We start from the raw sequence: 286,361 nt of genomic DNA on the forward strand, positions 1-286,361 counted from the left end.
GTGAAGAGGAAGAAAGAAACCATGAACTTTGCCATGTACCAAACTGCATGTGTTAGCATTCTGCAACATCTTCCTCCAGAATAAGGTAGCATCCAGAAGCCTTTCCCAGGCTTAGCTGGCCATGTGAGAATGCAGAGTGGTCTAACCTGCTCAGCACAGTGTGGTGATCCTGGAAGCTGGTCAGGAATGGGGATCATGGAGTTCAGTTGTGATTATTGCTTTGGTTAATGAGGCAGGCTCTCAAGAAGGATCTGCTACTTCAGGACTTAGCCCAGCTTCAAATCAAAGCTGCAGGGGAAGCCCACTGGGATAGAAATCTCCCTTGAATGTGTAGCAACCTTGAGAAGACTTGTTAACCTTTTGTTGGGTTTGTCCTGAGAGAAGAAGTAGTGCTACAGCTGAGTGAAGTTATGGGGATTCTTGCAAGAGTAGTGAGAGGCTGGAACATGCCATACTCCATAGAAACACTTTTAATGGAAATTGCTATAGGCCTATTTTAGTATTCTAAAATTACTTATTGGAATAGGTTGGAGTGGAAACTTTTTCCAGTTGCAAAGAAGCCAATTGTTGCTGAAAAAGAAGGTGAAAAAGCTTCTCTGATGTGTAATTGAATAAGAAGAGTCCGAGATGTGGATCTCAGCATAAGAGTTGCTGGTGAAATGGTCAGTGTCCAACAGCAGTACAAGCAAATGTGTGAAGCCTCCTTGCTCATTACCTTTTAATGCTTTGCTCTGCCATGGGTTTGTAGCTATGGTGTTTTACTTATTTATGTCCTGGTGATCTGTGTGAATGAGAGCTGGCAGCAGCTGGTGAATAATGGATGAAACACCCGAATTCTGCTGGTGGCAATTTCCACAGCATGGGGGTTGTGCTGAGGGCTTGCTGCTCCCCAGGCTGAGCACTTTGCTATTGCTTTCCTACCAAAAGAAACTTTCAGCAAGTCCTGAGGTGTCTCAGTGAAGTCTTTCCACAGAGTGTACCTTGACATCTACATCACGGTCTGTTTCATTTTCTAGTTGATTGCTCCCATTTCTAATGAAGGGTCTGACTAGCACTGGTCTATAAGGACAGCAATCTCCTCTTTTCACTGCCTTTTGCAGTCCTTTTGAGGTGCATCCTTAAAGATTTTATGCACAATTTTCAATGAATAAGCCTTGCTAAGAAAGGCACCAGAAGTGTTTTAATTAGAGTAACCTAATAGGCTGTCTGAGATCTGAATACAACAGTGGCAGATCACTGAAAAACTTCTGCCCTAATCTGGCCTTAATCATATATCTTGGTTTCCAGGGCACTTGAAAGCTTTATTTTGAATGCTTCACAGATTACACTGACTAATATGAGAACAGGGTCATTAGTATAATAAATCTCAGGTAAGTGTACAGCTAACCTTAGGGAACCTTTCTATATTTGGCCTGTGATATCAATTGCTCTATGAGTCTATAAAAAATAAGTGTTGACATCTGGTGCAGGGTACCAGTACATGCATGTCCAATGCTAATGCTACCATTTTTGCAGCAAGATGAGGCCAGGCAGCCTCAGGTTTGGCAGCATGGCTCTATAACATGCCTTTCTTGCCCTGGAGGAAGCCAAGCTCTTCCTTGCTATAAAAGACCAATCTGATTACAGTTCAGTGTCTTGTTCATACACTTTAATTTTTCTCTCTACTAACTTAGGAACAGCTGATGAAATAGGTATTTATAACCTCATTTGTAGGAGGGACAGGAGTCGTTTGAGCTGCAACAGCCTGGTTAAAAACATCTGACCACCATCAGACAAGCTGTGGTCAAGGACTTGCTCTGCTTCCCGTTTTGGCCAGACAGGACTTGACCTCAGCTGAACTTCATTTGCTTCACTACCTGATGACCCCTGGGCTTGTAGTGTGTGTGGGAGGGGTGCTGGTTGGCTCTCCTGTTTATGCTTTGCTTTTCAGGCCTGAGGGCTTGTCTCAAAGTCCGCACTGGATAGGAAGGGCTGGACAACACGTGGAAAGGAAGAAGAACCAGCCTGTGGTGGAACTATCAAGGGTAAAACCCAGTGACATTTGCAGTAAATCTCCTGCCCTGTACCTGAGTGCTGTGCTACGCAAATTAGTAGGAAAGGGGTTTTGATCCTTTTTAATCCCAAACTGTCAGGGATATCCCATAGCACAGCAGTGATGGAAAAACGGCTACCCTGCCTCAAGTAATGTGATCAAATATCTCCCAAGCATGTTTGAAAGCACACCAGCAAGATTGTTTAGCAGGCCTGCCTTTCGGCACTGTGATTAAATTGCATCCTAATGAGTTTGTTGCTAATTCCATCCCAGCTTGCTCTGTTGCTGTAAACTGATGGGGATATCTCTGCTGGCTCCCTTGCTCTGGCACACAAAGGCTTCTCTGTGTATGTCTGCAACAGTGTCACTATTTTATTTCTTTTTTTTTAATCCTTCACTCTCAAATGATTCTGAACAGATTGCTTTTCCCTCTGTATAGCTTTGTAAGGACAATACTGTAGCAAAAGCAGTGGGGAGCTGGGGGGTAGAGAATTAACACGGTTCCTTGCTTTAGGGTTAGGAACCAAATGCAGGAAGTGGACCTGGCTCAGGGAGGGCTGTTCCCTCTATGATCCTGCCATGGCTCTGCTCTTAGGCTGGGATGCAGCTCTGCTTTGCTTAAAACCTGAATGGATAAGGAAAGCTGAATGGGGCAAGGCTGAATTGTGTGTGTGCCATTGAGTAATCTCAGCAGGACAAATTGACAAAAACCAGTGCAGTGCTTCTACAACACAAATTTTATCTGTTTAGGGCTCTTTTGCATCACTTGTCACAGGCCTGGAGAAGTTGCAGTTAATCTCTGGCCAGTAGGTTTGTCAGCAGCTGCTCCTTTTTTTCTCTCTTTGTCATATGCCCAGCAGCTCAGAGGGGTGGAGGTAGGTCTTGTATGGGGTAGTAACACCCAGCAAAGGGTGGTTCAGCCAGGCCCAGCACTATGGCATGAGGGTCAGGAATTGGAAAGCCATTCTGTAGGATAAGGAGTAAAGGATGGCACCAAAGGGGCTGGGGAAAATAGCCATTCTCTGCAGATCTGTGGTGGCTCCACCCTGACCAGGCACGTCTGGTGCTGCAAAGGCATCTTCTGAGAAGGGAAAATGGAGTACAGGGGGTTTATCTGTACCCAGGGGAGGGTTTGTCTGAGAAAATTGGCTTTCCTCTCTATGAAGTTATATCACAAATAATAAGCAAGGTAAATGATGTTTGACCTGAAAGGAAACGTTTAGTGCTGGCAATACCAGCTTTCTCAGACCATCCAGAGGCTTCCCTTGTTGCAAAGATGAGTCTTTCCTACTTGTCTGTCTGAAACTTCTTACTGAATTTTCAACAGATTTCAGAGCATCACAACCCTCTCTATTCCCCTTCACTGTGGAAAATGAGACTTCAGTGTTCAAGACAAAACTAATTGAAATATGTAGGGCATGAAGCCCATTTTCTAGTCCCTCTCTCACATACTGGATTTACACTTCAAAATGTCTATCTCTAATTACTGATTTTCCTTTCTGTGGGGAAGGTGGCCGACCACCAGCCCTGGTGGAATGGACTGCTGTGCTCCAGAGAAGGAAACTGGCTGCTTACAGACACCTGGTTGACACTAATAGGGCTTCTAGCAAATATCTGTAAGCAATTATTTAGCAAATGTCCAGAACTACTAGTAAGAAGAAGGAAGTTTCTGAAGCAGTTTTTAAATAATTCTGGTCCTCTGTGAGGTGGTGGCTGTGGTGATGGCAAAGGCTTGGGATGTATTCCAGCCTCTCCATTACAAAGTATTGCTTTCAGGATCATATGTTGTCCAGCAATATCCCACCAGGTATGGCTTCCCTCTGCCTTTAAAATACTAATGCTCACCTTTAATCCACAATGAAAATGCTAATTCAGCATACAACACGTGCTGTGGTGCACCTTGCCCCCTTAAACTGATTCAGAGAGGGTGAAGAGCACTTTGGTTTGCTTTACCATTTTAATCTTTCCAAATCATTATTTTGCTTTCATCTGGTTTTCTCAGTTACCCAAAACACTGGCTTTTAACAGCAACTGGGGAATCCCACTTCTGAGTAAAATGGTAGTTTTATTTGTATTAAACATGTTTGCGGGTTTCATATCTTTGTACTTATGTTTTAGCTTTTATGTTTATTTATGCTTCTACACACCTACTTCAGCTTTTTGGAAGGAACTAGACCAACTGCAGACACTTTTGGGGGACTTTCCTCCATGGGATCCTTCCAAGTCTGCCCTCATTCTTCCTCCCCTGTCTCATCTACTTCACTGCAGAGTTTTCTTTTTGTCTTTATTATAAATGGTCATTGTTCAGCAGTAGAATATAATCGGACCAGAAAACCTGGCTTTGTTCCATTAAGTCTGGTGATAATTTTATGCTGCTTGGGAGTGAGAGCAGGGAGGGGAAATCAACCCTTCTAGCTCTGTTTTCTCTGAGTTTTTTTCAGCATTTGTGGTGGTTCTTCTGCCTTATGGATGCTCATAGTCACTGCTGGAAAAGGAAAATATCAGTGTCTCTCACGGCTGCTCTGAGGAGAACAGCAGCTGCATGTGCACACAGGCACAAAAACCTGTTGCAGCATTGTACCTGTGCTACACCAGGGAAGATGATTATCTTTTGCCTTTGAGTAAACCCCAGAGAAATAGAAATGCTATTTCAGAGATGAAGGGGAGGTGCAGTGGCTTAGGGGAAGGGTGATGCTTTCAAAACAAACAAATGAAACCAAACACGCTTTTTTTTTCTCTGTCCACACTGTTGGCTAACAATATGACTTTTCCAAAGCTGAAGAGAGTATGTCAAAGTTTTCCATACTCTTCACTTGAAGATGTCAAGAAAAATAATGGGACAGTTTGGCAGGATTGCGATGGAGCTCTTTTGTAGCTGAAAGAAAGAAGTTCAGGCAGCCCCAGAGACACTGATATTATCATTATTAGTTACCCCATGTGCTCGAGGTCTTTGAGAGGCTGTGTTTACTCTTGGTAAGGGGAAAGTCCAGTAACAGTAAGTCTGGAAACATGAACACATGCTTTCATATTTACTTGGGGTTTATTCCTGGGTTTGGCTTTTCTGATGACATAAAAATTAGGATGAAGAGCTCTGCCCAGTTAATCTGCTATTGTTCACTTATAGGTAAGATCTTAGTTAACTAAGATCATTTTTTTTTATTCTTTGCTCTCACATGTATTTACCTTTTCCTTAGTTTTGAAGAACCTAGTATTGCTTAGAGCAGGCTCAGGCCATAAATTTTCATCCATGAATTTGCAGTTGCTGCAATTGGAATCAGCTGCTGCTTTTTCAAGAGTTCTGTTTTCCTTCTTTATTTAAAATTTAGATACATGTTTATAATATCCCTGTTTAGTTACCTGAACTGCACAGATGTCTGATGATGTGATACATAAGTGATACTTCTCCCAGTGGAACAAAACCCACGGCAATCCACACAGGCACTGATGCCTCCAAGGGCTTGTCCTCTGCTGAGGGTTACTCGAGTACAGCTAAAAGCCCTCTGAATAGGAGCCAAGAGGTTGACCCTGTAACTTCAGCGTCATATCCAAGAGGAAGGTGCTGAGAGGATTAAACTCTCTTTAAAATAGAGCTTTCAGAGTATCAGGCTTTTAGTTACATCTGTTTTGCTCATAAACTGACTGGTGTGATACTGCAGCAGCCTGGCTATTAATTTTCCTGTGGAGCAGCTCAACCCCCTCACCCTGTAAGGTTTTAAAAGGATTGCTGCATTTGAGCCTCTAGTTCATGCTTGATAGATCCAAGATGAGGTCATGTTGCAGATTGGATGAATTTGAGCATTCTGAATGTCCAGAAGATGAGGTAAACAGGTGCCAGACTTGTATTGCCCAGGTCCGGGATTTTCAATAGCAAATAAGGAGTTTGTGGTAAAATGGGAAAGTTCAGACCTTTCAAATGCTCATTTTAGCAATCCATTGATATGTGGGAAAGGTACACTGAGCATTGCAGCTGCTAGGTTTTGTTTTGTTTTGTTCTGCAGAGCTGTGCTTATCTGTTTGGCAGGGAGAATGCCTTTTAGTGTAGTCCTTCACTTGTGGTTTGTATATTAGCAGATGAAGAGGAGGGAAAAATCAAGCCATGTCCTTAGTCAAGTGAGCAAAAAGATTTAATTGAGGGATTAGGGTGAAACAAAATAAGTGAACACTAAAGTTAATTTTTATATGGTGGTTACTGAAAAGTATGTGATCTTGCTATGTAAGACTTTTTCTCAGATTCTTAAAGAATTCTTCCACTACAAGTTTAAAAAAAAAAAGGAAATGCTGACCTAGCTTGTGTTTATGAATAGTCTTCTCAGTAAGCGTTCCAGCATGTGAGCAAAGGCTTTGAAATCTTCCCCTGCTTGTAATGGAGCTGAATGAGTTCAGTGGTAAATATGCAACAAGTGTAATGCCCGTTTCCGCTCTTTGTTCCCCTGAGAGTCATTTAAATGAAACAAATTCAGTGTACACTAATAAAATGGGTAGGTAGCTATTGCAGCTTAATGGCTTGTGCTTCACCATTTTGCTTGGCAAGGAGTTTAAGGAACATTTCCAACAAGGTTATAATATCTTCATCATAGACTGTTATCAGGAGGGTCAGGTCCAGGTGCTGAAGATACAATGCTCTTTGGGAGCCTGGGGCTGCTCAGGAGACACAGAATTAAGCACAGACTATGTGCTGCTCCCCATGGCCCATTGTTACTGCTGCAGTCTTCTCCACTTGCATTCAAAGTGTTTTCCAGAGTGTTTATTGCGAGTTTTTCTGTTTGCTTTGCTTTTATTTTTTAAACTACTGTAGGCAATTTTTTGTGTCTAGCTTACCTATTTTTTGGTAATTCTACCTTCTTTCTTCAGCTTCATTATAGTGAGAAGCAGGTTATAAATGTTCTGCTCACGGTGCTCCTGAATCTGATGCTCTGTGTTCAATGCAGCTACCTGAATAATACACAGCAGTGATGAGCAAATTTGCTTAACTACAAAGAATTATGAGAGCATGTGTTCCTTCAGGTCATATCCTGCCCTCTGGAACTTGCCCAGTTCTGCTGTAGGAAGCCAGATGGGTGACAGGACATGGAGGATGGGGTAATGTAAGAGGATATAAAAATTGTTCCTCGCTGTCTGTAGGTAAAATGAGTGGCGACAGATGGAGGGGGGGAAAAACTATATGATATGAAAAAATTATATATAAAAAATTATATAAAAACTATGTGCTAACTAATTGCATTGTATTTGTGCACCTTGAGCTGTGAGACTGTTGAACACTCCTGGGCCATACTTTGGCCTGACCTCATGCCAGTTTTACTGCAGCTGATCTGGGCAGGTCCTCCACTGCCGCCTCCCCTGTGCAGCTCAGGGACTCCTACTCCCTGTGCAGGTAGGAGGTGGGGACAGGAGTTGTCTGAACCAGAAATGCTGCTGGGAAATATTTGGTGAGCTGTGCCCTAAGCTCTCCTACCCTTCCTCTGCACAGATTTTATGCTGAACATGTGTAACCAGTGTGAAACTCCAAAAAAAGGAAGAGAGTCATCCTTCATCTGCAAATGGATGACTGTGTGTTACTTTTTTGGTCTTTTAGTGACCTTTGGCAAGTGGTGAAGGAAACTAACTCCATTGGCCTTCTCTGGACTCACTCCAGCACCTCAGTGTCTTTCCTGTATTGAAGAGCCCAGAACTGGACACAGCATTCAAGGTGTGGTCCCACCAGTGCCAAGTAGAGGCACAATCACTGCCCTGGTCCTGCTGGCCACACTATTGCTGATAGAAGCCAGGATGCCACTGGCCTTCCTGGAAACCTGGGCACGCTGCTGGCTCGTGTTTAACTTAAGTCAACCAGCATCCCCCAGGCACTTTTCCACTGGGCATCTTTCCAGGCACTCTTCCCCAAGCCTGTAGCACTACATGGGGTTGTTGTGATCCAAGGGCAGGACTTGGCACTTGGTTTTGTTAAACTTCCTACAATTGGCCTCGACCCATTGATCCAGCCTGTCCAGATCCTACTCTAGAGCCTTCCTACTCTCCAGCAGATCAGCATTCCCACCCATCTTGGTGTCATCCTCGAACTCATTTAGGGTATACTCTATCCCCTCATCCAGATCATTGATAAAGATATTTAACAGGACTTGCCCCAATACTGAGCCTTGGGGAGGCCCACTAGTGACCATCCACTAACTGGATGTGGCACCATTCACCATGACTGCCTGGGGCCTGGCCATCCAGCCAGTTTTTAACCCAGGAAAGAGTGCATGGCCCAAGCCATGAGCTGAGGCAATATCCAAGGCTTTACTGAAGTCCAGGTAGACACATCCACAGCCTTTCCCTCATGCACTAGGAGGGTCTCCTGTCCATAAAAGGAGATTGAGTAGGTCAGGCAGGACCTGGTTATCCTAAACCTGTGCTAGCTGGCTCTGATCCTATGACTGTTTAGTATGTGCCCTGTGATCAGACTCATGAAGGTCTGTTCTATGACCTTCTTGGGCACTGAGGTCAGGTTGACAGGCCTGTAGTTCCTCATCTCCTTCTTGCTCTTCTTGTGGATGGAATCTAATTAGCAATAATCTGCCTTGGGGTTAACCTCACTGGCTGTGATTCTACCCCTGTAGAGCTCAAACATTATCACATGTCCGGTGTTGCCATGAGTAGCTTACTCAGCTTTGCACACATGGGTAACTGTGGTTTATAACAGTTTCTGTAGCTGAGAACAACAGTATCTAAAATGCTTTGTGTCAAACTATGTGCTTTGTTGGTTTTACGTGCCCTACTTTTTCAAATGGCACAGATCACTGATTTAAGTTCTGCACAGTGCTCACTGCTCCTGAAAACCCAGCCATTGCCATCAATGCTCACCTGTGGATGCAGGGCCTGATTTTCAGCTTGGTAACTTTAATGTCTGCATCACATCTTACAGCATATTTCACATCACCTCTATGTATTTGGTGTGCTCTGGTACTCTCCAGCTACTCTGAACCCTTCCACAGAGCCCTCATGTTCATAATTAATTATCTTCAGCCATCTGAAAGTATGACAATCTAAATTTTCCATCTTTCCACTTGCCGTTTAGGTAGCAAAGTGCTCTCTCTGGCATTGCTATCTTCAAATAAAAACAGGGCTATTTTCCATGTCAGTGGACCTACTGTGCTCCCTTTGGGGTAGAACTTGATTGCCCCAGACTGTACAGGAGCAGGGAAAGGTGGTGGGGTGTAGATCTGGGTGCTGCAGCCTTGAGTGTGCTGAGACTGCATGTGGCCCAGGTTGAGGAAGGAAGAAAGAGGGATGGGTGCCCATGGTCACACCAGGAGAAAATGCTGCAGAGGTCTGTAGCAAGGAAGAAACAGGGATGGGTGCCCATGGTCACACCAGGGGAAAATGCTGCAGAGGTCTGTAGCATCTCCTGCAAATTGTTGTAGTTGTCAGTGCTTACTGGGCATCAATGGACTGCCTTCTCATAAAGGAAGCCTGAGTTTTGCAGAGGACATGATGCAAAGACCCTGCAAGCTTGAAATATCTGGATGTCTTCCAATTTCTATTCCCAGAAGTCTTGTTCTAGCAAATGCTGTTGAATGTACACACAGTACAAGACGGTGCAGGGAGAGGCTCAGCAGGAGATGGGATCACACAAAACATCATCAGTCTTGGAGTGGCACAATTACATAGTCTTCACTAGGTCTTTTTAAAGTCAAGCTGGAGTGATTCCTTGTTTGTAGAATCCCATTACCTGACAAAGGCTCCAACCTATCTCCCAAATATGATCAGCTACACTTTTGAATTTAGGGGTTATTTTCCAGTCCTCCTATAGTCTTGTATGTGGGTTTCAGGATTCACCTAGGCAGGATTATTCAACTTATATGAGAGCTACTGGCAAAAATCCAGATGTTGGGAGTTTCCTCGCCCGCTTCTGTGGGTGGATAGTTTTCATTTGTAAGTCTAGCAGAGGGGAAAATAAACAAAACTTTCCCCCATTCTCAACCCCCCAAATTACTGCTTCCTCTGTCTGAATTCACAGCAATTGATAGTACTCAAATTGTCCAAGACAGTAATTGTTTCCTGTTTATTTAGGTTTAGGCATTCACAGACCCGGTTTGGAAAATGATTATACCGGAGCCAAGTAATGAAGTTTGCTAAAGGAAATTTTGTGATCCAAGAAGAAACTGGAAAAATTTTTCCCTCTGCTTCCACTAGCCTGAGTGAACTATTGACAAGCACAACAGAGCTATTGGCCTCCAGGCTCTCCCCAGCCTCATTTAATCTCCTTAAACCTCAGCATGCAGAGCCAGGCTCCTTTCCCATATGCTCCTGGGAATATGGTAACAAAAGCAAATGTGAGGCACGTACCACAAGGAATTCAAGAACCACCTTGGAAAATAGGCAAATTGGAAAAATAAACCATAGTGATATAAACAAGCAAAGGAAGAAGAGCACAAATGCATTAGTCATCTCTTAATTGCTTTCAGAACCCAATATGCTTAACAACCTGAAATAGAAAGCCCAATATTTCAATTCTGCACATTAGCAATTTAAAAAGAAACAAAGTGAGATCTCCCAAGAATGAAATGCTGTATATCTATTCATATTGTCAAACAAGTTTTTTTTCCTGTTTGCAACTTCTCACCTTAATCCTTCATATTTTATTGTATTCAGGACTTAGTGATAAATTCCTTCTTGGACAAGTGGAAATTTTTGCCTGGGTTTCAAGGAAGCTAATTTCATATTGCATGACCTGAGTGTGCCCATGTGTTTTTAGGAAAACTTTTGGCTGAATAAACTTGAGAACTGAACAAGAGATCTCAGTCTTGAATATTTTCTTTCTCCATAGAAGCCAGTGTATCAAAAGTGAAGACACCTAAAGATCCATCCAATCAAGCAGAGCCACCAGGTGCCCATCAGCAACTGGGCTCCCATCTCGAAAGCATTTTCATTTCTCAGCTGTCAACAAAATCTGTAATTTTTCAGGTAGTCCCTTCACCACTTATCAGCTCAACTCCTTCTCTCCCTGTTGCACAGGGCACATTTAGGAAATAGTCAAAGTGAGATTGTTTGGTTTGCACTTATTAGAAGTTGTGATCTGCCCTACAGACCTCCAGGGACTGTACATTGTTCTCGTTCCTTTGACATATTGGCTGTGCCAAAAACATCATCATCTGTCTGATGTCAAAGGACAGTTCCTCCTCCCTTTCCTTCCTCCCACTGACTTTTTCTCTCCCATTCCTGCTTTATGCATTGGTAGTATTTCAGCTCTCAGGAGTCTTTGGTGCACTTTGATGTAGTCATTTCTCACATACAGCTCTGGTTTTGAGGCATCAGGTCCTTTGTGCATGATGTGCTGGGGCTATGAAAATGGGAGCCTTTTCAAATCAATATCTGCATGTATTAATTGCAGGCATGGAACTAATGCTGTGAGATCACTGATCACCTATAATTTTTGCCTGTGATTTTGCTCAGTGTTGCTCACCTAACAGCCTGAACTGGTATCAAGCAGGTTTGCTGTCTTTACTATGTTTCCAGTGGGGTTTGCTTGCAATGATATTTCGACCATGGAGAACATAACTTAGTGGGAAAAACCCTGTATTGGTTGTAATGGCATGGCTGAAATTCCTTGTATTGCATGAAGAATGATTGGTATATGAAAATTGCCAATAATGTTTTAAACTGAAGTGGTATTTCTAACAGTTTTCTTTGAAATTAATGCTTAGGTCTTTATGTAATGATTTCACTAAGAATGTGTGAAAACATGTATTTCCATAAGTTTTCAAAGTACTTTTTTAGCAATAGATTAAGATATTGTTTAAAAAGGAGCTAGAGTGATTACCAAGCCTTCTCATTTCTAAATAATAAGTCTAATCTTTCTGACAGTTGTTCAAGAGTTTCTCAAATAAAACAAAACAAACAAAAACTCAAAACAAAACAGAAAACCCAGAACAACAACAATCGGGAGCAAAATTGTAGAACCCTTGGACTGGAGGACTGAAATTAGACTTGGAAGGTCAGGCTGATATTTTGTTCAGTCCAAGCTGTCCACCATCAGCACCACATTGCCATCACAGATTGATGTGGCTTATGATCTCCATGGCAGGAACTAGCAGGACCTGAAGAAGCTGTTCAGTCTCAGAAGAAAAGGTCCATAACCTGAAAAGCTTTTAAGTGGAGTGAATAAATCCAATGAGGTAACAGTCTACAGGAAGCACAAAGACACAAGGGTGACAAGACTGATCAACCCTGTAGAGTTGAGTTTAGTTATGGATGACAACCAAAGGAGAAAGCACAAAGGTGCTTGTTCTACTCTCTAATAAAAGTACTATAAAGTGGCCTTCGCCCATGAGAAACAGAAATTCAGATTTTGAAATATCCCTATAGAGAGATTGATGACCGACAGATACTAGTGAGTTTTGTCTCTGTACATTGATCCCAGCTTGGAGAAAGCTTGGTTGAACAGTAGGTCTTGCTATATTCATTCCAGAATGAAGCATAATTTCCTTCTGCAGTGCTTCCAGTCTCAGTGCACTTCATCAAAGCCAAATGCCACTGCCCCAGTCTCTCAGATGAGCTCAGTGGGGGCAGTGGCATTTGTAGCATCTGTTGAGCTGACCTTCAGCCCTCTGCTGCCAGTGGATTCTGTAGGTAACATTGGAGACAGCAGGAATATCAGCTTCAAAGGGAAGAAATTCCAAGAAACAGTATTTGAAATTAGGTTTTTATATACAGTTGCATTTCATGTGTGTTCACTAATCCTGTATGGGCAAAAGCAGTTTTTGAGCAACACCTGGAGAATAGAAACCCTCCTACCAACTCTGTACAGTGGGGCCAAAGGGAATTCTTTATTTCTGGTTTGTACCTGGTGCTATGTCCAGCAGTCCAAGAGCCTTCCCGTGTTATATCAGAGAAAGTGCTCCCAAATTTAGCTGTGGGCAAGGAAAACTGTGAAAAAAGAAATGTTTCTTTTAGAAAAACAGGATATCCATGGTGTGCTGAACTTGACTTTTGAAGTGGAGATATGGCATTGGCAGCACGGACAAGCTACAGCTGTGGAGGGAGTTTTCACCTTGCCTCATGGGAGCATAAAAATGGCCATTGGACTTGGAAGTCCAAGCTCCTACAATTCCTCTGAGCAAAGCTACAGACCCACATAACACGAGCTGTGTTTTACAGTCAGCACCTGTGGAAAGCTTATCGTTTTGGGGTTGTTTTAGTGGTTACCTGCAGATTCTGGGTAGCCCTGGCAGCTGAATGACAAGATGACAGGACAAGCTTTAAGGGGAGAAAAGTGACATTATTCCTGGTGGAGCGTCATGCCGAGACCCTGATTTCCTGCTGCAAAAACAGGAAATGTTTTTTTTCTGGAACAATGATAGACAAATTTCAGTGCTGGGTCACATTCACAAAAGTCCCTGCACCTTCAAAGCTGGGCAGATTTCTGTTCCCAATGTCCCAGGACAGGAATAACAACTAAAGAGAGAAAAATCTTTTAAGTAGGTTCATTTTTGTCTTGCCTGTAAAAACCTAAGACCGTGGGGGTCTGTATGCTTTGATGTTTTAGCAAATCTACTCCTAAATGGTCCAGCTGCTTCGATTCCTACTAGCTGTTCAGGAACACAACTCTGTAGAGTACTTCACTGTGAATTTTTTTCAGTATTGAGCTTAAATTTTCCTTCATGATTTCCCCTGCCTCTTCTTGAAGCACTTACCAGATGGCCAATGGGTATCAATAGCAAAGCTTGGAGCAGAGATGGACAGGGGGTCCCTCTTCCCTTCGAAACTACTTGTCAAGTTTTCTGTTGTAAAACACCCCTAGATTTGAATTTCTAAACAATTGTTTAATGAGCAGCAATAAATTGGATTGTTTCAGATCATTTGGAAAGTGTAAAATGTTTATTGCTAAAAGGTTCCCCCCCCCCTTTTCCTTAATGATTTTGACAAAATTAATCCATATTGACAAAAATTGAATATTGTTCACTCTTTTAACTGAGGGAATCTGGAATATCAGTTATTTTGCATCTGTGGGGTGGTGATGTAGGAGTAGAAGGTTTCTAGTTGAGTTCTGTGCTGATGAGTTAAGTGCTTGGTACAGCTCTGGGGCAATGACATTAGCAGTGTAAGCTTTTGAAACTGTATCATAGAACATAAATACATACAAAGTTGAATACAATGTACACACGATCTCTAGAGGTTTAGTTTGTTGTCTTTTTTAAGTCAAACTCAACTTCATTTGAGCAGAGTGAGCGACATAAATTTCTTCTTTCTATACTATTAAACATTTTAAAAGAATTATTCCCTCCTATCCTTAACACATATACACTTCTGCTTAATAAGTGCATTCAACAAGCTGAAAGTACACCCTCTCACAAATAAGCCTGGCTCTCCAGGCAGAAGTCCAGCCCTCACAGTGAGCCTCATCCCAGGCAGGATGAAGCAATCAACATTAAGCTCTCCACTGTGCAGAGACTCACAGAGGGGAACTTGTTGCTATTTCATTCTGCAGCTGGAGAAACATACAGTAGTGGCAGGGAGCCTTGGGGCAGCTGATTTAAGGACTGATTTTGCAGGCTGTTCCTAACTATCTGGCATTCATCAAGTTCACCTCAAATAACTGATTTTCCTACTGAACTCTTAAACTTTCACCAGAAGAGCATCTTGCTGGCTGAACACATTTAGACCACCTCTTGAGCTACTTCAGATGGTACACGATGCACTGAAATGCAATGAGAAGGAATTTTTTATACACACACACACACCATCAGTTATAAGGATCTGCTCTACTCCTTTCCTGGGAACTCTGCTAATGTGAGCAGTGAAGGCTCTCCCCAGAGAGCCTCCCATCGGCTTCAACTCTGTACTGAGAAAATGAGGTAGGATTAAAAGAGCACAATTGCTTCTGGGCGTTTGGTTTGTGGCCAGCCACATGGTAAAATAGCTTGGACATAAATTTTAATTTAATGCAGAGTTTCTACTCAACATCAAACATGTGAATGTCAGTGGCTGATAAATTTAATGGGATGTTTGTTTAAGAGCATTGCAGGAAGTATGTGCTTGAAGCATCAAAGAATGAGTTTTAGAACTTCAAACGATACTCTGGTGATGTTTTCAGGAAAGGCTGTCACCAGATCTATGCTGTTTGGCTGCTGCAGTGATACCCATTGCATCAGTTTCTGAACCCACGTGGCACTTACTAAAACGTGTGCATACATAAATACACTTATAAAGAACAGTATGCATGTTCTTAAACAGACTTATGAAGAATGGTGTCAAAAGAACATCATCATGGTGAGCAGCAAAGACCTGACTAGGCAATGCAATCATCAAGGATGCCTGCCAAATCTTAATTTGCTTCTCTTTTCGTCCCACCACCATATATTGTGGGCACAGCTCTCGTTCGATTGCATGCTGCATTCCTGGCAGGATCATGAATGCACTGAATGGCTCTGGTGAGAAGCTGGAGCTCTGGGGAGAAGCCAATTTCTGCAAAGGAGGACATACATGCTTTCTCTTTCTGCAGCAGGTGGGACAAAGGGCTTGAGCCATGCCAAGGAGATGTAGGTTAGACCCCATGAAGAAATTGCATGCAGAAAAATGTTGGCATAGAGTCACCTGGAAAGATAGAGGAATTGCTGGTCCTCAGAGCGTAAGGTAAGGCAGAGCTGACCCTCTGAAGGTTGTAGAGCAGACAGCTTCCAGGTTCCTTATACACATTCCCAGTGTGTTCACTTGGAATCCTTGTTTCTTATTTCTTTTTCAATAAGAAGAGAAATGAAAAGATAAATGACAAATGGAAGCAGGCATTGGTAAAATGGAAAAGAAACCTTTGGAAACTGAATGTGGTCCTAGAGAAAGGCATACCTTCCAAGCCCATGCCATGGAGCTATCATGAGGTGCTGCACAAGTTTTGCAGCTCTCAGCTCTTTCCAGCTGGCATTCTGTGTGTGCCCATGTGCAATCTCATTTAAGGATTGAACTCTAAAATTTGAGACTGAAATTAGCAGAATATGCACTCTGAATATGTGATTTTGACCTTTCCAGAGAGCTACATCCTTCTGTGAGTCAGCTGCCTTTCTGCAAAAGGAGGGTAATACAGAATTTTCAGCAGGATTGCATAAGTAAGTTCATTAATACTTCAAAGCCCTTGGATGCTGTAGTGGTGTGTGGTGAAGATGAGGCCACAAGGAAATGATGTTTTGTTCCCACAGCAGGGACCGAACAGCACCCTGTAAAGAAAGCCAAGGGACACATGCTGGGTGACAAGAAAAACAAAATACTGGATGACTGCTAAATAAGTGGGAACTTTTCATGCTTTGTGTTGAATGAAGCAGAAATACCAGGGAAAAAGGAGTGTGTAGTATCTTAATGAAGACTATATAATAATTCAGTCTCCTTTGGCATAATATTAAAGTGGGTGACTTACTTTGTCCTTCTGTGAGAAATATAAAATGTTCCTATGCTACACACAATCATCTGTCTTAAACTAGGAAATACAAACAACTCAAACAACAGCAAAAAAACAGCTCTGTAAATCTGATCTCAGTGCAATTTGCCAGCTGGTTGATCACTCAGCCCAGGACACAGAGGGGCTGACAGCAGTGGCAAGCTGAACTTCTCCAGGCCAGTCAGTGCTAGAGATTTGGAGCTCCTTTGCCAGCAGTTGGACAAATGTTGATGCATAGAAGGAGAGCAATGGGATATGAGTAGTCTGACTTCATCCCAGATTTGTGAGGGGTTATGCTAAAGTAGTCACACACTTTTTTTGTTCCACTCCTTGTCTTGTGTTCTCTGAAAAATCCTTGGTATCTTCTGTGGCCACTGTCTTGGGCTGCCCAAATGTGCTGGATCATTTTAGGAATAAAAGGAAAATATTAACAAATTCTGATACCCTCATCATGCAGAAATAGCCCAGCCATCGTGGGGGTTTTGTGAGAGGTGTTGGGCATCTTGCATACAGTTCTGCCTGTGGTACCCTGTCACTGTGTTGCTAATGGCAGAAATGGCTTGAGGCTGTGAAGCAGAAACTGTAGGAAGATTTAATATCTCTTATTGTAACAATTGATAGAGCTCTTAGAAACATTAAGAGCTCAGGATGGGCTTATGTGCCTGAGATCTCATTTACGTTGATGTCAGCTATGCCACAGAGGGCTCACCATATAAACCTCTCTGGTCTTCAGCACATCAAACAGGGAGGAGAACAACATCACGTTGTGACCTCATGGATTAGGAGTGAGCTTGGAAGAGTGTAAAGGGAGTATATCTTGAGAAGTATCAGGCTTGAAGGTGGAGGTCGTCTTAGAACGGTGACAATACCTGGAAATCCCTCATCTTTCGCTACAGAAAATGAGGTTGGGCCATGCCATGTGTCAGCTGCCCAGGGCCAAGTAGTCTGCACTGAATGAAAGCCTCCCACTTTTTGAGTTTTAGACATTCCTCCAGGCCCCAGGCATTGAGGGACAAGAAATGAATTGTATCAACCCCTCTCCTTTCCCCCTTGCTGGCTCTGCACCCTATTGTCTCTCTCCCTGCCCAGAGACATGTCACAATAGCTGCAAATCTGCTCTGGCAGTCCTTATTGCAGTGTCAAACAACAGTGGAAGAAAAAACTGGCATTTTCTTATCCCTGCAGACATTTTTGCCACAGAGGACTGGGAATGTCAAAGTGCAGAGTAGGTGACTACGCCCTGTCGAAAGTCAGAGGAGATGAAAACTTGTACTTGTCATAGAGATTATGACAAAGAGCTACATGAAATATTGGGGAATTAACAGGTTTTGACGATTTCCCTCTTCCCTACCCTACCACAAAATGTACTACACCAGAGATCTTTCTCCATGGTATGCTGGCTTTTGCATCTGTCACTTGCTACCCTTTTCTTTGGATCTGACAACCAGCAGGGAAAATTACTGCTTTTCACCAACCCTCCCTGTCAGCAAACATAAGTCTGTCTCTGGCTCCCAGATCTCCTCTGAACTTCAGGAACAAATGTGGAGCTTCTGTCAACCATCTAAGAATTGCTATCCATAGTATAACTACCTGCCAGAAGAAGAGGCTATCAGCCTCTCCTACAAGATAGCCCTGCACTGGTGATTAAAATTCAGGAATAAAGTTGAGTCTCTTAACAGTGCTCCTGTGAACTGTACATCCTTCTGGAGTGGTTTGTTCTTCATTCCAGCAACTTGCCCCCAAACACTCCTACCTCTTTATTTTCCAGGACATAATCTGGGATGAAGTAAAATACCAGACATTGCCACAGCATGTGAGAAATGCTGTGATTCTCCAAATGAAATAGACTGTGCAATGGACAGAGAGCGAGGTATAGTTTTCCACATGGATGCAGTTGGCATATTTACATGACAAGAAAGTATAATGATGGGCTTCTGTCAGATCATAGCAAGCCTTTTTTCCAACCTCTTACAGAAAAACCCAAAGGAATGATGCAACCTCCAGTAAAACATGTCTCATTTCTCCTTGCTGTCCCTCCTAGGCCAATGATGCAACACCTGATGTTGTTGACACAATGAACTGATCTCACAGCTGAGCAATGAGGAGCAGTCAATAAAAGGTGAGACTGTGCCCGTAACCAATTCAACGGGCTCAGTTCTTTTGTACAGCCTCTTACGATCAGATATTATTGTATCAGCAGAAAAGAAGACCAAAAAAGATTATGTCCCCCTGGGACTCCCTAATTTTAGATTAGAGAGTGAGTTAGTCAGATAAGAAAGAGATGCTTAAAATGGATAGGATCATCTTTCATGCATGCTTGGGAATTCCTTGCTTCCATCACAGAAAACCACTAATAGAGCAGTGGCAAAGCAAGAGTTGAATTTCTCAGTCAATTTCTGCCCTCACTTACCCTGGTGCAGATGCATTTCTGGATGGTGCCCTGGCTCAGCTGCAGCCAAGGACACTGGGTCACGCCTGGAGGATCTTTACAGTGCTAGTGATGCTTCCAGTGCAGAGCACCCTGCCCAATTAGAGGTGGAAAATCCATATTTAAAATATTTTTTAACTGAACACATTGCATCCAGTGGTTGAGACACTGTAATTACAGCAATTCATCATTGTCTGTAGTGTTGCTTTTTTGAAAAATAAACAGTGATCCTACAGTCTTTCAACACATGAGTTTAATCAGTTTTTTTCCTGACTAGAACATGTCAGTAGGTATTCAGTTAACGATCCCTCTTTCATTGTGAAGGTTGAAATAATATTATTTGGATATAATGCAGTTAATCTCAAGGTGTCCCATTAAATCTATCAAAAAACTTACTTTAGTTCAACCAATGTTATTAAGGACACTTTTGAGGGAATGTGGATTTCTTTCACACTGTACTCCAAGACTTACTGGTTAATAATAAAATCTGGCCTGACTAGTTTATCTGGAATTTCAAGTGAAAAACTGCTGGTGCAGGATGGACAGTTAACTGACTGAACAGTTTTCTCCCACTGGAGATCATAAAGACAAAATAAAAGAGATCAGGGCCTAATTGTTTCCTAATGGAGACTGTTGATACAAAAGCTTCTGTTGCATTTACAGTGAGCCACTTTCAGAGGGGAGGTAGGAGGGGACCTCAGTGTGCCTATTGAGAAGCGACCAATGCAGAGCAGCTCTGCAGTGTGATACCCCTTGCAGAATACCCTCAGGAGTGGATTATTGCTCCTTCAGGAACAAAACTCCAACTCTCTCAGCAGGGCAGGGCAAAACAAACCTGTTTGTGGTGCTCCCCAGGTAGCTTAGAGCACAATGAGCTGTCTGTGACTGCTGTACTTACTGGTGAACAAGGAGTGAGCCCTAAAACACCAGCACGCACTGAAGAGCAAAATCCCACAAATCAAGTAAGTATCCACAAAATAGGCAAGGAGGAAATGGCTAAAGCATCGAATTGCCTCCAGGATATTGTCACCCAATATTAATAGAAATGAAGGATTTCTAGGCCGGGTATCTTTATGGACAGTCCAGCATACAAAGCAAGCCCTTAGAGCCTCACTGGTGTGCATGTGAACTGCAAAGGCTTTGCAGTTCCAGACACGTACACCTGAAAGGATGGCACACTCACATGCTCCAGCATTCTCCCCACAAGTGTGACCATGTGGAAGGATGGACAAGAGCCCTGTTCCATAATCCCTCCTATCTCAGTTCCACCCTAATCTCTAATAACTGCGGCCTGACTTAAGGCCTGGTGCCTAACATTCAGTCTCTTGTTTTAAGTTTACTATTTGTAACTTTATTCTCAGTAGTCACAGAAGTGATTCAGTCTCTTTCTGAAGCACCCTGGGACACAGAAGTCCTTGCTCTTTGTGAAGTGCTCGTTCCCTCTCTCTCGATTTTGTAGTCATCACCTTTTAGAGCCATCAGTTGTCCCCTTGCTGTTGTGTTGCTAGTTAGGGAAAATAAAATTTCCCCACTTTGAGTCATTTGTAAATTATTATGCTTTTTCATCTCCCATTTCCAGCTCCTCCTTAAAACAAGAAACTCTGGGGGTTTAGTCATTTTAATGTGAGGCTTTCTAGGTATTCGAGTCACCCTGTTTTTTCTTTTTGAAAAACATTTGGTTATTGAACAACTATTTTTTAGGATAAACAGCACTCAGCATGCTGTAGCAAGAGCCAGTCCATTTATTCATCCATTCATTCATCTTACAACAAGATGACATTTTTGATAATGATCTTAATTTCATTCCTTACAAATCCTTCATGTTTCCTTTTGACTGAAGTTGGAGATTGAGTGTACAACTTCATTGAACTGTGTAGATTTGAAAAATGTGAACATTTTCCCTAATTTATCTATAAGATAAGGACTAAAAGAAAAAATTGGGGAGAGAGAAAAACCAGAATTTAATTCTCCCCTGTCTACATGCCAATGTTTACTGCTCCATGCAAAGTATAGGGACTTGACTTACGGATGTGCAATCCTGATCTAACTGTGGTGTATGCTAGAGGTAATTAGGAGTAAAAGTAAATCATTAGAAGACCAACAGGTTTTTATTTGAAATAAAATCTGTACCAACATAAAAGACTAAAATAGTAAGAAATAGCAAACTTTTTTTCTCTTCTCATAGCAGTTTTCCGACAGACTTTTACTTCTGTAACTTGGCAATACTGCAGCAAATAAGGAAATCACAGAGTTTGAATCACACTATGGCCAAACATATAACAAAAAATGCAAAATCTTGAGGACATTTAACATCGCAGCATTCCTAACCTTTAGTCTCATTAAGGGCTAGTGGATAATTATAGTTCCAGGCTTTTACATAGAGACTGATGTATTCCAATAGCAGGACTTGTGATTATAACTTTGTACTGATAGAAATACTTACAGTGCATTAACCATCCCCTGGGTGCTGTTTTGTAATGTCAGCAAGTTTCATGTTTATTAACCATGAGATGAAACCTGAATGTGAAAGCAATACTGCTTCTCAGTAGCTTCTCAGTTTACTGTGCAACACTCACAGTGTAAAATCCACCTGGAAACAGAAGAAGGCTCATGCAATATTCAGGATCCAGTGCAGGTGAGAAATCAGATGTGTGACAAGTTTGGTTGCCTGCCTGAGTTTCACACAGTGGTGCTTGGTTTGCGAGATGTTGGATTTAATAAGGCAAGCAAAAGGAAGGGGTGATGGAGAACCTCACCTAAACCAGATTAGGATGCCAAGCTCATACTGCTCTGCAGGCTGGCACAAAGCAGAGCACTGACCAGAGCCAGCAGAAACTCTTGTTTCGTTGGTGGTTGCCAGGTAGCGTAAGCCTTGTGAAGGGTTTATTATCCAAATAACAAAAGAGGAGGGAAAGTTTTCACTGACATAGAAAAATTACGTTCCTGCGGTTCATCTCTGCCCAAAAATTTTCTTCCTGTTGTGGTTTATTTTCTGCCTTCTTTTAAGTACAAATAAAACATGTCAGAAAGGGGAGAGGAAAGCAGAGCTTAGCCTGTAAAAAGAGTGAAAACCCCATTGCAGACTGATTTTAAGATATTTCAGAACTTCTCTAGCACTAGGAGTTTGTAAGTTTGTGCTACTTTCTCACCCCAGAACTGCATCTGAGATTGCTCAGTCTGTGAAGCTGTAAAGCAGTCTCTTATCTGTGGAGAAAAGTGCACCCCAGAGTAATTTCTTTAATGAAATAATGGCTGGCAGGTGGTCTTCTAGCTCAAAGTCCTGTTTCCCAGGATAAGAGACATGGTCAGCATCTGTATGTGTTTGGTAACAGCAGGACACACATTTGTGCTGCTGGTGCCACCCCAGTGTTTACAGGAACATGAGCAGATTCACTGATGAGGGAAACTGATCAAAAGAGGTTCCCCTGGTTTTTTATCAACTCCCTGCAAGACCTCTTGGCCTGTCTACCTCCATTAAGGATCACAGTTTTGGTTGTGGTGATTTGTTTGAGCTGTCTGCTTTCAAAATGCAGTCTCCAGCTCTCAGCTATTTTCACCTTCACATAGCTAAAAGTAAATGTTGGAGGTGGTAAGGACAGGTAGGGTCCAAGTCTTTTCCAGCCTTGTTGCTCAGAACACCAATATCCCAAACTGATAGTATGTACACAAACGCCTTTCTTTATTCTGACTCTCTCTGCTGGAGTTCCTGACCACAGTTGGACTCCTGTACTTCAGAAATGCTCAGTTTAAAGCATGACAGTGTGTTGGCTGAGATGGGATCTGACTGCTGGGACAGTACCAAGGGCTGGAATGGGGAAAGTATGGTCATACTTGGTCTGGGAATGTAAACAAGGTTCTAGCAGGAGAAAAAACGCAACCTGAGCAATTATGATGCAAATCAGTAACAAAATAAATTCCTCCACTGTCTTTACTTTTAGTCTCCTATCTCTCTTCTGTGGTACACATGAGTTTCCCATAAAGAATTATTTTTACTGCTGTTACCAAAATTGTTAACAAGGGAGAGCTTAACTTACAAAATAATTGTGACTTCCTGCAGTGTCTTCATTGTCCCATTGTGTGTAGCATCCCAGCCCAGCCATAGACTCCAATATAAGCTTCCTGTTTCCAACAGGAATTTACACTGCCTGTTGGCTATTCCTCCTACCCCTCAAAAGCAACTCATAGGCACTGAATGGCCAAAAGTGACCCATGTTGAAATTCGTGCTCCTGAATGGATTATACTTGTCCTTAAAATGATCAAAGGTTCTCATATTCAAAGCCCTCAAAGCAGCAAGCCCATTTTGACCATAAGGCTGTGAGGGCAAGGCTGCCTCTTGTTTGTCAGGAGGCATCCAGGGCTGTATGAGGAGACCTTTCTGAGGGCTTCCATTCAGTATTGTGAGTTATTTCTGGGTGGAGAAAAGCTTTTTGAAGGATGAGACAAAGAACCTGGAATTGCTATGATTTTATTGTTTTCCAGCCTGCTAAGAATACTTCCTATGCAGGCTGCTTTTCACATTGTGTTTTCTTCCTCTCCTTTGGGACAAACACTGCTTTTCTTTATCAAAAGGAAGGATGTAGTTGCTTACAGACCTGGGGGAGAGGGAGCTTGCCTCTGAAAGCTTGTGCAGTCAAATTTTCTGTCTATCTTCCTAGAAATGACTCTTGAATTTATTGGAAAATTTCATTCTAATTTGATAGAGTGTACTATATTTCTGTAAGTTTGCAGGAAATAGATGGTAGTTCAGCAGGAAAGATTGTGTTAAAATCCTTACTAAGGGACAAGCTACTGAACTGATCCTTTACGCAAGAGAATCCACATGGAAAAAATAGATGCTTTTAATTCTTCCATCTATGGAGCTACTATAGAAAACTGGCTCACATGCCAGAGAGCTTACAAAAATTAAATACTGTATCTTCAAGATGTGAGGAGTACTAAATTATATATGTAAGGAGAGCATACAGGGTATGATTTGGGGACAGGATGGTGGTGCAGCCACTTCAGTGGGCAAGGGAAAACAGCACATTCTGCAGCCCCATTTGTGCATACAATACATCCTGGTTGTAGAAAGCCTGCTGAGGAATTTGGGGAATGACTACTTTCTAATCTTAATGAAGACCCTTGGGGAGGACTCACCAGCTTTCTGTCTGAGATTTCATACTTGAAAGCGACCTCCTCTGAGCTCTGGTGAGGGTGGTGCCAGTGCAGCATCTGTGGTATTCCCAGACTGCTCATGCCCTCATGTTAATCAAGAGCAACAGCATGAAGGGCAAAGGTACCAGTTGCAGAAAAGGACAGTGGGTCAAAATCACTTTTGTCATGTCCTACAAATCTCACAGTTCTACCTCTAGAATTAAAAGCTAAAATTGCCCAGTGTGCAAGTTCTGTGTGTAACAGCACAAACCTTAAATTGCTGGCACTGCATTACTCTGCACTTGAAAACCCGCTGGCTGTATTTTTAACTACACTTAGGTTGCATGCTGTCAAGGGAAGTTAGAAACTCTATCTCTTTGAATTCAATTATATTGATGATCCTTTAAATACCAGTTAGGTCCTTGCTCTGTGGTGTAGCAGCTTCTGAATTTCTGTGACTTTCCAGCACATACAGATGAGGAAGTTCCTGTGTGTTTGTCTATCATGGACTTATCATCAGTCATTACAGAATTATTTCTCTAGTGTTTTTGCTCTAACTTGTGGTAGTTTAACTAAGACAGTTGAAATTTTTAAAAAGTTATTTTCCTTAAGAAAAAAAGTCATTCTGTTAAAATAATCCACCAGATGTCTATAAATAACAGTTATGATGAAGCTACTTGTGGGCTGAGAGCAAGTTCTCCATTGAGACATGAGAAAAGCAGGAGAACACCTGCCACTATCCATGAAAATGGCAGGTCCCAACAGTGTGTGAGTGAAGAGGGGAAGGCAAAGGTGACCTTGGAGGATGCACCTGGCTGAGGTGAAATATCATACTGTTGCAATTAATAAAAGAACAGGCATATTTTCCATGGAGTATATGTGGTGTTATCTAAGAGACCTTCATTGTCAGCGTAACATACCTGCCCTGCTTTGATACTCTTTGAATAAAAGTATTAAAACCACTGGTGTAGCTTAAATCTCAAGTTCAAGGCTGCTCAATGGCTTAATATGTTGGGCTGATTGCTGGCTTATGGTAGGACTGATAGAGACTTTCATTCCCACCCCAGATCCCTGATTTTACCCCTTAGGGATGTCATTTCATAACCCCATAGGTCACTCCAAATGAACTGCTTGGCATGAGTGATGGGAGTGGGGCTTGCCCCAGTGAAAATGCTGCAGAGGCAGCACAATGTCAGTCAGAGGAGGAAGAAAATAATGTCCTAAATGATAGCTATAGTCAATTTACAAAGGAGTGCTTATATCCTGGAAAGTAATTACTGTCCAGTGTTTTTTTGCCCAAACATGACGAAGCACTTTCTCTGTAGGAGCAACAGTGCAGGAGGAAGGGATTGCTTGTCAGACCTCCAGCAGGGAACTGGAAGATTTGCAGAATAAATAGCATCAAAAGCCTAATCAAAGTTCTTTTTTTTCCTAGTAACACTTCAAGATCCTTCTTCATTTTGGCCCTCTTTCCAGCATCACACAATTCGTGATCAAACTAGCCAACCACTGAGAGCTGGGCTGTTTGGGTGGAATAATTGGGCTTTATTGGCTGTGTCTTGGGGAATCATTACTGTGTGTACAAAAATGGACAGTACAGCACCATCTGCATGACTTGAGTTCCACATGTCTACAGCCACCACACCCATTACAGAGCCTCCATGAATGGTCTGGTAGCGCGAAAGGGATCTGGGAGAAGGTTTTGTTCAAACATAATTCTGGACTATGGCAGTTCTTGACTTTCAGAGGGGAAATGGAGTTAGGAAAGATGGGTGGGTGAGGAGATACTTGTCTGGTGTGCATTACAACCCTGGTACTGACCATCAGAGTCCCTGGATCCTCACATCAGACTTGGCACCATTATGGTGTGAGACCTTTGCTAGTGTGGCTCCCCCACCACTCCCTCTGTGAAATTACCCTGGGGAATATATGACATGGCATGGTGCAAAGATTGGTCTTTGAATGTAGATTTATGATCTTTGAATGAAACTTTCAGTCCATGTAACACTTAATATAAGCAGGTCAGTGAAGTGAGGTTTCTTTTGTAGTTGTGTGCATGGTCAGACAGAGAAAGCTTCTATTAGCATGTATTTTGCCTTGTGGTAATTTATCCATGCATTTAACCTTGTTGTTGAAATTTCACACCTTTAACTGCTATCTGTGTCAGAAAATGGATGTCACCCAACTATTCCCCAGCTCACTGCTATGCACTAATTAGCTGAGAAGAAAGCTCTGGTGAAACTAAAGCCCAGTCATACGTGGGGATGGTAAAAAGTGAGCTGAGACAGAAGTCGAGGGGTGTGTCACAAGGCACAAAACAGCCAAACTTTGTTTACAAAGGACTAGCATTCAGCTACTGAGAATTTAGGTTTGTATCTGTTGTGCAACATAGTGGTGCCAACTGCTAATCCAAGTGAGCAGACAACAGAATTCAGGGGCACAGAGGCATATGAATTTTTCCTGCTGTACCTTAGAGAAAATAATTTAATGCTTCATTCAGAAAAAATCATTTCATAAAAACACTTGTCTAGTAAAACAGGAACTTAGGGCCTGACCACCACTGGATCTACTGTTTTATCCTAATATTCAGTTGATTACAAATTCAAAGTGTTACATGGGTCTTTTTTACCTTTGTTTCAAGACATTTTACTATCTCTCCAATAAGCAAAAGGAAGGTGATGCAATATTCAAAGTCTAATTTATTAGCTCAATTTATCAGTTTACTTGTGCTGAACTGATAAGCTGCACTTATTAAGTTAACTTCTTAAGTTTCAAGCAAACAATACAAGCTCACTCATACATTTGCATGAAATACCACTTGGCCAGTGGGGTCCCTCCTGCTGTGTCTACTCATATTGTTCTCATCTCCTCTGTTTCAGTGATAACTCCACCATTTGCAGTCCACTGATGATCCCAGATACCTAACAGTCCATTTCTGTTCTTGCTGACAGCTCAGTGTAAGGTGTCTAAAATGGGATGTGCTGGTTTTCTTCGCACGTTGCACCTGATAGATGGAGAAGTTTAACACAGTCATACCATTAAACACACAGCTACACAGTCCATTTAAGTCCTGATGACACGTTCAGACTGAAACTCAAAAATGCATTTATTCCCATTCCTTAATTATTCAACAAAATGCCCCCCAGCTTGAGTGAGCTGTGAAAGAGTAAGCTTGGGATCCACAGGAAACCTTGCTGGCTTTCTCTTCGTTTCAGCAAGCAAATAGGACTTGGAGTGCAATTCACTCCCATGGAGAGTATCAGCACAAAACACATGCATCTTGAAGACCTGTTCTGAGGACTCAACCAGGACTTAATTGGTACATTTAGTGGTAGATGTTTACCAGCTTTCAATTTCTTTTCAAGTGAGTACAGCTCCAAACTCAGGATTTTGTTTGTTGGATTTTAATTTCTCTTAAGATCTTTACTTTTGCTTTCTAGGAGACCAAGCTGAGTTCCCTGGCATGCCAGTAGAATTATTCTCAAATTCCAAGTGAATTACGTTGTTCAAATCCTTTAAAAAATCCTGAGGTTTCCGTGGTATCACTGAAAAGCATCATTAAAAGGAATGTTGTTGCTTTTACATTAATGAGAATAGAAATTACTCAGAGAAATTTCATTTTAACCATCTTCCATAAGGAGTGGGGCAAAAGAAAACAAAACAAAAACACAACCACCAAAAACCAAGAAGGGCCTCACTTGAATGCCAGGACCCAGACTGCATCTTCACCAAGCATGTCACCTGCTAGATTGCACCACACTGCAATGTAGAGCAATGTTTGCAGATATGAGCTCCAAAGAAGTAAGGTGGGCCAGGTTTAGGGCACCCTGAACTTATATCCAGGCAGCACAAAGCCCAAGTGCTGTGCTACCCTCCCCTCAGATCAGCTGAATGCACCTCTGTTTCCAGGCTGTGAATGTGTTAGTCCTTTACATGTTGGCACTGAACCTCACAGCTAAAATAACCCAGGGAAAGTGCCACTCCATCCCACTTAGCTAAACTGGGGGTTACAGTCAGCAGACCTCTGTGCCCTGCACAGCTCCTTGGAAAGCCTATAAATTTACCCATTTTGTTTTCCAAGGATGCCTGGAAGGCATCACTGCTGAAAGCAGTGGCTGTCATGACTAGTTTAATTAGTACTTATGCACTCTAATTCTACTAAATTTAGCACCTGTGTCTGTTAATCTACAAGGCAGCTGGAGGGCATTGGATGTCAATGCAAAAATGAAAAATAATTGCTTTGGCCTTGGGGGTTAAACACTAAAATTATGATGGAGAATTTAGTAAATAGATTTTTCTTCCCCTCTCAGGGAAAAAAAAAATCATTACAAATTCCTGCAAACAACCAATGTGTTGAATATCTGCATTCCATGCACACCTAGTAGAATACCTGGTATTATTGAATGATTTTAAGATCAAGCTCCAAGTGGAATTTTGCAGACTGATCCTATTCATTACCAATTATTTGTTACCTGGAAGTAAGAATGAGGAGGGTTTTGTATATGGACTGTGATGGAAAGTCAAGGTCTTTCAGTGTGTTGTCTCTTCCCATGTTGTGTATAGACTGAAAATTCACTGCCTCAAGGTCCCTACAAGCAGGAGGCTGGACATACCCTCTTCTGCTACTATCAGGAAGGACAATACAGTTAAATGTTATTTTCCACATTCCCTCCAGAGACTCATAAAATTTGTTCTCTTTGGGCCCAAAAGGAGTACAGACTCCTGACAGCCTCAGAGGGATTTCAGACAGATCATCTCTCCCCAGGGTATCAGCCAAGTCTTAGTAGCACAGTCCACACTGAAGATCATTAGGATGTGCTCCGATTACTCTCACCCCTCCCTGAAAATTGAAGTGAAGAGGGAAAAAAAGTGAAAAGCTGGAAGAGCTTGCCACATCTAGATTTGAAAAAGGCTGTTCTCTCCTTGCTTCTTCCTCTCCTTCTGCACCAAGTCCCCACCAAGCAAGATGTGGCCACTTTACTCCTCACAGATCCAAGGTCAACTGAAACAACTCTGCAACTGCTCAACTCTCCTGCTGCTTGGTGGGAGCTCCCAAGGACAGTGGGCAGCTCAGTTTTGCATAGTTTTGCAAGACTCCCTGTGCCCAGACACAAGGGATAAAGGTCATCACCTCGCTCTGCCATCTTGGTATTTTGGGAGTTCACTTTGCAAGGAATGACATAAGCCACCTTTCCTGTACAATCAATAGCTACGGGACAGAATTTCTAACTCACCACATCCTAGACCTTGACAAAAAGTACAGTGTGTGTGTGGTTGTGTGGAAAGGCAACAAAATAATTCATACCAGTGGAGATTGTAGATTTTCTAGAAAAAGCATTTTCCTTAAAATCCAGAAATCCTACATTGTTCTTAATGTTGAAAGAACACAGAAGAAAAGCATATATTCTAAGGTGAACCATTTCTCTCTGCCCTGGTTTCTTCAGGGTTTTTTTGGGTGTTTTGGGGGGCTTTTGGAGGGGGGACACTGTTTTGGGGTTTTTTTTAGCAGTGATTCCACTATTCAGAAACCCAGTGGCAGCAGATTTAGTTTCTCTAACTCAAAATTTCAGGTGCAAATTACTTGTAACTGTGTGCTCAAGCAAAGCTTTTACATTGCTTCTGTTTCATCTTTTTTGGGGATAAAAAAAGAATTACTGCTTGAGACAAATTCTGAAGGTGTCGGGCTTACATTCATCCCTATAAACAGATTCTCCAAAATGAACAAAGAAAATTAGTAATACATTAAGTTTTCTAAATTACAGAAAGGAAAAGCAAAAGGGTAATGTCCTGATTAAAATACTATGCACTTCACTTTATCTTGGGAGGATGAGAGGGGAGAAAAGAGAAAAATAGAAAAAAAATTACCTGCATTGCCATTGTGCTGAACAAGGTGAAAATACATCCTCAAGTGCAGATATAGACTTGAAACTCTATTCAGCAGATTTGTGTGAAAGCAGACTGTGACCCTGGTGTTTCAGAGAGTTGCAACAAATCAACTTCACCTGTTTCAAATGAGGTAATGGAAACCATGGCTCTTAAAATGAAAAGGGAAATTAAAAAAAAAAAAACGGACTTAACTGTGGTGGGTAAAATTACAGCACTTTCTAAGACAGTACAAGTAGTTCTGTGCCTGCTATATGTGAGTAACAGCATGAATGGTCCTGGATTACTCAGTGGATTATAGAAGGTGGTTTCAGGATCTGTATTATTACTGCAAAAGCTAATAAAAGACTTCAGAATTTCTGAGAATAATATTCTGATGCAGTCTCTGATACGGCAACCCACAGCCCATTGCAGTCAGGGTGTCAGGAAAGGCTGAAGCTGGGAACTTGGCACACAAGGAAACTGTTGCAGAAAGTATTTAGCCAGGGGATATTCTTGAAAGTGTTAATAAAATCTGAAAACAGTACAGAATGAAACATCTGCAGGAGAGGATACACTTTGGGACATGAAATGTAAAATGTTACCCAATTTTTGTTCCTCTCCACACCATAAACCAGCTTGCCAGCAACAAAGCAGGTCACCTTCTGAAAACTTTGTTGCGTTGTACTTGATATGGGAGGCTGAAGGAGGTTCAGAAGTTCAGCAGTCAAAGCAATGATACAGTCCTTACACCGCATTCCCAAAAGAGCTTAAATTTCCCCATGATACTGGACTGGATTTAAAAAGGAGATTGCAAGTACTACAGACTTCACTAAAACCGTGTCAGAAACCCTGCAAAGAATATATATATTAATAAAAACTTGTTGGCATCAACAATCTGAAGAATTGAATCCACCAGAAGAGTGGGAATCTCAGAATTTCCTTCCATCTGAGGAACTAGAAATTTCCCAGAAAAATGCATACAGAACAGGAGACCTGAAATACCCAACCTTTGCAGACTGTATGTCTAAATTCACCTCCTCTCAGAAATTAGGTGTAACATACAGTATCCAATCAAAATCCGATCAGAGACTCCCAAAGTTATTTTAAATCCTGAGACCATCACAACACCAATTACACTGGCAGTGCAAAATCTGCTACAGATGTGTGGGTTGGATTTCAACCCCACGCAACTGGAGACTCAGCTTTGCCTGTTGCAAGCCAGCTATCAGTTTGCAGAAGGTCACTGAGGTACACTCCAAAATATTTTTTCTTCAGCCAAATCAAATGTTGACTGTTTTGCAAAAAGGTGAAGCTGACATTATTGTTTACTGTGGTAGTAGCAGCCAGCCCTAAAAATGGAAGGAATATAAATGCCTAGTATCAGACATAGCTCAGGAGTCTGCACCTTAAGCAATGAAAATTCTGATTTAAGTCTCACAGGAGTTTTAAGTAAATTCACTTAAGGAAAACAGCAGTCTCTGAACTTTGTCCAACTTGGACTCCATTCCACTTTTTTGTGTTTCTAAAAGAACTATTAGCTTTGTACCATTCCTACTTTCTCCACTTCTAAGACAAGGAAGAAAAGAAACTTTGTTCTAAATTTTAAAACTTACTTTCTGTAATTTTCTTCATTTTTTTAATATGGGCCAATGTTCATTAAGCACTGCACTGGTTTGCTTAGAGGTCTTGGGGCTGTAGGTAGGATGCTTCATTCCCAGCAGAGTGAACAACATACTTTACATCTACATTCACCAGCTGTATAAAGGTTTGTCCTCAAATCTGAAAATAGTGGAAGGATGGGTTTAAGTATCTAAGAGGAAAACTTTAAAATAACTGACTCTAGGAGTGTTTTCCCATAGCAACATGCTTTTAAAAATAATTGAGAGAGGTTAACAGAGAATTCCTGCATAATTACACACATAAGTTTCCATGTTTTACCACTGGGTTCTTAATGACAAAAGTGTGTTGCAAAGGAGAAGCTGAACTGGGCCCTGGTCAGTCACCTCCTCCAGGTAGGCTTATGGAAATTAGCAGGAGCCACTGAGGTGCCTGGTCAGGATTAACTGCCTGACACTGAATAGAGAGATCACAAGTAGGTCAAGACTACTATGTAACTAGCCTAACAATCTTCCCCCTGCCTAAAGCCCAGGAATAGCATTAAAGCTAATACCCATATAGAGCTTTTTGTCTAAAGCCAGATAACCAGGAATGTTTGATCCTTATGGAAAGGAACTAGAGATAAGAAACCTCCTGCCTAAGACAGCTGGCAGGACAGCTAAGTTCATGACACAGAAGACTTTTACCAAGGTAGCTTTTGACTCATTGCCTATCTCATTCCAAACAAACACAAAACTGGTGGAAGCCTTTGATGTTCTCCGATGACTCAAACACAAGTGGGAACAATTTACAACATCTGCAGTCACCAGTACAGACTTCTTTACTTTATATGTACCATCTGCTTTAAACTTATTGCCCAGTTGATGCCTTCTTGAGGAAGCATGACTGAAATTAGTGTTTGCTTGACATGAAACACAGCTTTGTCAGCAAGACTCAGCCTCCTCCTCCCTGATGGAGGCCATCAGTATTGCCTGTTCTGCTGGCTCAATGTCCACTGACCAGCTGAGTGGGGAAGGGGAAGCAGGGGAAGGCCAGAGAAGAAGCTGTTCATCAATAATCCTTTATTCTTTTATCTCTTAATCACAAACAGAAATCTTGGAAGGATGAAAGTCTAATTCCCCTTTCTAGCATCATCCTATACCAGGTTTTTTTCCTGTACAGTATTGTTTACAATTTGTTATTTTCCTTGGATTTCTAAGCCTGTTTTGGGGTTTGTTTGTTTCGTTGCTATTTGTTTATGTTTAAAGATAAACCTTTCCAAGCCAGGCATTTTTTCCAGCTGACTTCTCCTCTGTAGCATTACTTCTTGATCCAGGTGTAACCTCTCATTCTCTGTCTGCTTCTGGCAGTTTTTCCATCCTAGCAAAATATTTCTAACTAGATGTCTCCAGCTGCAAAGGCACTTGAGTTTTCAGACTCCTCAGACCCATCATCTTCACTGAGGCAGCAGAGGGAAAAAGGGTTGGGACAAGTCTGCAGTGGGTTATTTGTTGCTATGTACATGGTATGACTGATGCCTCTTACCTTTCCTCAGGTATGCTGGGTGTATGCTGAGTAAACATCCTGGCAAGCTGCATGTGTCGGTCAGACCCTAATGGTCCAGAACAAGGCTACCTGGAATTTCACCCTTCAGATGCAGTAGGTCCTGGGGCTCTAGTAATGTAAAATATAGAGTCCTTTGGATGAGTGAGGGGACTCACCTCTCTCCTTCTCTCCCTTTTTCTCTCACTATATATATAGTTTCAAAAGTCCATGGACTCCTTCCTTTTGAGCTACAGAAATTCAGGTTAAAACCCCCATTGTAATAGAAGTGCTTGGATTTTCCAGGGTAGAGGCTAACAGCTCAAGACAACTTTGTTTTGATGCTGGAAAGGGAGTTTTGACCTTTATGGGGTAAGGTATAAATCAGTGGTTATGCCTGAAGAGACAAAGTCTGCCAGACTAACCGCACTGCAGAGCTGTATTTGCACAAGCTACCTTGGGTTCCAGGTAACTACAAACTATTTAACTCTAGCAATGCAAGCCTCTTATCTCTCAAATCTTCAAATGTTGATAGAAAATACAACAAAAACAATAAATATTGTATTATGACTTTCCCCCTAACCTCTTTATTTCCCTTTAGCTCTTAAGACTATCATTTTGTTTCATAACAATTTTCTTGAGCAAAATACACATGCTCTTTCTACAACTTGCACAGATTAGTGTTCTTATTTCCCTCTTAAGCCATATGTGCACAGTCATTCTTGGTTTGTGTCTAGAGAAGAGAATATGCTCTTCTCCTTGTCATTTTGGAAAGGATTTATTCAAGAGAACCACAAGCTGAGCTTTGAACCACAGGTAGAGGTGTCCACTGTGGATGGGCAGTGGGAGAGTATCAAGGGCTGCACTTCTTCAGGTCAAATTTAGCAAGGTCTGTGCAGGCAACCCAGTTGTTCCTGCCTGAGAAAACAGAATAATTGGAAGGGACCTACAATGATGAGCCAGTCTAGCTGCAATCAGGACCTACAGGGTGCAAGGAGCAGTGAATGCCAAGTGATGTATAAACAGATGGATGGATGGTTGTCAACACCATGTGGCTACATAACATGGTTCAATTAAGACTTTGCCCCCTCTCAGCCTCTCCACATGTAACATCCGGTTCGGGCCTATGTTGAAGGATAGAAGAGGCTCAAGTCTTGCTGTTGTATCTTGGAGCTTGTTCCCAGCCCATGTAAGCAGGGACTGAGGGCAAAATCTTTTGGATTCTAGGTGAGTCTGAGCTTGCATATGCAATATAGGAACAGGCATGGAAAGAACTCCCCAATGAGAATCTCTCTTAACCAGGTGTAAAGGGGGGAAAAAATCCAAGGGAAATATTTAACGTGCAAATAAGGTTCTTGATTATAGGTTCCATTTTTAGTAAATATTCCATTTAGGTCCTGCAAGATTGGAAAACTTGGTGATTCATACATTTGAGGCAATTAGTCTTTGGGTTGCCATCTTTACATTTGTTTGGTTACTTTCTGTAACATATCCACATGCTTGTGCAGTTAATCTGCATGCAAGGTGTAATTTATCTGTCTGAGGGCTGTACTCTGAGTCACTGAGTTCCCTCAGGGTGTCCTGATTCCTTTCCTCTGATAATGCTTAAGGAATATCCCAGGTGCTGTTTGGTTTTGTTTTCCCTTTAGAAACTGACAGTAAAGTCAGGGTAGACATCTGCATGTAGCCAGCTGTGATTCCCATTAGAGGTGGAAATGCACTCATCTTGCTCCTGAAATAAATATTACTATTTCAACCTCTGTATTTCTGTTAAGAATCTGCCAGCTGCCTTAGAGGAGGATGCAGAAAATATATATGTGTGTGTATTTGTTCTAAGTGGTTTTTCAACATCAGATATTCAGCTACCGTCTTCTGACCAAGGGAACATAAAATGAATGATGTTGAAGACTTCAGTCTTTTGAAGCAGAAATCCAGCTCAAAGCCTGTTTAATTTAATGTAATTGTTCACTTAATTTCGTTTATTTATTCAAGTATTTGAAGCTCTGTTTAAAATAAAAAAGCCACTGGACTGACTCAATTCCTGCTTCATTTCACTACATTCAAACAAGCTGTGTCTAAAAATTATGCACACTGTAGAACTTGTCTTGTGTAAGCACTCATTAGTTTTTTGCATTGTTTTAATGTATACACACAGAGAAAAAGCCCTGCATTAAAACACCATGAAGAATTTTAATTAGGCACTTGAAAGTCAGAAATTACATGAGGTAAAATAGCTTGTGTAAATCTAATTTGGCTTCTCTGTGTGTTCACATAATGTCTATGTGTTATGCATATATAGACATATATAAAGTGTATAATATTTGTGTATGTACAGTGAGAAAAGCCTTTAATTACATGACTACTTACTTTTTTTGTCCACAGAGTGTTGACTTTATTCAGTGAACAGGATAGACCTGCTTTCCATGTGGGTCACCACTGAGGAGAGAGCTGCTCCCTGTACGGCACAGCCTGGATAATTGTAGAGGGAGGTGGAGCACAAGTGAGGTGGGACACTTGATGAAGGGTTAAGGGGTGTCACTGTTTCTCCATAGAATTAAATTCATAACTTAGAAAGTTAACTGTCTGGATGCTGACAGGTACAGAGGTGTCTGAGTGAGCTCTTGAACTTCCCTCAAGTGAAAGTATCAGGACAAGGTTATGCAATTCAGGTTGCTGTTCTGAGTGAACTTCACTGATTTCCACTACGGTAAAGTAGGAGTATGCAGGAACCACTTTGCAGGCAGGTTGGAAGGTGAACTAATTTCTGTCTAGGAAAAGATAAAAGCAGATGGTGGAGGTAAATTCTTCTGGTGGCGCAGGTGTGAAATCTTGGTCCAGCTTGAGAACATCTGTCCATCTTTCTTGCTCTACAGTCACTAACAGTCCACATCACCACAATTGTCTTCATTAACCAAATTCATAAACTTATTTAAATAAAAAGGTAGTGTAACAAAGATTATTAGCCTTAAATCCAGGTTAACTGGCTCTAATTATCTTACCTAGTTTTAATTCTTTATTAATCCAGTGCTGGATCAGCTGCTCCATCCTTTTGCCCAGGAGTGATCTCAGGCTTCTGCCTCTTCCTCAAAGCACTACATAATGTTATCCCAGTTGCATTTGTGTAATTTTGGGACTGCATACCTTGAGACTTTGGAATCAGAGTTACAAAACTGCACAATCACAGTTGCCAAATGGAATTGTGATTTGAAAATGCAAAATGCTGCACTATACTCTAGAATGCTAAACTTCTGGGAGCTGCAAGTACCCAAAACATCAAGGCTTTTACCTTAACCTATTTGTCTCTGAGAGTCTCAATATGAGATAAAGGTAATAATTTCCCTTACGGAGACACTGTGAAAATAAATGCATTAATATTTGTGAAACACTTGGATACTTCAAAGGGAAGAATTATAAAAACATCGTATGAGGACATTAATCATTAGTTCTTGAGAGAGGAGTTTGAAGTTAGTGCATTAAATAAGTCATAGGACTCTGTACTAAACAAGGAGAAAATGAAATATTGAACTGCTCCTCATTAGACCCAGATTCTCAAAGGTATTTTAAGGGTCTAAATCCTTCTGAGAGCCAGGGCTTCTTAGCTGAGTAAGATCTTTTGTTTTTCCTTTTTATTTATTTATTTATTTATTTATTTATTTATTTATTTATTTATTTATTTATTTATTTATTTATTTATAACTGAACAAAACAGAAGATTGCAAGAAAAAAAATTGTAATAATGTAATTATACATTGCATCATAACACACCATTCATTAAACATTGCATCAGAATGCAGGTGCACAAGATCTGGGGTACAAGTTGATGTTGCCAAAGCAATCTTAGTTACAGCATTTATCAATGTCAGATTGCTTGTTTTGCAACACGTATGATTTTTTCCCAATAATTGGTGTATAAATAATTTTTTTCTGTTATTAGGATAATAAATAAAGCTGCCTACATTCCCCAGCATGCTCACATGCCTACCAGACAGGGAATGGGAACCCTTCTCCAGCTGCATCCTTCCCCATGTGTAGTCTGTATCTCTGCCAGCAGAGTAAATGACACAAATAATAGGTCATCATCTTCTGTTTGAATCAGCACCAGGAGACACAGAACATTTTGCCAGTGAGTTTTGCTAATGTTTGCTGACATCAGAACCATGGTGAAAGTCAGGTGTCTCTATTCAATCAGGATTGGAAGAGAGCACATCAAAACAAGCACAGACTTTCCTGCCTGTTCCCCAGGTGGCTTAGCCCCTTTCACCACTTTCAACTCATTCTTCTCTCTTTCAGTTGTCTTGCCTCACATCCAGCTCTCACAGTACTCACCTTGCCCTCCTGAGCTGAAAAATCCCCTATGGCATTTTGATAAAACACTGCATATCCAGATCTGACCCCATAGCTGATCCTGCTTCCAGAGGAGGTGAGACTAGAGACCTCCTGATCCTTTTCAACTTGAATTATCATGCAATCCTATGAGGACACCATGCTTTTCTCCAGCATATAAATAGTCTTCATTCGAATAGGTGATTTTATTAATCAACTTTGTACCAAGCAGCTTTGGTTTATTGCACTGTCGTAATTTCACCTCTACAGCACAGAATTCCTTTAGACAAAAAAGGAAACAAAGCATACATCCTGTTAAACAATAAAATATAGCTAGGATTGCTGCTATGTGGAATGTGATTGTTGCAAATTCCATATAAACCAGGAATTTATGCCAGGAGTTCTTCAAAGTACTGTGGCTGGCCTTCCTGGAATGTGAAAATGTTAACACTAAGGCTAAGGGAGCTTGTGGTGGGTTTTTTTCTTCCTTTCTGTAAACGTGATGATGTTTCACTGGGTTCTGGCTTCAAACCCTCTGAGCTGCAGCGGGTTACCCATAGACAGGGTGTTTGTGCTGCAAGAGGAAGCTTACTCTGCAATAGGGCAATCAAACTGCTCCTGTCAGAGCAAGCCATAGTCATGTTTTCTACTCCTCCTCCCTAAACTGTTGAGGAACCAGGTTATAATGGAACACAATTTTCCTAATGTAACTCAGTGAAAGTGAAAAAAATAAGTCAAAAGATATTGATTTATCATCCTCTGGAATACAACTCATCTTCTAAATGGTATCTTTCTGTATTCCAGTGAAGGGGTACCCCAAAGGTCCTGTGTGTTCTCTCTGAGGTCAAAGAGGCACTGTTGGAGAAACCTAGATTCACCACAAAATGTAGCTCCTCATGAAGACTTTCTCAGGAAAGAGAGGCTTGCCTCTTAACTTTGGCGTTTGTTCATGTGTAGGCTCCACCACACAACCAGAATAACCCTTTCAAATGTTTTTCATTTCCTTATTTAAACCAAAATCAATTTTCAGGAATAAGTAAAGGCACTTCTCTTATTTGAAAGATATTTTTCCATGAACTTTTGCTTCAGTAGTACTTATTTCATCAAAAATTTATTTCTTCACTCCTAGAAATGTGTTTTCTTTCCTCTTTTGTCTGCAACCTTCTTCTAGGCAGAAACAGCCTCTGGAGGATCACTGTTTCAAGGGCAAAACTCCTACTATGTAAAAATATGTAACCCTCAGGAATATGCTACCTTTGAAATGTTTCAGTTCCAAACAAAAACTCAGGATGTAAGAGCAGCCCAGAAGAGGTGTTTGGGATGAAAACGCTTGATCAGCTTGAGTAAGGGTTGTAACTTCTTCTTATGGGTTTTTCATTGTACTGTATAACTTTATTCTCTTTCTACAGATCTACTCATTCACAGTAACCCTCCTTACTTCTCTAAGGGCTCTTCTTTTCCTTCCCATCTCTTCCCTGTTTTCGATTCTTTGCTTTCTTCGGCCGAATTTCTCTTTTCTCAGAACTTCAGCTTGAGAATTCTGTTCCCAAAGTCCTCTCCCCCTCAACATTTCCCTCTGCCAATCCCAGATCGTGATGAGGCCTTTCCCCTCTGTGGTAAAAGACAATGAATGGCAGGTAGGAGTTTCTAGAAGACCTGTCCATGCCAAATGATCCCCTTGCAGAAGAAGTCTAGGAATGTTAGAAAGCAGATGATTGAGCTAGTCATGAGCTCACGATAAGCAAGCACAGAGGAAGCAGATCAGGTTTCCATGGGGTCAATGCAGAAGTGCTACTTGCCAAGAACAGATAGGGACAAATATAAAAAAGCCAACTCAACAAATAAAATGTTACTAGCAAGAGCATCACAAGTAACAAGAAATTCTTCAGTCAGTGCATCAGTGGTAAGAAGAAGTCAAAAGCAAGTGGTTTACTCATCAGAGAAAGCTATTGACTAATGCGTAGAAGACTCAGAGTTCCTCAGGCCTTCTTTGCATCAGTCTTGGCTAAAAGAGGTCACTTGTGATCTCACTTATGATCAGGTGACTGATATAACACAAATTAATGACAAGAGAATAAGGTTTCAGCCCAGACTGGGACAGAACTAGTTACAAGAGTACTTAGGTAACTTAGAGGTGTTCAAACCATGAACCTGGCTGCACTTCATGCCAGGGTAGTGAAGGAAGTGGCTCAACCAGCATGGAAAACACTGCTGTTTGTCTCTGAGAATTCAGAGATAATGGCCAAGGACTCTGCTGATAGAAACAGGCAAAACCAATACCTATCTTTAAAACAGCATTCAAAAAAATTTTAAAAAATTTAAAAAAACAGGTTTTTTTGCCCAGAAAGCATCTAGTACAAAAAGGCATGCTATTTGTAAACAGATAGAAGGAAACAATAAGATAAACTACTAGCATGTCAACAAGAAACTGGGACAAGCTGGCTGAATTTTCCCTGGCAATGAAGAAACTGACCTTGGTATGGAAGAAAGAAGCATGGCCTGCACTCATCTGTGTGTTGGTTAGGCTCTACACATATGCTCATGGAATTCAGGGAGTTCAGTTTATTTGAAAAATTCGAGCAGTGGGTACAAAGCTTTGGAAACTGCGACTGTCAGTGGTTTAGTAGCAAGCAGGTGGATTATAAATGCAATTCCAAAGGGGTCTGTCCTGGGATGTTTCATTAGCAGCCTTAATTGGGGAGTAAGTGCAAACACATTGGAGGATGAAATAAGAATTCAAAATAATTCTAAGAAGTTACTTGGAAAGCACAGAACATGACTAAAAAGGAATAAGAGGAATTGTTTTTGGAGGCAGGGTTACCCCCTGCATGCATGGAGGTTGGAGCACTGCTCAGAGCAGGCTGTAGGCACCAGCTGAGGAGAAACCAGAGAGCAGAAGGCAGTTGCTGTCTGAAGAGACAGCAGGAGAGGTGGAGAATTTGCAGCTGGTCATCAAAAAGAAAACATGGCACAGGGACACACAGCAGCCATCAGATGTAAAAGGACACTGCAACACAGGAAGAGGATACTTCCGTGGGTGGGGAGCACTACATTCACATTGCAGCAAGGAATACTTAGACAGGAGGATAAAATGTTGCCTGGGGAGGATTTAAGGCCTCTCGGGTGCTGGATGTCCCCCAGAGCAGGACTCAGAGAAGTCCCACAAAAAGGATCCAGAGCAACCCTGAAGTGGTGTACATGGGAAACCTTTTTGGTGTCCTCCGTAAGACAAGGAGTTTAAAGAAATAAACTCGAAGGCATTTAATAGTGTACAATTTGCTTGCAGAGACCAGATTGAGTAAATTAAAATCCACCAACAACTTGCTCTTCCATTTATATTTGGCAATGATGCCGGTCTTCTAATGCACACAAGCATTTTCTGCTCACTAGCCATGTTCATGTGTACAAGCATATATTGATCTGTTGTTTCTCTTTCCCTTCTTACAAAGGAAAAAATAACCACACAGTTCAGTAATGCACGGGCTGTGTTCCACTATGGAAATAGTCTGAGGCACTTACAAGCTGAAGTAAATTTGGCTTAACATAAAAATAACCTTCGAAATAAAATTCGAAATTTGTGGTTTACAATTCATGTCGCTAATTTTTTCTTTCTGATGTGGCAGGTTGGCTGAAGCGATGCAAACACATCTCCTAGGTCTCAGAAATGCCCCCAGTTCTTCCCTCCAAGTCTCATCCTCTCTTCAGCCACCCAGGGTGCTCCTGGGGCTCGGCGGTGCGGTTCGGTGCGCTCCCGCCCAGCCCGCTGCAGCCGCGCCGCGTTATTAAAGACACACACACACTCCGTGTAAATAATTGATATGGAAACAGCGCGCTGCGGAGCGGGAACATCACCTCCTCCCCCGGCCCCGGCGCTGCCCGCCCCGCCACCCCACCTGCCCCGGCCAGCCGGAGCGCAGCGCGGCCGCGGGGAGGCGCGGAGCCCGCACGGAGCCCCCACGGAGCCCGCACGGAGCCGCCCCGCGCCCTCCCCGCCCCGCAGCGCCGTCCCGCCCCCGGAGGCGGCGGGTCCCTGTGGCGGGGGCCGGGCCGGGCCGGCGGCGCGGCGGGAGCAGGTGCGGCCGCCCCGGCACGGCGGGGGCGGAGCGGGGGGCGGTGGCAGCGGGGCCGGGCCGGCAGGTGGGGGTGCCGGGAGGCGGAGGGCAAGAAGCCAGGCGGGTTTGCCTGCCCGCCTCTGGAGGTGCGGCTGGCGGCACGGCGCGGCGAGCGGGCTGCCGCGGGAGGCGCACGGCGGCGGCGGCGGCCGGGGTGGTGTCGTTCGCGTCCGCAGCCCGGGCCGCGGAGGGGCCGGCGGGGCCCCTTGCTGCAGAGCCAGATGTGCGGGACGCGGAGCTGCGAGGGGTCGGCGGGGAGGTGCTGGGGGCTGCCGCCGCCGCTGCTGCCGCGGCCGGAGGGGAGCCCTTAGCTGTGCGGGAAGCGGGGAAGCCGCGTTGGGAGCTGTTATTTTCTTCTCCTCTTTCCTTTGCCTTCCCTCTGCTCCCTCCTCCCCCTCCTCACCAAAACCGGGAGAGGAGGCGTGTTCGGTGCCTTGCTGCACCGGTTTTGCTTGGTTTGTTGTTGCAGGGTTTGGTTCGCGGTGTGGTTGGTGTTTGTGGATTTTTTTTTCCTTTTCTCTTCCAGCACCCCCTGCCTTCTCCCTTCCTCTCTTGGCCCATTGCATGCTCGGATCCGGCTGGATCCTTCCTTTTGTTTTCGGCGGTGCCTCTCGGAAGGGGGAAGGGAGAGCTGGGATGAGTGCAGCTTGACGCACAGGCGAGGGGAGGGGGGGCACCGCCGGCAGCTGCAGCGGTTCGTGGCCGCAGGGTGCGGGTGAGAAAGGGAGAGAGCGAGGGGCTCGCTCGGTGCCTCCCCTTTTCTTCACCCTTCTTCTTCCTCTCCTCCTTTCTCTCTCCTTCCTTCCCTCCCTCCCCCATTCCTCTCCTGCCTGGTCCGGCTGGGAGCGTGTGTGCAATATCTTACGTTGCAAGGTGTGCGCAGGGCACAAGGAGGGGAAGGACTCGCGAGGGAGCCGAGGCTGCCCCAGCTCCCCCCTATGTGAGCCTCCCCGGGCGGCTGGATGGCGATAGACCGGCGCCGTGAGGCGGGCGGCGGGGGCCGGCCGCTGCCGGAGGAGAACGGCTCGGTACCGGGGGGCGCCGCCACCCCCCCGGGGCCGCCCCCCGCCCACGCCGCCGGGGTCGAGATCCAGGCGGTGCCGGTGCCGCCGCCCGCCGCCGCCTGCAGCCCACTGCTCCTCGACTATGACGGCTCGGTGCTACCCTTCCTCGGGGGGCTGGGCGGCCGGTACCAGCGGACTCTGGTACTGCTCACCTGGGTCCCGGCACTCGTCATCGGCTTCAGCAAGTTCTCGGACTCCTTCCTCCTGGACCAGCCCGACTTCTGGTGTCGGGAGGCGGACGGACAGGGCAACTGGAGCGAGACCCTGGCGCCGATCCACGCCAACCACAGCGGCAACAGCAGTATCTTCCCCCCGCTGCCCGGGCTGCCAACCCCCGCGGCGGGCAACGCCAGCGAGTGCGGCTGCCGCGAGTGGCACTACAGCATCAGAGCCGGCCTCGTCCAGAACGTCGTGAGCAAGGTGAGAAAGGCGACTTGCCTCGGTCCCCACTCCCTCACCAACCCTCACGAACTCCCTCGGCCCGACCCTGGCGTCCCTCGGCACCCCGTCTTTCCAAGACAAAGGGAGCAGCTGGACATGATACAGATCTGTTCTTGCATGCTGCTGCCGCGTCAGTCAAGTCCCCTTGGGTTACCCTCCCACTAGCAGTAAGTAAATTCCACATCCCCGCAGTCCTTTCCCTCCCTGAGTGTCACGTCATGCCAGGTATGCATCTTGTGGACTTGTACCTGGGCATTGCTTGTGGCCCTGAGTTGCAAAGTTATGCCCTGAAACGGGATCCTAGGTGTCTCTTTGGGATCCTGGCAGTGGTAGATGTCCCGCTGTCTCTGGCCGTGGGTGTCTGGGTGAAAGTTGCTGCAGGCATGTGTCCCCAGGTGGGAAGGGGAAAGGGTTGTGAAGAAGAGTCTAGTTGTGATATCACTGGGCTTTGGACAAGTATACTATAGCAGCCCTAAAAACCAAAAACCAGGGTGGTTTTGGGGGAAACTGAAGAGATGGTGACTATTGCGAGTAAAATAAGACAAAGTTCTGTTGAATTCTCCTGGGTTTGTACTTGATAACTGTTTTGGCAGAGCAATTAAAGAACTGTCTCACACAAGTTGTTTTACTCCAGAGGCAGAAAGTGCATGTTGCTCTGTTTTGTGTTTCCTCATGTAATGACTAAAGCGGAAAATTTCTAGTGAGGCGACTGTGCTGCTTTCTGTTCTCACTTTATTTGCTGAGTAGTGCATGCAGAAAAACCACCCTGCCTTTTCACCTGAAAGCTGTTGCTTGTTTATGGTATCGGCCCTGCAAAATTCCTTCTGGCGGTGGATGGGCCTTATTGCTATTAACAGGCTACTGGAGCTCCTGGAAATGTAACATGAAGTGGTTACACCAAGAAAGTAGTTCCCTTAATCTCAAGACCCCCTCCCAAGATCAGCAAAAATTACTTCCTGCCTGGGAGCAGTGTTTTGGCTTAACTGTATTTATCTAGTTGGGATAAAGAAACATAGTAACAATCAGATGACCGTCACAATCGTGCTTTGCTCAGCCAGCACGCGTTTGTATTGAACCACTGAAAATCATTTTGGTTTCTCTTTGTGTCCCTTGAAAGCGTGTGTGCAACAGGGAAAAAGCAGGTAAAGCAAATCCCTCAAAAACCTTGAACCCAGAATGGATTAAAAAAAAAAAAAGAGGTAACCCACCTACACTCCTTTTATGAGAAAAACACAGGTATGTGGTGGACATGAATGGTTTGTCAAACAGAAATGCATAATGAAATTAAATATTTAAGAGGAGCAGGTTTTCTTTTGTTTGTATCCAGCAACTGAGCTATTCGTATGTTTCGGGGTTTAACACTGATGCCTTAGCATCAAAAAATTATCTTGAAATGTATCTCTTCTCAGCCTAAATAGTGAAAAAAATTTTTTAAATGTTTGAATCTTTTGAAGGTCATCATGAAGTTGGCCACAAAAGGTCAAGGGAGAGTTAGTTTGCTGTCTTGCATGCTCCTTTAAAAATAATAGAAAAAGTGTTCTTTGGAAGAACTTGCGGCAAAGGGCAGATCAATTTTAAGGGATAAACAAACATCTGTGGCCCCTGCTGTCTTGTTTTCTATTAGAAAAAACAATAATCATATTTTGAGACTATGGCTGTTTCCAGTGTGGAGTTTTTATTGTATGCTCACTTCCAAAAATTTGGCAGCTTTTTTGCTTTGATTTGTAATCCCATGTAATTATAATCAGGTTGTTTTCTTGGGGTCAGGCTTCCTCCTTAGTTTGTATTTTGATTTTGTTTTGAGGATTTGCTGGATGGGCGTTCTGTCTGCTTTTATCTTAACGAAGAAAGAGAGGAAAATCCAGACAGAACAATGGCATAGCTTGACTTGGACTTCCTTACTTATCAACCCCCAGGAGTTCTGATACTGTTGGAGCAATTCTTGTAACCGCTGACTCCTCTTACATGTATCTCACTGTCCTTTATGAGAAAGGGCTACTCTGGATGAATTCAAGAGACTGGATGTTCAGATCTCCCTTAACTCCCCTCAAAAATACATTTGTTTCTGTAATGTATTATGCAATGTTCTCATCTTTCAAAATAGAGTTTTATTAAATCTCAGTCTGATATACACTCATCTGTGTAGTAGCCAGGAGTTATATTGAAATATCATAAAGACAGCCAAAAGTATATTAATAAAAAATGTACTTTTGTTTGGCCAGTAAATCCTTGTGTACTTATCTTCAGCAGTCTGATCTAATAGCTGCTGGATGCTCCATCATTACTTTGTCTTCAGAAACAATGAAATAATTCTGGTTATTTAGCTCATATTTTGATGTTTGTGCACCTAAGACATCACTGCCTGCATCTTCCCCTGCTTCCACCCGGTCAGCCTTCTTTGGGAGTGGGATAGCTGTCCTTAAACTGTGTTAATTTCCCCTGTCCCCATAGTCTGTCTCCTAGTCGTACTCTTCATCAGATGCTGTATCTCTGTCCAGACTTCTTCAGCTCTCCCTTTCCTGATGCCCATTTTTCCTCAGCCTGTGTCATGCTTGGGCTTGATGGAGTGGAGATCTTGCTGTTTCAAGCCCTGTTTGGTGCTTTGTTTAGCCCTGCTTCTCTTTGAGTCTTTGCTGGAGCCAGGGGTGGCCTTGCACCTTCCTTGAAGACTGGCATTTCTGTGTTATATGCTGCCATTATCTTGACCTCCTTGACTGAGTCACTGGGAACGGTGCTTTTTATAGTGCTGCCAGTCACTGGAACTGGTAATAAACTATGTAGTGCTTATTATTTAACACTGCTGAAATACATATAGTGAAGAGGTCAGATGCATAATTTAACCACAGGGATTCCAGTGGCCATGTTAAATCACCCTTATGAGCTAATGTCCTGACTCAGCACATAAATCTTGGACTTGAGCTTGGTTTGTACATAAATATCTTCATTTAGCACAATTCACTTGCAAGGTTTTTTCACTGCTAAATGATTCTTTAAAGATTTTCATCTATTCTTTAGCACAATACCACCATCACCACACTGCTGTAAACAGAGTGCACGTGTATTGTTTGAGAGGTATATCCTGAACCAGCCTTTAGACAGAAGACTAATTAAAAAAAAAAAAAAGAAGAAAAAGAAAGAAGGGGATTCAGGGAAGGGGTTTTTAATAGTTCATGTATCTCACCACTGTCCAAAGGAAGGATGCTGAGAAATACTTCTCTTTTTTTTTTGGCCATGAAGAAACCCAAGATCTCATTTTACCAATTTGCACAGTGATACTTCAGGGAAATTATTAGCACTAATACAATGAGCAACATAATGACAACTAAACATGACGACTAAATGACAATGTCAACTAAACATGAAGCTTAGCAGGAAGTTGGAGTGTGTGCTCAGCAGGGACTTTTCTGACTCCCTCACACATCTTTAGTGTCTGCATCCTTGGACCACCTGCAAAGCCAGCTGTCACTTGGGGCAAGTTTTCATGGAAGATCCTAGTTACAGAATTCATAGCTGTTGGTTTTTCCCCTCTGTTACTAGGATGACCTGTCCTCTGTGTTTAATTGCATTAAGTGGGGTTGTTTGTTGTTGTGTTTTGTGCTTATTTGTATAATGGATACCAAAAGCTGTTGAAGGGCAAGGATTAAGGTTTGATTAAATTGCAGACATTAATGGCACAGCATTCCACTGTGTGTACCTGCAACGTTCCAGATCATTCCACCTCTTGGGGTTGGCGTAGAGGGAAGTGGTTAGTTGAAGGCTGCGATTTAATCACTCAGAGCAATTATGTAATAATATTTCATGTCTAGTCACAAGGGAATTCCTGTTGTGGCTGCTTTTATGCTCCAGATGCCTTGTTTCCCTGCAATGTTGTTCTTTTGGCTCTCAACTTCCCACTTGATTTGGGTTGAGTCATCTTCTTTCCAAAGTATCATGGCAATCATTTTACCTATTTGCTACTGGTTTGATTGTTTTCATACCAGTTTGGCTGAGCCTCTAGCAAATTGTCCCTGCCAAAAAAGTGGAGCTTGAGCCAGAAAAGCTAAACAGTCCAGGAGCAGTGCTGTCTTGATATGAACTTAGAGTGCTCTTCGCTTCCGCAAGGGGAGATGTCTGTGCCCTACTAGTCTTTCTTTTCCTTACTTTTATTGCTGTTCTGGCACTTTTCTGGGCACACCTTCAGCTGATTCACCTTGTTAACCTGGTAGAAAACTTTCTGTTTAAATACAGTTTTTATTATCCTTTTTTTTTCTGGGTGTTCTACTGGGTTAATGAAGTGAAATTGTTCTGTGAAATAACATGTGCCCTTGTCTGTAATGTTGTCTTGCTGGTGTCTGCAAACAGCCAGAATGGCACAGCAAACAAATTTCTTTGTGATAATAGTGATGATAAATTTGTCACAGGTTGTGGAGTGATATTTCTTGGGACAGAGGATAGGTATGCATTTCAAATGGACTTTCAGACCATAGTTGTTAATTACCTTGAAGGAATCACTCTGACAAGGTCCTTCCCAAAATAAGAAATATGCCACCCTTATCTCCTCCCATTTGTAATCTCATTTGTTTCTGCATATTCTCCAGCTGGCTGGTCTCTGCAAAGAGACTTCAGAAGTGCTGATGCTTCTCTTTTTTTCCTGCAACTGACAGGATTTGTCTTTGTCAGTGTTAGTTCCTGACTGACTGGCTTCTACATAGTCCCAAATTAATGAAAACTTTGGATTATTGTAGCCACTGCAGTAGCTGGGTCAGAAGTGGCAAGATGGGAGCTAGTACACCATCTGTGCCTTTGCTTCCATTGGTCAGATTGAAGAGAGTATAGGAAACTGCAAGGCAGGTGCTTGAAATGAGCAGAAAGCATATTCTACATTTCTTTCATCAATGGCTTTGAAGTTACTCTCTCAGCTCCTAATGGGTGCTGAAGGGGTCAACAAGTCTCTGTGGTCAGAAGTATCAAGTAATATAGGCAGACCAGAGCAAACTGATACTACCATTTTTTTTTTCGTGGCTTCCTCTGCTATGGCAGAGATCCCCAATTTTTTTTCCCTCTTCTCTCTGCAAGTTAGCTGATAAAGGGTCAGTGGTTGCTACTCTGAGCCCTCACAGACTTGAGAAAGCTTCCTGATAAAGAGCAAGCAAAGGGGACCTGCTGACATGTCCTGCTGCAGCTGCCCTGGGTCCTGCTTGTACACTTTGAGTGTGGTGGAGTCTCCAAGTTATCAGGGCACTAGTGAGCAACACCCTGAAACAATGGGGTGACTTTCTGCCTGAGTGGCATGAAGGAAGGGGATGGCTGTTTCAGGAACAGTACCTGCAATTTCCCGGTGGTGAAGAACTGTTCTCTGTCCAAGAACAGCCAATAACCTGATGGTTGAGATAACCGGGTGTGGTATCACCAGACTGCTTGTTTAGTGATCCTAGATACTGGTTTTATATATTTGGGGATATTATGTACTGGCCAAAAACTTTTGAAGCAGTTGATGTAAAAAACACAGACTGGATTAAGACCCATATTAACATTGGAACTCATGCAGTCTTAGCTTTTCTGTCTGCTACAGGTTCTTTTTGCTAGAGGGGATGTACATAGAGTTCATGTTTATCATCACACTTAAGATAAAGCACCTCACTTACAAGAATCTGACTTCAGCCTACTGTAAATAGTTTGTAGCATTGGTGGAACTAACAATGATTGTCCAGGGAGGTAACTCCATATTGAAATCTCTTGAAGACATTCTCAGCTTTCAGAGACTTGCTATTGAGCCTTTCATATGCATCATTTTCTGTGTGTATGTCAAACAATTGCTATTTTTTTTTCCTCCTGGATGGATGTGGTGTTTGAAATGGTTGGGGTTTTGTTTGTTTTTGCTTCCACTCCCTAATACATCCCATATCTCTGTTATTTAATTTAAATATACCCACCCTGCCCATGTTGTGGCAGAAGTTGCAGGCGACAGGGAATATTTACCAGCTGTTCAATCTAAACTCAAATTTCTCAAGTGCACTAACACTTTTACTGCTTCTTACCTTGGCTACAAGGATGCAATTATAAAAGGTGACCTCATGTTTTTTTAAAGCGTTGGTCAAAGAGGAGGAACTGGCACTTAGGAAGGCATGTAATTTGGAGCCAGTTCTAATGGCAAATGTTGAGATGAAGACAACAGACCACTCCAACATGAAGGGGTTACTTTTTTAATGAAACAACAGCTGGGATAGCCTGAGATTTATGGTTTTCTTGAACTTCAAAACTTTTGGCTGTCCTAATGGTGAAAAGTCTTAAATTAAAACTTTCCAAATAAAACCTAAAGAGCTGCTAAATTTAGAAAATGCTGAAAGGGATAAAGTGCCTTTGTGTACTTGTCTTTTGCTTTCCCTGTCAGTGTATTTGTTCCTGCCTGGCTTTCCCTCCACTCTACCTGGCATCCCTGCTCAGGACAGTTGCTCTCACTCCTTCCCTTTCATACTCCTTCCTCTTCCTGCTCTTCTGCAGCGCAGCCAGGCTGGCGCTGGCTTACCCACAAGTAACTGTGGAATTAATTAGCCTGAGATCTTGCTACAGAACAAAGGACTGGAGTTTGCTGCAGACAATGTGTAGAAGATCAGAGTAACCTGTCATAGGAATATGCTGCAGCTTTGCAGCAGTGCCGAGTGGTTAGTTCCTACACTGGATTCCCTCAAAGCAGATTCTCTTGTGCTTTGGTCACTTCAACTCATACATGTGCTTAACTCTCATAATGTGATTTTATATTTTTTTCCAGTGGACTTTTGACAGCAGGTAACTTTTTGTGCATTCTGAATTCCCTTTTAAAATCAAGGGGGAAGAAAGAAACCTGAAGGAAGGAGAAAGGAGTTTCCACACCCTTTCAAGCCATGTCATCACGGTGTGTCAGTGTCTGAACCACTCAGCACTATACTGGAGCTGCACTAGTCCTTGCGCAGCGTGGGAGTCTGCCCCCACCAGCCTGTAAAACATGGCAGGTAGCAACGATTAATGTGTATGTTGAGTAGTTCCCACTGATCCGGGCCAAATGATGCCTGCTGGGAACATGCAATAGCTCTGTCTTTATTCCCACACAATGGGAGATGGATCGGTGCTGTGTTTGGTGTGACTGCTGTGTTTGGGGTGGAATCTCCTGCCTATTCTATGAGTTGATGAGGTGAGGGTAAATATGTTCTGGGGCTGATGGGCTGGGTAGGAAAATTCAAGGGGCAGTACAAGGCACTGTTATGATTTTTTTTTCTTATAATCTGGGAGAGCCCCACTTGCCAGTTGTTACACTGAAATGCAAGAACAAAAGATTAGTAAGGGAATGTATCCTGATGCTCATTTTTGGGATGCCTATCTAGATCTGCAAGGAACAAAGCTGTGAGAATAAGGAATGCCACTTGTGAGATGCAGGGAAGTGGTATGTTCTCCTTATCCAGCAGCATGTGATTTATAGTTACCCTTGTGAATTGTTTTCAGAGCAGGGTGGTCTGGTTTCCTAGAAGAGGTTCTTTGCCTCCAGACAGTGGTGCAGGAATTCATTTTGGCCCAAATACTGTCTCTCTGTTATTCTACAGTGCTATGGAGCTGCCTGGTCTCCCCCTGGCCTCCAGGCCAAGGTCCTTGAACATTCAGACAGTGTTACAATGTCTACCCTACAACTGTTATTAAGGATAGGGACAGTAAATTAAGCTGTAAGACCTTTTCCCTGCTGTGTCTTTCAGGACCATGTAAAACATTATTTGCCTGAACAATACACGCTTGACAGACCAGTTTCATATTCTGGTTTGTAAAACAAGTGGAATATTTTTCTTCTTTTTTCCTTACTCTTAATATTTATTTACATCTGAATTAATGCCAGACCCTGTTGTTGGGGTTTTTCCCCTCTCCTTTTCTTCTTGCCCGAGTTGCAATAGCTGTAGTCTGCAAATGATGAGAGGGCAAGGTCATGGCAGCAGTAATTGCATGTCAAAGTTAAGGTGTCTGATCTTTTTAGCTATGGTGGCAAGTATTTCTCGTGAGAAATGACCTTCTTCTCTTGTCTACTGCTTCACCCTTCTCCATTTCAGAGTTTTATGACATTTTCATTTCCCTCCACCCCCAGTTTTAAAAAGGTTCAACAAGACAGTAAGCTGGTTTTTGCCATGTCAGCCCTCTCAAGGCTGCAGTATGTGTTGAGCATGTGTGCTTTGGCAGCGTGAAAAATACCAGTTCACAAAGGGTTAACTTATTTTTTATAACGAGATGATAGTGAATGTTAATATTTAACTACAGTGTTGGGGTTTTTTTACATGTGGCTTCTCTTTACAGTACTTAGGCCTGTACTGAATACAGATTTGATACTAGTTTATTTCTTTTCAGTTTGATTGTGAAGCCACTCCCCGCAGCATGTATGTTGTTCACAACTAAGAAGGTGGTCAGCTGAAAACTGAGGAATGGCACTCAAATACCATTTTTCAGTGTGTGCCTCAGTCCTAGGGATGGGTGTAGTTGCTTACGGTCTTTTCATGCAGCCAGAGGGAGGCAAACAGCTACAAGGTCTTAGAGCAAAGGCTGGGTTTAAAATTAAAATCAGTTTTGTGACAATGTCTCCTAATCATATCAGAATAGCATAGAAAAGATACTTAATTGCAGCACAGAGATGGAAAAGAGATACTGAAACACCCTCATGCTGCGCTCTGGAAAATTCTGATTATAGTGTTATGAATACAGTATTTAGGAAAGCTTCAAGCAAGATTTTGTATCTCCCAACCCTTTGATGTTAGGTGACATTATGAAGCTGGGATAAGTGAAGCAGATCACATCAGCTGAGAAACAAGTTAGTTGACTAAGCTGTGGAGGGCAAAGGCTGGAAAAGATCTAAATGCCTCAGAATAAAGGGAACTACTGAAAATATAAGAAGCAGCGATAGAGAAGTGGGTGGTACCTGGGTGCTACTAAAGTTGATTTAATTATGCTGAGTATTCAGAAGAATGTCATATGATTAACAAATCATATTTTAATTGTTAGTGTATTAGTAATAATTATTTACTTAGCAAACTTCCTTCTTCCCTCTCCCAGTGGGGAAAAGAAACAGATCTGTGATGAAAGCAAGGTTGAGAATAGAAGAGCTAATTGCTTCTGATTAAAGTGTGAAGTTGAAGGATAGAGGAAACTTTTCCAGTTTTGTAATATTTCAGATGGTATCTCATTCTCTTGGGATTTTGTTGATGTACCCATTGGATAGCTTGGAGAGGCTTTTTTGCTTATGGCATAGACTAAGGAATAATTTAGTGCAGAATGCTAAATCTTTTCCAAGTTAGTTTACTGGCTCTGAAATGAAGTCGGTTTGCGTCTTTTTGCATATTTAAAGTTTTGGGCTTGTTTTGAGGTTGCAGTGTTGGTGAAGCCATCACATCACACTGGGGAGATGGCTCTTAAAAGTGAGACATGACTGAAAGGCATTGAAAGGTCTTTCTGCTGCTTGGGGTGTGGATGGAGCCATGCACATGCTGCATGCGAGCAGGACAGCAGCATAGTGGGGACAGCCTGCCTACCCTGAAGTAATTCATATAAGAGGCAAAGTGTCTCTACCTCTCCAAATGCAAGCAGCTTGATGCAACCTGTGCATTAGGTGTCCCATTATCACAATGGAGTTGAAGTTTGTAAAGCAGGAGGGAGTGCCATGTTCTGTATCTACATTGATGCAGTGATGTGTGGCACTGAGCCTGTACACTTTATTTTTAAGGCTGAAATACCAGACTTGAGAAATATACACTTAAAAAGTGCAGAAATTTCACAGCTAAGTCACGGGTATCAGAAAATACAGTTTTGAAGGATGTATTTCAGAAACTTAAGGTTATGTTAAACTTCAGAAACCATTAAGGAAACTTGTCAAGTCCATGGTTATGCAGTCCTGTGCTATTTTGCAGGGTTGGAAACTGTTTTCATAGGTTAATGAAATGTTTTCATACTATGCTGCACAATCTAATTATATCTTTCTTGGAAGACAGCTAAGCACGTGTCCTCTGGCTCACGTGCCCTCCCCTCTCTTTCTGTCTCCACTCCTCTGCCTCCTCATATCCCCCAAAACTTTGTGTTTATGGTAGTAGTCAAAAGTAGTTTCTTTGCTTTACTTTTCAAGTGGTGAGTTGTGCGGGTGGTTGGTTATGTCTGCAGCCTGACAATTTCTCTGTGTGTGACCTTGTGTTCACTGTTCACAAGTGATTTTTCCAGGCAGCTTTCCTTGCCAGGTGTCTGCTGTGGTCAGATATGGATTACTGGTTTCCAAGAATGAAAAGCACAGAAAATGTTGTTTTCACTGTAAGAAAAACAAATTCGATAAGAAGCAAACAAAGCCTTGTATCTGTTGAGTTAGTAAGCTCCAGTGTATGAGAGTAGGGACCCCAGGTTTATTGGGAATGGGAATAAGGCAGACGTTGAGCTAAAGGTGATACCCTGGTACCAAAAGTATCTCTCTTGATACCTGAGAAAACGTTCTTGAAAATTTGGATGATTATAAACCTCTTAAAATACCAGTGTGTACTCGCTCAGTAAAAATTTGGGTTTGAAGTATTTGTCTTTAAAGTTCTAAGCACTTAGGCACGGGTCGAAGCTTTTCAGCAAAAGCATCCACTTATGATAGAGCTGAACAATGTCAGATGTACTTGGCTTTCGAGTCTAACATTATACAGAGAGGAAGTAGCTTGAAAGTCAGGTGTTGACTGTGTGTTGGGTTAAGGCATTCCAGCGTAGGTGGTGTAGGCTTATTTGAGTGGCTGTTGAAAGAAAACAAACAACAAACCCTCTCAATAGCCGTTTGTTGTTTTGCTCCTGTGTTATGTTTTTAATGACTCTTCTGGTTTCCAGTCTGCTTGTGTGGACTGGAAAAAGCATAAAGAATTATGTAGTTTGTAGATTGGTTCTGAATGTGACTGGTAAAATACAGAGAAAATCATTAATTTTTGCACCTTCTTCTCAAGTGTCCCAGGATTATTTCTTTTAGTTTTTTTATTCTTCTTAATGTCCTCATTTTGAAATGTGACCTTGATACTTCCACCCAGCTGGTTGCACTGGTGGTCAGAAAATTCCATGTGTTCTCAAGAACACTTTATTGACGCTTAAAATACTGATTAGGGAGAGCTTTGCCCAGCTGTGATCTGAAAGGAGAGGCATCCTTACTCTGAACCCTGAAGGTTAAATGGTTTAAGTACTCTGATGTTGCCATGGCTGAGGAGATACAGCGTTGCTTGTAGCAGTAAAAACCACGCTAATGTAAGTGTTGCAGTTGGACTGGCACATCCCTCTGGGAAGCTTCTTCTGCAACCTCTTGGTGTGGTTTTACTGCACTGTTAGTTTTTGTAGAGTTGGGTATCACACCGCTTTCTGGAACTTGTGCACTTTCTTTGACCTTAAAAGCAGCCACAGTGTCATCATTGGTGGGCCGGAGGAGAGAAATGGTGTTCTGTAGCAGTCTGGAGGGAAGTTTGGGTACAGTGGGCTCCTGTGGCTGTCATTAGGAGTGTTACTTGGACTGTTCAGTACTGGGAAAAGGCATTAGTGGTAGGTAGAAGTACTGACTTCTTTGCTTCTCTATTTGTTTTGGGGTTTCTTTATAGTGCCTTTTTTTTTTTTTTAATCTGCTGACTTTGAGATTTTCCTCCAGGACTAAGTACTTGGATACTGTTCTGCCTTTTTAAATGTATATTGTACAAGAAGCATAACTTTTTTAAATTATTATTTTATTCTTTTTAAAAACATCTTTTGTTCATGTTGTTGAGTTTAAAAAAAATCCCAACACTCTAAGGGAATCTAAAGGCATCATAAATTTTTAAGTCTCACTAGGTAAGGTATTTATATAGAAGGTGGATTCTAATGCTGTGCAGGGTAAATTGACAGGGTTTGGATATAAAAAGATGAAGCAGGAAGAAGAGGAACAAAGAAAGATGAGACCCAACACACCTCAGTGACAAGTGATAGATTCTTTCTTTCATTGATTGGTCTTAAAATCATTACCTAATGTGCAGGCAGGCTGGTGGCTTTTCCCCAGGCAGGGTTTGGGGCTGCTGTGCTAAGCTGTGTCATTCATAGTATGGAGAGGCCAGGGCTCCCAGAGTGGGGCCTTTACCCCAGGGATTGAGGCCACATGCGGTGTCTGGGACATGTTACCTGTGTCAGGACAGTCTGTGAAGGCTGGCACAGCAGCCAGTTGCTTCCTGGCTGGGGAAGCACCAGAGGAGCAGCTTCATGACTGGCTTCGGGCTTTCCAAGGCAGCAGCACTGATGATCCTCTGGTGTCCTGTTGCTGAAAGCGCTGCAGAGAGCAGGCACACAGAGCTGCAATACCCCTGCCATTCCTGTTTGGGGAAGGACAGGCTTTCTTTCAGCAGCAATCTGGGCATGAATCATTGAAAACAGACTGTGAACCCACAGTGTGTGTGTCCAGTTCTCCTCTCATGGACTTTTTGTGCCAGACTCCAGTCAAGCATTTTACCAGAGCATCTTTCCTGCTGTCTTATTGCTCCTCTTTAGGACAGAAGAGTCTGCCTTGTGAATTTTCATGTTACCAGGGTGAAGGTAGAAAACAAATCCTTGGTAGGCATCTTACTACAACCTTTTAGCAGTGAATATATGATGTGCTTAGATGCCACAGAGAGGATTACAGCCTCTGGAGAACAAGTATTTTTGAGGCAGAAGCCCTTAATTGACACAGCTTATGTTTGTAGTTACAAACTTTACATTCGTGACTTTATAACTTCAGTGCAAATCCTGACTCACTGCATGAGCCCTGTCTGGATTTTTACCCCTTGTAAAGAAGTTACAGGATGGTGACTGTTTGGGTGCATTACCTTCTGCCAGGTGACTTCCCAAGCATCCCATATTTTAAATAGTCCTCCATCTTGATGTGAAGTTTAGTGAGTCACAGCATGGGTGGTGACTCACTGATACCAGTTAAACATCAGGATCCTTAAGGTGTGACTCCTTAAGCTTTGACTATAAAAATGCTGTCACAACATGAAAAAAACCACTTGCAATATATTGCACATCTGCATAGTTGGCACATTCTCTACATTATTGTACTGCTATTAAGAAAAATCCCTTTGGTTTCCACCAATGTATTGTATATATAGTTCTTTTTGTTTTGTCATAACAATGCAGTCCTCTTTATTTAGCAAGTCAGTTTATCTGATCTCTTGTATTAGGAGGATGGATGGAGTACAGAAAGATGGGGGCATGCAGAGAAATCCCAGGGCAAGTTTAGCATCATGCTTCCTTCAGGCTTAGCACTGTTAATTCCCAAGTGGGATACCAGGGAATTCAGCCAGAGCAGTTATGGGATTTAATGGTCTCCCTGCTTGTAACAGATTAAACTACCTTTTGCAAGAGGTGGTAGAGGATTACTGTCCAGTCTCCAGCCAAAACAATCTCCCAGTGCAGATTTACTTGAAGTGCCACTTGAACTGTCATCAGCACTGCCCACCCCAGTGTTTTGTTCTGCAGGGACATGGAAAGCTGTCACTGTTTTCTCTGTGGAGCAAACCTGAGTGTCGTCTTTGTGGGATAAAACTTCTGGCATTTGGAGCAGGACCTGCCACGGCTCTGGGCATAGCTGTGCCATATGGGCACATGACAAATATGTTCTGCTCTGCTGAGCCCAGGTATATGTAAGAGGAGAGCCAGCACTCTTGCTGTATTATAGTTCCTGCTTTATTTCTAGCTCTTCAAAGCTGAAAGGCTTTTTCATGGGGAAGGGAAAGGGGAACACAGGTCTGTGGGAAAATTTCTGCACTTTCATCATGATGGAGCCTTGCTGGTTTGCTCCACTCCTGTGTTAAGATGGGTGGGGACAATATGCTACTATTAAATATGTATTTTGTCCTATTAATGTCATCTTTACCTGAGGCTGCTTTTGACTGCAGCATCCATTTTTCTTCTGTCCTCTCTCCTTATTCTTGTCTCTCTTTGCAAGTTGAATGCCCTGGTGACACCTACCACTGTCCTGCCAAATTTATTTTGGGTAGCTGCTTCATGGTGACCTCTCTGTGGTTTGTGACAGCTGCCAGAGGAGAAACCAGGATATACTTGAACTCTTAGTACTGAGCGAGTAATTTGGGGTCGTGGCACATTCTCTGGAATTTTGTGTTAAAGCAGTTGTTGATGTATTTCACCATTTCCCTATCTACAAGTTTGGAGGGTTTTGCAGAGGGAGAGATTTTGGGAGAGTCAGGGGCTACCTGGTGTGCCAGCACCCACACTGGGCTGCCCATGTGGGCTTGGGGGATCAGCTCCGGTTTCTGCCAGCCTGCAGAGCGAGTGCTTAGCCGAGGGCAAGGAAGGGCCAGATGCAGGGTTTGCAAGGAAATATGTGTTTTATTTTCAGAGCAGCTGCGGAGTTGGACAATAGCCTTCAAAACAAACAAACAAAGGATGACTTGCAGATAAGTTATCGAGAGGAGTGGGTGTATTTTGGGCACCACTGAAGGACAAGCTGATAGACTGACTTTTCTTCTGCTTTTGAGCTCTTACTCTGTGTGCCAGAGGGGTTTGACATCTGTTGTCCTGGCCTGAAATTTCACAACAGGAGATTGTGGCCTTTCCAACCTTGAGCCTTTACTTATGTATAATCTGGTACTGCACATTGTCTTCCAGGGGCTTGTGTGAGGGCTGCCTATCTTTGGCTAGCAAGAGTAAGCTGTGAAAATGGAAAGACACCAGGATATCACCTTTTTCTTTCTGCACTTGGAGGACACTACTGTTTTCTGACATCAATAAATTTAAAAATTAATGGTTGAATTTTAAAATGTGTGCTTGTATAAATATGACTAATTTTAATAAAATTAATTTGCCCTCCACAAGCAAAAATGATTCTCAGTTTTGAGCAGCATATACACCTTCTAGATTGTCAAAATGAACCTGGAGCATTTTCAAGCCTGCCTGCAGCTCAGATATATCTCCTGAATTTTTTTTTTTTGTTTGCAGCTTGTCTGGACAGATATTTTTGTCTGTTAGCTGGAGATTGGTTCTAGAATTGCAAGTATTAGTAATTGCATTTTCTCCACTTGCTTCTGAACTGAAAATTCAGGGGGTTTGGAGATCGATTCTTGCTGCCTTGCTGAGCTGTTTGCTGTAAATAATTCATAGCTATTTGGTGGAAAAATCCTTACTCATACTACTTGCTTATGGTTCTTCAGTGCCTTCAGTCTGTAGGGTGGAAGATCAGACATGTATGTCCCAACTTGTATGGATCAGTGCAGTGGGGAACTCAAAAATACATTTAACTTTAACAAAAAGCCTGAGCCTGAAAGCTGGCACGTTTCTTTTGGCCACTAGATTGCTATACCTCTTGGTGACATGGTATATTGTAATGAGGGCATTTGTGATGTTGAACCAGAGGACTGAGTCTTGCCTTATTTCTGGAAGGGCTGTGCCTCATGGAAATGCTTGAATGTGCAGAGCACCTAATTGAATTCTTTTGAGGGAAGGTTTTTGGGGTTTTTTTGAAGTTGCATCTAACTTTTAAAAATAAAATGCATACTTCTACTTTGTGTTTTTGGCTATGAAACTTCAGTTACTGGTGTCAGGAGGGCTGCTACTATTACATTACACACAAACAGCCATTTATTCTGCAAAGTTTCAATTCTGGAGTGGCTGACTCTCCAAAGTTAGCTGTACTTATTTGTCATGAAATGGGTATGGCTCCCATTGCCATCAATATTTGAGCGCTTCACAAACCACAAACAAATATACCTTCCTACATTTATTCAAGGGTATAATAGTAACTATCCACTCTTTACACATAAGAGATCAAGTTACATGTCTGAGGGCAGTGAGAATGTTGGGCTAAAGCCAGGAATGCAGTCTGGTTCTTCTGGTTTCCTCTGTCTCAGAGGAAAATGTCTTGGAGTTTAGGGAAGCACCACTAGAAACCTTGCTATTCCTGTCTTTCTCATGGGAATGAGGCAATGCCCTAAAGACAAATTGTTTGAAATGGTCCATTTCCCCTTCCTTTGGACAGAAAGGGTAATTTCAGTATCAGGCATAGCTTTATTGTGGAGGTTCAGAACCTGTCTGGTCTCTGAGCAGTGAAATGTCACTGTTGGGGTTGCTGTCCCAAGAAGTTGCATGGCTGTGCCGGGATCTCCAGCTGCTCTGTCTGGCTCCAAGCCAGGACTTGTCCTGACAAGCTGTGCCTTTATTTAGTCTTCATCCCCTTTCCACCACCTGGGGAAATCAAGATTCTTCTCTGAAAGCAAAAGCATCATCTTGACACTGTGAGAGCCTGAAGTTAATGGCCATCAGGGGTCTGTGGGAAAGCAGCTGTTTTTCCCCATGTTTCTAAGCAGCCCTGAGGAGATCAGCTGGAGCCCTTGCTCTTAAATTGTCGGGCTTGCGGCTGGTGGGCTTTGTGGGGCTCTGCTAATGGTGTCTGGGGCTGTGACAATGTGAGGCTTCAGCTACAGCAGCACTGCCAGTGTCTGATGGAGATATCGCCTTAGGCTAAACTCCTGTGGCCTGAAGAGGGGGACACTTAAGTGTTGGATATTGTCATCTTACAATTAAAAATGTGATAAAACTCACTGAAGTAAATGAGTCTTTCATTTGCTTCTTGGGGGTCTTGAGAGGGGAAGCTTTCCTCTGCCTTGTGCTAGGACTGATGTCTGGAAGAAGCACTGTACCAGCATTAGTATATTTAAAAACATTTGAGAAACTAATTTATTTATCTGTCTCTTTTTTTCTTTCAGTGGGATCTTGTTTGTGATTCTGCCTGGAAAGTCCACATTGCTAAATTTTCCCTACTTGTAGGATTAATCTTCGGCCACTTAATAACAGGATGTATAGCTGACTGGTAAGTGAAAAATCTTTTAATGCAATGTAACTATAAATAAATAACAGTACCAAATATTGTGTTGATTGTTTATTACTTTATATTCATGAAGAACCTTTGCATAATGATTTCTTAGGCTCTGAAAAAACCATGATGGACAAACAGTTTAAAACTGGGTTAATTGTTTGAACCTGAGTAATTTATATCAAGGTAAATAACACAAACTGTTCTCTATTTGACTTAGTTATTTCCCACTGACACAACTTATTACAGCTGTAATGCTAGCACAGAATTGACTATTTTCTAATTATATGAGTGAAGCCTTTAGTTTAGGGTATTTAGAAATAGGGACAAAAGAAATTGGAAGCGGCATTGATTTCACTGAATACATGACTAATGTAATGTCAACCTTGTGCTTACACAGTATCTTTCCATGAGCTGGAGGCTGGTTTTTTGCCAACCTTTCCATTGTTCTTCTTTTCAAGTTCTTGTTAAGCAAACATTTTGATATAGTGTTAAGGATTTGCTGACTTATGTTGTGCTAGTATTGGGGCATTAAACTTAAGAGTAGATGGCAATTCCTTAAGGAATGTGATAGTTAAAACATTATTGGATACCCCAGTTATGCTGAGAGTTCAGCTTTTATGGACTTGTAGTGCAGAAGAGGGGGAAAAAATTAAAGGGATGACTCAAGTGATTTCAGTGGAAACTTGCAGCATCTGAAACAATAGCTCTATGGTGCTATTCCAGTCATTTCAGGGCTTCCAGCACAGTTGCCAATGTTGGTATGTTAAATGGCCTCAAGTTAACTCTTTTGCCATTCACTAAAACAGGAAAGGAAGAAGAGTTGCCTATTAGAGGAATCTTATAAAGCCCCAGCAACTCACCAGTCAGTTGGGAGAGAAAAGGCCCCCTGCAGCTGTCAAGTAATTTGGATCAGGCATTCCTAGTGAAGTTGCATCTTAATTCTTGAATAGTCACTGAAAGTTTTTAGGCAAGCAAGGAATCGGGACTTTTCAGTGAAGTAGGGAATATGCATGAAATACAGTTGAATTTGATTAAAATACCACAGTAAAACTGGGCTCTAAGAACTCATAGAAAGTATAGAGGGGAAATGAATGAGGGACATTGCTTGGCCGACCTAAAAAGGAACCAGTGTGGAGAAAGCAGACTTATTACCAAGTTAGGAAAGTGCTGCTATAATTGACAAATAAGCCACAAATAAGTGAACAACTTGTTGCCTAAGGCACTGGCTTGGAGAGAGAATTGCAGTAAGCAGATTTAATAGCTCTCTGCCTCCAAAAGGAGCATCCTGTGCTTCCATCCTTTTCTGTCCCCAGTGTGTACTTTGTGCTGCCACATGCATTTGTTGGACCCCTCTGCAAGCTGCTTAGCTGAGCTAATGCAGCATAAAATTACTCTGATTTTAAAATATCTAGAAATGTCTGTTGAGTTGAGGAGAATCTGGTTTCCAGCTGTGGTGCAAAGGAGAAAAAGTATAACTTGATGCCTGGAGGAATGGTGACCCCTTCGTGGATGACCAGAATGGACATGGTTTGCTGCCACCAAAGCTGGTCCTCATGCTTCTGTTTATTCCCCATTGCCAGCTGACCCAGCAGGGCTCCTGTGCTGGATAGTCTGTTTGTCATTTAGCAGTAGCACTTGGGGTTCTTAAAAGAAGACCTAAATGGAATTTGCTTTGCTATTTAATCACAGCTTGAATTTCTGCTAAGGTGGAGAGTTGTGTGGAGCAGGGATTGTACCTGTAGAAAGAGAAAAATTAAGTAAAAACAAACAAACAAAAAAAATTATGTCAGTCCCAAGCAAGAGCAGGGGAGATTGAACAAAGGATAACAAGTGCTAGAAAATTTCAAAATCTGTTTTCATTTCACCTATATACCACTCTTCAGTTTAGATAATTAGAAGATGCTTTGGGAGTTTTCTAGCATTAGGGCTTTGCTTTTCCTTTTTGAAAGAAGCTTTTAAAGCTGTACAAGGCAAGGGTGTAGGGTGTATTAAGGCAATTTGCTGAGTAAACTGACTGCTCTATGTTGAAAATACAGTAGGTGTGCACACTGGGATAGCTCCCTGTGGAAAGTCTATGGGAGGAAGGTCTGTAAACATGCCCAGCTGTGTGAAGACTGTGTCCAACGTCTGAATAAGTTACTTGTTCTACAGGCAGAGTGCTGTGGCAGTTTTGCCAGCTCTAGGCTGAGGTTTGTGTGGAAGGCTTCCTTTTGGAGCAGCTGGGCTTGGTGTTCATGTAGCATTAAGACAGCAAGTCAGTGCCTCTCATTGTCCTGCACTGCCCCTGCTTTGCACCTGCTCTGATGTTTTTGAAGGCTCTGTGTCAGTTCAAGTCCCAAAACCAAGATAAAACCTGCAAAGAATCTCACGGGAAGAGCAATTTGATCAGCTGCAAGAGCAAGGCACATGGTAGGAGCATGGCAAGAACAGGTCTTGGCCCCAGACCATTTGCTCTTCCCCTATGGTGCAACTCCGATGTCAGGAATATCTTTTTGTTGTATTTGCTTATCACACTGTGTGGGTTGCAGATTCTTCAAAAGCCTGGGGTTGCTTGTATCCCTAGTTATTTACCTGTGCAGACAGCATTTAGCATTTGATCTAGATAATAGCATGCAGTGTAGGCTGAGGCTTCTGTGCTACAGAGATCTCTCTCTGGAACAGTTTGGATGGCAGCAGATAACATCCTGGGGCTGTTTTACCAGGGAAATTGTGTATGGTTTAATTTCTCACAAGCATTTCAATGTACTGTTAGACAGATAATTCTGTCTGCATATAAAAGGCTTTTTTTTATGCTCTAAGACACCATCCTGTCAAAACACTGCTGGATCACCAAATATATGGCTGGTAGCTGCCCTGAAGCTTTGTTTTTTGAGAAGTTTGCTGCATGCTTTGGTGAAGAACACTAGTTTCATGTTTGTGAGGAGATGCCTCTTAACAGAGGGCTTATCTGGCCTCAGCTGGCTTTCACAGACTCAGGAGACTCTTGGATTTTCTGATTTTTTCATTATCAGCAACCATTCCTTTGCATAACTTGTATAATGGTAGAAGAAATTGTGTCCTAATGAGGGATAACCTCGAGTACAAAGATGGGAGGAAGGGAAGAAGGGAACTCAAGTATGCTAAGCATGAGGTCTTTTTCAATCAACGTCAGGGAATGGCAGGTCAGGCTTGTGATGAGAATTAAGTTCCTAATTCTGAGGGTTTGCATAATGCCTTTCATCTGCAAAACACTTCCACAAATGCTAATTGATATGAATTACAGCTTGGCATAACGAAAATGGGGCTGCAAAAGTCTGTGCAGATTGCTGATAACAAAACGTTCATTGCCTTTCTTTCTGTATTCAGGGTTTTATGTGAGGTTCTTCCCTTCCCTGCCCAAGTGCTTTGTGTTCTCTCAGTAAAAAATCCGAAGCACACACAGCAGTAACTGCCCTGGTGTCCAGCATGTCCCCAGTGCATTGCACATCACCAATCCAGCGATGTTGTGTTCCCACTCTCTGCTCAGCAGCAGCTCATCTTCTGGTGGGCTGGGCTTGTGCACTAATGGAGAGCAGCCTGTTCTGACCATGCTGTCTTTGGTTTGCATTTTGGTTCTATTTTAAAAACTTTGAATGGCTAATGCCAACAAGTTAAGTCTTTGAGGTGCCCCATAGATGGTGTTACAGCTGAAAATAATAATAAATCTGTTTTCAGGCAAGGAGTCATCACATCTTGCTTTCTTAGGTCTGACTTTGAAAAAGTCTGGTGCACACTTCCAGTTTCCAAAAGTGTAAAAAATTATAATGATGTCTCCTTTTCAGCCCTTCACTCCCCATTTTATTGATCTTGTCCTTTTTAAGTAACACAAACCCCAAAGTTCTAATTGTGAATGCATATATTTATAATGTATTTTTACAACTTTTGGTAACAATCTGCTGAAATAATTGGATAGAAATGCTACAGTATGTGAAGCTGGACTAAGCTATGAGGTTTAAATGCTCTTTACTGTGCTGACATTCAACCTGATGGCTGGCTTGCACCTGACAGACTGCTTTGAATGGGTCTGCAAAAGCTGCCTACGAAAAGCAAGTTCATGTATTCTTTGTGGAAATGGCATATGGAGCTGACTAAAAGGGATCCTCAGTTCCAGTGGAAAACTTGTGGGAGTTGACAAGTTGAAACATTTTGGAAATCTCCACATAATGATCCAATTCTTGCTTAAAAATAGCTATGTGCTCCGGTGCTTCATATCATTCTCCTTGCACAGGAAGAGGGGGGAGAAGGGGGAATTATAAACACTAAACATATGAGTAAGAGATGTAAAAATCTCATGTTCCTTAGACATAAAAGAGCCAAACTCTGGAGCAACTGCCCCCACATTCAGTGGCAGCATAACTCTTCCTCCTTGACAGCACTGCACCAGCTCATGCAATTACAGGTTGCAGCTGCAAAGGAGGGATGCAAGTCTTCATGCCCCTGTTGCCTGGAAGTATTTTTGAAGTGGTTTATTCCTCACCTTCCAGTCAGGCTAGTTATGTGGGTCTCTGCAGGTCTCTCATATGAGGTAGAGGGACTTGGAGCTCACAGTTTTCCTGTGAGTGTTACTATCAGCTCTCTAAGGCTCAGTGAAGTGACCTGAGCACTGTTTTGTGCTTGGTCCATGTTTGATAGGCTCGCCCTCAGCAAAGAGACCTAGAAAAGTAGTTTTTTGAGCTAGTTGCTCTTGCAGATGAGGCTGAAAAGCACAAGTCTGTTGGGAAGAAGAGGCCTCTGCCACTGATAATGTACTATGCCATATAGTATATAATACCATATACTCTCCTATGCTACTACAGAAAGCTCTGAAGAGCTGTTTTTCATCTCCAAGGAATTTATTTATGGCTTTATGGTAGTTCCTAGATGTTTCCTTGTTTCTATTTGGTGTTTTGAAAATGCTGGTTAAATCAAGCGGTAATACAATGTGCTGTCTCTGCTGAATCCCATTTGAAATGAACTTGTCAATGCAAACTGGCCAAAAAAAACTCAAACAACCCAAAAAAAAACCCAAACAACCCAAAAAATCCCCCAAAAAACTCTCCCCCCCCCCAAAAAAAAACCCCAAACCCCACCAACAAAACCAAACAAGGAGGAGAATGGAAGAAGCATTAAAAACGGGTTACAATGTTTGGAATGGATTGTATGACTTGTTCTCCACTTTGCCAGTTTTAATGATCTGGAGTTATGTCCATCCTGACTTTTAACACTGTTTCTCCATACTTATTTCTAGGGTTGGTCGACGGCCTGTACTGCTCTTCTCTGTTGTATTCATTTTGATATTTGGACTGACTGTGGCACTCTCAGTGAATGTGACCATGTTCAGCACACTCAGGTTTTTTGAAGGATTTTGCCTGGCTGGAATAGTCCTCTCCCTGTATGCACTGCGTGAGTATACCTTCATCACCCATGCAAATGTGACTTTATCCAGTGTGTGTTTTGCTGTTCTCTGGCTTCCCACATTTTTTCAAACAGATCTAACCAGGATTAGATGGGCTGAAAAAGCTTTAACCTGAGTTTTGGTAAAGAGGTAGGGATTTTGCAGCTTTCTCTTTAGGTTGGTACAGAGCAGTTTGTGAAGCTGTCTCAAAGCTCATTTTAAAAGAGCTATAAGGTGGTTTGGGTTTACTTGTTGTCATTTAAACCTAGAAGTTATCTGTGTCATAATGTGCAAGGGAAGTAGATTTTACCTTGCACTGTTGAGCTCAGTAGGAGACTTGCCACTTTTGCTGTCTCTAGCAGTAGGTTTTCTGGCACTTTTTCAGCACTTCCTCTGTTATTTGCAGCAAGATCTCCTGTGTCCTTGCCTCAGGATTGTAAAGTTACAGCAAAACATACATGGGAAGTGCCTGAAGTTCTTTTATCAATTTTTTGTTGTTGTTTCTGTCTGTTTCATGAGGCGAAAAAAATCTCTGAGAGAAACTTGAGGGAAAGCTTGTAAGAAATATCTACATGTTGATATCTGGGGAGATTAGTACACTTGCTGCCAAAACATCTGGAAACCTCTTTCCAAGGCCTTGCCTTTGAAAAAATACATACATGATACCACCAGCCTAATCTGTGTCCCTTGGATATGTTCCAGAGATCATCTTCTGCTTCCTTGGCTGTTTGTAATTAAATAGGTAGTACCACCACACCAACCAAGGAAAACACAAAATTTCCTCCTCTTTATTATGGCTCTGTGAAAGTATTATCTAATTATATCCTGGAAGTTGCTGTACAGAAAGTTGCTTTTACATTTTTATTTACTTCCTTTTGTAGATGGTATTTAACCCATCAAGATTTAGCACAATATTCTTACTTTGCATGGAGTATTTTGTAGTATTAAGTTCCATGGGGTTTGTTTCAGTTTTGGGCTGTGCCAAGGGAAAAGAGGCCTGGCTGCAGGAGTCAGGAATTTGTTTTGTATTGCACTTCTTTGTTAGACCTGATATGGTGCCCAAGATAGACTTTTTTTTTTTTTGCCTTCTTGCCTTTGGTCATATAATCTCTAGTAAGAAATTTTCATGTACATCTAAAACTACCACTGAAGACATTACACTTTTATAGGGAAGTAGTTTAACCTGTGTGGTTACCATGGAAAGGGGCTTCAGCCATTACCAGTATGACATTCAACTGGATAATAGGCTTGTTGGACTTCACAGTGCTGTGCAACATGTTTATTCTTCTTGGTTGGTGGGGTTTTTTTAAGACAGTCATTGTAACTTAAGATTTTCATGGGGAAATGCCAACTGAGTAAAATTTTCATTATGGACCTTTTTATGATCAGAGTGGAAGAATGTGTTACCTTGAACCAGACAGTAGCTTGGCAGTCAAGATTTTCATTCAGGAAATGGTGTATTCTAGTTACTGCATGCTCTCCTTGGTCAAGGGTAATGATTTGAGTCTGATATTTTGTGGCCCCACTTCCCCTATAATTCAGTTTGTTATAACCACTGCTGTCTGGATAGACAATGCATAAATAGAGCTAATAGGTGTTAGGAGAGATCTGTGTGAAATTAGCTGCAGGCTGAACATCGACACACTTCTGTGAAAGAGAAAATGTGAAAGGTGCAGCACCTGCACCTCTGATAAGTTTTCTGACCTTCTGTCTCAGAAGACAAGGAGAGTGGGTTTTTACTGTATTACAAACCTCCATTTACACAAAGAAAATACCAAAGTTGTCACCTTGGTGTAGAGCAATGGAAAATAAGTAATCCCTAAAATTGTAAGAGAATGGGAGTCATAGGTTTGGTGGTGGTTTTGGTTTTAGTTCTAGTTCTCGTAATCTATTAGGCTTCCTCTTCATCTAGGTTTGCTATCTCTTTGGAGACCATAGCATGCTGTTGCACTCCTGTGTAGAGTAATCTTATGATTCATAGCCCCTTTCCCTTAATGGCCTCGATTTCTTCCCCTGAATGTTTGTTGCCCCTGAATTCCCGGCTGGCTGCCCTGAACAGAACAATAGAAAGTGGAAAGTTTGACCTGCTAGTTGCGGTCATTAGCCAAAGTTTCCAAAGCTACTGTGCAGAACCAAACTATAGGCTTGCACAGCCTGCAAAGGTAATTATTGTGCCACTGGGATCCTTTTAGACTGTGTTGAGCTTGCTAGTTGAGCTTGGATTTATGGCCCGCCTAAGGGAAATTGTAAATAACAGGTCTGGATGCTTTGGGAGTGGGAAGAGCACCAAAGTGCTGTGTTAAAAAAACACAGAGCTGCCAAGGTTGAGTTGCCTTCACCATTCACACTCCTCTTCATACCCTGTTTTCCTACCTGTCTGCCCTAAGGCACTAAGAGAGCCCAGGAATGAGCCCTGCCTTCGGTGGAGGGACAGCACAGAGCCCGAGCTGCCTGTGCTCCTCTGCAGGTTTTCCTCAGTGATGTAGGGTGAGCTCTCTTCCTGTGGCCTCCAAGTACAGCCTCTTGCATGGAGCAGCTTGGGGCTTGTATAAAGAAATCACTTTTCTACATTGATTTATTAAACTGAAATGTTTTCCTGCAGCTGTTGCAGTTTTGTTGGAAAAGGTGTTTTGGGTTAAATTTTTAGTGAAGCTGCATCAAGAGACAGGCTTTGTGCAGTTGAATTTGCTTGCTGTGAAGGAGGGAAACAGAGGAGCAATGAACCTGGGGCCTTCTCCTGGGTGCTGTGGGTCCTTGCATCATCTAGGAGAATGAAAGGCAGCAAATCCTTTTCCACTGAACAACCAAGCACAGCTTTGAAAGGCTTTTGTTTCAGGCTGATGTGGAATATGAGGAGCTTCTGTCTTCCAGAAGTGGTTTCCTGCCTGGTACCAGTCTCCAGTGGGTTTCTGTGTTCCTAGCACACATCTTGTGTGGTGAGGCACCAGCAATGTCCTCAGGAGGATAAAGTGGTTCCCAATATGCCACAGTGAGCAGCAGTCATCTGATGCACAGAGCTAGAGCTGCCTGTTCTAATATGCTGGTTTTGCCCTCTGCTATGTTCGCTGAGCAGAGTTCTGCAGAAATGGGCCCTTCCCTTGTTGGAGGAGGGTGATGGGACCAGCACAAAATCTCCTGGAGAGAGAAGGGTGAAGGGGTGCTAAGGACCACTGGCCACAGTGGTTAGGAGGGGATGTATGGCGTGCCCAGCAGTTCAATGTAGAGGAGAGTGTACACTGGGGAGCTGGAGGAGGACAGGAGTTTTTAAGAGAAAACAAAGGTAAAGTGTTTTTTTTTGAAGATGGCTTTTGTTCTTGGGGTTTGTTGCTGTGTGCACACCAGAGAGGAAGGATGGGCATTCTGTACCTCCCAGCTCAGCACCATAACCTACAGACCAGCTGAAGAAGAGGAGTTTGAATTTAGCCATTGGGGTGGAAAGCCCTATGTCAGTTCTGAGAAGAGTTTTCCACTGGATAGGCTGAGAGGGAGGGGAAGAGCTGAGGGAGCCCTGAGCAGGGCCTCATGTGCCTGATAATGCCTCTGCTGCTGCTGCCTGCAGACTCATGCAGTAGGTGGGGTGTGCCACTCTTACTGCAAATAGCTCTGCTTGCTGATTGCAACTCATGTGGGACAAAGTACACTCAACAAATGTGAAAGTCATGGGAGAAAGCAAATCTGATTATTTTGAGTGTGGGGAGAGTGTTGTTTCTGGGTCACTTTAGTCTCACTGGGTCACTGCCTTGGCCCTGACGGCCTTTTCCTGTGTGCCTCTGGAGAAGGGCAGATAGTGCAGCTGACTCATCACAGATCCCTTCCTTAGGGCTCACTGGCATGAGCCTCTCATGCCTGAGGGCAGGAGTTTCTCCCCCTTCAGTCACCCCCTCCACTCTCACTTGCTGCTGCCCAAGTCAGGCTGGACCCAACATGTTCCTGAGCTCTCTGCCAGGAAAGCCACCCATTGTCCCTCTGGAGAAGACCAAGTGTGCTGTTGTCGGTGGGATATACTCTCTGATCTTGTCCCTTCTTCCTTTGGGAGATCTTCTGCTAGGCACAGTGCCTCTTGTCCTGCCTAAGTGTGGGGAACAAAGCAGGGTTGTGGGCTCACACCAGGCAGGAATGAAGGGAAGAAAGGGTTCCCTTCCAGCTGTTGACATCCTCTGCTGTATCTGTCTCCTTGCCGGTGTCCCTGCTTTTGTCACTTTCTGGAGTCGAAGCCAGCATGATGGTATTAATTAAACTATTTAAGGGGGAGGAGAGGAGAGGAAGAGATGCATTTTTCTGGCAAATGCTCCTGGCAGGTTTAAAGAGCCTCCCATTAAAGTGCTGTGTGCTATCACTAATGACTGTACCTGAGCTCAGACAGCCAAGCCATGATGTGGATTTGCACACAATTGCAGACTGTTCAGCAGTTTCATGGGTGACTGAGCCACAGATTATGCTGCAAAATTAGAAAGTCTATACTTGAATGAGCCAGTAAATAAGCTCTGGAAATAACTTTGCTGGAGAGGAGATGACATCTCCGGTTGGAGCGAGGAAGCAGGGGTGTCCCTCCAATGCACAGTAGCAGAATGAGTGGGCATGTTGCTTCTCTTTCACTGTTTGGAGAAAAAAAGGTAGAAACGCTGTTGAAAATCATAGATTGTGTTTCAAAAACCTGGAGCAAAGGCTTTCAGGCTGGTTTAGATGTCCAGCTGTGATGTGTCTTTCTCATTTATAGCCAGGTCAGTCTAACCTGTTACTCCTGTAAATTACACAGGCAATGATCTGAGAGGCTGAACGTGGCTTCTTAAGATGTTTTTTTCTTTACATTTATCCTGGAAAGCTAGAACAGTGTGCTAGAAAGTTTGCTCCAGGTTGAAGAATGAGCAGATGCCAAAATAGAGCATGGAAGCCTCTTGGTGTTGGGCTGTAGTGATGTCAGATTTGTAAAATAATTTTACTTCTAGTCAGATGTTAATATAAAGGGTGAGATTCATATCTTTTTTCCCTTTCCTTTTTCTCCTCTCCCTCACAGGAGTGTATAGGCTCTGAGAGCCTGAAGGATTCCATGTTTATAATTGATTTTCTTCACAGTTTTCCTCTCCTAACTCTTCAGTAGCAAGCATGGCAAGTCAGGTGAAGCACTGGAAAACACAGGCTCTGAAGCTGTTCTGTGTAATCTGAACTGGCTCAATAAATAGCTCTGCAAAGCATTTCCAAATCGGAGGATGTGGAAAACATCTGACTCCTTTCCAGTGCATTGACATGTGAATTAGCTCTGCAGCAAAATCAGTTCTCTCCACTGACAGGTCTGATAAGATCAAGGTTGTTAAGCCACCTACCTTCTGTTTATGTAACCAGCCTTCCCTTCTCTGAGTCACTTTATGGTGGGAGTGATCACAGAAGGATCCACTAAATGAAAAATCTTAACTGGCTCACCTTAAAGTGACCATTAATTGTTAAGTGATATAGAATCACTTTGTTTAAAGAGTAGCCATGGACTGTTCCAACATTGAGAGGGGATGCGAGTTTCTGGAAACAGCACCACCACATTTTGGATAGCTTTGTGTGAGAACTGTTGAAAAAAAATAAAATATTATGCAATGGGAACTCTCCAGTCGCTCAAAGAAAAGTGCTATGCATGCATTTTATCAAATTGCCTGGGGGCTCAATTTATGCACGAGTGGAAAAGGTTATTGGAATTACAGTACTCTCCTTATAAATCTTCCTTACTCACATTGCTTTCCTCACTGCAATCAAATTGCAGCTCGTATGATCTGTCCACCTCTTCCTCCTCAGTACTTCCTCTGAATTTCCTTCCCTTTTCAAGGGACACAGTGTCTGCCATCAGGGCATGGGCTCTCATCCTTACTTTAACCCTACAAATTGTACTGTGGAGCAGAGGTGCCCCTTGAAGCATTGCTAACATATTGCCCTGAATCTTGGCAAAACTGTACCATTTGAGGCAGCCCATTTGAAGCTGATTTATACAAAGTTTTAAAGTATGCTAAAGGAGAGTAAAGGAGACTTTTTCTGAAGCTCCTTGGGAACTTAAAAGATGTTTGGTTAATACAGGAATTGCAGGAGAATCCAATTTTAATCAGTTTTTCCATTTCAGTTGCTGAAATTCTTGTGTGTTGTCAATGTGACAAAGAGCCCAAGAAAATAATTTTATTTGAGGTACTTTTTATTCAACTGGTCAATTGGGAATGCAATTAAGATGGAACACTGCAGTTGTTACACTTGTGATGATGACAATCAGATGAGATTAGAGTACACTCGCAATTTCTCCTGCTCAGAACACAACTTGCATTTTTATCATTTGAAGTGTCTGTCTTTTAATTGTTCCAGACCTGCTCCAGCAGTTTGGATATGCTCAGTATACAAAATCTTACCTTCTGTCATGCAACTACTTGTAACTGTAACTGTTCAGGATTGTAATTACATTTTAATGGATTTTTTTAATTGGATTTTTTTCCTTTTTTAAATCTGAGCATTGTCAAATAGACATGCTCATCCCTATTGCATGGCTAAAAGCTCACTGCTACTGAGAGGAAATTGAGGTGTTTTTCTCTTACCCTTCCAAATTTCTTAGCTGCTCTTACAACCAATGGCTTCAGACTGTAAGGGAGTGTTTAAGATTGGTAGTTAAATCCAGAAAGCTGCCTTTCATTTGCAACTGTTTGACTCAGTTAAAGTGGTGTGTAAGAGTAAATTGTAAAGTGTCTATTCCCCCTGCTGCTTTTGTTTGTTTTGTGTTGGTTTTTTTTTCCTATGGTAAGACAGCTGCTAGATGGCTTTTCCTTGCAATGTAGATCCAAGGGTCTTGGAGGGTTGCTGATAGAAGCTTCACATAACACATGTGCATGCACCCGTGCCACTGCCAGGGTGTGGGTGGTCTGTGTCTTGCAGTTCCCCTCAGCTGTGCAGCAGTGCAGGGCCCCTGCCAGCCTCCCTCGGGAGAGTGGCTCTCAGTAGTAGTGCCAGGGAACACTCTGGGCAGGAGGAGGGTACTCCACCACAGGTGTTGGATCTGCTCCTTCTCACCAGCAAGTTAAAGCCTTTCCACAATGCCCTACCAATGCCTGAGCTTCAGCTCCTCTGCTTATTCTGGCTGAGAATTGATCATGTACTTTGCAATTGCATGGGTTTGTTGGAGCATCACTGGGGTATGCCTGATCCCATGTCAGGTTTATTGTTAATCCCATATCTTCATGATGTGAAAGGTATTTTGTGGCTTTTTTTCCCCTCTGAGAAATTCAAGTGGTTTAGAGACAGTGATGTGGACATCTGTCAGTTGTGATTCTTTAATTTTTTTATTTTCTCCTAGCAGGAAACTGAATTTATTACGGAGAGCATCAGAGAGAAGTCGTACATACAAAACCTATTGTGCTATGACTGTTGCCTTACTGAGTTTTACCTACCCTGTTTTTTATCTGTGTCCCTGCACTTGGCAGAACTTGGAAACAGGATGGGGTAGTGTTGGAAATGAGATGGGCAGCAACATTCTCAGGAATTTCCCTTAACACAGACAGCATACAGGACTGGATTTTTTTTTCTCCCAAATTCTTTCAGTGAGGGCACAGGCATATGCACATTTTTCTTGTGTGCATGTGTCAACTTTCTGCTGCAAAAGGAAGCACGCACGGGTTCATAAATCACCTAGGAATGAATAGTGCTTTGCTTCCCTTTCCTGCCTATCCCTACAGGTACCTCATCAGGAAAATGTAAACCAAGTTATGGCAACAGGATGTGCATAGAGGAAGAGCCACAGGGATGAGGAAGGTACATTTAGAAGTTATCTGTAGTGACTTTGAATATTCAAGTCTGACAACAAATGTCAGCACACAGATTCACATAAATATTTATGTGTCTTTCAAGAGGAACTATAATTTAACAAGGCTAGCCAAATTTCCATCCCCAGTCACGCAAACATGACTCCTATTTTCTCTCTTACAAATAACACAACCCTGTGGGATTTTTACTAGTTCAAGTTAATTAAATTTCACTCAAAGCATGCAATTTTCAGGCAGTGCTCATGGCAGTAATTCTACAAGTGTGTATTATTTAGTTGGACACAATAAAAAGTTCACTTTTGTTTTAATTCTTTGTTTGATTTGTTGGCAGTCTGCAGAGGTTAATCATAGGGACTATACAAGTGCTCACATCACTCATTTTTCTTCTTTTTTTTTAAAGAAAACTTCAAGAAGTTGCATTATGAATGAATTTGTTTATAAGTCATATACTGCAATTACTGATGGACCGAGAAGTTTGAGCTATGTTTTTGTCTTTTGAGAACATCTGGTCCCTTCTTAAATGACTTGGTCATACACTTAGGTAGTTTTTAGAGATAAGTTGAGACCCAAGTGCTTGATATTGTCTTGGAAACTTGTTTGTTCACATTCTCTGAATTCTGGTTATGGTATGAATTGTAAGAGAAGAAATAAGTTTACTGAAGTCTGATGAATGACGTGTAAATCTTTGCAAGCACTACTGCAGTTTTGAGTAAATGAGTTGTATGTCTGCTTTAGTACATACATTCAATAAGGAATCTCTCAACCAGAGATAATCTTGAATTTAGGCTTGGTAATAAAACAGGTGCTATGTTTGAGAAAAAGAGTGTTTGAAGAAGGTTCAGTGGCTTGGAAATATAGCTGTCCCTTGATGAAGAGAGTCTGTGCTGGACTGTGGCAGGAACCATGGTTCAGTACTTTCATCAGGAATTCTGGATCCATGTTCCTGTACCTCTCTGGCTGATTTCCCCAGCTCCTGGATGTCACAGAATTTCTAACTGGCTTGTATATGGAGGAATTCAGGACAGGCTAACAATTTTTGTGGCTTCTCATCCGAGCTTTCTGTCCTATTCCATGGCAGAGCCAACCCTCTTGTACAGCAAATTATTATCTTGTAAAGTGATGCCTCACTCCTCTCCCTTGCAGTCAGGCACTTAAGTGCAAATAGATCTCCATCAGTGGCTTACCTCACATATTCAATATATTAGGTTAAGGACATACATTTCATTCTGCTGTTGTTTATTCTCGTAGGGGAATAATTTCTCTGGCAGAAGCAGCAGTGGAGTGTAGTGTTTGTGCCTGTCTCAGCTGGATGAGGATGGTAGAAATGCCTTGGTGCAGTGGAAGAAGGCAAGCCCTGCTGGACTGCTGGGCACTGTGATTGGTGAACTTGTTAAAAATGCAGACTGAAAGACCTGTGTGCCCTGGCACTAAGACATAGGTAGGTTACTTTATGTAATGTTATCCAAAGGCTTGAGATTATTTCCCTAGAGAAATGAGGAAGGTGTTGTCTCTATGAAGCATTGATTCCAATAGATATTTAAGCACCATGGATTTTTTTCCAATATAAATAAATCCATAGAGTTTTCTGTTTGATGTGAAACTGCTGTCCAGAAGGAACAAAGTGTTGGTCTGTCAGCTCTTCAGGGACCTTTTCCAGTTGCTACCACTAAGATTTCAGTCCTGTGCTGGTAGGCAGTGTGGTTGTCTCTTAAATACAGAGCACTCAGTTTACAGAGTCAGAAAAAAGAATAACAAAAATCACACAAGAAGCAGAATCAATAATGTGGTGAGACAAAAAGCAATATAAGGGAAGAAATTTTTTTTTTGTACTGAGTAAAAATGGATAGAAAGCAGGAAGGAAAAATAAGATCAACTTAAAAAGATTGTGTAATGCTGAAAGTAGCTTATGTGGTGAAATTGCAACCAGCATTCCTAATAAAATCCTATTTTTGTTTCATATATAGCTTTGACTTTAAAATGTTTGAGGTACTTTTATTTGCTTAGAATTTGACTGACTTGTTTTTCAATGCAGAATCTGTATTTCTAGGAAGCTTGAGGAAAATTAATTAAAGAGCTTTTGAATTATAGATCCATTAAAAATCGCTGCTTTGAAAGTTAAATAAATAAATAAAGCTGTCAGCATCATCTGTTGGAAAAAATGTCTTCTTTTGTGTCTGCACAACAGAGAAACCCAATTACTGCACTCCAATGCTTTGGAATTTGGGCAGGAGAAGCTTTGATTATATCAACCTTGACTTTACCCACATGAGTCTTTTCAGATGTCATGTGTGAGTTTAGAGTTGTGAATAAGCCTAAAATTTTGTCCCATTCTGCTTATTTTTTATTTTAGTGTCTGTGCTAATTCTGGAAGAAAATACACAAAATTCCATCTCCATTTTGTAAACCTTTAACCTGATGGATTTGACTTTCTAAGGAGGCAAAATTCATCCTTTTTGACTGTTACATTTCAGTAAAAAAGTATTTGTGCAGGTGCCTTTCCTCCTTTCCTGACCTTTTCTTTAATGGTGGTCTTTTCCTGAGAGCAAGCATTTTGTGTGGGTCTAGGGTCAGTAACATAAGCTGAATAGAGAAAAAGAATAGCTAATGCATGACCCAAAGAAGGAGAAGAAAGAAACCAAAATATACAGTATGTACCACAGCTGCCTCTTCTCTCATGCTGCTGATAAGAGACAATGTGACAGTTACTTTTCTAAAATAAGAAATCTTCTGCTATCCAGTGAAGAATAATAGCAGCAATTAAAGGTTTCATGTCCCAGTTATTTTGGAAACAAAAAGATGGCCAGACAAAGCTGCCAGCGTGTCATGCTAGTGTGTGTTAATGTGAGTAGTGCTGCTGTCTTGGTGCTGTCTTTTGCTGGGATCCTGGCTGGGATTTTTCTTAGTGCCTGGTGGGACTTGCATTGGACATACTAGTGCTTTTTCCTGCCAGGCAGCTTTGGGTTTGATTTCTGTTCTGATGAGGAAACATTTATTTACTCATAGTCTGTGTCCCTCCTTCAGGCCACTGAGGCACGTTGTGCTTGCCCAGTGCCCCTGGGCTGCAGGACAAGAGCTGCACTGTGGCTCTGCAGGTGCAATACCTCACTGAGATGGACTTCTGGAAGAAATAACCCACCTGCCTGCCCAAGCAGGAGAGGGCCTTTTATTTATGTGCCTGATCCTTTCTGCCCTGAATGCTGGGAGTAGTTAAAATCTCAAAATGACAGTGCAGGAACTGACTGGAGCTTTTGCCCTGCAGGAGAATCTCACAGCAGCTCAGGGACAGCCTAAGCTGGCGTGGCTCTCCTGTTCTGGGTACACCTATCCTTCCCTGGCTGGTGCTCCCATCTACTGCTGACCCTACAGTGAACTCATTGAATGGCATAAACAAGCAGAAAACTGTTGATTTTATAGTTTCATTTGTTTTTAAGTCAGTTTTCCCCACAAAATCTCATCTCAGGGCCGGATGAGCAAAGGCAGACAAAGGAGCAGAAAAGGAGAGGGTCCTGGGAGAGTCAAGGAGAGACTGCAAGAGCCATGACATAAACTTGCCTTGCCGTAATGCCCTGCTGTAAAAGCAGTTTAAGAGCCCTTGTGGCTTGCTTGTACTGCAGATGAATCAATTCTTGCAAGCTTACTGCAGCAACCTTGGGTCAGGAAATTCTCTTGGTGTAAACAGATGAGGCTGTTAAAAGTTGCTGTGAAGCTTGACTTTATTCAGAGCAGGCCATTCTTCAATGTGGAATTTAAAAAATTATTTCTTGCAGGTTTTTTAAGGATTGGGTGGTGCTTAATTGCATCTTGGCAGAAACAGCAGATCTGATACATTTACAAACATATGTCTTGGACAGGTTGATGCTTCCTCTCAGGATAGCTGTCTTTGAAGTAGTAGCAGATGGAAGTCCTTCCACCTCTTCCAGGCACTGACTAACTTGACTTTAGAGAAGAGTGGATAAACTGGCAGCAGAGAAAAGCAATTCTTAAAAATACAGAGATCTGGATGGCTTTATTTACTTAGGCTTTCAGAGTGAGAATACAGGCTTTGAATTTATTTAAAATTTCTGAAGCTTAGTTGGAGAACCAAATATGATCTGGTCCTGGTTATGAGATTTCCACTTTTCCAGCTGGCTTTTCTTAACAACATCCAAATGAGTGAATAAATAGAAGCATCCAGTCCACCAGTGACAACAAATAATCTGTGATTCAGAGTAAAGAATCACGATCATGAACTTGGTGGTGCTAACCTTGAGCAGCAGAAATGCAGACAATCAATCTGATGTTTCAGTATTGGAAAAACACAATAGATTTGAAAAGGTCATTTTGTTCCTGTCTTATCAGTTTTACTCAGTAAATTTTACCCTTCAACGAGACTAAATTTTATTTTTTGCATTTGGGATAAAAAAAGGTTAGCTCTTGAACTGAGGGGCAGAGATGATGATGTTTGTGTCCAAGATAAAGATGCTGAAAGATGCTCTGTGCAGTAAATTGTCTGACCACAGTGTAATGACCTTGGTCTTTTATTGAGAGCATTTGCAAAGTCTTTGGGATTGTCACAATGCTTGGTTTTGTTTGTTTGTTCCTTTAGGGGTTTTTTGGGGGGTAGTTGTTGTTTTCTTTTCCTTCTTTATTTCTTCTGTTTACTGGATTAATTTTTGACTCCTACGTAGGTGGCTGTGTGAGAACATCTTACTATAACATATCCATTTCTCTTTTAAATACGCTGTGCAAAATAGGAAATACAAAGAGAAATTTCTGGGTTACATTCTTAGGCTTCAGCTGTGTCTCCTGTTTGTTTTGTTATAAATGGTAGTATGGAAAAGAGTTTTGCTTTTTCAACACTGAAACAGAGTATTGCTTATTCTTTGGAGAAGACGTCTATGAGAAAAGTAGTCTACAACACTTACTAAATATATTAGGAGTATTCACTAAGATTTAAGTGAAAACAATTTTTTTCCTGATGATTCTGAATTGGAATGCTGCTCTGCAAAATGTTATGCACAATTCTAATTTCAAATAGGATTTTAGTGACTTAAATTTAAAGTTACTACTGCAAGAAGCCAAATGCCAGATCAAACAATCTTTAAGTTGATTTATATATATATATATATATATATCTGTTATTGATATGAAATAGTACTTTAGAAATATAAACCTTGAGACACTTTCAAGAGAGGCATTCAGTGTAAAATGCACTAGGTTTGATTTTACTAAGTGTAAAATTATTGCCCATTTGAGGAACCTAAACATACAAATTGTCAAAACTAATTTTCTGTTGTGCAAGATGGTTGATCAGGACAGGAACAGGATGTGGTAGGCAAAGCCATTCCACGTTGCCTTTCCCTCGAGGGGCTGCCTTTCCCTCGAGAGGTTGGCAGCAGCATGGTCACTATGAAACCGTCTAATCCTGCCCCAGCGCGCACACACGTGTTGAGAGAGGTGCTGTCAGTGTGCTGTGTGCCAGTGTGCTGTGTCCATTAGCCTGGTCCTCAGAGTATTGGTGCTTCCCTGGAGGTCTCCAAGGAAAAGTCTTACTTTATGGGAACTATGCTGAAACTGTGATGTCAGTTAAGACACTGATGTTCAGTAATTATTTGATATAGCGTTCCCGTTATTGTGGTCGCCATGCAGGAGAACTGGATTTGCACTCTTGTAACTGCAGCCAAACTCCCCAGGTGAGCCCTGGGGGGAATTGCCCATCAGCTCCTGATGTGGGGAAGAGCAGCCCTGCTCACCTACATCCCTCTCCACAGCTGCTTCCTCTCTGCTGGCTTTGACGGTTGCCGCATTCAGCCTCTTAATCCAGCCAACTAATAAACAAAAATTCACTTTGCTGAGCCGGTTTTCTGCTCTTTTGTTGAAATATCCAATTAGGGAGCAAACAGATTCAAATGTCAGAGGTAAATGTCAGGGCAGGTGAGAATGCAGGAAGGTGGACTTTTGTGATGGGGTGACAAATTGCATCCTGACCAGCACTATCTCATGGAACTAAATCTGAAAAGAGAACAAAGGTGTGGCAACACATCATAGCTCTCAAAACACTGCCAGTGTCAGAATTTTCTACCACATGTTGCCGCCTCCTAAATTTTGCCAATTTAGCTGGTTTTGTAACTGCACTCAAAATCAACCATGCAAGGTGATGAGTCTTTAACAAAATAAATCAAAAGTATCTCTTGAAATATTACACTGTCAGTTCCTCTGCTGGTTTTTAACAGATCCACCTTAGGATTATTGTATTTTTGCAGCAGTGGAATTGGTGCAGATAACAGAACCATAACCAGTAGAGTGCTCTTTCCTATTTGTACTATAATGTCTGTGTGCTTTCAAGATGAACTATATGTAGATGAGTTTCTTCAGAGTACACTTCAGATGGAGAAAAATCAAAAGGCAGAAAATCAGAACATCATTCCTGGAGGAAAATTGAATTCTTGAAGTATAAAGTTTTCTAATGGAAGAACACAACCTTGTCTGGCATGGCTACAGTCTTTGGATGTCCCTAAATGAACTTAAAGAAATAATGGGTGAGGAATGGTGCATGTATGGGTTCCAGCTGAGCTGGCCACCCTCCCATGGTAAGGTCAAGGGGGGAAAAGACTCTCTTTCCCTCATCTGGTTTTAATGGCAAGTCATGGTCTTTTTTTCATTTGAAATTCTGAAATATTAGCAACAGACCTAACAAAGATTAGATGTAGGAGTGAATGACAGCAAATGGGTAAAAGGCACATGATGAAGCACTAAATGGAAAGTGTGGCATATGGGGGAATGTGTCTTAGAGGAGGGGAGGATTGCTTAAAATAAATATATATCTATATATAAATTTCCTTTTTAAAAAATATACTGTGTTGAAATAGAAATTTCTGCAGAAAATGTATGATTTCTGTGGCATCTCCCTATGCTGGAGAAAATGTGAATGTTTTGTTCTGGGTCAAATTTAATATCTGTGGTCTCTGGAGATAATGTGGTTCTTTTGAATGCTATATGTGTGCCTTGATTCCTGGATCACGTATTTTCACTGCAGATTCTTTCCTTGCAAACTAGTCTGTTGTATCATGGAACCCTTATCAACAAGGATAGACTTAGGTGAAAGCAGATGTCAAAATACTAAAATTTCTCATGGGATAAAATCTCCCCATCCCACACAGACAGCAAATATAACCTATTGTTGGCATAGTCTCCCATGCAGTGCCTTCATATCTCTTCCTCTGCATCTCTTCCTCTGGTTCCTAGTGACCAGGGACTGGCTCACAGAAAACTTTGTAATCCAGAATCCCTGAAACAGGCCCATAGTGTGACTTTTGGGGATGGTTCTGTGTGGGCTGAGTTGGACATGATGATCTTTGTGGGTCCCTTCCAACTCAACATATTCTCTGATTTGGTGATACTTGTATGCAGCGTGGATGTTTAGTGGAAGAGGCAATTGCTCACTAAATCTGCAGACATTGCTATCACATGATTTTGCACTTACAGCCCCATGAGTATTCTTTCCTCCGTTCATTCCGTCTGGAATAACTGAGAGTGGTAGTCCAAAACCTTTGGATGAAAAGTCAGAGCCTTTCTTTGGAAGCTCCTGGAAAGCCTGTGAGCTGTGAAGTCAAAGTTGAGAGATGTGGGGCTAACCCAGCTCCTGCTATCTTGTACACAGCTTGAATTTACTGAAGCAAGTTCTCAATTTTCTTCAATTCTTGTGTATCCTTTTTGCAGGACTAGGAAAAATTTAATCTTTCTATGTACCCTATCCCTAAATACAGTGTGGTGAAGAAACACAATGCAAACTTACTTATGTGATGATAAAAATGGTGTGAGATCAGGCAGTCAGTCAACAAGGAGATAACACAGCCTTTTTGACCCTGCTGTGCTTGAGTGCTTGGTTCTTTTTGCAATGTTAGAGTGTTGCATGTGACATAAGAGAAGACTTGTGTGTGCATGATCTCTTAAGGTTGTTTTAAGCGACAGAAATTCCTTGCTGTAGCACCATGTATTTTGTCTGTGGGCCTGGAGCCTTTGGCTGAAAAGGCAGAGCGCTGTAGGATGAGCATTAATGCCCTGGCAAACTGTCCACTGACCTTTTGCATTGCCTGGCTTCTAGCAGGACACTTCTGCTGGTGCTGTGATGAGGGACAGAGCGGGAGCAAGCCATGCCTTTGGGAATGTTTGCTTTCAAAATAACTGCAAAAAATGGGCTGGCACCCTGAAATGGAGTGTAAAGCCATGCCTTGTGCAGTGCCTGGCCAGCAGGGTACACAAACCTGTGCACATACACCTGCATGACACCGGAATGCTTCTTTGTATGACAGCCACAAAGTAATGAAATGTGACTGGAAAGCGTTTGGGAGGGTGTGGGTGGGTTCATAGAATCAGTTGAGTTGGAAGAGACCTCCAAGATCATCAAGTCCAACCCTTGATCCAACCCCATTTTGATTGCTTGATCGTGGCACTCAGTGCCACGTCCAGTGTCACCTTAAAAACCTCCAGGATCGAAGAATCCACCACCTCCCTGGGCAGGCCATTCCAATGCCTGACCACTCTCTTTGTAAAGAACTTCTTCCTGATATCCAATCTAAACCTCCCCTGACACATCTTAAGCCCATGCCCTCTTGTCCTGCTGTTGGTTGCCTGAGAGAAGAGACCAATCCCCACCTGGCTACATCATCTTTTCAGGTAGTTGAAGAGAGTGATGAGGTCTCCCCTGAGCCTTCTCTTCTCCAGGCTAAACACCCCCAGCTCCCTCAGCCTCTCCCCACAGCACTTGTGCTCCAGTCCCTTCGCCAGCCTCGTTGCTCTTCTCTGGACCTGCTCCAGCCCCTCAATACCTTTCCTGAACTGAGGGGCCCAGAATTGAACATAATACTTAAGGTGTGGCCTCACCAGTGCTGAGTACAGGTGGGATTTTCACCACTGGTCCAGGCTGCAGTCTGTCTTATGCTTTCCTAAAGTAGCACAAATTTTTGTTTCCTGCTTTATTATGTTAGCAAAGGATCACATAAATTGTGTGTGTGTGGACTTGGTCATGAAATCATAATAAAAACACAACAGCAAAATCAACACTCCTAAATTTCCCTTATAATGCATTTTTTTTTAATTCCCAAGTCAGAAAATAAAATTGAATTATTTCTTAGCTTAGGAAACTTTTTTTGTTGTTTTAAAAAAGAAGAGGAAGAAAGGGTTAAGTCCCAAATGGTGCTATTGCCTTTAAGTGTTGGTATGGGAAAAGATTATGGGATGCGGTGCAGTCAGCACATCCCTTTTGATCCGGTTTGAATGCTCCTCACCTGAACAAAAGCACACAATGTGTCGGTGTGTGTCTGCCTTGCTATTGATTCTGATTTCCTGGCAATGCCATTTAATGGCTTTTACTTGTTTGGAGACAGGCCTGGGTTGACTTTCCCAGCCATACCAGTGTGATCTGTCCCTGAAAAGTCCTCCACCCCAGAAGTCACCACTTCTCCCGAGGGTGCAGCAGGCATTGCTCACTGCATTTGGTTTCTTGGTTGACACAGCTCCTTAATGAAACACCTGATGAGTCAGTGTTAACTAAGCTCGTTTGGGTGCGTGGCTGTCACCTCCCTGGAGGCCAGGGAGAAGTTCTGTTTGTGTCTTGGGAATGCTGTGAACCAAAGAGATGGTTTGCGTGAAGCTACGGCTTCTTTCTTTGCATAATTTTAAAATTAGGCACTGGTAGGGATAGTAAATTGGAAGTGAAACAGGCACAATCTGAAGGAAATGTGTCTCTCACTACCTCTGGCAGCACTTTTCTGTAAGAGGGACACTTTAGAGATGCATATTGAAATTGATTTCATCTTTCTGCCCCATTAAATAAGCAATTGGTTTTCAACAGCAGCTCACAGATGAATCTGAGTCACAAAGCAGGATGATTAACTGGAGGACAGCCAGCGTGGCTATTGTTTGTCCTCTCCTGTTTAATACACACAGTGTATAGTGATACACACATCAGAGACTTCAAACTCCTACCTTTGAGAGACAATACTGTAAATTAATCTGTTGAGGAGTTGATGAGATTCCAGCCTCCCTATCAGCTTTTTCATTTAACCAAGTTAAATACTGCTAGCTGGAGCTGCTCAACTCAGTGATGCACAGTCAATGCTGGAAAACTTTATTTTGCTTTTTTTGCATTTCCTGCCTATAAAGAGGTAGTTTGGAATTCAATTAGGTTGAATATGCTGAGGTAAAACCTAATTCCTATCAGTTCATAACAATTATTCCTCATTCAAACACAGGACATACTCTGCTTTTACTCACAAAACTGAGTGATCTTTGCATGTGCATATTGGCAACCTCAGAACTGCGATGACCTGAGGACACATGTGCACATCCCCATTCTGAATATCTGAATTTCAGGTGTTCTAGTGACTAACCTGCCTTCTGATAGGCGAGGGTGTTAAGGAGTGTCAATTCAAACTCCAACAAGTCTAATCTTTAATCTCCCAGTATCTGTCATCCCAACTATTTGAAATGAAAATAGATGCATTTAAAAGCTCTTAATCATTGTCATGATCCTTGCTTTGGTTTTGTTGGTAGGTGAAGTTATCACACTCTAGTCTTACAGGGGCTGAGAGGAGAGAAGGTGGAAAGAGGGAGAAAAATACTACTACTGTGTACAGTGTGCCTCTTGGTTATATTTTCTAATTTATTTTTACAAAGGGAAATTGATGAAAATGGTAGAGTTTAAACTGCCTATGTTGGTGCCTGCAGGGAGGAGGGAATGAATCTATAAATTGAACTACAAGGTTATTGGAGCATTTATCTGCCTATAGTATAGGTATATGTCTGAAACCGCTGAATATTTTTATTGCTGCTGGTTTAATAATTAATTTACCCTTTGGAAGCTGTAGGCTTTTTGCCTAGGATTAATGCACTCTTATCATCTCCCTGTCTACCACGTTGTCCTGAAAGCAAAGTGATATCACAAGAATCTGCTGCAGAGGGCTTGTTCTGTCTTTGACCACATGTTCGTATGTCTTCATAAAGAGCATTTTTAATTCCTCTCTGCTGCCAGATTCAGACATAAAACCTTCAGTGCTGTTCTGCAAATCTCTTTTACATTAGCTTGAAGCACTGGTCCATTAAAAACCAGCAATAGCAAATGGCAGGTTTCTCTGAACTAGGCTATGAAAGAAGGCATGTGGGTGACTGAAAGGGCTGCTGCATGCCTGCCTTTAGCTGGGAGTGGGAAAACACTCATACTCTAAACACAAATCTTGCTGTCTGGGGGGTAAACCCTTTCCCCATGTGAAAGGCTGAGTCTGTGCAGAGCCTTTCCCATGCTTTCTGGAGAGAGAGCTTGTGTGTTGGATCTGTCAGCAGACACTGCTGATTGTTGGTGCCTGTGTGCTTTGTGTTTCTCCTGTTCTGTCTTGTTGGTGTAGAAAGGTGATGAATTAGTACATAGTGTTTGCAGCAGTGGAAGGGGGATGAAGTGGAATGCTCGTCTGCTCCCATTTGTTTGTGAAGATCCTATTAGGTTTCCTGGTGGTGTCCTCTGAAATGAGGAGCTCTTGCCTTTGTCAGGTGGGAGGATCAATACTGTGTGCCATGCTTTGCCCAGTTCATTATTCTGATTTCCATGGGAGTTAAACAATGCCTGCCATGGATGGCATGTTGTGAATGCTCCAATGGGAAAATCATGAGGAACAATTTCCATCTGTATCATAGAATCATGGAATCGATTGGGTTGGAAAAGACCTCCGAGATCATCAAGTCCAACCCTTGGTTCAACTCCAGTCCCTTTACCAGGTCATGGCACTCAGTGCCACGGCCAATCTCAGTTTAAAAACCTCCAGGGATGGGGAATCCACCCCCTCTCTGGGCAGCCCATTCCAATGCCTGATTACTCTCTCTGGAAAGAATTTTTTTCTGATCTCCAACTTAAATTTCCCCTGGCAGAGCTTGAGCCTGTGCGCCCTTGTCCTATTGCTGAGTGCCTGGGAGAAGAGACAAACCCCCACCTGGCTAGAACTTCCCTTCAGGTAGTTCTAGACAGTGCTGAGGTCACCTCTGAGCCTCCTCTTCTCCAGGCTAAACACCCCCAGCTCCCTCAGCCTCTCCCCACAGCACTTGTGCTGCTCCAGTCCTTTCTCCAGCCTTGTTGCTCTTCTCTGGACCCATGCCAGCCCCTCAATAACTTTCCTGAACTGAGGGGCCCAGAACTGAACACAACACTCAAGGTGCGGCCTCACCAACACAGAGTACAGAGGAAGGATCACTGCCCTGGTCCTGCTGACCACGCTATTTTTGATACAGGACAGGATCTCATTGGCCTTCTTGGCTACGTGGGCACACTGTTGGCTCATGTTGAGCTTCCTGTCAATCAGTACCCCCAGGTCCCTTTCTGCCTGGCTGCTCTCCAGCCACTCTGTCCCCAGCCTGTAGCACTGCATGGGGTTGTTGTATGTCAAGCGTCATGCTAGGCAAGAGGGGGTGAAGGCAAATGTCTGTTATGCTTTAAGGCATATTTGGTGCATTTCTGATCCCTTTGTTGAAGAGGGAAAGGGAAGTGAGGCTGGGGGGTTGGCTAACAAGTGTGGAGGGTGGCAGAGGCCACAAGGGAGCTTTAGTGCCTCTAAGAAGAAAGTGTCTTGCTGAAGGCAATTTCTTTGGGGCAGTCAATTAAGCAAGTCCTCCTAACTGTGAATAGAGCCATACCCCTATGGGAGGGTGGTGTATCAGGAGGAATGAAAATAGAAGCTGCTGAAGCTGCATCTGTACATTGGGGAGAGGGAAGGACAAGGAAAATCAGGGTAGAAACAAGTAATAAGAGGCTTCTGACTCAATGATTTATTTCTGGAACTCAAGGATTGGCAAGAGACAAAAGGTGAAGAGTCTCGCTTTCTAAGAAGATTTGTTTCCAAGTACTACATGGAGTGGCTTAGTGACCCTTGAAATCGATCCCCTCCCTGCTGTGATTGTATTTAATTTTTTCGTATATGCAGAGTTTAAATTTCGTAGGCCTATTCAGCACCTCCAATTGCATCTAAATGAAGCCTTCCTTGGGTGGTGGTTTTTTTCCTATTTGCAACAGCCTATGCAGTTATGATCACATGATGTTTACCTCTATGGCTGAAACAATGTTTTTAACCCAGGTTTCCAGAGGCAAAAGGTTGTGTTTTCCTGCCTCACTGAACTGTTTTTAATTCAGTTGAGGCATTCTTGTCTCCAAACAACATTGTGTAAGTTATCTAGAAGGAATAGAACAGCTCAGTTGTATGACTGCTGCCCAGTCTCACCAGTGGGCAACTTCTTTTTGAAGCAGCAAAGAAAATCAGTTAAACCAGGCCTGTGATTCTTTGTTCCCTGTGGTGCTGTTGTTAACTGCACACACAATGGGTACTGGCTAGGAAAAATGGTACTATTTTTCAATCTGAAGCACTTTTTTTATCAGTTCTGTCAGCAGAATATCGACCACTCATGCAAGGGTGCCCCATCAGAACAAAGTCATGACCATTCCCACAGTGATCATAGAAATAAAAGGGTCTTCATTTCATTTTAGCTGTGTTTGAACACAAATTTCTAGGATTGCTGACGTATACAATTTAACTTGGACTGTTGCTGTAGTAGTGACACTTTAAGTCAGAAATACTGGGGGTTTTGTTGTAAATTAATTGGATTGTACATTAAAAACAAAATAATTGCTATTTTTATTCTCTAAAATTTAGCTTTCTCCAAGGAATAATTGCATAAAATCAAACCAAAATCCTAATAGCTCACAATTTAGTTGTGTTGATGATGTGGAAAACCAAGTTGACTAGCACAGGCTCAAGTACTCTTCTTTCGAGGAGCTGAAGAGGATGACACAGCTTCTCTTAGAGAGCCAATTCTGTTTACAGCATAGACAGATTCATGAGAGGTTTGTTTTTAGGCAACATCCTATACTTATAAAACAAGTCCTATACTGCTCTGGATGTAGCCCATCTGCATTGTAGGGGTAATAAGGTGCTTCTCTTGCTTCCTTTTGCATTAGAGAGAGTCAGTTTATCCATTCTCCCTGGCTACTCCATGTGTACCACACAACTTACTATGGTCTGTAATTACCATTTGAGCTGTTCTCAGCTTATAGCTATTTATTTATCTTGGAAACTGGCCAGTGTTTTCTGTGGGATTTTTTCTCATTGGTATTATAGTCCTGAAGGTTTAGGCAAAGCCATGCAATGGTTGGCTTTGGGGCACCAAAGGCTGATTTAAGGCTCAGAAACCTTGATTTACAGCTCAGAAGTGTGCATTGCCCCATGTATGGGAGAGTTAAGTGCTCTCTCTTGCATATATGCACCTAAAGTTTTGTTTTCCTTGAAAACATGAGGGGGTTGTCTTGCAGAATTCAGTGTTGTTTGGTGATAAGAGAGCATGCTCTAGGAGATGATCATGTTAAATTTTAGTTAAGTGACAGCAGAACAGAGCAAGTTTTTGCCTTGTGGGAGGGCAAAGCTAGCATAGGGGGATGACCTTCAGTAGTCTGGAAATGCCTCATTTATGGACATGGGACAGCATTTTGATATTAGGAGTGTGGGCACATGTAATTAGCAGTTCCCACTGGACAATGTTTGTTTCTCAGTTCACTGCAATGGCTCTTTGGATTAGATTTCCCACTTGTGTTGAAGGTGCCCTACAGTGCCATGGGTGCAGATGTCAAAACTTTGTTTGTCCTGAGGGCAGTAGTTTTGCTTATTTGAACCCCAAGGAGTCCAGGAAACCAAGTTAACTTTGCGTGGGTTTCACTTGTAAAGTTTCTGGTGCTTTTTTTTTTCCATATCAAAAGCTGGTGAAGTATATAAAGAAGTCTTGGTGACCTTATAATTGAATTAAATGAGACTGTTAATTATGTCTGGGAGGGTTGCTTAGATTGTCATAAATATTTCTCCTCACATTTAAGCCCACAGACTTTCTTTTTTAAGAAGAGAAGAATTCATGTCGCTGCAGTCTATGGACTTTACTCCTTGCTTTTTCTTTTGTGTGTTTCTGTGTGGCTTTATTTGGGAAGGTTAGTTGCTGAGTGAAACTATCTGCCTTGACAATCGATGGTTCTGGGCAAACAGAAGGCTTATAATTTCATCATCCCAGAAATAAGATTTGAAAGGTTTGCCTTATCTTTGTTTCCCTTGCACTCTGGAGGGCGATAGGAAGAGTCACTGCCCTTTGGGTGGTGCCTGTTTCTTCCCTGCTCCCAGAGGAGTGGGAGGTCTCTTAGGAGGAGCACTGCAGAGCAGGTGGGACCCCAAAGGCTTGCCTTGCTCTGTTACACATCTTCAGCTCTCCTGTTCAGAAATGCAGAGAGGCAAGGAAAGTGCTGTGCAGTGCATAGGTATTTTACTCTAAACAAGCTCATGGGAAGAGGAGGCAGCTCGATCCAGATTGCCTGTTGTTCACCCTCATCTTTCTCTGCTTTCCTACCCCCTCATGCCTCTCCCTAACTGCCTGGCAGCCATATCCCATGGTATGTACTTTTTACCGCGTTTCAGGCCATGCAGTAGTAGCACAAGAGAGCCTTTGTTTAGCTGGAGTGCTCTATCTGAATGCTGTGAACAGTGTTATGACAGCCACCTGTGTTTGAGACTCTGCACTTGGGGGACGCTTCAGAGGGGATCTGTGTTGCCAGCACCCTCTGAGCTGAGCAGCAGGGAGGCTTTGGGGGTACAGGAGGGATGCTGTAACGTGAACTGCATGGAAACACCCTGGTTGTCAGTGTCATGAAAGCATTTCTGCACAGCAGCTTCTGTGTGTTGATGTCTCAGCAAAGCGAGTCTAAGGATATCCGTGAAACGGAAGAATCTTTTTTGATGTCAGGGCAGCAGTACAGAGGCAATACCTCTTCTTGGGGAACTTCTTAGCTCCACCTGCAAGGTGTTTTTCTTCACTGCAGAGCTCCTTGACCATGCTGTGCCCTGCAGCCAGCCCATGTCTGTATCATTGTAGCCCATCACTCTGTACCAAAAGTCATTGAGAATAGCTGTCCTGGGAGGCCACCAACACTACAAGAAGCCCTATTTTGAGTCAGCATGTTGATACTGTGCTGCAAGTGCATCTTATTCAAAGGCTGTACTAATTATAAATTGGTCTTGGGAGATGAGGATAAAAATATCTTTAGTCAGCCTGTCTCTGTAAACAACCTGTGATGCTATTTGGAAATGTGGTATAGTTTTCATGTTGCAGGAAATGTGAGTTCTGCATAAGAAGGACTTCAACAGCCATAGTACAGACCTGCCTTGTGGTCAGGATGATGACTAAAGCAGGGAAGGAATTATTTTGAATGCTAGAGATGGCAGACTGGGTATTCATGAGGTTCTTTTCCATGCCATTTGAGGAGAAAATCGAGTTTACCTCAGAATCGGAGGAGGAAGGGTGTGTATTATACCAAGTGTCACTGTAATAGTACCTTCTTTTTAAAATAAGAAAATGCCCTTGAAGCACCTTTTCTGTCCTGGCCATATGAATGTGGGTGGATTCTCTCCTGTGCATTGCAGGAGAGGATTTGCTTCTGTGTGTGCAAGAAATCAGCTGGTTCACTGCTAAATCAAATGACAGCATGTGCTGTCATCTGCATAGTAACACACCCTACTGGGAGGCAATTGGAAGAGCCAGGTGCCAGCGATGGACATGCAGGGAGCACCTGTGAGTGGATCCAATGGAAATGGTGCAAATGAGGCCGTCAGTAAGGCAGCCATCCCCACGACAGGACCTGTCTGCACAGCTGGAAACTGCTGTAAAGAGGAAACACCGCAGCCTTGGAGCTCCTGACAGGTCTGCTTCTTATCTCCCAGTGGAGCCAAGTCCTCAGGGAACTAACTCCCTCTGTGCATGCCTCATGCAAACCTTCCAATGCATGCAGGGTGTTTGGGAAAATGAATAATGCAAGAATGCTTTTCAGAGAGGTAAAAGCACTTTGCCTTTCCTTTGTTCTTCAGCTCCACCATGAATCTTGCTGTAGGTCCAAAGCTGACCTGTGTTCTGCATTCTGCATTTTTTTACAAAAAAGACAAAAAATATGAGGAGATGAGGGAGGGAGAAGCAGCTGACAGCCACAACTGAGTGTCTTCCAGTTCAATCCTTTGGGACTGCATCAACAGTCTTAGGAGAAAATGCCTGAATGCGAAAGGGCTTGTCATTGGAACTAAATTATTCATCAGAATATTAAAAGAGTATGCAAAGATGTAAACTGAGCACACCCCAGTGCAAGCTGTAATGAGCTAAAATTATAGTCATGGTCTTGGGAAAAGACCAGAGAGTCTCAATTAGCTCAGTGCTGGCGGCTGCCTCAGTGCATATCAGCACCTTCTACACAAGGATGATGCCAGGCATTCGTCAACCTTGTACTCATTTTTAGTGGCTTAAATGAAATAGAGTTTAGTCTGTATTAGCAATAGATAACAGCAGTGCCAGTTAATAGTGCTGTAAATCTGGAGCCCCTTCCTGTTGTCTTATCATTCCTCCCAGTATTCTCATTTGTTTTTCTCCTCTCTGTTTGTCCTGTTAATGTGTATATCTGACTTTGCTGAGATGCCAACCTTCTCCGTGTCCCCTTCTTGCATCAGCTCTGTTTTCAGCTGTTGAATGCATATATGCTTGAATCTGTTCCATCAGCATTTTGAAAACTGATGACTTCCTCCTTTAGTTCACAGATTCTCGTTTTTTGACCGTCTCTGTTTAACTGTCAGTTTTCCAACTCTGTTTTAAAGGAGGTGAGAGCCTCACTTTTCTTGCTAGAGTATGGTCACAGGCGTGCATCTTCTGCATTTCCGAGCAAAGGTGAATGGTGTGTTGAAAGCTTGAGAATGAGTGAGTGATGAGGTTTCACTCCTGTTTGTTTTGGTCTTTAATAATGCTGTTGTGGAAAGGCTGAGTTCAAGAACCACATTTTGCAGGGTTTTTTTCAATGCTGTTAAGTCTGTTCTCTCTATTTGTCATTAGTAGTGCTTCAGGTAATATCTTTGTCCTCATGAACGTGAAGGTCTTGCCTTAACCGATGACAAGTTCAGATGTTACAGTGGTGTGATTTAATTCTGAGAAGTGTTTTGGCTTGAATAGAAGTCAGTCAGGATAGGAATTAATATACTTGAAGCTGTAACAGGGAATGTTACCTATGAAGAAGATGCTTTTCTGTGCATTTCTCTGTTCTCCCCTCCCCATGACCCCACTTCTCTCTCTCTCTCTCTCTCATATTAATTAATAATAATCATTGTGTGGGTGGGGATTTGTAGAGCCAGAAATGGAATGAACTAGAAATGACCCAGGAAACTTCTACCATTCTGCATGTATATATAGCTCCCGGACAGCCACAACAAAGAAGATCCTGCTAATTACTTTCCAAGTAACTTTGACAAGGACATGAATAGAAAAATGTATGTGAATATTTTTGGAAGATCATCTGAGCAAAACCTCTAAATTTAGAAGTTGCTTGATCTGTTTTTAAATAATTTTAAGAAGTCTTTAACAGAAGCTTTAAAGAAAAAACAAGAGAGGGGACTTCTCATTGAAGAATGAGAATTAATTTCAGTCTTAAATGAAAACCTGAGTTTGGATTGGATTTGTATTAGATATTTTTGGGAAGGTTGGGGGAAGTGTGGAACAAGTCTTTTCCTGAGAAGTTGCTCTGTGTGCACTTGGTACCAATATCTCACATTATGCAGAGCTCATCTGAAGCAATCACAGGAAAAGAAAGCTATACAGAGAGCTGGAAAATATGCTAATTCAGGGATAAGAAACTTTTATTTGCAGCATTCGGGTTGTGATAATATTTTAGGCTTCCTTCATTTTTGATGATTTCATTCATATTCAGTCATGCTTCTTGGCAGTATCTTGGTTTCCACATTGCAAGAGAGTCTGATTCCCAAACAGAAAAATAAGAGTGGAGGAAGGAGAACAGGAGCATGTAGATAGATATGCAAATAAAATAAGAATAACTTTCTGCAAAGGGGAAGACCATTATACAGGACGTACAGTTGAAGCCACAGATCTTTCTCATTGTTATACTTAACCTGGGAGATACTGCAGAGACCTCATGTGAAACTGGAAAAGTAAGCACACATGTTTTTTCCCAAAATTATTAGGGTTGAAGTTGTCTTTACATACTTCACCTGGGAAAAAATTTAGTCCTATGTTGCTGACTCTGTCAAGAGCTGAGTAGTTATCATTGTAATCTCCTGTTGCTGCAGCTCTGGTATGCTTTGGTTTTGGTGGATGACCTTCTGTTTCTGCAGTTTAGGCATCTTTCTGGTTCTTCTACATTTTCATATGATCTTGTGTCCTGAGAAAATGCTGTAGTTGTTTGATTTAGTCTGGTCCACTGCTTGTAGTTTTTCAAATTGTAGGAGTCTACATTTACCTCTGTTGACCACCTGCTGAGTTCAGACATTTCTTTGTCTGATGTATGCTGATTTTCTTGCTCTTAGTGTTCCAGCTCATTTGGCAAGGCTCTGGTTTTATGTCACTTTTAGCTCTATACAGGAGTCTATTACTGTTCATGTGGCCCAAAGGGATGGGTGGAAAAGAAGTGTCTGAATTCTCAGCACTTGTAGCTGCATCTAGCAGGGTCAGAGCCCTCCATGCATGCAGGGCTGTGACACAGTGACTCTTAAGAGGTGTATTTTCTGTAAGGATCTAAATTGTTTGTATTCTCTTCTTGTTGTAACAGGGTAAAGTTATTGATTATAGCATCATTCAGATTTTTAAAAGGCAGGAATCAGTGGGATGTTGACCAAACTTTGTTGTAGTTTTGCTTATTTTTTTGCCTGCTCTTCAGGTTTGTTCCATTCCCCCTTAATTAAAACTGGGAAGAGCTTCTGAGGGAAGAGTGTGTAATTTCAAACATGAAGCCTTTTCTTAAACTTACTGCTTTTCTTATGGACTGCCATTCAGAAAATGAAAACTTTTTCTTTTTTATCTTTTTTAACTTCTTTCAGTCCAAACTGTAGCCCAGATATGATGCAGGCAGGTTGACTCTGGGAACAATTAAGAGCTTCCATTCTTGTAACTTTAAAATTTACAATGTTGTTACACTAGTTCACATGCTGGCCTGTAGGCAGTGATCTGATGTGATATGTGAAATCCCTCATTCCCAGCAGTGTGTAAGCCAGCTGAAGTAACTGGTTGCAAATTGGCAGATTTCTTCATGTAGGGCTGAGGTGCACATGAGGTGCAATTTCATCTTGCCCAGGGTTAGATATTCTGCCAGTGGAAGTTGTTTGTCTGGGGAGCACCAGTAGCTCTGGGTCATAATTGAGAGGCATCAGCAAACTGTGATCTTCAAGTCTGTTTGCTTGCAAGTGAGAAAGAAAAAACTCTTTAACACACTCCCCCACCCCCCCTCCCAAGTCCCCTACCAAAAAACTCAAAACCCCAGAAACACTTCCCAAAGAAACCACTGCATGTGGGTTGGCTATGGGTTTGTGGGGTTTTTGCTCATAGCTGCAATATGTTTCTCTGGGTTTATTGTCATATAATTGGCATTGTGAAAAACTGGTATCTTGCATACTGAGTTTCTGTTATTTAACTGAATTTCTCATGCCTTTTTTATTATTAATCATCATGTACCTGTGAGTACAGGGTTCCAATATGTGAAGTAGAAGTAGCTGCAGTGAAATCAGATAATGATAAGAGAGGGGAGGACTGCAGGGAAGACAAGGTCACTTGGCTGCCAACTTGACAAAGCATGTTAGTTCACTGGTTTGGGTTTTTTTCTTTAGTTTCATTGTTCTTAATTTTGATTCCCTGTTTAGGATCTGTCTCCAACTGAAGTGTTCATTATTTACATAAGGCAGCACTGTTTTTCCTTCAAGGTAAATGCTTATAGCCACTTGTATAAATAGAAGGACTGGGACTGACAGGATTGATGTACAAATGCAAGTATCAGATGGGATTTGCCTTGTGCTGTAAGCTTTCCTTGCTCTTCTGGGCATCATCACACCAAACTGTTACAAAGAGCACTGCTTTCTCCTTGTGTTATTGTAAGGTATTTATTTTAAGCTTCTTCTAAGGTGCTGAAGTGAAATTTAGTTTGCTAGCTTATCCATACCACTAAGCCTTTGGAAAGAATGGGGAAAATATTTTGTTTAGCTTTGATTTTGCCCAGTGCCAGACAGACCTGATAGTCTGTGACAGTATTGAAGGAATCCTGCAGAGGACAGAGAACCCCTGCAGAAGTGGAGGGAAAATTTCTTCCTGGTGTTGTGTTTGCAGTGCTAAGAGTGTTGAGCAAACACTCTTGCAGAGTTTGTAAGTAGTAAGTATAAAGGTGTTCTGTTGGGGTTTTTTTCCAGGCATTAAGTACTGCATAATTGAAACTTTGTTAAATTGTTGAACCAATTTATATATCCTTCCTAAAAGCAAGGGTCAAGCTTTCTTGGCACAGGCAAACATTTAATACTGCGTTTTATTTAATCCAAACAATCTTTCCTGCTGTCAGCCAAATTGCCCATATCATTTCATTCTCTGTGCTGCCAACACATTCTCTCTTCTCCATAATACATATTATCTCATAGTGTACATACTAACTGCAGATTTTTTTTCTGAACTATCAGACCAACTTGATCTGAAGGAAAAATAATTTTCTTTTTGATTTATTGCCGCTTTCTGTTCATTTTCTACATTAACTGTGTTTATCCTCTGCAGGCCAAATTTGCCACTAGAAAACAAGTAGCGAATGTAGGAGAAGAGTCATCTTATGGTAATTGCTAGGACTAGGTGAACATCAGAGATTAATGTCTGGCCTTGTTGCACCATGGCTAAATTATGGATGTTTCTAATGGGTTGGTAGCTAATCTGGGGAGCATAGATCCCAAATGAATTTTTTGGATGTGGTTCTTTCACACAAGTTTCATGGCTTACTCAAGTCAGTGACAGATTAAATTAGTGTTAATCAGAACCAAGCCATTTAAAACATGCTGGCAGGTCTCCTTCATGTGCCAAGGAGGACAGAGCACTCAGTCTTGAAGGCGTGACAGTTCCCACAAGCGCAATGAGCACTTCCTTTAGGAGTTTCTTTTCTTTGGCTTTGTAGTTCAAAAGCAGCTCTGTAGTTTGTCTTCTGTGGCTGCATCAGGTGGAGACTTGCCTTGTAAAGAAAATATCCTGAATGAAGTCTTGCTGCATGGTTCTGTCACAGACCACAGTCAGAAACAGTACACTCTGAATTTCCAACTTTGCCTTAAATTTTCAGTATCTAAGGCCAAGGTGCTTGTCACTTCATGTAACTTAACTTTTTTTTAAGTTTGTTACCTAAGAAAAGTCAACTAATGTAGCCTGTTCAGTCACAGTGTATCCTTCTCCTTGCCCCACTGCTTTCTTCTTTTCCCTCTGCTGACATCACTTTTGAGCCAGTCAGATTCAGTCACACAAGAGCAAGCCAAAAACCTCGTTTTCCTCTTGGTGGAGGAAGGTCCTGGCATGGGTCAGGCTTTGTTAGTGGCTCTACCTACGGGCAGCAGAAGCCATCCAGATAGAGCAGGACTTGAGAACCAGCATAGTCAGAACAGAGAAGAGGTCTGACTTCTTCTAAGTCCTAACTTGCAATGAAAGCCGAGCTTATGATCAAGACAATGTGGGCTGCCCCAAGTACCATGTATATCATGGTGAATCATGGATGCCTTCTGGGAATTTGGTTCAGCCTCCTTTGTTTAGAAGGCTTTTTGCCATCAACACACCACAAACTTGGATGCAGCTGCTCGTCATTACCTCAGCCTTCTTTCTGAAGCCTGTTCTTACCAGGCTTGAAATCTGGGAAGTCAGAAGGAGAAATCAAAGAGGAAGTGCATCAGGGAGGCTGGCAGATCTGCAGGGCAGGGTACACTGGCCCAGCTGTGTGCATTGTTTCAGGGCAATACCATCCCAGTAACTCCAACATGCTGATATTTGGCACCTTCAGCGGGTTCTCTGCTTCAGCTGAAGAGCAGGAGGAGGGACTTGCATGTGCTTTAAAAGTAGGTAAATAGGTAGATGCTCACAAGGCATTTAAGCTTAGCTCACCATTGCCAAGTTTCCACATGTTTAGAACAACGAGTGCTCCTGTAAACAAGCTCTCAGCCCACACCCTTCTACTGTGTAGGTGCCCATTGAGGTTTCACTTAAAACCCTGTACGTGTCTATGTGTAACCAAGGCAATGACTGACCTAATGACTCTGCAAACTAAACTCTAATGTTCAAACTTTGTTACATGGCTGACCAGGCTAGGAAATGCCTGTGTGTCTCAAAGCTTCCTGGACAAACTGCTGTGATGTGCAATTTTCCCATTGTTGGAGCAGAAGAGTCCACTAAAGGCAGCTGAATAAAAGAAGTAGCACAGCCTGGAGATGAAAGGAAGTGGCCTTTCCTTTTAGATTAAACATGTAGGTGTGGAACTCTGAGGCTGGTGGCTGTTCTGGCTTGGTTCACAGGAGACTTTACTGAAACCCATGCTGAGCAGGGCTTGGGGTGTCCAGCTCATATGAAGTCTGATGGAGATTTAGTCACTGGTGCAGGTGGAGACAGCCTGTTGGCCAGAGATAGTTTGGGCCTGTTGAAAAAATACATCCAAGTGTGGCAGCTGAGTTGAGCAAGGAGCAGCACAGCAGTTACAGTGAGGTGACTCCATCCTCTCAGCAAAGAGCATTATCTGTCAGGGCTCCATGTTTTTTCCAAATCTCAGTGTCTGTGGGTTCTTCCTTGAGGGCAATGAGTCTCCTGTGAGTTATGTCCTTTACACTTCATGTCCTATCAAACATTGCAGAGATCTGTTTCCTGATCTCAGATAGCTGAAATGAAGGTGATGATATAGTTCTATTAGATCTTGGAGCCCAGTCCCATCTTTGGGCTCCCTTTGGATACTGTGCTGGTGTGAGAGAAATGTCAGGATGATGCTCTTATCTGTACAGTGTTTCTGAGATTCCACACCAGCAAATGATGCCATGGACTCTACACTTACACACTTTCATTGGCTTCTCATATACTGCTTACAATATGCTTAAATCCTCTCTTTGTTAGGCTGTTTTGGGAGCTCTAAGTGTTGGCTGGCATGAAAGGAAGACTGCAGCTTTTTTGCTGCCTTGCTGCTAGGGGTCTGAAGGTGATCTTGAGAAGAAAAGTCAAAATACTGTTTGTTAAAGCTATTTCAGAAATATGAAGCTATTTCAGAGGTGCATCCAGAAGAATGTCATGACATTGGATTGTACTGGAGAAGTCCAGACCAGTGGCCCCCAGGGAACTTTGGGCTACTGCTTCTCCATTTTGTTGATTCAGATCAAGATGTATTTGCAGTTAGAGTTTTAATTAAGCACAGACCAGTAGAACAAGGAAATACTTGCACCTTCCATTGCTGTTCTTACAATTTTCAATTACTCTATTGGAATATCTCTCCGAGGAAGGAAACTGGGTAGTTCAGAGAAATCTCTGCATTTCAGATATTTACTGATGTACATTTGGCTTATTCATTTGTCTGAAACTGTCATTTTTCAAAAGGTCAAAACAAAACTCCCATGAATGCAAACATATTGGTTCCCTTTTGTTCTTTAGAACTGGCTGGAAATAGGCTGTTTGTGAGGATATGTAATTTCTTGTTTATCTTGGAACTTCCCCTTCAAGGTGAGGATGAGAAGAATGTGTCATGGTCACCAAACTGAGCTGAATTAATGTGCCTACAGTAAGATTGTGTTGGGAAATGAGTCTGCTTTGGGATTTTTAAAGAGAGAAACTGTAGTGAACCCACGCATGGGTGAATTTAAATTTTATTTAGTGAATTTAAATACACTTAACTAATTTCCCTGATTTGCTCTGTAACTGCATTTTACCTGTTTTAGCTTCTTTTGTGTGGTTTTAGTTGTGTACTGTTAATTTTTGCTTCTGAGATGTAAGAGCCTTTTCAAATTTTTCTCCTTTAATGCACATTAAAAGCTTCATACAGAGTTGTTATTTCTGAACATTCTTTCTTATAACTCCAAACATTAAATGTCATAGCAGCAAAATAAACAGCCCCCCTAAACTAATTGAGGAAGAGCTTTTATAGTTTTGGAAAATTTGGGAAGTTATAACAGTGGTCAGGCCTCCCCTCACTGCACCATAGCTGCACAGCTCTTCAGCTCTTTGTCTCAAGAAAAATCACATCAGTAAAATATAGTTACAGTGTGCCAGAATATTAAGGTTGTAGGTTTATGATTCAGTAAATCTGGATTTAAGATGACTTTTCTGGGAGCAGAGGCACTCTGCAACCCTGAGGCTTGATAGGTTTATTTGCTACAGTTTCACTCTGAAAAATCTCCTTTGCATCCACAAGAACATATGAAGGCTATTTTAAGTTTTTTAATATCCCCCTTCTTCAGAAGAAAATGACTTTGATCCGTTCTCATCCATCCACCACTGTAACTGCACCAGTCAGATATTGCTGTCCTGCCTTGGACAATTCTATTCAAGTCCAGTCCAGCATTGAGCTTGGCTGGCTGCTGAAAGAGAACTGTGACTGGTTTTGCATACCTGACTGTTGATGCTTTTAAGAAGTTTGTTTTTTTTTTTTACCTCAGCACCAACACTAAGGCTTTGCTGTCTGGATGAAGTAAGGTCTAAAGGCTCATTTGATGTTTTTTTAACATGGCTGGTGACAACCATCAACATCTGAGCCAAAAATCTTACTCTATGTAATGAAAGGATGGACAGAGCAGTTTTTAAATGCAAAGGTCTTGGATGTTTTGGCTGTCAGTCAGAAGTCAAGAACTATCTGGTGGGAAAAGGAGGAAATCAAGTAGACACAGGGCTTCACATAATAGACAAAATTGCAGTAGGTCTGCTAATTAGTGCATGAGGTGGTTCCTGCTGCTGACTCTAAATCCCAATTTTGGAACCTATCTTAAAGTAGGTAAGATAGTTGGTATGGAGAATGTTAAGGATTTGGATATAGATTTTATATTCTTTCCTTCAGAAAGCAAGGCTTAAACTTTACCTTAATGTCAAAAATTTATTATTTAAGATGCTTTTCAAGAGGAAGTAGGTGATCACTGGCTGGTAGTAAATGAAACAACACTGATTTGTAATTAAATATAGTTTTCACATTCCTTTGGCACTATTCCTAGAGAACTGGGTTGGTGCATGCTGGATGTGTACACATGCTCACTGAAGGAGTTGTGGGGTTCAGTGTACAATTGCTCAGCTCCCTGATTAATGGTTGTTTTTTTCCTGATGGTCTTTGCCAAGCTGCGCTTGGATGGAAAAATAAATTAAAAAGCACTTCATTTGAAGACTGATTATTAGTGAAACAAAAGCTTGTTCAAATGATCTTCTCTTTGGACAAAATAGAAGTTTACCAGAATACGGTTATGTTCTTTCAAGTTGCCCAATGTGCTTAAACAAAGGAAGCATTGTGACTTTTGTGTTTCTGGTCACTATGTCATTCAGGGTTTAGATATAGTGTAGACATAGTGGATACTGAAGGGAAGAGAAGCATAAGCTTTCCACATCCTTAAACTTCCCCATTCCCACAGCTTGCTTTCAGTGGCAATTTCAAAGTCCATTATAAAGTGTTAATTTAAGCAAACAAATTTACAAACCGTATTTTGATCATTTGGGTAGAAGTGTAGCTGTCAAAAGCTGAGTTTGACCTTTTGTAAACTCCTGTTTCAGAGTGCTGGTCTGTGGCTTCTGCAAACTCAGAGTCTGACTTGCTTTAAATCTCTGAGAAGCAAACCATTGTTTGCTTGAACAGCATTTTGAATTAATTTAGTTTTAATTTTTTTAGAATTAATTTGATTTATGGTAAAACTACTGTTTTCAAATGTGGAATTAAAAAGATTTGATTTAGAGATTCAAATAGCTCTGATTTAATTCCAGCTGAAGAAGTGCAGAAAAGTGTCATTTGGATTTAGAGGGTTCCCCCACACTTACTAAACCACCACCACCACAGCAGCTCTTGCTTTTGCTTGTTAACCTTTTTTAAAATATAAAAGTCAGCCAACTGTTGTACCTGAACTATCTGCAGATGAAAAGCAGCATACCTGAATAGGCTTTCAAGAAAGGAAGACTAGTCCTAATATTGCAGTGCAGCATTGGAGATAAAAAGTAAATGGCAAGGGACTATGTCTGAAAATAAGGTGAGGTTTTCATGGGCTATGAGGCATCTCTGCAATGCACTTAACTTGTCAGCAGGTTGAAACTGAAGCCTTTTATCAACTGCTGGTTTTGTAAGAAGGAGCACCTCTCACCTTGTCTTGGGAATGCCCGGGTCACTTCAGGGTGCAGAAGAGCAACAACAGAAATGTCTTTCAGTGTATTTGCCTTTCTAAATTTATCTTTGTCCCCTGTCTGACTCCTGTGGTGTGCAATAGTTCTTGCATCGGGGAAGACTATTTGAGTGGTGTTTGCAGTGAGATTGGCACCAATCCTCTGTCAGGAGTTTGGGTATGAGAAAGGTCATGAAATATTTATCTCTGTGTGTGGGTGTGTGCTCAGTGAGGAAAGGAGAAGTGGTGGTTTAACAAGAAAGAATAGGAATTTCTTTTATGCATTTAATTTCTCTGGGATAAAAACCCAAGTGGTCTCAGTCTTAAAGTGTTGTTCTTATTCTTGAACTATTCCTTGACTTCAAATTTATTTTAATTTTTTTGGTGATGTCTGAATGAAATTGCAAGGTCAAGGGTCACCATAGCACCATCAGCTTACTTCAGGGCACTTTAGTATTTCAGTATTCTTTACACATGATTCAAAAACATCTCTATCATGGGAGTTAAGGTCCACCTTGCAGATTGAATAAAGACCCCAGTGTTCTCAGTATTGGAAACAACTTAGCCATAGCTATAAAATTGATACAAAGGATGTTCACAGAAGCAAGGAATGTTTGGGGTGTTTGGGATTTGGCTGTAGGAAGAGTCTGGGTGCCAAGCTGCTTGGGATGCAGTTTCTTTGGAAGAGAAGACTGTGATGTCTGAACAAGAATATTTCCCTTTGCTTGCTTCATGGCTCTACTCAGTGCAAAGGTGCAGCATGTGCCTAGTTTTGGAAATAAGCAGGACTGTACCAATGAAATAGGCAAATATTGTATTTCCAAGGGTGCCCCTCAGGAAGAGAAATGTCTTGATTCCTTTACAGCACCATTTGTATCCTTTGAATACAGGAACGATACATCTTCCATCTGGTTCCTGAAAAAGAAATTGCTCTTCTCCAAAATCTCACTTCTTTAGTCGCTTGCCTTTGTGTGTTTATGAGACATAAGAGAAGAAGATCTTACTCTTTGGATGAGCTGTCCCAGAGGAGATTCTGGTCTTTCTCAAAGAGGCATCTGGTGGTGGCTGCTGAAGCATTTCAAATGCATGCAGTGCCAAGGCCAGATTTGGGAAAACACAGCATCAAACAGCTAATACAGAAGAAAATGGGAAGAGGGAAAGAGGGCAGGGCAGGCTGCTTGTTTTGGGGGATTATTTATTAAGACTCAGATCTGTGCCTTTGGATTAGGAGCAGATTTGGCCCATGGCACTAAGGCTGTAACACTGCAGATTGGTATGTCTTTGTTTTCTAATATAAGATACAGAAATCAGCTGTATTGCCAGCATTGTAAAGTACTAAGAAATTATTTCTCTATTGCCTCTCCTTATTCAATTCCAAAGATGTTAAGCCCCTTAGTGTCCTGGGGTGTTATGTTCGCTCCAACAGACATCGGCTTTGGAGCTCATACAGCACTTTGTAGTGAGCTTCTTGTGGGGAATGCACTGCAGTGGGGAATGTAGAGAACTTAAATTTTTTAGCCATGACTTTGCTTTTTCTAATCCTGTATAAAGTGCATTAGATCTGGGGCTTTGGGTCTTCATACCCTCAGTGAATACCTTATCATAGGGATCAGTTTTAATTCAAGGTGCAGCATGCGTGGAAAATGCTGGTACTGTAATAGTAGACTCTTTCATGATATTTTATGAAGTGCTTCATCTAAAAGTCTCCTATAATGCTTGCAGACATTAGTACTTTTCTTAAAGCATTAGCAAAACCAGACCTACCCACCTCATCTCATCTACATTTGGACATGTGTTCGGGAATTCACTGCTTTGGTTGATCACCTGCTAAGGAATGTGGTGAGGGTCAAATTTCATGAACATAAGCGTCTCCTCTGCCTGCCTGTGGTGCTTTGGTGACAAGTATCATTCCCAGGGATGCAGGGCTAAGAGTCTTTCTGGCATATCTTAACAGCTTGCTGTTGACACAGTGGTGATATGTGGTGTGGCAGGTTTAGCCCTGAACTTGGGCTTTTGTTTTGCACTTTATAGAGAAGGTGCCTCTGACTGCTGTCATCGTCTTCCCTTCCTGCTCTCCCTGTTTCATCTCCTGCTCCCACTGTTGCTGTGTGCTCTGTTCCTCACATTACCTCCATCATCTGCCCAGTGTCAAAGCACCCTCAGGACCACTGTGCTAGGGGGATGCTCTTTGTTTCACCACGGATATGAACAGCTTTTCCCAAGTAGCCTGTGGTCAGATCCAGTCTGCAAAAGGTGATCTCAGACATGTGCATTTATAGAAAGGACCACAACCCCCTTGCCAGAGACTACCAATGTTTGCTCTTACTTATCATTGCTTAAAGCACAGGGCAGTTTTGTGTGTTTTTATTAAAAAACAAAACAAAACAAACCTTCTTTAATGCCAAAATTATTTTATGTTCTCACTGCAAAAGAAATTCAAATGAGGGGAGAAGTTCACTTTAGTGAAAGAAATCAATCCCACTTTCAAGAAAAGGGGATCAAATATTGGGATTGTCCCAGCAGCAAACAGCAGTGGTGTTGATCACACCCCAGACAATCTGCAGTTAGCTCTTTTCAGACAAATTTTTAATTAATATAATATTTTAGTTCTATTGAATTCAGAATGGAATATTCCTTGTTGCTATCAACTTTTATGCATCTGAACTTTAGATGCTTCAGCTGTTGTGGGGCCCAACATATGAATCTTTAGGAGACTGGATATTTTTAATTTATCCAGTTTTTTGAGAGTGACTGCAATAGATGTCATCTATGTTCTGATGCCTACTGATACTCACATATGTGTAGTTTCCCCTTCTTGTGAAGCACATAAATAATTTCCAAAATCCATGAGCCAGTTGCAGTTGCCCTGCTTGAGTCAGAAATGTCAAGAGATGGAGAAGAAATACTCCTCCCACAGCCCACTACCCTTCTGGCAACATGTGAGAGAGAAACCCAGACCACTTCATAGTGAAGGAGTATTACAAGCCACTTTCACACCTAGATAAATTGCCCATCTCGTTGCAGGGCAAGCATTCTTACTTATTGTTTATTTGCTGCTTTCTAGAGCTGGGGTAAAGCATTGCTGTAGGTTTGTACAGAGCTGCCCTACCCTGTCTCAGCAGCTGGCAGCCCCTGAGCAAACAGGAAGAGACTGATACATATTTTTGAGAGAGAGTCCTTTTTGTGAGAGGTTCCTTTGGTGATAGAAGCTAGGTGGTGTAAATGTGGATAAATATTAACATGCTGTAGCACATAGTCATTTAGTGGTTTATGTGTGAAACCATGGAAGGAAGAGGCTGGAACAGAGACACTTCCCTACTGTTTGATGTGAAATACCTGTTGGTGTGAGATGTAATCAAGAGAAACACGTTCTTAGGGTGGTTGACTTTATGTTGTTTTAATTAAACCTTGTGTGTTACACGTGGCAATGCTTGCAGTGGTACAAATGTCCTTGTGGCTCCTGTAGCATTCTGCGTGTTTTGTTGAAGCAGAAATAGTGTGGTCAGTCACTAAATGGAAGCAAAACAGAAGCTGGGCTAACTTGTTTCACAGCCTGCAGGAGTGTTTTTAGTGTAAGGCTCTCCTGCTGGGCATACATTCATTAGCTGAAAATGTTGATTTGCAGATTCTGTGATCATATGGTTCTTTCAATATCAAAAGTAATGTCCAGAACAATTCTTTTGAAGCTCATACTGATGATGGCCATTTAACTGTCTCATTGCCTTATGTTTTGTTTTTGTCATAAAGTAATATTAAATTCATATGTCTTTATAATTTCAATTTCTTATTCTTCCCTGAAATAAATTGTGCCTTCTTCGAATGTTTTTAGTAGGTTAATGAATAATTGACTACTGAGAAAAAAGGAAGATTGTTTTAACAGTCAGTTGATTCTAGTGTGATGTATGGTAATTAGTTGTTAGTCTTAGAGCTTTAAATGTGATATAAATATGTACAATATTTAGCCATGGATATGTTCAATTAGCTACAATTCCAAACATTGTTATTCATTTTACATGCCTCTCAATGACCTTTAGTTTATTTCCCCAAACAACAAATCTTAGAGTTTGTTTATTTAGGACCTGTACTTGAATGCAAGGATCCTTGTTACATTATTTCTGTTTAGGTGAGGGACAGCAAGTCTGGTTTTTGGTGGTGTTTTTTTTCTCTTTTTTCTCCCTCCTTAATATTTCTTTCCTTTTTTTATGCTTGTGCAGGCATTCGTTCAAGTTGAAACATTCTCTGAGTCTTTGTACCTTCTAGGAAGGAAGAGTGTGCAATCATTTTTAAAATGGAAAACGTTTTACATTTCTTGCTTTTATAGTTGGTTTTATATGTAAGCTACAGATAAGCCTGTAATAAATCAGTGCAAGCCTTGGACACCTACGCTTTTCTTTCTTTGAACAGAACTTGGATATTTTTTGCTCCCTGCTCTCCTCTGTGTGGTGAACTGCACAGGGAGTTTTCCTGTGTTGCAGAAGGATTTGGAAATGAAGTTGCTACCACACTTCAGATCTTAATCTTCTCTGCTGTTTGCAGATGTATCTTTGCCAGTCAACTGGGTCAATATTAAAACCAGGCTGTGCTGCCTAAAACTGGGAGACTCAGTCTATATCGGTGTTTTCAATTTCTCGTATCATGAGTTTAAAAATTGGCTATAAATTGAGTTCCCCCTAAAGGGAAGAAGGCCGGGAGTTACAAGGCTTAGCCCTCTCCCAGGCAGCCAGCCAGTGAACTGTGCTGCCGGCCCAGGGCAAGGCAGATGCTGATGATTTTCCTTGTTCCATTTCTGTTCAATCTGTGTTTGTCTTGTCCTCTTAGGAGCTTGCATATCACTTTCTGCCAGTCATAAGTGAATATGTTAATGTAGTTAAACTTGCCCCTTGGTGGTGGTAATGTCATTACCATATTTCTGTGTTGTTCTCAATTCCAAACCCTCAAAAAAGAAAAAAAAAAAAAAAGAAGAAAAGAACAGAAACAAAAAACCAACTCCTTTTTGCTTTGATTTTTGTTTATGTGATTACGCACATACCAGGACAGCAATGGAGCTGGCAGCCTGAGAGTAACTAGCTCAGCAATTCTCAGGCTTTTAAATCTCCAACCCTTCTGTATCCATCTGTTTCCATTTCAAAGGTGGTCTGCCTTTTATGTGACTTTGTTTTAATCAAATGCAAGTGAATACGAGGCTGTTTTGTGGATGGGCTATTTATAGCCCTACAGTGTCAGATGCAAAGTGATCTGAGCAACAGCTTCTAGTCAGGTTAAAAGGAAAACCACCTCAGGGTGAAGGTTGTGCCATATAGGCAAAACTTGCAGCCATCTCATGTCTGGATGGAGGTTTTTCCACTGAAATAGTGATTTCAGAACCTGGGAGTTTTTTTAGAGTTAATACAGCATCATACAATAACACAGCACCAAATAACTCTTTGCAAGCACTTTCCCTCTGAGGTTCTGTCAGGCTGGACTCTGAGCAGTGGATGGTCAGCACCTCACTCACCTGGAGAAGGTCAAGGTGTTACATCACCCAGCCTTTGTGAATGCCTTGACTTTTCCTCCTCTTTGTGCAGGAGCTTGAAAGGAAATTAGTTTATTTAGAAAAGGGGTGGGCGGGTGTGTGTGTGTGTTTGTTTACTTGTATCTATTCATGCTCTTCTCCTTCCGTGTGGAACATCTGGCTAAATTATAAATGTGAGGAAGTGGCTGAAGAAATGGCTTAACTGAATTGTTGCTCGCACAGTGATTTTGTAGCTCTAATTTCTGAATTCTGTATTTCATTGTGACTTAGCCATATATAGCCCAATATTCCTGTTCAAATAAGCAAACAGTGATAATAACAGCAAAAAAAAAAAAAAAGTGAGTTCTTAAAAACCTGAACTTAAATTTGGTGTTCTGCATTAAAGCAAGCAGTGCTGCAGGAGTGCACTTCCTGGTGCAAACCCCTTGGGAACCACCTGGAGCAGACCAAGTGCCCAATGGTTCCAGCCTGAGTTCTAAGTTTTCAAGTACTTCTAGCTCTGACCCTCTTTTTCAGATGAGAAAACAGTGATTAAATCTTCCCTGTGTCCAGGAATGTCATGCAAATGGACAGGGATGTGTAAAGAGACCTGCCTGCTGTCCAGTTCCAGATGGCCTCATGCAGGAGCTTTCTCTGAGGTTCTGGAGAAATTCTAATTTTTATTAGAAACATCACTCAGCAAGACACAGGAGCAGTTTTCATTTTCTCTGCTTCTGTAAACATGTAGAAATATGAGTGGACATTATTTTCAGTTTTTCAAATTATGTCTCCATTGTCTTTTTTTCAGCAAGGACACATCTTGCAGGTTTAGTTATGCTTATTTGCCATGTAACCCAGAGTGCTTTTTGGATAAAGTTCTTTAGCTGGTAAAATCTGGATGTAAGGTAAAAGGTGGTTTTCCTAATTGAGCTATGCAACTTGAAAGGTAAATTCGAAGCCAGGAATCAGTTCCTCCTTGTTCCCACAAGTTTTTGAGACAACAGCTTGTAGATTTGTGGCGTGAATGGTGTGGTGAAGAGCTCTGCCCTCCTTCCCTGGGGGTGCTTTGCCCTTGAGCAACGTGCTGCTCTGGAGTCAGGGAGTGTGTTTCCTCTTCTATTGGATACCTGGTTACCTGGCTGGGGAAATAGTTCAGGTCCCTAAGACATTTCTGTGGCATTTGTGCCAGGGAAAACATCCACAAATGTACTCAGATTTTCCAGGTGCCTGCAAGTCTGGGGACCTGCCCTACGGAGGTGCCAGTGTCTGAGCCATGGATGGGGTGCTAATGACCCCTTGTCAAACCACAAAAGGCAGGATGGGCCACATGGCCTTTTTTCCCCTCATCACTCAGCATTTTGCTCATGGATAAAAATTCTCATCTAGTTTACCACGTTCCTTCAAGTGGTTGAATATGGTTACACAGCAAATAGGTGTCTGAGTTGAAAACTGAGCCCAGCTCTTGTACCTTTCCCGTTCAGCCCTTTCTGATTCACTTACTGACTATGCAAGAAGACTGAAAGGAAAATTTGGACTGAATTATTTCTGTTGTGTCAAGCAGTCAAATGATTTATTCACAGCTGAGTGTGGGAAGGAAATATGATATGATGAACTTGGGACAATCCTTTTCAGTTTATTCCCCTGCACCTTCCATGACCACCATGGGGTGGTCCTGTGGTGTAAAGGAGAGCACTCTGGACTCTGAATCCCAAGGTCGTGAGTTCGAGTCTCAGTGGGAACTGTCCCTGGCAGTTCAATGCCTCCCTGCCATCCGATCCTGACAGATCTCGGATGCTAAGCATGACTGGGGGGAGAACACGGTGGGACCTACACTTATTTTACTTAGGGCTTATGCTTATTCTATTTATGCTTATTTTGTTTATGCTTATTTACTTAGGACTTATGATGATGCTTATTTTCTTATTTTACTTATGCTTTTATACTTATCATAGAATTTGCTTGGTAGTATAAAATTCACTGTATAACAAGCAGCAAAACTCACACAGTGTCCTTGAAGGTGCCATATCAAGAGGCCCCAGAGCCTCTTGGACCAGTTAAAACAGCCAGGATACCCCATGAAATGAAGATAAATCATAAAACGTGTCAAAAGAACAAGATAAGTCCAATTAGACCAGATACAGTTGCCAACAAGTCTGGTTTAAACCAGTTTTGAGAAAAAGATAGAGTTCACAAGAGGAAGACGCCTTACTTCATCCCCAAAAGACCACCTAGGACCCCCGCCCCAAATTCTCAAGAGGAAAAGCGCAGGTGGAAGAGGGAGCGGCACGGGGCGGAGAAAATGGGAATCAGTTCCCGAGACTCATTATAATAACCCTGCCTTCTCTAAGGAAATAATGTTTATGCATGCAGAAAAATAAATATGTATAACTTACTTGCATATAAACCCGTTGTTAACTCAACCAGGTGTGCATGTTTTTAGAGGAGCTGTCCCCCATGTGCCCGGGCCTGGAATAAGCATACCTCTCTATATATAACCTGACTAGATATAGGGTTTTTATTCTGCAAAACAAGCAGGGTTAGTACCGAGTGCTGTAGACAGTCCCAAGGACTTCACTGTCACTGTCCAAACTCGCTCGGCCGTGGCAAATGGACCTTAGGGCTTGAACGGTGGGGCCAGTTCTGTGCATGCTGTGCCTCACCTAAAAAATCCACTGCGCAGGCTGGAAGGGCGCGTGGGGAGAGCCCTTTCTAAATCTTCATTTGTGACTTCTGGCCATACCGTGACCACCATCTTCCTTCTGCCACTCTTCCTCTCCAACCCTCTACACATTTTACTCTTGCTAGAAAAGGATGGGGTTTTGATGTACCTGAAACTGTTCCCTGTGCAGGGACAATTTAACACCACATGCCCTGCACCTCTGACACTGCATGCATAGGAAGCAGCACTTAAGTCATGTTGTCATTTATGTGCTAAAAGTAGTCTAAGTGTTGAGGCATAAACACAAATGCAATTATCTTAATGGCTAAACTGCTTGCTATTTGTCTTCAAAGTTAGTGACGGAACTTACTACAGAGGAAACCTCCCTAAAATCCTCTGACCTTAAGAGTACACCTTGGCCATATCTATACACCAGACTCTGCTGGCTGGTCTCCTAGACGGCATTACCTCCATCCATGGGTCATGTCTTGGACTTTATACAATCACAGGTACACTGCAGAACCACTCAAGAGAAACTTGCATTTGAAACAGAAAATAACATAGAGAAATAGTTGGAAACTGGTAGGAGAAGATTAACAGTCATTCATTCCTCAAGGTGTGGTTATGAGCATATGTCTTCACAATTTTAACTGTAGCTGTGCTGTGCACAAAGTTTACTAATGTTGTAATCAGAACAAGCAAAATCCGCTTTCATAAGTTGCAGCTGGATTCTTTCCAAGGAGCTCAGTTTCCTTTTAATGTTGTGTTACTAATTAGCTCAGCAATTCATTCTAGTTTTATTTGAAACAAATCAGCTAGTGTTGCCATATTTGAACTCTTCTGTAAGTGGCAGGAGTTTTCATGAAAGATGTCTTTCACTGCAGAAAAGCAAGCATGCCCCCATGGCAGGATGTCTTCCACCCAGGGACATCAGCCTACTTGCCAGCCTCCATGGAAGGAGGATATGAAGAAAAGTGAATTTGCTCTTTTCCAAAGTTATTGCACAGCAATAGGAGGTTTTCCATCCATTCAGCAGAAATATTTATCTCCTCCCTAGTTCAAACTAGTAAAGGTACATGTTCTTTTTGGCTGTGAGAAACTCTTGAACAAACTCACATGTATTACAGGGATGATCCTGGAAAACTTTGAATCCCAGGGGATGTTTCTTGGTGGTCTTGTTTGGTTTGCACCGACATCCTTAGCACAGCAATTTACATGGAAATAAGAGATGCTGGAAGCATTGTAAGGCCAATTTCCCTTTCATTGTTCTTCACCTTCAAGTCAGATTTTACCAATCAAAGAATTCTTGTATTTAAGGGGAGAAAACTTTTCACTGATGGTATTTGAAAAGATAGCAAGGAAGAAATCTAAGGAATGTTTAAACTTCCACAATTATAAGGTCATTTTAATTATGTATATAACAACAGCCCATGAGGGATATTCCACTGTGTTCACCTCTGTATGTGCAACTACAGGTGATAGCCAATGAGTGAACACTGGTTTGAAATATACATGTGTTTGATGAGAACTGAAAAGAAAATGCTCTTTCTTTGACAAGTTTTCTGTACTCTTATCGAGCCCTTTGAATTATGCTCTTTGCTGCAGAACTGCCCACAAACCAGCTACAAGCAGACCCCACTGTACAGAGTGTTCCATGGTCACAGAGTGGTGAAAAGTGTTCTATACAGCACAGAGTTCATGCAATTAAGGAAAACAATAAAGACCAGTCATTAAAAACTTAAAACTTAATTTTTAATTAAAAATACAACTTCCATTGCTTCATGAAGCAGGTCTTTTCCCAAGATTGGATGTCATATCTTTTCCACTTTAAAATCAGTTGACTGGAAGGAAATCTTTGCTGTTCTTTCCTTTTCCCCCCCTAGAATATTATCTTTTCTCCCCTTATGAGAATATTACTTGGAAAATAAAAGCTCATTGGGAAATGGAAATATTGATGCCTGTACTCCTTCTAACTGTGCATTGTCTGTTTTTAATAACAGAAGGAATTTTCTCACCACCTAAACATTACCACAGCCTCTTTTTCTTTTTATATTACCATAGGTTTAAAATTAGAGGAGACCTGACCAGGGGCTGTCTTGCTTGTGCTTATTCTGGCACAATGGTTTAGTGCAGTGTTCAGCACGGTCCTCTCTTGTTGAGTGGGTGTTCCCATTCTGTCTGCCTGCCTTTGCCTTCCCTGGACCCATCTCAGGCTTGATGCTGAATCCCAGAGACAGAGAACGATTAATGCCAAAGTCACCCCTTAGTTTGAGTGGCACCTCCTTCTCCAGAGAACACACATGTTACTATAAAGCACCCAAAATACCGCAGCTCATTGGCTCCCAATCCCCCCAGTTCCCCTTTCACAGTGTTCATTAAATATCTATTCAGAGTGCCCAGCATAAATCTTTAAAAACAAGGGTGGCCCTGGGGGCCAAACGTGTGACAGTCTTTCACAAAGAGGCTTACTAATTGCTTTTGATTAGGTCAGCTGTGCTTCTGCTGGCCCTTGGTATGCGCTTTCAGCCAGTGCTGTGGTGGTGTGGGCTCTTTGTGACATCTGTCATCTCTGGTGATGCCACCTGAGCAATTCAGGTCCTCGGAGGGGGAATGGAGTTCTTCAGGACATCACCCTAATTTCCACTGATTATTTCTGACATCACAAAGGGATCAGGGAAGGAATTAGGGGCTTTGGCCTTTATGGTTATATATACGTGTATATATACACACATCTTCATGTATATGCTGTGTGATTACATATACATGTGTATGAGTTTACAACTGTATTTATGATAGTTAAATAACCAACTACCCAAACGTTTGCTTAGTCTCTGTGTATGTAAGCACATGGAGAGAGTGTTATGAAGCTGACACAAGTGAAAGGATCAAGGTGCTGTCCTGCCGTTGCTCCTCTGGGTGTGTGGTACTTCAGACAAGCCATTGCCCTTTGGCCTGAGGGAGGGGCTGCAGGGCAGGTGATATTCCATTAAAACCTAAAAAGCACCAAGTACATTTCTTGGTTATCCATTTAGAGTTTTCCTCCATGCTTGTCTTCTCTGCTTGATAAACTCGGCTGCAACCAATTCAAGGTTCCCATGTTAAATCCTTGTTAGCAATATACAATTCTGTGAGAATGTGCCCAAATCTATGGCTCAATGCATTTATTGTCTTGTCCACCAGCATGACAGTAACGGTGAAAAGATCTTGCTTGGAGGAGCACCTCATGTGGGATCAGTGCCTGGGGAGAGAGGGACTGCCCTGCTGTCTCAGCGAGCTGGGAAACAGTTAATAAACCTGCAACAAGGTGTTAGGCTGTTATTTCTTTGTTCCTGCCTTTTAGAGAACCATCATCCATTTGGAGGTTGCAAACTGAGCTTTATAAACAGCTGCTGTTGAAATATTTTTTGCCACTTGGTAAACTAAGAGACATGCAGATTTCCAGCTATTGAGTTTCATCTCTGTTCGTATTTTAAGTTTCTACGATATTGTTAAAAATTCACGAACAAATACAGATGCAGATCCCTTTCATCTAAAGCATCAAAGCGAAGGAGCTCCTCTGATACCTCTCACATCAGTTTTTGTTTCAGCTTCTCTCATATGTTCCTGTCAAAAAAATGCCAGTTGTGATTTAGGTCCTGCCAAGAGAAAAGGGGCCAGCTGTTGTGAACAGCAGAGGTGTTAGATTTGCAAAATATTCCTATGACCAGTTGTGTCTTTCCTTTAGAGAAAGCCATCTTTCTGGAACAAGAGAGAGTCTGATATATTTCTATGCAATCTTATTTTGGTGCAAAAATAAACAAATATTGAATGGGTTTGGAGAGTCTCTTAAGTGGGATAGGAAGATATAGACTGGAGGTGGAAGATAATTTTTTTATAGATAACAGTTAAAATATATGAAAACATATGTCATGGCAAAGCCTTTTAATAACTTTTTAATTGCATTTAAATTAAGCCATCTTTATTCTGAAATCAGTGTGTTCTGTATCTGCAAGTTTTTCATGCTCTTTCTCACTGCCATTTAGGTTTCCAGGGGCATTCTCTTTGTTTTGTTTCATAATGCCTTTATTCACATATAAGAACTGTCACCAAAAATCAGTGTTGTTTGGAAGCTGCAGAGATGCTGCTGCTTTCCTCTGGAAGTAGGATAGATGACAACTGTGGTACCTCAAATGTGATTTAACATTTCTTTGTTTTTATTACTTTGTGAATGGCAGGCAGCATGGTATGCTAGAGGTTTCTTACGCAGTCAGCCCTCTGTTGTGTAAGGTGTATGTCTTGTGCAATGGAAAACAGCAAGTAGAGATGCCATGGGACGAACAGAGGGGTGGCACATGCTTCCTTCTCTGCCACTGATGCTGCCTGGGGGACAGCTTGGACCCAGAGCATGATCACAGGCATCTCTGCACCCCACACACAGGTCAGGCAGCCTGTGCTCAGGGTCTTCTGTGCCTGAGGAGCTGAGCCCACCCTTCCCTGCCCAACTCCCTGTTCAGCAGCATAGACATTGTGCCTGGGAAGTCCACAGCTCCTGCAGCTGAGTTAATGAAGGCTGAGAGAACACCCTGCCTTGAACCCAAGCTGGCTCCATGTTTGTGGTCCAAACCCTCCACCTGTGGGTAGCTGCAGACTGTCTGCAACTCAGACAGCTCCTCCTGAAATACCCTGGCATAGCTGAGCAGTACAAGGCATGAAATTGGGTTGGTGTGTTACTCATTTGTGCCTTATCAGGAGAGGGTCATGTGTGTGCAAAGGAGAGGGAAGGTTGGTTTTTGTATTTTGGATGAGAGGTGTAACCATGTTTACTTTTTCGTGCTGTGCCTCTCTATGCACATTGTAGTGGTCACAGCAGTAGAGGCTATGTCATGTATCCAAAGGATACTTTGTCTACCATCAGTTTTATCAGTGTCGTGGTCCTTGTATACCAAATGAACATCTGATGTAGTTTTGGTAAGAAAGATTTCTGTCCTGATGAGATATTTACCTATCAGATGGCTCCATCCAGTAGACACAGGACATGTATCCAGGTCAGAAAATGAAGAGTGCTGCTGCACATCTGCTGAGGTGGTGTGCTGGCTGCTTGCCCTGGTGCCAGCCTGGTGGCCCTGTCAGCTCAGCTTGTGTCAGTGCATGGACGACTGATTTGACACATATTAAATGTGTTAATTAAACAGTGGGCTAGTGTTTGTTTAAAAGAACCTTTCACCAAATCGATAGTTAGAAAAGTAGCTTTGAAGGAATACCCAAATAACTTCACAGATGTGTTTTAGAGTAACTTCTGGCCTGATGTGCTGTTGTGGAGGGGAGAATAATCCTATTTTTCTTACTAAGCCATTGGAGGTTCAGTCTATTACTGTTCTCTTTGCTTGGCAGTGGATTGGATTTCTCCAGAGAGGAAATTAGATTTTTCCTTCCCTTTCACTCTGTCTCTGTCCTGTGTTTACATCAATTGGTGGTTGTCTGTGCACTGCAGTGTGTGTGATAACCTTTCTTTCCACAGGCTACTTCATTTGCTCTTCTCTAATAAATTGTATTTACACATGATGCTTCTGCCCTCCTGGTGACAGCAAAGACAATCAAGAAGATGTGCTCCTTGTCTAAACTCAGCCAGAAGAGGTTTAACCAGAGCCGTTTCAGCCAGTACTGATTCAGAAGTGCACTAATTGGGATGAGAAGTGTATGCAGCCCATGGGTAGGGCTTGCAGCTCTTAGAAGTTTGTGTCTAGTACCCAAGTGGAAATCTGTGTGTATAAGTAGATATGCTGGATTTTATTTACCTCTCCCCCTAGCAGCCAGCTGCAAACTTATCTGTGAGTTATTGATGGTTTTTGCTGCAATTTTATCTGGTTGGTTAGCCAAAAGCTAGCTTGGGGGCCATGTTATTCTGGGAGTATCCAGTGAGATGATTTGTTTACAGCAGAGAGCAAATCCCACAGAGAGTGTTGGAGGAAGAAAAGGTCCCTGAGGTTTGAGAGAGCTTGGTGGGAATTAGGAAACACAGCAGCAGCAGGGACAGGGTCACCTCCCAGCAGTCTTCAAGATCACTGTGACGGAGGTGGAGAAGCTCGCTGTGCCAAAAGGAGCATGGAGGTGGTGGGATATGCTGGAGGTCCTGAACAGCTTGGGAAACTAAGTGCTAAGAGATGTTTTTCTTTCCTTTTGTGCTTTGGTGAAAAGCAGAGTCCAAATGCAAAATCCTGTCTCATGGCCACAGCTTGCACAAGATTCGTGGCTGAGCTGAGCAGCTGCTGGGGCTGAGAGGCAAACACAGCTCTGGTGCTGGAGGATGCTACCACCACTGGGATTTCTGGTGTCCTTCATTTTACACCTAAAGCTGTGTTGCCTGAGCATTCTTCTGCTCCAGTGATAGCATGGGACTTGTTTATCTGACTCTGATTGCTTTCCTCCCTTCTGGAACAGAGGAACATGTTAGAGGGGTGATTAGAAGGAGGAAATTAAGAGTATGGGGAGTGTAGTACCATGAGGGAAACTGTCAGAAATTGGTGGATTTTGTTTGGCTGTTCATTTTTCATTTTTTGGTTTTGGTTTTTTTGTTTTTGGTGTTTTGTTTTTTTTTTAGTATAATGTGAAACTGTGAATGTGAATCTAGAATCAGACTGTCTCCTTGGGGATCTTTTTCAGTGTGAATGCTGTTGGCCAGACTTCAGGTGCTTTGTCTTGGCCATTTTCTCCAAGGGATACTCCTGTATAATTACAGTCTTGTTGGCTCACAGATGGAAACTGGGCAGGGAGAGGAAACTGCAAAGGTACAAAAAGCTGCTACCTTGTGGTTTCAGATGAAGCCAACAGTTAGGCTGCAATACAAAAATTGCTCTGTGTTTTGGGACTGGAGATGGGAGAGTTATTCAGGCAGTGTGATGTAACTTCTTTTTCCTCATAATATATTATTTGCAAATTACTTACAACTTCTTTATTTTTTATTTACATTTGTTCTTCATCCTTGTGCAAATATTCTGAGAATAAATGTCAGCCTTTTAAGACAAACAAGAGGGTTTCTGGAATCTGTAACATTGTTACCAGTTTGCAAGAGTACAATAAAGTGAGAAAGGATGGGATGTGGCTTTTAGTCCCTTCATGGCAATGACAGATCACCTGGTAGTATTTGGAGGAGCTGGGCTACACAGGGCCACGCTCTGTGGCAGCATGAGCTGATGTTAACCCAGCATTACTGGTGTTCTCCTCTGTCTCCTGTCTGTATGTTCCTCTCCTCTAAACAGACTGCTCCTTCCACAGCTGCAGGTGGAGAAGTTGAGAGTGAAAAGCTGGCTGGTAAAGGCAGAGGGCAACATTTCAGATGTCAGGCTGTTGCATACTTGGCTGATTTAAACTCAAATTTCCCATCTTCAGTTCAGAAGAGGTTGCCTGGAAAATTGTTGCCAAGGAATCAGCCATGTGGGTTGTCCACCACAGTGCCAGGGAGAGAAGACGTTAACAAAGGCAACTTGCCCTTTCAGGTATAACATCCATGTACCCCTTGTCACCAGTGCCTGTTGCACTTGCAGTGGGTAACCTGTTGTGTGATCTGTGGTTTTATCTTGTCTTTCTCTGCTGATGCCCAGGGCAGTGACCTGCTGCAAAAGGGAGCAGCTGTGCCCCAGGGTTTCACTGGCTCCAGCTTCTGGGCTTGTGATGTCCACAGTCACTGAGGGCCTGTTGGCAGTGAGAAAATCTGTCCCACATGTTCTGGGCATGTCCAGTTTTACTGCCCAAGTACTGCAGTACTGTTTTGTCTACAGGTTTCGGCTTGCCTGGCACTTAGGGAAATTTGGCATCTATGCTGGATCTGCTGCTCTGACTGTTCTATGCAGAGTGGAAATGCTGGGCAAGGAAGCCAAAACATTTACATGCCTCTCTCCTTGCCCACATAGAATTTCCCAAGTAGAGCAAATGGATATATCTGGGAATTTTTTGCTATTGATGGTAATTTCCATGATTTGTATGTATGGCAACGGTTTGTTCCATGCTTCATGAAGTAGTTGAGGTGGAAATCTTTTCACTGATCCAGAGAGCTGGAGCTTGCTTCTCATGGGTGGCTAAAGTTGATCTCTGTCTTGTAGTGATTTTGCCTGAACTGGTAGTTTATAATGTGGACTGGGTGGAAATCATTGCAGCCGTGGAGGGCTCATGCCAGGGTGCATCGCAGTGCTGGTGTGGCACCTTTCCGGGTGCTGGAGCAGAGCTGCTGTGGAGGGTGGCTGTGCTGCAAAAGTGACAAAGGATTGACTGATAGATGTTTGCTAAAACCTGCAGTGATGAATCTTTTATCATATAAAATTGAAGCCAGATATGTTGGAATGTCAGTAGGCTGTCCTAATATGTAGAACATTCCAAGAGAGATGTGATATTTCATATGCTGCTGCTGTTGCTTGAAAGTCACACTCACCCAGTTAAAGCAGGGATTAATTTTCTGTCATCTCCAGCTTTTTTTAGAGGAAAGGGCAGAAACTGATCATATGCATGTGATAATCCAGAGAAGCAAATAGATGCTAAACAATCTCTGAAGCTGTTTCCTTTCTATAACTGCTGCATATGGAGTTATTTACTGTGCACCACTGACTTAATAAAATATACTTTAAGTATTTAGACACCTCTTCCTGATTTCATATAAAAGTTGATTTCTTGGTTATTTTTTTTACCTGACGCTTACCTGAGCAATGCAATTGAAATGCCAAAGCCTTACATGTCTAATGCAGACTTCCTGTTTCTATAGCAACAAAACTCGACCTTGTACTTAATGAAGGAATATTGGAGTGTGAGTAACTGTGACTTTAAGGGTTAGAAAAACAAACAGAACCACTTTATATTTGGAGGTTAGAGAAATAAAACGGAAGTGACCTCTTTGCATAGAACAGAAAATGTTGCCTAGGCTTGAGATACTTCATTAGTAGAAATTAAACCCTATTAATGTAATAAGAAGCTCTGTGTTTTAATCTTGTTTTTCTAATTAAAATGTAAAAGCCTTTCATACCATGCGAGAGTCTTTGAGGGCTTTTTTCCACTCTTTCTTTTCCAAAGCTGCTGTGTTTGTGGTTAGGCTAATGAAAATTTGGGCTGCCTCACAACAGATACATTTTACTTCTGTATTGGCAAAAATCCATTGCTAGATTTGGTATTAGCTGAAAAGAAAGGGAGAAAAATGTGTGGTGTTTAGTCCTACATTTGGTCTACAAGCTAGTTTTTGGTTGGGTAGTTTAAATCTGTGTTACAGTGATAAATGCTGACAAGCTACAGATGAGAGAGTGAATGAAGGAGCAGCTGTCATCTCTTCCTATTTTCTTATAGCTTTTCAATTACAATTTTAATAACCGTTAAATTCTAATTTAAAACAGCCACAGGAAACATCCCAAAGAAATGCAACAATGCTGACAGCAACATATCACAAATGTTTATCACAAATGTTTATGAGTCTGTTTCTGTATCAGCATTCCAATAAGCACTACATGACATTTGTGGCGGGTTTATTGCACTTCAGTATTAATCTGTAGAAGTGAATGTGGGCAAATGGGAAATATGAAATAGGAGTTTCTATTGCAATCTGACTGGTGAAAAATTTTCCACAAGGTAGTCCAATTTTTCTGTTTGCTGTTTCTTCTGTGACTGTTTAAAATGTTGTTGTTAAGCTGTGATAATTTTCTGATAAATTCATCTTCTGACTGAATAAAGATAGCCAGAGTTCATGATTTAAGGAGACGTTTTATCTACTGAACTCACTTGTCACAAGACATCTGAGACAACCAAAGATGCCAGTGGCGGTGGTAAATTGCCCCACAGCAAAAGGAAGGATGGAGGACAGGATAAAACAGATGGAAGGTTGGCTTGTTTGAAAGTTGATCAAGATAAGCAAGTGCAAAAAGCAAACTCAGAAGCAACCCTGTCAGCAAAATCCAGCTTGAAACTGGCTGAGTCGGAGCATATTAAACTGTGGGCAGGTGGCATCCTGTATGAGCTGGGAGCCTGTATCCTGCTGAGAGCTGTGCTCTTCTGCTTCCTAAACTCATTGGAAAGGCATGTGGTGTCTCTGAGAAGTGCAAAAAGGCATGACCCAAAATCTTTGGCTTGTGTTGCACTGTACATTCCCTTTTAAAATAAATATCTTATAATGGGGTGAAATGCTTCTCTAGGCAGAGACTGATGGAAATCTGGCAATGAGGTTACAGCAGGTCTGCAGGAGAGGCAGTAGGTGCAGGAAAGTTGCAATGTTTGCACCATAACCAGCTGACAATAGGCTTCTCTAGAGCTGCTAGGGGATTTGAAGCCTAAATACAGGAGGAAGCAAAATGTATGTGATTCTGCATAGCTTTGTCCAAAGGTCTTGAAGGACATGAACTCCCTGAAAGTTTCATAAAGAGGTACTCTGGAGGTGTCTGTGCTGGTGGGAGGCCTAATATGTTTGTGTGTGCTCTGTGTTGCAGGGATAGAGCTCTGTCCTCCTGGGCACCGGTTCATGATCACCATGGTGGCGAGTTTCATTGAAATGGCAGGGCAGTTCCTCATGCCAGGACTGGCTGCCCTCTGCAGGGACTGGCAGGTCCTCCAGGCAGTCATCATCTGTCCTTTCCTGCTGATGCCGCTCTACTGGCTGTAAGTATTTCTTCCTCCTGTCTGGTCAAAGGCAACATGAGCTCTAATGTTGGACTTGGGAGGCGCCTTCACTGTTGGAAAGTGTGTGTGCTTCACAATACATGTGAGCTTCTCCCTTTGACTTCCATTCACCTTGTGCAAAGACTTGACTTTGAAATAACAAAAACTTTATAATCTGCTGTAGCATGCATATACATTACAAGCTGCAACACAGTGGGAACTTGGGAAATGGTTCTCTTTGACTGAGGTGCAAGTTGTACTTTGCTGTTACTCTGTGTGCCACTTCTCCTTTAAAGATAACAGTTTTTGAGAGGGTGCATCTCAGCCTAGCTCTCCTCAGATTATGACCACATGGCTACATTTTGCCTTAATACCTATGTTGTGGTTCTGTACTGTCACTGTTTGTTTCTTTGCCTGAGTTATCCAAGAGAGGTTAAAAATCATGTCTGTGAGCTCTTGAACAAGCACACTTGGCTGTCTTGTGTGCATGAGCTAGTCAGCCTTGAATGACACCTGATTTTGTCCCAATTAGCACGCAGTGTACTGAAGTGGTGGGTGGTCTGTGCCAGGCAGTGGCTCAGGATTGTTCCCACAAGGAATTCCCCACTCCCAGCTGCTCCCGCTCCTCTCTGCCCATGGCACAGCTATCCTGAGAGAACTAGGATGAATTTCACCTTGGGAATGGTGCCAGGTCCATCTGTGACTTTATAAACCTCCCAAAAAATCTTTCTTTGTTGTTCTGTCTTAATAGTGACACTCAGTGGCGGCATAACACAACAGAGGCTTATGAGAGTGTTGTACTAAACCATAATAGCAAGAACATACTATATCATTCATATTGAAGATAACACTACAGGTCTAAAATATTAGTTGCTGCACACTGAAAAAAATGAGGGGAAAGGCCACCACACTGTGCAGGACCAAGTTATTTACATACCCATGGGGAGCTCGGCTGGTAGTTGTAATGCCTGACAAGATGAACATGTAAGAATTTGTTATAGTATGTAAGAATTTTTAACAGTTATATTTTTGTGTCAACTTCTTACAGAGCTCTTCTGTGTCCATAATGGTAACTGAGTGAGGATTTCATTGCTTATTCCCAAGGCAGATTTGCCACAGTATGGACAAAATGCAGCACACAGGAGAAAGTTACAAGTCCTTTGCAAAATAATGGTGTGGGGTTTTACCCCTGTATTCTGACATATGACATTTAAGTAGTCTTACCTAGTCACTGTTAATGTCAATGAATAATGATGAGTGTTTTTGTTAATGCATGGTACTGTCCTCTCCCATACCTGCTATATGTTATCCATGTGCAGGTCTGCTCCACAGCCTCCTGTTGAAATGCCCACCAGCTGGAATGCCTTGTATCCACCGCTGGATAGAACCCAATACCAAATGTAATGTTTACAGATATGTGTCCAAAAGGACAGCACAGTAGTATGGAGATGCCTAATAAACATGGTAGATGGCATAGACAGCAGGCACCCCTCCACAGTCCTCTGGAGGCTGCATGCACTCCAGGTGGCTGTGGCAGGGTATCATATGTTCCTGTTGAGAGGTTGTTCCTGGGTGACATTAAAAGCAATAGGAAATGTTAGAATTTATTTTGTAATCTGCAAGAGCTCTGTGGCTTTTTGGCTGTACAGGACAGGCAACTCAAGCAAATAGATCCCCCTCACATAAAGTGGGATATGGCAGCTTGGTAAACAATGGTAATAGCTACAGGATCAGGATTCGTGTTGCCCAGGGTTTTCCATTTGCAGAAATGGAGTCTGGTTGAGATGCCTGTTTAATTATACTGTCGGTACAATATGTGCTTCTCTCTTAGACTTTTCTCTTCCATCTGTTGCATAGTCTCTGGAAAGTGCTACCATTTTATTACCTCTTTCATTTCTTCCAAATGGAACATGGACCCTCAGCATGTGTTACAAGTGAAGGAAAAAACTAACGGATTGGTAATAAAAGGACTGGAAAACTGCACTGCTTATTAATTTGCCATGGTGTGCCCAAAGCAGTGAGTTCGATAACATGCTGTGAATAGTCCCTGTACTGCCTCCTCCTTCCTCTGTACTCTCTTTACTTCCATCTCCTGCTGTGAGAGTGCTGTTTTCCCCTTCAGGCTAGGACTTCGCCCTCTCGCACCTATAGGTTTGCTCCACTTTTGACTGCATGCATATGACACATGCATATACAGTCCCCAGGAAGTGCATGGCTGAGCAGATTGGGCATGGATGGGGGAAAGGGAAAGGCAGCAGATATATTTAGGAGGGGTGAACAGGTGGCCTTGGATACAAAAGTGTCAAGTTGATGCCACTGTTGGGCTTTTAGATCATTCTGGAAGGGCAAAAGGCACCCCTATAAGCCAGACATGGGCACAGGGGTTTGTGACAAGTGTATAAAAAGAAGTTAATAGACATTAGACTACTTTCAAGTGTGTGTATATACTAGAGACATGGGAGAAGAGGAGCTCCAGTTATACAGAGACCTTAGCTCCTCTCCCCTGGACACAGGAAGCTCTGGACAGGATGATGCCATGAGTATCAGCAAAGGTATCAAGAATTTGAAATAAACTCCTGCTTCACTCTAACAGAAATTGAAGAACTGGGAAGGGGTGGGCAATTCTTTTCTGGTGCTGTTAGATGGGATTTAACCTCACCAAGACACAAAGTTGGAATAACTGGGCTCATTGCCCTGGGGCAGACCACTAATTGACACATCACACCCTTTCCATGGACATCCATTTTCCATCCATCTGCATGGGATCACAGTGCTCCTTCCAGCTGCACATGGTACCTTCCTGGTCCTTGTCTGCCAAGAGTTCTTTTCTCCTCTTAGGATTTCTTGGATTTAGGATCTTTTTCCCCTAGTGTCTTTCCACTTGTTCCCCTCTTCTCTCCCAAGCAGTGGCAGCTGTATAACAGGAGATGAATGTCTCCCCCTACCCACCTCCTATTCCTTTCCTTGACTGTAAAAGCATGGCCCTTTCCTTGCTGATGGTGGAAGTAGCAGTCTATCAACCAGCTATGTGAGGAAAACACTGAAAAAACAAAGTTCAGCAGCATTTACTATAGTTCACAAAGGACAAACTGCACACCTTAGGAGCAGGAACACTGAGGGAGCTTGGTGAGCCACGCTAAGGGAGACAAAGGGTGGCGTGGCACAGAGGTGTTGCAATCATGCTCTGTTTAAAACAATGCAGCTAACAGGAACTGTAAGCCAAAGAAGTGACCCAAAAGATGACCAAAAGCTGAACTTTGCTACATCAGCTCAAAAATACATATTACTTTTCACATTCTCACATATGCTAATGACTGAAGTTACTCAAACTCCAAACCAAACATGAAATTACATCAGCTGTAGCTTTAGCTTTTCCCCTCCCTCAAAGAAAACAGTATAAATATAGCTTAATTGGGGAAGAAGGTCAGAGGAAACTCTACCTTTGTACCTTGGGATGGTCAATGGACTGGACCTATCTCTGTCTCATTGTCTGTTGTATGACTCAAACACTTGGCAATACCAAGTGGTTCTTCAGAAAATTCAAAAAGTGAGCTTGTGTTTGTGATCATACCTGTAACACTATTTAGTCATGTCTCTATTTAATGTGTTTATTGATGGCTGTGTTATTCATAGTTTAAGTATTCATGTGTGATTCCACAGACAGTGTACTTGTCACCAGTAATCGAAGAAGCTGCATTTCTGGTCCTTGATAAATGCCACTTTTGTATCTGGCTGTGAGAGTTATTGAACGTGACCAGACTTCTTGTCTGGCCATGACAGTTCATTGGGTGCAACCAGACTAGCATATCACACTATTTGTGAATCTGTAACTGTGGTGGTTCTTATTGATTGCAACTGGACTTAAGAGTGCTGCTGGCTCTGCATTTCTGTTGCTTAGTGTTGAACTGGCTATCACTCAGGGGCTAAGCCCAACCACCCCTCTGATATCGGAGGACCAGCACAAACATAAGGGGGAATTATTTTCTACTGAATGTAATGCAACAGAAAAATTGACCTTACTCTTAGCACAACACAGGTGTCCACAGTCAGCTTAGCTGAGTGATCTGGCTCACCCTTAGCAATAACCTGTCTCAGCTTCATTCAATTAGTATTTAATGCCAGGTGATAAATCATGAGGTGATGAACAGGTTCCTATGCAGAAGTCCCCAGGGGCCAAGGGGTTGTTTTGTCCTCTTTTTTTGGCTTTTGAGTTTGTGGTGGTGCTTGCTCCGGAAACAGAAAGTTCAACAGTAATAGTAGATGCATACAGATGACCCATAACAGCAGGATCATCCATGCCCCACAGGTGAGCTCAGGCACTTGCACAGAGATGAGGTGACCAGCACTTCCCCTTGCTGTGCCTAATACCCTGGGATCAAGGCAGCCCATGAGTTTTTAAAGATCCTTAATGAACCTCCCACTGTTCACACAATGATAGAGTAGCTGAAAGATGTGAGGCTTTAGCACTTCCAGTTTGAGAAACCTGCAGGAGCTGGAAGGTAGAGACTGTGTTTGTCCCCACCCCGTGATGCTCATCCCGAGGTGCAGGTGGCCATTATAGGATTTGTTTGGGACCTGTAAGGAGACAGTTCAAGATCTGAAACTTCAGGCTAGTGGCTGAGGCTGTCTCCTCTCCAGAGCCAAGCATGCAGACCTTTTGCATTCTAAAGATTCTTAGTATTTAAAAAAAATACTTCTGCTATACAAGAGTTTCTGCAGGAGGATATGCCAAAATGTCTATGCAGTGCAAGGGACACTAAATAAGCTGCCAGGTTGAATGGCTGTGGTCATAGCTGTTATATATTTTTATTGGCTGTTATAATTTAAATTGCAATCTGCCTGACCTCTCTCTTTTCTATTTCTTCTTCAAAAAGTACTTTATCTTGATTAGAAGCTTTGCTAAGGTGTCTTTCAAATTGTATCAGTCTATGAGATAGTCAATTGCACCATTATTGCACTGCTTAGAAGTACAAGAACTGGGCAACATCGACAGAAAAAAATCAATGCCTTGTGAAGGAAATCTAAGGTTTAGTATAATATATTTGAAGTTTAAAAGTAGTTGTTAAATTGTTCTTAGTAAAGCGTTTTGGAAGAGTGGTGAAAATGAGGTCTTAATGTGAAAGAAAAATATACTTGGAGTGAGATCTAAAAGTCTTCATATCTGTAGAAGTATGGGAGGGTTTGAGGTTTTTTAAGATCTGTATTCTTCTTTTGGTTGTATATTAAAATAAACTCATCTAAAAAGAAAAAGGAAGAATGATCAGTTAAGCTCATGAGTCTGGTGACTATCAATACTTGAAGGAAACAATTGGATGGAAAATAAACTTTTTTAACTGTATGCACATTTATATTTTTAAGGCAGTTCAATTAACATTGTCTTTACTAAGAGAATATTTTAGAGCAACAACTGAATGTTATCTGTAACATACACAGCACTGACCTGTATAAAAGAATGGCTGCATATATGGGAGAAGATTTTGACATGTTTAAAAATTGAGAAAATCTGTTTCATTATAATCCTAAGAAGTAATTATTCTCTTTCCTCTGCCTTCAAAAGAGAACCCAGATTACTTCTGTCAGCTATTTTCCTTCTTTGGTCTGAATTACCATGTGTTAACTGCACATCTCATTCATTTGCTTCTTGGCAGCAAATGTCTGTTGCAGACAACACTGTCTCCTCCTCCCAGTTCTTTCAAAATTGCATTAATGAACAGAGCACATGTAATATGTTATAAAATTCTAATATATCCTCTTTCCATGGACTAAGATAGTTTCTTTATCATTTGTGAAACAGAGTAAAAGAAGATACCATTAACTTGCACATTCTGAATTGGTTTTGCCTTTTTTCTTTTTGTTTCATGAGTGATTCTTCTGCATTTTCAAATAATTACATAGCTCATGTGGTTAAATGAGCAGGTAAAACTCTTATCAGTTCAACCTCTGACAGAAACTTGGAAGCAACCATAACCTGTCTTCCGTCTTTGAAGTGTTTTCCCAGAGTCCCTTCGGTGGTTGATGGCTACACAACAATTTGAGGCATCCAAGGAACTGATCCTTCAGTTCACACACAAGAACAGGATGAACACAGAAAGCGACATCAAAGGAGTGATGCCTGGTGAGTAGCACAGACAACTGCAAATCCCCCAGCTTTTCTATAAAGGCTGCACGTGGCATTGCTGCCCAGAATTAAATTATCCATTTATTGCCTGTAAAATCATCCCATTCATTCATTTATCCATCCATCCATTCATTCATTTTGCTTTTCTTGAAAATCCATTCCAAACTCCAGCACTGTGTTTAAAACTACTTAGCCTGCTGAACAGTCCTAGTAATTATAGTCTTGTCTTGCAGTGCCGTATGTCTTTAAAGACATCTCTTGAAGAATTTTACCACGGCTACAAGAGTGCGCCTTCAGCTCTGTGTGCCTCTGGAAACTGTGTTATAAGGAAGCTGCTTGCTGGGATCCTGCCCATCGCCCAACACTTCCTTTGTTAGTTTGGAGAAGCAGCAGCACTCACACCCCCTATTCTAAAGTGCCAGACCCATGGGAAACTTAAACCATGTTACAGTTTCTCCTTAAAGCTTTGATCCAGTAGTTCTTTTGCTTTCCTCTCCTGCCTCATTCAAGTGATGCTGCTTTAGGGATGGGGGGTTTCTGCAAGTGGCAGTGGTAGGGTACAGTTTTTGCCTGAGAGTCTAAATTAATTATTCCTTGGTTTACTGATGCTTTTAGAAAGACCTGGCTTCTGTCAACACCAGAATTGTCCCTGAAATAGCCAAGATCCTGTCTTGCAGGGTGCTTTGCAGAAGAGACTCTGTGTTTGTGCTTCTGTGTGTGTGTCTCTAACTACAGCAAAGGTGAAGAGTTTCTGGATCCTTATCTCACCAGTCAGATTTGATTCAGGCTCTCCTCTTCCTTCTCCCTGGCTGACTCTGCCCATAAACACCCATTTTGCACTGTCACTTGCAATCTGCATCAGACTACCCACCAGTCAGAAAACAGTGGAAACACTGCTTTTATTCCCACTTTTTCAAACCCTACCTGCTCTGACCCCAGGGACTTCAGGGAGACCTCACCCAAAAGTGATGCTTCTATGCTTGTTTGATATTTGCTGCCAAAAGTCTTTGGGGAAACTGTAGATTCAGTCAGTGTTGAAGGCATCAGTCAGCACTGGGACAGGCTTCATCCAGGACAGAAAAGTCATCTTTAACATCAGTGCTTAATGAATTAAGCATTCTTCATCAGGGAGGGGTGACAAAGCCTGGTTTGGGTCTGTGTCATGCATATCCAGGTTGCTGGTGTGATTTTTGGTGCATTTGGCACACTGATGTTAATTAGCTGGCTTGCCTGTAATTGCGTGTCTGGGGTTGCAGTTCCTGGACCTGCATCACACAACATGGCTTTGCAATGTAAATGCCATTTTTTCTGGCAATGTTCTGAAAAGCATAGGGGTTTGTGAGCAGCCAATAACCTGGTGATCCCCCCAAACTCCTTTTTGCAGATCTTCCTCACAGTAGATGATAGATTTTGAGAAAACCTATCTCTGAGACTATGAAATGTCTCACAATTGGACTTGAAGTTTCCCAACTATTAAGTTTGGCTTTTCTCAGTCAGCTTCTTGAAATTGCAGTTGAAATAAAATGTATTTTAGGGGAAAGAGAAAACAAATTACCTGAATTAGCTTTAAGGAAAATCATAAAGACACAGCTGTGCACTAGAAGGATTTATTTAAGCCATGTGTAATAATATTGCCCATGGAGGAATGCTAAGTGTCAGAGTGGTTTTATGACCAGTGTTTGAGTGATTATTTTTACCAGCAGTTTCATGGCGTGAGTACGCTCTTGTTTAAGAAGGGGACTCTCTTTTATGTTAAAAGCAGAGCATCCTTTCACATCTTGATCTTGTGGATTCTCTGACATTAAATACATTTCAATAAAGCAGTTGTCAGTGCAATACCTTTGCAAACTGTAGATGATTCAGAACATGGTCATTTCTGCTTCCTTGTTGATGATGGTTTTGTTGGGGATACCCTTGGGATTTTTTGATTATTTCTGGCTTTATCTCTTTACACTGTGCAGCCCCACACTTTAAAGCTTTCCTCACCCAGCTCTGGAGGAATGCTGCATTTCTGTAGGGAAAATGAGAGCAGCATTATCAAAAGATGAAGTAAGATTAATTACAAACTGTTGAAGGAAGGACCTTCTCTACTGTTCTGGTTGCATGGTAGTGTTGATGGTCTGAGTCAGGACAGGAGAAAAGAAAAAATCCTGAATTAAGAATGTGATCAAACCAGAGGCCATGTGTCCTGCAGTGGGTCAGTAAGCAGAAGAAAGCATTTCTCTGCTTTTGTGTGTTGCAAGCACATAGTCATAGTTGCTATAGCAGGGAAGGGGTAAAAAGCTGGTGCTTGTCTGGGAGAAAGGATGCCATTGAGCCCAATGCAGATATCCCCTATTTTCTCTTGACTCCATTGTTGAGCTTTCCTATCTGTGCAGAGGAGGTTTTGTTTGTGATTTGTTTTATTCTTTGTTTTCCATCTGAAAGGGCTGGAAACTGTTTTGCTCTAGTTAGGGGCCATTGTGTCGCTGTTTATTACTCCTTGCTGCACTGTTGTAACAACCTCCTGTGATTGAATTACTCCCAATATATTTGAATGATAAACTGCTCACTTACAGTCCCCTCCAGCTGAAAACACCACTGTAATTTTACTCATACAAACCAGTCAAATTAGTATATCCAATATAACAGATCATTACAGGAGTTACAGTAGTTTCAGGTGTACCTATTTTGATAGTTGATACAAGTTGCATAATAAAAAGAGGAAGGATTCGAGAAGGTGAAGTATTTCTGGGATGGAAGAAAATTTTGAATTGTTCTCCGAGCAGTGAGCAGGCTGATTTTCCTTTCTGAAGAATCACATCATTCCCATTGCCTTCTGAAGGCTTTTATTTGTCCATTTGGCTGCACTGTCCATAGTGGAGAGTGCCACTAGCCTTCTGTAGGGCCTGCTTGCTTCATGGGGAGTTGGCCAATGTGTTGGGTGGAAAAAAAGGAAGAGGAATTTATCTACTGGTTTTGACAGTCCACAAGGTGTGAGTGGTTTGCCACTTGTCTTCTGAGAGATATCTCTAAAGAGGAATAACTAAATGTCCAGAGAGTGGTCCAACTGCAGTTGGAAGGTCTGGCAGCTAATGGAAAATGCTCAGCCAGCAGGATAGTAGAGGAGTGTGCTTAGAGGAGTAGAGGTGAGACAAGGGACATTCATAGCAGCCTGGAGTGCTGTAAATTAACATTGCCCTTATCTTCAGTGGCCTGTCCCAGGGGTGATGATGTTTGCACAAGAGGAACTACTTTCTCAGCGTCTTTAAGTGGCTTTATTTTTGAGGGCTTGGTGTACCTTGTGATTTTGAGCAGGAATAACTTGCCTTTGTAAAGAGATTTTTGGGTTTATGTGGTTGTATTTTCTTCTATAATGTTTAAGAAATCTAGTTGTGTTAATTAGACCTGATTAAACCATCCCTAATACGTTTTGAGTCTCAAAATTTCACCAGCTGGCTTAACACTTTGCCCACTTTTAGAAATAAAAGTCAAAATTTATTTTTGCATCAAGGAAATGATTTTTATTCTACTGCATATTGAAATATTGTTTTTAAAACAGGCTTGTTGCAGTTTGTTGACAAATATTTCAAAACATTATCCAAAAAAGTCAGCTTCAATCATGTACAAATTAAATATTTTGATAATATTAATTCAGTCCAGTTTTTTTCACTACCAGTTTCTGAAGAAACTTCACCGTCTCTTCTCTGTTTCCCTGTGGAACAAGAAACAAACATACATTTCAGTGCAGCTGCAGCACAGTCATTTTGACTTTAGTGAAATAGATGCCAAGGAAGTACTGAGATCTGTTTAATGAACAGGAGAAAAGGTTGTTTAAGGGAATTGGAGACCCCAAAGCACCAACTGTCCTTGCACCTTTTGAAGGTTTGTTACACTTTAGATGGCCTTCATTATTTTTTAAGAATGTATTTTTTTTCTTCCTGTGGGGATGAAGGGTCTCTTTGTTGCCTGGAACAGGTTGTGTCCTGCAAGCTGGTCTTGGCTGCACCAGCATCGAGCCCTGCCCTGTCTGGCTGTGCTGAGAAATGCAACCCTTGAGATGTCATATCAGCAGTTACCTGCATGTCAGCCTTGGTGCTTCCATGGAAACTCACCTCTGTGCAGTTCTCTTTGGCTTCCCCTGTGATGGGAGACATTTCAGATGTTCCTTAACATAAAATAACTGCTTGACCAGGCTAAAAAACAAAGCTCCCTTTTTGCTCATCTCTAGATGAAAATGCAAGGCAGAGTGCTCCTGTGAGCAGTTAGGTTACAGCTGTTCCTTTCCAGGTTCCTTTCGAAGCTTAGAGAAATTATATTGATTTAATCACAAAAAGTGGCCAGGAAAGATGAAGTGTCCAAATAAATGTTAATTATTTAGCGTGCAGGATGACATGGAGAGGATGAAGGCATACTCTGTATGTGTATGTGTGTGGAGTGAAGTCAGGAAAGCTGTGGCTTTCAGGGGCTTTCCCTCTGAAGAAAAAAGGATTGAATTATCTTTCATGTTTCTTGCTACAGAGCAGGCTTCCATGACTTTTCTTTTGTACATAAGCTATTTTTCTGTTTTGTTTTGCTATGGGTTTTATTCCCTAAGCATGAGGCTTGGATCTATGTAATTATGTGCTTTTTCTTTTTCCACTGGGTAAATAGCAGAGGGAAGGGTGAAAAAACTTCTGAAAGTTAGTCTCTTTGCCTTTAAAGCTTAACTCATATCCTTAGACCATCATACTTACAACTGCACTACTGTTTTAAAGCTTGTGGTAGGTCAAGAGTGCATTAGCTAGAGAAAGAAAGCAAGTTGCCCTGTGATACTGCTACATATAAACCTGCCAGAAGTGTTCTTTTACCAGATCCTGTTTCTTAGGTGTTTAATGGTGCCAGACTTAAATATCTCATGCAAATCCCAGGGGGTGGTCAGGTAAACGTGGGAAATGTAGTTCAAACAGTTCAAGATGCTGCTTGAAGATAGACATTAAAAAGGACTTTTAAAGGCATCTTAAAAAGGACTGTGGGTCAGCCACAGAGATTTCTATCTCAAAATTAAAAAAAAACAAAACAAAAAAAAGCCAGTGATTTTTGTTGCCCTCGTGAATGTTTAATCAGCTTTCAGGAAGGTCTGGGTTTCTCCTGATAGGCTCCTGTTGTCCAGTAATAGGAACTGATGCAATCTGTGCAACTCTTTCAGGATGTGGTGTACATGATAGTGATTAACAAGGATAAAATCAATCAGCTGAGCCCTCTTCTCCTGGCTAGGTCTGTGGGAGTGGAAGAGGAGAGCCCATGCATGGCCTGCCTGTATCCCTAGCAAGGGTGGTAGACATATCTAACAGCATTAGGTTTCAGAGGGGACAGAGGTAAAAGGGTGCACTCTACTGAGAATTTACCTCTCAATGCCACTGGGAAAAGCCAAATATGCTGGAAAATTTAAATGAAATGAAAAAGAGGGTTGTGTCAGCCCCTATTTGAGCTTGAATGACTTTTTCTCACTAGTTGAGTTCTCTGCAGACTCTCACTGGCTGCACTCCAGCCTGTTGATTTGTGCCCAGCTGGCACACAGGGTCTTTGTCCACAGTACTACCTACCCTACCAGAGGAGCTGGCTTTACAGGGCAGGAACCATGTGCACAGGGCTGGCAGCAAGCCCTGGTGCTGATGGCACTTCCCTGGCCCATGGGCACAGGGAGGGGAGAGGATGGGTGAGTCTGGATACAGATGTGAATGGTAGGAGAGGAGAACCAAGTGGAGGTAGAGAGCAGTAAGGGGAGACCAGTGGACAGTGAAGAGAGGAAATAAGAGACTTTAAAAAGTTGTGGGAGCAAAGGACAAAGATAGTTGAAAGGGACTTAAAGAGACAAAAGCAACAAGAGACTGGGAGGCAATAATGGCTGTAGAGGAAGAAGAGAGGAAAGCTAGAGCATGGAGACCAAAGGAGCTGTGATCATTTGCTTCCCCCTCTTCCAGAACAAGCTGTCAAGGCCAAGGATTTGGTGCCAGCCTTCTTTTGTGAAATCCACTGCTAAAATGTGTGCTCCACCCCTCCATGCTGCCCAGCTCACTTGCTCTGCCTGCTGAGGTTTCATCCATAGCTCTGGCAACAAAGAGCAGCAATGCATGTGTGGGTACCTGAAACCTCCTGATGGCTCAGACATGGCTCCACATATGACATTTGAGGTGCTCTTTGTGGGTTTTTTTTTTGTTTGGTTTGGTTTTGTTTTAGTATTGGTGATATTAGAAGAATATAGATGTCGACATGTCCCACTCTGGGAAGTGGAAGAAATCAGGTTGCCTGGGCAACCCTTGCTTGGCCTCCTGGCATGAAGGCATGTTGATACAGCCTTTAATAACATGACTACAACCTATTTTTTCCACAGGGCATAGGATGGACGAATCAGTGCATAGGATGGACGATGATGTGGGAATGAAGCTGTTGTCTGTTCCTCATTTGTTGCAGAATTTGGAAGGTGTGTAGTGAATGAGGCAGAGGGTTGCAGGAGGAAAGAGGACAGTGTTGGGGAATTGAAGCTGAATAGCTCCTGAAGAGCTGTACTTGTTCTCTGTGTCTGAGAGGGATGTTCTTGTATGATGATGGAGATTTCCCTGCAATCAGGCCCTTTCAGTGCTGTCCCTAATCATAATTTCTTCAGCGTTTGTCTCTAGCATGTAATTCTGGGACTTGATTTGCAGAAAGCTGAGAGCATTTATATCAGCACCTACAAGATGTGTATTACTGCATAATTTTTCACATTCTGGACACAAATCTTTGTCTTGTATCTCCCTGCCTGCAAAACAGGAATAATCTTTGCCCTTATTCTTACAAGGCGGTAGAGATTATTTCATTATTGTTTAAGAAACACATGTATATTCTGACAGCACTGTAGGAATGCCTGTGAGGAAATCCATGATTTTTTTGTACTCATTGGGAAGTTTGGATAATCAGGCTGAGGGGCACATGTTGAATGGGAAAGGTGAGATGTCATTAATACCTGCCCATTTGCTGACTGCAGTGAGCATTCTGGGGGAAAAATTAATGTGGTCACCTAAGTGCTATAGCATAATGTATATGAGCAATGGAAGATTGCAATGGCAACCTTATGTCTGGCTTTTTCTTTTTTTAATGTAATGAGAAACACAGGATTGAAATAAATTATTGCAATCAGTTCTTAGCTGTTATAGAGCTACCCAGTTGCTCTCATGAAATGAGATTCATTTTAAATGCTGTTAGTATTTATGTCCAGTGCTTTTAATAGAAGGCCATTCCAGTCTCCTTATTGTTCTTGTACTGGGGTACATTTTAGCATTCAATTCAAATACACTTTAGGTGTCTGTGTTCATTCTTTTTTCCCCTTCCCATTTGCTCCTATCTGTGGCTGTCTTAAACCTCTTTTTCTCTTTTCCCCATGCTTTGTGAGCAGACAGCAGCCCCATTCCCTTGCTAAGATGTTCTCCTCTATCTCCTCTGCTTTTATAAATGAGCTTGCCAAAGTTTTATTTTCTCTAATACTGATGACTAGAATTATAAGAGTACCAGCATTTCATTGTCTGAATTGAAAATACCTCATGGCCTCAATAAAGTGGTGCCATATAGTCACTTGTGTTCAGGGAGTACATAATCAAGGCCAACACAGCTTTTGCTTATCTTCCACCAGAAACATTTCCCCTTAATCCCTGAGAATCTTACTTTGTATTATGTATTTTCACTTGCTTTACCACACAGGGTCTCAGTCTCACCAAGTTCCCTCTAATGGCTTGTTTCTGTGTTGTATTTACCTTTGGTAGTTGTATTTACCTTTGTCACCAGCAGACTTTATTGGTACATTTCTAAGGTTTTTGCCAAGCTCCCTATTAAGGTTATTTAAGCTGGGGTTTGTTTTTCTTTTTTTCCTTTGTTTGTTTGGGGGGGTTGTTGGGGATTTTTGTGGGGTTTTTTTTAGGGTGAGGGGAATAAGATGGCTCACCCCACCATTAATGTCCTACTATCTGCTTACGATTATGTTTTTTTATCCCTTATTGCTGTCTGCCCATCAGTCAGCATTTTACCCACCTCATAATTTCTGTATGTGACTTGATAGCCTTCAGTATTTCTTCACTACTAGCTTTGAAAAATTGAACCATTTGGATTGCTAGTCCTCCATGATAATAAATAAATAAATAAGCACAAAGGGAGTTGATGGAGACAGAAGTCCTGGAAGGTATAAATAAACCTGTGTACCAGTAACTTACTCTGCCTGAGAGTAGATTGTCTCAGCTCTGTATTTTGGCCTGATTTACCTCCTGCTGCAGAGCTGTCATGCTCTGTGCATTGATTGAGCCTCTGTGCTGGGCTTCCATAGCTCTTTTCATGTTCAAAGAGCTACTGACAATATCATTTAGCAACCAGAAAATCCAGCAGAAGTCCATCACCACAGGACACTTGTCACTTTGGACATCCTTTTTCAGCTGCTTGATTTGGGCTTTTGTCTATTTTGTCTATGCCAAGTGATGCAGAGATGTGTGGCTTCGTTTGAAGGCATTAAAGATACTTTCTGATTTTGAAAGCCATGCTCCTGAAACATAGAGGATCCCATGAGAATTCAACAGTGTTGGGAGCTGGAAGCTGGTAGGATTCTCCTTCCCATGAGACTTTTAGTGTATCCCTGTGAATAGTTTTAATTTCCACTGAGATATAAAGAATTAGCTTGTTGACAGTTTTCCTACTGAGTCCCTGAATAGAAAGCCTAGAGTGCGTGTGGGCTCTGGAGTATGGGAAAATTTATTAGGGGCCTCCAAGTCAATGGATAAAAATCTTTTTGTTTTCCACACTTTTCTTTCTGGTAAATCAAAATTGAAACATTTAGTGCAAATTCCTTCTTAACTGGTGACTTCAGTTGATGGTAGGAGGAGTTTTTATTGTGTTAGTCCTGAGAGAGCAATAGTTTGCTTTCATGGGGCTTTAATAGGCTTTGGCTTGACTTGTCTTCTATCTTAACATTGACCTATGAAGTCCAGACAGCCTAAGAGCTGTCACTCTCCTTGTGCTCATGACAGTCTGTCAGAGCAGGTCCTTCCATGCAAGCAGGCTCCCTCCAAAGACAGCAGGTCACTTTTATATGAGCCAGTTGCGTAGCTGATGACATTTTTGTAAGTCACACAGCTTATTTGTTCCCATCTGAATGGTATTTTGGTTCTTGTAAGTGATTGATTTTGCTGTAGGGTCAGGAGTTTTGGTAAATATCTGACTGGTGTATGTGGAAACAAAGGAAGGAGAAATTCATCAGGAAGATGGATGGTGTGCGAGACTTGAAAGGAGTCATTCATCTGAAGCAGGTGACTTAGATTTGGAGTTTTAACAACATCTAGAGAGATGGAGGTGTAAATAGATGGTAGACCCAGAAGGCTTTTAGTAAAATATCAGGTGCTGTATGCATGCTTTGGTGTAAAGTTTGAGACCCATTTTCTTTTCTTCTTCTTTTTTTTCTTTCCTTAGTTTTTCTCCTTCCCCCCCCCCCCCCCCCCCCCCCCGCCCAATTCATTTTTTTTTCATTTTCTATCTTTAATGCTTTTAATGCTGTTACATCTGGAACCTCTTTTGAGGCATTTTTGTATAATGACTCAAGGTATCCACAGAGTGTAGCCTCCATCAGAGCAGAAGCAAGTGTCCACTGAAGAAAGACTTCTGCACGAGGCAGGGGAGGGAAGGGGTAGAACAGCATTTCAGTGCAAAACACTGACAGGAATTAGTTTAGAAGCACTGATTTATGAGAAGAGTTAAAAGGAGACCTTGGTGCACAGGAGAATGATGAGTGAGAATAGGTAAATATATGGATTATGGGAAACCCTAATGAGTGAACAAAGCAGGAGTGGAGGGGAAAATGATGTTTGGTTCCGAAGAGAAGTGTAGCCAAGTGAAGTGTTGCTTCTCTTAACATTTTTAAATTGTGGATCATTAAAGCATATATTGACACTAAAATCTACTTTCTCTTCTGTAAGAAAAAAAAATTACTCTGAGAAACAAAAAACAAATGAAGAAAATCTGAAGGATGTGACATTAGGGACTATCTTCTGCTGACAGAAGATGAGATACTTTACTTTGATAGGCCAGATTGTCCACACGAAATCTGTGCAACATATGTTGTTTGGGTAATGAAATTCATTGTTGCCCTTCAGATCAAATAGTAAACAGCCACCAACAGCCTTTCAAAGCCCTTGTGCTTCTTCTAGTGCTTACTTTGACTTTTTTTGTTGTAGGTGGTTTGGTTTGGGCTCAATTACAGGCTTTACAACTATGTTTTTATCTAACTGTTTCTGTTCTGAATTATTTTATTCCCACTTACTCCTTTCCAGAATCTTGTTACAAAAAATCATTTTGACCTTTTTCTTTCAGAGAAAGTACCATCTTTTTTATTGCTTATTTTTTAATATAACCCTGATCCACCTGCTGAGCCTGCTGAGGGCTTCTGTAATACAAACATTAATTTAATCAATTTCTTCTTTTGCTCTATTTCTGCTTTTGTGATCTTCATGCTGCATAGATTCTGGGGAGAAATGGCCATTATCAGGTAGCAAGGAAAGTAGTATGGCAATAATCTGCTTAAGTACAATCATTAATACAAAATACCCTTTGCTGCTTTTGTCGAAAGCATTCCCAGTAGTTGCTTTAGACGGAAGACCAGGAGTGACCTGTGAGCAGTGAATAGCTCAAGTATTTGCATATAAATAGTGTTTGTTTGATTTATTATTTTTATGATACACTTTTCAAATAACAGCAGGCAAATGTGGTTTTGTTTAGTTTGTAAATTCAAGGGAATTTCCCTCTCCCTTCTTCCCTTTCAGCTTGCTTTTATTTTCCCGTGTCTTGCAGCTCTTTAAGAAATTGCTATTCAGTGGAGTGAGGCAGAGGTCAGGGCAGGCCAGTGTGGACAACTGAGGACATCAGTGCTAATTGTGTATGCAGCAAGGGAACACATGCACCGTTCAGATCAGGGCTATGCTGCTGCCTTGAAACACAGTCAGGCTGGAAAGCAGCAATGCCTCTTTACCCCAAAAAACAGTCCTAATCTGTACTTTTGGAGTGCCCCATTTTTGTGATGCTTCTTTATGACTACTGCTTCTTCTGTTCTTATTGGACTTGTTGCTGTCTCACTGATCCTGTAGCTTGGAAACAGGCTGCTTTGACATGCTTAGGTAGGTGTTGACGCTCTAAATTAAAGATACTTGGGAAATAAGCAGTGCCCTTCATTTTTGTCCTCTGCCAACAAGGGTATCAGATGCAATGTTTGCAAGGCCTGTGTGTTATTAATAGCATTGCATAGAAAAGTTAGCTTGGAGCTGCCCAGCACTTCAAGGACATGGTGAGGCTTTAGCTCTGAAACACAAAGTCACCACAGCTGCTGATATCCAAAGATTCTTCTTTAAGGAAATGTCCTAATGTTTAGGACATCCATTACAACAATTTTAAATATTTAAAAAGGGGGTAGGATGACAGAGGATAAGCTGGCCATAATGTCCTAAAACCACTTCATCCTGAAACCTGCATTTGAACAAACCTCAAAGGGTTCCCAGGAAATATAAGTTTGAGCTCCAGTCCTTTCTGTGGCTTTTCAGGTGTGCATTGCACAAAGGCAACAGGGCTTGTAGCTGCACAAGTGCAGTTCTGTCTGTGACAGAGTTTAAAAATCAACAGAATCCTGAAGCTTTTCAAGAAATTTGGTATCATGCTTGCTGGGATCAAGCTCCATGCTGCTTCCCTTTTACATATACAAATACGTTTTTAACTGAGAGAAAGTTTGGAGTGTGAAGGAGTTCTTAGGTAGTTTTTCTGCCCCTAGAAGGTTAAGGGAAACCTAAAAGAACAGGAGGAACCCGTGATGGACTTTGGGCAGGCTGTTCAACATTTTTATACTTCCTGTTAGTGTAATCTATAGTGTCCTGCTCTCCAGAGCATCCCTCAGAATATCTGTAGTTCACAAGAAAATCTTCTCCTTCTTGCTCTTCCCAGTGAAAGGTTAATTTTGGTTTGGTTTGTTTCAGAGCTGGAAAAGGAAATCACCAGGAGACCGAAGAAAGTCTGCATTGTTAAAGTGGTGGGAACAAGGAACCTGTGGAAAAACATCGTAGTGTTGTGTGTGAACTCGTAAGTTGAATCTCCTTCTATTTGAATAGTTGTGTGGTCACTCAACTAGAAGCAGCAATGGGAAATGATGAGGGAGCTCCTGTGGTTCCAAGTATGAGATCCTTCATTAATGTCTCTGATAAACAATCCTGGAAAAACACCAGTTGTTGCAGGAAACTGTTCCATGGCAAATGTGGAGGAGCTCATTGGCTGCTTCAGGCAGAAGAACCACATGTCTTCTCAGGTGCCATGCTGCAAAAAGTGCATTGCTCTCACCAGTGCTCTTGTGTGGCCACGTGCTGGTACATACTCATGCATGCAGACATCTACTGCTTGGCATCTCAAGTGGGTTTTTTTGAAACTTTTAATGCCACAGGAGTTTAGGTTCAAATTGTTTACATCTCATAGAGCTGTGTTGCAGAGAAAGGGGTGGCCTATAAAGCAAGTAGAGCTTCCTTGTATAACAACTGTCCTTGATAGGTCTTCAAAGGCAGATTACAAAGTGCTTCCAGCACTCCCAAGTCATGTACAGAGGACACAGGTAGAATGTGAAGCCTCTCACAAACAATGTGGTGCTTCCTTCCTAAGGCTTCAGCTTGGATGTGCTTACGAGGGGGAAACAAAAAATCAGCCTGAGGGTCTTGCACCTTACAGACTCTGAGACTTTCTGTCTAGAACTGAGCAACTTGTAAAGAGGAAATAGATGGAGTTGCAAATTCTGGGAGGGCACCAACAGTGGGTTTTCTAATTTTTCCATCTTGTAAAATGTCCATTTGAATTTCTTTCATGATTTTTTTTCACATTGGAGGTGAGGACAGAGAAGACTGGGAATCCCCCATTCTCCAGTAGGTTTAAAAGCATGTAGCTGTCTTGTGAATTTTTCTTCAGCACTTCAGGACGTTATTCTGCAGCCCTGACTCCTGTTAAGAGGTTTGTGGGTCAGTCATATCCCAGAGGGGACAGCCCCTGTGCTGGGCACGTAGTCATCCAGAAACACACAGACTTCAGGGCTCAGTCTCCAGTGTTATTTGTTGTGGAACAAGTTCTGATCTCACGAGTTTTGTGTCTCTCTTCCACCCACCACTGAGTGATTCTCTCTGCTCTGAAACAGTGTTTTCCTCTTAGGCTCAACTGGTACATTTAACAGCCATTGTTAATTGTACTTGTGAAAAATGTTTATGTGGGGAATTCTCCCTTTCTCCCTCACCCTCGTTAATTTTGCATGTTGGCAATTTCCTAAAGCAGAGCTAAGCAGCCCAAAGGATAACTCCTGGCATTAGCACATGGAGGCTGTTTGCCATCCAAGCAGAGCATGAAGCAGATGTATGTATGAGGAAATAGATTTTGTGTTTATTTTTAGGAGGTAACAAGAAAAGATTGAACTTTAATTCTGTTGTTCCTCTTTATGGAGCTGTGTGGAATTGTAGTACATGGAAAAGGAACCTTTTGCAGGGAATAATAAGGAATCAAGGGAGCGAGAGCTACTCAATTTTAAAAGTAACAATTCTGAGCTGCTTAGCAAGTTATGAGAATAGGATAATTCTTGAGGAAGCAGGCTGGAAAGCAAAGTCCAAATGATACAATAATTTAGCTTATAGGCCATGGCCTAAATAACAACTTCCACAACTGTGTTCACATGCGTAGAAGAGAAAGACACAAGATGATACACTGGTTAACTCTGCCCTTTTATTGCTATTGTTTGGCTGGTTAATGTTTCTCTTATGGGAGGAGTCAGTTATAATATAGCTATCCAAACGTCATTTTTGTGTAACAGCAAACACTTTTGCTGGGTTTTTACCGAGGGGTAGGTGTGTTGTGTTGAGTGTGATGTTTTGAACTAGAGCACTGACTCACAGGTTTGCAGGGGAAATTCCTCAGGCCCTGGGCTGTCATGCACTCAGTGACTGCCTGTTCCCCCAGCTGTTTCTGTGCTTATTTCCATATCCAGTTTACATTGACAGAGCTTCAAATCCCTCACCCTCAGGACGATAGAAGTGCATTAGTGTAATGTACCTGCCATTCATTTTTTTTTTGAGGCCTGGACCTGTGCCTGCCACTCTGTCAGGCACAATTAATTTATGACATGAGGTTTGTCTTGTCTAAGTGCCAGGGACAAGAGGCTCTTTCTAGCAGAGATATTTGAGCCGAGATGGGTGCAGCTGAGAGAGCACTGACCTTTCCCATAGCTCCTCTGCTGCAATTTTGCACCACATCAAGGGTGTTGCTGAGGCTTCTTATCTGTGTGACCCCAGCCCCCGCTCTTCCTTCCTTTTTTTTCCTCTTCTTTTTTTTGGAAGGGCAGAGTGGGACAGGAGAAAGAGGAGTGAAACAAGGTGGCAAGATGTTGGTCACTGACATCAGGAAGAAACTTTTAAAAGAGGAGGCACATTGCTATGAAGGGTGGTGTAAATGTGTAGGTTGAATTAGAGCATATTGTTTCATGATTGTAGTAATCATTGCAGCACTGTACAACTTCAAATACTCTTTTCTCAGGGGTTTTCAGTTTTAACAGACTGGCTTGGGAAGTGACACGTAATGTTTGTATTTACAGTGGCCAAATGCCACAGGCAGGTGGGTCTTCCTGGAAGACACATCTGTCTTGCATGGTGTTTTGCTGTCCAAGCACAGAGGCTGTACTGGCTTTGTGGTTGTCAACAGATGGACTGGGAACAGAGAGATGTCCTTCTCAGGGTACAGGAGTTCTCAAATACAACAGAAAAACCAGTCACGTGCCAGGAATCCCTATAGAGTTGCTCATACCCCAATTGTACTATGAGCAGCAGCTATATGAATAAAGCCAGCAGAAGTTTGGTTGAATAGAGGTTTTTCTTTTTGATTATTACTTATTTTTACAGTGGCATCTAAAAGTGTGAGGTAAGGTTTTTTTGCACTAGGTGTTTTATTCCTGTAGCAGAAGAAATTTTTCCTGCATTGATGTGTCCCTACACTGAGCTCCATCACAGTCAATGTCTGCCCTCTCAGCAATGATCTCCTCTTACCCTGTGCTGTTTCCCCTAGGCTGACTGGGTATGGCATACACCACTGTTTTGCAAAAAGCATGATGGGGCATGAAGCGAAGATGGCGATAACCCACAACTTCTATGCGGACTACTACACCATGGCTGGGATTGCCCTGGCATCCTGCCTGGCCATGTGCCCGGTGGTCGGGTTCCTGGGGAGGAGAGGAGGACTCCTGCTTTTCATGATTCTGACAGCTCTGGCATCGCTTCTGCAGCTGGGCCTTCTCAATTGTAAGTTGGAGATGAGAGCTTTTCAGGACCACACAAGTTTGACATGCAAATAAGGGCCCAGGAAATATTAGCATATCCTTTGCCTTTCACAGATTTGTCATGTCATACACCTGCATAGCTTAAGAAGCTGGATTTGTTTGAAGTTTCCCCAAACACTTGTCTTAGGCTCACTAACAAAAGGCATTGTGTTCTGGATGATTCCCGTGGTGAAGCTCATTGAGCATTGATGCTGCGTCTGGGTTGTCACTGAAAAGTTAACAAGGAAATAATAAATGCTTTCAATTTTACCTTAGTGAAACAGCCTCCAGGGAAAGAGTTGGGCAGGGATTGAGAAGGGAAAACTTCCCCAGTTGAGTCTTCTTCTCAAATAGCCTCTAAACCAAACAGAAGTTAGAGCAGTAGGTATATGTCCTCTGGCTGCTCTGAGCAGCTTTCCATGAGTAAGTAATATACAGATAGCATGGAAATTATACAGCTGAAAGACCTTCATTTTAACACAGTGTGTATGTATGGTCCACGTGAATGTATACACATAATTCTGGGAGGTGACACAGCTTTTCAAATAGGTTGTTCCTGCCAAAAGCAAGTGTGTCCCACCTCTTCCTTTGCACATGGTAACCTTTGCCTGGCCCTTTTGAGCTGCTTCAGTTATTAAAAGTTCTATAGAAATATTACCTTCCCTGTCTTCATTTTTTGTTGATTGAGAAGGTTGAACTTGACGAATCCAAGAGAAGTCGAAGCAGAGAGAAGGTGGGATGTGCTTTGCCATCTCACATTTGCCAATCATTAGACCTCTATTCAATGAAACCCCACCCCAAGGAAAGGAGAAGAGGGTTGAGGCATGCTTTGGACAAACTGGTTATGAGATGAACACCAGAACACTGGTTATTGCTGCTTTTCATTTCTAAGTTTAGATGTAATTGGGGACTTTAATTAGAGCTTTTTGCATTGAGGATGGAAAGTTTTCACATTTCCACATACTGAAGGCAGCTCCAAGCCAGCAGGAATTGTCCATATTTACAGACTGTGTTCCCTGAAGGCATTTACAAAGTTAACCTTTAGCAAACACACTATTTATGAGAGTGTAGGAGGGAAACAGGGAACCTCTTTCATGACGTTGAGGAAACTCCAACATCGCATGTGTTTGCTCCCAGCTTGGCACAGATGTTTACATTCCCACTGAGCAGATATTTACCATATCCAGCAATGCCAGCTGAGAGTGGGAGAAGTGGCCTGGCCCCTCCTCATCTCCAGTCTGTTGATGGACTGTGACTGCTCACACGCAGGTTCGCGCTGTACATGTGTGCAACTTCCTGAAACCCCACATTCTTCTGATGGTGTCCATCAGGGTCTCTCTCCAATAAATTCATCCAATTTCAATTTTCTTTTTTTAAGGACATCAGGTGTTTGTTGAGGTAATAAACACACAGTTGCTCAGTTGAGAGAGAAAATGTGTCAGAGCCATTAATCTGCTCTAGAGCCATGAAAATCTGGTTGCAGTTTTTCAACAAAAAAATCAGTGAGGGGGATGGAAAGGAACACCCTGTAGGATTACAACATTTTCCATAATGGGTTTTGGTGGGTTTGTGAGTAAAGTTGCTAAAAGAGCAGACATGGGCTCTTAAGTGCATTGTGCTATGTTGGCACTCTCAACAGAGTGCACCCACCAACCTTCCCACTCTACCTTTGCATCCCTATTTGTAAGAACAGGAGGGAAAGGCAGCCTTGAACTTCAGAGCAGCTCAAGTTCCCCCACTCTAGATCATACACTTCTTCCTCAGAAGAGCTAGACAGTGTTTGAAGAAAAGTGATGCTGCTGATTGTGAAATTTGTCACTGCATCCTGTGTGTTTTAGCTTAGCATAATTTGGGGACAACTGGCAAATGAAATCAGAACTTGAGAAAGGTGAGGGCGAGGGAGGAAGATATTCTCCACCAATCACAAAACTGCAGCAGTCCTTTAGGGTTGCTTGGCATGTGTGACACTTCCTCTGACCTCCAGGGTGTCACCTGGGAAGGCTCAGAAGCCTGGTGGGAGATAAGCAGCAGAGCTGTGGCCAGCTTGTGCTGCTGCCCTTCCCCTGGTACCCAGTACTGCCATGTGCTTCTGTGTGGTTGGGACACGTGGCAGCTGGTTGCTGGTGTGACACATGGACCATCAGCTCAGGGGTTTGGTGAAGAATAGGTCTCCCACCAGTGTGACAGTGCTGATGCCCAGTTTGTTCTCTAACTAAAACTTCTGTTGGCCATTCCTTCGGGCCTGCAGCAGGAGGGCATTTTTTCTTCTCTCCCTTCATTAACAACAAAGAGGCCTTTGTGTTAATCCCAGTGGTAATTCTGGGGCTCTTAAATATGCTTTGTTGCTGGTTTGTTATCACTGTCTCATTAGCATGCTGTCCTCCAGCTGATGTGCCTGGAAACAGCATGTCCTCTCTGGTGGCCAGAGAAAGATGTGCCAGTTGTGGCATGGGAAAGAATTGTAGGGAGGGGCTAGGGTGGCATGTGGGATTTACCCATTTTTTTTCTTTTCCTTTGGATAAATAAATATGTAAAAACAGTATGTTCTTCTTTTCTCTCTTATTTTTATCTTACTCTAACTTCTGTGGTCTTGGATCCAGTGATCGGAAAATACAGTCAACTTCCAGACTCAGGTATGATTTACAACAAATCTGAGTTATGTGGGAAACACTTCCCTGGGAGCAGGTAGATCCAAAAGACCTGGGCCACAGCACCCAGAGCAGAGCCCCTACCACAGAGGGGTGCAGAGGGAAAGCCCACTTTTACACAGTGCCTTGAGAACCCACTCATAGGCAGGTCTGCTCATTTACATGCAGTCTCTTGGTGTAGCGTCCCCTCCATGTAGTCTGATTTGCCTCTGCATGTCAAGAGGGAGTGCAGAGATCCCCCAGTGTTGATTTTCAGACACAGGGTAAGACTTTCTCAGAAAATTTCCTTTTGAAAAATGACAATCTCAATTGAGGAATATCAGATCTTTGTCTTTACAGAAAGATCTGAGATGACCAAATCTCTTTTGATAAGGGCACTTATACTTTCCCAGGCACCTTATCCCAGGCTGAAGTACTGTAATAACGATGCAGTGACAGGCTGCAGTGGAACAAAATTTACCCTTCTGTATTATATTTGCCAGGCCTGTCCTTGCCCAACTTTTCCAAGGTCTATTCTACAGAGTAGTCATGGCTCACTGGAGGGGTCAATGCTGTGGCCTCACTTGCTATGCAAGAGTGGCCAGGGAGCCTCAGAAACCCAGATTTTACAAGGTGCTGTGCTCACATCCTTATCTGATGGAAGTATTTGCTCTCTCCCCCCACTTTGGGGTGCATTGCAAAAAGGGTTTAGCCCTGAGCAGGCTGTAACATGTGTTAGAAGGTGTAACCAGAGAGTTCCCAAATACCTTTTGCTCTCCCAACAGCTGATATATTCTGCAAGAACCAAACCAGCTGTTAATTTTCACTGGATATCACTCAGAGAGTGCACCTGCTTGGGATTACATGCTGATGAGCAGTTCTTTCTGGGACTTGGCTGTAGCAAGGTGGGGGAGGATTGGCTGCAAACTCCAGTCCTTTCCCCAGTGCTCCTGTCAGGCATGATGTGTTCCCCTTGAGTGGTGCAATAGTCTCTGCAAGTGATGTGACCTCCTCTCTGGTCAGGAGAGGTACAACACATGTACAGCCCTGAATCAGATATCCTGCCCCTGCCCACAGAAGGTGGTGAGCAGGAATTAAGGGAAAGATGTATTATCATCGTGGCCAGGAGACAGTTTCCTTTAGCTTTGTTTAGATTTACTGGGTTTCTCCCTGTGTTTGATAGACACCGTTCATCCTGGAAACCTTGCTGCCATCCAGCCATGAAATGATTGAGCAAACAGCCTTGTCATAGGGAGTGCTTCCCCATCCTTGGCATTGGCTTTTCTCACCCAGAGTTGTTGGGCAAAGGCTGTCAAGCTGAGAGTTACGACAGAGTTTGCAGACTGATCACATGCAGGGGCTTAGCACAGGGATGGGGGCACTTTTATTTCTTTCCCCTCTTACCCTGCAGTCCTCTCCAGTGACTAAGTCACTGAGCTGTACCAGATGTTTGGCAGCTTGAGGAACGCAGCCTGCCTTCACTTGTCTGTCAAACATGGGAGAGAAACATGGTGCCTAAAAGACTGCCCAAAGATGTGATTTTTCTTGGATTTTACCTTTTTTTTTTGTAGTGGCCAAGCAGAAAAAAATGGGACATCACTGAAATTTTTGGCATGACGTTACAATTTTTTTAACGTATGGTTGTGTCTCAGGTGACAGGGGAATGGATGTTATAAATACTAGTTTTAAATTAATATTACAAAATTACTCAAATTCTTGTCTAAGGAGAATGAGTAACATGAACCTCTTGGTTTTTTTCCCTTGGAAGTTTGACCTCATTCTTACTTTTTATGAACACACTTGTCTTGTCAGGTATGAGTGACAGCGTCAAAGACAAATTCTCTGTTGCATTTTCCATCGTGGGTATGTTTTCTTCGCATGCTGTTGGAAGCCTCAGTGTGTTCTTCTGTGCTGAAATCACACCCACAGTAATCAGGTAAGACATTGGAGCCCCCTCTCAAAAGACAGGGAGAGAATTATCCTCATTAAACTGATAAGACTGTGTAACTTTACACATTGTATGGGAGGGAAACCCCATGTAATAGGAGACCTCACAGCAATTTTGGGGCCAGTCTTCAATGTCACCGCAGTCAGACTGCCTGGGTAAATAAATGCATGCCTGAAAGACTTTGTTTCCCACGGCTCCACCTTGTGTCCCATCGTGGTGATGATCAGCAGGCCAGGCAGCACATGAATTGCAGCATGGTAGAGTTTTAAATACTTGGCTGAACCAGATTGTGTGGTTGAACATGGTCAGTGTTTCACTTACTCTGCGGGTTTTGCATAAGCAGCGACCAGGTGAGTTTACAGCTTGATATTAAAGGAGAAATTCCATAAGTGTGCAGAGGAGGACAGAGGTGCCAGCAATCCCTGTCTCCATAGTGCAGGTGAAGCAGGCCAGCTGTAGGGGTGCTGCAGTGGAAGGCAGGTATGGAAACATGTGGATGTTAAATGCTTTTGGTGTGTAGAGGTGCTCTGCAAGCAGAGCCTAACCTAACCCTCTCCTACAGCAGCATCAGTGGGAGTGGTCAGTAACTTTTTTGCAGTTAAAGTCAGCTTTCTCTTTGCACAGACTGAAAAGAGGATCACTTTCATCATGGAAATAGTAGAAATCAGACACATGATCTTTGTTTTATTTCCCATAACATATTATTTGCATAGTCAGAGGTTTGTACCATTTTATATATTCACTGTTACCTTTCACAGCACAAAGGTTGTGTATCAGCAATGCCACAGCAATTCAGGAGTCCACTCTGACTCCATTGAATTTACTGGGAATGTAGGTCATCATGGGTGGGAAAGAGAGTGGAGGAAAGAGGATACTCTTTTTCCCCTTCCAAATTATATATCTTTTCAATAACTTTGTAAAAGTATAATTGCAGAACTGTTAGCTGAGTAGTCTCCTTGATCCATGGCCTTTTCTTCCAAGCTATCTCAATTTGTGAATGTATTTACAGATAACATTATTTCCACAGGGACAGGCGGTGTGCGCAGTGAGATGATGGAGCAACCTGAAACACTAACAGCTATTTATTTGTGTGTGTCAGTCAGTCTGGTGTTTTTATGCCTCTTTAGTTTTCTCCTCATTCCTGTTTGAAAGACACATAGATAAGGAATTGACCATGTCAGCCAGAAGAGAATCTGCCAAGTAGGGTCAGATGCACAGTGTGAACTGAGCAAGATTATTTTTCCTTAAATCACTTATGCTGCTACAGGGAAGGGGAAAAAATCCTGGCTGGGAGCTGAAATTCTGCTTTCCCTGACTCTGCTGTGTGACACCAGGCATGTGGCAATAGCTGGATATGCCTCAGGGTCCCCGTTTATTTATAGGGATGGTGACACTGCAGTCCTTTCTGGTCCTACCACAGGACTGTAATTAGGAGATGTAGCTCAGGACAATGCATAGACCTGTCTCAGGCAGAGATGAGATTAAGCTGCCATCTGTCATGCATTTTGGTGGGATTTGGCTGCTCCCTCATGTCCTGCTCTGCAAAATACTGCCTTGAATGCCATTTAGGGTTTGAAACTAGATGACCTTTAAGGTCCCTTACAATCCAAACTATGCTATGATACTAATATACTTTTGTTCAAATCTCATGGAACCTTAAGGAAATTGGAGGCAAAGAGAACACTGGGGTTGTCTCTGAGTGTCCCCAATCACATCCTTTACCTGTAATCTCCCATCCCTGAGGGTGGAAAACAGCACTGTTGTTAGCTGGAGTAGCAGTGGCATGATAGCAAACCCATAACACTCATCCATGTCAGTGCAGTGGTGTTGAGATGAACAGTTACAGTAATATAGGAGGAAAACAGCCATTCTTCATCACCAAGAGGTGCCACCAGCTCCAGCAACATGAAGGTTCCATGCTGTCATGTGGCAGTGAGGGGTCCTTCATACCCTTGCACTGCACCCTGAACTCCTGGCGGTTGCAGGAGGGCTTCACCAGGAGCTGCCTTTCTTTGTACCAGGGACTTGGTACAAAGCTCCATCCCAATGCTGAATTAAAGCACCAAGTGGCACTAATAATCCAGCTCATAATCTTGACACTACTGCAGCCTGCACAGCTACTAAACAGGAATAGGCTGAGGAAAACACAATATGCCTTCTCATCCATCACTTATGTACAGGCAGGGAAACACTGGGGAGTTTTTCAGGGGCTGACTTCAAGAAGTGGCTGAGCTGCCTAGGCAAAGCCCAGAAAACTTCCTCTGATTGCAGAGTTGACCCTGCTTTGTGCAGGAGGCTGGAGCAGGTGCTCTCCCAGAGTCTCCTTCAGCTCTCCAGCTTTTTTGTACTCTCAGCCACGCCATGTGTTGACCCATTTGCTCAATGCAGACAAATGGCCATCCAAAGACAGGAGTAACATTTCTCTGCTGTCCCGAGGCATGCTGAGAAGGGCAAGGCCTTTTCCTTAGAATGTCAGTGAGGATGTTTGGCTGGTCCCTGAAAAAATACCACAGTAATGAGCAAGGAAATTCTCCCCTGCGAACAAGCAGTACCCTTCTGACGACAAAATTTTGGACCGAGGTCCCTTTGTGATTTGCCCATGTCAGGACCATAAACCTCAATCTGAGGTTTATGTACAAACCACCCCTACCTGCTGCCAGTGGGTGAGCAGCAGTTGGGAAGGCAGTTGTCAGCGATCACCCATGGAGACATGCCATGGGAAAACCCCCCACAGCAGCCACTGGCGGACAGAAGTGTGAGGGGGAAAGTTTGGACTCACTGGATGCCAGCAGCCCTCACACTCCCTCTCCAGGTTCCACTCTTTGCCTTGGAGAGTGTTTGAAGTACAGTAGCTGGCTGCTGCCATGGAAAACCTCCTGCTGAGGAAGAGCAATGTCCCGAAACAGAATGTTTTTGGGTTTCACCTGCAAGAACAGTGTAAATTATGAGGGTGATGCCTCTCCTGTCCTGTAGCTGTTTCCCTGATGTGCACAGAAAGAACAAAAACCCTCCTGGCAGTATTTCCAGTTTTCTCTTTTTTTTTTCTTCACATTTTCATATTTGCAATGTGGTCATACCTTAAAGAAACCTCTTTGAAGACATCCCAAAATGTACTTTTAAGCTGCCTTCTGCCAGGTTTTGATGGCGCTGGATAAAGTAAAGCCTGCTCTAATTACTGACGTCATATGGAAAAACTTTCTTTCCCCCCTCCAAATCTGAAGCCACTTGACCCATAAATGACAGAGCCGTCTTTGTGTTGCCTTTTTCCATTTTCTTTCAGCTTGCTTGATGTCCTTCTACAGCAGCTTTTAAAACTCACCTCAGGTCCTTCTCAGGGAGGTTGAGATACAATTTAGTTGTTGCAAACACTAATGTAAATGAGCTGGGCTTTTGTTGCTCCAAAACCAGCTTGGAGAGAGATTTGCCATGAATTTGAGGCTGGTTGTGTCAATTACTCATGTGAGTGTATAAATGGAAGTTGCAGGGAGGCCAGTTGCACAATAGTTGCATTCAGCTGGGTTTCTAAATTGCCATCAGAAAACTGGCAAGTTTTTAATAAGGGCTTTTGCAGTATTTGGGAAAGTCGCTGTTGTCTATGAGAGACGCTCTACTGAGTCTGGAGAAGTGGAACATACATGCATGAATTTTTGATCCAGTCAGCGTCTCAAGAGTGTCTTTTGAAACCTATACTTGCTTCCCTTCAGCTGTCAAGTAAGCAGCAGTGGATTTTGGAATGGATTGAGTGAAGATTAGCTTTAACACAGTGGTTGGCTGAGTGAATTTGGCATTTGTAGATTTATAGTGCTGTGATTTCCAGTACGGTTTAGTCAATGAAACCTTTTTTTTTTCTCAAATATTTGATGTAAACCAGTCCATTTGCCTTCTGCAGTTGTCTTCTATAAGGGCCAGTTGTCAATATATACAGCTCTGTATTGGGCCAGGACATGAAGCACCTGAGCCCCTGTGATCTTCAGAGGGTTTGTGATTAGATAGCATCTCCCAGAGGAACTGCAGGAAATGTACAGCCTGCACAGAATTGGTAGGGAAGCAGGGTGCCAGTGATTAAGCTCACAGGGAGACTTCCCTCTACAGGAAGAAGGATCTTTGGAAAATTAAAGAAAAGCTGCCAGTCTCACAGATTTTGTTAAAATGAGTCACTTAAGGGTGATGCTCTGCTGGCCGGGGACCTCAGTTTTGCCACAGCAGGAGGAGGGAACGGCCTGCCCCAGAGAAACACCTGCAGTGTTGTTTCTCTGTAGAGTCACCCAGCAGAGACAGAGCAGGACCATGAGCTGTGCCTCAGTGTGAGGTGTGCCAGTTCTGTCTGCACTGGAGTCTGGAGAGAGATGCTGATGGGGAAGATGAGGAATTGCAAGAGAGGTTGCTTGCATCAGGAGAGAACACTGAAGTGGGCTTATACAAGCAGCTACTGTGCTTGTAACTGGAGGAAGAACACTTATTTTATGAAAATTATGCATTTTATTATAACATTGGTGTATTGAAAGGTTCCAGCCACAACAGGTTTTTATGTAGAAAATATTTCAGCGCTCGGTGTTTGGTATAACAAATTGAGGCAATGGCTTGTTAAGTCCTGCCTCCAGTGCTGAAATATGCCTGATACCTTAGAGGCAGCCAAAACTGACTTCTGCACCTACTGCTGCTTGGGGTGTTGCGTCTAAGTGGAGAAAGCTGGCATGCTAAGCAAAATCTTTTTTTTCCTCACTCAATATGGGAATACTTGGACTTGAGAATACTTCAGAGGGCTGTCTACACACTCACGTGATAAAGCTCCTCTTCTTATGTGGGGGCAGTTAAATGGGTGTGGAACGATGATGGAGTGTAGTTATTTCTCCACACTGAGGCAAATAGGCAGCAATTACCTACAACAGCAAAGTAACTCCTAGCTGGAGTGACTGTGCAATGTGAAAGCTCTGAGCAAACCAGGTTTGCCTTCAAGATTTTGGATGCCTTGGGTGGATGCCAAACAGGGGGTTAGTCTACAAGACCTGACAGAGTCCCCACTGTGGGCTGCCCCTACCCCAGTGCCAGTGGGGCTGCAGGCCTGGGCTCTCACCTACCTCTGTGTGTTTGCAGGGGAGGCGGACTGGGGCTGGTCCTGGCCAGTGCGGGGTTCGGCCGTCTGACCGCCCCCATCATGGAGCTGCACAACCAGAAAGGCTACTTCCTCCACCACGTCATCTTCGCCTGCTGCACTCTCATCTGCATCATCTGCATCCTGCTGCTGCCAGAGAGCAAGAACCAGAACCTGCCCGAGAACATCCCGGATGGGGAACATTACACACGGCAGCCCCTCCTGCCTCACAAGAAGGGGGAGCAGCCCCTGCTCCTGACAAACTCTGAACTCAAGGATTACTCTGGCCTCCACGACTCAGCAGCTGTGAGTGACGGCATCTCGGAGAACACCACTGCCAACGGGATGAAGTCGATGTAACTGGGTGGATTTTTTTTTCCTTCTCTTCTTTTTTTTTTTAATTATTTTATTTTCCCTTCTATTTCTTCTCTTTCTTTTGTATTTTATTTTATGCTGTTGTGCGGGAGGAGTAGCACTTTGGGCAAAGGTGTTTTGCACAGATTTTACAAGCCAGTGATGGAGCAGACACAAACGTGGAGGAATTCAACTCTGCTACTAAAGCAAATTTTGGCATCTTCAACTCTTGTGCACATTACTCTTGAAAAGGTTTTGGGGGAAAAGACTCATTTGAAAAAAGACCTGGCTGGCAGTAGCCCTTCAGAACTCTTTTTTCCTGCCATTAAATATGTATATTTATTTTGATTTATTCTCAAGAAGCACTTTATTTCTTTTTCCTTTCATAGATCACAAAAATGAAGCCATCTTATTATAAGAGGTGCAGCCATTCCAAGAAAGAAACCATGGGGGGAGGGGGTGTTGTTTTCTGTTTTGTTTTTGTGTTTCTTTAAAGGAAACAGGGATCCACTGCAAAGTTGAATTGACTTAAATTTAGACTTGTGCAACATTTTTCTGCCTGTCTAGAAGTCCAAGTGCCCAGGTTGCCTGCTGTGTTTGTATGCACAAAAAGAGGGAAAAAAAGGAAGAGCAAAACAAAGCAAAACCTGTTGTGACTCAAACTCTGACTGCATTTTAGGCAGCTTATATTTGTCCTTATACCCCATGTGCACTTAAAAGTTACTTTCTAAATTAGTCCTTTTTTTTTACCAAATGCATTGAAGAAAATCCTACCCAAGCAAGCTGATTTTTCAACGTGAATCAGCTTTCTGCATTTTAAGAGCATATTAGTCTGTTTTAGGTTGTTCCCACTGGTCTTTCTTTAATAGAAATGTAGATGATGCAAATGATTTGACTAATGATGCAAAAATTAGTTTTGCTGAGAATGGCTCTCATTATCAGGAGGCCCAGGATTTCTGACTGCTCCAGGAGAAGAGTATAGACCAGCAGGGATAAACAGTAAGGAGCATGGGCTGCAAACTGTACTTTTATTCCAAAAGCCAGCACAGCTGGGAATTCTGCTCCTGAGAAATGAGTGTCCTGGTATTGTGTTACCTGTTTCTAGAACCAGGGTTTGGGTTTTCAATTTAAGTGCACAAACTGCTTAAATGACTGTTGGGAAGGAATGAGTTGATAGCCTGTGAATAATGACTTATTGAGCTGTCTTGGGCTCTTAAAGATGTTTTCTGGTTCTGACCCACGAGTATACAGTGAACTCACCAAGATTTCCCCCCTTCCCCAACTGCTCTTGTAAGATTTCATTTCAGGAAAAAAGTTCACTTACATTAGATCAATGCTACACAAAGTGAACATCCAGTTTACCTCCTGCTGTGCAGATGGCACTTTGATAGTGGCCACTTGACTTCTCTCCTCCAGCCCCCAAACCAATATCTCCTTTGGCCATCGGCTTTTGGTTCTCACTTGAGAATATTGTGAGGATCCAGTTCAATGCAAGGACTTGGCAAACAAACAGCTTTCTTGCATTGTAGTTAACCTCCCCATTCTCCCTCCCTCTTCTCCTTTCTCACTCAGGCCATCCATTCGTGATTGCTCGGTAGTGCAGACATTCAAACAGAGCAGCAGGATGTCAATGTTGTATTGAGTGTCCCTATGATTGCCACTTTGTTTGATGTACATCTTGCGTTCATATGCATGGAAAGTGCAAATGAGCACTTTCCTCCTCTACCTTCCCTTCCCCTTCCTCCTTTGCTGTATATATTGTCGATTAACTACTGTACCTAACAGTTTCCATCCTCCATTAGGCTGCCGATGTCCTTTTACAGTCCCCAATAAATCAGAGATTTGTGCTCCCCGACGGGCAATGCAGTGAGTAGCACAGCCTGAGATGCTGATGAATGCAAGGGGACAGGTAGACCTGCAGAAGCGACAGAGGTGGTTGTGTTCAGAATAACAATGTTGTCCTAAAGCTGCTAATTTTTACAGAGGATGTGGACTTTTGGGTTCTTCTTGAGCCTGGTAAGAAACACTGGACCAGTTGATGGTAGTTTTGCCCAAAGTTACACTACTGGCTTTCTTTTCCCCTTTGCTAGACGCTGAGATAGCAAGAGCCCGATCTTCCTTACACTCAAGTTTTATTGTCAGGCTTGAGTACAGCTGCTTCTTTTTGTTCTGTGCCAAGACATTTGCAGTCTGTGTTCACCTGAGAACCCAGCCCTTCTCCACTCATGCAGTATTCATGTGCCAAATTTGTGCAATACCTTTTGCCTTCGACACGAGATGCTTATTGCAAGCCACACACATTCGGGAAGGAAAACAACGGGTTCACAACAGAAAACAGAAGAAGCAAAACAAATGTTAAAGGAAGAGAAAAAGGGCCTGAAAGTGGAGAAGATGTGAGCACAGAGGAGGAAAGCAGCGTCCTGCCATCCATAATGTCGTGGAGCCAGCGGCTCCGTAGTTTGTGATCTTGTGTGCCTGTGTGCTCAAGCTGCAGGACGGCTTTTGTAGACCATCCACAAGCCTGTAAAACCAGCTGCTTCCAGCACTGTCAGCAGTCCTGGTGTGCTCACTGCTGTTGTCCACAGCGCTTTGTCGTTTCCTATTCTGGTGGTTACTCTCTGATGACAGATAGGCACAGGGAAAAGAAAACTTGTTTAAACATATCAACATTTATATAGTAAACAAACTAGGTGACAGGAACATGCAGCAATTTATTAAAAAAATTCTTCTGAAATTGATTTCCTTTGCTGGTTTTTGCTTGAAACCAGGTAGTCGGTACTGATCTTCTGCAAAGAAGGGAGCCCCAGCTTCTCTAGTTGGTCTGGCCCTCTGCCTCTGTCATGGCAATAAAACAAAAACTAATTTCCTGCCTTGGCAGCTCCAGTTTTGCTCCTTTTCCTGAGAACATGAACACTTCTGTGATGATTATTTTCTTCCACACATGCTCACAGAGTTGGAAGGCTTCTGCTGAACATACCTTGTGTGGAGGCGTTGGGTACCAGGTGATACAGTACGGCAGAAAGCGACCATAGGGATGCTTGCCCTGCCTTTCCTACTCCTGCAGCAGGACAGGGCTCTCTGCTGGGCTCCCAGCCTGCTGCACCATTGGCTCCCTGGCTGCATCCCCTCTCCAGCCATCACCAGGAAAGGCTTTTCTCGGGCAGCTCCTTCTGGCCACCACAACAGGGAAAGCAGTCCAAGCTGTCTTGTCCCTTTTGGCCTTTTTCTGTGAACCTTCAGTAACCTCTAAGCCCATCAGTAGATTTTTCTTTGGGTTTACCATTTAAGGGCTTTCTTCCATCTTTGTAAGTTTAAACAAAAATGTGAAGTGACATTATGCTTGATCTTGGGGGCTTTGTCCCCTTTTAAGGTTTCAGTACTGCTCTTGTTGCCAGACACACTGCAAATGGGTAACAACACTCACCTATTTGCAAGTGTTTTGTGGCCACTGTGAAAGAGAGGTGTGTGAATTACTTTTTGGTTTCATTGAACAGGCTTTTTTTGTTGTTCTTCTTTTGAATTGAATTGTTTTACTTAACTGTTGCCACTTCCTGGAGCCAAACACTTTATTGGTCACCAAATTGGAAGCAGAAGTGCCATTAACTGAACTCTGTGAATGTCAAGTCAAGTTGCGCCTGTAGCTGGCACATAAGACAACACTATTTAGTGGGGGGAGGATCTCCCTCACTGTACTTTTTTATTTTATTTTATTTTTTAAGAAAAAATGAAATGACAAACCTCATTTTAAATGTATTGTGTAAAATGTTTCAGGAAAGGAGTACGGTGTGTTTTGTCTAGTGGGCGAGATCTCCCTCCCCATTTCAGTTACTGATGAAGTTTTAAAGAATCGTGTTACTGTACGTTTTGATCATGAATAGTCTGGTGGTGCTTCCTCATAGCACAAGCTTAAATCAAGTACTGAAAACAGTCTTACAAGCTAAATGTCTGCATGATGTTACATCTGTTGTACCTACTGAGAAGAACTTTGTATGTAAATGTACAGAATAAAATGACGTTGACCCATCAGTTTGCTCTTCCTGGTCTGGCTCCTGCAGTGACTTCGGAAACACCCAGCAGCAGCTGATGCCTCAGCAAACAATCCTCTACAAAGAGAAAGTGCTATTTGCAAATCAGACTAATTAAACCAGCACTTGATTTGCAACTAATTATCCTTTATAGTCCATTACAGAAGAGTAGTTGGCTGTTTCCTGGGTGCTGTAAATTAAAAAGAAAAAACCCTCCACCAGTTGCTTTTTGCAGTTCTGATCTTGAACTGCAGCCAAGGATGGGCAGCTGTTCCCATCAGGTAAAGAGGGGCTCTCTGCACCCACATCAAATCTAACCCATTGAAACCACGGGGTGTTCAAACCCTTTCGGACGAGAGACTCAGCAGCAGTTGTGCTTCCTACGTCAGCAACCTCTCGGTTACAGTTTTTAATTGCTGATTATGGCACCACAGCAAGGTAAATTCAGCATTTTCTGTAGGGGGGCAGGACAGTTGTCTAGAAACAGCACTAGTAGGTTTTGTTTGTATCAGAAGCTTATGCTTGAGTCGGCTTAATTTGCCATGAAAAAAAGAATAACCTGGATAATTAACTGCCCTCTCACTAAACAAGAGAGCCCATGGATCTGCCTTTGAAAGCATACCCATCCTACCTAAAAGCACATCCAGAGAAGTAGCAGTAGGATGCTCTGCAGTGGTGGTTGTGGTAGTGAATGAACTGCTCTGATTTTTCTAATGTATATGCTCAATTTACACATGTGATGCTCTTCCAGCAGCCTTTATCTATTGCTCCAGAATTCAAACTGTGCTTTTTCCTTCTACACAGTCCTCAGGGATGTACAGACAACCCTTTGTGAAACTCTTCTAGTGCTTTTAATGCCCAAGGGACTGAAGGAAATCTAGTGTTTAGCACCAATGCTACAACCAACAGGGGCTAAAAGCAGAAAAGTAACACTCATGTCACAGCTTTGAAATACAAAAATGTGGGGTTTCTTTATTTGAACACTAAAAGCTGCTATACCATGTTCAGTGCTAGTACACAGATTAACTGTACAGATAGAATTTGGACCCGATTTCCCAGCAGATGTCAGTACTGCATGGAAGCCAGACACTGCATGCACTTTTACAATGATGTTCTTCCACTGTAGCATCTGTTTGCTATCCTGCTTAGCAGGGTAGCAAAAAACTTTTGCTTTGAAAATTCTAATTTTTTTTTCAAAAAACCAAATTCCAGGACCAATTTTATTTAAGTCCATCTATATTGAATAACAACCACCAATGCAATCAAAACAATACAAAACAAATCTACTAATTTAACTTCAGTGTGAAAATTGCAATCAGTTTTTCTGAAACAAAAGAACTCATTTTACAAAGATGTAAAGTCAGAACTTCTCTGGAAAAGCTGTCATTTCTTCTTTAATCCTGTTTTCTATGAGTAGGGTGAAATTGCTGTCTGTGTTTTGAAGATTGTAGCTGACAAATATCTGTTTTTTGGTCTTGCTGGCTAAAACACAAAATAGAGTAGTCAGTCATAGTTTGTTCTTATATAAAAGTGATGATGGTATTCAGACAAACCTCTTAAAAACCCATATCATGCAGATTTCTAAGATGATGTTCTCCACTCCTGCTGTGCTGGATGCAGTTATAAAGGAAGAGCAGAACAAGTACCTGACCACTGGCACATTGGCAAACCTTTGCACATCACTGAAATATAAGACTGGTGACTCAACTGGTTTTTGACCTGATGCAAAAAGCCACTAGTCACTGGAAAGCTTTGCAGTGCTTTTAGTGGAATTTTTCTGGCACTTCCTAAATACACTATATTTTAAGTGAAGCTACAGACTGTACTGGACTCAGCACTGAAATAAAGTCTATGAGTTGGTAAGTCTATGCTGTGTAAAACACTAAGAGAGGGAAAGTGCACAAGAAAGTGATTGTGCCTCAGTTAACAAAGTTCTGATTTATTATGAACCCCTTAAAAGGCCCCAAAAAGTATGAACCAGTTCTGTCTAAACCTGCTGTCTATAATTCTCTTTCCTTTAACCTTTATTTATACAGTTTCCATGAACACTCCAGAAGGCTGGAACAGCCTCAGCTGAGTGTGATGCAGCCAAGCACAAAGTTCCAGGCTACTCCAGGAAGTACCTAGACAGAGGTGGTACAAAATCAAGTGGCCTTCCATGACAGAGCTAATTAACAGTGACAAAAAAACACCAAAAAAACCAAAACAGCTGTTCACTGGGGCAGACAGACTTAATTATCAGAATAGAAAACACCAAGAAGTGTTTTATAGAAATAAAATGGAATCCTACTTAGATTTTACCACAGTAATATAGCAAATGTGTGACTCTCTATAAATTATTTAAGCTACATTTTGTAAGGGATCTAAGTACCACACAGGAAAAATAGGCACTAAATTTCAATTAGTTGTGTAAAATAGAAGACAAAAATTACTATTTGGGTCATGAGATATTCTTGTCATGGAATGATCTGGGAGCTGATGATCCTAGAGATAAATGGGACTGTTCTGGTGAATACTCAAAAACATCATCTGAACTTTTAAAACTTCAAAGTGGAGACACCAGGACTCCTAATATCTCAATCCTTTCTAAATAGCAAAGTTAACTACAAAAAAATATAGATACAGATATATATGTGTATAAAATGTAGTTAAACAACTCCTTTGAGGCACTTTCATGATGCAAATCAATTTATTAGTATTTTTCATTCTAACAGGTTACCAGCTTCCTGGGTCAGTAAGTAGAGCTGCTTCTGAAAAGCAAGGACTAGTTTGACTTTTAAGACTTAGCATTACAAAATGCTGATGGAATGCACCACGTTGCTCTGATTGCAAAAATCAGCACCTGGCACTGGGGTTTTGTGGTATAAAGCAGCATGTGCTGTAAGCACTAGGGCTTCTTCATCATGCCCTAAATGAATGCAATGCTAATTCTGAACTAATTAACATTATTACCCTAGCTAACTATATAGTACACTGCAGTGTCAAAACTCAACTTCTTGTTTGCCCAAGGTCCAGTAGAGTCTCCAGGATGCTGCTCCAGTTCCTGAGAACACTGTGAATCCCAAGGACCTCTGCTTCCAGCACTGTGCCCCAGCTCTGAGGGGCAGCAGGACCTTTTCTGTCCCTGTTTCCTTTGGATTAGGTTGGACACAATGGACTCTTGTGGGAAGGACAGAAGAGGAAAGCTCTTACAGGATGGAAAGCCATCTGCAACTTCAGAGTAAAGCAGAAAACTGCATAGGACAAGGCTTACCTAAAAGGCCCTCCAGCAGGTCTGCTTCCCATGCAGCCTGGTTAATAACCCCTGTTGAACTGGCTCTTCAAAGTGGAGGGAAAAATCTCTCACCAGCCATCAGCTGAGATGTGCTGAATGCCAGGAGAAACTACAGCAGCACAGACCTGCTCCTACTACCTCAGGCACAGGGCAAAGCCCAAATCTAAGCTTGAACTGGAGCTCAGTGGGAGCAGAACAGACAGGACAAGTGTCAGGCACAAGTTTGTAGAACAATCAGGCTGGAAAAAATGTGGTGGAAGAGAACGGTGCCCAGCTGAGAAATACTTAAAGAGATTGAAGTGATCTTCACCAAGAGCGTGCCAATCCCTACAGAGGGAAGATGAAGACATGGCACTAATCAGGAGCCACTGCAGCCCAAAGCACTGTGATTTGGGGATATGCAAGTAACAGAGACACTAATGAACAACTTGTCCTCAAGAATCGGCCTCCACTAACCTACAGGAAACAATCTTTTAGGGTTTGGGTTTCTGGACTAGTGAGACACATCTTGTGCCAAAGCAACTGGGCAGGTTGGGGGGAAACAGTCCCTGCATCTCATAAAAGCATATACATAGAAATAAGTAGAAAGAGGAATAGGAATGAGGCACGTGTGTCTTCAGCAATAGAAAAGAAAAAAAATCAGAAACAAGGAAGCAGACAGAGCCAATACACCAAATGCAGCTGTTGTGGCTAGGACTCCTACCAAGGTATAAAGAAAACAAGAGGAGAATGTGTACACTGATGCACAGCAGCACTGGAACTCCTGCTCCAGGGCACGAAACCTGACATTGCAGGAACATGCGGCAGATGATGGAATGCGACTGGCAAATCTAAGAAACTAAAATGGAAACTGCATGGAAAGAATGGTGACAAGCAGAGAGGTGGGATGATACTGCCTGCCTGAAGATTATCACATGGCAGGATGGTTAAAAAAGCTTCCTTGGAAGTACAGCTACAAGTCAGACTTGGCTGTGAATATCACCTCTGTTATCACAGAATTTGTAGGAGTAGCAAGGTTTTGATTTCCCAGGTGAAAATCAAACACCAGTAGCAGCAAAGCTTGGTATTTCTAGGCAAGGTGAAACACAGATTTCCTTGCCAAGCACTTTGTGAAACAAAGATACAGGGATGCATCCTGATGATCTTGCAGATCCAGTAGTTTCAGGAGAATAAATAAATAAAAAATAACTTTGGACTAAGTGATCATGAATTCACTCAAATTGCTGACTGACAGAAGCAGGTCTAAATACTAAAAGATTCTTTTCTCAGAAGCCAGTTGCACTCAGGTAGAGAGGAAACACGTAATTATTCAAAGCCAGAAGTGTATTATTGACTTTCCCCTTTGAAACAAAGGTGAAAAAGGTCCACAGGCCTTCCTCAATACAGAATACCTTAAGCAGGATCACACAAGCAAGAACAGTATCTCTTAAGCAATATAAAAGGGGCTGACTAGCAAGGAAATCTGCAACCCAGTGGATAAATGGTATAGATACTTAGGAACATTGACCAAAAGCCTAACTGGGCCAGAGCTGGCACAGGAAGCTTAAGATGAAATGAAAAAAGACATATAGGACACACAAACAAAAAGAAAATAGGAAGGTGCCTCCTACTCCAAGGATAAAAAGTAACCTATAGCCCAAGTACCAAGCAACAGTATCAGTTCTCAGTAACAGTATGGGAAATTAGTAGGGAAATAACAAAAGCACCTTAAGTTAAAAAAAAAGGCAGTAAAACTGAGACCACTCACTGGGAGAAAAATCAGGTTACTCAGACAGCCTCTGTTCCAGAAAACACTGAAAGAACTAACGAGAAAATGGCAAATTATTATGAAGTTTGGCTGTGAAATCAGTAATAAATCTTTTAAGAGTGAAGATAGCAAGCACACATACTTAAAAAGAAAAGACAGGATAAAGTGGGAATAACTGAGAAAATTTAGAGCTGTTAGCTGGGCTCCAACACTACACAGAAATTTAGAGCAAGATTCAGAAGAAATGAGTGGTGAGGAGACCAAATTGAAAGTGGAATAAACTTACACTTTATCTAAAGTAAATCCTCTTTGACTACATTTTTACTGACTTGTTAAGGATAAGGCACTAATTACATATAAAGAAATCATGTTATACAGTACCCATAAAATTATTACTCAAAGTGGGAATGACTGAACTCAGTGTGTAGAGAAAATTGTGTCACCAGGGTAGACTAAAACAGTTTTATTAAAAGAGAAGTTATCAGAAAGAAGAAAAGACACTAACTAGTACTGTTTTACAAAGATCAGTCTTGTGAGCAATTCTTAATATGTGCATTAGTGGCCATAAAAAGAAGAAGGTGTAGGCTCAGGGAAGTGCCTGATGATACAAACTCAGGACTTACTGCCTGAAATGGAGATCAGCACACAGATCATTAAGAATTCTGTGGTCTTTCCAACTGAAACAACAGAAGTAAGGTCGGACTGAGCAGCTTAGCATGTCACTTTTAAAACCTGGTAACAAGGTTTACATCAGTAGTTCACCACTGGAGCTGCATCAGCTACTGGTAAGCAATGATGAGTAACCAGCAGGATGCAGGATGTCAGAGCTGTGAAGCTGCTAGGATGCATTAGGCCATGTATTCTTATATTTTTTAGTACAGATACAGGAGTTTGAAAGATGTCATTAAGATTCAGGAATACAGCTACATCAGCATAGGAAACATGAAGGAAAAAAAGGCATTCCCAGAAGTGCCCATGAGGATCAGTCAGATTAAGCACCGGCAACTGTGAGACGACCCTGGAATTCCCAGGCCAGAACTTCTCTGAATGCGGGGGCTAAAAGGTGCAAGATGTGATGAGGTTTGGCTTCATCTTCAGGTAAAATGCACGTGTCTTGAATGACAACCACCTCACCCACAGCACAGCATTGTCACAGATTGAGCATCATTATGATAGAATGATTTGGGCTGGAAGGGGACCATGAAGAGCATCTTGTTCCAGCCCCCCTCTAACGGGCAGGGAGTTTTTTCACTGGACCAGGTTGCTCAGAGCCCCATCCAGCCTGGCCTTGAACATCTCCAGGGATGGGGCATCCAGAACTTTCCTGGGCAAGCTGTTCCAGTGCCCCACCACCCTCACAGTCTAAGTCTACTCTCTTTCAATTTGAACCCGTCCCCCCTTATCCTGTCGCTACATGCTCCTGCAAATAGTCTTGCCCCATCCTTCCTGTAAGATCCCTTCAGGTACTGGAAGGTCGCAATTAGGTCACCTTGCAGTCTTCTCTTTTCCAGGGTGAACAATCCCAATTCTCCCACCCTTACACAGGGTTTATAGGCAGGAAGTTACTGGAACCCCACTTGACAGGCGCGCCGTGTGCTGCCCCTGCCTCGCACTCAGAGCCAGGGTAAGGATATTAAATAATTCGCTTTTGATAGCGCACAGCGTGCCCGAGGCCGCTGACTCAGGCGCCGCAGACTCGTACAGGGACCAGGAATTTAAAAAAAAAAAAAGGGAACCTGTGGATTGGATGGAAATGCCGCAACCTACAGAGGTGGAGGCTGTGCGGCTGGGCCAGCGCGCTGATAGCACATCCCTCTGGCCCTCCCAGCCCGGGCTGGTGGCCACGGACCACCAGAGGCGGCCCCGCCCCGCGTGTCCCCGGCTGGAGGCGGCACCTGCGCCCGCACCTACCCAAGCGCTGCGCCAGGCAGGAGGAGGCGGTGTCGGAGGGGTCCCCCAGGAGCGAGGCGGCCACCGGGATGCTGTCCTGCAAACGGAGCACAGCAGAGGGCTCGGCTTAGTCCCGGCAGCGCCTGAGCCATCGGCCACGGCCGCAGGGCTGCGGGAGGGGACAGCCGGCAGCCCGGCAGCGACACTCACACGGGGGCTGCACATGGCCACGGCCAGGCTGGCGAGGGCGGGCGCAGCGCCCACCCAGAGGAAGAGCGAGTCCCGCAGCCGCATGGCGTGGAAGTGTACCCGCTGCTCGCCCAGCTGCCCGCTGAAGTCGTGCAGTGCGATGCCGCCCGCCGCTCCGCCGCCGCCTGCCGCCTCCATCGGCCCTTCTGCCGGCGCCGCCAGGCCTTAGCACGCAAGGCCCGGCTCGGCTCAGCTTGTCTCAGCCCGCCCCAGGAAGGCGGTGCTCCGTGCCGCTCAGCCCGCCCCGCCCGGCGGTGCCGTCCCCGGCGCTGCGCAGCCGCCCGCCCCGTCCGGCACGCGGGTGGATGCCGCTTCTCCCTCCCCCGGGGAAAACCCGCACGCACACACGGATCGGTGCCACCCCTCCGTCCGTGCACGGACCCACCGCACGCACACGCACCCCCGGGTACAGCCCTCTCCGCTGCACACACCCCCCGAAATGTGCACCGCGTGGTCGGTGAGCACCCCCTCCCTGCGCCACCACATCCACCCCCCCCGAAAAACAGAGTCACCGCACGGCGCGCAGGGACCCCGCCGGTGCGCACCCCCGGTGCACGGGCATACACACGGCCCCGCTGCGCACCCCGGCGCTCACACCTCCCCAGGCGGTGCCTCGTACCCGCCCGAGGTCGGGATGCAGGCGGAGGCAGCCGCAGGGATGGGAAAACCCCACTAGATGGCAGGTGAACCCCTGCGTGCGAAGGCGCGCCCAGCGGCAAACGGGGCTCCGGCTGCTCGGAGAGTAACCCGGGAGGAGCCGCGCGGTTTCAGACTAAAGGGAAGGGGGTGGCGTGAGGCTGTGCAGCCTCTGGGAAGGGGAGGAGGGAGGTCGCGGCGACCTTGGCTTCATTCAGCTCCGGAGATTTTCAGAGTTGTGGGAGATTACAAAGCAAGCTCCGGAGAATATGGAGCCGTGAATAATTAAAGGCCCTACTTTGGGTGTGAATTTTGTGCTCAACACGCTTTCAACTGCAGCGCAGCTAAGCCGGTCATTACTGGAATGGATTGTCTCTAAACTATCCCGTCTGTTGCCGATAAGAATATTGTCGCGTCCCTGATGGCCATGGGCCCTCTGCAATGGGAAACGTGTATCCTCACACCACGGGCACAAACCATCTCTGCGTAAAGAACACTCAAGTTAATGGTACAGATTGACTTTTAATCAGCATTTCCTCTGCCTCCAATTTCCTCATACTGCTAGAAATCAAAATTTTCATTTCTAAAGGCTAAGACTTCATTTTCCAACTGGAAAAATGGGGGGAGGGAAAGGAACTGCTCATCACTTTTCTTCCTTGAGCCGCTCCAGTTCTTCTGGCATCTACCAAAAGACAAAATCCTCGGCCCTGCTAATTTCTTTCCATGCTGCCACATCGACACTAAATCCCGGGAGGCAGCTAAGCCTGGCTCAGCTGCCATACCCTGACATCCCATGGCACTGGATCAGCTTGGAGAGAGGGGGGGGCTTGCAAGCCACCCCCCCTGCCCTACATTTGTCACTTGCTGCTCACACAAAGCATTATGGGATGTATGGTGTCAGACTCCTGCTATGTCTGTCCCCTGCCCTGCTGCTTAGGCAGCATCAGGCTTGTGCTGGTCCTCAGCTCCCCTCCATGCTCCAACCCCACAGCCAGCCCCAACTCTTTGCCTCAGCATGGGTTGGCCTTCTGCAAGGCGAGGTAGTGCAGAAGTCAACACTTGTGTTGGGGCTCAAAAATCCGTCTCTCCCTGTCTCAGCAGCCTGTTGCAAACTGACAATTCACCTGTGCCAGCTGTGAAATCAGGCTGGCAAATAAGTGAGAAAAGCCACTTTGGAAGGGATCGAGTGCTGGCTGCATGCACCAAACACTTCCCTCTCTCTGCTTGTGGCAGCTGCAGGTTCACTCTGCTCTTGATGGGTAGACTTGCCAGCTAAAACAGCAAAAACTATCACAGGCCAGGAGCATTGCAGGAATAAAAATCTGGGCACCTAATAAAGTGTCTTCTGGGAGCCACCCAGGTGGTGGTGCTGGCAGAGAGACTCCTGTGATTAGACACCTGCGGGTGGTGGAGGAGATTTGCCCCAGGCTGCTTGATCAGCAGAGAGAAGAGGAAATATTAGGCCACAGTCCACCTAAGCTGCTTTAGTTTTCTCTTTTGAGCAAGAAGCAACCCCTCTTGACTGTTTTCCATTGACTCCAAGAAAGGTGAAAGGTAAGGTGTTGCACAGCTTTGCAGACAGTTTTGTTTGCGTAGGCAAATTCTTCTTTAAGTGTTCAGAACCAGTTTCTCTGCTAGGCATGGACAGAGTTGACTTCTGCAGAGAAGTCCTGGTGGAGGATCTGTTCTAACAAAGTTTCAGCCCAGTGTGTCTCTTTCCACCAAGTAGAAGTTTGGGCCTCCTTGTGTGCTATACCTATGTTTAAGTCATCAGCTAGACTGAAGTAAGAGTGTTCTGTTTTATTCTCTTGTCTTTCCACATCAAGTACAAATTTCTTGTTTTACTTCCAAGGCTATCTATAGACTTGCTTTACCCTGTGGGGAGCTGCCCCTATTTCAACACACTGTGATCTGTTCCTCTTCTCACCAGGAGTCTTCTCCAAAATGCTTATAACTGCCCTCTGTATCCTAAGCCCTGCAGACCTCTAGAAGTAAGTCACAGGGCTTCTCTGCACATAAGCAGTTCTAAGTATTTAATGCTTTTCTGTGAAATGCAGCTGCTCTCTGTAAATCATGCTAAATCCTTGTTTCATCTCAGAGGAGGAAAAGCGTTCATCTAGCAAGTAAAATGCTGGTTAAGCATTTATATTTGCAATGCAGGTGTGAAGAGTGAGTGGAGCTGTGCAGAACCAGACCAGCAAGTGTGAAATTAATTTCTTGGTTACAACACTGCAAGGTCATCAGAGTTCCTGCAAAATGAGAGGGGAAAGCACTCTGTATGGAACCCCTATCATTTCCTTTAACATGCTTGGTTTTTTTTCTGGGGCCTTGAGAGCAGCACCAGTAGGTCTGCCTTGTTTTTCAGGTATGAGGTGAGAATTAACTTTAGCTGCAGTGAGACACTGGAGAGCAAACTAGTGGTAAAGCAAAAGCACTGCATGTGTATACAGATGTGTAAATCTATTGCTGCTCAGGTGAGTCCAAGCCCCGAGAGAAGTGGTTTAAAGGTGTATATTTCTATGCTCCTTGTTCTTCTGCAAAAGTTAGGTTGCTCATAGAATCACTAGATCCTAAACTCTGATTTTTACTGGCCGTGGTTCCCCCTCAGTACAGTTTTAAGTCAGGAGTAAATCTTCCTTCTGGTAACTGTGGAGTTAAAAGATGTAAGTCACAGTTATGAGGTGGGACATCACTGAGAGAAGCAAATTTTTCTGTTTTCAAATGCATGAATAAAGTGTGAATTTGACATGTGAGATGGCAGTTGACCATTAGTGTGTGTCAGTGAACCTCCTGTTAATGCCACAGGATGTGCTCATTTTCTTAATTTGTAGCCCTTTCTTCAGGGGAGTAACTGGCTGCTCAATAAACCCAAACAAAACCGCCCAGCTGCTCCAGTAAGGCTTCATGATACCAGACTGTCATAGCAGTAGCTGTACTGCAGTCACAGACTTTCAAGGGCCTACTTAATTTGAGACTTGGAGTGTCATTATGTGTAGACTTCCATCTGTGGCTGAAGGGGTCCTTTTCTCTCCCTATGCCAGCATAGCATCTGAGGAGCTGGAAAAAATACATCCTTTTTTGTCATCATTGGATTGCTTTTCTCAGCTGGATCAGTACTCTGGTGTAGCTTGCTGTGCCACTGCTCAAATCCTTGTGCTGGCATCATGGAGGGCAGCATCAGGCAAGCAAGGAAGGAAGAAGAGTCGCTGCTTACATGTTACAGTCACCATGGCTGTGATGCTGTGGCCACCTAAATCAATTTAAGATGAGGCTGACCCCATCCTTCTTTCTAGTGCTCACCTAATGTGATAATTGGTTACCCAAACTGATTAAAACCTTTTCCTTGGATCCCGGCATGGGGTGATGGTTTAGATGCGATAGAAAATTGCTCCTGAAACTTCTAACCATGGCCACAGGGGTAACCTGAGGACTCAAAACAGTTTGTCACATGTGGATCAGCCTGACTTAGGGTCCCACAAATGTGCTAGAAAGATAATTCAGACTGGAACTCTTGAAAGAGTTGCAGAAAATGGAGGAATCAGGCTCATGAACTTGTATGAATAGCACAGTTTAAGAGCTCTGCAAGAGGCCTGCACCAAATTCATGCTATGAATCTCACAATCCAAAGCAATATCAAGTCCAGCCCACACACACACACACAAAAGAAAAAAAAAAACAAAGAAAAAACCTAAACCCACCAGTAAGCAAATACAAAATGTAGATCTACAAACAAATCCACATCTGCAGGTGCTGCTCTGGCAGTGTTAGTAGAACTGCTACAATAGCTCCTCAGTGCACCTCTTGGTACCTAGACAGGTATTGCTCCAAGGAAATTCAGCTCCTGATTTCCAAATCCTAAGGTAGAAATACTTTTTTCTTTTTCCTTTTTTGGTGGAGGAGAACAGGTCAGATTTGTAACCTCAACTGTTAGGATTTCCCTGCAGCTGGGATGAGGTCTGGAATGCACCTGGCACAGGCCTGCTGTTATCCTCTTCACAGTGTGCTTGACTAGAAGTCAAGAAATCATGGCTGTTAGGTTTTGTACCCAACTGACCTGGTGGCCTTGTGCAAATCCCTTGTACTCTGCTTTGTTTCACTCCTCTGCAGACTGGAAGAGCACAATAACCATTGTCTATCTCCCAGCAGCTGAATAAAACTCTGTGTAGTGCACAGCTCGCAAGGACCTTCGTGAGTCCAGCCCAAATTCCTGCTGTTATCAAATCAGACAGTTCCCTTTTATTGTCAGATGAGTCATTAGAGTAACTTGTCTTAGATCTGTTGGAGCATTTGTGACAGTGGGTTCGTGGCTGCTGGACGGGAGGCACTAACACAGAGTGACTCATCACTCCCCTTGGGGACAAGAAGAGGTTTACACAGTTGACTGGAAATCGTATTTTGTATGCAGATAGACCACTGCATGGTGGAGAATCCCAAAGCAGCTTGCCAACACTGACTGTGGTGCACAAATGCCAGCAGCTATAATGAGTTCTACAGGTGCAGTGGGTTATGACATACCTGTGACCTGACAGGGAAGGGCACAGGCGTGAAAGCCTAATGGAACCAAGCTTTGGAAAGGCTGAGAAGGGAAGAAAAAAACATGAGATAATGCTGAAAAATGTTTTCCTTTGTATGGCTCAATTCAATTCCCAGATCTTATGTGACATGCAACACACTTGATGGATCCTGCTATTTTTCTGTCCTTGTGTCACCTGACAGAATGCAAGGCCAGGGTACAGAACATGCGTGTAGGGTATGTTGTGCTCTTGAACCAGAGGGGGAACATCAGTCTGATGCAAACTCTAGGGCTGAATTGTCTGCTTAGGCTGCAGAGTGTCATGTTCTTAGCTGTGGAAACTACTGATTCAACATGCAGCACTGGTACCCTCATACACAAAGGTTCGACCAAGATTCAGGATGCTTTGGGAGTGGAATGGAATTCCTTTTTTAAAAAGATAGTTTGCTGTTGTCATGGTTATAGGACTTGCTGCACTTCTGGTCTCTTCCCCACCCCTCTGGGTACTTTCCCTCTGCTGATGCCAGAATTTCCATTAAGCTTCTTATTCTTCTTAGACCAGGCCTTGAACTTAGTACTCTCTGTCACAAGACACAGCCCTGCAGGTCCAGCTGGACATGGCTGCATACAGCTTCTCCCATTCTCAGGCACACCAGCAAGGGCCTGCCTCTCAGTCTGGTTCTCCAAACAGCCACTCTCTTTCATTACTTTTTAAAGTAATGCCATGGCCTTTTAAATTTTCCATTTGCAAGCAAAACTAGCTGTACAAAATCAGCTTTGATTATTTTACATCCTCCTCCCTGGGTGAGGAGGGAAGCTAACAGGCCAGGCATTGTCCCTCCACTGTTTGCTCAGAAGCGCCTCAGCTCACTCCAGTTTTTTCTCTTGGCTTTTCCTTCCTGCTCTGTTGAACACAGTGGTCTAGCAGGAAGGGTGAATATTTCAAAAGTTGTTTAATACTAGAGAGCAGCCCAATGTTACCTGATGCATAAGGATATGGCTGCTTCAGCCAGGGTCTCCAAGTTCCTAGTGCAGTACTTGGAAAAGCATGATTTGGATCAGGGGTGTATTTTATTTCCTAGCACAAGTATGTCAAACAGCTGCTACCACCTGATTGGTGTATCTGATGTTATCAATGATAACACAGAATACACATCAATTCAGTGATCTGTTTCTAATGTTCTAAGTTAAAAAACTTTTAAAATAATACTTCATGCAAATACATAATACTTCATACAAATACTTCATACAAAGAAGGAGGTGTTGTCTGTTTGCATTTGCTGTCAGAGAACACCACCTTAGGAAAAGAGTCCCTTTACTGTATTTTCAAAGTCAAGTAGGATCCCAAGAGGCTGGAACTGCAAAGTCTGCGTCCTGCCCTTGAACAGCAACTGAAAAATATCCTTCCCTGCTGCCTCTCGGAAAGCACGAGCAATTACCTCTCTTTTCTGCTTGGTGTTTGAAAAAGCTGATGCCAGACACTGGTGCCACTGTTAATAGAGTGTTCTGGAATGGATGGTGGCCTTTCTCAGGATTGAAAAGTTTGTGTGTGCATAAAGTCCCATAAAGGGACATTCGTTATATATTTTGCAGGAGGCAAACACAAATCAGATGAAAAATATCCCTCAGTCCTGTGGAAAACCAGAAATGGGAAAAGAGGACAAAGGAATTCACAGCATTTGGTAGTAATACCTTTTCTGATACACTCGGGATCTGAGCCAGCCTTTAGAAAAATCAATCTAAAAAATTACCTGCTGGTTCCTGTGAGGGGAAGATAAACCTTGTGGTGATGAACTTCTCTGAGCAATTGTGCAAAATGCTGCACTGTGGGCTCCTATGATACTGCTGGGTGGTTTGCCATCCTCCCTGCATCCCCACCTGGACAAAGATGAGGCCTCCACCTATAAAACCCATGGAATTCCGTGGGCACAGGTTGACTCTTCCCTCCACTCCCTTACAAGCACCTATCAAGCACCTACACTGCATTCCTCGAGCGCTGGCGCAGTGGCCCTGTGACCACACCCCAATTTTGTCACCTTTTCCCCATCACTGCAACCCCTGCGACAGGGATTCCTTAAAGCGCAAGGGGAAGAAAGGGCTGGAAACAGTGTTTTCATCTCTGCTGTCGGTTCTATTTCGGTGAGGATGCTTCCAGCTTTAATAAAGCAGATGATCAAAGCCTTTGTGTAAAGCCTGCCATCAGGAGAACGCGAGTACTGCTGCACTGACAGCACAGCAGAGTCCTGTGCAGCTCGCCCAAATCCTGTTTTTTCCGGCTGCAAGCTCTTGATACGCAGATCAGCTCTCTCCAGCCCAACGCGGAAGGGCAACTGGTGCCGGGGAGAGAGAAATCTCTCAGTCATTTTCTTCACCAGTAATAAAGAGATTTAATATGCATATGAGTGATCTGGGGCCACTTTTTTTTTCAGTCTTCAAAATTGTATTTTTTTTTCTCTCCACTTTTCTGAAAATGCGTATCAGAGGTACTGAGAGCAGCAAAAGCCGCTGCCTGATAAGATCTTTACAGTTCATTTGCACAACGATGCCTTTAGCAAAGGGAAAAAGGAAGTGTTAACGAGTTGACAAGCACACTCTTCCTTGCAGCAAGCAGCACTGCCAGCCGCAATGTAAGTGCGGGGAGGAGAGAGCAGGGTGGTGGTAGACCTTGAAAAAAAATGCTTTGTTCAAGCCGGTTACAAAGACTCGTGCTTCCCTGACATGCCAGATCCGAGCTGGTCGAGGGAGGCAACGGATTCAGTAGAAACTCGACTTGGTACCGATGCAGGGCAGAGTGTTGCTATCGGGGTTTCAAGGATGAGTCGCAGGGGTGGAAAGAGCAATTGTTTAACCAAGAAGAATCGAAACAAAAAAAGGAGCATTTGCATGTGGCTCCTGTATTCCTGCTCTTCCAGATTCTGACCTGACGGCTGCAAATGAGAGTCTGACAGTGGTTCTACTCTCTGAACTTGTCATTTGCAAAGAGATCCTCAAACTATGCAAATTTGCCCCATTTCGCTTCAGCTCGAACACACACACAAAATCCTGCTTAGGAAAGAAAGGACCGAGACCAGAATTCAAGAATAACTGAGACAAGCAAGTGAATATTTTCTTTCATGCCTTGCTCTTTTGCATTTACTGAATTTGTTCCACATGAATGTAGAAACAGCTGCATCAGCACCAGCACTGAGGCTGTAACCTTATTAATATTTATGTCTGGCGAGTGGAGCACATAGGAATCAAAATGCCTTCCCATCATTGATTCAGGGACCCCAGCGTCCTTACAATATCTTGCCACGTTTGGTGGCCAGGCAAGCAGATTTATTAGAGAGCAGATCAATTTCTCATCAACACTCTCACCTATAGCAAGAAAACTGCCCTTTGCCTCCCAACCTGCTCTTTGCTTCTCATCATTTGATAATTTCCTAGTTAGGGAATCCATTTTTCATCTCTCTTTTGCACTTCTATAGTTTGAGTTCCCGTATGTTAAATGTGCTACAAGACATTATAGGTACTTGAATTATTATAAGCTGCCTATATGAGGGCATACCTGTAAGCCTTAGTGTGAGTGAGGTGAAACAAGAAAAACCACTGTCACAGGTCTGGCATGTGTTAGGGGAGACTGAGTGCACAACATGTGACACTGTGCACGTGAAGGGTGTCGTGTGGTGCCAGGGCGTCCTTTAGTGCCTCCTTTGAGACACCTTACTGCTGTAATTTTTGCTGACAAGGTGCTGCAATGAGAGTCCTTAATCCCAGGCTGGGGGTTTTCCTTTCTGAGAGTGCTGAGTGGAGTTGTGGCTGACAGCCTTGCTCTGTCTTTTGTTTTGTGAAAGCAATCCTTACATTGTCTAATAAAGAGGAACTGGTGAGCAGGCAGGTGCTCTCAGCAAAAATGAAGCAGTCACAGATTTTTAACACTAGAAAAAAATGGCTTGTAGCAGCTGTAAAAGAGAAAAAATAATCCTGCAATCTGGCTGAAGCCAGTTGTGGGGAGGATGCATAGCAACTCCAGATGGCTGCACCAGCAGCCCATGGCTTCACCTCTGCTGAGGCCAGGGATGCCCCAGAATGGGCAGCACTGACAGGGGCAACAGGACAGCAGGACTGGCCCTGGGCCTCACTGGCAGGTGTGGCAGCACCATATAGGTGTGACCTTTCTCCCCTGGGATGCTGCCTAGAAGGGTGTGGGGACTGGAGATACAGCATGTCCACAACTCAGGCCTCACCCCCTAGGGCTTTTTGGGTGACCCACCCAGCAGATAGGATGCTGTGGGCCACTGCTGATGGTGTGGCCACCTTTCACTGTTCAATCCTACATCACCCTGAACTTGTGTCGTTGGGCAGTCATCAGTTCTGGGTACTGCAGACTGAAGGCAGCTTGGCTTTGGTGATCTCTGGGGTTTAAGCATTGCGGGGATGGGCAGAGACAGACATGAATGTACTGGCCAGGCAGGTGCAGGCAGGGGGAGGAGGGCTGGTCTTTGCTTGTTCTGCAAATGCATCCTTGGTGTTGATGCATTGCAGTTTTCTGCTGCCTCCCTGTTTTCTTCCTTTAGGATCTCACAGTTTTCCATGCTAGTCTTGATTTTCCCCTGTCCTTGAGCTACTGATGATCACATTCCTATAATCTTCCCTCTGTCTGCAATTGTATTTTTGTATTTTCTTATTAGAAAATAAGATGTGCTGCTGGTTTTCCCATAGCTTAGCAATTTTCTCAGGAGCCTGGGTCTAGGCTGTGCATTGAGGCTTTGTTAGAGACAGGATTTTTTGTTGGGGGCAAGGTTAGAAAGGGTTACAGCACACAGCCATGGCTACTACCAGCCTTGTCCTTTCCCACCACCTGGCACAGGTGGTTCCAGTTGCTGGCATAGCCTGCAAGCAAAACCACAAAGAATATGGAAATAGAGATACTCAGGAAAATTTTGTTTGCAAAATGTTTCCACTCCATCTACACCACCCTGCCTTCCTCCTAAAGATACCCAGGGTCCTCCCAGCCCATGCCTCCCTGTCTATCCACTGAGTTACAATGAGTCATGGCGAGGAGCAAAATATTGGTCAACCGTAAGTGACCTAATGAGCCACTTAGATGTTCAGCCTGGTCTGTGGCACAAGTCCTCAACTTATGAGGGTCAAACCTTCTTTCTCATTTTTATGTACTACAGTATCCTGCCCCTCAAGTTACAGAAAGCCTATGGGCTGCACCTGAGAGATTGGGTATAACTTCAAGGTTTGTGAGTTATCTCCATCCTTCAGAGCCACAGACAAGGAGCAGGATCCCCAGGAAACAGGATGCTGAGCCATGGAATGGGTGCATGTTTTCTAAAAGGAAAGCAAGTTTCTTTTTAGGAAAAACCTTCTAATGACCCACAAATTATGCTGCAGTATATCCCGCAAATGCATGTATTTTCTATTATAAAGTAAAATGAGTAGGTCCTTCCCTTGGGCTTTTGTTAGCTGGCTTTTGCAACCTTCTGCATCTAGCAAGGAAGTCAGGACTTTCTTTCATCAATGACCATTTCAGAGACAGACGCTCTGTCACACCCAACCTTGCAGATGCGAAAGAGAGTGGGGAGAGGACACATTTGATAAAACTGATTCTCTGAGCTACTTTAAACAATTTTTTGACTGCCGTCATGTTCTTCATCCTCTTTTAGGTCCGTCCAGAAATGTTGTGAACAACCTTGTGAGCTGACATTTCACCCACCCTGCCGCCGTTTCCACAGTCCCCTACCCGCAGTGCTTTTACACCCTGGGAAATCAGCCCGGCGAGTGAAAATGTTGCAAGCTTTTTTTGTTCCTTTCTCTTTTTTTGTGCAGCTCGTTTCTGCCGGGGGGGGGCCGGTTGCCGGGGAGATGGGGATGGAGGAGCCCAGTCAGGGCCGGCCCCGGGGCTGGGGCAGGGGCTGCGCTCACAGCGCATCAGTGTGAGGCACAGACGAGAGGGGGAAGAGAGGCAGGGGTAGCTGACAGCTGAACACTTGATTTCTCTTCAGGTAATTCCCAACAAGCTATGTCGAACCTTTGGGAAACCCTCCGTCCCAGACACCTTCGAAATAAACTGCATCTTGTCTGAAGTCTCCTGAAGTGATTTGAACGGTTGCTGTTCACCTCTAAGGTGTCTCGTCTAGGGGCTGCAGAAAAGCTAGACCTGGATTTCCTCCCTCATCTCTCTGAGAAGCAGCTGTTTATTTTAGAAATAAACATTTCATGTGTTTGGTTTTTTTTTTCTTACAGTCTCAACAAGTTCTATACAGAAGATACGCCTGAATCCCCCCCCCCCCCCCCCCCCCCCCCCCCCCCCCGCTTCAAAAGTGGATTAGTTTATTTTAAAATGAAGCAGTTGGGGTGGGGTTCTTTTCTCCGCTGTGAATAATCTCTTTTCCTTGAATTGGATTCTAAAATGGCTTCCTTTGAAGTCTCAAGCTGTTAGGAATGAGTTTAACGTAGGTATGGAGGATGTGTAAAATCAGCCTCTCCCGTTCACGCTGAAATGTCAGTAATTCTCCCAGGAAAAAACTAATATACAGTGTGCAACACGCAGAATACTTGGAAATAATAGTAGCCAGCAATCATAGTACCTGTATTTTGCACCACCTCTGCTATAACCGAGTTTTGCTGTGACAGTGTTTTCAGGAACACACCCACCACAGCCATGGGAAAGACTGGCATTACTTTGAATTATTATTACCTGAAGCGGTCAGTGGTCCACTGGAGTTGCTAATCTGCAAGTTATTATAGATGTGGATGTTGATTATGCAGTTAGCATGCCACAAATAATACTCTCTTGGAATTACAGCTATACATTGTTTGCGAAGCGTAGTCAACCAAATAATTAAATTGCTCCTGGCTTAGGCCGGTAAAAAAAGATTTCACAGAGAGTGCAAGTGGTCAGATTTATCTTTCTCAAAATCACCATTGAAGAAACAAATGTGGGAGTGTATTTTTCTAGCATGCCTTTTAGAGATGGGATAGCTTCTTACAGTAAGGCGAACAAAAGAAAGGTGTGGATGCTTTGGCATAACAATCAGAGAACACCAGGTTGTGCTGCAGACTGCCTTGGGAGAATGTAAGATCCGATCTGGAGTAATCCATGGACAGGATTATCGATCTCCAAAAACTAGGTTAGAAAGACTAGGGACATCGGCAAGTGCATAGAACAAAGGAGAAAGGATATCGAAGAAATATGGGTTGGAATTGATGTGCTTTTATCTGCACAGAATAGCTGAAATAGAGAATAGATGAAGTAGCATTTATCTAGCAGGTCACTAAAACCGGGTTTAGTGGAGTCCCACTGGGCTCTGGCTGAGGCAGCCTGCTGGGCGAGCCAGGGCAGCCCTAAGGGGGCCGCACCCTCCCTCTTCTGCACACTCAAACCCAGACCGCCGTGTGAAACAGGCGATGCCGAGGAGAAGACGACACGCAGCGCTGACCGCCCAAAGGGCATCGGGCACGGCGGGAACTGTGCCACCCTGCCGTATTCTTCGTCCCCCCGACCTCCTCCTCCTCCTCCTCCTCTTCCGGCGGGGTGGGCATGTGCCGTGCCCTGCCCTCCTCCTCGGCCCCCACCTGACCTCCCTGCGGCCGCTGTCATGCCCGCAGTGCCCCACCGGGATGATCGAAAATAAACTGCGGGACACATCCCTGGGGAGAACTTGTTCAACCCATCCCTTCCCCCCTTTTTTCTTTCTTCATCCCTCAGCGTCTGGGAATCCGCAGCGAAGCTACGAAGAGCAAGACCCGCTTGCTGCAGAGCTAGGGGAACCACCCCCTCCTCAAGTCCTCGACCCTGTGCGGCACCACCCGCGCTGTCTTTGTCTGGCTGCGGGTCGTCGGTGGCTGCGGCGGGACGGGGGACAGCGCGGAGCGAGAGCTTGACTGGAGGGCGGCTCCTGGCTCAGCTTTGGGGAATAAATCCGACCTTTTTAGGCGTAGAAAAAGAAGCCAAGCTCGGCACCAGGGGAGGGGCAGGCGGGCATCGCACGGGGGCAGGGCTGGCGGACCAGAAGTTACAGTGCACAGCTCGTGCAGGCGGGGAAAGAAACCCACCCGAGTCGTGCCGGGGGCAGATGAACCGGGTCAGGGCGCGGGGCTCCCGACCGACGGTGCGGGCTGGTGCAGGCAGAGGGGCGGCAACCCCGGCGATGCCGGTGGGGGTGCGGCGGTGCCCCCGCGGGGAGGGGAGTGTCCCGCCGGCACCGTGGGAGCGGAGGTTCCCCCCGGCGGCAACGCCCGCTGCTGCGGTGCGCGGGGGCTGCGCGTCTCGGGGAACAAAAGGCTGCGGTGGCGGCCGCGGAGGGCGGGTCGGGGGGCGCGGGGAGGTGTCGGGGCTCGCACGTGGCCGGCCCAGCCCGGCCGCCCCGAGCCTTTGTCCCGCTGTCAGCGGCACTCGGGGCGGCCCCGCCGCGCTCCGCGGCCACGCCCCGGCCACGCCCCTACAGGCCACGCCCCTCCGCGGGGCACACCGAGCGCCCATTGGCTGCGCGCCGTTCCCGCATGACGTCAGCGGCGAGGCGGGGCGCGGCGCCGCTTTTAAGGCGCGGGTCGGGGCGCGGCCGCCGCAGCGGCGAGTGCGGGAGCAGGAGAAGAGGGACGTGCAGGCGGCAGGAGCAGCGGGGCGGTACCTTGGGACACCGGCACCATGCGTGAGATCGTGCACATCCAAGCCGGCCAGTGCGGCAACCAGATCGGCGCCAAGGTACGAGCTGGTGCCCCGCTTGTCTACCCGGGGCTCCCGGGCGTGGGGCGGTGCCCGCTCAGCCGGGATCCACGTGTCCCAGAGGCAATCGCTGCCGGGAGGGCTCGTCTGTCCGCAGCAGAGCATCGTCGGGCGCGCCCCTGCACGGGGGGGTCCGTGCGGGGCGGCTCCCGGCTGTTGCATCTCGGTGGGGTTTCCGCGGAGAGGGCGTGGCGCGCTGTGGAGAAGGGGGTGCGGGACATCAGTTGCCGTCCATCAGCCCCCCGAGGGCTGCAGGGGTCCGGGGCGGGCGGGGAAAGGGGCCACCAGCCGGTGCCACACCCCTCCCGTCGGTGGCGGAGGATGCGGGGGGCGCGATAGTGGCTCCATCTGGTCGGGGGGCCGCACCCACGCGCGGCAAATCCGCGGCCGCCACGTGGCGGGGATTTGGCCAGGGGGCGAGAGTGGGGCGTGGCAGCACTGACCACCCTCTCGTCCCCTTCCTCCGGTCGCCCCAGTTCTGGGAGGTCATCAGCGATGAACACGGCATCGACCCCACAGGCAGCTACCACGGAGACAGTGACCTGCAGCTGGAGAGGATCAATGTCTACTACAATGAAGCCACCGGTAACGCCCCTTTGTAATCAGCTTCCACGGGGAGGGGGCATAGGGTGTGCAGACAGGGATCCCCCAGTCCTCCTTGCAGTGGGTGACGCCCCTGCACATCTTAAACGGCTGCTTTGTTTTCTAAATCCCAGCTACCTCCCTCCAAATTCCCACACCCTCCATGCCCTCGGCAGCGGATGGGAGCACAGCAGGGCTCCTGTGACACTGGTTGCTTTCTACAGGGCTGTAACAGTGGTGCTGGTTCCTCCTGCAGGTAACAAGTATGTGCCACGTGCCATCCTCGTGGACCTGGAACCTGGCACCATGGACTCTGTGCGCTCCGGCCCCTTTGGACAGATCTTCCGTCCTGACAACTTTGTCTTTGGTGAGTGAGTGTGGGAGGGAGGACTCCCTGAGTGGAAACTCAACAGACAGAAAAGACTCAGAGCAAGCATGCAAGTGACCCTGGGGGACCTGAAACCCAATGGCAGAGTGGGAATGGAAGTGAAGGGTGGAGCCCATAGGGAAGGGAAAGTGGCATCAGCCCTGTTTGTCGTCAGGGCGCTAATGTGGCACCTTGCTTTGGTCTGCTCTCCAGGTCAGAGTGGGGCTGGCAACAACTGGGCCAAGGGGCACTACACGGAAGGTGCTGAGCTGGTGGACTCTGTCCTGGATGTGGTGAGGAAGGAGTCGGAGAGCTGTGACTGCCTCCAGGGCTTCCAGTTGACCCACTCGTTGGGTGGAGGCACAGGCTCTGGCATGGGCACCCTCCTCATCAGCAAGATCCGCGAGGAGTACCCCGACCGCATCATGAACACCTTCAGCGTGATGCCCTCGCCCAAGGTGTCGGACACGGTGGTGGAGCCCTACAATGCCACCCTCTCTGTGCACCAGCTGGTGGAGAACACGGACGAGACCTACTGCATTGACAACGAGGCCCTGTATGACATTTGCTTCCGCACCCTGAAGCTGACCACCCCCACCTACGGGGACCTCAACCACCTGGTATCGGCCACCATGAGCGGCGTGACCACCTGCCTTCGCTTCCCCGGCCAGCTGAACGCCGACCTGCGCAAGCTGGCGGTCAACATGGTGCCTTTCCCCCGGCTGCACTTCTTCATGCCGGGCTTCGCCCCTCTCACCAGCCGCGGCAGCCAGCAGTACCGCGCCCTGACGGTGCCCGAGCTGACGCAGCAGATGTTCGACTCCAAGAACATGATGGCCGCCTGCGACCCCCGCCACGGCCGCTACTTGACGGTGGCCGCCATCTTCCGGGGCCGCATGTCCATGAAGGAGGTGGACGAGCAGATGCTCAACGTGCAGAACAAGAACAGCAGCTACTTTGTGGAGTGGATCCCCAACAATGTCAAGACGGCCGTCTGCGACATCCCCCCGCGCGGCCTCAAGATGTCTGCCACCTTCATCGGCAACAGCACAGCCATCCAGGAGCTCTTCAAGAGGATCTCAGAGCAGTTCACGGCCATGTTCCGGCGCAAGGCTTTCTTGCACTGGTACACCGGCGAGGGCATGGATGAAATGGAGTTCACCGAGGCAGAGAGCAACATGAACGACCTGGTGTCTGAATACCAGCAATACCAGGATGCCACTGCTGATGAGCAGGGCGAGTTTGAAGAGGAAGGAGAGGAGGATGAGGCGTGAAGTTGAGATGGGTAGGAGTTAAGTATAGTCTGAGCAGGCAAGTATTCATTGAGAGAAGGAATCTGTGCAGTTGTGCTGAAGCATGCATTTTTTAATTTGGTGCTCTCCACTGTTGCTTCTGTCAGCAGTTTTGTATCCTTGACTGTCCAATGTAACAGTAGTTGCAAAAATACTTCAGAGTCTTCTGTTGAAATGGTTAACTTCTCAAACATAAAGGCTTTTTTGTGTCCTAAACTGTCTCCTTTGCTTTATTTCTCTCTAGATTAAGCAAGTCATTCTTGTGTAGTTTTCTGTAGCTGCACTTCTCGGTTTGTTCCTTAACCTCGGTGAATGGTTAAGCTCAATAAAACAAGAATTTCCAGCCTGTGAATTAGCAGTGTGTGGAAACTGTAGTAGCTCAGCTAAAGATGACAGCTAACTTACAGAAACTCCTGTGTGTAACAGCTCATCCAATTGCTAGGGTGAAAGCTGCTTCAGCTGATAGAAACAAGATTCTGCACTTGAGAATCCTGCAACTCCTATTTATGGGCACACATGGTAGTGAGGTCAGAGGGATGGTATTGAATTCCACATTACAAGCTGTCAAAACTGTTTTGACTGGATAGCTGCAGGCTTCCCCACTGCCATTCAGCAGCTTATTTAACTTGTTCCAGAGCCTCTAGTACATACATATGGATGGCTGACTGTGATTTGACTTGATGCTGAGCTTGCTTATCTTCCTTCAACTCTCCTCTCTTAATACAAAATTTGCATGCAGAGAAGCATAGGTCTGTACTAGCAGACAATCTGAGAGCTCAAGTGAAGACCTGAACTTTCTCTTCAGGAATAAAATTCATGTGTTTCCCAAAACTAGGCAGTAACTTGCCCTTCACTGTAAAGAGATTGACTCGCTTCAGGAGATGGGAGGTAATGGGCATATTTCTAGGTGATGTGGCTCAAAAGGCTGTCCAGAGCATAACGTATAATCTTAGTCTAGTCACCTATAGATACCCTGGCAATAGCTGTCTCCAAGTTGCATATTTACAGGACAGTTGTTTGCTCCTGGTCTCTGTGGCAGGAAATGAACTTCTATCCAGGCAGGAGAGGGCAATGCAACAGCACCTCATGCATCTTTGCAAAGGTAAGTGTGAATTCCTTACAGTGAGGGAGGAGGAAATTTTGTTGCTGTGCTTACAGGATGCAAGAGCCCTGAATGAATCAACAATGCTCTTGTCAGTAGTTAGCAAAGTCTCACAGATTTTACTCCTACAAAATGAGTAAAATCCCTCATAGAGTGTAGCAGTTACTCAACATGTAAACTTAGTCCTTAGTTAATTCAAACACTGCTTAGAGGAGTGATCCTGTACTAAAAGAAATGTTGCTTTGAGAACTGCTACCAATGCTACAATTACTGTGGTCCTTGCTGCTCTGAAAGAGCTGGTATTCACATTTGTGCAGCCTCTATTGTGATCCTTCACTGAAATGCTTGCAAGGCATTACTGGAATAGAGAATTAAAAGGGAGCTGCTGTGCATAACTAATATCTTGCCTGTTTTGACTCCACTGCCTGTGGACACTGCTCTGAGCATGCCCTGTTCCTTTGCTGATGGGTCTGCTAACCTGGTGTGCAGGACAACAGGCACTTGCTAAAGCTTTTCTCTCATCTATATGCTTGTTTTCTGGAGCACAGAGGAGTGAGAAGCACTTAAACTGCCTGAACTGTCAGTAAACAAATACAGCTGTGTATACCCCCAATAGTACTTGTATTTCTTAGCACTTGAGCAGTTCTAGGATTAAACATTAGACAAATTGAGGTTGTTTTAGTAACTTGCATTAATACATGCTGCCTCAGGCCCTTTTGGGAAATAACATTTTATCTGGTTGCCACAGTAACCTTGCCTTGAAATTACCTCCCTGCTTGTACTTGAAACTGTTTATCATATAGCTTTGAGCCAGCAAACAAATCTAAACAAAGTTTCACTAAAAGATGAGAACCTGCACTTTGATAGTAAATATCTTCCTTTCAACTGTGACACTGTAGCAGGTTTCACTAGTGTTCAGCATGTCTAGTTTCTAATTCATGGTGTAATTACACTCTGTGTCTAGCTGATCCTTAAATATAGCTACCCAAGTGACACATTTCACTACAGCTCCCTTACTAGAAAGTAGGACACCATCCTACATAGCTTGCTGTTTGTAGTCTTTTTTTTTTTTGTTCTAGAGGAAGAGAAACCATAAATAGAAATATTTTGACAGAAACATGTCCTTTCATAAATCCTACACAGCTTATTTGCCAGTCATAATAATTAAAAAAAAAAATAAAATCAAACCAGCATTTCAGTAGGAGTTGAGGGAAATATACGAGAAGAGGATACTGAAAGATTTGAAGGGAAGGTTCACAGCTTGGCAGGGACAGTAAGTGAAGTATGAGGAAGAGTCTCATACTGGACCTGGGGGCTATAGTACCTCTGGGTTTGTTTCTTTTTTTTCTTTGAATCTCTGAGCTTTAGTTGTATCTATTGCCCAGGAGACCATTCACTATAAAAACTAGAGATGACTACTGTATGACAAACAAGAAAGAGATGTCTTAGTAAGGGCTTGTAGGCTTGTTGTTGCCTTCTTCTGCTTCATAAAGAAAGCAGAACCACTGGAAGGATTTCAGATTAGACAATCTCACTGCCTTGACCTCTCCTGGGTGTTGATTTGTATTTGCCCATGTGATGAACAACACATCTAGGGCAAAAGGTCTTGCATGAGGCATCCTCTTTGGAAGAAATGGGGGTAGATAACACAGAGCTGGTGGTGTGCAGCTTCAGCCACTTACAATGGCCGATTTATGTTGAGATAGAAGTTAATAATATAAAGCAACGTATTTTCATTTCAATATATCAATTGTAGCCTGAAGGGAAGCATTCTCCTCTGTTGACAATTAGAGCTGATGGTGTTGGAGAACGGAACAAACTATTTATTTATTTATTTATTTATTTATTCCCTTTGTTCGATATGTGGAATTTTTAAGCATGTTAATATAACGTCCTGACCAAGGCAAACAACTCAATGCTTGTCTGCTGGTAAATGCAAGATGGTAAAGAAGCTTGCAAAAACAGCTAGGTACAATATAGGCTTAATTTAAATAGTAATGGCATGAGATGGGGTAGCACTGGGATGCTGTTTCTCCTACTTCCCTTTCCTGTTTAGTTCTAGGACCTCAGTCTAAGCCAGTGTAGCAACAGTGTTGTGAATATATAGTTCAATATGTGTTTCGGTTTTTCAAAGCTCTTAAAAATAATGTAGGTCTGCATCTGTTTTCCAACAGATGTTTTCAGCCTGTCAAGTGGCAGCAATAGTGACTCTCTTCTTCCCAACCTGTGTGAAGTGCCTATAAACATCAGAAATTGGGTTGCATTAAGTATACAATGATCCTGGTGATGTGACAATCTAGGAATCAAACCTAAGGCCCATCCTGCTGACAGCTCTATCTTTCCAGAAGGTATGAAGTAAATAACACAATAAACTGAAGTACCAATAGGATTTATAACCTGAAGAAAGAACAGAATCCAGACTTTTGGTCTCCTCTCCAGAGAAGTCTGCAAAAATTGGCCAAACCCCTAATCTGTGAAGGGAATTCCGCTCATGGATGATGGGATCATGTGCCAGATACTTCAAAAGAGTATAGTGCTAGTAAGTTCTTCTAAATGTGCAAGCACTATGTGCTTAAAGAACCTGTGATGGACTGACAGAGTCCTTAGGGGGTGGTGCTGCAATGCTTCAAAACAGTTCTATTGCCTGGAGCAACTGTGGCCAAGTGGTGCAAGAGGGACAAGTTTCCTCATCTCCCTAGAAAGAGCTGGGCCATCTAGCAGTATTCTGCACCAGATGCCTTGTTTCCTTATTCCTTTTCCTTCACTGCAAGCCCCATAGCACAGTTATGTATAAGATCAGGGTGAAACCTATTAGTGTCTTTGATTAGGCCAAGTTTCATGGTTGTTCCATTGAAAACACTTCCCAAACCAAAACTCCACATCTCATTGTCTTGATGCTGGTTTGGTGGGAGGTTTTTTTTGTTTGTTGTTTTTTTTTTGTTGTTGTTTTGTTGGGGTTTTTTTAAAGAAAGGGTTGTTAAACTATATTAAATTCTGCTTCTCAGTGGGAGGTGCTTTAATTGCTGCTTTTTGTTTAATGAGGCCTAATATTCTTGTTTGTATTTAGCTATAAGGAGGCAAAATCCTCTCTGGAGAAATAATGTGACTACCCTCTATATTTGATACACACCCTTTCACCCAAGGGATGTTATTCAACTTTTCCTTTCTACATTAAAGCATAATGAACATATACTTTTAGGGACTGTTCAGATGTGGTAGCCTGCATGGGAGGCTATAGCTAATGCTGTTCCATGAGCTTGCTCATTGTAGGGAGGCACTGTATTTCATTTACAAATGATTCCCTTCTTAATCTTCCCATGTGTTTTTGCAATTGTTTGTGTTTCCACAAAACAAAGCTTCTGACGCTTTCCATGTGTTATACATGCTTGATGTAATCAAAGTAAGATTATTTTTCTCTCCTCTCTTCAACACAAAATGAACCTTTATAAACAGGTATCAGGAGCTGATCTTGCATGTGACTAAAAAAGAAGATTTTTGAGGATTTTCCACCTTCTAATCTAAAATCCATAATAAGCACCTGCCTTTTGATATTCCAGCAATCGCCTGTTCTGGTCTGTTCATTATTAATTAAAATGGGAAAGAGTAGACCATTAGTTTCAGATTCTTCCATTTTAGATGGTTTTTTCTTTAGCTTGCTTACATGAAAATTTGAAATGGAAGCATTTGGTCACAGAAAAGTGCCTGAGGACATGATGCATTTTGGAAAAAGACATTTCTTGGCCCTGACTCTCCTGGACATTTGTCCAGCTGGAGCACTCTGAGCATTTGAAACTGAGGCAAGGGAGGGTATGAAGTGAGCTATAAAAGCCTGTCCTTCCCCAGCCATTTTGCCAGCAAAGGACACAGGGCAGGTGACAAGTCTTTCAAGTCCCTGAGTAGTTTAAAAAGAAGTGAACCATTTCCTTGCTCCTGACTTCAATCCTCTCTTAAGTATTTTATTTGTGAATCTGCCAGAAAGAAAAATTGTGTCTTTTTACAGCATATGTATAAGGGTATTTATTTAGAGTATCTGAGTAAAAAAGAAATAGTTTAAGAGCAGGTCATTCCCTCCTCTCTACTCAAAGTCATTTTTCCCTTAAGGGCAGAATCGCAGTTGTAAGGGAGGAAATCAAGTTAGGTCTGTAAGATTCTGGTTTATTAATGTTTGATTCTTGTAGTGTAGAGACTTTCCAACTGGTTTTTATTTATCCATGTGTCATTTTTTACAATCAGATTATTTTTCTCACTTGGCATCCTTGGTAAGTTCAAGGCATATTTTCTTTGCTTTTTGGCAAGAATGACTCTGTCATTAAAAAAAAAAAGTTTATAATAATCCAACTTAGGCAGAATGTGAAAAGATTTGCTCCAGAGGATGAAGTGGCTGCCCTGGCAGAGGTTGTGTAGCTTGTTCAGTAAAAGTTCTGTGTTACTTTGCACTGAAAAACATGCCCACATTTTCCATAAACATAATAGAAAAGTACTTCACAGTGAATAATCAAACAGGGTTTTCAGGCAAAGTTCAAATGGTCTCACAACAAGCTTTAAAAATATTAAATGAAATTCAAGCATTGACTTCTTACAGCATGCTTCTCTTCATCCAGCACAATGCTGGTCTCATAATTAATAAATTTATTGTATGGCTGGTTTTTGGAAATTCCAGCTAGGATTCTAGGTCCACCCTAGCAGGCAGGCATTAGAAATTTCCTGGGCATAGAGAAAACTGCCACTTCTGTAGGCAGAGCTGATTCAGTATTTTCCAGCCTCTAAAAAGGACGTTCCTATTTCCCCTTGCCACACTTTAGGTGTTACCTGGACACTCCAGGGTATGCCTGACCCTTCCAACAGTCTCTTCATCTCCTTAAACTGCACAGTTTAGGGACAGGAGACTGGAGGGGTGGAAGAAGCTTTTTCTTCAATTAGGGACTGTGTCAGAGGGAGAACTTGTGCAAAGAAGGAGGAAAAGACAGACAACTGGAAGCAGGAGAGAGCAAAACAAGATATTTGCTTGATTCAGCCACCAAGTACAACAGCAATCTGAACTCCCCTGCAAAGAACCCTGGCAATTTTCAACAATGTAGATCGAATTCCACCACAAACTACTGCATCTCTTAGCAGACACCACAAGATGAGATCCAGAGTTTGTTTAGTGTTGGTTTGAGTTACAAGCAACTATCGGATTGCAAGATGAAGCAAGGAGGCTAAGGAACAAAAGAAAGAGTGACTAGCAGATCAAAGTCACTATCTGTGCCTTGTTATCAATGACGTGCAGGAAATAAGCTGCCCTGGAAAATGTGATATCAAGATTTCATTTATATTCATGCTGGAATCTTAGTCATCTCTTGACTGGAGGACCCAGGTCTTAGAAATAGGAGGTGTGTTTCATTTACTGAGCAATTTTAAAAGGTAGATGCAGCCTGGATGGGGGCAGGAGCCATCTGGCTGCTACCCCATAACATCTGGTGCACCAAGAGGAAGTAATGAGAGGCTGCATTGTTTCATCTTTCTTCTCAGTAAATTGCTGCCTGATGATGATCAACATATTTTCCCCTTTTTTGGAGTAATTTTATGATACATGTTCTTGTTTGTTACAGTATCTTTGGAAGCCAGATGAGTAGGGTTCTGTTTGCTGTGTCCTGTACAACCATGTTCACAGAAATGCCTGATTCTCAGAGGTTATAATCTGAATTCTCAAGAGAAACCATATGGTGTGGAAGAAATACTAGGTTTGTGAAGAAACAGCTCTTCCCTCAAAATTTGCATAGGTTGTTTTAGAATTGACAGCACCCCAAATTGCCCTGTGGTGTGGTTTTCTCTCACACACTTATCCTCTCTCTTCTTTTGTTTTTGGCCAAACACACCCAGGTATAATAAATCCAAGTACATAGGGCTCTACAATGAAACTGCTTTTGCTCATTCATAAAAACATGCTCAGTGTTGCTATATTTAATAGCTTCTAGTGCCTACAGTGAGTTGTAATTCTGAAATAAAAATAGATTTTCCCTTTAGGTATTTTATTGCTAACACTAAAAACAGCTTTGCATTTGCTGGCAGAATATTTTTTATCTTAATGCACACTGCAAATGATCAAGCACCAGGTTCCAAAGCTGACCTCAGACAGTGCTCATCAGGTGGGAATATCATAGTTACCAGAGAAAAGGCAAACAACAAGCTAATAAATAGAACCTGCTCATTTGAGTGCCAATAGAAAGACTCAAAACTCATGTAGTCTTCGATATATAACCTGAACAATACATGACATCACCCATCACAAATAAATGAAAATAAGCCTGGGGCAGACATTTTGTATGTTTGAGCAGCTTTCACATTTGTGTATTCATGTTTCTTTCTCAAACAATGGGAAATCATGGACAGCAGTGATAATGTTGTGGGATCCCTGTTGCCTTCCTTGTGCATCCATCGTCGGGCTCTGCCGTTGCCTTGGAAACTGGGAAGGCAGGGTTTGATACAGGCAGGGAGGAGGCTGCGGAGGACTTTCAGCTGCTGAGCGCCCATGGGTGTTCCTGGGAACATGCCCTGCCTTTGAATGAATGGGAGAGTTTGGGCTCTCACTTGCAATTATGAACTTTTAGAATTTAGGGAGCTTTTATAACTATTTCATATTTTTAAAAAACCCAAACACTAGGGAACTCCCATATCTATTTAAATAGCATTGATGGCTAAGGTTTGTTACCATGTTTGCCATAATAGAGGGTTCTGAATTAACATTCAAGTAATCGATATTTAATTCAGTTCACTCTGTGTTCATGGATGTTCAGCATTGCTGTAGATGAGAAAACCTGAACACAAAAACATGTACTTCCCTTTAGGTAGTCAATTTAAAACCTTGCACTACATCCCCCCCAAAAAACAGTGGGACTCTACACAGAGACCAGTGCTATGGCATCTAAGAATCAGTTTCCCAATAAAAGCTCATAATCCTTAGTGGAATAACTATAAAGCCTTAGGAAGCCACTGAGTGTAGGGAGAAGACATCTCAGGGAGTGTCCAAGTTCCTTCAGGAGAAGAATCATAGTCAGTCCTTTGTAGATTGCCAGGAATACTTTGGCACCCAAAAAATCTCTTCAGTGTCTATGTGGATACCTCAGAAATGCAGTTGTGTTGCAATTCCACCAGTAGTAAGATGTAACAGCCTGCTGCTGCCCAAAAGGTTGAGTTATGCCTATAGCAAGTACAAATGTATATGCATGAGTTGTGAGAGCAGGAACAAAGGCTGCCTGTTATTAAGTATAGCAGAAATATGTCAGAGGAAAATACTGACAACAGCTGGGCTGTAAAGAACACAAACTTCAAGAGAATTTCATGAAAATATCTCAGTGCCAGCACAATCCTGGATATTTTGTGATTGCAAAAGCCACATGAAATAACACCACACTTAATTCCCTGTGTTGCAAAGCTTAAGCAAATCTGTGCACGTGACATTTCACAGCAGATGAGGTTTCTGCGCTAGGGAAGAAAACAAGTCACAGTTGATAAGCAAGTCAATTCAGTGGAGCAAACTGAGAGCCACTTTTGAAACTATGGCCAAAATACTTTTCCAAGGTCACAGCACACAAATGCCAGGCAAAGATATGGTACTTGTTTAGCCACTAGTATTTCCTGCCATAGATTAAAAAAAAAAAAAAAGTGAAACTTGTGACATTATACATTGCTTTATGTTGTGTTAAGCACAACCACCCTGACTAATATGTAAACAACTCTGACCATTCTAGCTTTCTTCTTGATAGTAATATGATTTACCACATCAATTATCACCTCACCTTTGCAAAAATCTGCTGGTTTTAAAGATGATATAATTGCAATATAATGTTATACTGCACTGTGACAGTGAGATGAATAAACTGTCGATCTGGTGTTGCTGGTTACACATAACCTCACACTCCCTTCTCTCCCTTTCATACAATCACAGAATTGTTGAAGAATTGACAGAACTTCTGGCATCATCTAGTCTAGTCCTTTACTCTCCCTGACAGGGTCAGCTAGAACAGGTTAATCAGGGTTGTGCTTGCTAGGGTTTTGAATATCTCCAAGAATGGAGACTCCACAATCTCTCTGGGAAACCTGAACCAGAGCAAAGTGGTTTTTTGTTTATACACACTGGTGAGAATCCCCTGAGCCTTCTCGAGAATAATCAGTCCCAGCTCTCAGCCCCAGATGCTCCAGCTCCTTAGCCACCTTCATGGCCTTTCATTGGACTCACTCTAATATGTCCATCTGTCTTAGTATGGGGGAAACCAGAATCGGATGTAAAACTCCAGATGTGTCTCACCAAGGCTTAACCACTTCCTTGACCTTCTGTTAATACTCTTCCTTATACACTCTAGAGTGCTGTTAGACACCCTCACTGTAAGGGCACACTGCTGACTCAGGTTCAACTTGGTGTCCACCAGGATCTCCATGTCCTTTCTGGCCAAGTTCCTTTCCATCTGGCAGGTTCCCAGCACATACTGATTAAGGGAGTTATTCCTTCCCAGGTACAGGATGCACCCCTTGCATGTCCCCTTGTTAAACTGCATGAAGTTCCTTCAGCCTTTTTCCGCCTGTCAAGTTCCCTCTGGATGGCAGCACAAGGCTCTGGCATATCAGCCACTCTTTCCAGGATTGTACATTAGACTTGCTGAGGGTGCACTCTTGTGCCGTATAAGTCACTAATGAAGTTAAATGGTGTTGGCTGAGGTTCAGTCACTGGGGTACACCACCACTGGTTGGCTTCTAAACTTTGTGTTGCTAATCTCAAGCCCTTCAGCTTTGCAGTTCAGTTCCTTTTCACTTCATCTCACTTGTCTACTCATCTAGGCCATACCTCATTAGCTGGCCTATGGGGTTGCTATAGGAGACAGTTCAAAAGCCTTCACAAAATAAACAGTGTTAACTGTGCTGAGCCTGTTGATGCTTGGGAAGAGTTTGAGAGCTTGCCTGACCATGCTGACCCCCTGGCACTTTAATATTATTTAATATTGTGCTTGAGATGAACCCCTATCAGCTCTGTTAGGCTGAATACAAGGTACTTAATTTTGCATCCTCTTTACCAAACTGTTCCACAACCTGTTGATTGTGGGCTGTTATCTCCTTTTCCTCGTGCTGTCCTGAACAGCTTAGCCAGCTGTGTGGCGAAACTAATTTCAATTCTAAAACAATTTATGGCTGTGAATCAATTAATGTTTTATAGTCAAGTTCAATAGTTACTCCACAATTCGTATAGATCCTGCTGAAATTTGTTTCAGATATTCTCCTTAGCAGCAGTGCAGATACAGGTGTGTATCTCAGTTCAATTACATTCTCACTGATCTTGAACTGTCCCTCCTCCCTTGGTCATCCACCATGTACTTAGCTCATTTTTTTTCTCTGAGAGATCAAGCAGACGTGCTAGGAGCAGGATTTGAAATTTTCCAAAATGAGGTGTGTGACAGGTGTCTGGTAAGACAGATCATAACTTCACTTATAGAAAAAAAATATATATCCCATTCCTATAGGTGCTAAACTGCTCTCACTGCTGAATAACTCCCAGAAAAAGCCATTCCTTATTAGCAACATAAAATCTCATGCCAGTCCTCTGTGTTCCTGAAATTAGAATCCCATGAATACAGGTTTAGCAGTACTATCTAAAATAGAGTTGGGCTGCTTGAAAGTGGCTGTGTGCTTTAACATCACCACCTAATATCCGTGCTTGTTTCAGGTGCCTGAGCTATGGAAAAATTATTCTTGTGCTCAAAAGGTATCAAAGCATGATTAAGCAGGCCTGAGCTAGAAATCCAGCCTCGAGGGTGCTAAAAAAACACAGCAGTGCATGCTTTGCTCCTGCCGCCCAGTAGAGGCAAAGCAAGTAAAGGGACGAGTTCCAACAGGTGCGCAAAAAAGAGTCAGGTGTTTTTGTTTTCTTTTTCACTTTTTCACGCCAAGATGTGCCATGCCTTGTCCGATTCCAGCCTTTTCGTCGACGGCTGAAGGCGAGGCTCCTCCAGCGCCTCAAACTACCGGCGTTCTGGATTGAAGAGACCCGCAGGGTGCTACCCCCAGACCCGCACCGGGACGCGGGGCCAGAGCGGGGTGCGGGAGACAATAAGCAGCCCCGGCCCGCCCCGCGCCGTTCCCGCACACGTCAGTGGCGGGGCGGGGCGCGGCGCCCGATTTAAGGGGCGGCGTGGGGCGCGGCTACCGCAGCGGCGAGTGCGGGAGCGGACGGAGAAGGAGGCTGTAGGAACAGCAGGGAGAGGAGAAAGGCACCATGCGTGAGATCGTGCACATTCAAGCTGGCCAGTGTGGCAACCAGATCGGCGCCAAGGTAGGGAGCGGGGCGGAGCGGAGCGGTCCCCGGGGTCGCACCCGGCGGAGGTTCGTCCTGAAGGAAAAGCGGCTCGGGGTTTGCTGAGGCGTCGCGGCTCTTGCCGCTCTGTCTCCGGCGGTCGGAGCTGCCCAGGGCTGGGAGGTGGCTGGGATGTGCCCGTGTCCGGCGATGTTCTGCCCTTCCCGCAGGCAGCCGCGGCAATCCCCGCGCTGCCTCGCCCCTCTAAAGCCCCGGCGCCGGCTCCCGAGGGAACGGGAGGCGTTATAGTGCCACGGATTACCCGCCTCCACCGAGGATGTGCAGGTGTTGCCATCTTGTACTGGCTACAGGGTCTTAAGGCAAGGCTAGACAATGGGAGGAGGACAAATTGACATAGCCAGGAATGGTCACCCTTTGATACAAGCTACAAACGAATTAAATTGCACTTCAGTGCCCTGTCTGCTTATCTGCCCTCCGTAAATTCAGCTGCTGTGGCCAGGGAAGCCCTTGGGCACTGACTCACCTTCCTGCCCAGCAGCTGCTCTGCCATGCAAGGGAGTGGTCAGGGCCACGGCATGCACAGATTGCACTGGTGCGTGTGATTGGCACTGGCCAGCTGTTTCCACTGACTCTGGAAATGGCTAATTGCCATTTTTCAAATATTCCTTCTAGTTCTGGGAGGTCATCAGTGATGAGCATGGCATTGATCCCACGGGCAGCTACCATGGGGACAGTGAACTGCAGCTGGAGAGGATTAACGTCTACTACAATGAAGCTGCTGGTAAGTGTGCACAATTCCTCACATATCCTTAAATAAACGGGGCAGGCATGTCAGTTCATTGAGGCTGGAAAAATCCCTGAACAAGAGCTGTCATCTGCCAGTGACTCCTCTAAGAGACCTTTGTTCTTAGAAAGGCTCTGATAACACAGCAGTCTTGATTGAGACAGTGTGGCTCTCCAGTGAAATGGGGGAGGTGGATGGGAGCACAGCAGGGCTCCTGTGACACTGGCTGCTTTCTGCAGGGCTGTAACAGTGGTACTGGTTCCTCCTGCAGGTAACAAGTATGTGCCACGTGCCATCCTCGTGGACCTGGAACCTGGCACCATGGACTCTGTGCGCTCTGGCCCCTTTGGACAGATCTTCCGTCCTGACAACTTTGTCTTTGGTGAGTGAGTGTGGGAGGGAGGACTCCCTGAGTGGAAACTCAACACACAGAAAAGACTCAGAGCAAGCATGCAAATGACCCTGGGGGACCTGAATCCCAATGGCAGAGTGGGAATGGAAGTGAAGGGTGGAGCCCAAAGGGAAGGGAAAGTGGCATCAGCTCTGTTTGTCGTCAGGGCGCTAATGTGGCACCTTGCTTTGGTCTGCTCTCTAGGTCAGAGCGGGGCTGGCAACAACTGGGCCAAGGGGCACTACACGGAAGGTGCTGAGCTGGTGGACTCTGTCCTGGATGTGGTGAGGAAGGAGTCGGAGAGCTGTGACTGCCTCCAGGGCTTCCAGTTGACCCACTCGTTGGGCGGAGGCACAGGCTCTGGCATGGGCACCCTCCTCATCAGCAAGATCCGTGAGGAGTACCCCGACCGCATCATGAACACCTTCAGCGTGATGCCCTCGCCCAAGGTGTCGGACACGGTGGTGGAGCCCTACAATGCCACCCTCTCTGTGCACCAGCTGGTGGAGAACACGGACGAGACCTACTGCATTGACAACGAGGCCCTGTATGACATTTGCTTCCGCACCCTGAAGCTGACCACCCCCACCTACGGGGACCTCAACCACCTGGTATCGGCCACCATGAGCGGCGTGACCACCTGCCTTCGCTTCCCCGGCCAGCTGAACGCCGACCTGCGCAAGCTGGCGGTCAACATGGTGCCTTTCCCCCGGCTGCACTTCTTCATGCCGGGCTTCGCCCCTCTCACCAGCCGCGGCAGCCAGCAGTACCGCGCCCTGACGGTGCCCGAGCTGACGCAGCAGATGTTCGACTCCAAGAACATGATGGCCGCCTGCGACCCCCGCCACGGCCGCTACCTGACGGTGGCCGCCATCTTCCGGGGCCGCATGTCCATGAAGGAGGTGGACGAGCAGATGCTCAACGTGCAGAACAAGAACAGCAGCTACTTTGTGGAGTGGATCCCCAACAATGTCAAGACGGCCGTCTGCGACATCCCCCCGCGCGGCCTCAAGATGTCTGCCACCTTCATCGGCAACAGCACAGCCATCCAGGAGCTCTTCAAGAGGATCTCAGAGCAGTTCACGGCCATGTTCCGGCGCAAGGCTTTCTTGCACTGGTACACCGGCGAGGGCATGGATGAAATGGAGTTCACTGAGGCAGAGAGCAACATGAATGACCTGGTGTCTGAATACCAGCAATACCAGGATGCCACTGCTGATGAGCAGGGCGAGTTTGAAGAGGAAGGAGAGGAAGATGAGGCATAAACCCCTGGCATCAAATGAACTTTTGTAAAGCAGGCATGCATACTGAATGACTTCTGATGGTGGTGGTGAAGCATGTTTTCTAGAAACTGTGTACCCAATTATCTTCTCAGCACTTGTAACTTTGGCAGACTTCTCAGTGTAACAGTTCTGAATCGTAACTATCACAATGTTTTTTGTCCCTTAATGTTAAGAGCACATAAAGGCATGTATTCTAGATCATGTATTCTGTCTTTTTCTTAACACCTCTGTTGGTGAAAGAATAGCTGTTCAGCCTGTGTGGCAACAAGTTTAAAGACATGTCAGAAATCTGGCATCACAGTGGTGTGCTCTGATTCACTGAGACTTACATACTCTCAAAACAGGCTTCTCATGCAAATGTGTTTAATGTTTTTTCTTATAGAACTCAGATCTACCTATAAATTGAATGAAAATGAAAAGCCAACTTAAATTCCTAAACAAGGCAAAGGACAAGAACCTCTACCTTGTTTTACAGTTCAGGTTACCGCAGGAAATCTTCCACTTGTCTGTTGAAGTCCTCTGCAAAACGCAGGTGTAAATTATGCTTTCCTTCTGGCATCAGAAGCAACCTTAAAAGGGAAAAATCAAACACAGATTTCACATTTTATTCTGTGAGTATAGGTAATTAAAATACTTGTTGCCTTTTCCCCTGCTCTTGGTTAACCAACAAGGAATTGAAGAAATTCTTCAGTACTGTCCCTATGTATGTGGCTCAGAATGTGAACCACAGCAACAGTTGAAGCAACAAGCATACTACTTATCACAGTTTGGGTGGATAAATTAAGCTTAAAACAATTTTTTGTCCAGTTTCTAGAAACCTTTCTCATGATCTACAAAGAAGACAAGATTTCAAAATTCATGTGAGCCAGATACATCTTTGAAAGGTATGTGAAGTGCCTGAGCACCTTTGTCTCTTTCACAGCAGTTGTCCTGGGCAGTGAACACATTGAAGGGATCACTACAGAAATTAAGAGTTCTTGTCACAACCCAACTTGGTTAGTGTTTGCACTTTGTCTAATCTTTCTGCAAAAAGACAATCCAAAACTAACACCATTAACTCATGAAAGTAAAAAGGGAAGTCACAGCTTCTTTGGCTGTAAAAAAAACTCAGCAGTAGTAGCTGTGAAGAAGGTTAAATCTCTGTAATATGGATATGGGTGTGACATGCCTAAAAATGCTAATTACCATTGCTTTCTACCTGAGACAAACTTGATACATCAGGCATGTACACATCTTTATACGGGGGTGGTGAATTCTTTAACTTTTTATTCTGTCATATATTAAGCAGTTTCAACAGAGCTGAAGCTGTTTTGACTGATACTTTGCCTTCACATCCCATTACAGCAAGCGGGATCAGTCTCCTTTTGGTGGTGACAAGTGCCACTTTGTTTTGGGAAAAGAGCAATAGGATGTGAACGTACCCAGGTTTCCTAGTAAATTCTGTCTGAATTTCCTTGTCTGTTTCTTCACAGGCTAAACAGCACAGGTGCACAAACCTGTGGCACTGTGTATGTTATTTTCTACTGCTAGTAATGTTTCCTCCCACTGTAATGCTAACTCCAGCCATACCATGCAAATGCAGAGTGATGGCACACTCTTCTACCATGAGAGAAACAAGAATGTAGCTGCACTCCAATCAGAAAAATCTTTTTCTACTTTACTACTAGATAAAAATCATGGCAAAAAAAGCTGATGGTAGAAGCATGTGTTACTGAGAATGTGCAAAATTTAAGATTTTTTCCTTCTGCTTCACAATGGAACATGTCATTTCCTGTGCAATCAGGGAAGAAGGGGACCATGTACCCAAGCACTAATTTCTGAGAACATCATTAGTCTGATTTCTTTTCTGACAAATATGCATGCAGCATCAAGACATGCAAAGAATCCCCATTTACATTTCACTGGATGGCAGTTTCTATCAGTGTTTCTTTTTTGGCTTGTCTTCCAAAGAGAACCCATCAGATCCTCATCTAGTTTTTGTGGTGACTTGCCTTAGCATCTGAAGCATTTAGGAGCTCAGTGAAACCAAAAAGGATGTGTTAGGTGTTCCGAGTAGGGCATGTAGGAGTAACTAATTGTCAGACAAGGAATAAAATACCTGCATGTGATTGTTAGGAAGGTTTCTCATTTTTCCTGTGGCATAATGCATTCCTATGATCAATGGGGCTGACTTTGAGATAATTATAACACTCATTTTTGCACAGACATGACACCAATTAAACAGTTCCCTACATTTTGCATTTATAAAAATGTGCTTGGTATTTTTTGCCCCCTACTACTTCTATTCTCCAGTGCTAATCATCACAGTCTGTTATTAAATAGGAATAGAACCCTTGCATTTGTGTGCAATTTTATGATGAGAATTCAGCTTGCAGAATCCCAGCTTTTTATGGGAAGCATTTCTGGAGTTTTCAAATTGTGCTGGTTTTAGCTGGGATAGAGTTAATTTTCTTCACAGTAGCTGTTATGGGGCTGTGGTTTAGATTTGTGCTGAAAACAGCTGATAAGATAGATATGTTTCTGTTATTGCTAAGCAGTGCTTACAGAGCATCAAGGCCTTTCCTGCTTCTTGTACCGGCCCAGCAGAAGCAGAAAAGGCTGAGGATGCACAAGGAGTTGGGAGGGGACACAGCTGGGACAGCTGATCCCAACTGACCAAAGGAATATTCCATACCATAGGGCATCATGCTCAGCATATAAAGCTGGGAGGAAAAAGGAAGGGGGATGTTTGGAGCTGATGATGTTTGTCTTCCCAAGTAACTGTTATGTGTGATGGATCCCAGATTTCCTGGGGATGGCTGAGCACTTGCCTTCCTATGGGAAGCACTGGACTAAGTCCTTGTTTTGCTTTGCTTTGCAGCTCTTCCTTTACCTATTAAACTGTCTTTATCTTAAGACATGATTTTATTCACTTTAACTCATCTGATACTCTCCCTGATCCACTGGTGGGGAAGTGATTGGTACTTAGCTGCTGTCTGGGGTTAAACCACAGGACACCTGAAGCACATTCCCTTAGATATTTCTTGTTTATAAAGTACTATCTCTAACAACACTTGTAGGGTTTTTTTCCTCATTCTGCTGTTCTTAAAAACACTGAAAATTCATGGGGCAGTTGGAAACAAAATCTTTGAGGTTGTTCTCATCAGTAAGGCAGAACAAAGAGAAGTATTCCGTGCTTCTAATAACTGTGAATCTCTCTGTTCATATCATCTAAGTTCCCTGTTTTACTGAATTGGACAGAAATGAGGTCTCTTACACAAAAGGAATGCAATGGTCATAACAAAAAAAAAGCAAATTTCTGCTTGCTTTCATCAATATTAGGGAGTGCTGGCTGTGTGTGTAGTCAAAAGAGGAAAAGGAAGTTGGTTTATCTTAGAGGGCTTTGGGAAGGAGCTTATTAAAATACTATACTTTTTACATTGCAGAAAAGATCCAACTACATTGTTTGCATTGTAACTTGCTAGGGAAGTTTAGAATAACTCATTCTGTGGCAAAGACAACTTGTTCACATACTTTTTTTTTGTTCACTGTGAGTGTGAACAGCTTCATCTCTTCAACAATGGTTTATAAAAACTCTGTCATATAACTCACCGAGAGCCTTTGATGTGCTTATGAATGTATTCTGCATGAGCTTGTGGGACCAAAGGGTCTTTCTCACCATGAATTATAAATGTAGGGCATTTGATATCTGGCAGCAACTGTTGGCAGATATTACCTAGGGAGAAAATAAATTAAGGTCACACTTTGTTTTAAAATTATATGAAAGACAAGCTGCTTTTGTAGAGGGCTGTGAACTCCACTGGGTTCTCACTATTGCCTCTCCTTGTGGATAGTGTGTGATTAATCTACAGGACTATAGTTAACATTTCTTCCTCCAAAATGTTATTTCATTGCAATTTGCTTCATTAACAGGTAGCAGCACAACATGATAATGAAGTACTTCTGTTCCACATTTCCCCCAGGCTCTCTTTGATTCTTCAAAGCCAATACTGCACCTCCTTCCTGGCTTTATTCCTTCCAGCCTTGGAGCCTTAAGGCCCTCACGTTAAAGCTTCATTTTGTTACACCAGTTGTCAGCTTACAAGATTTGCTACTTCTATGAACAAGTTAACTCAGGTTGTACTCATGCCTGTTGCACCTCCCAGACCCTTTGCTGCCTACAGTGGGCTGGCCCTGGCTTGGTGCCAGGCACCCATCAAAGCTGCTCTTATTTCCTTCCACAAGCGGACAGCAGAGAGAAAATGAAACAAAACATTCATGAGTTGAGGTAAGGACTGGGAGAGATGACTCACCAAATACCATCATGAGCAAAACAGACTGAATTTTTGAGTAATAATGGCCTTTATTATTAACAAAATCAGAGCAGAATAGTGAGAAGTAAAACAAATCTTAGAAACTCCTTCCCATCTCCACCTCATCCCTTGGACAGGATGTAGGGAGATGAGAAATGGGGGTTATGGTCAGGTGTTTATTGCCACTGCTTCAGGAGAAGAGTCCTTCCCCTGCTCCTGCATAGGATTCCTCCCATGGGAGACTGGCCTCCATGAATTACTCCAATTGAGTCTATCCCCTGGGCAACAGTTTTCCATAAACTGCATCAGTGTGGGTCACCCTTCCATGGGATGCAATCCTTCAGGCACATCCTGCTTCATTGTGGGTCCCCCACAGGGTCATAAATCCTACCAGGAGACCTGCTCTAGCATGGGTTCCTCTCTCCATGGGTCTGCAGATCCCTGCCAGAAGCTGCTTCAGCACGGGCTTCCCATGGGTTCACAACCGCCTTTCAGGCAGCCACCTGTTCTGCTGTAGGTTCCCTCCATTGACTGCAGGTGGATCTCTGCAGTTCCACTGACCTCCATCGGCTGCAGGGACACAACCTGCCTCCTCCTTATACAGTCTTCAGCACAGGCTGCAGGGGAATCTGCTCTGGTGCCTGGAGCACCTTCTGCCCTCCTTTTCCACTGACCTTGATGTCTGCAGAGTTGTTCCTCTCACATATTTCAGGTGACATTACACAGAATCACAGACCATTCTGAGTTGGAAGGGACCTACAAGGATCATCGAGTCCAACTCTTAAGTCAATGGCCCACATAGGGGATTGAACCCATGACCTTGGCATTATTACAACCAAGTTTTAACCAATTGAGCTATTCTCACTCTGCTCTGCTCCTGCTGCAATAATTTTTTTTAAAACTACTTAAATATGTTATCACAGAGGCAGTACCACCATTTCTGATTTGACTCAGCCTTGACCAGTGGCATGTCCATCTTGGAGCTGTCTGGTATCAACTTTGTTGGACATGGAGAAAGCTTCTGGCAGCTTCTCACAGAAGTCACCCCTGTAGATCCTGCCCCATTACCTGGCCACAGAAAACCAATACAAATCTATAACCATTTAATACAAATTGTACTAGAACTATTTAAAGGTTATTTTCCCTGCCTATTCATTACAGAGACTCAAGAATAATTTTATGCTTACTAGTTGTTTAATGCTTTTGGTTAAAGACTCTTCTGAATTTTCCCCCTTTTCTTTTTTCCTCATCCCTTAGTAACCCAGTTTCCAAACTCATTGCCTAACTTCCCCTGTTCTCACAAGGGAATCTTTGGGCAAAACATCCTTGATGTGTTTTATGTTCCATTTCTCTTTGAGCTAACTCTGTCCTATGTGTAGTTGTTGCCTTGCAGCTACCAAAAGGTGTACAGTTAATGCTCATACACACTCTTTCCTTAGCTCTAAAGTCAGAGCCTATTTCAAGGAGATTTTTCCAGTTCTTTAGTTATTTACATAGTCTTCAGTTGGTAATCCTACTGGTTAAATATTTTCACTTAGACCATTTCACCTCCAGTTCTCTAACACCTGCAGAAATGTTGACTGCTTTTCAGAACAAGTAAAGTTAGGTTATTTATCCAAGGAAATAATTGGCAGTTATTTCCTAGTAAAGCATGTAACAGCCAGAAGAATCTTGGATTTTGCAACTTTATGCAACTTAGTTTCATAAGTGTTGGCTCCTTCTAAATGCCATAAGAAATGAACTTTTCACACTAAAAGCTGTCCCATTTAGGGCAAATAGTCTAGTTCTCAAAAAGAGCATGAGTTGAGTTTTTGACCAACATAGGCTTTGCTGTCCCCTTCTCTCTAATTGGTTTTATTACCCCCTTTTCTTATATCTGCTGTATCTGTGTCTTTGTTGCAGTGTCTTAATTTTAATTCCAAGGAGGCCTGTCTGTAGTCCATGTTGTTCTCCACTGGAAGGTACTTTTAGTCTGATAGCTGTTCATCTCTTTCAGCAAATGTTAGGTTTCTCCCAATATCTGACCCAGTTTCAGCAGATGGATAATGCAGCTTCTTATTACGTGTCTCCATGGCTTCTTTTTCACAGTCACTTCATCTCACAGTGTCTGAGGCACGTGCAGGCAGTGAAAGGATGTCCCAGCCGCAGTTTCACCAGCCTGGGCTTTGCACTTAAGAAAAAACTAGTTTTAAGGAAATGACTTCTAGAAAGGGCTAAATAAAATGGGATCCCAATTTATTACATCTCTCTCCTGGGAGAAATTCTAGTCCCATGTTGATCTTATGCAAAAATTTATGGGAAGAATATGAAATGAAGGTATGTTTTCCTTGTAGTATCTGCTGCCTGTTAATGTATGTCATCTTCTGTCTTTTATTATGAGAGCTACAGGAGTATAAGAGTTACAAACTCCTTTTTTAATGTATTATGTATTTCTGCTTTAAGCAAATTAAAAATAAATTTCCTCTGATTTAAATTAGAACTGTATATTATTATTCATAATATCCTTGGCTGAAAAAGTCTATAAAGAGTAATTGCAGAAATCTTCAGAGATAAACAATTATATTGTCTAATTCAACTACTATTTTTTAAACACCTAAAATGTGTCAATAGTGTTTTTTAAAATGTGGTTTTTTAATTCTAAGATCTCAAAATCTGACATTCCTTCTTTTTAAACTCATATGCTACTAGTTCGAATGAGTTCTTCAGCTCTGCTTTGCAAAAGCTGAGAAGAACACACCTTACTTTTGAGATATCTTCAGAGTGTCACTAAGTGATAATCCTTTGACACAGAGGCAGGAGAGGAAAAAAAGTTTAGTCTGCACAAAAGCAATGACTTGATAATGTAGTTTTATGGTGGAACAAGAGGAGAGACTCATCAGCTAATGTTTTCTGTGAATGTGTTTTCCTCCTGTACCTTGCTGGTTCTGTGAACCATCTACAAAGTAATTGCTTTATTCCCGAGTGTGAGTCAGACCCAGCTTTTAATGCCATATGCAGAGTCCTTCCTTTACTGGCTGCTAGGAGTGCTGTCAAATTTTTATCCAGAACTGTCTGCTACTAGAATTGCTTCAGCTGAACACTGTAAAAGCCTTACCATCTGAATTGTCAGCAAAGCGAGATATTCCATCTACCCAAGCCTCACAGGTTTTTGCAAAGTAGTCATGTCCATACATCTCTTCCAGGGGTTTCTTGACCTTTTCACTCCATTTTGAAACATCTCTAATGCCTACATAAAATAGCATTGAAATATGTTAAGTACTTTCCAGTAACAAGGTACAACCCATTAGTGTCAACACCTAACAAGAGGAAGTTTTCAAACCCGACTGCAAATATGTATTTCAAACTTGAAACTGCAATGAATGGTTTTAAATAATTTATAGTATTAAAAGGGCATAAAAAGATAGTTGTACAAACTCTGCTGGGGTCTTCTGAGTTGCAGAGGACCATCTTGATATTATGGTCACAAGGAACACTAGAAAAAAATATAATCAAAGGACTCAGTCCTAAAACTTCTGATGGCCCTTTCTGGAGGGCTCTCAGAAGAAAAGCTGAAGGATGTACCTTGTGTATAAAAATGGGACTGTTTTATAACAGCGCACCAGAGCTGGCAATTCTTTTTTATATCCTTTAGCCTTTTGCACTGGCTCTTGGATGGAAGTTCTTCCATGGCTCCTACCAGTTCTCTGAGGAAGGAAGCTCTTACTAAGGCATTCCAGCAGGCTGACATCATGGTACATTTACCACAGTCTGACAGAAAAACAAGTGACTCCACTTAGTAGAGTCCTGTGACTCATGGAAGGATGGCTAAAGCTGTACAAATAATCTGACATTCCAGTTCTTTATTTATCAGATTTACCTATTTTTCCCCCTCTAAAATTTTCACTACTGCTCACAAACTAGGTCCAAAAGAGCGACTTTCACAAAATTGTGTTTCAGTTGTAGAGCTTCGTACCAATAAAGCCTGAAACAAAGTTGGCATAGCAGAGAGCCTGAAAGTACTGAATCATCAAACAGCAATACATGCCACTAGCAAAGCTTTTAATTGGTTTCAAATGGGAATTAGGGGAAGAAAGGAGAGGTGTTAATTAACAAACAGAACCTGTCCAGCCGAATGACAAAGGTAGCAGTGGCTGAAAGTGTCTTATAACAGCATCTGATTGGAAATGAGTTTGCTCACCCCTGGCTAGGTGTTACTGAACAGCTGTTTCCCATATACAAGCTACTGGTTTATCCTTGTCCCTGGCCTTAATTTAAAAAGAAAAGGGAGAAGCCAGTGTTGAAAGGACACAGATAACAAATAAACACCTTTGTCTCCTAGGAAACTCCACTGCAGCTGAGATGTACTGATGAGCCAGTTGTAGAGTTGTGCTGCCACTCTCTGAGCTCCATCACCCAGAGAGATGATGAAAGCACCAATCCACAAAGAGGCCAAAGATCAGCATTGCAGTGGGTGCTCCATGTAAAGTAGGATTTTATTTATTTATTTATACAATTTAGCCTGTTTGCTGATACTGAAATGCATTTTGTATCTATATAATAAAAACTTTGTAAATATAAAAACATATGAAAAATAAAGCAGCACTTGTACAGAGCTAAAAAGCATTTTGCTTTCTGAACTAAAAAGTGTACTACTATTACCACTGAAAGTGTTTTAATATAGGTGAGGTAAATACACATGTGCAACACATACACTTGCAATTTAGCTGAAGCCAGTCAGATTTCACAGCTGGTATAAATCAAAGTCTAATCACTGAAATGGAATTATACTGTGCTACATTTGTTAAAAGCCTACATGGCTAACTCTTAAATTCTACACTCAAAAGGAAATAATGGTCCCTTTCTGAGTTCACCAGCAGTTTTTGCTACTTTCCTTTATAATGAGAAATCATCAGATTCTATTTCATGTCAGTAGAATAAGGATCAGAAATCCCATGTTTCTTTACTTTGCAAAGGTTTTGTAATGGCAATAATTAACTTTAAAGGAATTCAAATTATAAAAGCATCCTGAGACACTTACTTGAACAATTCATTTGTTTCCTGAGCTTGAAAGGTAAGTTATCAACTTGTTTTCTTACTGTCTATATATTATTACACAGGCCCTAAAGGCAAAAGCTGTTATGTGCTAGCCCAGTGATTATCTGTGGACTCTGTTTAAAGGTTGGGCAAAATGTGAGAAAAGAAATCAAACCTGTGGCCAATAGCATTATTTGGAATTTATTTTTAGTAATTTGCTATAGCAACAAAAATTTTACTTTCTGAAAACTACTATTATAATTTGCTCTTTTCAGCTGTGGAAGTTGGTAAGGACTTGTTACAAAATCTATTATATATTACCCCTTGGTGGGGAGTTTCTCACTATAACTTTAATCTATCCCTATGCTTAGCAATATGCTTAGAATTTTGTGTCCTGTCTCTTTAGGTTTGTTGTGTCCTTAGCTCGGTCTCCACTTTGCTGTTACATGAATAAGATTCTTGGGTCAAGAAGAAATTAAAATAATTCATTTAGGGTACGATATTCAGTTTGTACATACCATTATAAATTCTCACATCCTCTTGAGTAACGCTGGCATTTGCTCCCCAGACAACCAACTTGTGGATAAGATTTGGATACTTTGCAGCTGCAATGAGTGCTGTAATTCCACCATCACTCCACCCCAGCAGAGAGAACTTCTTAAATTTTAGTGCCTTGATTTATACAAGAAAGTTACATGTAAATCATCAACTGGTTTTACATGCAAATATAAAATTTTTCTTGAAAATTAACCACACAGTTTTAGATATAACACTACATAGTTGAACTAGTTGAACTATATTTAGCTTTCCTAATTAGAAAGTGCAATAAAAACAGTAAAGAGAATGTCAATATTTAGAAAACAATATATTACATCCATCATTTCAGTTTTCTATAACTCTTTAATGAAACAGGCAGTAGTCCTGTTAGAATCTTGTACCATTTTTAAAAAGCCCTCAAAAAAAAAAGAAGAGAAAAATTTTTATTTACAATGGAGAATAAAGACCTTTCAGAGAGCCTGATGATATGAAGAATCTGTGGATTCTCTTGGTATGAAGTTGGCAAAGACTATCACAGTGTGGATGGTAGGTAATCCATGATCAAGCTAAACTTAAGAAAAGCGTAAGACTTCAAGTATGGAACCCAGTGATCAAATTTACTGATGCTAGCTGAGCTAAAAAAATAATCTGCTCTATAACAATCAAAAAGTGCTTAAAGTATTTCCTAAAGAATTGTATCAAGTTTTAGGGCTAATTCACATTTCCTGAAGCTTTTAAATATATGTTTTAAAAGTTACTTCATGATGAATTGCAATTCAAAACATTAACAAAATTTTTCCTTCTTGAAAAGAAAGGCTCAAGGCAAAAAATATGACAACCAAGACCTTAAATCATTCTGACCAGTGCCAGGACTGGAGGAAATGGCTGAGTTGGGGAAGGTTTAGGCTGGGTATCAGGAAAATGTTTTTCACCCAGGGAGTGGTTGGGTACTGGAACAAGCTCCTCAGGAAAGCAATCACAGCACAGAGCCTTGACAGAGTTCAAGAAGCATTTGGACAATGCTCTCAGGCACATGGTGTGACTCTTGGTGATGGTCCTGTGCAGGGCCAGGAGTTGGACTCAGTGATCCTGATGGGTCTCTTCCAACTCAGCAGATTTTATGATAATGCTTTCCACTAGAATCTGAAACTCTTACTTCCTCATAAATCACAACATGTGGTAAAGGGTACTGGCAGCGACAGGAGAGAGGATTTTGTGTGTTATGTTCAGTGGGCAAAGAGTGGGGAAGATAAAGGCGCTCAGGAACAAATGCATCTGAAGGTTGTACAGGGACATTATTCAGTGGTTAAGGGACATTTGTAGTTTTCCATATAGAAACTTTGGTTTGTGAACTCATTCACAAGCAAATATAAAGGTCTCAAAGTGTTCATGTTTCTGCTTTGTAGCTCTTTAGAAGTGATTAAGGAAGATAGTGTACTTTTTTAGTGAAAAAGGAGCAAGTTAGCTGAATGAGTTGCTTTGGTGCTTGGTGCTGTTGGAAGTCCAGTCCTTTGCCTGCAATTTTGCTTTCTTCTATCACAATGAGAGAAACAACTACAGAGAGAGAAAATGAAGTTTCTACTCTGCTTTTCAACTTCATGCTCAAGTCAGGTATAACTATCAGTCAGCTTGATATTTAGGAAATTTCTATCCCTACAAAGCTTTTCTGGCTTTGGTTTCTTCCTTGCTATACTGTTCACTGTAGTGTTGACCAATTTTAGAATGCATTCTGTTAAGCTATAATTACTAAATAGAACAGAAATAAGGTAGAGGAAAAAAAAGGACATGTAAGGTAAGAATTGAGAGCAAGGAAAGAGAGAACCTTGAATTTTAGCAGCTGGTTAGAAGTTGGCCCTGGTCTGCTGAGAAAGTAATTTGTAACCAACTTTCAGTATTGTGCTGCTGAAGAGTTACTGGTGTCTTGGCAGGTTTCAGGAGCTGGCAGCAGTGCTTGTAAAGGTTAAGTTTTTGATGTTCCTACTGTTCCTGTACTGCCAGTAGCAAATTATGGAGCTCTGATGGGTGGAATAACTGACCAAAATTTTTGTGCTTCATGCCAGGTTATTTGAGATGTATTTGCCTCCAGTATTTCTCTTGTTTACTAGCCATTATCTTGATACATTCTTTGGGTTATCTCAGGATGCCTTCCCAGCAGGAGGAATTTAATTTATCCTTTGCAGCCTACCAAAACCCAATGTGATGTAACACATGTGTTGGATACGGTGTGCATGTTTGCTTGCTTTAATTTTGAACTACTTACAGTACAGGTCTCTACCTAACACTGGCAATAATCTGAAAGCTGGTTGTACAGCACAATTCTGTGGGTGATTTTGTGCTGCCTTTACTCTGTAAGTGAACAAAATTGCTTTCAAAGTCACCTTCTCCATCCATGCCCGTGAAATGCAATCAAATGGCCACATATGCTGTGAGAGAAGGAACACAACAAACAGGGAGTTGCAATACAAAGTACACTGCAGTCTATGTTTTAACTGGGTCACAGAGAGTGTATCATAAACAAAAATTACCACAGATCTACAAACACATGGAGAAGCCCAAGCTCTTCCCTTCAACAGGACAGTAGCTCTGAAGAGTGAGAATTTCTTAAATATCAACACTATTTCCCTAATGGTTGTTTTAATGCCACTGACTTTGACATTAGACATTGGTGTGGAATGCAGGAAAATGGACTTATTTGCATTATACTCCTTTTATTTCAAGCAAGCTCCTTCAGAGGACACATACAGGGACACAGAACAGTGTCATTTGCATAGAGGTGCTAAATACTCCAGAGAATTTCAGCTTTTGTTATTTCACAGAAAGCTTGCAGCAACCACAGCTCCAGCAGACACACCAGATTCTGAAGGAGGCCAGAACAAAGGTTTTGAAGACACTGTGTGGATGTGGTTTTGGGCTGAGTGTAGGATGGATGATGCATGGAAACCATTATATTCTGGATATCACACTTGGAATGATTCCTGGGGATTTGTGCGATCCTTTCTAATATGTCAAAATAGAAGCAAGTAATCCACACTTGGGCAGATTTTAACGATTTGTTATGATACACTTGTATTAAGAAATATCTTCAAAAAAAACAAATAAAAGAAATATCTTCAAAAAGCAAAATGTCTCATTTGTTTTGGCAGCTCTAGGTATTGATAGGCTGCTGTCCTGTTTGACTGGAAGCTACGTGGTTGCATTCCCTTTGGGGAAAGCTCTGTGTTCTATTCTGCATTTATTAGTATTTGAACAGGGACAAGAAAGGAGGTTACAACCATTTAGACTGAAAGTTTGTCACCTATTCTTGGCAGCATCTTTATTTTCTTTGCCATTGAAGCAGAAGAAATTGAAGATTTACAGTGCAGAGAGATTGCTTTTGTGGTTAGAGGGCAAATATGTGTCCTAATCCCGATTCTGCTGTCAGACTTATTTTGTTTCACTATGCAGAATACACCAGGAAGGCTGCATTTTCCAGTTTCAGATGGGTTTCAGCAAGGTTATTGTCTATTACAGAAATACAGTTGGATTGACTGTCTGAATCTTGTCTCATATTTTTGGAATTCTAATGCCCTGCCAACTTCTTTAACATGACCAAAGAGACTGTATAGCTTAATACAACAAAGCCAAAATATTAGTTAAAACTAAACCAGAAAATTGGGTCAGCAGCTACAGAGTGGAATAAAAGAACACAGAAACACAGCTTTGAATAAAAAAATATGCAAGAAGGAGAAATACTAACAGCCTTAGGCCATATTCTTTATAATCACAACAGTTGTATTAATTACTATGATTTGGTATGTCCATAGGATTTCCCACAAAAATTATGTCAGTAATATATTGTAAAATGCAAAGCATCAAGTAAATTTTAAGAATCAAATGTTTCTTAAAATGGGCTGCACAAGGCAAAATGGCAAGACTACTAGATAGAAAATTTTCTAAGAGGTTTTCAGTACTGTAATTTCTTCAATTAAACCACTGCATAGACTTCAGTTTTTATATACACTTTACCTAAACTTATATGATTCTTGGCTGCAAACCTCTTAGGGCAGGGTCTTGGAATAAATGCATATTGCTTTATAATTAATTCCCACTGCTGAACTGTTATGTATCTTGCAGAATAGATGGAAAAAAGTATTTTCCAGAATAGTGTGTACCTGCTGACTTATAAGTCTTCATTTACACTGTCTTTTGCATAACTTGCTGTCTGCTGGAAACAATCTTCCTCCTTCCCAAAATTTAAGGAATGCAGCTTTAAAAATTAAAAAAAAAAGAAATAATACAATTTCAGAATAGATTTACCTGCATAAGATCCACAGCATCTTTTGCATCCCTCTCAAAGAAATCTGGAGGAAAGTCTCGAGATGGAGGAATGGACTTTCCATACCCCCGAGGATCCCAAGCAACAATTGTGAAAAGCTGCTTATTCATAGACTTAAGCTGAGGTCCAAAGTCAGTCTGACCACTCCCTGGAACATTGCAATTTTTCAGTTTTATTAACCACCATAATACATACATAGTACACATACTTTAAATGAAAATCTATGGAAACTTTTAACTTTATTCTAAAAACTGAAGTACTTTTTATCTCTAATTATCCATTGCAACTCTCATAGAGGAAGTACCACATTTAAAGCTTTAGAACCATCTGCAATATGTTCAAAGCAAACAATTTCTGCCAGGTATGGAAGCTTATCAAAATCTGTGTTCTAAACAGATGATTCAATACAGAATTTTAAACTGAGTTACCTGAGCAGGGATTTATCTGTAACAGAATTAAAGCACTAACATGGTCATTGCTGTTTGCCAAGGCAGCACAAGTGAAACTGAAAGGGAGGAATATACTGATTAGCTATAAATTTTTAGGTGAAAAACACTGTCCCAGATAGTTGTTGTTATTTGATAAAGCAGTTCTATGAGAATATTGGTGCTTAAAGCTGACCTTTACATACTTTGTTGCCTGAGGAGACAGTGGTGACACAGAAGAATAAAACTGTAAATTTTGATTTGTCTAATGTGCATTGTTTCAAAATAAGTCAAATACAACAATTTTTTTTCTGATGCAGAACTGTTTCTTTTATTAATGACTCAGACCTTCAAAGGATTTAAAAATTAAGTACTTCAGTCTATTGCACTAAGTTATCTGTGAACATCAGCATGAAGGTAAGCTGCAATTTTTGACTGATTTGCATTCTGGTCATGTGGTAACAGTATCAAATGCTATTTAATTAAAACTTGTTGAGATTTAATATACTTATGGAAATCAAATATAAAATTAGCTATCTGTGATTTTATTTAAACAGCCATTTATGGGCATTTAAGATTTTTTTTTGTTTACTTGGAGAAATCTGCTGTCAGATACCATCAATTGGACTAAATTATAAGAGGCTGAACATAACCTGCTCTGATGAGCTGATGTGATCTCTTGAAAACAAATTAATAGTTGGAGTCAGAAGCAAAATATCAGATTGTTTGAAAAATGCCAAAACAGATTAATCTCATATTCTTACAGAGGCTTTGTATGACCTCTGCACTATCATGCACATGCTTGTTATACTACACTTTTATCACTTAAAAATTACACAAGACTGAGAGCACATGTGAATCTTGTGTTTTCATGGTTTCCTTAGTATTTTTCTAGTTAGAAAGAGATAATTCTATTTTGATTTAATGTAAAATATAAAATATTAGAAACTTAGTGTCAGTACAAAGGGAAGAAGAATGTGACAGCCAGAATGTGAAGTGCATCTCCATATGTTGCCCAAAAATATTAAACCATAAACTTAACAATGGTGAAGATACTCTTTATACTAAAGGTAACTGCACAATAGCAATGCACAGCTAATAATAATATTACTCACAACTGAAAAAATACATTATATTTATTTAAAGAATTAGCATTGGCAACAGGATTACTAGTTTAAAAAGCTGTTTAAAATGAACAGGTTAAAACATAAAACTTCTTGAAGCATGCCTAGCATTAATTTTTTCCACCCCTCCCTTGAGAATTCTTTGAAAGAAGGAACCACTTCATGGAGACTTGAAAACATCACTGCCAAGAACAAATTTTCCTACTCTTCAGTTCTTGGCATTATATCATCTTGATCCAGCAATTCAGTTAAGCATTCAATTCAGTTAAGCCCAACTCTGAGCACAGTAACAGTCCTACTGACAGTTTGCTATGAACTGTTAATAAGTGTGATTTGGCCTTTAGGACTGCAAGAAACCAGAAAAATAGGTTATGTTAATTTTAAATGGCTGTTATCAAAAGCAGAGTTCCCCAGGGGTCAGTGTTGGGTCCAGTCCTGTTTAACATCTTTACTGATGATTTAGATGAGGGGATTGAGATCATTATCAGCAAATTTGCTGATGACACCAAATTGGGAGGGAGTGTCGACCTCCTGGAAGGCAGGAGGGACCTGCAGAAGGATCTGGATAAACTGGAGAGATGGGCTGATTCCAATGGGATGAAGTTCAATAAGGCCAAGTGCCGGGTCCTGCACTTTGGCCACAACAACCCCCTGCAGCACTCCAGGCTGGGGACAGAGTGGCTGGAGAGCAGCCAGGCAGAAAGAGACTTGGGGGTACTAATTGACAGGAAGCTCAACATGAGCCAACAGTGTGCCCAGGTGGCCAAGAAGGCCAATGGGATCCTGACCTGTATCAAAAATAGTGTGGCCAGCAGGCCCAGGGCAGTGACCCTTCCCCTGTACTCTGCACTGGTGAGGCCACACCTTGAGTGTTGTGTTCAGTTCTGGGCCCCTCAGTTCAGGAAAGAGAATGAGGGGCTGGAGCAGGTCCAGAGAAGAGCAACAAGGCTGGTGAAGGGACTGGAGCACAAGTGCTGTGGGGAGAGGCTGAGGGAGCTGGGGGTGTTTAGCCTGGAGAAGAGGAGGCTCAGAGGTGACCTCATTACTGTCTAGAACTCCCTGAAGGGAAGTTCTAACCAGGTGGGGGTTGGTCTCTTCTCCCAGGCACTCAGCAATAGGACAAGGGGGGACAGGCTCAAGCTCTGCCAGGGGAAATTTAAGTTGGAGATCTGAAAAAAATTCTATACAGGGAGAGTAATCAGGCATTGGAATGGCCTGCCCAGAGAGGGGGTGGATTCACCATCCCTGGAGGTTTTTAAACTGAGATTGGACGTGGCACTGAGTGCCATGATCTGGTAAAGGGACTGGAGCTGGACCCAGGTTTGGACTTGATGATCTCAGAGGTCTTTTCCAACTCAGTTGATTCTATAATTCTATGAAGGACAGATACCTATGAAGGACAGATACCACTTAGCTAGCAGAACTTGTTGCCCACCTCAAAAAGCCACCAAGAATCTTAATGTTGTTGTCTGATTAATCAAAACATGAAAATACATGTTTAAGCAAAAAGCAGGTTTTAACGGTGACTTTTTTACTATAAACTGCAAGTGCTGCATCATATCTATCAATTCAGTTGGAATGCATCTAGCTTTGAATAGGAATGCATAATTCAGTCTGTGTAACAAATATAGCTGACCTGATTTTTTCCCACCCTTCTGCTATTTTCCACCTTGTGCAGCTATTTTCCACCTGTCCCAGACACTGCCTTTGCACAGGTAAATACAAAAGGGTGAGTGACCATTATACAAATCAAGACAATTGTATAAAAGGCACCTGGTGAGAAAAATGAAATCTTTAAAAACTGTTAACTGATGGCAATAACTCTGCATTTTTCCATCTCTTGTATGTGTAGAATTTTTTTTTAATGACAATGCTCCATAATCAGGTGTTGAATATACCACAAAACAGTTTTGTGTGTTCTAGCTTGAGACCAGAAGGATAAAGAGGTGGTTGCTCTACAAAGATAAGATAAAATCTCCAGACCTAGCATTCCAGGAAGCAGAAGAACTGCATGGCTTCCTTCTCCCGTCTGCTGATAATGCAGGTGGACTCCATTCACTTGGATTTTGGCAGATGTGATGGAAGTACTAGGGATGGGGGAAGGGGAGAGAAAATAGGAAAACATTCAGACAGTTAATTTTCATTACTACATGATCACTTCAGGAATACAGAGTAATTGCTTCTAGATATTAATGACAACAATTGCCTTTCATGGGTGCACAGAAGGCTAAATAAAAAGCTTCTCAGGAGCAGAGAAATATTCAGTTGCAACCACTATGCATGCATACTTAGTTTTCACAAATGTAGTTAAATTACTAAGTTAAAGGGTACAGGAAAAAGGAATCTTGATGAGCAACAAGGAGAATATAAAAGCAGCTTTACGTGGCTACAGAAACGTATTGAAATAAATAGAGAGGAGAAACCTCATTCTGTCACAGCACATCTTTTGAAATTGTTGGTGTCCACTTTGTTATTACTAAACTGAGCCTCTCCATCTGCCAAAGAAACCACAATCCGTCGTTAAAGTTCCCCACACACCACAAGGTCTGCAATGAAAACCACTTCGCACTGAGATGGGAGAAGGAAAAGAGAATGTGATAATATTTCTATCAGTGTAATCTCAGCAAGAGATAACACTTAGTGGGAAAATACCACATGACCAATAAATCCACCCACTAAAAAATTACCTCAGAAACTGATAGTACAGGCCATCTCTCAGGCCCAGCCCTTAAACCACTCCATTAACCTTCAGTACAGAGACATATGTGACCAGAGATACCATGTTTAGATATTAACACACAGTGAGAAAGCAGAAGTAGCACAGATTGAAGTATCTTCATAACAGTAGCAACCTGTTGTTCCAAGAAATTTTGTGCCCTAATTCTGGCAAGAAATCTTTTCAACAACCTAACTAATTTTATTTAAAGGTAGTAATATGATAAAAATCTTGCCATTTGGTTACCTAATTATTAACCCTTATTCCCTGCACTTTTGAATTTACCTAGATGAAATATTCTTGCCTTCATCAGTGTGAATTTCACATGCATACAGACATACTGTTTTAGTCTCAGATGTATTAATAATCTCTATTCCATGATATGCACTGTGCAATTTATTAAAAAATCAATTTTAACATATAAAGTCTGAACCACTTACAGGATGTAAGCATAGTCCCATTCATACAGGGTTTTAAATGGTGGATTATAGAGAAAAATCCTACTAATTTAAACCCTTTTCATAAGGAAAATGAACAATAGCTTGCAAACTCAGGTTCCCAATACATAAGTGGTAGTTAAAACACAGAACCTGTTCAAGACAAAGATATTTGGGGTTTACATAAAATCTTGGGTCTACATAACCCATCATGCCACATGCCTGTATATAAACTGTGACTGTGCAAAATAAAATCAGTTCCTCCTACCTGTGCAGATCCAATTTGAGAACTGGAGTACAAATGCAGATCTGTGGCAAGAGTAAAGCTCAAAGAAACTCATTGTGTCATTATAACTTCAGTGAGTTTTTGCTGAATTGTTATGCTAATGGGACCCAAGTAATTAGTTTGACTGTAATGTTAAACCTCCTTTAAGTCTGTACATCACACCTGATGTGCTTTATATACTTCACAACTTGAATTCTGGATGTAGCATTCAGATGGATGTTTACCCCCTTTTTAAATACCTTTCACTTTTTTCTCTTTACAAAAGAATTTTTTAATTCTTGATATACCATTGTTTAGTTTGTCATTAATTTCAACAGGTATATTATCATAGTTCTCACCATAGCAAGTGAGTACCTTGCTCTTACTAAATTTTATAGAAATATGTGATTTTTTTTTGCTTCTGATTAATAACTGACAAACCTCTTTCAGTTCCTAACAAAACAGAAATAATCACCATCTTGTTACCTTTAAAAAGAAGGGTAGCAATGTGAAGTTTCAATAGAGAGAATTATATATTCTGATTTCCTGATTCAGATGTTTGCCTTTTTTTTTTACAAAGTTCTACATTTTTTTAGGATTAATTATTAACATCAGGGGCTTGGGAATTTTGCTGAGTTTGCGATGCTTTTCTATTCTTCGATTGTGCCTTGGTGTGAAGTTCAGTGAAATCCTGGAGTTTCACATAGAGAGTATTTCCAATACTTTTTGGACTAAGAAAAAATGAGTTGGTTTTCTTTAAGCACTGAGAAACTACTGGCACTGGCTACACCTCAGGCAGATTTGGTCTTCCCAACACCAAGTTTCTGTCAGTCTGAAATCACTTCAGTGTGGTGACTTCACTTCTGTTAAGTTTTCCTAAAGACGGCAGTTTTCCATTACAGAATCACAGACTACTCTGATTTGGAAGGGACCCACAAGGATCATCGAGTCCAACTCAAGTCAATGGACCATACAGGGGATTGAACCCATGAACTTGGCATTACTACAACCAAGTTTCAACCAACTGAGCTAATCACTGGAAAAAACAAAAACAAAACCAAACCAAAACAACACTCACCCTGCTGTTTGATATCTAAATTAGTAATGTTAAGGCTTATAGCTCTTTGAGGAGCATTGGATACACTCTGCCTGTGTTTACCAAGGCAGCACAGATACAAAGGAGGCAGATCTTGTACTTTACCTCACACTCTGCAGGAATGCAGCCTAACCTGGGGAACCACCTCTGTTCCAGCTGTGCTGCAATGCAACCTAGTCTTTATGTGCACTGGGGAAAAAATGGTATTATGTCAGTCTTCCTTAGCAGGATTTGCAGAATAATGAGTATTTTATATCTGCATTAAACATATGTGGGGCGGTCCCGTGGTGTAAAGGAGAGCACTCCGGACTCTGAATCCCAAGGACCCAAGTTCGAGTCTCAGTAGGGACCATTCCCTGGCAGTTCAAGCCTCCCTGCCATCCCATCCCGTCAGATCTCGGATGCTCAGCAGGGTCAGACCCCGTTAGTACCGGGTGCTGTGACAGTCCCGAGGACTTCGCTGTCACTGTCCAAGCTCGCTCGGCCCTGGCAGATGGACCTCGGGACTTAAACGGTGGGGTCAGTTCTGCACACGCTGTGCCTCACCTAAACAATCCACTGCGCAGGCTGGAAGGGCACGTGGGGAGAGCCCTTCCCAAATCTGCATTTGCGAAGTATGGCCATACATACAGATAGAAAGGAGGCAGATCTTGTAGTTCACCTCACACTCTGCAGGAATGCAGTGTAACCTGGGGAACCACCTCTGTTCCAGCTGTGCTGCAATGCAGCTTAGTCTTCATGTGCACAGGGGGGAAAAAATACGGTATTATGTCAGCCCTCCTTAGATTTGCAAGAAGAAAGAGTACTTTATATCTGCATTAGACATAGGTATTCCCTTTGCAGCCCGCAGTGGGCCGAGGGAGGGCTGTCAGCAGCACGTCCTGCCTTGGGGGGACTGAGAAGGGGCTGCGGAGCTTTCCTTGCACAGCTCCTGCACCCCAGGGAAACAGGAGCAGGACCCTCAGCCACCTTGTCCCCTCCACCCCAGTCTAGGGTATATCCCCCACCCCACTAACACACCTTGCTCATCCCCCACCTGTCAGAAATCGCCTTTCCCAAGCCCAGGCACGGAGGAGGGAGCAGGGGGAGGAGGCAGCTGTGGTGATTACCCGTAGCAGGCGCCGGGTCCGCGGGCCATGAGCGGCGCTGCCCGGGCGGGCGGCCGCGGCTGCAGCAGTGCCCAGAGGGCGCGGCCTGCGCTCCGACAAGGCATTCCCACAGCGAGGCCGGCCCGAAGCGCAGGGAGGAGACGGGGAGGGAGGGAGGGAGGGAGGGAGGGAGGGAACGGGAAGGGCCGCTCCACCCCCCCGGCCGTGCCCGCCCTGCCCGGGGCGGGACGCGGGACCGCCCGCGCTGTCACCGCCGGGATGCGCGGGAGGGACTGTCTGCTTTCGGCGTTCTGATTGGTTTTCCTTGCTGTCACTCAGGGCAAAGCGGGGAGGGATTAGTTGCTGGGCTGTGGCGCCCGCCCCCCCGCAGTGCTGATTGGTCCCTTCTCCCGGGTGGTTTCCCACGGTCGCAGGGCGATCCCCGCTCCTGCCCTGGAGCCCCCGCCTGGGCACACTGGGAACACGGAGCGCACCGTGGCCATCCGTGGCTGGTGATCATCTGCGGCTCCAGGTCTACTGGAGAACAGCTCCCCGGGCAGCTCTGGGGATGGCAGTTCCCCCGTGGTGATGCCTTCGGCATCCCAGAGCCCAGGCGTTTCCAGGCGCTTGGCTGGAATCATTAACTCTGCTTCTCCGCTAGTGAGAGAGTGCTGGTGAAAGGAGCTGCATCCAGCTGGCGGCCGGTCACTAGTGGTGTTCCCCAGGGGTCAGTGTTGGGTCCAGTCCTGTTTAGCATCTTTATTGATGATTTAGATGAGGGGATTGAGCCCATCATCAGCAAATTTGCTGATGACACCAAATTGGGAGGGAGTGTCGACCTGCTGGAAGGCAGGAGGGACCTGCAGAGGGACCTGGATAGACTTGAGAGATGGGCTGATTCCAGTGGGATGAAGTTCAATAAGGCCAAGTGACGGGTCCTGCCCTTTGGCCACAACAACCCTCTGCAGTGCTCCAGGCTGGGCACAGAGTGGCTGGAGAGCAGCCAGGCAGAGGGACCTGGGGGGACTGAGGGACAGGAAGCTCAACATGAGCCAAGAGTGTGCCCAGGTGGCCAAGAAGGCCAATGGGATCCTGGCCTGGATCAAAAATAGAGTGGCCAGCAGGCCCAGGGCAGTGATCCTTCCCCTGTACTCTTGTGTTGGTGAGGCCGCACCTTGAGTGTTGTGTTCAGTTCTGGGCCCCTCAGTTCAGGAAAGAGATTGAGGGGCTGGAGCGGGTCCAGAGAAGAGCAACAAGGCTGGAGAAGGGACTGGAGCACAAGTGCTGTGGGGAGAGGCTGAGGGAGCTGGGGGTGTTTAGCCTGGAGAAGAGGAGGCTCAGAGGTGACCTCAGCACTGTCTAGAACTACCTGAAGGGAAGTTCTAACCAGGTGGGGGTTGGTCTCTTCTCCCAGGCACTCAGCAATAGGACAAGGGGGCACGATGGGCTCAAGCTCTGCCAGGGGAAATTTAAGTTGGAGATCAGAAAAAAATTCTTTCCGGAGAGAGTAATCAGGCATTGGAATGGCCTGCCCAGAGAGGGGGTGGATTCACCATCCCTGGAGGTGGACATGGCACTGAGTGCCATGATCTGGTAAAGGAACTGGAGTTGGACCAAGGGTTGGACTTGGTGATCTCAGAGGTCTTTTCCAACTCAATTGATTCTATGATTCTATGATCTGTAGGGCCTGCTTGTGGGGAACATGCTCATCTCCTGGCCAATGCCTGTACTGATCAGCCATGTCTGGAGCTGCAACTGCCTTTGTTCACCGCAGCACTTGGTCTGGGTTTCCTCTGGACCTTCACACAGTTTGCTCACAAAACACCAAGGATGCTGCCTGCTTTCCCTGGTGTCTGCTTTCCAAGCATGGAGCAGAATGGACCAGTCTGAGTTACAGCCAGCCAAGGTAATGGTGGAGAGGGTGGTCAGGAGAACAGCTGTAGAGCTGGTAGAAAGCTTGAAACACACCCAGAGTTAAAGGTCTTCTGCCTTACACCTGGATGAGAGGAATTTCCTCAGGACAGGTCAGTGTTCACTGCAGCCTAGTGGAAGCTCAGCTCCCGGAGTGGGAATAGCTGTCAGCCTTCACACGCCACTGCCATTTGTGTGCGTGGGACTAACAAGTCTTAGAGGCAAATGACAATCATAACAAATCCCAGTGCATGAAGAGATTAACTCAACTGTGTAAGCATACTGGTTCAGTTTATCCCCTGAGCAGATCAAACTATATAAGATTAAGGTCTTTAATATGGCTAATTACAAGCAATCCTTCGCCAGGACAAGCTGCCTTTGCACTTGCCCGGTGAAATCTCCAAGTCCCTGCAGTTTTCTTGGTCCTTAGGCCGCTTTCACAGGTTCATCTTTGTTGTGAGTCACTATCTACATTTCTTTCTGGTGGAAAATGACTGGAGGAGGTGGCTAACTATTCTGTGTTCAGGAAAAAAACATGTAACTTGGTCTACAGCTGCACAAACCTAATTTTTTTTTCTGAACTCTGTGTTTTCCATGAATCAAAAGGGGTTCCTATCTCATGTATCACTATGAGCTTTCAGAGGGAAATTTCTCAAACTTGTTTCCAGTTTCATTCCTGTCAAAATACCTTTCAAACTAATTTTTCTATATATCCCCTACCTACTGTGGCTGAAGAAAATGTGACCAATTCTCAGAATATGTGCTGCGGGATAAGGTAGAAAAGGTTCAACATATGATGTAGGGGTGGGCGAAGAAGTAATTAGAAAGGTAAAACCAGAAGCTCTTTCAAGATGAGAGAAAAGGGAGGTGAGATTTATGTACCACTTAAGGTTGGGGCACTGTCCTGCCTTCTTTGGCCTGGGGAGAGATGACTGACATCTTGAGGGGTGACTCAAGGAGAGTGGCTGTCTGGGCCCAAAGGGCAATGGAAGCAGGATTCTGCCAAGGCCGGATGCAGGTGGTGGATGATATGGGGACAGAGTGTTAACTCACACATCCAACCCGTGTTCCACCTACTCAGTTCAGCAGAACATCCAGTCCTGTTAGTAAAGCAGATTTGCACATAACAATGGGCACCAGGGAGAATTCAGTATTTCAGCTCAACTATGTCCTCAAAAAATGTTCTCATAAATTACTGGCTGAATGGAAACAAAAAGCTTTGAGCAAGCTAGAAATGGGCTTACTTTTACACAGCCCATGAAAGAGTTGAGAACAACTGGGGCAGTATTTCTCCTGTCAACTCCCCAAAAATGTATTTATTTGTCTGATCACTACCAATGGATCAGGTTCTGGAAACTACCTGTTTCCAGCCATTGCATAGAAAAGAAAAAAATATTTAAAAGAGGTTAGCACTGCTCTGCTGGTGATAAGTCCCTGAACACAATTTCCCTTTCCCCCTTAACTACCCTGTAATTTTTTTGGCACCTTTGGTGTTGCCCCATCTTTCCACTATGATCATTTCTACAGATAAAAACTTGCATTTAATGGCAGCTTCTGACTGTTGGTGCTGGCAGGATTTCTCTCTGATATTCTGTTGTAATTTTGAGATGTTAAAGGAAAAATACTCTCCCTGCCACTAATTTCCAATGCCATTAATTAAAAAAAAGAAGTGGTCAACTGCTACCAATTCCTGCTTGATTGTTTTGGGTGGGGGGCAGACTGGATGAAGGTGTGGCAGAGAATGGGTTTGCACTGTCTCTTTTGTTTTTGGGGGACATCCACAGGTCTGGCTGAACGCTGCAACTGTGTGTGTTGCTGTTGGAGAGAAGCCGTTCTCCTGCTCATCACTGCTGCTGTTTAGTGAGCTGAGTTTTTTTCTCTTGCCACTGCTGTTCTCCTGGTTCGGCATTTGCGAGCCCAGTCACTGCCCCGGCTTCACCTTCGCCCACGGTGTCACGGCCACCCGCCCTGCCAAGGAAAGAGAGAGGAGTCATGGCTGTTTTCGGGACACGCTGCAGAGCTTTGCTTCCTGGGAACTATCACCATCCCTCCACTCCCAGCTTTTCCTTCTTCGGTTGGGACAAAAGACAAGGAGAGAGAAAGAGAGTCCATGTGAGTGTTCACCCCTTGTCTCTGCCTCGCTGGGAAAGACTGAGAATTCACCTCACAGCCAGCCGAGGTGTGACACTGACACTGTCCATAAATACAACTGCACCAGGAGGAATCTACCATTTGAGAGTTGTTCTTTTTTGTTGTTTTTACATTTGGTGCTGAAGGAGTAGTTTGCTCTGCTCTGTTTACATTTATATCTACATATATATGTATATGTATAGTAGTTAAGAACAGTTATCCTTCTTATATCCATTTTCTAATTAAAGTTCCTTTTTCTTAAATTTAATAAGGACTGATGTGATTATTGTGGAGGAATCCTCTCCTCTGGTTTTTTTTTTTTTTGGTAAACATTTTGGGTTTTCCCTCAAACTAAAACATATCCACACAATGCTCTGGAGACCATCACTGCTGTGCAGGGGGACTTTGTCATCTATGATGAACCATCACAGTCCTTGCAGCCAGGCTGCACTGCTGGTGCTGCATGGATTTGTTAGTTACATAACTGAACAGGAGGGAAAAGGTTTCCCCAAACTACTTCTAAGGGACAGAACTGTGGAACAGTGAGATTTTTAACATGCTTATTAAATTGCAAGGAGTCTTCTGACTCCTGGTTGGATAGAAGAATATGTATCTACTATTTTCGTACTTCTTCAGGTTATAGAAAATCTAGAAAAGACCTAGTCAATTATTGACATAGTGGATCCCGTGAGACCTGCTGGAACATCAAGCAGAAAGATTAATTCCACGTATCCAGAGACATTAATTTCATCCATACATGAGATTCTCCTGTCAGGAGCAGTGATCCCACACAAGACATCAGAATCATTATCATTAGAGGGGTTTTAACTCTGGAGCTTTCAAGGAAGAACTCATTTGCCAGGGACAACGAGGCACTAATAGGCTTTAATGGTCATGACCAGCCTCAGCTGGAGTCTCCCCCACACCCTGACTCTTGGGCCCGGGAGACTCATTTTGATTCAGCATGGTGGCATCAGTTGGTGTTACAGCCACGTCTGTGACTGGTTGGTGTCCCCACTGATCCAGGTATTGTTGTAGACTTTGTTTCTTGAGTCTGTGTAGACATTGACTGATCATTTTTATCTCATTTATTTTAAATTCTATGAAGTGAAATACCCTGCTCTATTTCATGCTTGTTTTAATGCTTAGGCTCTTGTACCTCTTGGATGTTGAATGTTAGAGCAGGCAGTGTTTTCACTTTAGGACAAAACTTTGTTGCTTCAGCTCCATAAAGAGGTAAAATTTGGGCAGTGGTGAATTGCCAAATTTAGAAAAAAGATGTGAAAATGCTGATGTTTCTGTGATTTTGTATTGGCCTTCCAAACAAGAAAGACTGAGTCAAAGTGGTGTGACTTTTGAAGCTGCCAAGTGTGGAGAGTAGCAGCATGTGGTTTTTTTGTAGCAAGAGGCCTATTTAGGCAGAATATTAGCTGAGAACAATTGGACTTGCATCACAGAGGAAATGATGCTTTTTCATAAGCGGAACAGCCAGTAGAAGATTCCAGATACCTTGGCTCAAAGTATATTTCTGGTTGATAAGGAGACTAAAACACAGGCAAATATTTAATGATTTTGTGTTTGCCTGCATTTTGCTTATGTTAGCAGAGGATAGTTGTGTGGCAGCTTATGTAGTGTCTGCCATATATGTTTGTGAATAACTGCATTATAAATCACAGGTGCAGGTGTGTGAGTGTAAGATGATCTCATAATTTCAAAGTCGAATATGGTCTACATCTTGTAAATCCAAGTGTAATTTCATTTCAGATTTAGGGCATTCTAGATTCAGAGATATGAAGTGACTCCAAATACTCTGGTACAAAAGAACCAGCTTCTCCCTTGGAGAGGGCAAAAGTAATATTTGGAAGATGGTTCTTGGTTTGTTTATGAGAAGGGGTTGTACAAATCCATTTTGATGAACTCAGTGACACGGACATCCTTTCTAGTGCTGCATTTAATTCTCTCAGCTAATGCAGGGTGGGGCACACAAGAGTTGCAAAAGATCGTTTAAAATCCGAGCAGTATTACTGACTTCTTAAGGGGATTAGTGTGGAGTTTGGCTTCAAACAGCTCTCATCAGGCAACTCGTGAGCTCTGTAAGCTCTAATGCTTACTATCTGATAATATCTTAGTTCAGCAAAAGTTAGTGTCTGTGCTAAAGAGATGAGGAAACTGCTAAAGAGAAAGGAAGTGACCTAGTTAGAGTCATAGAGGAGGGGGAAACCCAGCCTAAGTCAGAACTCCAGTCTCCTTTGTTTCACTCATAGGCAGTATGAGCCTATGTGCTTCGCTCCACCACAAAGTTAACTCCTAGACTGCAGTCTAAACTCTGTTCTCATCCTAACTTCCCCCCTCCTTTCTTCCCAGGGGTTGTATTAAGGAGCTCTGCTTTCATTAGCTGCTGTTTTTTGTTGGGGAACAAATGAGCACCAGTCAGCTGACTCCTGATGCTCATTGGTATGCTGGGAGAGAGACTGGCATGCTGCAAGGAGCACTTTCTGTAGGCTGTAGAGACTGGGATGAGGAAGGGGTAAAAAAAGGTGCCTAGAGGGCACTAGGATCCAGTGAAGCCTTCCCAATTGCTAGGCAGCTCTAACATGTCCCTGCTTGTACTGGATGATCCTTTCTACTTTGATTCCCTGCATTTCCTTCTCACAGTTTTAGAGACTTAGAGATCCTCACTCTACTAATTTGTGGAAAGAAGACTCTATATCCAGTAAGGTTATAGAGAGGCACATTTATTCCAGGTCTGGGTGCATGGGGGACAGCTCCTCCAAAAAACATGCACACCTGGTCGAGTTAACAACTGGTCTATATGCAAGTAAGTTATACATATTCAATATTTCTTCATGCATAAACATTATTTTCTTAGAGAAGGCAGGGTTATTATAATGAGTTTCAAGAACTGGTTTCTATTTTTTCTGCCCTGTGCCACTGCTCCTTGCACCTGTGCTTTTCCTCCCGGTAATTCAGGGCGGGGGTCTCTGGAGGTCTTTGAGGATGAAGTTAGTAGTCGTCTTGTGAACTTTTAACCTTTTGCTCAAAACTGCTTCAAACCGGATCTGTTGGCAACTGTAATTGGCTTAATTGGCGAATTTCTCGACTTACCCTGTTCTTTTGACATATCTTCTGATTTATTTTTGTTTCATGTGGTATCCAGGCTGTTTTAATTAGTACAAGAGGCTCTGGGGCCTCTTGGTATGGCATCTTCAAGGACAGGTCTGTACCTTGTGATTTTTGCCATATGCTATACAGCGATCTTTATAATAACTACTAAGCAAATTCTAAGATAGATATATCCATTAATAACATTATCAATTAATAAGCATAAGTCCCCCAATCACTATATTCCATGTGCCTCCATGCTAAAAGATGGTTTTCATTTGTTACTGAACAGTGATGAAAAATCCATCAGAGAATAGTGACAGAACTTACTCAAAGCTGCTGAGAGACCAAGTTCTTGTGTATTGCCGCTCCTTGGAAACTGGCCTGTGAGGAAGAGCAGCTTTATGTTGCCAGCTCAGTTCAGAGTTCACATATCAAATTTTTGCAACAGTGTCCTGCCTGAGTTTTTAATTCAGCATTATTAATTGGTATCACTTAGCAACTATTTTGGAAGGAGTAAAAATTCCTCAAATTTCTTAGCTACTTGTATGCTGTTATGAGGACACAGTAATTAAATTAACCAAATAAATTGCTCTGAATAGCATGAACTCAGCCCTCTCTGCATTTAAAAATTTCAGAACAGATTGGCTGCTGTGTAACAATGACTGTTGCTATCAGGTGGAGATTGTACTTGAGTGGTAACTGATCTGAAGTCTCAAAGCACTTGCTCTCTTAAGATGGAAAACCATAATTTCCTTGTGTCTCAGTGGAGGAGTTCACCTCCTGTTCTTCAAGGGGAGACTCTGAAGAGGAGGTCTGCTGGTGCAACCCACAGCCTTTTTCTCCCTGTCTTGCACCTCACCCATCTTAGGAAAAATCTCTCTAAGGCTTCTGCATTACTGCTGTCTCTGCCCTTGAGGCTGAGAGCTGCCAGTTTGAAGTGAAATTACTCTTCTGTCCTTTTCCTCTCCTTTCTTTTGCCATGAAGGATGTTGGATCTGTGCCATAATACATCTCTCTCTCTTCCTTGTCTGCATTCTTGATCTCTCATGATAGGTGGCTTTTCAAAAATAAACCCTGTTTTTTCTTTTTTTTGAATGGGGGGAGTGTGGTATGGGGTGGTAGGTGAAATAAGCAACCCAACAAGTTAATATTATCTGATCTCTCTCTGCTATCCTTAACATTTCTGTGAATTTTAAGGTCAGGGAGAGCACTAACTCTTTTTTTTGGACCTTTAGTACACCATTTGCTTTTACATTTCATCTAGTTAATGTTGTATGGAGACCTATAGCTTTGATTTCAACTATATCCATCTTAAGAAACAAGACCAGTCTTAATTAAAAGATACCACGAGGATCCATGGAATCCCTAGGTAGTTTATTCCAGTAATTAACCATGTTATTAAATATGTATTCTAGTTTGGCATGCCTGACTGCAGCTTTCAAGCATTGGGTCCTATTATTTGGTTTTCAACAATATGCTAAAGGGCTTGTAGCACTTTTGATTTTCTGCCCAGGAAGCTGAATCTTCTCTGTGATCGAGTTCTGTAAGGGCTGTACTGAAAGAGTTTCTCTAGCTCTTAGTTTAGTGGTTGTTTTTTGTACCATCTACAATGGCACCTGAACTACGAGCACTAGTCTAGAATTGGATTTGACAAGCATCAAAGCTAAAATGACCTTCATCTCCCATGTCCTGCTTTAAAGATCTAGGCCTGCCCTGTGTCTAAGTCTTATTCTGAAACACTTCATGTTTTTGCTCTACCTCTTTGTTGTTGTTTCAGAAAATAAAGGCCTGGGGTTGCTTTAATAAAGAGAAAATTAAGCATTTAATGTATGCCCGTTAAATGACCATCACTCATTCTGTGTAACAAGTAAGACAAGGATTTTATGATGGAAAAATTGCATGTTGTATAAATAATATAGGAGAGTTTAAAAAGCCAGTGTGAGCTAGAGAATTGATATAACAATGCAGTGCCAACCAAGGTCAACAGAACATAAATGGACTTTGTGATCTTTAGGGAATTAGGAAATATGCTCCATGAAGTAAGACAGTAGCTGCTGGCTGTAACTCTCTGTGGACTGACACAGAGAAGACACCCACAACTCCACTTCTCTCTCTGTTTTAAGCAGAGTAAATTTTTTTCCTGGAAAGTGTATGCTCATTATGTTAGACAGATACAGCATATAATTTTCTCTTGTACTTAAGAATTTATATAAAATTTAGCATGTTCCTGAGTGAAAAAAGTAGGATAATGCAATAAATTCTGAGGAATTAACCATATAAATATTACTGCAGTATATACTGATACATCCCAAGCTACCCTCCAGGGAAAGCAGAGTTTAACGTGCATAACAATATGGAAATGCTCCAGTATCTGAACGGATGACATGCTCTTTGTGTAGATTTCTGACAAAGTCTCAGTTTTGGGGGCCATTTGCACTATTGCCTTGTACTAATTATGTTTAAAGATGACAAATATGTTGATTCTTGCTTTGATTATAGTCTCATTTGGATTCCACTAAAATGGTGGCTGCTGTATCAAGGAGCAGAAATCCATTCTAACTTCACTTCCATGAAATTACGAGCTTTTTTGACAATAACAATGAACATTTATGAACACTAATGAACACTTAGTGCCTTATCTATAGCAAAAACAATTACCTCCTCTGAACCACATGCTGGAAATACCCGTAGATTTGATGGAAATAAGAGGTATCATCCTTCATAGGAAAAGTTTTGCATAGTTATTCTTTGGGTATAAAAATTTAGAGCTCAGTGATTCTTTCACAGATCTTGCACAATGAGATTATGTCAATACTATGAAGTCAGAGTGGCAAGGAACACCTCCAGGTGCTGGGATACCATCAGCTACACTGCAGAGCTTTTCCAGTGTTCCCTGAAACAACCTGAGTGCTGTGAAATAGCCTTTGCAGACTATTTTGGAGGTTTAAAGAATTTGCTATCCTGGCAGCAGCCTGCAGCATCAGCTTGCCAGCTTAACCTTAGCATCCAGTAACATTCCCAAGCACATTTAATATACCAATACAAATGCAGTCCAAGAGGTTCAGAAACCAGTCATGTTCCAGTCACTGTGAGCCCTCAGAGTCAGCAGGAGAATGGGTCTTCTGTCAAGAGGTAATAAGGCACCTTTCTCTTCCCAAAGCTCTTGTATTCCAGAGTTCTCACTTTGGATTGCATACAGATTGAATTTATTTTATCATTATTTCATAAAGCAGATGAGAAACTTACCATGTAAAATATTTTATGCCAAAAATGTAAAAATCTAATACAATATTAACCTGTAAAAATCTAATGCAATATTAACCTGTTAAATGTCAATTATAGGCTTTTTAAGCCAGAAATAGTTTTTGCTTTTATTTATGCTGCTGTTCTGCATCTATCTTTAATAAAAATTATAGCAATATTTGAAAAATAATGTTATTGCCTTAAAGCAATTGGCACTTCTGGTAAAATTTAAGAGTTGATTTCCTTTTCCATAGAAGATTTTCAAGGTGCAGGTCAGTCTCTTACATATTATCACTTACATATTGCTTTGTTGAAATGATATGCTTTTGTTCAGAACTTAGCAATGTTTCCAGATTTTCAGGATAGAATGTAGACTCTAGAAATCTTGTGCAACACATTCTTCTTGAATTGGTATTTGTAATGCATTTTGTTGTTACTAACTTTGGACAACCATTCTGTTCAGAAGGAAGGTGCTGTGTTTCTTTTCTCCTTTTGGAAGACCAAATATTGTGACATAAAGTTATTGATTTATGGAAGGTATTCACTGAAAACTGCTTGACAGAAAAGCTATGCTCAAAAAAGTCTGTGCAAAAAGAACTCCAGAATGTTTCTGTTGAGAATTACTTGTTATTCGAAGGTCTTCAGGGGAAAAAATACCCTCACTTTCCCGAAGTTCTTGGTCAACTTATTATTCCCTGATTTTCATCAAACTAGTAAGCAGATCCAGTCTTTTGCAGCCAAAGAGGGCCTTAGCAAGTTTTCCAACTGTAGCACCTTTGGAGCCTTCCTTCATTTCCCACTTAAGCAGCATTTGGTAAACTTTTTCTTTCAGTCCATCTCGTTCATAGTCATGATCAATCTCATCAATCTCGGGGTCACAGAAGCCCAGTTTACGAGCACAGTGCTTCCACTGCCTAGCCAGATTCTCTCTCACCAGATTCAGATGTTTGTCAGTCAGGACAGTGGGATCATCTGCAAAAGGAAGAAGAGTGTAAGGAAATGGCATTGTTTTAACATTTCTTCCGCTCCTTTTGCTCTCTCTCCTGTCCTCCCCAAACTATTTATTGGTAATATCTGGACACAGAATCTTAGTGATATAATCAGAAGTGGATTTCATGGAGGCAGCATAACCCAGTGATGTCAGGAAAGAAATGCCTGGTCAGAACATATGTATTAAGAGGTCAGTTGCTGTAGTTGCTCTTTGATCTGAAGCCATCACAGTTTGTGACTTAAACCTGCAAGATTTAAAAACCCCTTCCTAAAGTTTTTCAACAGATGTTTGGTATGTTTTATATTCCAGGACACATTTTGTTTACTTGGGAATACACAGGGGTAGTTTAATTTGGTATTGACCAATGAAAATCAAATTTCAAAATCTTCCAACTTCTACCGGAGTGAAGTGGTCATAGCTCTTAGATACATGGTTTAGCTTTTAGATTTCCCTGTGTGATGTCAGGCACTGGATGACCCTATGATCTTCATATCTCAGGATATTCTACGATTTAAACTAGGAGTCAGGTGGGGACCTCCAATCCTAGCCTTGTTTTTACCAATTTGAGTGTTTCATAGATTCCAAACCAAATGGTTCTCAGATAATTATATGGGGAGAATATATGAAAAGTAGGGAGATGCATCTCTTACCAAATATACCTGTTGCTTCATATGTTCTATAATTTGCTTCTGTAACAGCAGGAGAAGTGTGGACGGGTTGACTGTACTCTACCATCGACATGTGATTGTTGCATCCAATTTGAACTCCATAGCTGTTACTTATGGTGTACTTGCTTGAATCATCTGTATAAAGATCTTAAATACAAATTTATAAACAACTGTATATGGTTCAAGAAGTAACATAAGGAGGAAGAAGGTTCTACTAATAAGAAAGTGATTAAACGTTTTCATTGTTGGCCAACAGCTTCAGGGGATCAGTCTTTGCTTGAATACTTTTTTCTTTTAAAGCTTCACTTCTGCCTCTTAGCTTTACTTTTCATAGATGTAAGTTCACATTTACAGTTATGACTTCGACATTCTGTGAGACTACAGTAAATAGTTTCTTGTTGCTCATCAGAAATGTTAAACATGTAATTTGGTCTTTTGCTTACTGTTGTCTGATTTTCACACATAACATGAAACTAAGTCACTATCCATGTTAGGTGACATCACTTTTCTATTCTCTCCATAGTGTCTTCTGAACTCTGGATAATCATCCATTAAACATTCTAACTTTAGTTTAAATGGTGAATCTCAGAACCTGGGTCTAAAATTGAAGAACAGATACTTAAAATGATACACCAAGCTCTGTATTTATTCAACCAAAATGATGATCAGATGAACAAATATCCTCGTTATGCACTCAGTTCCAATTAAGTGTGGAAATCTATGGTTTTGTATGAAAATCTGTCTAAATGCACTTAATATTAACTGGAGGCTGTAAGTCAGAAATATTTATATGTATGCATGATTCGTTTCTAAAAGTTGTAAAAAAGTAATTAATTTTATCACGTCTCATAACATTATGATTCCTATATCCTTTTCCTTTTTTAGCTAAAAAATGAAGAAATCTCATATGTTTTCTATGTCCTTATTTGGTAACAAAATGAATCTACCATAAGATATAAAAATGTGTACAAATGGTTTGTCAGTATTAACAGTAAAACTTACTGTGCCTCTAAATCTCCTTTCCCAAGTCTCTACACTTTGCTACTTGAGACATTTTGGGTCATCATCTAAAGACTTCAGGGGGTGCACAGTCAAGAAGACAGAAACCTGCTGTTTCAAGTTTTAAATGTAGACCATTTACAAACTGGACAAGCCTTGAAAGGGTTAATTAAAGAGTTCAGGGTGCCCCAAACAACATAAGTTGAAAGAAGCATATATTACAACTCCTGAAAGACACAACACAATATTAGGGGGTTCAAGACAGTTGAACTGTAGAGACTTGTGCCCTAATGAATGCTGATCAGCACAAAGCCTGCAGTTGGAGATTTGTTGTAAAAATCCAGAGGAAGATAGGACTAAGTGTCCCAAATGCACGTGTGGTTCAAGAGCTGGGCAGAGTCACAGCAGCTTGATGCTTGATCTGAGAAAGTGACTAGTTTGGGTGTGCAGGAGATTTTGCAATGCCTTCATGTTTTTATAAAAGAAGATGTTGTACATAAAAGAAGATGTTTTCCTTGATTAATCATGTTTAATGGGTGTATAGGTTCTGCTAGAGACAAGAATTAGCTTTACATACTGGTACTGGTAACTTCAGCTATGGTTAGAGATATTAAGCAATAGCATATATTATTTCAAGTTCCTGAAGTTTTTTTTTGTTTTGCTGATCAGGATGCAATGCACAGCAGGTTGGTTACCAGGACAGGTAAGGGTACAGCACTTACCAGAGCCTGACGCAGGTAAGCTAGGACGATATGCAAAAGTTCCCCTTGTGAAAGCAGGAGAATCCTTGTTACCTAAACAGAGAGAGAAAACAAAAAATGCCAAAAGCATTATGTAAATAAAAAAGCAAATGTACTTAACAATGACTGCCATATTTGTAACAGTGTAAGTACACACTGCTCTCAAATACAAAGATATGAGAAGCTTTTCAATTAGCAGGATTGTATCTCCTTGAGTAACTCTACTTCAAGCAATGATCTCATTGTGGCTTTTGCTCAGTGACTAATAACCTTAACCATCGTTGGATCCCAGCAAGGGCAATGGGCTTCTACGTGGGTGCATGAATACCTGTCAGTGTGAGATCATAGCACACTAAAGTTATGGACTGAGCTGCCTTGTATCAGGTATCCCAACTGGAAAATTCCAAACTCCCAAGTGTGCTCCTATTGCTTTGTGCTGAGATTGACTGCGGTTTGTATTAGCACACTACTTGACTGGCTCTAGCAAAGGCATGGGACACCACTGCATCTTCTGTTGGTGGCAGTAATATCTGGCAGAGGTGTAACTTCCAGCCCAGGGCAGTAATAGTTTTGGATGCTCACAGATGAGCTGTACAAACTCATAATAGGGCAGCAAGACCAGCTGGGTTACAGAAGTCAGTGGAGGAACTGCAATGCGGCTCTTCTGCATCTCATTCAGGTATCTGCTACACTATTTCACACAGCCTCCCTACAATAACAGTTTTCTTTACTCCTTTCAACCAGATAGTTTTCCTTTATTAATGATGTTGACAGTTCTAATACCTGCCTTCTGACATGACAGCTCTCGGATTCATTTCAGCAAATAAACTCACATAAACAACTAATAATCACAGTCTCTGCATAAGTAATTTAACAGAATAACACCTTTGTGGCATTCTGCTTGTAAAAGGCTAGGCATTCTTGATTTTGTGAGATGACCTGGAAAATAATACCATACTAAAAATATCAAATAATTAGTTGGAGCAGGCTATCAGGCTGTCTCTAGTTCTTAAAAGTTCAATCTTTTAAGTCTCCAATTACCACTTACTTATGTTTTGTCAATGCTCAGTGTCTTCTTTCTTTGTCTCCAAACCTTTCTACTCCATGGCATACTAACGATAGGAACTCCCCCTCAGCAACAGGCTGAGCTTTCTGGAGAAACTAATTATGAGCCTTAGCTCCTTGCTGCTCACTAAGCTCATGAGTCTCTTGGCTTGCTACAAACCAAGCTAAAAATATCTGTCTTCTGAAATGCTACAAATGCTGTTTCTGCATAAACAGAACCTGTGGTATGAATGTCACATTTTTGAGAGTCAAAGTTCTCCTTTGCTTTCCTAGAATGACTGGTTGCAGCTCTTGGTTTTGGGAGCTGCTGTAGCAGTACTTGCTGTCTGCTATTACTTGGAATATATGCCGTTACTTGGAATATACTTCGAATAATACTTGGAAATAGAAATCTCACCTGCATATGTGTCTGAATTGTTTGAATACCAGTTTGCATTGGTTTGTGACTGCAGGTTTTGGCCAGAGTCCAGCACAGGAGGGTTATTTAGCTGAAGGGCACCGGCTAAACCCAATTCATAGAGATCCTCTGGGTTTCCTGTTAGAAGACTGTTACGGTTTGGCCCATAAAAAATATCTAGAGTTCCCTGGTTTGGTGCTGTTGCAGCTGCCCGTGATCCAAAGTTGGGATCAGGTTTGGGCAAGATGTATGGATTAGTGTTTGATCCTGCCTGTAACCTTAATTTTGGATTGTGGTCTGACCAGACACGTGGATTAGTGTTTGATCCTGCCTGTAACTGGAAATTTAGATCATGGCTTGACAAGACATATTGATTAGTGTTTGATCCTGTTTTCTCAGCTCTTGGATGCAGTTCACTCTTCTGGGAAGCAGGAGGTGGCTTTGCAAATGGATCACTGGAAACTCTCCGCTTCCTTTCCTCCTCTGTCATTTCAGGGGTGTATCCTACAGGTCGAACTGCTTTATCCATCCGGCTCCCGTATACGTGATAGTTGTATTCACACTGAAGTTTTCTTTCCAGATCATAAGCAGGTGTACATGAGGTCTCACAGCTCTCAACAGGCTCACTCATGGGGCAGGGAGCAAACAGGGCTTCATTAACATCACTGATCACGGGACCTTGAGAGCTGTGCAGAGACTTAGGTTGATCTGAAAGGAAGGAAAATTAAGTATTTGAAGAACATCGAAATGCAAGTATTTAACTTGTTGTGATAATACTAGAATCTATTAATCTACTTTTATTGTTATGGTGTATATAAAAGGTAAAAATACAACATTACTTTGAGCATAACGCATTCTATAAAATAAAACAGTTTTACTGACGAGTATAACAGATTTTTATCTAGGAAGTACAGATTTTTCTAACCTAGTGGTGTCAAAATCTCACTCAAGTGGTGAGAGAATTCACTGCATACTCTGCTTATACTGACATTAAGTTTTCAGCCATTGAAACAAACATTCCTGAAGGCATTTGCAGGGTCTGATTTACTGGTGTGTCACCACTGGCATAAACTGGACTTTCATTAGTGCAAAACTGAAGAGTGACAGGATGGAAAGTTAACACCACAAATATAGCACAAATAATTTGTCATCAAAATCTTATTTAAAAATAATTATGCAAAGTTCCTGTCTGGGTATTTCATGATGAATACTTTTTGTCTAGTTTATTCTTTGTAGTCCCAAAATTTTTACAAGTGAAGTCTACCAAATAAAATAGTCTGTGTCATCTACATCTTTCAAACTAATTCTCAGTATCAAAGGAAGCTCTACTTCAGTCTTGAATTAGATGGAGTCATGTTCTGGATTGTGCTGCAGGATTCCAGATAATGTAAAAATGTGCTTGTTATTACTTGTATTTTTAAGGGTAGGACTACAGATGCTTTCTTCACGTTCTGAAAGCTTCACCCTAGAAAATGTTTTGCAGTGCCTAAACCAAGCAACTCTTACAAATCACTGTAAAATCAGAATAAAATGTATGTATGTGCTTTTATTTAGCTCAGATAATGCCAGTGAAATGTTTTTTTCTTTTTTTCCCCTGACACACCACATGATTTCAGCCTATATTGAGCAGGACCAAAATTAGTTCCTTTTGATGGCTATATATTAGTACACCTTCAGTCTGCCTTGCTCTGCTTCTTTTGCTGCTACTGCTAGAGAGGGAGTGGGAGGAATAACCTAATACAGAAATAACACCCACAAAAGAGACAGCTATTAGCAATTCAGTATTAGCATAAACTATATGGCATCCGTTCTCCAGGGCAAGCTTGAGATGTATAAACTGATGCTGTGGGATGCCTTTCACTACCACTCTGAGTAATGCCCATTGATTAGATAAAATAACCCCTGACTTTGACTGTCAGGCTGTCAAGATAGCATCTTTCTGCAGTGTAGATTCACAGTGAAGCTTTTCTTACTTAACTCACAAGAGCATCTGCAGTCTGCAGCAGTGATAGGTGATTGTTTCTGCTAGGCAAGTATAACTGTGCTCATTTAAAAGTACAGCAGTGGAGCAGCACTAAGTCCATCAGTTCTACTGAACAACAGTTACTGCAAACCTAGCTCTGGGAAAGATATATTAGTTGCATGTTAAGAGTTTAACATTGTTTCTTTAATAATGTCTTTCAAGGGGTGTGAGATAATGTAGCTGAATTTTATTTCTACTAAATTTTATACTACCTCTTGTAAATCAGTGTTGCATATAAGATCTTATGTCCTTTGACATTAAGAAATTTTGGTATAAGAATTCCAGATACACTACTACAAATATTAGTGAGACAACTCTATAAAATCACAAAACATGCAACTCATCCAAGACTTGATAGAAAACATAAAAGGAAGGAGAGGAAAAACCCTATTAGTGCTCTTCAGATTCCTTTGAAAGCAAAGTAATTCAAGAAATATGTATCCTGGTCATATTCAAAGCATTCATAAGAAAGGAGTGGGGAAAAAAGTAAAGCCTACAGAGCAAGCAGTTGTCATAAATAAAAGGATGGGAAGAAAGATGAAGTATGAAAAGTAATTATCACAGTGACCATTGAAAAGTTTAATGTCAAACAAAATTTTCAGCCTGGGAGATGAAAGCAGAAGAGTGTAAAATGAAATGGGTTTGAACTGTGCATGATGGAAAATTTATAGATAGTACGTATGACTTCTGGGAGGAAATTTAATCTTTTCAGGGATTACAATTCTTTCTGAAGTGCTGAATAATTGAGTTTCTTCATAACCCCTTAATGGTAAGGTTACTTGCTTTGTACACAACTTTATCTTTGGCAAAATACACAGAAAAGTCTGTACTTCACCATTACTGGTATCTTCTGGTGCAGCATCTACTTGGAGGGATTCCATCCTATTCAGCATTTTATCTTGCTCATCCAACATTTTCTACATGTGAGAAAGAACAAATGATCAAGTTATAGGCAAAAGCTTAATGAAAGGGAGTACCTGTAGAACAGGAAAGAGCACAGGTTCACAGCAAAGTGACCTGGATGAACAGATTCCTTGAATTTCTGGAAAAAGATCCCATACTCTTGCAGAGAGCACAGCCTGACAGAAAACACCCATTGCTTTGCTACAGGTGGGCAAAATCTTTTCTTCAGTGAAGGGAAGGACTACAATGCAATGCAGTATACAGTAGTCTTGAGTTGGCCAAACAATGCCCTTGCCTACATGGCTATGAGCTTAATCCTGAGTGGCTTTGGATTGTCTGTCTTGTATTTAATAGACTTTTTGCAAGCAACCTCGGTGAGGGGATGCTACTGAGGTAAAGAGAGCAAACATGCATCCTGTTCTGTGGATCTGTATTTAATAAGTACATTGATTAACAGGAAGGAGGTGGAAGCATTTACATTCAGATATAGACACAATGACTTCCATGAGGAATGTTAGGAACAAGGAGTTTAGAGGAAATTTTCAGGAAGAGGCAGTACAATTTCCTTCCTGTAAAAATTCACTCTCACTTCACTATAATGAAGGCAAAATCTATTCTTGTTCTATTATTTTGATGTTCCCATTGTTCAGACTTTACCGGAAGTAATTTTTTTTTTTTTGCCTGGAAAAATTATTTCTCAAATTCACCAAGTGCTGCTTACTTGTAAAATAATTTCCAAAAGTAGGGGTGTGGGTTTTTTAATTAAACCCAAGAAGTACTTTTACAGATTAAAAATCAACAACTCCTATCTCTTCCCACAAAATCAACATCCTTCCTAAAGCAAACCCATGATGTTCTAATGCACATTATAACTGTAGGTCCTTAACATTTGGCTTGAGTAATTGCACTGGACCAGAGGACCTCGGATGACTTTCAACTTCAACCATTCTGTGGTCCTTTTAGTTAGGAGGCTGTGGACTCTGTTTCCAGGATTGCTGGGGAGAGCTGAAGGGAAGTTATGCCCAAACTCTCTAACTCATGTTGCTACTGGAGCTATTAGGAATATTGACTTGCCTTGTATGCTCTATTCACATTCTGTGCCCTGATTGTAATGGCTGCTTTACTTCCTGAGAAAGTAATAAACTCACAGCCCATTTTATAAATAGTCATTTTGTCCCTGTGACTTGAGAGGCACATCTGCAGAGAGCTAATGAAGCAAGTACAGTTGGCCATGATCCTGATTTGGGGCTGCTCTCATAAATTAGACATGTATAGTTCACATTGTGAGTAAGTTTGGTCAAATGAGCCAGGAAATCTGTTTCATCTATTTCATTTTGCAAAACTCCATAGACTTTTTTGAGCAGTCACTGGTGCTTCATAAACATCACGTGAAATGAGAAACTTTCATTTTCACAACTGAAGACTTAGTGACAGAAGAAAGCACTTTAAAAAAAATGTAAATGAGTGGTTTCACAAGGAAGGGTTTTTTCCTTAGTTAAAAACACTGCATATGTACTCTTCTGAGCCTCACTTCACTGCAAAGGTTAAACCACTAATGCCAGGAGTTCTCATCAATAGCTGTCAGTGCTAGTGAAGTGAGTAAATTCATAAATCTGTAACAACAAGGTTCCATAATCAGCCCAACTGTTCAAGAAGTTCTTGTTCTCTTATTTTCAGTTAGAAAATTATTCTTTTTATCATAGTTTTCTGGCCATAAATTTATAAATTAAGAGAAACCAACTTGGACACTCAGGAAAACCATCTGAATTTAAATTTCACATGTTGTTATTACTGTAGTATAGCTTTCTGGTCTCAAGCAGGCTGAGATTCATTAGGTACCACCTGAACATAGGACAGAAATTACCAAGAATTTATGAAGTTACTTTAAATCAGATTCTTCCACTTTTGAATTGCTAAGAGTAACATTTTATTTTATGCGTGAGACTTCATGGATATATGAGGAGCTTTTGCAAAGTATCATTGTAGAATCAGTGCATTACTCAGCTGGAAATAGACCTTGAGGCACCTCAGGCCCACCTCCTGCTCAAAATAGAGTTACCTATGGAATGGCAGTTGGTAAAACCTCTAATGAGGGTGAAAGGACTCCCCTCATTCACAAATCAAGCCATGGAATCACAGAAGGAAATCAGGTCAAGCGTGATCAGTCTCCACGTAGCAGCATCTTGCCATAACTGGGATTGGGAAGAAGGGATGTGGGGAACTGACATGGTAAAATGCTCACAAAGTTACTCACTTTTAAATTCTTCAGATCTTCTTCAATATTTTTTCCTAGAGTTTCGCAGTAAAATGGCATGTATTTTTCATAAATTTCTGAAAAAAGAAAATAGTTAAGTGAAAGTGGTTTTCAATAGAAAATAAAAGTGATGTACTGTTAACAATCTTGATGGATAAGGATTGAATAAAGACTTCTATGAACTCAGAAACAGGAAAGCTATACATATGTTTGGAATTTGTTCACATGGTACACTAGCTTTAAAACAGTAATAAGAGCAGGATGTCTTCCAGGGACTTTTTTTGTTGTTGTTGTATTGCTTTTTAGGGTGAAATCTCTCTATGACCTGTAGCAGAGAGCACCTTTCTTTGACTTACATATGGAAAATTAGAAGTTACAACCCAGTACAAGCATAAGTTCTATCTATTAGCAGCAGATTATGTATGTTAAATACAGAGATGGTAGGTGTGTTCCTCCTAGTATACAAATTTCCTCAGAGGATTTAAGTACATGGCTACTGGATGTGAAGCTGTTGGTTACCTCTGTCTAAATACAAACCTCAAATTTCCTGTTACATGTTAGGGAGTTTTTTTTGTGGACTGTTGATTTTTACCCTTGTTGTTTCATGGGTTTTTTCAGTTGGTGCTTTTTTTTTTGGCACTATATATTGAGACAGAAAGAAGAGACAAGGTGACATAGTATTTTGACTTATTTGCTAAATGCTCTTAGTCTTCTCAGATCATTCATCCAAGACTTCAACTGCCTGCAAGTGTTTTGGGACCTGACCATATGAAAAGATGATTAGCTGGTCAAGGTAAGTTGGATTGTTTATGAAAGAATAAGCAGGACAGCTTTTGAATCTAGAATATTTTGAACAGGATATTTTCTGAGTCATGATATACTATATCCCTTGATGTAAATTTCAGCAAGAAGATTATACCATGCTGAAGAGAAATTAGCAGGAGGTATAAAGTGTCTTAACTCCATCCACTCACTAACATTTCTCAAATCTGTACATGTTGGACTAGATCTCATTTTTGGTCAGGGTGCAGGAGGTGTGCTTTACAGGGCAAGGGAATTGATATTTCAGTTTTCAAAATAAAAAATTGTATTTCAAAAGGAAAGCACTCAAGTTTGATTTGCTGCATTACAAATTATTGATGGACACAAAACAAAAAGAATCCTAAAGCAATGCCTTACCTGTAAAGGTTGGCCGTTTCTCTGACTCTTGTGCCCAGCATTGTTTCATTAGGTCAATAATTTCCATTGGACATTTACCAGTGATCTCCTCTAAGTTTGGTCTGTTTCCAATCGTGATAGCATAGTAAATCTGGTTATTATTTATAGTATCTGAAAAATAAAATTTCCTATCAGATCCTGAACACAGGTTTTTCTATTTTTCTGTAAGGAAAAGAAACAATGAAGCAGGTCCCTGCATGTTTGTGGATATGTAAAATAGGATTTTAAAGATGTCCAAGTTACAGCTACAAATCTTTCATATTGATGAATTTGAACCCACTGCCCTAACATCCATGGATAAAAGATTTAGAATCATAGAATCGATTGAGTTGGAAAACACCTCCAAGATCATCAAGTCCAATCCTTGGTCCAACTCCAGTCCATTTACCAGATCATGGCACTCAGTGCCACGTCCAATCTCAGTTTAAAAACCTCCAGGGATGGGGAATCCACTCCCTCTCTGGGCAGGTCATTCCAATGCCTGATTATTCTCTCTGTATAGAATTTTTTTCTGATCTCCAACTTCAATTTCCCCTGGCAGAGCTTGAGCCCATCGTGCCCCCTTGTCCTATTGCTGAGTGCCTGCGAGAAGAGACCAACCCCCACCTGGTTAGAACGTCCCTTCAGGTAGTTCTAGACAGTGCTGAGGTCACCTCTGAGCCTCCTCTTCTCCAGGCTAAACACCCCCAGCTCCCTCAGCCTCTCCCCACAGGACTTGTGCTCCAGTCCCTTCACCAGCCTTGTTGCTTTTCTCTGGACCCGCTCCAGCACCTCAGTATCTTTCCTGAACTGAGGGGCTCAGAACTGAACACAACACTCAAGGTGTGGCCTCACCAACGCTGAGTACAAGGAAAGGGTCACTGCCCTGGGCCTGCTGGCCACACTATTTTTGATACAGGCCAGGATCCCATTGGCCTGCTTGGCCACCTGGGCACACTGTTGGCTCCTGTTGAGCTTCCTGTCAATCAGTCCCCCCAGGTCCCTTTCTGCCTGGCTGCTCTCCAGCCACTCTGTCCCCAGACTGGAGCGCTGCAGGGGGTTGTTGTGGCCAAAGGGCAGGACCCAGCACGTGGCCTTATTGAACTTCATCCCACTGGAATCAGCCCATCTCTTCAGTTTATCTAGATCCCTCTGCAGAGCCCTCCTGCCTTCCAGCAGGTCGACACTCCCTCCCAACCTGGTGTCATCAGCAAATTTGCTGACGATGGTCTCAATCCCCTCATCTAAATCATCAGTAACGATGTCAAACAGGACTGGACCCAACACTGACCCCTGGGGAACACCACTAGTGACTAAATAATATTATTTTAATATTAATGGATTTACTTTAGTATGTAAGACATGCCCATTATAGGTAAGGGTGACAGATCTAGCTTTCTAGAACCTGCATCTCGTATATGCTCTGCACCAGGTATGAACACAGAGATGGCCACGCAGGTAACATTTAGCCATTTAGTTAGCAAAAAATCCATTCAAAATTATAAATGTGTTACTCTGGAATTCCACAGTTGGCTCCTATTGTTCTACATAAGCACATTAGTGCATGTTTAGAAGTTAGCACCATGCAGCTGAGTGTGTGATCATTCCTATTGAAAGAAAACCCACACATAACTAGTCCACCTCAGGAAATTGCAGACATCAAAGTTTAAATCCTGGCCCACAGGAGGTTTGTCTAACTTCTGCCACTGAGTTCAGTTTGTGCCCACACCTTATCGACATGAATACCTTCAGCTCATGCCTGCATTTAATTCAGATGTTCTTGTCCGTGCTTAGGAGTCAGGAATGATGCAACTAATGCCTGTTGCTGGCCAAAAGGTGCCAAACAGGCCCTATTTTAGGCCGTGGGTGATTTAACCTACTAATCTTAATTTTATAACTTTAAATGCTAAACATTTGTAACTTCATTTTGTGATAGCATCCTTTTGGAAGTAACTTACTTTCATATGGTTCCTTGTTAGCAAAAATTGCCCATATCACTATGCCAAAGCTGTAAACATCTGATTTCTCCACAGGTTTTGCATTAAGATTGACTAAGTGCTCTGGGGCCATATAGAAAAGAGTCCCAGCATTGTTCTGCCGCTTGCTTGTGATTTGCTTCTGTCGGCTACTTTCTTCTTGGGTTAGCTTACTCCAGCTCTTAAAGCAGGCAACACCAAGATCTGCAATCTGTAAAATGAGACACGTCAGAGCTAGTGTTGTAATGGAGATAAACAAGTATTTCATGTGGTGCTCAATTTTATAATAAATATATCTAAAAATGAAACACTAGAAAAACTGCAACTAAAACCAGGAAAACAAACTATTTGCTTTCTTTGTTTTGGTTTTCGTTGGTTGGTTGAGTTGAGTTTTTTTCCTAAATAAAGTATCACTGTCAACTGGGAACCATCAGGCTGAACCTTTATTAACTTAACCCCACTTGGAACCATTGCACAATGTAAGGACAGAAGTTTGGTTTTGCTTGCACTGACAATCATGTTCAAGGTCCATCTGCAGGGCTTGTGGGAGAACAAAGATTCGTGCAAGAAGCAGCTAAGATTCAAATCTAGAAGCAATTTATGAGATGGGCAGATATCCCTCCTCCCTCACTGCCCTTTCCACTTAGATTGCATTTAACTCAACTTCCTTAGATCTTCCTACACAAAAGGGGAAGTAGAGGATCTAAATGGATGTGATGTGCATGACAAAAAGACATGGAAAAGGATAGCATGGAGTAAGTTAAAGCAGAGATACCTGGGTACCTTGTGCTTGACAAGGTGACATTATCAAAACTTTAGGCTGCAGTTTTACAACTAGACTAACAGCTGCTGATGAAGAAAGTAATCCTTCCCTCCTTTCTCCAGTCTCCTATTGTGTGTTCCAGCACTGACACTTATCTGGGAAGAACCAGTGCAAGGTAATCAACCAGTTTGCTGAACCAAGTGCTCCCCCAACAGAAGGGCAGCGCTGGCAACAAGGTAAATAGGAAATCTTCTGGTTTGGCTTCCTAAATCAGGGCAGGGTGACCAGATTAGCACCACTGCTAATACAAGGGAACAGGACGTCAACAGGGGAGGGAAAAATGAAAGAAAATGGGACTGTCTGCCTTGGTCACAGACAGCTGTCAAAAAGAGTTTTGTAACCCAATTACTTCAAGTGAAAACTAAGGTGACATCTTGCCTCACTTCTAACTCACTTTTCTCTTCTCTCTTGTTGCCTCTACCTAGCTTATTGTTCCTTTTGTGTTTCTGAAGCTTTGGGCTACGTTTAGACATCATGTATTCAGAGGAAAATGTAAGTGACATTGTGCTGAGGAAATTCAAGTCCAAGTTCATGTCTACAAGTAAGAGGAGGTTTAATGTGATAGAGGAAGACATGACATAAATCTTTCTGTATTTGCAGTTTCCTAGAACACCTATTTCCTTTTCTAAATATTGGTAGTGTTAGACACATTTAAGCAGATGGATCATACAACAGTTGCCTTAAATTATACTTTTGGTCAAGCTGCTTAAGGAAGTCTGATCTGATTCTGAGGTTCCAGCTCAGTTTGTCATGACGTGCGATGATAGCCTTATTTGATCTGGTCCACATAAGCAAGCTGAAACCCAAAACCCCACCCAATTTATATTTAAAGCAGATCACGATGGGGGCTTATTTTTGGGGAAAATAAAAAATTTCTTATCTGCAAACTGCTTATACTACTTTAACCTTGCCAAACAACTTGTCACTAATTTATGTGTGAAAAATAGAAAATGATAGAACTCTCTTCACAGAAATTTATTCTGTAGTTTCAAACTGTAATGGGATGATTATTTCAACTCACCTTGGCCAGAGACAGGATATTTGATGAGGACTGCTGCAAATTCCAGTCAGGTTTATTCTGCAGTAGCCTCTATGTGCCTTGCTTCAAACCCCCACTAAAATTAATAGAAGGGCTTTGGAACAGGCTTATAAACCATGCTTTGAAGTAGTGTCCTGATGTTTTTTTCTTTTTGTAGCTGCTGGATGTCATTTTAAAAGGATGACTAAGGAAAAACAGAGGTATTCAAAAGAGGAAAAGATAATAGGGAAAAGAAGGAAACGAATAAAAAGAAGGTAAAGGCAGAAAGAGGGATTACAGCAATATCAGACAAAAGACATGATCCATAAAACATTCTCTTTTGTTTCAATTTCTCTGGTAATGTTTGTTTTATCCTTCTAGTTGTTTTGTTAGTTATAGCTCGTTAATTCTCAACAATATTATTTTTTATTGTCTTTAGTGATTTTTTTTTCACAGTTGGGGAGATACTATGCAAATTTCAGACTCAGGGGTTGTGTAGGCTACCATACTTCAACAACTCACTGCTAACACTCAGTGACACTCCCTTAGTGACAGCTTACTAAACTACAAAGGAGTTCATCTACCAATCCTACCAAGTTAGAAACCCTAACCAGTGCAGCTGAACTGAGTTCTTCAGCCCATATTACCAGCTTTCTCCATTTATGTTCTAACAAGTACCTTAATGTGGAAGTCTCTGTCCACAAGGATGTTTTCTGGTTTCAAGTCTTTGTGTACAAAGCCTTGCTTATGAAGATAAAGCATTCCTTCTATGATCTCCAGCACAAAACGCCCTTTCACTGTCAAAGGCAGTGGGTGCTAAAAGAAAGAACAAGAAATGCCATCTATTAAAAAAATGGAACTACAACCATCAAACTAAACCCCAATCTTTAAGGCAAATTTCTCTCAGTCCCAAGAGTACCTCTGATCAAGCTATGGCAAAAAAATCACCTCCCAGCTGAGGGAGGTGATTGTGTCGCTCTTATTCTGCACTGCTGTGGCCTTACCTCGAGTCCTGTGTGCTGTTTTGGGCACCATGATATAAGGATGATATAAAGCTATTAGAGAGCGTCCAAAGGAGGGCTAAGAAGATGGTGAAGGGTTTAGAGGGGAAGCGTGGCTGAGGTCACTTGGTTTGTTCAACCTGGAGGACACTGAGGGAAGACCTCACCAGAGTCTACAGCTTCCTCACTAGGGGAAGTGGAGGGGCAGGCACTGATCTCTTCTCTGTGATGACCTTTCTGTGGGAGTGACATGAAGCTGAGTCAGGTAAGGTTTAGGGTGGATATCAGAAGGTGTTTCACTGAGAGGGTGGTTGTGATTTTTGGGGTTGTCCTGTGCAGGGCCAGGAGTTGGACTTGATGATCCTTGTGAGTCCCTTCCAACTTGGGATATTCTATGATTCTAAGGCCCTTCTTGGATCTAAATTTTGGCATTAAAGTAATTCTAGAATCGTTCCATATTTACAGAAGCATTGTTCTTTAGAAAATTCTCCACGTCTCTACCAACATTGCTATAACTTTTGAACCTGTAACTGGTCTGCTCCTCTTTGATGCACAGGAAAGCCTCAGTCATTGTCTGCCGTCTCTAGAGAAGGCAGTGCTGCCACTGGCTTTTCAACACAGAAAGAAGAACAAGAAACTAAAGACTCCATTCCCTGGAGAAGGCAGTAACATCCTATCCATTTCAAACACCTTATCAACCCTACATGAGGAAGTAATTGACTGCTCACTTCCTGTAGCACTTTCATCATGTTCCCCCGGTCCACATATTCCATCACAAGTGAGTGGTTTCCATCTTCCAAAATGACACCCAGTAGTTTTACCACACGGTCATGATGCAGTTTGTGCATAATCTTGCCTTCTTCAAGGAGGGATGTGTTATATCTGTAAAGCAGAAATTACACTGAACTTAGATGCCAGGCTAGAAAGAACACAGGGATGAAAATGACATTGACTCATAATGAAAACAATGGCCAAAAAAGTCAACATCCCGAGAGTTACCATACCTTCATCTGATTTTTTAATTGATACAGCTTTGTTCAGGCCAGATTATATTTTCTAAGACTCTGCTCTAATGCCTTACATAGAGACTGTCTGTTCAGCATGGTTTTAAGGCCTGCTTTTCAGAAAGTGCATAGGTGCACTGCTGGTTGTGTATGTCCAAATCTTTGAACAGGAATGGGATCAGGGCAGGGCTGAAAGAGTCTTAGGACAAGGAGGGGTGAAGACCCACTCCACTATCTCTTGTACAGGAAACTTACAGAGGTCTTGTTTCTGAAGGGCTGGTATTCATGTTCAAAGTGGATTTATTACCAGGGATCCACCCACACACTGAATGATGATAGCATTTACTAACAATTACTGCTTTAGGATTAATTCAAATCTCTTTACCTGGGCCTCAGTACAACCCATCAATTATCACAGGCACACAGCTGGGAGCTAAGGATAATATCCATTACATAATATAGAAAAAAGGGTGGTATTTTTATTATTGCTCCTAATCTAGTCATAAGACAAGAGGATGTAAGAAAATCTTGAGACGATATTGCTTGCTAATGTTTTCCTGCCCTGTGACTTAAAAGGAAACTGCTTTCTCCCTCTGTGTTCTTCAGTAGTAGGAGGAGAAACTGATTGTTTTGTTTGCATCAGGCTCAGTTAAAAAATTTGCTAAAGACTTTCAGGTCAGTATTTTAAGAAATGACAAAATTATGAGCCTGCAAAGCAAGAAAATAAAAACACAAACTGAAAAATAAACTTGGCAGGCTTGTCCATTTTAACTGTGTTCATTCCAAACTGTCATTGCAGTCTGCAAACTACTAGAATCAATTAATTTGCTTTCACTAGCAAAAGAAAAAAATTATTTATCATAACCCAAAGTAAAAAGAACATGGATTTTTGTCTCTCTCTAGTGGATGACTCATGGGAGAGTTTTAGGATTGTTATAGCTGTGAGGTAGTTGTGCTGCAGCATGACTGTAATCAACTGTTAATTCAATCCTTGAATTTAATCAGTGGGCTTGACTCACTCTGCTTTTCTCTCAAGGGAGAGAGTTACATTCTTGCTGTTATACATGTGGAGCTGCAATCCTACTGGTAGTTTATGTGCATTTAGTTTCTAGTGGGCATCTAGAGTCAGATAATTGTGTTGAAAACATCTGCAAGTTTGAAACTAGCATGTGGCCACTGACTTCCTGCCTTTCCTTAGGTATGCAAGAGTCCTTTTAACAATTTACAATAGTGCTCCACTTACAATGAAAAAGAGGAACTTCAGTGGAACAACTTCGAAAGTTATCTCATGAGCAGGGCAAAAAGGAAAATTTGCAGGAGAGCTGTTAGAATTATTATTTTCTCCAAGTACAGTATCTCCAGAAGCCAAAGACCCGAAATTATTACACTCTATTTAGATTTATCTCCATTGAGTTTAGAGGACTCAGACTAACTGAAAGCTAAAAAATCAGAACTGAGATCTATAACTTACTCATTGCGCTGTGGTCCTGTATATACTTTTTTTAATACTACATAGCCATGTTTCTTGTGAACGCATAAAGAAATTGTTCCACATCCTCCAGCATCTAATTGTTTTTCTTCACGCAGATCCTGGATGCTCATGCGAATATCTTCCAGAGACATGTTGGCAGTCTTTGTGGTTTAGCAATTAAAACTAAATCAGTGATTCTAGATCTGCTGTATAAAGGAGGAAAAAGAAGTGTCGTTATCAAGCACTTAGGGATTCCACTAAATAAGTGCATATGTGAGGAGTGGGACAGAAGCATAAACTCGTGTGACCCTTCTGAAAAAAGGGTCTCAGTTGGAAACCGAAGATGCTGTGGTTCTTGCAGAATCAGACTTAAAGATCACAATGATTTATCCTGTCAACCCACCACAGTTATATTAAGTTGATAAAACCATTTCTTCACCTGAGGATCTCAAAGTGCTGTTAATAAATAGTTTTTATTCATATAATATGCATGCAGTAGTTTGGAACTAGCCCTATACTTCATAGGTGCAAACCACAAAACCTTGAAAAATCAAAGGCCACAGTCCCAAAGGCAGGTAGTGCCTAATAATTCTGATTTATATCTCACTTTCTAAATTGCCTTAATATGGGCCTGTCAGGTGCCCAGATACTTATATAACTCTAAGCTACATTTTAGACATGTTTGCAAACCCAGCTCTAAAGGGTGTGCTCAAAGCTTAAACCAAAGAAATGGTTTCTCTGGAGGGTGAAACAAAGAAGGCAGCTTTTGTGGGAAACTTATTTTCACAGCTGTCTGAATTTAAGGAGACAAGTGCTAGGAAGGAATTTGGTGGGATGTGTGGGAACTTCTCCTCTACCCTGCAAAAAGAAGAGAAACAAAGAAATTTTGAAGGCTTGTAGTAACTCCAAAGTGCCTCAAGACAAAAAGAGAGTTTGGGAACCTATGAAATGGGTAGATAAGTAAACCCCAGTGGATGCCAGACTAATTTTAAGCCTTTGGTGAAGCTGTGATGTTCTCTTACCTAACATGTGCCTCAGGAGGTAAAACTCTGAAGGAAGGCTGGACAGCCTGTACCTTCAGCACATGTCAGAAAGCTGCACTGGTGCAAGCCACAAGCTCTGCTTTTGTTCCTCACTAAATTTTTAACTTCAGTGCTTTATATCAAGTCAAGAAAGAGTTTGCTAAGAAAATACAAAATTCAAAAGACTGTCAGGGCTGTTTAGTTTCCATTCCTCTTGGGTAATTATGACACAGATACCCAGAGCTGGGAGAAAGGCACCATTTCAAAGTGCCACTTTCAGCAACAGTAGCTTGGCTCATATGGGTAACTAAGAGAACTAAATTGTGTAGCAAAGGGATTCCCAAGTTTTTCAGATCACTAATCACTGCTAATTCCTGTAAACTACCCTGCACCTGTATCATCAGCTCCCTAATTGAAATGATTGCTTAATGTTGTTATGATCATCAGCTACAGCCTAATTATGGTTGCCTAATTACCTCAGCCTCTTTCTGGAGCCTGGGAACTGAGGAGTTGGTGAAAGTGAGCATGGAAAGTGGGGATCTGAGGGAAGACACATTTAAGTGCACAGCTGGAAATTATCTAGTCAGTTTAATACTAACATGCCAAAACAGGGAAGAGTCAATTTAATTAAAAGAAAAAAAAAGTTGTGCTTGCAGAAGAGATAAAGCAAGAGCTGCCCCTTCCCAGTACGCATATAGATTCTATGGGCTGTTGTAGTACAGATGGGGAACAACCTCTACACTTGGAGCTGTGTGCTGTCTTCAGGGTTTTTTGGTTTCACTTTCCTGACTTCAAAAGGGTGGAGATTTCATTTTGCTGGAGTGCTAGCCTGCATTATGAGCACAGGACTAAAGATATGACTGCATTCATTTAGTAAGAAGGTAAGCTCTGCTGTGCTTAATAATTGTTAGAGGAAATTGTTGTTGTGCTTTGTTTGATGGAGTTTTTAAAATTATTTTTCAAAATCTCTTTGCAATTAAACAAATAGCAGAATAACAAATGACTGGTAGCAGGGCCAAGAATATTCACTGCTGCTGTTTGGTGACAAGTTTATAGTGATGGTTCTCTAGATTTCTCAGGATGGTGCTCCTGAATGTTTTTGCAGCTGCAGTGGATTTAACAGGTATACAAAGGCCTGGATTCAGTCATGAGAGTTTAATATGGCATAAACTGGCATCTTGCATCTTTATCTGGGGTTTCCCTGGCAAGAATTGGTTCAAAGTTACACATCTATGTTAATATTTCTATGCTAACAGTAATTATGCATCTAGGTAGGAGTTATTCTGGGAAGAATTATATGTGCTTTTCTTGTAAATGCAAAGTATATGTGTATTTTTGAATAGTGAATCTCTAAAGTTGCATTAATACCAGTGATAGTTTGGGCCTGCTGTTCAATACTATGATAATCTGACAAAAAAAAACCCCAGCTCTGCCTCAAACTGCAATAATATAGAATCTTGTTCCTATTTACATTGCTAGTACCTGTTGTGCCAAGCAGCATGTGGTCATTGTAACCAGCAGTCTTGGAAATTCAAAAGAAGTAATAACTTCTGAAATCATAAGGTATTTGCTGAAATGAGCTGGGTAATGTTAAATGGGGGGGAATGTCCCCATGAGATAGGAGAGAGCCCTCCTCCTTGGGCATGCTATGATGCTACTACTTTTTTTGTTGTTATTACATAATGAGGTACTCTAAATAGAAATTCTCTGACTTAATGACTTAAACCAAAACTGGAAGTTATTTTGTAGAATGAGTATCATGGGAAAGCAACCTTTAACCAGGCTTTGAAGCAAAGACTACTTATTCCAGTATAGTATTTAACATGAGACACTGGCTTATGCTACCTTGAAATGTCAGATGATAAAAAATCAAGGCAGAATCACAGACTCAGGTTCATTCCAACCTTACTGCTTTTTATTGCAATACAGGGTAATTCATGTGTATCCTCAGTACTTGGGATACACCAATACATACATTTATGTATCTGTAGTTAAAACAACAGAAATTTTGTACTTTATTAGTCTAACCTTGAAGAAGCGAGACATACTTCTAGGGGTTAATTTGTGTTCTATGGAGTAGCCCTCATCTCTATACTTGATTATAAAGCAATTTTAATATACTATTTTGAACATCTGTATTACAGTGGGTTCATATTTACCAAGTGCCAAAGTGTATTATGAAAATTTTGAACACTGGTTCCTAGAAGAGAGGAGTTTTTTCCCACCAGTATGACTGATGCTCTCTAGAGATCAATAGAAATGTAGTAAGTGGGTTTGTGGTGTTTTATTTTTTAACACCGTAGTTATGTCATCTCTTCTAGCCTCTAAGGAATGTATAAACTCCCAAGAATCATGACCTGGTCATTAGGTCCTATCGGGCCTGATTGCCATTCAAAAGCAGTTTGCTTGGTTCTAATGATCTGTAACTGATCTGATGCGGTTAAGGAGGATTGCTGGGAGCATTAGCTCCGTAATAAGAAAAAGGTGACACACTGCAGCTTTTGTGGTCTAATGATGCGTGCAGCACTTAAGTTACTGAGAGATGTTACAAAGTATAACTGGGGACAATGAACACAGGTGCAAGCTACAACTGGTGGCCATTTAGTTATCAGTCGGTAACAGAAGGCAATAAAAAATCGAAAGCAAAGCGGGTACCTCCAATATGGGTACGGAGATAAATAGAAGGGTGAAAACAGCCGAAAAACAAAATTACTGCATGTGTGAATGATGTTTCAAAAGCTGTGAATATTTCAAAAGCTGTCAAGGCATCTCAACTCTACTGCTGTAATTTTCCTAACTCGTTCCATCTAAACCTTTCCTTTCAGCTCAAGTTTTTCAGATGAAATAGCAAAGAAAATACCTGTGTCAAGATGATCATAAGCAAGTCGCAGAAAGGATCCCGTGGGAGGGGGAGGAAGAGTCTCGAAGACAATGAAAGCAAAGGTGTTACAAAACACGAGTTTTCATAGGAGCAGAGGGCGGCGCATGGAAAGGGGAAAGGGTGGGGTCTGTGTAGGTTCTCCTGCAGGGGCTGGGTCTTGCTGTCCGGGCAGAGATACCTCGCAGGGCCGTGGCGGTCAGAGCCGGGCCCGGGGAGCCCTAACACGAGGCTCCTCCGGCCTAGTTCCTCGTTGGGCGGCACAGCACGTCGCCCTTTCCCTCCTCCTCCCAGCGGCTTCCTGCCGCTGCCGCCGCCTCTCCTCGCATGCAGCGCTCCCCACCCGCCGCTTCCCCTTCCCCCGTGCCCGCCGACCCTCCTCAGCGGGTCCTCGTCGGACCACCTCGCCCCGGGGCCCGGCACCGCCAGCGGGGTCGCCGCAGTGCTTTGGGTTCCCGCGTGTCCGTTTCCCGCAGGTCTCGTTCCCGCCAGCCCCGCTCCCGGCGGGCAGTGCCTTACCGCGGGTGTCGCCGCTCTGTCCTCTGTGTCGTCTTCCCGGCAGCGGGGTCCGCTCTGCCGGGCCCCGCTGGGCTCGCCCGAGGGCACCGCGGAGCTGCCGCCGCTCCGGATGCTGCGGAGCGACTGCGCCCGTGCGACGCACCGCGCGCCCTCCCCTCGGGAAGAAGGGCGTGAACTCCGCCTGCCCCGGCGCCGCCCGCGGGGGGTGAGAGCCTGAGCGCCTTATCGAGCCCCACGGCGGCTGCGAGCTGCGTAGAAGAGTTGAGGATTTGGTGCTGAGGATGTGCGTGCGGGCGTTTGTTCGGAGACGGTGGAGGCAGGAGTTTGTCAACAGAGAAGCTGTATCACACACCAGTCCTGGGGACAGCTGGCGGAAATAAAAACCCAAAACCACCGAAAAATGCCACCTAGTCCATTCACCTCGGGAGGTCGGGTGTGTTGTTAATACACCTCTTTTACATAAGACCGATCTGTTTGCCATTCAGGACGAGGGAAGTGATCCTTCCCCTGTACTCAGTGCTGGTGAGGCTACACCTTGAGTGTTGTATTCAGTTCTGGGCCCCTCAGTTCAGGAAAGATACTGAGGTACTGGAGTAGAGCAACGAGGCTGGTGAAAGGACTTGAGCACAAGTCCTATGAGGAAAGGCTGAAGGAGCTGGGGTTATTTAACCTGGAGAAGAGAAGGCTCAGGGGAGACCTTATCGCTCTCTACAACTACCTGAAAGGATGTTGTAGCCAGGTGGGGATTGGTTTCTTCTCTCAGGCAACCAACAGTAGGACAAGAGGGCATGGGCTTAAGCTCTGCCAGGGGAGGTTTAGGTTGGATATCAGGAAGAAGTCCTTTACAGAGAGAGTGGTCAGGCATTGGAATGACCTTCCCAGAGAGGTGGTGGATTCTCCAACCCTGGAGGTTTTTAAGGTGAGACTGGACGTGGCACTGAGTGCCATGATCTAGATATCAAAGTGGGGTTGAATTAAGGTTTGGACTTGATGATCTTGTAGGTCTCTTCCAACCCAACTGATTCTGTGATTCTACCAGTGAAATGGTGGTGGTGATGAGTGTCTACAGTCTTTGCTGTGATCTTTCACATTGTGGGGAATTGTTGCGTTCCCCGTGGTGCTTTGCTGTGGAGTTCACGTCTCAGTGCTACCACAAAAGCAGCAGGTCAGTCTGGGAGGTTGAGAGCAGCCCATAAATTTGTGGCCTTCATTTCTCCCTGTGATGGTCAGCAACGCAGTATGTGAACTCCTAAATCATCCGTAGACCCTTATCAACTCTTCTAGGAGAAGACACGGTCTGTTTTGTGTCTTCTGCCGGCCAGCCTGTGCATCTGCCGGGGACAGGGGGCTTCTGCCTTCCAGCTTTAAGAAAGGTTCGTCATTGGAAAGGCAAGATCTCCTCCCCCCCACCCCGGGCCGCGGCGCTCTCCTCCTCCCCCCGCCTCCCCCGCCCCCCCCCCTCGGCCGCGGCGCAATCTTCCCCTCCCACCCCGCCCCGGCCGGGATGCTCTCCCCGCCCCCGCCCCGGCCGGGATGCCCTCCCCCCCTCCCTCTCCCCCCCTCCCTCTCCCCCCCTCCCTCTCCCCCCCTCCCTCTTCCCCCCTCCCCCCCTCCTTCCCCCCCTCTCCCCCTCCCCCCCGCCCCCGGCGCCCTCCCCAGCCTCCCCCGCCCCCGGCCGGGATGCTCTCCCCGCCCTCCCCACCCTCCCCAGCCTCCCCCGCCCCCGGCCGGGATGCTCTCCCCGCCCTCCCCACTCTCCCCCGCCCCCGGCCGGGATGCTCTCCCCGCCCTCCCCACCCTCCCCAGCCTCCCCCGACCCCGGCCGGGATGCTCTCCCCGCCCTCCCCACTCTCCCCCGCCCCCGGCCGGGATGCTCTCCCCGCCCTCCCCACTCTCCCCCGCCCCCGGCCGGGATGCTCTCCCCGCCCTCCCCACCCTCCCCCGCCCCCGGCCGGGATGCTCTCCCCGCCCTCCCCACTCTCCCCCGCCCCCGGCCGGGATGCTCTCCCCGCCCTCCCCACCCTCCCCAGCCTCCCCCGACCCCGGCCGGGATGCTCTCCCCGCCCTCCCCACTCTCCCCCGCCCCCGGCCGGGATGCTCTCCCCGCCCTCCCCACTCTCCCCCGCCCCCGGCCGGGATGCTCTCCCCGCCCTCCCCACCCTCCCCCGCCCCCGGCCGGGATGCTCTCCCCGCCCTCCCCACTCTCCCCCGCCCCCGGCCGGGATGCTCTCCCTGCCCCCCCCTCAAAAAAAAATGGCTGAGTGCAATCGGTTGCCCTTAAAAAAACCCCAAAAGCTGGCACTGAAACTGGCGCATGCTCTGTTTTCCACTGGTTGTTGATCAGCTAGTATTGATACAGAACAGGAATTTAGTGCTTCAACGTCTCCGGATGCAAGGGCTGATCACACCTACTCTAGTGAGGATGGAATCCCAGATCGCAAAACTCAGCTCATCGCAGTTTGTTCACAGCCATTTCATGTCCAACCACATTGAAGGTGTTGCAAAGAGAGTGTATTTGAACCTGCAATCCAGAGAGTCTGAGGCATTTGTCAGCTCAATATGCATATATGGACATGATTACTGGTGGACCAATTGTGCAGTATTGCTCTTCTGCAATCCCAAACATTACAGAAATTTTTCGGTAAGATTTGACTTCTGAGGCTTTTGTTTTAGTTAGGTTTTTCTGCTTTTGAGCTTTGCATTGTGTATAGGGCTGGAGGCAGGAAGAAACCTGGCTGAATTAATAAAAATTGTGTGGTTAAAAAGGTTTGCTTCTCATTCAGTGGTGTCTTGCCAACAAGCAAAAGCAAAAAAAAAGACAGAAATCAGCATTTATTTGTATGTGCTTAAAGGACATACATTGCCAGTTAAGACATTCTCTCTTTAAATGAACAGTGAAAATAAAATGACCAGAAATGCAATCTGAATTTACAGAGAAATCTCTTAGTTCTGACTGAGAAGGAAGGTTATCATGAAATGGGCAGTAAGTTCGTACATTTTTTATTGCCTTTCACTATAATGCATTTATGTGAACCTAAGTCTTCAATTTTAGTATTAATGAAAATTAAATAAGCCTGTTAGTTCTCTTTTAACTGAAACTTGCACTAATCTCAACCAAACTTTCACATACTGTGTACTAAAAATCTCAGCCATCTTATTAAAATTTATAGGAAAGAAAATGTAAATACATAAAATTCTCAAAAAATTTGACACATATCTGGTTTTATTGCCAGCAGGATGAAATTTGCAGGTTTTATTGTATCACTGGAAAAATGGTAGGGTCTTCTGTTACCTTTACTGAGTTTTCTGAAGAGATCTGAAAAGAAAAATAATTTAAAGAGCTTTGAAAAAATGAATGAGTGGGCAATGAGACAGAATGTGAAATTCAGGTTATTAAAGGGATGCACATGAAAAAAAAAACTTACCCTAAATTGATGTATAAAATAATGGGTCCGGAGGTGACATTACCACTGATGGCCAAGTTGTAGGGTTACAAGAGATGAAAATATTAGCTAAAGCAATCCATGCTTGAGATGATTAGGAAAGAAGGAAATTAATGAATCCAGGAGTCATGAAGTTGACTGTGCATGTCCCTTCTGCTAAGTAATGGGATAGTGAGGCTGGAGGAGTTCAGAGAAGGGCAATAAGGGTGACCAGGGGCCAGTGACTTCTCTTGGAAGAATGACTGAGCAGGACAGGACTCCCTGCCCTGGGAAGATTATTTAGGAGGGGAGGTAATGCACATGTACAATACTCTGAGTGCTGCATAAGAGAATAGATGGGACTGATGGTTACTGTTGTCTGGAAGGAACCAAACAAAGCTACTGAGGAGCAGGGGCTTCACTGTCCCAGGGCTCCCTCCCCACTCCAGTGTTCCATGCAAGGAAAATGCTGACCTGCTGAACTTTGCCAAAATCTATTGGTTGCTTGAAGTTGACACGAATTCAAGAGAATGCTGAAAAAAATTCAAGAGTAGAGATCTATTATTTGGCTTTGTAAATATAGAGAAAATATATGTATCTCAGGAAGTGCCCCAAACTAAATATAGTTGGTGCACGGGACAGTATTCAGGGGAAGTGCTTGCTCTTCCTGGCCTGTAACCACTCTGGAGAAAAAACTCAGGGTTGCAGGATCCTTGTTCTGACCTAGCACAGCCACTGTGGATACTTAGATTACATATATTCAGGCACCTAATGCTATCATGTGTTTGGGATCTGGCATGTGTCAGCCAAGTAGTGTCAAGAAGTGTATCATAAACACACAGGTCAGTCTTTATTAATTCTTCATCTGACAGTTAAGCCCACTAAGATCTGCAATTAATTCAAAGTGACACTGCATCTGATATTTGGAACTTCTGCTTTCACCTCCATTTCCTCCTTTCTCGGACAGTCTGGTAACTGAACACAGTGCAGATGAGAATGATTCCTCTCCTATGCAATTTCAATATTTTAATTTTTGCTCCATGTTCTATCCAGGTAATTTAAACTTCTTTTCCTTAAGTCTTTTAGGCATGAAACTGCTTTCACCAAAACTTAGATGCATAACACATTCCACATGAATCCCTTTCACTTTCCTTTTCCTATAACAGAGCTAGTTTCGTGCTTGTGTAATCAGAAGACTGACTCACACATCCTGAAGCAGACATCTACAACAGCTTGGGGCAGCACTGCTTCCTGGGAAATGTCTCTGTGGGTGAGGGCCCTTTGCTTCATATTAGACCAAACAGGAACATGTGACTCTTTCCCTGCAGGAGCAATTCTCAGTCTGGTGTATCAGCTTACAGTCACCCAGAGTCTGGACTCAGCATAGTCAGTATCCAAATAGCTCTTAACTGTAAGGCTGGGGCGTGACAAGACTGGCACAAAGAAGGTATGGCAGATGCACACACTGTATGTGGAGGCTTAAGTGTCATTTGACAGTGACTCAGGAGACTGTTTCTTATTTTGGCCATATTCTTTTAACACTGAAGTGCAAAGCCAGCTGTTAGGTGAGCTGGTCAAAGCAAGAAATGGGGTAGCTCAGTGAGAAACTCAGCCCTTACAGTATGCACAAACAGGGTGAACAGCTCTCAAGCACAAAAATAATCCTGCTACAGTTCAAGATTAAAATCATGGATGCTAAAAGCCACAGACCTTTTGTCCCTTTAGATCCTGAACCATAGACACACAGTGCTGCTGAGGAAGGATCTCCAAGGAAGCCCATTGACTGAAGCTGGAAGAGATCCACACACCTTGTAGACCCAAATACCAACACTGACTGGTGTGAAGGGGCAGGAAACACACAGGGTGCCTTTCGGTCTACACTTAAGGCAATCGAAACAGAGAAGTCCCTTTGATTTTAGGAAGCTACATGTTTTCCAAGTGGGAGCTGCAGTTTAGAAAAGAAGGCAATACATGCATGTAACTACTATATAATACTTGTATTTGTTTTTTCCCTTATCTGGTATCTGTTGTAGCTTTAACATTGCTTTGTAAATATGTGGAAAAGCCTAAGGCTGTCCATGAGGTTTTCCAGCTGTCAAAGTCACTGTGCAGCTGAACATCCTTTTGCACTGCTCACAATGTGGCTTTGTGGCTCAAAGGCACAAGTGTAGAGCTCTCAGGGCCAGTCCTGTTCTTTTAAATGACAAGGTTATTTGGGCAGTGTATTCCCCGGTAAATAAAAAAAAAGTGGCAGCTGATACAAAAAGTGTTAAAATAACCTTGGCCATGTACTTTACTGTTTCATAAGCAACAATGTTGTAATCTCTCTTTAAATACAACGTGTGTTTCAACCACAAGTAGGCAGGATAATATCGCTCTTTCTGTGAGCAAAGAGAGCTTTAACAGAGTTTTGCAGCCATTCCTAAAGAGAATCCTGTGGGAATCAAAGAAGAGAAATGGTGTATTGTCAGCTAAGCTGCTAGCTGTCATATTCCAGATGCTTAAAATACATTTTAATTAGGAGATGACCATTCAGGTACTTAGACAGACCATCCAGAAGAATGGAAAAAAAACACCTGCTCGCTGTAGTCTTGTGTTATCTGAACACTACTTGAAATACCACTCAGGAGTGCAGTTTATGGGTTCTTCCTTCCAAAGAGTCTTCAGACGCTGGGTCCAGGCAGTCAGCATCTCCTTCCTCTTCTCCTCAGAAACATACTCTGGAGCATAACAGATGTGAGGTTCAAGGACTTTGACCCCACAGAAGTGCATGATTCCATGCTGGAACAAAACAAAGAGAGAAATGCTTCAGAAAAATACTTACTTTCAAGTAAAGAACACGGAAGATTCAAATCTGTAACTGTTTCTCTGACCCAGGATGAGGTTCTCTAAATCTGTGCATTTATCAGAAGAAGGGAAATAAATTGCTGTTAAATCCACAGAACTGTTCTCTTTGGATGCTGTACACTGGCAGATTTCCAAGGAGCAGAGACAGCCTAAAGTTTATTGTTCTGTTTGGACTTCCTCAGATTGTTCCTCAACTGCAGTGTGTTTCACATCTACTTCCAAGTTGGGGTTTGGGATTTTTCTTTTTTTAACCTGTAGCCTGTGGCTCAGCCAAATGGTCTGGAATGAAGGCTGGTGCCTGTGAAATCAGCTCAGCTTGCTATTTTTCCTCTCTTTATTTCTGAATTCAGTGTTATTCTTCACATTTTTGTCACCTTTATTTCTAAGCTCTGTAGCTGGACAGCTCCTCAGGGCAGGCAGCTGGTAATTGCAAAGGGTAGGAGACCATGTGTGACTTTCTTGCCCTGCATCCTACAGGAATCAGGGAACCATGGGGAGCAGAAACCTTGTATGCTAGAGCTAAGGACAATCCTGTAATCCCAGAGAAACTGAAAAGGCTGATAGCATAAGCTTTCTCCAGACTCCAATCTGGAGGAAGGGGCACAAATCAACTTAAAACCTCTCTGGACTTTTAAAGAGGTCTCAGTGTTTTAGGGTTCAGTTTATAACCTGCAGATGCTTAGAGTGGGGAACTTCATAATTATTTCTTATTATACTTCATATAAAATAAAAGCATAAATATTGTTAAAATAATTTGAATAATAAAATTGAGATATACAGCAACGAAATACTCATATATTATACCTGCATGGGCCACAGAAGATGGCAAATATCACCAGAAATACCTCCCTCTGAATACATTTCTTTGTTTCCTCCAGTGGTGAAAGAAAACAAGGATAATTTGTCCTAGAATTAAGAAAGCAGTGCTTGAGTTAGACATGTTTAAAGAAGAGTGTCTGAACAGGTGAAGAGATGTTCAGGGGAACCTGGACATCATACATTTCTAGGGAAGGGGCTGTCCTCTTTTTCTCAGACCTTACAAGAATTGGCAGTTCTGAGGCAAAAATTGGTGATGTACAACTAGATAGTGGACTACATGTCCAAGCTTTGAGAAAACACAGATTAAAATAATTAAGGAATTACATGTCTGACAGCCTTGTGTGAAGGAGAGCTGATGCATTATTTCAACATAAAGCGACAGCTTTAAACAACTACAATGCAGGAAAAAAAAGGACCAATGCCTAGAAGAACATTGTTTCATTAAGTTCAAGGTTTGCACAATCTCAGAAACATACCTGGAGCAAACCACAGTCGTAAGAGTTTGACAAGTCGTAAGCAAAGCCTTGGACCAAGACTCTGTCCATCCAGCCCTTCAGGATTGCAGGCATGCTGAACCAAAACAAGGGAAACTAGGCAAAGAGTGAATCACCTGGTTAGCACAGAGAGCCTGGCCCACCCTTATGCCTGGTTCACAAGTCAAATCCTGTTCTCTGCATCTGCTCAGATCATGTACCTGCCTTCTTCCAGCTCTCTGTCAGGAGAGGCAGTGCCTGTGGCTGGAAACAGGAAGTGAAGTGCTTTCTGTTTGTAATAATCTTAGGGTCATAACTGAGCATCTACAGCACATTAATACGGTGGTGCATGTGAGGGCTTCCAGCCAGATTCAAGATGGAATATGATGAATCAAGAAGGTGCCATTTAATTCAAACTTCAGACTGTACAGAATCACTGTAGAGAATCCTAGGACTGAAATGGAAAAGGAACAAATGATCTAATGTGTTATTAGCAGGACTGACAACTGGTGATCAGTTTTACTCTGATAGTCTGCTGACAAATGCTGGGAGATAGTGAGACAGACTTACTTTCACACTCTGCTGACATCATGACCCCAAATCCCTTTATTGAGAAGAAAACTACTTCTTTAACGCTTGGACCCTTTGTTTCTAGACCTTCCAGTTAGCCCATGGGACTACATCCCAAAGCCATCGTGTCTTAATTGCATTATCTTGAATGCCTTATGGGCTCTTATTCTAGGATGCATCATTATCCCTAAACTTTTGTACACACTGCAGCACAGAAGAAGAAGAAATTCTGCACAAGCTTAACCATGTATGGCTTAATTTGACATGGAAACAAATTGGAAAATGATCAGCCCCCATTGTCTCTACAAGTGGTGAGTTTAGTCTGCAGAAAATTTTGAATTACTTTATGATGTCTTTCTGAAAGTTTTTAAATTTTTTTTATTTTTTTCCCTGCATCAGAACACACTTGACCATTTACAGAAAAGAGAAAGGAACCACTTCCCTTGTGGAATGTTTTACTGTTCTTATCTGAGAAGCAATACTCTAAAAGGGATTTAACTTACAGTTAAATGCTAACTGAAATATGGTCCCATCCTAAATGTCATCTAGACTCAGAGAGAAGAATATGTATAGGTGATGTCGAAGGCCAACAGGCACACAAAGAAATGTAAGGCTGCTATTGCCTTACACAGTACTTCTGGGACTTGCAGACACTGGGGACAGAGCTGGCACAGTGGGGAATGCAAAGGGGAAGTAAAGATCCATTAGCAATTCCCAGTAGTGCTTTTGCAACTCAGCAACAAATAACAGTTTAGTCCAGGAAGCCCAATTCCCTGACCCTGCTGGGTGCTCGTCCCTCTGAAAATAAGCCTAGTTCTGCTTTCTGCCAGCCTCCCTGATATGCTTAGTCATGTATGTCTTTGTGAATCCAGTCAGTTTGGCCCAGTGTTGGTGACTTACTGGTTTTGCTGTTGAATTAGCTTGGATCATTGTGCTCCTGAGTTACTGGATTTGCTGTATTAATGATCTAGATAATAGTACCACTGATCTGTATTTTTCACTGTAGCATTACTTAAAGGGAACAACACATCTGAAGTCTATTTAAAATAATGACCTGAAAAATCAGCAAGTCTGCTTCCTGCACCTTCTTCTGCTCTTCAACCAGATCTTTGGACAAACCTCCTCTCTTGTAAGCTTCCCAGGTCTCCACACCATAATTGAACTCTTCTGAGTTGTGCAAGGGACCTGTGGGTAGAAGTGAAGTCGTTCCTTGCCCTGCATCCATAGCCAGGCAAGAGTTAAAGACAGGCTGCAATCTACAGTTCTAAACTGAGTTCTTGCTTTCCATTTTCCCCCACTTCCTTTTCCTTGGTGAATATTCAGCATCATCACAGCTGATGGTGATTTGATTTTAACTGGAGAGGAATGTTGAATCTCAGGATTCTAATCTGTCACCTTCCTGAGGCAACATAAACAGTGCAACATAAAAAAGCTTGGCTCAGGACTGGTGATGTGGGTGGAGGCTTTAAGAGAATTCTGCCTTAGGCTTGACACACATTCATTCTTCTGATTCAACCTGTAGATCATCAATCTCTAGCAGAACACAGAGACACTGCCTCATGAACTAAACTGTAGCAAGTCACACAACAGTATCTGAAGACATTTCTTCCCCCTGAGAAATGCACTTCAGAGATTGTTTGTGGACATGTGCTAATGTGTTTCTCTCTCTCTCTGTGATCTCACTCAGAGACAAAGTTCGCATTCAGGGGTGGACTTCTAGATATGCAGATGTCTGATCATGAATAAATTTCTTATTAATCTCTTGATGATGCAAGGGCTAGAGCACCTCTCCTATGCAGACAGACTGACACAGTTGGGGTTGTTCAGCACGGGGAAAGCTCCAGAGAGCCTTCTGTTACCTAAAGGGGGGCTTACAAGTCAGTATTGTTGATAAGAGTGTATTTTGGCTAGACTCACCAACAATGTCATTTCTTGTTGCTCTTGGCTCAAACTGCATTGCATATAGATCTGACACTGTGACACTGCAGCCCTGCTTGGTCAGTTCTTCCACAGCAATCTTCAACAAAGATCCATTGAAGGACTTGGGCTCTTGGTGTGCGTAGACTATCAGGACTTTTTTGCCTGGAGGGAGAAAGAAAACCAGCAGACAGTTTGGAACAGAGGAGGCAGATACAGAACAATTTGTGGAGCTGAAGCTTGGTCCTTCCTGTTTCTGTAGTGTTTTCTAAGCACTATATGATTCATGGAAACAGAATGACAGTGGCAGGACTCACCTCCTGCTCAGCAGCCATGAGTGACTCCTGAGGCACAAATGCTGAATGTCCCCAGCCCAGCAATATTTGTCCTACACTGGGCTTCACCAGGTGGAACTCAGTGGACAGTGGACGGGTTCCACAGCAGGTCACACTGCCCTGCATTGCCCTGTCTCTCCTGGAGTCAACATTTCTGTTGTTCTGATTCCACTATCCCCCCAAAAGCAATGCCAGCCTAGGTTCCCTCCAAGTGTTTTAGAAACAACTTCTGAGAGATCAGATCATCTTTCTACTGCACTGGGGGATCCCCTCATCTTCCAGTTCAGTGTTGTGCAAGTGTGTTTGGGGTTTAGCTGGGTAGGCCTAAATTTAGGTTTTACGTAACAGTCTAGGCCTGGGACTCTTAGCTGATTTGACCTTTGCTGAGCTAACAGCTGACTTCTTCTTCTATTGTATTCCATACCATATTAGACATCATCTCAAAAGAGGTATGAACCAGTGTGGGAGTGGCTTGGGCAGTTGCTTCACAGTTGTGGTCCCAGCAAGACACACTGTGCTGTCCCAGGAGGGACCAGAGGCCCAGGCCCAGCACCGGCTCACAACCATGTTATCTTAGGGAAGGAAAATGTCTGTTCTTAGTCTTTCTGCTTAAGTCTGTCTCTCTAGGGATTGCGTTTTCTGGAAGAATTTGTAGTTAGAATGGTGGAGTTTGTGTTTACTGGGGAGTGGAAAGTTATTTCTTGTTATTTCTAACTTGTGTGTGTGTATTCTATTGTAGTCTCTCTATAAATATATATAGTTAAAGTATAAATATAGTTTGAAGAGGTTTTTTTTCCCTTCTCCCTTTTCTCTGCTGGAGGGAGGGAAGCTGACTCTTTTAATGGCAGTTGGCATTTTGGCAGCTCAACCCAAGAAAAAGTGACAGCATCAGGGTAGATGTTTAAGATGCCATTGTCCCACTTCACCATCATCATTATAACTTCAAAAGAAAGTAACGGGGTTTTTTTCAGAGGTAAGAATAAGCTGTCAAATGTATCTCAATCTGCTGTCAAAGTGGATTCAAGGGAAGCTCAGTATCCAGGTGGATATGCTGGGTTGGAGCTTCTTGGATGTAATAAGGTGTACAGAAGTTTACTAGCTCAAAGTTTTGCTAAGCATAGGGCATTTTAATAACTCTCTTTCTGAAAACAAGGTGAAATACTGTGTATGGGGTAGTAATTGTTTATACATAACCACTGCAGAGAGGGAAATTCCCAGGGGCCTTTTAAAATGACTGAATCTACAAACTATGTAGCTCTACGTTCCTGACTGCCAACACAAAAACTGAGGCACCTCCTGAGCTCAGTCTTTCTGCAGCTTCTGGATGTACATCCCCCAGCACCACCTAAGTGACAAGCAAATTTAGGATGTCAGGGGTAACTAACACAGCCTGAGGTGAATGCTTGAAGAAACAACAGCTCATTTTTAACCTAATTTACAAGTAGTGATTCTTTCTTCAGGGTGCATGGCGCCCATGAAACAAGAGCTTTGTGAAAAACATTATTAAAACTTGCAAGTCAAATGCTATCATAAATTGAAGGCACATATAAAGTCTTTAAACCCCTGCTCCATAACAGTCTGGAATATCAGCAGCAGTGACTTCTTTGCTGCTTTGCTGTTCTTGCCATCTCTCAGCAAACAGGGAGATGCCACAAGCTCCCAGAGGTGGCAGGATTAATTCTGCAAAGCTGCTGGATTGTTTCCCTTTTGCTGGAGCTGAGGGTGCTTGGACACAGTGTTTGGGGAGTCTGGTGTTTTCCGAGGCATCACTTACTGAAGTAATTTCAGTCGTTTGAAAAAGTGAGACCTCACTCTCCCAACTAAACACGGCAGCGAAGCCCCATCCCTGAGGTGCCTTTTGCCCAAGCTTGGAGCCAGCAGCATTTTCATTTGCATTTGCTTTTACCTGCCATTGTCCGGGAGCGCTGGGCAGTTCTCTCCTGAGAATCCGTTACGGCCCGAGAACTGAAATGAGAGTTTTGCTTGTCAGAAACATCAGGAGCAGGTGCGAGGAGAACGGCTGTCCCAGTGGGAAATGTCGAGGTGTGTGTGTAAGCACACACCCTCCCGCACAGGCCGGCCCTGGCCAAGCACGACCGGGCTGTCAGCGTTCCCTGGCAGCGGGGAGGGTGTTCCCGGTTCTCGGCCCGGGCCCTGGAGCGGGAATTCTCCTACGGCCGCCCCGGCCCGGGGCTGGGCCGAGACCATCGCGCCGCTCCCGGTCTCGTGCCGCCCTCTGGAACAGCGATCCCGGAGCGACTCCAGCGCCAACCCACTGTCCTCACCTATTCCTGCTGGGAACGGCCCTTCCCGGCGGCCCCTGCCGGGCCCTGGGGCAGCGCCAGCGCGGGGCGGGATCGGGAGATCGGGGTCGGCGCCGCCCGCGGCTCCGGCTCTGGCTGCGCTCGATCCCGCGCGCGGCTGGTGCGCGTCCCCGCGGCTGTGACCACCAGTGACACCTGCATCATCTGTGGTGTGTTTGGGTGTTGGTTTTTTTTTTTTTTTGTTTGGTTGTTTTTTTTTATTCTGGGTTCTGTGGTCTTCTTCTCCAATACAGAACACGTCCTTCATTTCTCCCTGCGATGATCAGCAACGCAGTATGTGAATTCCTGAGCCGCCCACGCACGTCTGCGGGAAGGCACCGTCTGATTGTGCCTCCTGGGGGGCAGCACACACACCTGCCGGGGCAGGGGGCTCCTGCCCTCCAGCTTTCCCAAAAGTCTTTTTTGGGAAAGACAGATGGGATGCAGTAGGATGCGGGTGCCTGAGGTTTTGGAGAGGTAGAACAGCCTCGGTGATCACTTTCAAGATGAAGTTTTCTGTCTGAATATCGAGACAATTTTCTATGCCTTGTTGGATAAACTTAATAAGCAGCTTTTTACTAAGATCTGTCCAAAAAGGTGCTGAGTGATCTTTAAGGTCACAGAATCACAGACTGTTCTGAGTTGGAAGGGACCCACAAGGATCATCGAGTCCAATGCTTAAGTCAATGGCCCATACAGGGGATTGAACCAATGACCTTGACATTATTACAGCCTAGTTTTAACCAACTGAGCTAATCTCAGGGTGTAATAGTTTCTTATAAAAAAACCCAACCAAATAAACAAAACCCCCAACAAAACAAAACTTGGCAGTGGAACTGGCACATGTCCAGCACATTCCCTGTTTTCCACTGGTTGTTCATCAGCTGGTATTGAGACAGAACAGGAATTTAATGCTCCATTAGCTCCAGGTGTGTCCTAGTTCAGCAGGAGAGACCAGCTAACACTGTGTGTGGGTGATCAAAGCTGTGTATTCTTCCCCCTCTATTCATTCCCCAAGGAAAATGGGCCATTAGCAGCAGCTGCCCAGGGAGTCATTAGCACCTTCACACTCAGCCTGAGGGGGCGGAGCTGCAAATGGACCATCAACAGTTCAACAATACCCCCTGGCTCCCAGAGTTAAACACTCATTGTGTGAGTCCCCGCCCAGGGGGAGGGACTGCGTGCTCCCTGAGGGTACATAAGTGGTGGGTAAGAAGACCTTGGGAACTTCTCGTTGGATCCAGAGGAGCAGAAGGACCTCGACAGGAGGAGATCACTGCTGTTGCCCAGACCACAGCCCTCGCCTGGACCAACAGGTTTTTCATTTCCTTTTGCTATGGACTTGGGGGAGCCACAGGGGCCTCAGCACAAGGGCAAACAAACCCCTTTGGGTTTGTGCCCCAGGACACTGGGTTATACTGCTGGGCTTTTGTGAGTTGAAAGCAATTTCCCTTTTGTGTCAGTGTATTTATTGTAATATTATTATTAAATTTTAGCTCTGACTTACAATCTCTCTCATGGTGAGTTCATTTCCCCTGCTGGTTCGCTTTAAACCAGCACAAGGTGCAAGGGCTGATCACACCTATTGTAATGAGGATGGAAACACAGATAGCCAAACTCAGCTCATTGCAGTTTGTTCACAGCCATTTCATGTCCAACCACATTGCAGGTGTTCCAAGGAGAGTGTATTTGAACTTGCAGTCCAGAGAGTCTGGAGCATTTATCAGCTCAATAGAGCAAATGCAAATATGGATGTGGTAACTGGTGGGCCAACCATGCAGTATTGGTCTTCTGCAATCCCAAACACTACATAAATCTTTTGATAAGATTTTACTTCTGAGGCTTTTGTTTTGGTTTTAGTTTGGTTTTTCTGCTTTGAGCTTTGCATTGTGTATAGGGCTGGAGGCATGGGCTGCAGACAGGAAGAAACCTGGCTGTATTGATAAGAATAGTTGGGTTAAAAAGCTTTGATTCTCATTCAGTGGTGTTTTGCCAAGCAGCACTAGGCAAAGAAAGGCAGAAATTGGCATTCATTTGTTGATGTTTAAAGGTTACATGTTTGACATGCAGCTGTTTTTTTTCACTAGCAGGATTAAAATCACTGTGTGTGAAATTTGCAGGTTTCATTGCACTACTTTGAAAATTGTAGAGGCTGATGAATAAAAAGCACCAAAACACCACAGTGCTAGACCAAGGCTACCTGGAATGGTTTCTTATCTCCTTAATCTTAAGTAAAATCCAACCACAGTGAGCTTGTTATAATGGGAAGGTGACTCTGTATGTATTTTTCTGATATTAACTTTGAAGGCTGTATTCTAGTAGTAAGCTTTGCCAGGAGAGGTTTAATTTTTTTCCTCTCCTTCTTTCCACCTGTAGTTTTCTGCCAGGTATCTCTTTAGAGGCTTTTCCCTCTCCATATTTCCAATGAATCCCATATTCTGTGGGGACCTAAGTATAACCATGCTCTGGCTATCCCTGCCTTAACACTATGCCTGGCCCAGCAGGAATGAGTATTCCCTCACAGGAGCTTCTCAGCTCTGCAGATAACTCAATGCTGAAAGGTTAATTCAGTGCTCCACACCCAATTTTCACTTTCACACAATTTCAATTTTCACAGTTTCAGATTTCAATTTTCACAATCACCATGAATTTTCACTGCAATTAAGTTCAGAAGACAACCACCTGAGGTCTCCCCCAGATGCTGAGCTCTGGCCTGGCAACAGGTGACAGAAATACAAGGGTGTACCTGTAGAGTATATTGAGAGGATTTTGTTTCCTCTTGGCTTCTTTTTAAGTTCCAGTAAAGAACCATCTTTGCATATCTGACTGGGGTACAACAGCATTTCCAGGTGGGACAATCTGTTGCGTGGACAAGCTGGTTAGGTCTTGGTTTGTTTTGTTGAATGTGGACAGAATGCTTTCTCATTTCATGGAAGTTAATTCAGAAATGGCTATGGGGTAGTTTGGCTGTACAATCCCAGGGAAGAAACTGGTCCTCTGTCTCTTTCCTGCATTTTCCAAGCAGATTGGAATTCCAGTGCATTCAAGCTGCTTTAACTGAGTATTTTAATACTCTTAGAATAGTGAGACAGTTATCCAGCTCTAAGTTGAGAGCAGCTTCAGCTTAAGTTCTTTGCATCTCTTCTGTTTAGGCTTTAGGGTATCTAATAACATAGTAGGATATTTCTTAAAAAAAAAAAAAGGAAAAAGATCCAAAAGAAGTAGTACTGGCATTATGTATGCTATTTTTTATTGGCTGTTCCTCTTTTCAGCACAACTTTTTGATAACTTGTCTATTACAAAGTATGTTCATCTGCAAGAAGGCAGCTCACCTTCATGATGCTCCAGGAATCAAATATTAAACCACAGAAAGAACTATCCACACCTGCCTTTAAATGTTAGGGTTTTATTGTAAACCTAGAATAAGGGCACCTTACTGAAAGGACTCAGTCTTGATTTCTCTAGGCTATGGGGCTTATTGGTGACACAGTTTGAATGAGGATCTGTTTGTTTCCTGTGTTTCTCTGAATTTGCAAACATGTTTCTTGTGCCATTTCAGAACATCAAATAAAATAAATCAGTTATGATTTCTGGAACAAATTATCAGGGAAAAAGACCAGAGCATTGCCTAAACATCTGTGGGAGAGAAGGACCAGTGACAACAAAAAACAAATCCCCAGACTAAATGGAAGAGGAAAGTATGTTGCCCTTGTATCCTTTTCCCTTGCCTGAAATGCAGCTACAAGTTACTTACTTAATTCTAATTTTATTCTGATTAAATCAATGATGTTTGGGCAGGATGGTCTTTGACTTTTTTAGCACAATGTTGTTTAGCAGAACAATCATTCTGTAGTTCAAAATGGCTGTAGCATTTCCAGTACTACTAAGAAAGCAATACTGCCACTTCATTTCTCTCCTTTGTAACCACAGACCAGTCTCTGTTGGTTTTCCATGTGGTATAATTCTCTTTTGAGTTTTGCAAAGCCATGTGTCAGAACACGCATGCACTCCATCAGACTGTGCTGCATAGCAGGCACTGAAAGCATGTCAGGACAAGGACAGTAACTCATGGCACAGCACCCAATGCTCCTGCACACTTGACTGGCTTCCAAAGCATTACAAGAGCAGGATCCTTGTGTAACCAGAAGACTTTGGCTCACACACCCTGAAGCAGACATCTACAACAGCTACTGCAGCACTACAAGCACTACTGCAACATCTACAAGCAGCACTGCTTCCTGGGAAATGTCTCTGTGGGTGAGGGCCCTTTGCTTCATATTAGACCAAACAGGAACATGTGACTCTTTCCCTGCAGGAACAATTCCCAGTCTGGTGTATCAGCTTACAGTCACTGCAGAGTCTGGACTCAGCATAGTCAGTATCCAAATAGCTCCTAAAGAACTGTAAGTCTGGGGCGTGACAAGACTGGCACAAAGAAGGTATGGCAGATGCACACACTGTATGCAGAGGCTTGAGTTCATTTGGCAGTGACTCAGGAGACTGTTTCTTGTTTGGGCCATATTCTTTTAATACCAAAGTGCAAAGCCAGCTGTTAGGTGAGCTGGTCAAAGCAAGAAATGGGGTAGCTCAGTGAGAAACTCAGCCCTTGCTGCATGCACAAACAGGGTGAACAGCTCTCAAGCATAAAAATAATCCTGCTACAGTTCAAGATTAAAATCATGGATGTTAAAAGCCACAGATCTTTTGTCCCTTTAGATCCTGAACCATAGACACACAGTGCTCTTGCAGGTTTCACAAGCAGCAATGGTATAATTCCCCATTAAATAATACATTTGTTATCAACCACACGTAGGCAGGATAATATCACTGTTTCTGTGAGCAAAGAGAGCTTTAACAAAGAGTTTTGTACCCATCCTTGAAGAGAATTCTGTGGGAATTGAGGAAGATAAATGGTGTCTTTTCAGTATTCCAGATGCTTAAAATACATTTGAATTAGGAGATTAGCATTCAGGTATTTAGATAGACCATCCAGAAGAATGGGGAAAAAAAGATCTTCTCTCTGTAGTCTTGTATTATCTGAACACTACTTGAAATACCACTCAGGAGTGCAGTTTATGGGTTCTTCCTTCCAAAGAGTCTTCAGACGCTGGGTCCAGGCAGTCAGCATCTCCTTCCTCTTCTCCTCAGAAACATACTCTGGAGCATAACAGATGTGAGGTTCAAGGACTTTGACCCCACAGAAGTGCATGATTCCATGCTGGAACAAAACAAAGAGAGAAATGCTTCAGAAAAATACTTACTTTCAAGTAAAGAACATGGAAGATTCAAATCTGTAACTGTTTCTCTGACCCAGGATGAGGTTCTCTAAATCTGTGCATTTATCAGAAGAAGGGAAATAAATTGCTGTTAAATCCACAGAACTGTTCTCTTTGGATGCTGTACACTGGCAGATTTCCAAGGAGCAGAGACAGCCTAAAGTTTATTGTTCTGTTTGGACTTCCTCAGATTGTTCCTCAACTGCAGTGTGTTTCACATCTACTTCCAAGTTGGGGTTTGGGATTTTTCTTTTTTTAACCTGTAGCCTGTGGCTCAGCCAAATGGTCTGGAATGAAGGCTGGTGCCTGTGAAATCAGCTCAGCTTGCTATTTTTCCTCTCTTTATTTCTGAATTCAGTGTTATTCTTCACATTTTTGTCACCTTTATTTCTAAGCTCTGTAGCTGGACAGCTCCTCAGGGCAGGCAGCTGGTAATTGCAAAGGGTAGGAGACCATGTGTGACTCCTTCTCCTGCCCTGCATCCTACAGGAATCAGGGAACCATGGGGAGCAGAAACCCTGTATGCTAGAGCTAAGGACAATCCTGTAATCCCAGAGAAACTGAAAAGGCTGACAGCATAAGCTTTCTCCAGACTCCAATCTGGAGGAAGGGGCACAAATCAACTTAAAACCTCTCTGTATCTTTAAAGAGGTCTCAGTGTTTTAGGGTTCAGTTTATAACCTGCAGATGCTTAGAGTGGGGAATTTCAGAATTTTTATTTATTATACTTCATATAAAATAAACAATAATCCTTTTTTGAAAAATAACTGGAATAGTAAAAATTAAAGGAAACTGTAACCAAATAGTCATATATTATACCTGCATGGGCCACAGGAGATAGCGAACATCACCCCTGCTTGCATACTTCTCTTTGGTTCCTCCAGTGGTGAAAGAAAACAAGGATAATTTGTCCTAGAATTAAGAAAGTGGTGCTTGAGTTAGACACTTTAAAAGAGATGGCTCAACAGTTTAGAAAATGTTCAGGGGAACCTGGACAGCACAGAATTCTAGAAAAGTTGGTGTCTTCTTCCTTCCCAGACCTTGCAAGGTTTGGCAGTTCTGAGGCAAGGACTGATGACATACAACTAGACAGTGGACTGTGTGTCCCAGCTTTGGGAAGAGACAGTTTGAAAAGACAAGGATACATGTCTGACATCCTTGTGTGAAGGAGGTCTAATCCTTTTCTTCCTCCTGCAATGTTTGGGAAACTGTGGCTGGAAAGCCCTCTGTTACCATTAATATCTTTATTCCTGTCCTTTGTGACTGCAGAAATTGAATGCTAAAGTCCCCCTTCAAATCTGGGCTTGCTTGTCACTTGCCAATGAATAATTGAAGAACAAATTATTCCTCAGATGTTCTAAACCACCATGTTTCTTCTGCTTCTGTAACTATGGTATTAGCCATGGGCTTGTGCTCAGCTTCTCTCATTTTAGTTTTAGATTCCGTATTTGAAATAACCTTTTTCCAGTGCAATATACCAAGTGCCCTGAGCCTGCACTTCATATGCAGCTGTAATCACTGGGAATTACATCTATTTGTGCCAGTGAGCCAGCCATTTCTGAAATATAGAGAAACTGAAATATTTGGAAATGTTGAGAAAATCAGAATTAGCAGATATTAACATGCAGCAAATATAAATGTGAAACTAATATTGATTGTTTCTAGATGCTGCAGCTGTTACCAAATAAGATTCATCAGACACTGGATTCCAAAATTTCCCATGCTGTGAAGAATTAAAAATTTATTAAACACCATTGAGAGAGACTGATCTTACCTAATTTAGAAGTTACAGAGTAGAAAAAGTTCAAAGCAGACAGCTGCAACAGAGGCTCATGCAGTGGGTATTTCAGATTTTTGATGAAGTTTTATAGTTCAGTTCCAACCTTTGACATCTAATCCCAGAACAGGACTTTGACACCTATTCTAGTATGTCAGTCCTGACAGTTTCGTGCAGTCCTATGGTGGTGAGAAGAATGACAGACTGCAGTTACAGGAAATGGATTGGTTTGAACTGTTTCCAAGCTGTATGTTGCACTCTGATACTCCTACCACATGATAAATCCCATATAGTAGGCCAAGCAAAGGTCTCTAGAAGATGGCTTGAATCTTTAGGAACCACTGCATTCTCCTTATCTTACTACACTCCAGACAGTCTGAACAAGCCAGAAAGCTACTCAACAGGTTACCAAAGCATTACTTCAAGGCAGTGTAGAGTAAGACCTTTAAACTACTACAGTACAAAAGAAGGACCAATGCCTAGAAGAACAGTGTGCAAATCTTAACATTCATGAAACAATCTCAAAAACATACCTGGAGCAAACCGCCATTGTAAGAGTTTGACAAGTCGTAAGCAAAGCCTTGGACCAAGACTCTGTCCATCCAGCCCTTCAGGATTGCAGGCATGCTGAACCAAAACAAGGGAAACTAGGCAAAGAGTGAATCACCTGGTTAGCACAGAGAGCCTGGCCCACCCTTATGCCTGGTTCACAAGTCAAATCCTGTTCTCTGCATCTGCTCAGATCATGTACCTGCCTTCTTCCAGCTCTCTGTCAGGAGAGGCAGTGCCTGTGGCTGGAAACAGGAAGTGAAGTGCTTTCTGTTTGTAATAATCTTAGGGTCATAACTGAGCATCTACAGCACATTAATACAGTGGTGCATGTGAGGGCTTCCAGCCAGATTCAAGATGGAATATGATGAATCAAGAAGGTGCCATTTAATTCAAACTTCAGACTGTACAGAATCACTGTAGAGAATCCTAGGACTGAAATGGAAAAGGAACAAATGATCTAATGTGTTATTAGCAGGACTGACAACTGGTGATCAGTTTTACTCTGATAGTCTGCTGACAAATGCTGGGAGATAGTGAGACAGACTTACTTTCACACTCTGCTGACATCATGACCCCAAATCCCTTTATTGAGAAGAAAACTACTTCTTTAACGCTTGGACCCTTTGTTTCTAGATCTTCCAGTTAGCCCATGGGACTACATCCCAAAGCCATCGTGTCTTAATTGCATTATCTTGAATGCCTTATGGGCTCTTATTCTAGGATGCATCATTATCCCTAAACTTTTGTACACACTGCAGCACAGAAGAAGAAGAAATTCTGCACAAGCTTAACCATGTATGGCTTAATTTGACATGGAAACAAATTGGAAAATGACCAGCCCCCATTGTCTCTACAAGTGGTGAGTTTAGTCTGCAGAAAATTTTGAATTACTTTATGATGTCTTTCTGAAAGATTTTTAATTTTTTTTTATTTTTTTCCCTGCATCAGAACACACTTGACAATTTACAGAAAAGAGAAAGGAACCACTTCCCTTGTGGAATGTTTTACTGTTCTTATCTGAGAAGCAATACTCTAAAAGGGATTTAACTTACAGTTAAATGCTAACTGAAATATGGTCCCATCCTAAATGTCATCTAGACTCAGAGAGAAGAATATGTATAGGTGATGTCTAAGGCCAACAGGCACACAAAGAAATGTAAGGCTGCTATTGCCTTACACAGTACTTCTGGGACTTGTAGACACTGGGGACAGAGCTGGCACAGTGGGGAATGCAAAGGGGAAGTAAAGATCCATTAGCAATTCCCAGTAGTGCTTTTGCAACTCAGCAACAAATAACAGTTTAGTCCAGGAAGCCCAATTCCCTGACCCTGCTGGGTGCTCGTACCTCTGAAAATAAGCCTAGTTCTGCTTTCTGCCAGCCTGCCTGATATGCTTGGTCATGTATGTCTTTGTGTATCCAGTCAGTTTGGCCCAGTGTTGGTGACTTACTGGTTTTGCTGTTGAATTAGCTTGGATCATTGTGCTACTGAGTTACTGGATTTGCTGTATTAATGATCTAGATAATAGTACCACTGATCTGTATTTTTCACTGTAGCATTACTTAAAGGGAACAACACATCTGAAGTCTATTTAAAATAATGACCTGAAAAATCAGCAAGTCTGCTTCCTGCACCTTCTTCTGCTCTTCAACCAGATCTTTGGACAAACCTCCTCTCTTGTAAGCTTCCCAGGTCTCCACACCATAATTGAACTCTTCTGAGTTGTGCAAGGGACCTGTGAGTAGAAGTGAAGTCATTCCTTGCCCTGCATCCATAGCCAGGCAAGAGTTAAAGACAGGCTGCAATCTACAGTTCTAAACTGAGTTCTTGCTTTCCATTTTTCCCCACTTCCTTTTCCTTGGTGAATATTTAGCATCATCACAGCTGATGGTGGTTTGATTTTAAACTGGAGAGGAATGTTGAATCTCGGGGTTCTAATCTTTCACCTTCCTGAGACAACATAAAAAAACGCAACCTAAAAAGCTTGGCTCAGGACTGGTGATGTGGGTGGAGGCTTTAAGAGAATTTTGCCTTGGGCTTTAGAGAGACCATCTCTCTTTAGAGAGGCCATCCACAAGCACTATGGAGTTGCTTTCCAGCATCTGTAATGTGGAAGTTCAGCAGGCACTGGGGAACCACTATTGGCTGTCTCTGCTGATTCCACAACAGTTGGGTGAGCTGATTCAGGTATGTCTGAATCAGGCACACACATTCATTCTGCTGATTCAACTGGCAGATCATCAATCTCTAGCAGACCACAGAGGCACAGCCTCATGAACTAAACTGTAGCAAGTCACAGAACAGTATCTGAAGGCATTTCTTCCCCTTGAGAAATGCAAATCTCCTTGAGAGACTGATTGTGAACACATGTTAATGTGTTTCTCCCAGTAATCTCACTGGAAGACAAAGTTCACATTCAGGAGTGGACTTTTAGAAATGCAGATGTCTGATCATGGATAAGTTTCTTATTAATCTCTTGATGATGCAAGGGCTGAAGCACCTCTCCTATGCAGACAGACTGACACAGTTGGGGTTGTTCAGCACGGGGAAAGTTCCACAGAGCCTTCTATTTCCTAAAGGGGAGCTTACAAGTCAGTGTTGTTGTTAAAGGTATATTTTGGCTAGTCTCACCAACAATGTCATTTCTTGTTGCTCTTGGCTCAAACTGCATTGCATATAGATCTGACACTGTGACACTGCAGCCCTGCTTGGTCAGTTCTTCCACAGCAATCTTCAACAAAGATCCATTGAAGGACTTGGGCTCTTGATGTGCATAGACTATCAGGACTTTTTTGCCTGGAGGGAGAAAGAAAACCAGCAGACAGTTTGGAATATAGGAGGCAGATACAGAACAATTTGTGGAGCTGTTGGTCCTTCCTGTTTCTGTACGGTTTTCTAAGCAGTACATAACTTGTGGAAACAGAGTGACAGTGGCAAGACTTGCCTCCTGCTCAGCAGCCATGAGTAACTCCTGAGCCACAAATGCTGAATGACCCCAGCCCAGCAATTTTTGCACTTCACTGGGCTTTCCTGGGTTGAAGTCCGTGGACAGTGGATGGGTTCCACAGCAGGTTACACTGCCCTGCCATTAGTACTACCCTGTCTCTCCTGGAGTCAACATTTCTGTTGGTCTGACTCCACTATCCCCCCCCACAAGCACTGCCAGCTTAGATTCCCTCCACGTGTTGTGGAAACAACTTCTGGGAGCTAAGATCAAATACTTTGTATGTTGTAGTTAGTAATTGTTTATATACAACCAAAGGAGGAAATTTACAAGCAGTATCAAAATAACTGGACTTACAAGACATGCAGCTTTTGGTTCGTGACTGCCAACACAAAAACTCAGGCATCTCCCGAGCTCAGTTTCTCTATGGAACAGCTTCTTAGGTACATCCCTGGGCACCACCCGCCAAGTGACTGGCATTGTCATTCGCGTTTGCTCTCACCTGCCATTGTCCGGGAACGCTGGGGAGCTTCTCTCCTGAGAATCTGGTACGGCCTGAGAACTGAAATGAGAGATTTGCTTGCCAGAAACATTAGGAAGAGGTGCGAGGAGAACGGCTGTGCCTGCACGGCCGCCCCGGCCCGGGGCTGCGCCGGGGGTATCGCGCCGCTCCCGGTTCTGTGCCGCCCTTTGGAAAGCGATCCCGGAGATGTTCCCGGATCCCCTTGCCCGGCGCCAGCCGGTGTCCTCACCTGCTGCTCGGCACCCGGCGCACACCTGGCCCGGAGCGGCCCTTCCCGGCGGTCCTGTTGCTCTGGCTCTGAGGAAGCGCCAGCGCAGGGCGGGATCGGGATCAGGATCGGGATCGGCTCCGCCCGCGGCCGCGGCTCTGGAGATTTATTTCTCTGCATCCGGTTTCTAAGAGCTTCGTTTGATACCCCTTAGTTCTAGTTCTTGTACTGTGAGTGACAGTGAAGAATCAGTCCGTGCTTATCCCCTCTGTTGACTTTGTGGACTTGGGTTGTGTGCGGCTGAATCACTTCTTTTCTGGGATGTTCTTCAGGGGGGATCGTTGTTCAGAAAGTGCTCTGCATTTTCAGTCCTTCCTAGTGCTCTTCTCTGCCCTTTTCCTGCTGTGTCACTTCTTGAAGGAAGGGAACCAGCTCTACATACAGTTTTCACCCTGTGGACATGCCTTGCATTTTCCCAGCAGTGTAATGGTTTTATGCTTTGTGTTCCTAATTATTCCTATGGTAAAATTTGACTTTTTTTTTTTTTAACTGCTACAGAGGGTTGAGCTAATGTCTGTGTGGAATTATCTGTCATAACTGTTGGTTGGTTTGTCTCCTATAAGCATCTCTTAAGATTCACAGAGACTAAATACAACTTTTCCTTGTCTAGCCTCCTGAGCAGCATTGCGAAGACTATACTGGTCTTAGTTCCCATATAAGTTAGAACAAGCCCTTGTGGTCTTTGAATGACTCATCTATAGGAGAAATTTGGCACAGGTTGGTAGCTTAGATACTATTTTTCAGATAGTTTCTAGACACAATTCTCTACTGCTATCTAAAATACTTTTACTCTTGAGTGTAGCCCCAAACCTTCTAGTGAAATGAATGTGGGTTTTTTCTCTGAAATCTAGCAAAGGAATGTGATTTTCTGTTGCTTTTGTTGGGGCAGGGATTGGATGCAGCTGAGGAGGGCAGAGGTACCTCTTTTTATACAGCTGCAATATTTGCCCACTTATTGTGCACCGATTGTCCTGTTGTTCAATGACTTATGAAGTTCATGAGCTGGACTTAATTCTGTCTTCAGCTTCATGGAAACCAACCATCCATCCTTACTGAAGCCCTCATCAACCTGCAGGCTGTTTTTTTCTGGAGGGGGTACATCATCATTTCATTTTGAAGGTGTTTCAGTACAGAAAAATATCTTGGGTTTCAGTGAAGGAAAAGAGAAAATGAAAGGATGTTTTCATTACTTAGGCACTGGGATGACCTTGCAATATGGAGGCTTCAGTCTTTGTGTCAAGCATTGCTGAAACCTTTTAACATGCAGCAGCAGTTGGGTGCATACACAGTTCCTACTATGCTGTAGAAAAAAAGCCCATTCTCTCTTACCTAAGATTAGGCATCAGCTGGATAAAAGTTTTGAAAGTAGCAGAAGCTTATTTTTGCCTGACTGTTATTTATGTGATTTAAAGGGTGGAGTTTTATTATTATTAATTTTCATTAAATATCTGACCTAGAAAGAAAATTATTTGTCACAGCTTCCTCTGAGAACTCATTCATTTCTACAACAGGGAAGCACAGGCAGCCTTAACTGATGGAAAAGAGAAAATTCTCGTCAGCAGGAAATTGTGGTTCATGTCAAGGTAAACACTGAAATTGTAAACTAAGAGACTGTACCTGGAAATCACAAGCAAGTGGCCATAATTTAGGAATTTTCTTTGGATATTAACCTTACTTTTTCCCTTTTCTTTTCAGATATGCTTTTGTTCCCAGGTCAGATGATTCTGTTGCTATGATTCTAGTGGTTTTGTATTAGATGTCTTCCATAGGCTTGGAGTTTGGTCAGATGAATAAACCTTACATGACAAAGCAAGACTGAGATATAAAAAGTAAAGACAAACAAAACACTCAAGAAAACAGAAAGTGTGAGAAAGGCAGCAAAGTAGCCCTAGTGTGATTATATCTGTTGTAGAGGGACTCATAAGAAATGTGACTCGAGAGCTTGATGTGAGCCTAAGAAGTTTTCTAAGGCAAAAACATGCCAAATACTGATCAAGAAAATCCCCTCTCCTCCCTTCCCCACCCACTCCTCTCCTCCCCTTCCCTCTGAAGATGTTGTAGCGATGCAAGTGTTATGACACAGGAAATTACACTCTGGCCTAGAACAGACCATTTCACGTGGAAAGGGCTACAGCGATCACCCAGCTCAAGTGACTGATCCCTTGAGGGTTGACCACATTAGAGACTCTTCTTAAGGGCATTGCCCAAATGCCTCTTAAACACTGAGAGGCTTGGGGCATTGACCACCTCTCTAGGAAGCCTGTCCCAGTGTTTTACCACCCGATCAGTAAAGAAATGCTTCCTAATGTTCAGTCTGAAGCTGCCCTGGTGCAGCATTTAATCATTCATGTGTGTCCTGTCACTGTATCCAGTTCCCTCTCTGCTTCTCCTCCTCAGGAGGCTGTAGAGAGCAGGAAGGTTGCACCTCAGTCTCCTTTGCTCTAAGCTACACAAATCCAAAGTCCTTAAATGCTCTTCACAGGACAATCCTTCTAGCCCTTTCACCATCTTTGTTGCCCTCCTCTGGATGTATTCAAGTATCTTCACATCTTTTCTAAATTGTGTGGCCTTAAAAAGTCAACTTCTCTCTTCTCACTCTGCTCCAAACTTACATAACTGCTCTCCACTTAGGCAGGCATAAAGGTGGGGTCTCCTAATTTTAACCATATAAAAGTTAGGACATCTAGGCTAACCTCCTGCTAGAGTTGCAGTCTCCCTCAGATGCAATTCCTTTGACTTGCCATCAATGCCAGTGGAAGGAGACCCAGCACTCGGCTTACAGCACTAGGCAGCACTTGGCTGGCAGCTCTAGGTGGCTGTGGGGAGGTGAATGGTGTCCTCCCCTCTCAGAACACTTGGACTCCCACAGCTTTCTAAGCCTAGTTATTGTTAGGAGTATGTAAAAGACCTGTTCTCCAAGTGTAGAAAACCCAGATATATAATATCAAAGGATAAAGAAATAAGAGTTATTTTCATATTTCACTACTGTGCTGAGGCTAATTACTGTCTGCCCTGGGTGCTGTAAGAACAGTGTTATAAAATACCTGAGGTACAATAGTCCAGGATGAGTCAGAAGTTATAAACCAACACCCTCAGCTTGGAAGTATTTTGAGTGAGCCTAACACTTTATGTGAAAGTGCCAGCAAAATTTATATAGAAATAAACTATGGTAAAAGCAGGAGGAACACAAAAAACCTGCAGCTAACAAAGTGGCTGCAAAGAGAAGGAATTATGTAGAACCATGAGCAGGTGTGGCACCAAAATATTGCACTTTGAAATGAAATGAGTTTTTCAGGTCAAAACTGATATAGTGGCACAGTGTTACAGGGACATTCCTGATGTTCCTTCATGTGTTATACTGCTTTATCAACAGAGACCTTTGTTTCCCAGATATATCTGAATAATACTTCCTGCACTAGCATCCCATAAGAAAAAAGAAAGTTGTTTTTCAATTGGTGGTAAAGAAAAGTAGAAAGGATCAAAACAAGAGTATCTGAATACCTAAAACCAAATAAGTGCTTTTTTAACATTCTCTTCTAGTATTTTACAATAACTGAAAAAAATGAGTTGATTATAGGAGAAAGATAAGAAAATCCTGCATTTCAAGAGAGAGAGAGGAAATAACTAACACATTTTATTACCTCCACATTATGTTTAATTTATGGCCTAACTTTAAAACCTGCATGTGAAAAACAAATTATTGGATGTAATAAGACTCTCACATTCAAGAACTAAACCACTCTGAAATATTCAGGTTTGTTGCTTCAAGCCAGCAATGAATTGAGTCATTAGCACAATTAAAACCATTATATATGCCATTGTAAAGTACAAACACATACAATACTTAGGTTACTTGATTTATTCAGCAACTGAACTAGATGAACATTTGGCCCCCAACTTCCACTTCATCAGATGGTACAGCACACAATTTTTGATCCATAATAGCTGTTTGTATAAATTCACGTGGAAATGCCAATATATATGTGTGTGTGCACATTTTCTTCATACAAATTACTTATTCTGGGTTAGAATTCAAAGTACTGTTATCTGTCTTAGAAAAGAAATTAATATAATATAACGTTCTGGATCTATTTTAACTTTTCTTATTCCTTATTCTAGGATTACTGCGAAGTTTATTGTACCCATTGTTCTGTCTTCGAGTAGTGTACTAATGTTTTAAGATATCGTGTAGCCAAAGGATGTTCCTTGTGCCCTCTAGCGCCCGGTGCAAGGGTTTGTTTTTATAGCAGAAGTGAAGCCTTACACTGAGGACAAGTTTTCAACCCTTAATGCAAGCTCTGTCCTAGACGAAATATTTCAAGAGTTTTTGTTGCCAGTGATAATAAGCAGCAAGTGAAAACAATGCTAACAAATCGTTAGTGTAAGAGAAATCCTTTTTAAGATTAGTTTTCTGTGACTTTTGCAGAGAACAGTTCTAACCAGTGAGTACTGTGGTTCTGCACTGGAAAGGAAGAACAAAAGAGAAACTGAGAAGTAATATCCAACAGAAAATATATTTGCTTTGGACTGTATCCCTGTATGTGTCACGATAACACTGCAGCTATTTTGAGGCTTGTTTTGTTAGGTAATAAAGATGACAGTCGCTCTTGTATTAATCTGTCTTCTCAAAGCAGAAGACTTGACAGGCTTGTGCAACAGGAAGGAAGCAGGAGGACTGTGTGACTAAGCCTCTCACTGTGACCTGTTTTCTTCTCAGCCTCTCTGTATAGCAACGAGTAACAGAACTTGAAAATGGTAACCTCGGGGTTTAACAAGTCTATAATACAGTCTCTAAATCAGAAGCAAACCTTGAACAGGGACAGTGTGCTGGGAAACAATTCTTATCAGTTGTTTAGCTTATTTTTAAACCTTGTGAGGTTAAATATTTATCATTATGAAAGTATAATAAAGGAAATATCCATTTAAATCTTTCAGTGGTTTGAAACATAATTGCAGCTTCTGCTAGCAGATTTTTGCCAGGAAGTAAGGGAACTAGTTCATTCAAATACAAATCTGTTACTTTCAAATCGTTAATCTCTTCTGTACTATTTGATTGAGAAGCCTGGCCTGAGATACTCTTTCAAATCTGACTATGGACTCAGTCGTCGTGTGTAAAACACAGCTGGTCTAGGATTTGTCTTCACATCTGAAAAAGAAGAATCTTTGGTAAACGTGACTTTCTCTGCCCCATTTGTGACAGCCAAAGGCAATAGGAAGTGTCTGCACTCTCCCTCAACTTCCTGTGGAATTTTTCCTGTAAATGTAAAGTGATAATTAAAGAGGTAATAAATAAGCAGTTTGATTTCAGGGCAAGGTACTTTATGGAGTATTTGATCTGATAGTGGCAATGCATTAGCTGTGATATTAAAAAACTTGAATACATCTGTGCACAGTTTTCTGAGAAAATCTGCTGATATTCTACAGCTCTACCTATTTGATTTTGAACACTGAATTTTAAAGGTTGGGTTTTTTTCAGGGCAGTGGTGGAGAACGGAGTTAGTAGATTTGCTATGCCAGTAATTTGTTCCTTAGATTAAACAAAGACTTGGAAGACCTGTTTCTATAGTCACTACACATCAAAGTTATTTTTTATTCCTAATGTAAGATTTACATTTGTCTGTTATGGATAAAACATCACACATCATGTTGGCATTCTGTTTCCATATTCAAGTTGATGCTTCTTTAGATTTAAAAGGTGATTCTGAAAAGAAGCCCAGCTGCTGGCTGAAGTCTGTTGTAGTGGGGAATAACAAAATTCTATACAGCTGATCAACTTCAGTGAAGCAGCACCAGGTATGTAAGGTGTTGCCTCTAGCATGTCCAGCGGATATTTTTGACATAGTGTTTTTCAAAAGCAGCTAATTTTAGATATTCTTTCCAAAAGAATTTTTAAAGATTCCTCTTATGTGTCAGAGTACCTGTCTGAAACATCTGTTGACAGGTCCCTTCTGTGCACCTGCAAAACACGTGAGAAGAAAGCAGGAAAATGAAGAGGGAACACCCACTTGCTCAGTGTGCCACAACTTTGTCTTGGCAAGTTTGCTATGGGATGTACCCATGACAGTAACTTGGGGATTGCTTTCCAGTTACTTTTGAGCCTCTCATTGACTTGGAATCAAGATATGGGATAAAGTCCTGTACAGGAACACATCATCCCATGATCTGAATTCTAGCCATCAAGGTAAAAGAGTCATCAAAGGAAATTTGTTTTAACAGTCTCCCACCCAGGCTCAAGATCAACCACCTGGCATTGCAAATAGTGAGTAAGGCAGGGATGATTTGCTTCAAAAATAATCCAACTACTTAACTTGTGTTCAAACGAATAGTTTTATGCAGAGGACTTGATTCTGGGGCGAGGCTCCTCTAAATTTCTGCCAAAAAAACCCCAAAAAAACAAACCAAAATACGACTCTAAAGCTTCAACAGGAGCCGGCAAGCGTTTCATTGTCTTTAGTGCCCTGACACCAACTAATTCAGTGGTGAGCAACAGAAGAGGCAGGACGGCACTTGCTTGTCCAAAGCCCAGCTGAGGGTGCTGGAGAGCCGAGAATGGCACCGAGAAATGCTTTAAACGTCTTCAGCCGCGAGGAGCAGTAGATCCACCCCCATACCATTGTGTTTTCTCCCGTATCGGTGAAGATGCAAACCAAATAGGATACTAATTAAAATCTTTCTTGTGTTTGCCAGTTGCTTAGGTGTGTGGATGCTCGTCCAACGCATGCCGTCTTTTAAGTTATTTCATGACTCCTTTTCATCACTTCATTTCTACAGGGCTCTGCTGAGCAGCTGTTTTATCTTCACCATCCTCTCTTGGCCTATTTTATATGTTAGATAAAGAATCTTGATATCCTGAGTTTCACCTGTACATTTAGCTGTTTACTCATAGAACAGATATTGTCATAGTCTTAGATACAAATGAAGTATAATAATTTATATTTGATGGATAGGCAGACTGATGCTTAGAAACTAAGGGAGACTCAACAAAAAGATATAGACATTCCCAATCTGCCTACGTTCAAAATTTCAATGCTTTAAACTGTTGTATTGGCCAATCTGCTATGCTTAAAATCCCCCTGGAGCAAACTTTCTGACTAAGGATTTGACACGGAATTTTTTAGGTAATGACTTTGTAGCCTGAAACACAGGGACAGCCTCTGGAGCCAGAGCTGGGATTCAAACTTCTCCCTGCACTAACAGGGCCGGCCAACAGGCTACAGCCGTGCTGTGTGAGAGCTGCTGCTGCCTCAGCTCTCCTCTGCAGATGGAGTTTCTTCAGCGCAGAGGTTTCCTGCCTTCCCCTCATCTTCACCTCCTGCTCTTCTGCAGCATCACGAGGCTTGGTCCTGAGTGTGAAATCTGTGATAACATCCTCTCCAGGGAGGCAGGGTTTCAATTTGTCTTAACCCTTGGGCTGTAACTAGAAAGGAAAAAAAAATTGGTGCATGCACGCTCAGGAAAAGAAATAATCCCAATTTCTGGGTATGCGAGTGGAGGGTTGTGGGCAGATTTCACCCAGGATGAGCCAAAATGGTTGGGGAAGCAGATGATTCAAGACATATTCCTGATGTTACTTGCTTTTGCATAGCTGTTGGCTTGCTGCAGGTAATCTGCCTTTCTGTGGCCCTGTGATCCCCTAGCTTGATGCCTCTATGCCTGGATGTCTATGTTGGCTCTTCTCTGTGAACTGCCTCTCTGAGAATGTAGGCTGCAGCCAGCAAAGGGGCTGTCCTGGGGAGCAGCTGGGGTTTGGTTGGTGACCCCATGGAAAATACCTGCTTGTATCCCAACCTCTGAACCCCTGCAAGGTCAGGACCCAAGTGCTGCCATGGACTGCTCATTACTGCAACAGGCCTGGACTGTGATCCTCTCAGATATGTACAGGCTTTCATAATATTATTATATAATGCAAACTTTTGCAGGACTGGGGCACTACTGTATCTGACAGCTATACCCTCCCTCTCAGGATCCCAGTCATCAGAGGTGTGAAAGAGCAGTCTTCACAGAAATGTAACCACCTCCTCTCCATGCACAGAAAGGAGGAAGGCATTCCCACAGAAGGATGTGTTCTTCCAGTACACTTACAGAATTCACCCTGGTAAGTTGCCATGGAAGGTGGAATATTGCAGTTTTACAGAGCAAACAATACAAATTTTTGGCAAATGGCAGAGTGGAGGTACCTTAGAGTGATGCAAAATTACATATTCATACAAGTTGTTAATTCAATGATTTGCATGTGCTTAGTGTTTACTCTTTGAGAGTTTTGCTATAGTGTGAACTAAAATCACCTCAGTGTGCCCCACTACTTTAGATTGCTTCTAGCTTGGTCTGGATGACACAGTTGGCAAAGACTAGTGCAGGGCTCAGAGAGATCTGTCCCATGCACTAAGCGGCATTAATCATATAACTTATGCATACTCTTCTTTTTTATTCTTTTTCATGCTGCTGTGGGGTATCCCCATTTTTTCCCAGACCTCCTCCACAAAAGGCACAAGCACAAACTTCCTTCCCTGCAGCACCCTAACTAGCCATGCAGATCCGCCACCGCTACCACAGCACCGTCACATTTGAGAATGACTTCCTTACTGTACATCTGTGCTGCCCAGCCCCTTCCCCTCCCCCTTTCTCCTCTGCTACCTGCAGCATTGCAAACCCCAAGAGCAATGAGCAGAGCTGAGAAATCCCCCAAACTCAGTTATCCGTGCAGCTACTCAGCACAGCTCTCACAGCACTCAACATGTGCTTTGCTTCCCCCACTGGGTTTTTTGACCTTTTCTGTGGCCTATTTTCATTTAGCATCCTGTGTCACACCACCTCACAAGCCCAAATGGTTTGTTCTGGGATTAATTGCTGTGGTTCAGGGGCTCAACCTGACAAGCAGTGTAGCAGCAGCTATGCAGCAGTCAAAGCCAACAACAAAACCCCAAGCAGAAAATTGAAAGAGCTTCTTCCCCTCTCCTTTTTCTGCAAACTCAAACACTCAAAGGATTTTCCTTACATTTTTGCATAAGCAGATATCATGGTCTTTTTCTGTTTTCTTTTAATTGCTCTGTCCCATAACAGGATCCTTCACTACTACAGGTTTACCTTGTGGGAAGATAGCATAGCAAGGTATGTTTCATTTCTTCCCCCTCTCCAACCACTGCAATGGAAGTGGAACTGTCCCTGGAAAAGTGTGCATTAATGTTTTTGATAGTGAACATAATTATGAAAAATTATTTTGGTTTAGAGATTGAACAGTTGGGGGGATACGTGCAGGACTGGGAAGCAAGAACACTTCATCTCTGCTACTGACAATCTCTTCGTCCAGGGGAAAGTTGCATAGACGCCTGTCTTGAATATTCATTCACTTAAGTTATCTTGATTTTTGGATGCCTGTCTTGAAACAGATGGGATGGGTGTGCCAAATGACCACACAGTGCCTATCCCAACATATTCCTTAGACACCCCTTGGCAGTAGTCACTTGTTGACAGTGAGCTCACTCTGAGCAACCAGAAACAGAAGGCTACTTTCAAAAAAAAGGTCTTTAAGGCACTAATGTTACGAAAATACTGACTATCATGAATGCTTATTTGAAAAGGTAGGGTAATGCCCAAGATGAGTCTTCCAGGAGAAGGAGGGGAGGGAGGGCACCTCCTATGCAGCTGCTGTCTCTCTGGGGAATCACAGTCCACAGGTGGTATGAAGGCTGACAGCACTGAGTCTCTCTGCTTGAGAAGGGCCCAAGGGTGAAAAAGCTTGGATGCTTCCAGCTCAGGGATATCTTTGTTGTGACTGAATGTTGCTCCATAGCAGAGCTGTAAATTATGATGAGTTGATCTTAGGAGGCCTTGCTGCCATATATTAGGGTGATCTCTTCAATGGAGATATTTTCAACTGTACCAGAAGGATGTAACAAAGGATATAAAAAATCCAAACATAAATAGAAATATGAGAGACATGGGAACAGGAACATGCACTATGCATTCCTGGGCTATGTAAATGGGTCACAGCATTGAGTTTAAAAAGTAAGGTGTTAGAAACCTCTGTGCATAACTGGTTATCTGTTTTATTAGTGATAGGACAGGATTTGAGCAGGAATATTTAGTCTGGGACTAACAGAAACAAACTTCTTGCCTTTTTTTTTGCCTATCAAAACATTTGATCCAGATGTGTCTGTGCTGCTCTTCTTCAAACATCTCTACTTCATGGCAGACTTCAAACATCTTACTTCATCTGTAGTAGTATAGGGAGACTTGCATATCATTGAGTACCTAACATGATGAGTTATGGATCACACTTGGATTCCTCTGGCCACTAATCTAACAAAAATCATAGAACAAACATTGAACTGCCTGCATAACCTCGTAGGTGTCAGTGGTTACACTGCAGAGACATTTAGTCAAACCATTCTCCCCAGCAATCTGCTCTGAAGAGCTGCAGTGTTTTCAGGCCTGCTGGAAACATGCCAGGTTTTTGCTGAACCTTACATGTGCTGGGGCATGACTTGGAGTAAGGCTGTGTGAACATATTGCCTGCAGTGTTCACTAATTGTAATGGTTTCATCCCTTGTGATGTAGTGACTCATTTCTTTGTGTGCATGCAGATAGATGGCAGGTAATGCTCCTAAAGCTCTTCTTATGGTTTCCGATGTGGGTTGATACTTGACTTGCTAATGTCTGTGTCCTCTCTTCATGACATTGCTTCTGGAAAGTATTGTTCTCTAAGACAAATTTCAATTTCACTTTGATTACCATATCCAGTCTACTTGCTTGACTTGCCACCCTGGAGCAGTATAAAATCTAAAATAATTTTTTCACTATGTTGAAAGGTCTCTGGAGAAGAATGACGCCTTAATAGTTTGTTGTGCATTCCATAGCATTGATTATTTGGTTTCCCACTTCCACAATTCAATTTTATTCTGGAAAACTGCTTGCTTACAATCACATGCTAGGATTCATTTAAAAAATTATGAAATACCATTTGCTTGAAACAGATGTGAGAATGCCTGTTTCTGTGTCTCCAAGATTTGTGCATGCAAGCACCTTGCTGCAATTTTTTGTGTCCATATCATCTTCCCTCAGCATTTTTTGCTGTTTGCCTTCCCCTAAACCCCACTGAAGTCTCTTCCAAGGGCAGAAAATCTGTGTGATGAGAAGGAAACAGCAGTGGTCTTGCCAGATGTCAAACACACATCACTTTTTCCTGGCCCTCAACAGAGCTCACAGGCAAATAGTTTAACCTAAAAGTGTGTTGCACAACATCCCTAACCCATCTTCACTAGAGGACAGAAGGGCATGCTGTGTAAAATGAAAGATGGCTCCGAGCCAGCAGCATCTCGCAGAAATCATATTGCAGCAGTGCTACCATGTCTGGGAGACACTGCTCAAGAAGGTTTCCTCTTGCTTCCTCCAGAAAGACATATGCAGAGCCAAGGGTTGAGCTACAGCATGTGTGGGATTGGGCTTTAAAGACTCTGTTTGTTCCCAGATCTTAAGACTGTGCAATACCATGTGCCAGGTCTTATAAATAATTTTGGTTCTTAAACAAAAAGTGTGGGTGTGTGGACAGAAATGATTGTATGTAAGTGATGTCATGCAATATGAAAGAAGAGAAAGTGAGCCCTTGTTTCCCTGTGTATGTGGTATTCCAAATAGAGCAAGTTTTGCTGCATTCAGAGATAGTACAGGACTAACAGGAAAACAGCTGTTGGCATGAAAATGAAGAACAAGTCTGCAGTAAGACCCAGAATCAAAACTAAATAACTTGCATGAAACTAAGACTGTGAGTCTTTGATGTAAATAATTCCTATTGATAATAAATGAAATTATTGTTTTGTCTACAGAAGAGCTCATCCTAACCTGGATAGTAGTTCTTCACCTGTTAAAATCTGTGGGGTACAAGGTTAAAGCTGAGTTACCTTATCAAACATCAGGTTTTACTCTTTGATAGTCTGTGTTTTTAAAGACAATGTATGCAGTCCAGGATACCATTTCTGTTCCAGATGTGAATATCTTAGATTTTACTTGGAATTTTTTCAATGTCAGAAATCCTCATACATTTTAAGAGATCCTAGATTAGTAAATTAAAATAGCTATGCAATGGTGTATATAATTACTGCAGACAATGTAAGTACAGCTGCAATCAGACACTTCTGCTATAAAAGAGAAACCAGAAGAATTCATCTCAGTTTTTCATGAAGATCTATTTCAGTGTCTGTCTTCCAAGTCTCTTCTTTGGGAATAAAGCTATGATCAGAAAAAGTCTCACATCTTTATCTCATCTTTTTAGTCTAAAAGATGGAATGATGGGCTGAATTTATTGGGATTTGAACTGCCACTGTCACTAAATCTAGTATGAACCCAGTGACAAAACTTCAGTGGACATATCTCGCCAATAGCTGCCTCTGTAGAATTTGATCCATGGAACTTGCTCGTTAAATATTCCTAATAATATTAAGACTCCTGGTAGTTGTCTCTATTACAAAACAAACAGACCCAAGACATCTTGGAACCTCCATCATCACTTGTATGGAGGAACTGTTGCAGAGGAGTAGAGCTTGGCTCTGCTCTATAGTGTCTCTTCCATGTAGCTACAGAGAGGAAAGAAAAGCTTACAGCAACAAGCTTTTCAGAGTACTCAACTTAATTCTGAACCCCATGAGGTTGAAAACCTGATGTGAATCAATTGCATCAAACTGCAGCCTGATTCTGTAGGTTCTCACTTTACAATGCTGGTCTGCAAGAGCTCTTGCAGGAAGAGCTTGTGAAAAAGGAGAATTGTTTAAAAGTCCTCCCCTCCCCTCCCTCCCCTCCCTCCCCTCCCTCCCCTCCCTCCCCTCCCTCCCCTCCCTCCCCTCCCTCCCCTCCCTCCCCTCCCTCCCCTCCCTCCCCTCCCTCCCCTCCCTCCCCTCCCTCCCCTCCCTCCCCTCCCTCCCCTCCCTCCCCTCCCTCCCCTCCCTCCCCTCCCTCCCTCCCTTCCCTCCCTCAATAGTATCTGAAAGTCCTGCTGTGTACTCTGGGATTTGTTTGACTTTATATTTGCCTTGCTGAGGGTTATGCTGAAGGACTCTGAAGAAAAACTTCGAATTTGTTCAGAAAATGCAACAAAAATAGTGGAGCATGCACGACGTGGTTAAAAAGGGACAGATCCTGAGGAGTCTGACAGTGATGTGGAGGCTGCTCCCAATATAATAGCAATGTGGTGTCTTAGCATGTGTATTGTACAAGCTTTTGAAAAGGAAGTTGTGAGAGAAAGCAAAGGGACCACATATGTAATGAAATTACATTATGAGTAACGAAAGTACCACCTAGCCTGTGGGCCTCCTTTCTCCAGGACCTGTTTGAGCCTTCATTTCCTTGTGTGTGTATTCTGTAACTGGGCATTGTTTCATTTCCATGCCTGTTCAGAAAACTCTTCCCTTGTGGGTGGCTCAGAATGAGCCATGAGTAGTGCCACTGTGTTCACTGTGGTGACTTTCTAAGCCAACCTGTTGGCCAGAAACAGCCCAGTGCCAGTACTTGCACTAGAATATCAAGGCTGAGTAGAGGTAAAGATGAAAGAACTGTGAGATGAGATATGGTGGAGCTTGAGAAAGCTTTCAGATGCTCCTGGGGCAACAGAAGAATGGTGGAAGCAATTGCTGCTGTTGTACTGATAGTTGCTGCCTCTCTGAGTACACCTGTCCATTCATCAGTTTCCAGGGCCTTGAACAAGACTAAATGGGCCATATGGATATCCTTCCTGAGACTTAGACATAACATCTTTTCCTTTAATCCTTCTGAAACTGAGTGAAGCTGTACACTTCTCATTTTCCCCTTCTTATATTCCCTGTGGGTGCTCCCTGGGCCCAGCAATGGGATTCTGCATCATCCCTTCCAGCAGGCTGACCACACTTGTGATGTGATTTTAAGCTTAATTTCTAAGAAAATAGCAAGATCCATAATTTTACTTCAAAAATCTAAACAGCTACATCATGCTATATGCACCAATTTTACCACCTTCTTATTGTCCTATTGCTTTAGAAGAGCTTTGCATGAAGGTAGAAGTATTTCTTGGTAAAAGAGTAAGTGTCAAGTTTACTGATGAGTGTGAAGTCTGGCTGCCTTGAAACATGAGCATTCTGGGTTGGAATGGCTGAATTCTGAGAAGAGAGAGGAAAAGTTTAAAAGTTCATCTCTTAAGAAATCAATTTGTGATTTGAAGGAGTTCTAGAATATGGGGAGAAAAAAAATGTAGGATGAAGCCTAAAACAAAATTCCAGTAATTTATTTTGAAACCAAATCAAAATTTAAAAAAATTGCACTAAAACCACACTGTGTTTCTAGCACGGTCTTCTAGTGAATTTTCTAATTGTCCTTTTACAAAATTAAATCTGTGATTTTCTTTCTTGAGTTCAAATTTCTTGTGACTGTTACTGGGAGAAAGTCTGCTGAGGATGTTTTGCATGGAGTTATAATGTATAGCTGATATATTACAATTTGTACAAATTGAACTGCTAATCACTTGTGTGCTCACTGCAAAAAATGTGAGTCTTGACTTCGAAGACAGATCTGACTGAATAGTTGTGTACTGATGGGCTGCCTTTTGGGGGTATTTTTTGGCTTTGTTGTTTGTTTACACAGGTGCAGTGTGCCGAGAAATCTTTTCGTTGAACTTTCTGTAATTCATTCAACTTACATGCCAAGGGTCTGATTTGTAGGGGCTACTCTAGTCCCTTTCAGAGCTGGCTGGAAAGTCATTATGACGAGAAGTTGGGAATTTCCCCATCAAAGGAAGTCCCCACTTGATGGTGAAGCAAATCCAGACCCTTAAAGATACCTTTGTTTAGAGGCATGTGAAAAAGTTTGCCCTCTGATGTATTGGCTCCAGGAAAATCATTATCCCTCCCATTCTACCTATGTACTTATGGGACTGGATAAGTTACAGATGTTACAGAAGGCAACTTCACTTGCCTTGTTGCTTCAGTTGTGTGCCAGGCATAGCTTATTCATACTCAAGGCTCCAATGAGTTAGAATGTAAGATTAAAACCAGTACATCTCCAGTCACAGAAATTTGGCTTCATTTTCTCCGATCTTTTTCTTTTAGTCACTAAATATATGTGCATATGCCTGTACTTATATGCAAAGCTTGTACTCACATAAGTAATAAAAATAAAGAACAGAATATAAGGCCTGCACAAAAGCCCAGAATCCTCTTTTACTTTTTTTCCTCCCATGTAGAATTTGTTGCTAAATATTTGCACTTAAATAACACAATAAAGATAAGGTAGCCATTTCCCCTCAATTTATGTAATTCATATTTGCAAAAGTCCAAAACCTTGATGCATTGACTGGATACAAAACATAAAAAAACTTGAACTGAAATCAATGCATTTCTAATGGATCTGTGAGCTTGGATCTTCCCTGGCTGCTTGGTGGACTCCCAGATGTTTTTACAGAGGGGGTTTTTCTTCCATCTAGAACTGTAGTTCTGTAGTTTTTCATTTGTAGGGCTTATAGAGTTACATTTCTAAAATAATCCTTTCTGTTTCTCCCAATATTGGAAAATTTAATTACAGATAGAGCACTTGGGAGACTCAATAACCCCTGGTTTTCAAAATATTGCAAATATGCAGGAAGGTCAATTAGTCATCTAAACTTAAGAGTTTCCTGGCAAACTTAGAAATAATCACCTCACATTTATGTAGTTCTATTCATTATCAGGGATCTAAGGGTTTGCCAAATGCACAGAAAGATGACAAATAATATTAAATGCACTGAATGATTGTATCCATCCAGCTGGAGAAGAAAGCTATGCATGAAAGTGCACTTCAATTTTATTTCCAATCGATTTCAACTAGAATTTGATCCAGTTAGAACCTGTACTACTGGGAATCTATAACTAAAGTTTGAACTGACCACTACACTGACTTTTACAGCCAACATTTGCCAAAACTGACAGGAGATCCCTGATGTGTTTTCTCTCCTTCACAGGGCAGTAAAACAGTGTTTTCAGCTCACTCTTCCTGAAGGGAGGTTGACTCACAGACAAGAAGTGCTCCTGTGCAGGTACCAACCTTGTGCTTGCATTTTGGCTTGCCTGATAACTCCCATCCAGGTATGACCCAGGTCCAAGCCTGTGGTATGGAATTATTCATGAACGGTTAGTTTCACTGTGAAATATGCTCTCCAGCAAGAAGAGCATGTTCTACCAACATTTTCTGGTAACCCACAGCACCCACATCCTCTGCAAGTGAGAGGCAATAGGTAACAAGGATGATAAATG

The 286,361-nt window shown here is 42.8% G+C and overlaps 8 protein-coding genes across 17 annotated transcripts; 3 read left to right on the forward strand and 5 right to left on the reverse strand.

Moving 5' to 3' along the window:
* Window positions 1-41,450: 41,450 nt before the first annotated feature.
* Window positions 41,451-154,339, forward strand: SLC22A23 (solute carrier family 22 member 23). Of its 2 annotated transcripts, XM_071553326.1 has the most exons (11): window positions 41,451-42,920; window positions 59,639-59,742; window positions 64,994-65,148; window positions 118,669-118,837; window positions 124,825-124,952; window positions 131,308-131,397; window positions 136,943-137,045; window positions 140,043-140,275; window positions 142,893-142,925; window positions 144,732-144,855; window positions 149,962-154,339. In XM_071553326.1, the coding sequence occupies exons 1-11, from the start codon at window positions 42,399-42,401 to the stop codon at window positions 150,317-150,319; spliced, it is 2,019 nt and encodes a 672-aa protein (XP_071409427.1). In that variant the 5' UTR covers window positions 41,451-42,398; the 3' UTR covers window positions 150,320-154,339. The 2 variants fall into 2 exon arrangements, with proteins under 2 accessions (XP_071409427.1, XP_071409428.1); XM_071553327.1 differs by lacking the exon at window positions 131,308-131,397.
* Window positions 154,340-155,283: 944 nt separating this feature from the next.
* PSMG4 (proteasome assembly chaperone 4) lies at window positions 155,284-161,729 on the reverse strand. Its single transcript, XM_071552981.1, has 3 exons — window positions 161,460-161,729; window positions 161,271-161,346; window positions 155,284-155,820 (listed from the first exon to the last, which is right to left on the reverse strand). The coding sequence occupies exons 1-3, from the start codon at window positions 161,634-161,636 to the stop codon at window positions 155,699-155,701; spliced, it is 375 nt and encodes a 124-aa protein (XP_071409082.1). The 5' UTR covers window positions 161,637-161,729; the 3' UTR covers window positions 155,284-155,698.
* A 13,454-nt stretch (window positions 161,730-175,183) lies between these two features.
* Window positions 175,184-177,820, forward strand: LOC139671082 (tubulin beta-2 chain). Its single transcript, XM_071553328.1, has 4 exons — window positions 175,184-175,342; window positions 175,840-175,948; window positions 176,202-176,312; window positions 176,526-177,820. Exons 1-4 carry the CDS (start codon window positions 175,286-175,288, stop codon window positions 177,584-177,586), a joined length of 1,338 nt encoding a protein of 445 aa, XP_071409429.1. The 5' UTR covers window positions 175,184-175,285; the 3' UTR covers window positions 177,587-177,820.
* Window positions 177,821-188,862: 11,042 nt separating this feature from the next.
* LOC139671083 (tubulin beta-1 chain) lies at window positions 188,863-191,642 on the forward strand. Its single transcript, XM_071553330.1, has 4 exons — window positions 188,863-189,006; window positions 189,661-189,769; window positions 190,044-190,154; window positions 190,368-191,642. Exons 1-4 carry the CDS (start codon window positions 188,950-188,952, stop codon window positions 191,426-191,428), a joined length of 1,338 nt encoding a protein of 445 aa, XP_071409431.1. The 5' UTR covers window positions 188,863-188,949; the 3' UTR covers window positions 191,429-191,642.
* A 150-nt stretch (window positions 191,643-191,792) lies between these two features.
* Window positions 191,793-212,925, reverse strand: BPHL (biphenyl hydrolase like). The gene is made up of 7 exons (XM_071553331.1): window positions 212,776-212,925; window positions 209,136-209,239; window positions 205,585-205,751; window positions 201,270-201,423; window positions 198,833-198,964; window positions 195,038-195,161; window positions 191,793-192,015 (listed from the first exon to the last, which is right to left on the reverse strand). Exons 1-7 carry the CDS (start codon window positions 212,877-212,879, stop codon window positions 191,928-191,930), a joined length of 873 nt encoding a protein of 290 aa, XP_071409432.1. The 5' UTR covers window positions 212,880-212,925; the 3' UTR covers window positions 191,793-191,927.
* An 8,773-nt stretch (window positions 212,926-221,698) lies between these two features.
* Window positions 221,699-246,233, reverse strand: RIPK1 (receptor interacting serine/threonine kinase 1). Of its 3 annotated transcripts, none has more exons than XM_071553335.1 (12): window positions 246,093-246,233; window positions 241,674-241,876; window positions 239,927-240,080; window positions 238,876-239,013; window positions 236,339-236,567; window positions 234,363-234,512; window positions 233,184-233,260; window positions 230,862-230,943; window positions 228,004-228,711; window positions 226,524-226,595; window positions 224,785-224,949; window positions 221,699-224,115 (listed from the first exon to the last, which is right to left on the reverse strand). In XM_071553335.1, the coding sequence occupies exons 2-12, from the start codon at window positions 241,823-241,825 to the stop codon at window positions 223,832-223,834; spliced, it is 2,211 nt and encodes a 736-aa protein (XP_071409436.1). In that variant the 5' UTR covers window positions 241,826-241,876; window positions 246,093-246,233; the 3' UTR covers window positions 221,699-223,831. The 3 variants fall into 3 exon arrangements, with proteins under 3 accessions (XP_071409436.1, XP_071409433.1, XP_071409434.1); XM_071553332.1 differs by having other exon boundaries at window positions 241,674-241,879; XM_071553333.1 differs by lacking the exon at window positions 246,093-246,233 and adding an exon at window positions 245,556-245,623 and having other exon boundaries at window positions 241,674-241,879.
* A 2,676-nt stretch (window positions 246,234-248,909) lies between these two features.
* LOC139671086 (ribosyldihydronicotinamide dehydrogenase [quinone]-like) lies at window positions 248,910-258,927 on the reverse strand. Of its 6 annotated transcripts, none has more exons than XR_011697669.1 (8): window positions 258,382-258,732; window positions 256,141-256,305; window positions 255,278-255,408; window positions 253,657-253,770; window positions 253,166-253,267; window positions 251,225-252,295; window positions 249,989-250,047; window positions 248,910-249,408 (listed from the first exon to the last, which is right to left on the reverse strand). XR_011697669.1 is itself a non-coding variant. In XM_071553336.1 (7 exons), exons 2-7 carry the CDS (start codon window positions 258,386-258,388, stop codon window positions 252,122-252,124), a joined length of 693 nt encoding a protein of 230 aa, XP_071409437.1. In that variant the 5' UTR covers window positions 258,389-258,440; window positions 258,761-258,927; the 3' UTR covers window positions 248,910-252,121. The 6 variants fall into 6 exon arrangements, 1 of the variants encoding a protein (XP_071409437.1); XR_011697667.1 differs by having other exon boundaries at window positions 248,910-249,619; XR_011697665.1 differs by having other exon boundaries at window positions 248,910-250,047.
* A 3,073-nt stretch (window positions 258,928-262,000) lies between these two features.
* On the reverse strand, window positions 262,001-270,252 carry LOC139671087 (ribosyldihydronicotinamide dehydrogenase [quinone]-like). Of its 2 annotated transcripts, XM_071553339.1 has the most exons (7): window positions 270,079-270,161; window positions 269,829-269,888; window positions 269,014-269,178; window positions 267,987-268,117; window positions 266,365-266,478; window positions 264,874-264,966; window positions 262,001-263,996 (listed from the first exon to the last, which is right to left on the reverse strand). In XM_071553339.1, exons 2-7 carry the CDS (start codon window positions 269,833-269,835, stop codon window positions 263,823-263,825), a joined length of 684 nt encoding a protein of 227 aa, XP_071409440.1. In that variant the 5' UTR covers window positions 269,836-269,888; window positions 270,079-270,161; the 3' UTR covers window positions 262,001-263,822. The 2 variants fall into 2 exon arrangements, with proteins under 2 accessions (XP_071409440.1, XP_071409439.1); XM_071553338.1 differs by having other exon boundaries at window positions 269,829-270,252.
* Between the last annotated feature and the right edge of the window lie 16,109 nt (window positions 270,253-286,361).

The sequence above is a fragment of the Pithys albifrons genome, chromosome 4, assembly GCF_047495875.1.
Source record: "Pithys albifrons albifrons isolate INPA30051 chromosome 4, PitAlb_v1, whole genome shotgun sequence".
NCBI classification, from domain to species: domain Eukaryota; kingdom Metazoa; phylum Chordata; class Aves; order Passeriformes; family Thamnophilidae; genus Pithys; species Pithys albifrons.

Bases quoted from the DNA above. Each gene is read 5' to 3' on its own strand.
- SLC22A23 (XM_071553326.1), top strand. From the start codon at position 42,399: ATGGCGATAGACCGGCGCCGTGAGGCGGGCGGCGGGGGCCGGCCGCTG. The intron at 137,046-140,042 runs GTAAGTTGAATC...TGTTTCCCCTAG, and splicing joins GTAGTGTTGTGTGTGAACTC to GCTGACTGGGTATGGCATAC. The intron at 142,926-144,731 runs GTATGATTTACA...TTGTCTTGTCAG, and splicing joins CAGTCAACTTCCAGACTCAG to GTATGAGTGACAGCGTCAAA.
- PSMG4 (XM_071552981.1), bottom strand. From the start codon at position 161,636: ATGGAGGCGGCAGGCGGCGGCGGAGCGGCGGGCGGCATCGCACTGCAC. The intron at 161,347-161,459 runs GTGAGTGTCGCT...CTCCGTTTGCAG, and splicing joins TGGCCATGTGCAGCCCCCGT to GACAGCATCCCGGTGGCCGC. The intron at 155,821-161,270 runs GTAGGTGCGGGC...TTTGTGTTTTAG, and splicing joins CTGCCTGGCGCAGCGCTTGG to CCAGCAAGACCAAAAAACAG.
- LOC139671082 (XM_071553328.1), top strand. From the start codon at position 175,286: ATGCGTGAGATCGTGCACATCCAAGCCGGCCAGTGCGGCAACCAGATC. The intron at 175,343-175,839 runs GTACGAGCTGGT...CGGTCGCCCCAG, and splicing joins GCAACCAGATCGGCGCCAAG to TTCTGGGAGGTCATCAGCGA. The intron at 176,313-176,525 runs GTGAGTGAGTGT...TCTGCTCTCCAG, and splicing joins TCCTGACAACTTTGTCTTTG to GTCAGAGTGGGGCTGGCAAC.
- LOC139671083 (XM_071553330.1), top strand. From the start codon at position 188,950: ATGCGTGAGATCGTGCACATTCAAGCTGGCCAGTGTGGCAACCAGATC. The intron at 189,770-190,043 runs GTAAGTGTGCAC...TTCCTCCTGCAG, and splicing joins CTACTACAATGAAGCTGCTG to GTAACAAGTATGTGCCACGT. The intron at 190,155-190,367 runs GTGAGTGAGTGT...TCTGCTCTCTAG, and splicing joins TCCTGACAACTTTGTCTTTG to GTCAGAGCGGGGCTGGCAAC.
- BPHL (XM_071553331.1), bottom strand. From the start codon at position 212,879: ATGCCTTGTCGGAGCGCAGGCCGCGCCCTCTGGGCACTGCTGCAGCCG. The intron at 205,752-209,135 runs GTCTGGAGATTT...GCAATGTTCCAG, and splicing joins TCTGCTTCCTGGAATGCTAG to GGAGTGGTCAGACTGACTTT. The intron at 198,965-201,269 runs GTATGTACAAAC...TATTTTATGTAG, and splicing joins GGATGTGAGAATTTATAATG to GCATTAGAGATGTTTCAAAA.
- RIPK1 (XM_071553335.1), bottom strand. From the start codon at position 241,825: ATGTCTCTGGAAGATATTCGCATGAGCATCCAGGATCTGCGTGAAGAA. The intron at 224,950-226,523 runs GTAAGTGCTGTA...TTTGTATTTAAG, and splicing joins CTTACCTGCGTCAGGCTCTG to ATCTTTATACAGATGATTCA. The intron at 224,116-224,784 runs GTAAGAGATGCA...TTCCTTTTGCAG, and splicing joins TGAAGCAACAGGTATATTTG to ATGATCCCACTGTCCTGACT.
- LOC139671086 (XM_071553336.1), bottom strand. The intron at 255,409-256,140 runs GTGAGTCTAGCC...TTCTACCCACAG, and splicing joins AACAAGAAATGACATTGTTG to GTCCCTTGCACAACTCAGAA. The intron at 253,771-255,277 runs GTCATTATTTTA...CTCTTTGCCTAG, and splicing joins CAGACTTGCTGATTTTTCAG to TTTCCCTTGTTTTGGTTCAG.
- LOC139671087 (XM_071553338.1), bottom strand. From the start codon at position 270,237: ATGCAGAGAAATAAATCTCCAGAGCCGCGGCCGCGGGCGGAGCCGATC. The intron at 269,179-269,828 runs GTGAGAGCAAAC...TTCTCCCTCCAG, and splicing joins GCGTTCCCGGACAATGGCAG to GCAAAAAAGTCCTGATAGTC. The intron at 264,967-266,364 runs GTATGTTTTTGA...TCTTAATTCTAG, and splicing joins ACAATGGCGGTTTGCTCCAG to GACAAATTATCCTTGTTTTC.